We start from the raw sequence: 211,819 nt of genomic DNA, 5'->3' as shown, positions 1-211,819 counted from the left end.
CTTGACTTTTGGCTGTGATAGCACAAGAAAATAAGAAGGTATCTACCTCAGAGAAAATATCAAGCAAATCCTAAGCGATGCAACTAGAACACAGGTAGGTAGATTTTGTGTGTGAATGTGAAGGTGCTCCCTGTCCGAGGATTCACAGGTCTTGTTCCAACAAAACTGGAGGCAGCAATGGACCAAATCTGCACCATGGGTGCCTCTGGGCTCCTTGAAGTGGTTGCATCATGGATAATGGGGTTAGCTGGGGTAGTTGTGAGGATTGAATAAGAACGTATGTGGTAGAACACAGAGCAGATGTTTGATGTACCTGCTCAATGTGAACACTATGCTTGATGAAAATATTTCCCACACTCCTTTCTAACATGCTTTTAGAACCTCAGCACCTATTTTGACAAATCTAAGATAGATGATCAAATGGATTTCTGAAAATACACAAATAAGACTGATTCTCTTTGGGTAGCTCTGTGTGAAGCTCAAAGAAATTCTGGGAGGAATTTAAAAATTGTTTGGAGTAGCAGCGCCATCGCTGGAGAACATGGCAGCCGCCCCAAGTGCTCTGAAAAAGGTAATTCTCAGTCTGATGGGCAGGCTCGAATAGTTACAATAAAACCCCCCCTTGGCAGCCCTATTGCTCTGGTTCCTTATTATATCCAGAGAGCTAGCCACATTACATGTCCATCTTAAGACTTTCACTCTTTAGCTAAAAAAAATACCACTATTTAGCTTTCCTCTACAGAATTTGACTACTATCCATGTTGAAGTCCAAAAAGTACCATGTACACCTCTCACTCATATGCTTCCCGGGATGTTACAACAGTATGGAGCTTTACAACAGCAGTAGCAATCACTTACGTAGCTTCTGATGTGCCAGGCAAAGTTCTGAACGGCTAGCAACTCTAAAAGGTAGGCACCCAAAACTGAAGTCAATGAGATGATGTAACTTGACTCTAACTAAGAGAGCTGGAATTTGAACCCAGGCAGCCACAGAGGAGTCCATTACATACCTTAGTTCTTTCTGGGTTTGCTAACTAAATTTAAGAATCATTCAGTAACACTGTATTAAGGGTTTGTAGGTAACAATCAATTTGGGACACTTCAAGTATCTCTCAATTTAAAAAGAACACATCAAGACTCCACAGATGAGCTGCCTTCTCAAGGTCACACTTTAGTGGGCAGGGTGGACTATATTCCCAATCCAAAGGCTAGCAAACCATACCGTCTTTGTTCAACCTCACAGAATTGCCAATGATACTGGGTTATCACCAAGAACACTTCTAAACACAATCCCATGGAAGAATGACAAAGAAAACTGGCCCACATTTTCTCATTCTTTAAACACTTGTGATAAGGCTTCCACATGAAAACTGCAAGCTAGAAACTGGGGATAAAATGCAAATAAGATGCAGAACTCACGGTCCGCAGAGAGACAGACATACCACACAAGGTGACAGATCGTCACAGGTACTATAACAAAAATCTACGTAAGGGTTGATCTTCAAGTTTTCTAGAGGATACTGGATTTTCTTTTCTAATGCTCCACGGTGCCTCTTAAGGGAAATCCACACTTGAACAGAAAGAAGACAGAAGCCTAATCTACAATCCCGGTTTTGTGTAGTTGTATAACCCAAGAACGAGTACAGTTGACCCTTGAATGTGGGCTTCAGGGTGCTGATCCTGGCACAGTCAAAAATCCACATACAACTTTTGACTCCTCAAAAACGTAACTACTAATAGCCTACTGTTGACCAGAACCATTACCAATAATATAGTTGATTAACACACATTTTGTATATGTATTATATACGATATCGCTACAATAAAGCTAGAAAAGATTAAGAAAATCGTAAGAGGAAATACATTTACAGAACTGTATTTATTGAAAAAAATCCATGTATAAGTGGACCCATGCAGTTCAAACCCGTTGTTCAGAGGTCAACTGTACTTCACTCTCATCTTTTAACATGAAGATGAATCTTCAACCCTTTAAAACTTGAAAATCCGCCAAACTAGCATATCAATCTTAAAATGTTTTTGAAGACCATGATTTTGTTAATCAAGGGTATTTAAAGAGGTGTCATTATCAAGATTAAATAGGGTACTGTGGATAACTGAATTATATAAAAAATTTCAAATTATACGTATACACCAAACACACAAATCGATTTGTAACAGCTCAGAAGACTCTTTGGGGTTATTTTATAGTATTCTGGAGTTGAGTGGCATTTATATACTACTGTATAGTACAAGTAAAGGTACAGTATATTAAGTACTGAGTTTATTGGACCTTTTCAGTTGCTGAATTCTGGAAAACCAAGTATTTTTAAGCTGCCCAAATGCTTGGTTTCATAAAATTTCCATCTTAAACATGATGCAGGGGAAAGAATGTGGGAGTTTTAGAAATAGCTCTGAATCTAAATTCAATATGTAACACCTTGCATAAGCTACTTAAATTCAGGAGGTTTTGTTTTTTCCATCTATAAAGTGAGAATCACCTTCCTTCAGTTGCTGTGAAGGTTTATTAGAAGATGAATGGAAAGGCCCAAGAGAACACAATCTATGGCTGATGTTTAATAAATGAGTTCCTTTTCTACTGCCTTTAAAAAAGCTGCTAAATGGTACCCGAACCTCAAGAAATAATTCCCAAGTCTGAAAAAGGGAAAACTCCAGAACTTCAGATTACATATAGAATTAATTACTATGAAAGTCTAGGCTTTTGTGTAAACAAAGAATAAAATCATACAAATATTAACTGGTACAGTTCTCTAAGAGGCCTAAAGAAACTGTTGAGAAGTTTGCAGGTCAGTTCTGTTCTTGCCTCGTACTATCCGAATATTCCGCTTTATGCTAGTAGTGAGGGGCTGAGAGGTCAGGCTGCTCTTCACTAAGCTGGAAATATTAGTTCAAAGTAGGATTTTATTTAGTAAAACTATAACAAATGTATTATTTTACAGCTATAAATGATGCTGTCCAAAAGTGTGGCAAATTATTTCAAGTGTACCTGGAAATACAGATTTAAATTTTTAAATTTAAGCTAACATCTAATTTTGGAACTAAAATAAGGAAAAACCAAGGACCTATCAAAATCCTGGTGAGAGACAATGTGTACTGCCAAGTTCAAGGTAAAAAAAAAAAAAATTAAAAATGACATCATTATTTAAATGCACTAACCAAGTTTCTTTTTTCTTCCAACCAAGGGTATGGCTATTATTGTACCAAAAAAAGATGAATGCTGTATGAGAGACTGACATATTACATTTACCTACTACTGTACCTCCAAAATAATGTTAAGTCATTAAACAAAGATTTCAAGGTCACATTACCACTATTAACTACTCCGCAACAGAGGCAAAGACAATTATAGGCTAATGCACTGCAAATACACCTTTAAGGCAGTGGCTTTTTAATGTTGTTGTTTTTTTTTTCTTAAGACCTAAATTTGCCTTTTCCTCCTATCAAAGTCACTACCTTCTGAAACTTACTTAAATTTAAAAACTACTAAAATCAAGTCTATGTTCCTTTTCTTCTGACTTCTGTCTTCCTCAGGATCTTGTAGGTCCCATTCCCGCCCCACCACCCTGCTCAGACAACACTTCAGAGGGCAGGGGTAGTCTGAAAAGTCACTCACTACATAAGACCGTGAAATGAATGATGAAGCTATACAACCAAAGCAAGATCCATGCTTTATGAACACATTATTCTCACATGTCTGCGTGACAGGTTTGATATACAAGATTCTTGGTTCATTTTACAGATTCTGAAACCAATTAGCTCAAAAGGTGAATTCTGAAACCATGGTTGGTGTAGCAAATGAATATATCAAAACAAACTTTAAAAACTTCATCCAAATATTTACATTTAAAAAAGACATTTAAAAAATAGGCTACTTATTAAGTGTGCTTGAACAAACCATGTGTGGAATTGAATTCCATTCATTACGGAGTTAGTTTTCTGCTAAACACATACTGATTCTATAGAAGACCCTGGCAGTTGAGGATTTAAGTTTTCAACTGTTCCCAATGGATGCTAAAAAATAAAACGTGACAAAGGATTTCTGAGGCACTAATTTGAACCTCAGCAGTGGAAAGGCTAGCATGTAAGGCAAATTCCTTAGGAGTCAGAAGGTCCGGCACCTGTAACTCAGTGTGGCTTTGCCAGTGCCTAAGTCCCAACAAGTACTCCATGCAACTGTCTAGAAACCATTTAAATTGTGTAATTACACCTCACTGCCTTATGTTCTAATAGTTTCACAAACTTAGGAATTCACAAAACAATGTTTTGAAATATATTCCTTGAGAAGGAATATAGGAGGGTCTCCTATATTACATTAAACAAAAAACATGCAGTTTTTACAGCTCATAGAGCTTTTTCAAAATAAGCTACTGATCATACAGCCCAATTAAAAACTCAAACACTTTATATTACAGGTATAGAATGCTTATAGTTCAGCAATACCAATATAGATAATTTGACACCTTAGCCCCTACTTGCAAAGTGATTAACAACTATACAATAATAACTTCTATTGTCATAGGCTTTGGCTCAGATGTTTAAATACTTAAAGAACTTGGTAAGATTTTTTGTGTGTCTTGGTTTGCTGTGGTTTCATGTGGGCATGGGTGGGGATTATAAAGACATGGGGGGGAGGGGTCAGTTCATTGTATTAGGACAGATCAGGAATTAAATAGCCACTAGAATTTCATTTACCATTTCTTTACAAAATATATGTGGGAGAATATGGCTTAAAAACAGAGGGGAAAGGCCTCTTATCTGTTTGTACTATTTTACTTTACCCTTTATCCAGTCTGACAATAATGCCAAACTTAATTTACTACTAGGACAAGAGTGACTCTAACAGGATTTTATGAAGTCCAATTTAATTTTGGTTCTGAGATCTTAAGTACTTAAAATTTTGGAATTCTTCAGATTAACTAAAAAAAGTTTCTCTGAACAAAATACCCAAAAGATTAGATAAAAACCAATTGGTTAACTACTTAAAAAAATAGCCAACTTTTTTTTTTTTTTTTTTTTTTACAGATTAGTATTACTTGTAATATATCTCTGCCCCTATAAACTGACTTTTTGCTTAAGTCTATAGACAAAGGCAATTTTTCTCAAGCAAGATACTATTAAGGAAAAAATATGATCTCTTAAAAAAAACAAAAAGAACTAAGTGGGTCAGAAATAAAACAACAATGGATAGCACAACTCAGGTCCCACAAATGTACCAGTTTCTTTAAAAAAAAAAAAAAGGTAAAAAAAGAAAAAGAGGGTGAGGTGGTTTTATATATCAAAATCAGAATTCTCATGCTTCACAATTTTGCTTGCTAGAAATCCCCAAAGTCCTTGGACTCATTTGGGAAGTTTTCTGAAGGTGCGCATTATAGTAAACAGCAGCAAAATACCAAAACAGTTCTACTGCTAAAAAGCAGCTACTCCTGTTTGTGCCTTTAGAATACTAGTTGTAAAACAGCAACAATAACAAAATACTAATTTGCGCCACCAAATGGATTTGAGGAATTCTAAGAAAGAAACAAACTGTTTTCTTTAAAACAGTCTAAGGCAGGACATTGACCATCATATTGGACAAATACTGAGTTTTGCGGGAAATATGAGAAAATGTCAAAAAGAGACAACAGCATTATATTTAGTATTCTAAAGGCAGGCTTCAGGTAGTTCAACAATGATTCTGGTAACACCAACTGCTCACAGACATACACACGCACACACATATATTTTAATGGCTTAAAAAAACCCAAATCTGTTACTTTAGAAAAATGAATGCAGTGCATTTTCAGTAATATTATCGCCACAGACTCTGATGGCTCAGTCCACACATAAGCAGTAGTTGCCTTCTATGGTGATATGGCTTCTCTGCACTAACTCCCATCAGGCCGAAAAACATTAGGGCAGGTTAAGTAAAGACTGAATTGTTGCACAAAGGGACATTTACTCATCAGATCCCACTGATCTCTTCTGTGCCCGTTTCCTGGGCAACCTTCTTGGTGAAGCTTTATCTGGAAGAAAAGAGAAAGTTTTAACTTGCTTATTGTAAATATGATGGATTCAAAAGACCTTTAAAAAGGCATTTTTCTTCAACTTTACCACTAAGTTTAAAAAAAAAAAAACACCACACATGCAAAAAATACCCTAGTAATAAATGCCTCTTATCTAGTATAAGTTGTTAAACTAACCTTTAAAATAATCCTTCAAGAGTAACTCAATTCAAATGAAACTTTGTGTGATCAGGGTGGGAAAAGGTTTAATCTCGGTTACTTGAATCCTGAAGCCACCAGCAAAATCTTAAATTCTACAATTTAATATGTGTATATGTGCGTAAGTAAATGCTTTAGAAATAGTGTCAAAGGTATGAAATTTGCAGCTTAAAAACACCTATACTGGCTACAAATTAATATTTATAAATGCAGCCATGCAGTTTGCATAATTTTTGGCAATTTCATAAATTTAGCTGGAACGAACAGCAGGTTAAAGGAAATTTTTAGACAGAACCAAACCATCCTGCATACACAAGCCTACTTTGAATAATTTTTTCTTTTTATCTCCTTACATTAGATTCCTAGTGGATTTTATTAAACAAAAGCTAAATTGGTGGTGAGTTTCTACTCCTATCCAGTACGAGGAGTCACCTATGTTTCTTTCAGTAAGGATATCTTCTTCTCTGACCACTACTTTTTTTATTTCTAGGAGCACTTTACATATTAGGAAGTTAAGCCCTTTGTGGTACAAGCTACAAATTATAATTAGTTTTCCAGCTTTAAAAAAAAAAAAAAAAAGGGCTGGAAAAAATATTTAACACCAAAAGTATGGGGTTTATTTTGTAAGCATTTCATGAACAATGGGTATAAAAAAAAAAATTTTACCTAGAAGATCTTAATTTTTATTTTCTAAAATTGCCAGATCACCATAACTGTATTTTAAAAATATAGAGTAAATGTTTATCAAGAGTATTTAGCAGCTAAATTTTTTTAAAAATATGCTTTAGAGTTAGTGACTATGAAATATTAAGACTGAGTCTGTAAATCACATGAAAACTGACCTTATTAAGATAGATTAGTTAATGATGCGTTTGGGGGGGGCTCAACTCACCCAAAATTGAGCATAGAACCATTTTTCTGATGGAGAAAGCCTACAACTTTCATCAGATTTCAGAAAGGTTAGACTAAAACTACTGCCTTTATGCAACTGACCAATTACTAGATATTTTAAAATAAACAATACACTATGAATATGATCTTTGAGGATTCAAAAAGTACTTTAAGTAGGCTCCACGTGGGGCTCAAACTGAGATCAAGACCAGAGCTGAGATCAAGAGTCAGATGTTTAACCAACCCAGGCACTCCTCAAAATGTACATTATTTATTTTTTTAAGATTATTTGAGAGAGCAAGAGCACATGCAGGGGGAGCAGCAGAGGGAGAGGGAAAAGCAGATTCCCCGCTGAGCAGGAAGCCTGACATGGGGCTCAATCCCAGGACCCTGAGATCATGACCTGAGCCGAAGGCAGACACTTAACTGACTGGGCCACCCAGGTGCCCCAAAAATTACTTTAGAATTGAACAGCCATTTTTTTTTTTTTGCTGTCTATAGTCATCCTACTTCTGACTTTACTTGTGGTGTGACCATATTCATTATAATCTCAAAAGAGAAAAAAGACCTTGTAAAAAAAAAAAAAAAGCAAAAACAACAAAAAAACAATCTTATTCCGAGCATTCCAGTAACTTTTTTTGTGTATGTACTTAGCTGTACTATTAAGTAGTTGGTTTGTATGAGATGGTTAAAAAGGCCAAAGATAAAAGGTTTCTTTTTTTCCTTTTTTGTCTATGAAGTTGCTGTTTATTTTTTTTGGCCTGTTTGATGTATGTGTGAAACAATGTTGCCCAACAATAAACCGAATTTTATTTTGCTGAGTTGTTCTAACAACAACAAAAAAAGAATTGACTGACATCTGCGTGAATGTAGCAGTTACTATGCAGACTGAAGTCAGTATAATCAGCACTTCACAACAATTTCAACCACCTGTAGCAGAGTTTTAAGTAGGAGAATACATGAAAAAGAGCTGCAGAGGACCTGCAATGCCTGTTTCAACACATACCAATTGGACTCCAGGAAGGCAGCCAACTCTGCCTAACTTAACAGTGAGTCTAAAAACCTCCATCACCTGCTCAGCACAGCAGATAGAAGCAGATAAATGAGAAACAGAGTAAGATAGCATTCTAGAGTCATTTGGCTTTTGGGAAAATGGCTCCCAATTTCTCAAGGGCCTCAAGCAGCATTTTACTTCAGCAAAAAACAGTAACAGATGTGTGTAACGATGCTTTTGGGCCAAAGAAAAAACAACCCCCCTCTTACCACTTGCCCCACCAAAAACCCTAAAAAACTATTTTTAAAAAAACCTAACATATTATTTAAGGCCAAAATATTTTAGCTTTTAAGAACAAAGCTTAAACTATATGAAAAAAGAAATCACTTAACTGAAAGAACAAAAAACACTGGAACATGATGTTAATGAGATTCAACATGGGGCAGATCTGAAAATGCCCACCCTGCCCTTTTAAAAGAAAGATGTTACAGAAAGCCACCTAATTGTGGAAAAACTGCAACTTTTTTCATTTTTAGAAAAGACAAAGGCAAAATGTTAGCAGAAACTTAAACTAGTCCCTCACTCCACCCCTCAGACTGCACAATCTATCCCATTTCCTATCACACCTGGGAGAGTCATACTATATAAGTAGCCATCAGATGGATTTTTTTAATTGAGATAAAAATCGCAAGCTTTCTAATGGATCCCCGAGTTAAAAGAAAGTCAAATTACATGAAAGACTTCATCCTTATAAGTTTCTGATTAAGGTTGCCTTATGTATACATTTAAAACACTAGTATTAAACAAAAGATCTATAATTTTCTATTAAAATCACTTAACCTGTCATTTACAGTTAAAAAGACTTGAGGGAAACGGAAGCACCCTAATCTGAAATGCAAAACATATCAGGAAAAAATGTATTAGTAACAGGCTCAAATCATTTCAAACCACCTCTCCTTCCTTTACGTTCTGATGAGTGAGACGGAGACAAGAAAAATTTCTTGCCAAATTAAACAGTGGCCCCTGAAACCTATTTGTCCTCACACTACCCCTCTCCAAAATTCCTGGAAGCCCAAGAGACTTCCACTACCATGCATACCTCCTGCTCCATTATCTTCAAAATTTCTCTTGGTTTTCTCCATTCTGTCCTCAAATATGCAAAGCACATGTCTTATCTTTGAAAGAGCTGGCTATTTTTTCCTAAATTATCTTCAATTTGGCTCAACGCCTTTACTCTAAGAAAATCATGTTCAAAGGGTGGTTCTCAAAGTATGGTCTGGACCAGCAGCCTCAAAAATCACCTGAGAACATGGATTAGCAAATCCTGGGGCCTAACCCAAACCTACTAGGTTAGAAACTCTAGGGGGTGGGGCCTAGCAAGGGTAAGAAGCTGGCTAGGTGGTTCTGGTGAGTGCCACAGTTTGAGAACTACTGCAGTAAGGAATCAAGTGTTAAGAGAAACAAAATACAAGCATACGAAATTAAGTAAAAATATTATTAAAATTGAACTGAAAATATCAGTATGATTTCAGGATTTGAAAAAATATGTATTGTCTAGCTCAGTTCACAGAATGGACCTAGAAACAATGTCATCCAGTATCAATGACATTCCTAAAGTCTAGATTTTCATTTCTAACATCCAGGAGTCCTTGGAGAAACAGCTTGCTCCATGCTTAGAGCAAGCACAAAATGTCTAGATTATCTTGTTGAGCCAGCAAGGAAGGGATCATTCAAAGATCCAAAGGGTAAGATTGGAGGCAGTTCAAAAAAGGCAATCAGTAAACCCTTCTCAGCCTTTTGGTTGAGATCAAGCATAAAAAGGCAACCAGTAGTCAAAACTGTACAATATGAACATCAAAAAAGAATACAGCTGACTAAAATATACTGATTCTATGAAAAACTGAGTTTATACATGATAATCAAAAAACAGAGGAGAAAATTAGAAAAAACTCGTTTGTCACACTGGGGTGGCTTTTAAACTAACTCTTTGAAAACTGGAAAATAAAGGGAAAAATTAAGCACTTATCCTCCTTTTCCTATAGGAACTGTCTCCCATGAAGTAACCAAAAAGTCCCAGTTGATGAAGGAGAGCTCTACTTCATCAAAGAACGGCAGTTAGTAAAAATCAAAGAAATTTCAATTAAAAATCATCACTTACAACTTCTGAAACATTACTGATTCATGAAAGGATTATCAACTGGTGAATGGTTTACAGAACTGGGTATCTGTGTGATGCCAAAGTAGTATCAGAGATAACTTGTAGGTTGCAAGCAGAAACAACCACCCTTTCCTGGTTACACGGGAAGATCCTGTGGCTACTACCCTAATCTAGTGCTCAATTTAGCATCATGTATGATGGGACAATCAGATACTGTTTCCTGATGTGATGCAGGGAGAAGTACTTTTGATATATGCTATCAGCCAAAAATGATTCAATCTAATCAAACCTATAGATTTATCTTCCAAGTTGAAGAAATTTTAACTAAAAGGCACGAGGAGAAAACAATCAGAGAAATCTGGAACATGGGACTTTCCCCGAGTCCCATTCCTCAGGGTGATAAACGGGTCAGCAGCACTGGCATCATCTGGGAGCCTGCTAGAAACACCAACATTTAGGCCCTAGCCAAGAGCACCGGAATCTCAACCTGGACCATAACAAGATTTTCAAATGATCTGTACACATATTAAAGTTTGAGAAGCCACTTTCCACAGGTCAAGTGGCCAATCTCTTGAGCTGCTATACATTAAAAGGGAATTAAGACAGAACCACCAGACGCAATGCATCATCCTATATTGTGAAAACCAGTTGTAAAGGATATTTCTGAAACCACTGAAGAAATTTCAACGTGATTATTTATTAATAAATAAAATAAGTCATTAGTCTTTAAATGTGATGTTATTTCTGTCAGGAAAGAGTTATTTCCTTGTAAATTGAAATTTTTTTAGAAGTAGCTTGTCACTGTAAAAAAAATCTACACTCTAAAAGAGCAAATAATCAGAGTGCCTGGCTGGCTGAGTTAGAAGAGCATGGGACTCTTGATATCAGGATTGTGAGTTTGAGCCCCACGTTGGGTGTAGAGATTACTTTAAAAAAAAAAAAAAAGGGCAAATAATAAAATTTCTACTAATCACATGTATTTTTTCACACCCTTCTTCCTCAACTTCTATGCCCCCAATTTTAAAAAATTTATTTTATTCAAGTTAAAAAAAATTTTTTTTAATTTAAATTTTAGGTAGTTAACATACAGTGCAATCCTGGTTTCTGGAGTAGACTTCAGTGATTCATTACTTACATACAACACCCACTGCCCATCCCCCACCCACCTCCCTCCATCAACCCTCAGTTTGTCTTCTATCATTAAGAGTCTCTCGTTGTGCCCCCAATTTCTGAAATGGACTCAGGACTCCTTTGATTTCACAGGATGAGGCTCCAACTACGACCTCTTAGCTCCGAGGCTTTGCTAAAAGTAGTAATGGTGAGAAAGGACTGATTATGTATGAGTGTTATCTGCCTTCCAGCTATTTTCAAATTCCAGTAACAATTTATAAATAACATGCCTCTCAAAAAGCCTATAGAGGGCAATGCATCAAAACCCTGAATTTGATAAAAACTTTTATCACCTTAATTGGAAAATCAGATTATCTCAATGCTGTTTAGAAACTTTACTGTTGTTTATGAAGTTTCTTCAAAATGAGGGGTTTCATGTAAATGGAAAAAGGAATAATACAACTGTATTTGGTGGTAAGACATGGTCCTAAAACAAAATCAGATTTTGAGCAAGAACGGCAAGTACCATTAAAAAGCATTTAGTGACTTTAACTCTATCCATCTTTGAGTTTTAAGTTTTCCTGGGAAAGCAAATGGGCTTCAGAATGAGACAATCCAGCTGTGAATCTTAGCAAGTTATTTCCTCATTAGCAATTTCTCATCAGTAAATAAAGACAGCACCTCACACCTTGCAGAGGGAGAATGCCCGGTACAAGCAGGCGCTCAACAGAAGTTCAATTCTTCCCTTCAACAAGGCCTCCCTAGATTTTAATACGGTCCTCTTTCCTAATTCAGAAGTTGTCTGTATTATTCACTCTATCACATATCACATACCATCTCTGATTACTCAAATATTTCATAAATGTGCTTTATCTTCCTCAGGTAGAAATGTAAACTCCCGAAAAAACAGTAATATTCTTTTCATTATACCCACTCAGAACCTAGCACAGTGTTATGACAGACTAAATACTTGACACTTGGCGATGAAAATACAATCATAAATACAAACACTCTGTAAGTGTAGTAATTCTCAGCTTTAAAGTTCATGAACAACAATGTCAGGGAGAAAGATACTATAAAACCACCCCCCCGCCCACAATCTATTTGTCATGTAGGAATTCTTTGGGAGGTGTGGCTCCACAGCTTAGAGTGACTTTACTTTTTAACTGTGACTTTTAATGCTTTTCAAAGTTTCAACCAATTCTGTATAAGACATTTAAAATTTAATTATTTTTGAAGAACCTTTATTTTAAACATAGCAGGCTGCATAATTTTTTTTTAAGTTTTTTTTTTTTAATTTATTTATTAGAGAAAGAGAGAGAGAGCATGAGAGGGGGGAAGGTCAGAGGGAGAAGCAGATTCCGTGCCGAACAGGGAGCCCGATGTGGGACTCGATCCCGGGACTCCAGGATCATGACCTGAGCTGAAGGCAGTTGCTTAACCAACTGAGCCACCCAGGTGCCCCAGACTGCATAAATAATTTTGATGCATTATAAAGAGACCACAGTCTACCCTACAACCCAATTCCATATTTTGCTATGAGGAGTATCAGGATAATATGGAACACTTGTCCTTAAAGAGAAAAGATTATTTAAGGATTTATTTAAATTTTACGGTAAATGATTTCACGGGACCTCAGCTACACCTACGCTGTATGTCCCAATGTCTCCAAATCTGTTAATTTAATTCTATTTTTAAGTAATCTCTACACCCAAAGCAGGGCTCGAACTTACAACCCTGGGATCAAGAGTTGCACACTCCACAGGCTGAGCCAGCCAGGTGCCCCCATCAATGTCTCCAAATCCTGTTTCACCTCTGCTCTAAATACAACTTTCAAATGCTTACTGGACATCCTTATCTGGGCTCCTTATGATCAACAGATCTAGTTCCAATTCCTCTCCCCTCATGCATGTGTGCTACTCTTCCTATATTCCCTAACAGTAATGGGATCATCTTCCATCCAGATGCCTAAAACTCAAAATTATTTTTCCCTCCTTTCTCCTTCGAACATCCAAAAAGTTACCCAAAGCCCAATCTGCTCCAATTCTGAAATACCTTTCTAGTTTCTTTTCCTCCGCGTCACTACTGCTTTAGCTTAGGCCCTAAGGATTTCTCAGATGTTTTATTGAAATCATCTAACTGGTATCCCTACTTCTAGAAGCTCCTGCTTGCTAAACCATACAACACACAACTATGATAATTTCTTTTAAAAATAGAAATTTGTTATTTCTCTGCTTCAAAGTACTGATAGCTGCCTTTTACCAAGAAGGAAAGCCAAGTCCTTAGCACAGCACATAAAACTCTGAAGATTCCTTCTCACCTAACTTCTCAAGACTCTGGTCAAAAGTCAACTTTTTATCAATGACTCCCCTACTCTCTCCTACAGGAAGAGGGCCCCTCCTATGCTGTTATTGCTTTGTACCCACTTTTAATAAAGCAACTGCCACACCATAATTATGTTTCAATAGAGAAAGCTCCCTGAAAATGATAATGAAAACAATTCACTTTGTAACCCTGGAAAGGACATGAACAGCCCATTCACAAGAAAGATACTAAGTGGCCAATATATATGTGTAAAGAAGCCAAACCTTATTCTTTTTTTTTTTTTTTTAAAGATTTTATTTTATTTATTTGACAGAGAGAGAGAGACAGACAGCTAGAGAGGGAACACAAGCAAGGGGAGTGGGAGAGGGAGAAGCAGGCTCCCGGCCAAGCAGAGAGCCCTATGCGGGGCTTGATCCCAGGACCCTGGGATCATGACCTGAGCCGAAGGCAGACGCTTAACGACTGAGCCACCCAGGCGCCCCGCCAAACCTTATTCTTAATTGTAAATGAAAGACAACATTTTGTACCATACTGCCAAATTAAAACATTTGGTAATACTTAATACTTGAGAAAGACTGGTGAGAGTGGAAAAGAATTAGGCAATATTGTACATTGCTGAGAACATAAGCTATCTTTTGGAAGGGAAATAGGACTTTTCACAAAAATAAAAATAAAAATGTACATAACCTTAGACCTATTTTACTTTTTTAAAAAAAAGATTTTATTTATTTATTTGACAGAGAGAGACACAGCGAGAGAGGAAACACAAGCAGGGGGAGTGGGAGAGGGAGGAGCAGGCTTCCCGCGGAGCAGGGAGCCTGATGCGGGGCTCGATCCCAGGACCCTGGGATCATGACCTGAGCCGAAGGCAGCTTAACAACTGAGCCACCCAGGTGCCCCAGACCTATTTTACTTTTAAGGAATTATGTATCCCAGGTAGGGGGGTGGGTGAAAGGGGAGGAGGAGGTCAAAAGGTACAAACTTCCAGCTATAAAATAACTAAGTCATGGGGGTGAATGGATATCATGATGTCTATAGTTTTTAATACTGTACTGTATATTTGAAAGTTTGCAAAGAGAGTAGATCTTAAAAGTTGTTACAAGAAAAAAAAAGATTTGGGGTGTCCAGGCGGCCCAGTCGGTTAAGTATCTGCCTTTGGCTCAGGTCATGATCCCAGAATCCTGTGATCAAGCCCTGTGTTGGGCACCCTGCTCAGCGGGGAGTCTGCTTCTCCCTCTCCCTCTGCCGCTCCCCCTGCTTGTGTGCACGCATTCAAGTAAATAAATCTTAAAAAAAAAAATAAAAGATTTTTAACTGTGTGGTAACAGATGGTTAATTAGACTTACTGTAGTGATGATTTCACTATATATACAAATACTGAATCATTACACTGTACATCTGAATCTCATATTATATATCAATTATCTCAATTAAAAAATAAGAAATTATCCCATAAATATTTATATAAAAACATTCATTATAGTTTTAAGAATGAAAAACTGGAAATAATAAGCATCCTTCAATACAGAATAGGTTTAACTTATCACGACACATTTATATAAAGAAATACTATCCAGTTATTTAAAAAATGAGGTAAGTCACTATCATAAAAAAAAATCCAAGACATGAAAACTCGGGAGGCAGAACAGCATATGCAGCACGATGCCATGTGTACAAAATATTCACAAACAACAGACATATGTGCTGGTAAATGTACAGAAAATACTTAGAATAACAAACACCTATTATTTAAAGAAAATGAAATTAGTGGAGCCAGGTGGTGATCTTTTCCACTTCTGTACTATTTATTAATGTTTGTAATATGAGGTCATACTACTCTTACAATAAATGTTTCTAAAAAGTCCATTTACGGGGCCCCTGGATGGCACAGTCAGTTGAGTAACCGACTCTTGGTTTCAGCTCAGGTCAAGATCTCCGGATCCTGAGATCAAGCCCCACATCAGGCTCCACACTCAGCACGGAGTCTGCTTGAGATTCTGTTTCCCTCTGCCCTTCCCCGCACTAGCTTGCTTGCTGGCTCTCTAAAGTAAATAAATCTTAAAACAAAACAAAATAGTCCATTTACAATTAGAAGAAAAAAGAAAAACTGGAGATGTCCTTATACCTAATACATAAATCTATAGCAAAAATGCTATTAGGAGAATGAGGTAAAGTAAGTTATGGAAATTAACACTTGAGCACTAAGTACATTCTTTCGTAAAGATTAATATTTTAGCTAATCTCATACATAATGAAACTAAAATATATGTTAGGTAAACCACGAGGCAATGTCTTAGGTTTATTCTTTGAAACTACAGTGGGTAGTTAGTAGTTTTTCTAATAAATACAGTGCTAGGAAACTGTTCCATTACTCATTAAACTTACTGTAAAGTATTCATATGCTATACAAAATCCAGTACTATATATAGCAAACACCATTAAAAAAATTAATTGCCTCACCTCTTCTACTCTGCACTGAAGCAACAGAAAAAAAGAGACAAGAAAAGATTAGGAATATAGAGAATTCACACATTTGTATATAAAACTGCAGATCTGGAAGCATTCTAAATTAAAGCATAAAAATACTACTCAGAATAAAATTTTAAAGTGTTCATTAATATTACACTAGATTCTACAGAAGTAATGGAAAAGATGAGTGTTAAGTAGCACTGACCAAGCATTTTTATATCTAAAATACTTAATTTGATTTCCATTTAAGGGAAAAATTTTCCAGCCAAGTTTATAAGAGTACTTACTGATCTGATTCAAAGTTTCCTGAGGAATCCAACTCATGTCAACATCATTCTGACTTGATGTACCCATCTCTACCTTCTGTATGGGTCTCTTGCGCTAAGAGAGCATAAAAACATTATTTTAAAGGAGTTCTATTATAATGTTCACTATAAAACTAAAAAAGCATATTAAGCTACCTAATTTAAATATCTTAAACAAATACGTCCTCTTCAAAACATATTCCTACTTAAGTATTTTATTAATTAGAGAGAGAAAATCATGCCTAACACCAATTATAAAGAATAAATGATAAGGAATAAATCTTCACAATGATTCATTTTCAGGTTTTAAAGGCCTTTTCCTTTGCTATAAAAAATTCATAGGTCGGTGGTTCTAAGTGGACCAACTAAGAACTTCTATTTATATAGTGATTTTCTTTCCCTTTGGGAATCAAATCAAAGAATAAATTTATTTTAACATCCAACAAAATTCAAGATAATTACTGAAACACTGCATGCAGGCAGGTAGATTTCTGCACTGTTGGCATAGATAAAACAAAAATTTTAAATCTCATTTAAGCTAACAATCTCAAACTCTGTCCCTGGAGTATATGCAGCAAAACCGCTAGGAAGAAAATGATTCAATTCCTTCCTTAATCTTGCTCTTAAACAACAAACCTAATCATTTACGTAAGAGTATTAGGTATACAGTCCAAAAACAACTCTGAATACACGAAAAGTAACTAAAAATGGCTTCATTCAAATAAAAAAACAAAAACTGAAGATGTCATTATACCTAATACATAAATCTATAGCAAAAATGCTATTATGAGAATGAGGTAAAGTAAGTTATGGAAATTAACACTTGAGCACTAAGTATTTCTCTTTTAAAGAGCAAGTACTTAAAAATTTGACACAAATCTTGTTATACTTTCCATTGAGAGGAATATGGGTTGTTCCGTTTTTTGTTTTTTTTTGTTTTTTTTTGTTTTTGCAGGGAGGACACAGAGATAAAGATACAGTGAAAGAGAAACCATGATTATAACAGGTGCTTCAGTGTTTCCATTTTACTACCCTTACAAAAAAGCAGAAGTTTGATAGAATACAGCCAAATTTATTTTTTTTCAAATGAAAAGACTCATTTAACTGCTAAATGGAAATTATCCCTAGAGTTAAGAGTATTAAAGCAAATATAAAAGCTGTGTTGCTTCTAGGTTGAATAACATATCCATGAAAAAGTATAGTAAGTAGAACAATGAAATCTTATGTCTGAGTTTAAGGAATAAAAATTCTAGCATGATTTAGAATTACAATATAAAAGTAAAGATCATTCTGGAGGGTGTAGCCAAAAGACCCTAAATGCATTTGTGTATGGAAGTCTGAACAGATCCAAGTCACATATCCAAGGTCTCATCTTCAGGTTTTATTTTAAAAAGGTATAACAAATGTATAAATACACAAGCCCACAGTTGAGAGCAAGAAGCCACAAATAACTAGATTATACTTAGCATGGTAACAACTTTTGAAGTATGGCTAAGAGTCATTCATCTAGAATTACCTTTCTAGATTCCAGGAGTTGGTGAAGGCCAACAACAACCAAGAGCCCAAGACCAGCAAGGAACATATACATAAAGATTCTGATATAAAAGGAGAAAAAACTGGCTTTAATTCATAAGAAACACCACAACTAATTAAAACTGTAATTCTGCTCTAACTCAAACAATACCATAGCTATAATCACAACTATAATTTTTTTTAAGATTTTATTTATTCATTTGAGACAGAGAGAGAGAGAGAGAGAAAGCATGAGCAGGGAGAGAGGCAGAGGGAGAGAGAGAAGCAGGCTCCCCGCCGAGCCAGGAGCCCGATGTGGGGCTCGATCCCAGGACTCTGGGATCATGACCTGAGCCGAAGGCAGACGCTTAACCATCTGAGCCACCCAGGTGCCCCTACAACTATAATTCTAACATGATATACGCTTTCCAAATAACCTGGGGGACAAAGGAAGATAATATTTTATATTCAACTTAAATCTAGATAGTAAGTTTCACAGATTTACTTTATCTTTAAGAACAATTAGTCAAAAAAAGCAATTATATGATCTAAAATGAATAAAATTTCCTTATAATTTATTATACTCAAGCTCAGTTAAAATAATTGCACTGTTTTATCTCCCACAAATATTATATTTTGCATAATTTGACTTAAAAATTGCTTTTGGTCAATTACATATAGGTATACAGTGACAAATGACTCATCCTCATTCACCAAGAACACAGTTTTTAAGATAACATCTAGTTTATATTTTTAATAGCAACTGAAGAGGTATATAACTTAGATGATGCTGGTGATCAGCTCATGAGCATGAGGTAGAAAAGAATTTAGAAAAGAGGGGACATTCAGAAAGCTAACTATCTTTTTATTTTTTTTTAAAGATTTTATTTATTTATTTGACAGAGAGAGACACAGCGAGAGAGGGAACACAAGCAGGGGGAGTGGGAAAGGGAGAAGCAGGCTTCCCGCTGAGCAGGGAGCCCGATGTGGGGCTTGATCCTAGGACCCGGGGATCATGACCTGAGCCGAAGGCAGACGCTTAACGACTGAGCCACCCAGGCGTGCCCAACTATCTTTTTAAACAATTTTTGTCATTTCCCATTATTAATAGTTATAAAAACCACCTAAAATATGGATTTATATAGAAAGGATTTCACAAAAATCTACAGTCTGGTCCATTTTCACTATTAAAACAAATGTTGACAGGAGTAAGCCTTCCAGGCCTGCCCTGTGAGATCAAGATCTACATATTGCAGATTTCACTTACGTTTCTCCATCTAACCCATCCTCTCTTTCAATAATTGTAACTGTTTGATTGAAGACAGCATCTTGGAATACATTGCCCTATTAATAAAATAAATCACAAAAATGTCAACAGCATTGAAAAAAATAAAAGATTTTAAGATTTCTTAAAACCATTACCCTAACAGATAAAAAACAGCTTTCTAATCACTTAGGTAAGACTCAAAAAAGTCACATGTAATTACACTCACTCAAAGTCAGAGACTCAACATTATAATATTACTTTCTTCCACAAAATAAAAAATGCCTCCAACTTTGCTAAAGTTGTCCTCTGCTTTCGTGAGGGCAGGGAAGGGGAAATGTGTGAGAAACCAGGGAAGTAAAATAAAAAGGGGATAAATGCACAGAAAGAAGCAAAGCCCACAGAACACCCATAAACTAGAAGCCATAACTTCTGTTGTGTATAATCCTCCAAAAAAAGGGGAAGAGCATGAAAATATATATAGTAGCAGCTGCAGTAGCAGATTTAAGAACTACACTTGAACAGAAGTCAAATCCATGTTCTAAATTCACAATGGATTGGGAAATCAATTTACAATAAACGCAATTTTCAGTACCAAAATATTTTTCTGTTGCGGTCTTGGAATAATTTTGTCAGTTCAACACAGCTTCAGTTTTCAAATATAAGAATCACTGGGACAATACACAGATAGCTGTTTCCAGTGTTTGATGCTTCACACTAAGGCAGCACTTCTCAAAACTGTCACTTATTGCTAAACTCTAATTATGTAAGGTTTACTTCAAAATCTTTGCACCTGCATTCCTCCAATGACAATTCCAGGAATCAGAATACATTGATGATACAAATTAACATTCAAAATGGTACTAAAACTGCACATGTGTCTGTTGGATTAAGTTTAATTCTGCTTGAAAACAAGACAAAATATGTAACCATTCAAACTGCTTAATTATAAAGTTGAGGAAGATTAATATATTTTGAAGGATGAAAAACTCTACCCACTAATTTAAAAAAAAAAACTTAATTGCAGCATGAGAAATTTATCTTAACATAAGTAAACATGTTGACACTACATGAAGAAAAGGTTGAGTAAGCGTCCAAAAGAGGATGAAATTTCCTTCTCTGAAAACTTTTTGAAAAGGAAATGGTTTAGATGTGTTCTCATCTGAAGGATGTAATAGTTGGCACCTACAGGTCAACTCCCAGCAGTAAAATTCTAGTGGGCTTCTCTCATTCATATATATATATATATGAATGAATAATATATATTCATATATATTCAATATATTAATATTATTCAATATATATTCAATAATACATATTCATATATATTTATATATATATATATATAAAAACCACAAGACAACAAAGCTTATATTAGACTATTTGGTTCTCATAAACCATAAACCTCACTGCTCTATCCTAAAAATATCTGATTATGTTTTTATCTACAAGCATATAAAATTATGGAAAAATAGTACAGAAAGCCCTTAAAACTTACAAATAAAAGCAGTAAAATGGGCAAAATGCAAGCAATGAATGGAGGTACAAAACAAACTACTCTATATATTTTAACATCTTAATAAGCAATAGACTCCACTGTGTGGCTTACTGTTCTTTTAGGCTCAAGCTCAAGTCACATCCACTTTCCTACTACAGCCCCTAACATTCATCTCTAGTATGTATCACTTATGCTGGAATATCACCTGTTTGTATCTATCTGCCCCACTGGATTCTAGACCTGAAGACAAATACATGCAACTTATTTTTGCCTCCCTGTTGCCCATCACAGTTCCAACCATAAACAGGCACTTGAATGAATAAATACAAAACTATTCATCAAACAATGTCAATTATCCTCATCTAACTTAAGAAGAAAAAAGAAGGTTTAGAGGGCCTTACATTCAAATCTTTGTAGTTCAGATTGATGACTAGACCAAAGGGTCGTCCACCCATGGGCTCTGCAGGAATGAAGGAATATTCAAAAGTTGCCTGTCTCTGGGGTGGTACTACAGTGTTCAGAGGAAGAGCTGTGAAATTCTGGATATAAAACTGGTAGTCCTGAGGATAACGGAATGAGGCATCTAAGGATTCAACAATAAAATCTTCTGTACCCTTGTTTGTAAAGCCTACTAGGAACTTCACAATGTTATTCGCTGGAAAATCTAAGAAACAAACAAAAAAAAGAAACCAGAAGATTACAAAATGTTCAAAGCACACAAAATAGACATTACTAAGGATTTGGGTACCCTTTTCTACAAGCGGACTTGGTTTCAGAATCTTTTTCAGTAGTGCACTCCAGTTACCAACTAGTAACTGATTACAGTTGGTGTATAAACTGAAACCCGTCTGTACTCTAGCATTCTAACTTCAGAACTGAACGGAGCATCTCAATGTTAGACTATATACTTCCACGCTGCGTGGTCTAAGAAAGAGTTGTGTACTTTTAGCAGTAAGATTATCTTGCAGTGGGACTACCTTTCTTGAAGTCACTTCCAACTTATATCTGTTATCTGTGCAGATAAGAATGACAGAAAGGTAAGTCTAAGAGATCCACCTAAAAATCATAGTATCTGTTAAAGTATTGAAAAAAAAAAAAATTAGGGGCACCCAGATGGCTCAGTCGTTAAGCGTCTGCCTTCGGCTCAGGTAGCCCTGCTCAGTGAGAAGCCTGCTTCTTCCTCTCCCACCCCCCCTGCTGTGTTCCCTCTCTTGCGGTCTCTGTCAAATAAATAAATAAAATATTTAAAAAAAAGAAAAAAATTAACGAGGTAACCCATACCACTTCAAGCAATCAGTCAAAACACAAATTTGAAGGTACAACCCAATGAGGAAGCTATAAAAAAAAGGAGGGAAAATCTCTTAATCAAATCATACTTTTTGTAGGCATAAAATTCGAATATATGTGGGAATAAAACAAAACTTGAGAAGACAAAGATAATTAATAACTTCAAAAAGAAAAGTCTTCAATAATTGTATGTGGCCTACAGAGCTGAGTTACACCCAGTTTAGCAGAGGCTTTGGGACAGACACATCTGGGTCCGTCTTCAAAATCTATTTACCAAATGAGTAACCCTGGACATGTTCTTCACCTCTCTAAACCTCAGTTTAACAGTAACTATCCTCAGACGGTTTCTGTTAAGATTAAATGAATGCACACAAAATATTGAGAACAGTGTTTGTTTATAGCTCTCCATAAATATAAGGCATCATATTTTCTTTTAATGAAACTAAGCTCTAATCCAGGCCTAATCATACAGATTTAATATTTCACTAATATTTACACTCAAATTATGAGTCAGTTTACTGTGGCAATTTGAAAAAAGTTTAAAAACAGTTTCTTCCAAAAGAACATTTAACTTCTAATTAAAATAGATAGTATTTAATTTCCCCCTTAGTTTAAATGCCAGGAATACTACCTTATGGATATGGGTAATCACACATATAAGAGGATTTTTTTGAAATACGTATTTATACCATACTTGTAATGTAAGAAAGAGGAAGATGAATAAAGATCTTAAGCATTACTAATGCTTCCCCAAAAAAGTGAGCTTGTCATCTGAAAAATTCCTATGCCTGAGTTAAAACTAACATTTCTCTATTACCTTCTCCTTTCACAAACAGGATAGTTGTATCTGCACTTGGTGAAGCTTCAGGTTCACCAGATACATCTTCTTCCTCTTTATCTTCAGCCTAACAAAAACATTAGAAAGATAATTATGGAGGAAAATACATCATTTAAAAATAATGACTTCACTAGATTTGGGACAAAATACTTCTTCTCCAAGACTTCGCTGGGATTAGTAGTGGTATGAATTTCAGGGTATCTCATCAGTTAACATAGAACTTTCAGAGTGGTGCGTCTCAAAGAATAATATACGTACTAATCCCCTGGGGATTTTATGCAGCTCTGCAGTTCTAGGGGAAGCCTGAAATTCTGTATTTCTAAAAGCACCCAGGAAATACCAAGGCTACAGGTACTCAAGCCACATTTTGGAACTGTAAGGTTCTAGAGCATGGTGGGTAAACTTTATCTGCCAAGTCTGAAAAAAGTTTAAAAACAGTGTCTTTCAAAGGAACATTTAATTCGCAGTTAAAACAAATAGTATTTATTTTCCCCCTTAGTTTAAATGCCAGGAATAGTACCTCACAGGAAAAAGTCTCAAACTTAGTCTTCCTGCCCGCCATCCTCCCACAAGTGTGAAGGAAACAATACTCCGAAAGCAGCACCAACCCAAGGACCCAGATATCAAATATTTTTGGCTTTGGGAACCCTGGGGTCCCTCTGGCAACTACTCAACTCTGAGGTGTCAGTATGAAAGCAGCCACAGACAATATGTAGAATTATAAGGACAACTAGACTTAGCCTGTAGCCATTTTGCCGACTTCTGTTCTAGTGCACCTTGTCATCACCCCAAAAGATTTCTATCCCAATTAACAGAACAATTTTCCTGTGAGAAGATGTCACACAACTTGGAAGAAGTGGTTTAAAAAAAAAAGTGAGCAGGATCATATTGGGATGATGGAAAGGTCCTAAAATTCAGAGTTGCTCAACTTGGTACCTTTACTATGGATTGTTGAATTACATGTTTAAAACAGGTTAACAGTATGATATGTAAATTATATCTCAATGAAGTTGTTACAAAATGTGAACAAATTTTAATTTAAAATTTTAATCCTCGGGGTGCCTGGGTGGCTCAGTTGGTTAAGCGTCTGCCTTCGGCTCAGGTCATGATCCCAGGGTCCTGGGATCAAGACCCACATCTGGCTCCCTGCTCAGTGGGGAGCCTGCTTCTCCCTCTCCCTCTGCCCCTTTCCCCCACTCATTCTCTCTGTCAAATAAATAAATAAAATCTTTAAAAAAAAATTACCTTTAAAAAAATTTTAATCCTCAGTGCAGCACTTCTATAGGCATCAGTAAGGATTATCACTTAGGAATGAGAGATATTCATACACTTGAAGTGTTCAGGTCTTTAATAAATTGAGATGCTTAAGGGCACCACTGTTTATTGGCATTTCACTTTTCTCACTTATATAAAACACTCTCTCTCCCAATAGACAGACTTCTCACGGGCAAAGGCTGTCTTATACTTTAAAAATTCTTCACACCCAGCTCATACACTCAAGAGAAGACACTTAGACATTTGTTCGATGACTGTGCAATTGTTTGATGTTATATATTAAGTATCCTTAATGATACCCTTCATTTAGTAAGAGTTAGTGAATTTCTACTTTTGAGAAGAGACCCACAAATAGGAAGAGGCCAGAGACAAGAAGGCAGGAACCATAAGCTGTAATAAGGAGGAAAGAGTATACTTGAGAAATGGTTAAGAAAAATCACCCTGAAGATTCGATTAATGGGTTGTGGGATAAAAAGAAATGGAAGTCGTAAGGCAAGAGCTTGAATCACTACAGCCATATCAAAACAGAAAATATTTTATGGAGGTGGGATGGACGGTAAAAGCTGAATTCCATTTTGAAGATATAAAATTTCAGGTATGAATGGAGTATCCAGATGGTGCTATCCGGCAGAGAGCTGGAAATAAAGGCATGGAGCTCAGTAAGGTAAACAGCTAGACAAGATCTGAAGGTCATCGGTAAAAGGTGGTGCTGGTTGAAACCACGGGTTTCATCAACATTAAAGAGCCAAGCAGAGGGAGAGAAGGTAGTAGAGACCAAGCAGCAGCAGCTGGGCAGAGGAAACTAAAGGGGTGGGGGACAGAAGCCAACATGAAGAGACTCAAGGAAGGGGTACTCCGCAAATGCTAACAAGAGTTCGAACAGGTTAACAATGAAAAACAGGCCAGGAATTTCGCAATTAGGTCAGTGGTGACTTAGCAAGAACAGTTTTACTAACTACCTCGGACCAGACCACAGTATAAATGTGAAGTAAGTAGAGTGGGAGAGCTTACTCTTTTTAAGATATGTGCTGGTAAAGAAAAGAAAATATGCAGCAACTTAAAGTGGAGGAATAAGGAAGTGGCATATTATAAGCACATGCATAACTTAACAGAATCAAGTCACTGAGAAGGAACAATGAAGTTACAGAAGGAAAGAATAATATAAAATCCCACAGGACGAGATCAGGACAAGAACACAGGTGGTAGGGCTAGCCCTGGAGTAAAGACAGCTATTTTTAAAGGAGAAAATGTAGAAAGGATGAGTGAATAATATATTCAGAAGTAGAAATTTGATAGAGTTCACACTTGATGGCCTTCGTTTTCTGACACTGAAGGCAATGTGTTGCTAAGTCTGTGAAGAGGATTGATTCTGGAGTTTAAAAATTTGTGCAGGATAAATTATAGTCCAAGAGAGGAAATAAAACTAGCTAGAAGCATGCTGAAATGATCTTGATTCTAGCCCAACATTCTTACTGTTTTACTGTAATTTCATAGTAAAAATTTCAGAACTGGACTTTTAAGAGATCTTCTCTAAGCCCCTTCCTCTTCACAGGACACATTTTATATACTGTTTACTGCCTGCTCCTCACTTTCTGCCACCAAAACACATATATATTGCCCCAAGAACAGAAACTCCATGAGACCAAATACCTCGTTTGTTTACTCCAGCACTGGGAAAAGTGCCTAGCACATAGTAGGGACCCAGTAAATATTTGCTTACTGAATGAAGGAAAAAAAGATCCAGAGAGAGAAGCTACTCAAAGTCAAAAAGCTAAGTAGCATGCATCCCAAATCTATCAACACTGATCCAGTGCCATTCCCACTTTGTACCCTCTTAGACTCATGTCCATATGATCTTTAATTGTTCTGTTTCATGTCTCCCTCCATGTGCAAGAAAATACCACGATCCATCCTCAATCACTGCCCCCTTTCTCCCAATTTCAATTCACTGATCACAGTAACAAACCTGGAAAATCAAATTTGTCTATAAAAAGATGAATTCTAGGGGTGCCTGGGTGGCTCAGTTGGTTAAGAGTCTGTCTTTAGCGAAGGTCATGATCCCAGGGTCCTGGGATCGAGGCCCGCATCAGGCTCCCTGCTTAGCGGGGAGTCTGCTTCTCCCTCTCCCTCTGCCCCCCACTCCCCCTGCTTGTGCTCTCCCTCTCTGTCAAATAAATAAAATCTTAAAAAAAAAAAAAAAGGATAAATTCTAGAAATGATATGAACATGAATTACATTTTATAGAACACTAACCAAATCTGTAGGTTCATCTTCTTCCACCTCTGCTTCATCATCTTCATCTTCAATTATTGAATCTTCCACCGTTTCTTCATCTTCTGTAAGATCCTGAGCTGTAGCTAATGAGCCTAACAATAAAATACAAAACAAGCAGTTAACCTTTACCCCTGGCATACCAGTGCTTTTTTAGTCCCAGGTATAGGCAATACATTTTTCCCCTTGGAGTAATTCAATTTCCCAGTTCCCTTGAAAGATACCAAATTACAATGCATCTAGAATATTCATGATTTTATCTTATCGACAGTCTTACCAACAGTATGTTAACTTTAATGGGAAATGCTGTTTAATTTTCAAAAGCACTTAATTGTTGGGAAAATGAACTGCTGAAACTAAAGATGCCTTGAAGCTCAAATAAAAAACTTTAAGTTTGTTTTAAAACTAAGACACTCCAGGGGTGCGTGGGTGGCTCAGTCGGTTGGGAGTCTGCTTTCAGCTCAGTCATGGTCCTAGGGTCCTGGGGTCAAGCCCCACATCACCCCCCCTCCACCGCCCCATTGGGCTCCTTGCTCCAAGGGGAGCCTACTTCTCCCACTCCCTCTGCCCCTCCACCCGCTTGTGTGCACATGTGCGTGCTGTCAATAAATAAAATCTTATTAAAAAATAAAAGCAGCTCCAAAATTTAATCCTATTATTAACCATACAAAAAAAAAAAAATCCCTTCTCAGGTCTAAAATTGAGAAAATAGCAACCCCAATAACTAGGCAAGAAACATTTATTAAAGTTGACGACAGCTCCAACTCTTAGAACTTGATAGCATGTAAGTCCAAGGAACAAATATTTATATGGCATCCACGGTAAAAACTAGCTTGCATAAAGCACATCTGGTAAAATAAAAACTATACTGCCAAATTCAGGGTTGATAGCATTGAAAGCATGCATCTATTTTTGCATATGGCTTCAAACATGTTTTAAGTACTTTATTTCCCCTACACTTAAAAACTAAGCATAACTGAGGCGCCTGGTGTCTCAGTCGTTGAGCATCTGCCTTCGGCTCAGGTCGTGATCCCGGGGTCCTGGGATCGTGCCCTGCATCAGGCTCCCTGCTCCACGGGAAGTCTGCTTCTCCCTCTCCCACTCCCTCTCTCGTGTTCCCTCTCTCGCTGTCTCTCTGTCAAATAAATAAATAAAATCTTTAAAAAAAAAATTAAGCGTAACTGTAAGGCCAAGAAATTATAATTTTATAGGCAAAAGTTCTCTAAATAAGTCATATTAAATCTCAGGCAAGACACTCAAAAGAAATTTCAAAGTTCTAGTGACTCTTCCAACATTTCTCAGAAAGAATGATGATGTGGCAATTCAGGAGGGGAAAAAATGTGGGAAAGGAAGCATGTGTACATGCTGCAATACCCAGGAAAAACAGTATATGTTAAGGACTCTGCATTTTAAGCCTTTTCCACTTCCTTGAGTTTTTACCAGCTAAGATTTATGTAAAACATTAAAGAACACTAAGCCACACATTATGAACTAAAAAACAGCTTCTACTGTTTGCTGAACAAAGACAGTGCATTCATAATTTACAAGTCATTTTCTAAAACCAATTAAAAAAATACCTACCCTGACATAATTTTAAGTTGGACTTAAATTTCAAGACTAAATATGTACAACGGCTTTTCACCCTACATTTCAGTAGGTATTAATATTAACCAGTAACAATTTTGTGCCTAAAAAGTCTAGCAATTCTCAATTGGAATATTAAGAAAAAATATCCTTTGAAAGAAAGACCATTCCTCACAAAAAAATGTTTAAAGATATCCAGTTAGGTTTAGATACAATTCAGGTTTCTTTTTTCTTTTTCCCTTAAAAAAGAAAATGTTTTCAAACCTGAAAAACATATTCTGGATTCTAAATAAGTACAACTATCAAATTTCCCTTAAAAAGCCAAATAAAAACAAACCAGCAAGCAACTCATAAAGGAAAAGAATCCCTCTTTAAACCTGCAAATGAATTCATTAACAGGTCTGGTTAATTCTCTCACTTGGTTTTCTAACCACTAAAAAGAAACCAGTCTCACTTCACTTTTCTTTGCAAAAGCACTCGTGGATACCTGTCACTATCATTCGTTTTGCCACAGAGCTTGCTTAAGCTTACAGAATGAAAGGAATTCTAGTGATCGTTTAGTCAGACTTTGACAGATTAGAAAACTGAAGTTCATAATAGAACCAGGGCAAAAAGACAAGTTTCCACACCTTTAATGTTCTGGTATTTTCACACCAGATTAACTGTTGGAAAAGAATAAACCGAAATACGCGTATAATGTCGAATTCGATCCCCCCTCCCCCCCCCCCCCCCCCCCGCCCAGGGCAATGCGATGCTTCTACAAAACAAAAAAACAGTTATAGAAAAAAGGAAGAAGAAAAATGAGGGCTCAAGTAACAGGCAGGATTCCTCAGTCGGCCTGGGAATAGGGGGGGACAATGCAGGCGAAGATGCGGAGTTTTTCTGAAATGAAGACTCCCGGTAACACACAGGGGTCGGGTGCTGATAAACAGGGAGATGACCAGAAAGGGGGTGGGGGGGCGGAGGTGCTCTAAGAGTTTAAGTGTGTAGAAACCACGGGTTTCAGCAAATGAATGAAGAAAGACTCCCAACGTGGAAGCTAAAGACACGTCAGCCCAGAGCGGATGGGGGTGGAGCGGAGGCGGCCAGAAGAAATACAACGGGCTGCAGCGCGCTCAGGGTGCAGCTGTGCCCACTGCCCCCTCGCCCTCTTCCCCAAGCCGAGGACCCACCAACTCCGGCCACAGCTGCAGGCGCGGGTCCCGGGACAGGGGAGAAACCCAAGGCTAGGGGCGGTCACCAAGCAAGGTCGCCCGGCACTGCCCCGCGCTCCGCGTGGAACGGGCAGAGGCCGCAGCGGGGTTCGGCCCGCGCGCGCTGGGACCCCCCCTACTACAAGTCGTGGGTCGGGGAAGGGGTGGGCAGAGGCTGGCGGGACGGACGCTGGACCCAGGAGCCGCTGCCGCCTCCAGCTTCAAACTTGGCTGTCGCTGGCGTCTCCTTCCCGGCCAAGACCCGCCGCCCACCCCCTTCGCCTCACCTCCAGGGCCGCTGCGGAGCAAGAGGGTAGCGGGGAACGCGAGCAAGAGAAGCAGAAGCAGGCGGGAGAGGACTCTCATGGCGCCGCCGGTCCGGTGTCCAGTCACCGCCCGCCAGTGCTCTCCGCGGCTCCGGCGGTAATGGCGTTACTCTTCATCCGGGCTCCCGGAGGGGGCGGGGCACGCACCACGCAGGGCCCTTGCCACGCCCCCTCCTCTAGCCGAGGAACGCCGCCAACGTGGCCTCTTGGCTCGGAGTGGTGGGGAGCGCGGGCAGCCCCGGGAGTCACGTGACCGGCTGCCCGGGGCTTCCGACCTGCCAGCGAAAGTCCGCCTCCGCCAGTAGTCGCGGGCTGGCCACCTGCAGTTTGTTGCTCGCCCCGCCCTGCTCGTCCTTAGGTCCCAATTAATTAGCGTCGTAAGTAGTTTGCTTTATTTGAATGACGATCCGCCTGGTGCCCCGGCGCGGTAGTCTTTGTATAATTTTAACTAATAGTGATAGAAGGGACATGAACTACCCGTGTGTGGCACTGAAAAGCAACAATGTTTTGTCATATATATTTGTTCAAAAAACGCAAAAAGCCTAAAAAATGGACAGTGGAAAACTTTGGCTCCTATCTGCCCACACCCTCCCCCATAGTTAAATAGTGAATGCTTAAATTCTTGACATTCCAGAATTATAAATCGTCTGGAACGGTGCCTGGCATATTGTAAACATTTGGCAAATATATAATAGAGGCAACAATGGCTGTTCAGTGTCCTTCACTTTCCTTCTCTTCTAGTTGGACTTTAGGTTGCTACCAATACTCTGGTATTTCATGCCATTAAACGGTGTGAATACCAAGTACTGTTGGGCTGGACCGGTGTGAGATATCATACGGATGATGAAACAAACTAACCTTGATTGCATGCTTACTTTTGTCAATCACTATCTCTTAGAGCTGTGCTTTCATGTATAATTTATATAATCTCTAAAAATCCCTATGAGCTGGATATTATTTACTGAGAAGAAAACAGAAAGGTTAAAGGCTTAAAGGCTAGTCAAAGGCAGATCCTGGCAGTCTGGTTCCAGTACCTGCTCCATGGCCTGAGCCATCTGCTGTTCTGTTCCTGCACTGGCTCTGCTCGAGGCCTCACTGGCCTGGGGACCCTGTATAAGAAGCGTGTGGCTGCTGTTGCCACTAATTCTGTCTGCTAAAATCACAGCCTGACAGTGCTGGGCTGAACCAACTCGGGTCCACGCCACACCACCGGGCCACCAGTGTCACTGCCACTGTCGCTGTTAAGAAGAAAACTCACAGGTCCAAAATGGCATCACTTAGGCCAGATCACCAAATCTGTACTTGATACACAACGTAACTGCAGTTTCAGCTTCCCCCAGAAACGGAGTCTTAACCAGTCAGTCGGGAATTTTCTGATCAGCATCAATAAGGAATCTTGTCACATGGGCCCTTCTCCAACCTCCAAAAGAAGGCAAGGTAATCAACCTAACAAGACAGCCTGTTCTTCCCCCTCAGGGGCAGGTGACTGTGCCTGAAACAATCCTTTCTTTTCTTTTGCTAATAACTTCTTGCCCCACCCTCCTTCCTATAAATCTTTCCATTTTGAACAACTCCTCCTTGGACCTGCCCTCTACGTGCTAGATGGGATGCTGTCCAATTCATGAATCACAATAAAGCCAAGTAGATCTTTGAATTTACTCGGTTCAGTTTTGGTCTTTTAACATGGCTGGGGCAGCCACTCTGCTGCTGCCTCCATTTCTGTGGGCCACGCCGTGCTAAAGCCACCAAGGCCACGGCCACGACTTTGTGGCTGAACCTTGGCGAGTGCTCTATTGGCAAGGGAAGACTGTCCCTCCCCAACTTTCTATTTCGTGAGTTTCAAATCAGGCCTTTTCTGAGTTCCTGACGTCTGACAGGCTTTTTGACAAACGCATCCTTCTATTTAACTTGCGGCAGTCTCCTCACACCAGGAAGTGTGAACCGTGTAACAGAAAATAGATGTTATACAGTGCTCAATATCACCTCTTCTCTCCTTTCTGGACCAAGGATATCTCACTGACTCCTTCCCCTTCAGAGGATTGACTTCCAGTGGGGAGGATTCTCATTATAATCAAAATGAGATTCCTAGTAGGTCTGTCTCCCCAGTTCTCAGAACATCTTTAGACATAGCCTGAACCAGTAAGGATAATCCAGTTTAGGCTTAAACTGGGACTGCCACACCAGGTATCAAATGATTACTAATGGATTTTATTTGGGACTTGAATTTTAGATAACCAGCTGCTAAATGCTCATCAGGGACAAATAAAATGTGCCTACTCTGGATGTGACTGAGGTGCAGAATTTAGGGAAAATAAAAACATGCAACCAGAAAACAAACATATGTGACTGTGCAGTTGGTATAAAAATAAAAAGTAGTTGCCTGTGGATCAGGGAAGTAAAATACTCACCCTGATCTGGGTGCTCACAAACCTTGTATTATGATGATCTACATTCTCCCTATAATAAGCTCTCCCCCTTAGTTGGTTCCAATCCTTGATTCATGGAATTAAGAATCTATCTATCCACTAAGCACCTGGCTGGCTTAGTCAGTAGAGCATGTGACTCTTGATCTCGGGGTTGTGAGTTTGAGCCCCATGTTGGGGGTAGAGATTACTTAAAAAATAAAATCTGTAAAAAAAAAATCTAATTTATTTAGGTCTTTCCAAATATTTCCCCATGCTCTCCCTCTCTCTCACCTCTGCACCTATCTCTCTAAAGATACTCGTTTTCCAGGAATATACCACATCCGGTTATTCTCCTTTATATGGCTTAGGCAGATCTACAGTTGATTTTCCACTTTTGTCATTTTATTCCCTTGGAATCTGTAGAAGCAGAGCCATCTCTTCCTCTGATTACTTAAGAGTTCCCCTCAGCCTCGTTGGCAAATGGGATCATTAAGCACCAGTTTTTGTTCTGTTATATTCCTCCAGATTACCACATAGCTGAGGAACTTCCTCCTGCCCCTTAAACTTTTGCTCAACTGTTATCTTGTTAGTGGGACTTACCTTCACTGCCTAATTTAAAATCACAACTCTCCAACCTTCCCTCCCCCACACTCTCTATTCCCTTCCTTCTATTCTCCTTCATTCATGGCACTTGTTACTTTCTCACACAATATATATAGTTGATTATGTGTCCTGTCTGGAAACATCTGGAGGCCGGGGATCTTTGTGCCTTTGAATCAGTGTTACAGAAGAGTACTCTCCGTGGTAACTCGGAAAATATTTGTTGATGTCGTTGTATTGCTACAAGTGACATGTTTTCTCCACAAATTTGCGACCTCAGTTTAATTGTAGGCTTAATAAGAAATGAAAAAAATGTCAAGAAAAAAAAAAGAGTGTGTTTATTGCATGCAAGCAAAGACTTAAGTGTTCTTTCACCTAGCAAGGGCTGAAGAAAAGAATTGGTTTCTTTGTGCTATCCTTTACCTCTGAAAGAAAATCCTCATGGAAAGGGGGCACTACAGGAAAAAGAGACAGAAAATAAGGAAGACTTTCAAAGGAGTCCTGGCTCCTCGCTTAGAAGGAGGGCTTATATTCTCTCCCCAGCCTCCCAGGCATTCTTCCCATCTGGTTCTCTTTCTGCGCAATTCACAGACCTCCCCAGCTCAGATTTCCTTGAAAAGAACCAATGGACAAAAGCAGTCACCTGATCACTGTCCACAAAACCTGCTACTTACCTCCATTTGTACACTTGGGCTCTGCCTTCCTTTCTGTTACAATAAAAAATGTTCATAGGCCCACAAAGGGCATCCACCATTTGTGCTCTGTGTCCTATTTCCTGCTCAGAAACGTGTGATTCTGAGAATAGCTCTCTCTTCTCTACCTCATAATAAATTTCTACTTTTCCAATTCATTGTTCCTATCAACATACAAACATACTGTAATATTGCCCATCTTAAAAAAACAAAACTCCCTGTGGCCCCTGTTCCTCTTCAGCAACAGCCTCATTGCTCTCTGACACAGTAAAACTTCACTATCTCACCCTTCAATTTTCTTCTCCACCTATTCCAACTAGGCTTTTATTTTCACCGCTAAAACATCTCCATCTTGCTAAATCACAAAGTCTTCATCTGAGCCCTGCCCCCACCCTTCTTTCACACTTGTTTTTCTAGGCTCAGTGACAACCTTATTCTCCTAGTTTTCTTCCCACTTCACCGGCCCCTCCTTCTCCTCTACCTGGCCCCTAAAAGTAGGCTTGTTGGAATGGATATACTATGTAAGGCGGCCTGGAAAACACTCCATCTACCAAATCAGAAGGAATGCACAGGTGAGAAGGGTTCCAGCCTCTCCCGAGACCAGTGGTGGCTGTCCTCTGGAGCCCAGGCTGAGGGTTAGAGATGCTGTTACAGAACGGGGCTGATTGCAATGAGGACGAGAGGATGAGAATGAACGGAGGCCATGTGGCACCCCTTAACCATCAGACACAAGGTAGGCTTAGTTATCACCATGAGCTGCAAAGTCTGAACAGGGGAGAGGAGTGGAGAACAGGCAGGAGGAGTAACCTGGAGAGAGGCAATAATTACCAATATTAATAATACTACCAACTTAGTGTTAATTTATACCATTAAAGAAATCAAGAAAGATCAAGAGGAGGCTGAGGGCAGTTGCCCAGTAAAGCCACAATCCCCTCCTCAGCTGGGCATGAGCCAATTCTCAATTCCAGAATTCAGTAACTGAAGAGAAGCCAGGGTGCTATGATGAGGAGCCCTGAAACACAATTCAGTAGTGAATCCGTCATCTTTCTTCAAGGGGACCTATGGACATTTGCTCACAGTAATCATGCATTGAGGAAAGGGGAACACGCAGACCTTTGGAGGATTGTTGGACACAAGTTCTAAACTGATGTTATATCCAGGACCTAAGTTGTCAACACAGCCCCCTTTTAGGGTAAAAGTATAAGGGAGCCAGGCAATAAATGGAGTCCCAGCCTGGGTCCAGCCAACAGTGGGTCCTTTAGGTTGTCAGACCCACCCATATTTGGTCCCTAAAAGTACAAATGGAATGGATATACTTGGTGGTTGAAAGAACCCTTACATTGGTTCCTAAGGGAGCCATCAGGAGTATTATGACAGGCCCCTGGGTGGCTCAGTCAATTAAGCATCCGACTCTTGGTTTCAGATCAAGTCGACCCCAGAGTCAGGCTCCACGCTCAGTGTAAAGTCTGCTTGAGATTCCCTCTTCCTCAGCCCCTCCCCCATTCATGCACACTCTCTCTCTCTCTTTCTCAAATAAATAAATAAAATCTTAGAAAAAAAGAGTATTATGATGGCTAGATGGAAGCTTCTCAAACTGCCACTACCACTCCCCTTCCCAACAGAGATAGTAAATTAAAGCACACCCAATCCCAGGGGAAGGGGAAGGTGTGTGCCACTCTGTCAAATTCCAATTTAATTTGCCAGCTGGCCCCTCCAACAGCTAGATGGATCATGGCAGATAACAGTGAAGTACTCCAAAAAGTAACCAAGTAGCAGCCTCAATGCCTCATGCTCAAGCCCAGCAGCTGATCACAGTTTGTCCTACTACCCCTTCTCTTGTATGTCCCCCAAGAACAAGATTGACCAGAATCCTGAGGAAATGGGGGGAGAAAGCAGTGATTGACTGCAAATAGGCTGGAGAAGATTTGGGGTATGTGTGATGGAAATATTCTAAAACTAGATTGTGGTAATTACCGCATGACTTTAAATTTACTTCGTAAATCACTGAGTTCTACACTTAACAACAGAGGACTTTTACAGTATGTAAATCATCCTTCAGTAAAAGGAAGAGTATGTTTAAAGATTTTATTTATTTATTTGTCGGGGGGGTGGTCACAAGCAGGGGGAGCGGCAGGCAGAGGGAGAAGCAGGCTCCCACCGAGCAAGGAGCCTGATGTGGGACTTGATCCCAGGACTCTGGGATCATGACCTGAGCCGAAGGCAGAAGCTTAACCAACTGAACCACCCAGGCGCCCCAGGAAAGAGTATATTTAAGAAGATATATTAGTTGTAGCAGTTCCTTGTATATTTATGCTCTATAGTTTTTATAACTATTTGTGAGATAATAGAAAATATATATACTGGTCTCTGCCCTGGCTCCTGGCATAGAGCACCTGAAACTTGTATATTCCTGCGTTGGGCTCTGTGTTCAGAACAGACTCTGCTTGGGATTCTCTCTTTCCCTCTCCCCCTCACCCCCAATAAATAGATAAAATCTTAAAAAAAAAAAACCTTAAAATATATATATTCTAATTGTTCTTCGTGCAAGCTTGGCCTTGCTAAATGCAAGAGGATCTGTGTTCAGTTTCACAACTCATCCCTGAGATACCATCATGAGTTCATACTGACTCCTAGAGTCCTTTGTAAACATTTCAGAGTGGAGCTGCTAGGTTTGAATTACATATGTCACTTGCTCATACACAGAGTTGTGTTTCTGTGGGCAAATATCACTACCTTTTAAAGATAGACATAATATACAAAATATTTACATTTTTACAATAATATTAACACAGTCCTATAATTGTTCTTAACATAACGTGTCTATGAACTCAGTTCTCACAACAGCTATTACAGAGGAGCCGGGTCTTGAACCTAAATCTTATGATTCCGTGGTGAGGGCTCTTTTTCCTGTAGCATACTGTCTTCCATGTGCTATAGTTTAGAGAAGAGTGTGCTAAATACCATTAGAAACTCTCAGGTGAAATAGAGGAGGGGCGCCAGGCTGGCTCAGTCAGTGGAGCCTGTGACTCTTGATCTTGGGTTTGTGAGTTTGAGTCCCACGTTGGGTGTAGAGATTACTTAAAAATAAAACCTTTAACAAACAAACACAAATAAATACACTTTCAGATAAGGATGAGGGTGACATTTAAATTAGGCCTTGAAGGATACAAATGTGTTAAATATGAGGAACTGGTTGGTGGGGGTGGAGAAGGGAGGAAGTTTAGTTGAGTTAGGGCAGGGAAGGTCATCCCCAGAAAAGGTAACAAGATGGGCAAAGTAGTGTGGGGCCAGAGCATGTAAAGCAATAGATGTGGGACTACAAAGTAAGAATCTGAAACTATGTCCTTAAAATGTAATTCAGTAAATTATGATACACACACACACACACACACACAAACTCCATGAAATATTATACAGCCTTTAAAAATGAGACTGGCATATTGAGACTGGCAATATGGAAAAACATTCATCAGAAACACTATGAGTTGAGATGCCTGGTTGGTTAAGATCAAGTGCTTTGTAAACTGTCAATCATTTCTCAGAAGGTATAACAGGGCCTGAAAGGAGCAACCACGATAGCTTTAAAGGGGAAGAGGACTGCAGGCAGAATTTTTTTCGGGCAAGAGCAAGAATTCAGTGACGAGTTACAAACTAAAGGTGGGAGAGAATCAAAACAATTGATGGGGCAAGTCCTGAAGAAGATGCGATGGGTCAGAATCACAGGAGCGAGGAACTAGAGGGAAGGAGAACAAAGTGAAGATAAAAACAGAAATTGTGAGGCAGAGAGGAAATTGTACCTCCTTGTCATATCCTGTGGTGAGAGCCAAAGCTTTGCTCCAAGGCAGAGGCTGTGCCTATTTCAAACCTTTGCCTCTCCCCTCCAGCCTCCAACTGCAAGAAGAGAGGGAAGCTTTCAGCCATGAGCTCCCACTTACCACGGCACAGTCCCTGGCTGCCTTGAGTATGCCTGTCCTGATCTCCTTTCCTCCAGGCTCAGCGGAAGAGGTGTCCCTCTTCCTATGAGGTGCTGGTGAATCGAGTCTCTGTTTCCTCCCCTAAGACCTTGACTCATCAATTAACCCTGCTTATCCCTTTATCTTTTTTTTTTTAATTTTTAAAAGATTTTATTTATTTATTTGATAGAGAGAGACATAGGAAGAGAGGGAACACAAGCAGGGGGAATGGCAGAGGGAGAACAGGCCTCCCGCCGAGCAGGGAGCCCGATGCGGGACTCGATCCCAGGACCCTGGGACCATGACCTGAGCCGAAGGCAGACACCTAACAACTGAGCCACCCAGGTGTCCCATCATCCCTTTATCTTTAGTCCCTTCCCTGGCCACTGGATCTTTCTCTGCATGTATTTAATGGCTTCTTAAATATCTGCTGGATGTTTCACAGCAACCTCACACTTGTGCTATCTTTCCCTGCAAACCAGCTGTCCCTCTTGTGTTCTCTACTTCAGTTAGGACAACACACCCAGTACCCTGCTGGGCTTCCCAGGTTCCTCAGTCCTCACCCCTGCTTTGAACAAATCCTTTTCACTTTACCTCTGACATTGCCGGACATCCTTATCTTCCTCTTTATTTTCACTGCCACGATTTTAGTTTCTGGTATCACTTTTCCTTGCCTGGAGCACTGTAGCCGTATCTCAACAGGTGCTCCTGGTTCTGGCATCACCCATCATCAACCTACCCTTTACACCACTTTTAGGGTGATCTTTCAAAATGCATATCTGACCACATCAATCCTCTACTTAAAATCTTTCAGAGCTTCTCATGAGGATAAAGTTCACATTATTTGGCAAGGCAATCAATGCTATTCATGATTGTCTTCGTCTCCTGCTATATGAAGAACGTGGGTTTTATTTATTATTTTTTTTTAAAGATTTTATTTATTTGTCAAAGAGAGAGAGAGAGAGAGAGAGAGAATATGCAGGGGGAGTGGCAGGCAGAGGGAGAGGGAGAAGCAGGCTCCAGACTGGGCAGGGAGCCCAATGTGGGACTCAATCCCAGGACCCCGGGACCATGACCTGAGCCAAAGGCAGATGCCTTAACTGACTGAGCCACCCAGGCACCCCAAACGTGGGTTTTAGACACGACTTGTGGTTCAGGGGATATAACACAGCGCCTATCGGGCCTCCATGCTTTGAATGTGCTCTTGCTTTCCCCTTCCATCTGTCTGGGGAATATCCAGTCAGCGATAGATCTGGCTCAGGTATCACCCTCTGTGGTTGAAATCTTCCCTGAGTTTCCCCGCACATAGTCCTGGGCCATTTCATCTATGCTTCTAGACCACCCTGGGCAGGTACACCAGCACCCCACTCTAGAACAGAGTCTATCTCCCTCGGTAGATGATATAGTCCCTCATGATTTTTGCCTGATTTTACATTGTGTCCTTGGCATCTAACACCGAGGCTGTCACATAGTTTATTGAAAGTCACTAAATGTGTATTGAACAAAGCACAGGCTTAGACTCTGTATCCTTGAGTCACGTACCAAAGGAGGCACATTCATTTTGAGACTACCTGCGGGAAAAAGATCATAAATGTCTAATAATATACATGGCAAAGATAGCACTTATGCACACGCTCCTGTTTGCAGACAACCTCTCCTAATCCTTCCTTTCCAACTGCTTCATCACATTCATGTGCGGATTCCAGAACTGCATTAGCCGTCGTTACGTTCATATTTGCCTTTCTCCTACCATATTTTAATTTTCCTTAGAGGATCCCCTAAAACTATTAATAATAGTGTATCTTTTTAAACTTGAATCACTTCCAGAACTTTCAGTGCTTAGTTTTCTGAAACACAGCACTGTGATAACTGCAACAGGCTGTGCATTTCTCATCATTTGTCTTCAACAGTATTGCAATTTGCTGAATTTGCGAAGTTAAATTTTCTGTTTCAAAATTCACGTAAGATTTGTCTTACAGAATTCCTCAGCAAAAATGACAATGATAATAATAGCTTTTATTTATTCAGCACTTCCTTCAAGGCCAGATATATATATTCTCCTTGTATTTTCCTCTTGTATTTACCTGAGTAATTTAAGTGCAAAACTAGTATCAGTGAGCTAAAATCATTTCTTCCCTTCCAATAGTTGATTAAACAGCTACCTCTCCATCCTGCCTCTGGGATTTATCAAAGGATAATATGTATGTATGTACATTTGTTTTTCTGATACATCTCACAAAGTCAGTTGTCACTGGTTCCTTTGTTTAAATTCAGAAATAATTGCTCAAAACTGTGTTAAAATAGATTTATGAGGGTTACATCTCAGACCAGTCCTCTCCTTTCATCTGGGTTTTAATTCCAAAGGATTTCAGAATTAGTGTCTTAAAATTTGGTTGGTAGTAGGAAGAGCTTGCCTGCTTAGAGAGAAAAAGGATGTCCTGCAGGGGGAACAAAAAGTTGAAATGAGATAAATTACTATTTTTATGTGTCATTAAAGGTTTGATATATGGAAGTGCTATTCTGTGTGAATGAAAATACACATTTGGAAAAGAAGCCACTGTATTCCCTGTTTATGCTAAAGTAGACTATGTTTCATTGTTCACGGGAGTAAATTAGAAGAAAAGTAATCACATTTTTTGGAATGTAAAATTTCATCATTTATATAGATTTTAATGTATCATTTGTATGATTGACCTGGGTTCTATACTTAGTAATAATGACTCTGCTCCTGGATTGGTTGACAAAAATGATTAATGTTTAATCTTCAGTCCTGTTTAATTTAAATAATTTCTATTTCCTTCTAAAACATCTGGCATCTAAAAATGAAAGGAAAAAAATGTATCTTTAATTTTTAGGAAACACAGGCATTCAGTGACAGAACAGCTGATTCTTGATTCCATATGGAATTCTTGCTTACATATGCAGTTCTTATTCCATAAACAGCTAATTCTTAAATACACATGGAAAAGGGGTACAACCTATAGATAGATGAACTTCTCAGATAATACCAATACTATATTTTAATAAATATTTTTGTTTGTTTTAACCTTTTTCCCATTAAGGAACGTGACAAGGAACAAGGATGGTTGAGTTTCATCTTCCTTGGTTTGGTTGCCAGCTGGCAGAATGAAGAAAAAGGAACAGAAGCAAGAATCTAAGTGATTCATGAAGTGACTTATCAGCACAGTATAACTAAGAATTGGTAGTATTAAGGTATTCTCATAACTCGACTATTAGAACAGCTGGGGCTCAGTGGGGCATATAGAGACATGCCCTTTGATTGTACCCCTCTTCCACAAGGCTATGCCACATATAAGCCATGGGTTTTCATGAATACATACCCTTGGCCCAGGGTGGGACAAGGGCAACAGTGGCTGTATCTTCTATTAAGAATTAATCCAGCATGGGTAGCATTGGTCCTGGGTCCTGAGTCTGTCTAACACTGCCTCCTATTTCGTACCTATTATGGGATAGGTGCTTGGGCACACCATAATGAATATGAGACAAGCCCTGCACTAAAAGGGTTCTAGTCAAGCTGGAGCTTGAGCTGGCAGGTAAGTTTGTGAGGTGGGAACTAAAATAAGGGGACACAAGGAATTGAGAGAGAGCATTCCTGGCAGGGGAAGCTGTATGGGCAATAACAGGAAGGCACAAAAATAGCATGTTTGGAAAGTGGCAAGTGGTTAGATATGGTTGGGTGTATGATGGCGAGAAGGAAGCAGTGAATGAGAAGACTGGGGAGGAAGGTGAGGGCCAGCTCATAGAGGACCTTATATGCTGTGTTAGGGAGCTCCATTTGATCCAGAACGCAGTGGGGAACCACTGAAGGGTTTTATGTAGAGAAGGGGCATCATCCTATTTGCTTCTGAAAGATCATGGTCTACTTGGTGGAGAATGGAAGGAAGGGGCACTAAACTAGAGGCAGAAACACCAAGTAGATGACTGTCATAGGCCACATAAGAAATAATGAGGACCTGAAATGAAGCAGTAGCTGCAGAGATGAAGTGAAGACACTGATAGAAGGGAAATGTCAGAGGGAGGGCTTCCCAGTTACAGGACGTACGATGATCAGAGGCCGAAGAGGCCTCATCTGAGGACAGAAAGGAAAGCTAAGCTGAACATTCCTGAAATTTAATCTTGTGCTACTGTGGAATTACATGGAGATATAACATTCTTTATAGTGATCATCAATATGACCTACCATGGTCAAGGACTTTGGATGATTTTCTAATCTTCTGGGCCTGTAGGAGAGAGAAAGAGAATGAGGTGAAAAACCAGGGTGGTGGCGGTGGTGGCTAGGAGGGCTAAAACAGTGAACCTAGTAAACAAGGACACCATTATTTAATAAATTCTTGCCCTCAGTTGCAAGGAGAAATTGCCACTTAGGATAGAACTATGAGACCCTAAAAGATCAAGCTTTTCAGTGTGTGTAATATATGGATCAGTCTCATTGCAATTGAATAAACATATTGAGCCACAGTCTTGCTGTGTTTTAACATTCTCATGAATTTCTTTGGGATAAGATTCTGGCTCCTTGAAAGTGATAAAGAACTAGAGACAAAAAAAATCTGAAACTATTAACGTGCTGTGCTCGCTTCTATCTCCTTTTTCCCCAGTCTTCCACTCCTGAAGACAACTGGCACCAGGAGCATCATAATTCTGAGATGGTGCAGGGGTAGTCTAAGGCACATTCCCATTGTTGAATTTACTGAGGCCCATGGGAAGCTTCGAGGATGGTGGCTGAAGGCTCCTGTAAGTCTCCGGTTTTCTAAGAAACAGCCTTGATCAGCTGGAAAGGGCCTTGTGAGATCTTCAGCTCCAGCTCACCCCCAGACTTCAAAGCCAGTCTAAATCTATACAAAAGGGCCTCAAATCCATTGTATAATTGGCTAGGTATCAATAAACAACTATCCGGACTAGTGAAATGTGTGAATTTATATGCTGATTTTCTTATTTTAAAATGATTCTGGGAAAAAATATTCCACAGTTTCTGTCAGCAACTCAGAGAAGATTCATAATTAGTTTAAATCAGCAATTACTGAGCATCTGTAATATGCCAGCCATCAGATCATATTCTTTCATATTAGGAATAAAACCCCTCATAGTTAATCTATCACTTTGCAAATACTAGTATAAATCTGCTAAGGGGGGTTAATTTTCAAAACATAGTTGTATTGCAAATGGTATGCTGAACATTCATGACTCACGACATAGTCAATATGCAACTTTAATGTCTGCCTCCTGTTTCTACTTTAGACTTTCTTCACTCAGGGGAGCTTTTCCTTTGCCATTGGCTGAATATGAAACAGGCCCAGTGAGGTTTTATGCTTACTCTAAGATAAGGTCAGTCCTCACTGTGCAACATGCATACAGTCTCAATTCAATAAGCAGAATGTCCAGTCTTAAATATTAATCCTTTAATCGTCATTCAAAAGTAGGATTTCTCATCCCCTTCTCTAAGCTAAGCCTTGTAGTTGGTGGACACCACCTGCCACTGGAAGTCAATTTCCGCTCTCTCTTGGTTCTCCACCTTCTCCATTTGCAGGAGGAGGGAGAAGAAGTAAGGGGATAGGACATTTTTACTTGGCTTAGTGGCTTCTGAGTCTCTGGGCTTGGAAAGTAGCTTGGAAAGTAGCTAAGCTGATTCTCTCTCTGCGGAGCTTGCCATGGCGAGGGACCTGTGTCCTATAGTTGCCCTTGACCGAGGCTGATGCATCTCTCTTCTGGTGGTCACTTGATAGTCCTTCATCAGCCCCTAAGAATCTGGCATTCCCTTCCAGGCTCTTGCTGCTGGTGTCCCTCCAGGCGGCTTTGGGCAGAGCCCAAGATAACTCAACTCCCTCCTGCTTGGTTCTTAACAAACTGTCACACACATCTTTTGTCCTGGTGACAAACTCAGAGAAAACAGGCCCCTCTGTGGGGCTACCACAGTTTGCTTTAGTTTTCTCAGGCATGGGGCATCACTGATCCCCTGTTTCCCAACTTTTAGGAAATGCAGATCAAAGTTCTCCAGGCGATCTTCTAGAAACCCTCTCGCCAGGCTTTAGATAAAAGAGGTAGAATCATTTGGGGGCAATGGGAGTCCACAACATGACAGATTCAAAGAAATTTCTTCTCCAGTCTTCCCTACTCTCTTTTTATATATTGGATCTGGCCAAGAGATATGAGTCATGAAACAGGTTCTTTGAAATTTCCTTCAGAAACTCTGCACACAGGGGAAACTCACTCTCACTTTAAGAACTGGCAACTGTTTGGGCGCCTGGGTGGCTCAGATGGTTGGGCGTCTGCCTTCGGCTCAGGTCATGATCCCAGGGTCCTGGGATCGAGTCCCGCATCGGGCTCTCTGCTCCTTGGGAGCCTGCTTCTCCCTCTGCCTCTCTCTCTCTCTGTCTCTCATGAATAAATAAATAAAAATCTTTAAAAAAAAAGAAAAAGAACTGGCAACTGTTTTATTAACACCTCAAGGACTAGGCCACGAAGAACCCCATTTTAACATCCTGCTATGGTCTTAATCAACCCCATAGGGTCTGTGCACATACCATGTAGTATCAAATCTACAGAAATAATGGATGGTAAGTTTAACATTAGTATAAGAAAATCTGGTCATAAAATACATATATAAGCTGTTTTGCTGTAGACAAAAATCTTAGCTCATAATCTTTATGATATCTTCCTTAGCGGTGATTGTAAGTTCCACGAGGGCAGGTATTCTGGCTTTCCAATTCAAGTTCTACAAAAAACTTTTATGAAGCAACTATTTTATGCTAGGCAAAATACCAAGCACTTGCATATAGTTTATCTTAAATTAAAAGAAGGAGAAAAGATGTATTATTTATATACTTATGTTTTAAAGTTAAAGACATTATTATTTAGAAAAAAAGAGAAAAACTTACTGTGGTTTTTTTTCTTGCTCTCTCTCCGGGCCTAATTAAGTCTTCCAAATGTTTATTTCTCTCTTCTAAACTGGAGGGAGAAACAATAGAATTTTATGACTAAAATTGACTTTTCTAAACTGATATTTTGTTGGACTCACTGGAGGATTTGAGAAGATGAATATAAATGGCAAATCTGGCTTTTTGTCAAAGTCTCTCATCCATCTACCTCACCATACGACAATTTGGGATTCTTTTTTTTTTTTTTAATATTTTATTTATTTATTTGACAGAGAGAGAGCACAAGCAGGGGGAGCAGGGAAAGGGAGAGAAAAGAGCAGACTTCCCGTGCAGCAAGGAGCCCAATGTGGGACTCGATCCCAGGACCCTGGGATCATGACCTGAGCCGAAGCCAGCCGCTTAACCGACAGAGCCACCCAGGCACCCTGACAATTTGGGATTCTTTCCTAGCAACTCCAATAATTTAATCAGTTTCTCCCTTTAGGGGTTCCAGTAGTGAGGAGGGAAAGTAGACAGTAGTAAACCTATAAAGTGACAGTTCAATGTTCTATTCATTTACACAGACAGTGGGTAGAGAACTGATCCCTGGTTCCCTGATTCCCCATGAAGAAACTCAACATCATCCTGGGGGTGTGTGTAACATGTTAAAAACACAGCCCCTGAACTGTGAGCTGCTTTAACATGGGGAAATGTGTAATAGTGTCATAGGAAGGATCATAGCACTCAGATGCCTGTTAGAGATTTACTTGTGTTTTACTTTTATGGCTTTCAACAAGAGAGATACCAGCAGGTTCCCTTTTTGCCTCTAGGAGGTCAAATTCAATTAAAATAGTCTCTTCCCAAACTTGCTTTCCCATCCAGGGACAGTTTGTTACTTTCCTGTGACTGCTGTAACAAATTACTACAACCTTGGCTTGGAACAACACATATTTATTTGAGAGGTCAGAGGTCTGAAATCAGAGGCACTGGGCTAAAATCAAGGTGTCAGCAAGGATGTGCTCCCTCTAGAGGCTCAGGAGGAGTATTCTTTGCCTTGCCTTTTCCATCATGTCTGGCTGCAGCCCTAATTCCTTGGTGCCTGGCTGTCAGCACATCGCCTTTTCTGCCTGATTGCTTGCTTGATCACATTGCCTTCTTGTCATCAAATTTCTCTCTGCCTCCCTCCTACAACAACAATTATGACTGCATTTCGGGCTCCCCCGAATAATCCAGGATAATCTTGCCATCTCGAGATCCTTAATTTAATCACATCTGCCAAGTCCCTTTTGCCAGATAAGGGCACATTCTCAAGTTCCAGGGAATTGAACTTGTATCTCTTTGGGAAGCCATTACTCAGCCCACCACAGAGATAGGAAATTCTCTTGCAGGAGTCATCACCTCAAATGCAAATGTCTATGGAAGACTCAGTATACAGAAATACAATTGATTTTTGTATATTGATCTTGTGCCCCCCAACTTTGTTAATCTCTTAATAGTCCTAGTAGCTTTTTGTAGATTTCATCAGATTTTCTACACAGATGATCATGTCATTTAAAAAACAAATTCATTTTTGCTTGTTCATTTTCAACTTGAATGTCTTTTAGTTCTTTCTGATTGCATTGGGCAGAACTTCCAGTACAATGTAAATAGAAGTCTTATTTCTGATCCTGAAAAAGTATTCAGTCTCTCATTATTAAGTATGATTTTTAACAGTACTTTTTCTATGGATGCTGCTCATAATTGAATGAGTTCCCTTCTATTCCTAGTTTGTTTGGAGTTTGTATCAGGAATGGCTTTTGTGAAATGTTTTTTCTGTCTGATCACATGCTTTTTCCTTTTTAATTTTTAATATGTTGTCTTACGTTAATAGGATTACTTCACATAGAGCTGACTTCCCCCTTTCTTTTGCCCATATAAGGTAGCGTTCACAGGCTTCAGGGATTAGGACTCGGATATTTTGTAGGGAGCCATGTTTTCTATATGCCATAATTATTGTTCTGCCCTTTACTTTTACCTCTCCTTTTTCTCATGCCAACCCTTTTTCATTAAAAAAGAAAAAAAGTCAAAGAAATACAATGGAATTATGACTATAAATAGAGCAGTGAACCATTGTTCACTATATTCTCTGTGATCAAGGTATTTAAACCATGGATTCTAAGATTTTATTTATTTATTTATTTGGCGGGGGGAGGAGCCGTGGGAGAGGGAGAGAGAGAATCTCAAGCAGACTCTGTGCTGAGTGCAGAGCCTGACACGGGGCTTGATATCATGATCCTGAGATCATGGCCTGAGCCGAAACCAAGAGTTGGACGCTTAACCGACTGAGCCACCCAGGCTCCCCCAAGCCATGGACTTTTAATAGCATGTTCAAGCCAAGCAAATATTGTTGATCACCCTGTACTCAGACTATAATGGAATTAGGAAGAAAGGTTATGAATTTACACTCTGGGATTTTCTGTGACTTCTGATTTGGTTTTGCATGGAAAAACATTTGTGGGGACTTCACGTGGGTAGAAACCACAGTTGCTATGAAAGGGCAGGAACTGTTATCTGTGAATCCAGTGTTCTCTGTAAGAGACATGGCCTTGGAGATATTCTTTGAGGACTCAGGGGGTACTCTATGGGTGGTAAATAGTGAATACATTAATGTAAAGGACACTGATAAGTGCCCTTAAAGCCTATATAGTACAGTCCATGATGGATAGACAATGAAGTGGAAGATCACCTAGAATAACAAGGTAGCATGGCTGGAGAAGATGGGAGGCCAGGACAGGAAATGAACTGAGACTTTTTTTTTATTACAACTTTCAACCCATTACTCCATGGATATTTTATTGTGCTCCACTTACTTATTCTTTAATCTTCCAATAAGGACGAACATATCTTCTCAAAGTTCATGCACATTTTTTGTAGGGAACTTTTGTTTGCTATTATAAATAGAGTTTTAAAGCTTGCATTTATTTACAGTGTGTTGGTCATGTACAGAAATTCGGTTGACTTTGGAACTTTTTCTTTTAATTGTCATTTTTACTAAAAATATCAGTAATATATCTGTAGATTGTTTTGGGCTTTCTGTGTAGGTAATTATATCATTGGAAAATAATAACAATTTTGTTACCTTCAGACCAATCTTTATAACTTTTCTTTCTTTTTTTAAAAAGATTTATTTATTTGCGAGAGGGAGAGCATGAACAGGAGGGGCAGAGGGAGAGAGAATCTCAATCAAACTCAGTGCTGAGCACGGAGCCCAAAGTGGGGTTCAGTCCCACAACCCTGAGATCATCACTAGAGCTGAAACCAAGAGTCAGATGCTTAACTGACTGAGCCACCCAGGCGACCCTACAATTTTTCTTTCTTTCTTCTTATGGCACTGGTGAGGACTGCTAGGATATTGCTAAATAGAATTGGCAACAACCATGGGTTTATTCATCTTGTTCCTAATTTTTAGATGACATACTTGGAGTGTTTCAGTTGATTATTATATTGGCTTTGATTTTTTTTGGGGGGAAGGTGATGGGAACATAACTCTTAATCAAAAAGTAGAAGATTCCCTTACTTGTATTTTTGTCATGAGCTCTCCAAAAAAAAAAAAAAAAAAAAAAAGAAACCAAACCAAAAAACAAACAAAACAAAACAAAAAAACTTTTAATGTATACTGGTGTAGAATTCCTGAACCCACTGAAATAATTTCTCCCTTAATCATTTAATGTGGTGGATTTTTAATAGACTTTCTAACGTTGAACCTTTCATTGCTGTGATAAATTTAATTTGCTCAGGATGCACTATTGTTTCTTTCATTGCTGGGTTCAGTTTGTTTATAAGTTTTGTTTAGAATTTTTGCATATTTATGATGAAATTAGCTTATCATTTACTTCTCAGGCTGTCCTTGTCTGGTTTTAATGTTAAGATTATATTATTTGTCTATCTTTTGAAATAATTTGCTTAAGATTGGGTTTATCTGTTTATTAAATGCTTGGGAAAAGTGTGAGTATTTTATAGTTTTCTGAGTATAGATTCTTTGTCTCTTTGGTTAGATTTATTCCTAGGGATCTTATGGTTTTGGGTACAATTGTAAATTGGATCGACTCCTTAATTTCTCTTTCTTCTGTCTTGTTGTTGGTGTATACAATGCAACTGATTTTTGTGCATTGATTTTATATCCTGCCACTTTACTGAATCCCTGTATAAGTTCTAGCAGTTTCGGGGTGGAGCCTTTTGGGTTTTCCACATAAAGTGTCATATCATCTGCAAAGAGTGAGAGTTTGACTTCTTTGCCGATTTGGAGGCCTTTTATTTCTTTTTGTTGTCTGATTGCTGTGGCTAGGACTTCTAATAACAATGTTGAATAGCAGTGGTGATAGTGGACATCCGTGCCATGTTCCTGACCTTAGGGGGAAAGGCTCTCAGTTTTTCCCCATTGAGAATGATATTCGCTGTGGGTTTTTCATAGATGGCTTTTATGATATTAAGGTATGTGCCCTCTATCCCCTTTTGATCAAGAAAGGATGCTGTACTTTGTCAAATGCTTTTTCTACATCTATTGAGAGTATCATATGGTTCTTGTTCTTTCTTTTATTAATCAAAAAACTGCTTTAATATGCTTAATGGTAATTCCGATTTTCTTTCTTCCCTGAGTCAATCTGAAAATATTTTTTTTGTAGGGGCACCTAGGTGGCTCAGTCAGTTCAGGTCAAGGCCCTCACCCCTGCTCGCTAGCTCTTTAAATAAATAAATAAATAAATAAATAAATAAATAAATAAATAAATAAATAAAATCTTTAAAAAAACCTTTTATAAAAAATTTTTTTCTATAAAAATATTTCTACAAAAATTGCATTTCACCTAATTTTTCAAAATCATTAGTATAAAGTTTTTATTATATCTCTTTAATCTCTGCTGCACCTGTTGTCATTTCTCCATTTTCATTTCATTTTGAAGTTTCCAATAGTAAAGTCTTATTGTCAGTAAATGATCTATGTTTTTGTCTGAAATTCCTGTATCTCATCTGCATTTCTTCAAGAGTTCAAGTAGCTAAAACATTCTCAGTTGGCACTGATTCTTATCAGCACTTTGCAGATGGTATTCCATTCTCTTCTGGCTTTTATTGTTGCTATCAACAGGAGAGCTGTCAGTCAAACTGGCTTTCATTTGCAGGTACCTCATTTCTCTAAGCCTGGGTTTGTTTTTGTTTTTTTTTATAAAGATTTTATTTATTTATTTGACAGAGAGATAGACAGAAGAGCACAAGCAGAGGGAGTGGCAGAGGGAGAGGGAGAAGCAGGCTCTGCACTGAGCAGGGAACCCAATGCAGGACTTGATCCCAGGACCCTGAGATCATGACCTGAGCCGAAGGCAGACGCTTAACATCTGAGCCACCCAGGCGCCCTCTAAGCCTGGTTTTAAGATAGCCTTTTATCTAGTTTTCTTTAGTTTCACAACAACACTGCGAGGTCTTGGTTTCTTTACATTTATCCCCTTCAGATTAAAACCTTATTCTGAAAAATCCTCCATAGTTTATTCTCCACTATTCTATTCTTTTTCTAAAATTTCAGATATTTTGGATTTTTCTACTCTGAGCACTGTTTCACTTGACCTTTATTTCATGTGTGTCTGTGTGATACAGTGTATGGATTTTTTTTCCTCTAACTCACTAATTCCTTCTTGTTCTGCGACCAATCTGCTGTCTATCCTGTTCATTGAGTATGTATTATGTACGTATGTATGTATTTCTGTGACAGCAAGGAACTGGAAGAAGGGTCATGTTAGATAGTGTGGTCGTAGAAGGCCTTCTCTGAGGAGGTGACATTTGAACAGAGACTAAAGCTCGAGAAGGATAGAATGTCAGCTCAGGGGAAAACATTCCAGGCAGAAGAAAGAGCAAGAGTGGATGCCCTGAAACAGGGCAGTCTTGACAAGTTCTAGGAACTAAAAGGAATAATGAGGTTAGAGAGAAACAGTACAAGGTAAGATTATGTAGGGTTGGGCGCCTGGGTGGCTCATTTGGTTAAGCAACTGCCTTTGGCTCAGGTCATGATCTTGGAGACCCAGGATCGAGTCCCACATTGGGCTCCCTGCTCAGCAGGGAGTCTGCTTCTCCCTCTGACTCCCCCCCCCTCATGCTCTCTCTCTCAAATAAATAAGTAAAATCTTAAAAAAAAAGATTATGTAGGGTTTTAGAAGCTGTAGTGGAGTCTGCATTTATATTGAGTGTGGAGGGGAGGCTATTCAAAGATTTAAAGCACTTTAAAATAGTGCAATCTGACTTGTGGTTTTTAAAATAATTTTTAGAGAGGTATAATTGACTAACATTTTATATTAGTTTCAGATGTACAACATGTTTTAGTATTTGTATATATTGTGAAATGATCACCACAGTAAGTCTAGTTACCATCTGTTACCATATAGTTACAAAAAATTCCTTTCTTGTGATGAGAAATTTTAATATTTACTCTCTTAGCAACTTTCAAATACGCAACACAATATTATTAACTATAGTCACTATGCTGTACATTACATCCCAAGGACTTATTTTATAACTGGAAGTTTGTACCTTTGACCCCCTTTACCCATTTCACTGACCCTCCCCAACCCCACACCAACCACTAATCTATTCTCTGTATCTATGAACTTGTTTTGTTTTGTGTTTTAGATCCCACATATAAAGGAGATCAGATGGTATTTGTCTTTCTCTCTCTGACTCATTTCATTTAAATGATGCCCTCGGGCGCCTGGGTGGCTCCGTTGGTTAGGCGACTGCCTTCGGCTCAGGTCATGATCCTGGAGTCCCTGGATCGAGTCCCGCATCGGGCTTCCTGCTCGGCAGGGAGTCTGCTTCTCCCTCTGACCCTCCCCCTTCTCATGTGCTCTCTCTCATTCTCTCTCTCTCTCAAATAAATAAAATCTTTAAAAAATAAATAAATAAATAAATAAATAAATAAATAAATAAATAAATGAATGAATGATGCCCTCAAGGTCCATCCATGGTGTCACAAATGGCTGCATTCCTTTGTTTTTATGGCTGAATCATATTCCATTGCATACATATACCATGTTTTCTTTATCCATTTATTCACTGATGGATACGTAGGTTTTTTTCCATATCTTGACTATTGTAAATAATGCTGTAATGAACATGGCGGTACATATACCTTTTCAAGATAGTTTTCATTTTCTTCGAATAAATACCCAGAAGTAGAACTGCTGAATCATATGGTAGTTGTATCTTTAATTTTTTGAGGCACTTCCATACTGTTTTCCACAGTGGCTGCACCAATTTACATTCCCACCAACAGTGCACATCTCCACATCTTAGCCAACACTTGTTACTTCTAGTCTTGTTAATAATAGCCCTTCTAACAGCTGTGGGGTGATTTCTCATTGTGGTTTTGACTTGCATCTCCATGATGATTAGTGATGTGAGCACCTTTTCATATACCTGTTGGCCATCTGTATATGTTGAACTGGGATATTTTTGTGAGAGGATCCACCTCTCACCATGATGTTGTCATAGATGTCATGGGGAGTAGGGTAGAGAGAACAAGTCTAAAATTTCATAGAAAAGTATTCCTGAACCAGGAATGTATGGAGCAGGGATTTCTGTATCTGAAACTGATCTGGCTACAGGTGTTAACAGAGAAAGCAATGTTTGGGGGAGAGATGCATGATGACTTCAATCTCTGCAGCATTGTGGAAAAGCTGCTTTACTCAGACTGGGAAGAAAGTGAATGTATCTCTGAGGAAAGGGCATTTGAGTGGGGATTTGAGGGACAGTAGGAGATAACTGGGGTGCGGGTAGCCTGAGCATTCCAGGTAGAACAGCCTATACTACCACCATGAGGCAAAAGGGAATGTGATGCATTTGAGAAGCTATAATATCTCCAGTGTGGCTGAAAGCAAGGCAGGGGGGATTCGAATGGTGAGATGGGGTTGGAAAGGCAGGAAGAAACTGTATCTTGAAAAAACTTGTAGGCCATGTTAAGAATTTTTGCCTTTATCTAAAAGCGATGGTTTGTTTCCCCCACCCTTCTTTATCCCCCTCCCATATGTTCACCTGTTTCGTTTCTTCAATTCCACATATGAGTGAAATCATAAGGAAACAAACTGTAAGAGACTCTTAACAATAGAGAACAAACTGAGGATCGCTGGAGGGGAGTTGGGTGGGGGGGGATGGACTAAATGGGTCATGGGCATTAAGGAGGGCACTTGTTGTGATGAGCACTGGGTGTTATATGTAAGTGATGAACCACCAAGTTCTACTCCTGAAACTGCTATTGCACTGTATGTTAACTAACTAGAATTTAAATAAAAAACTGAAAGAAAAAAAATAAGAGCGATGGAAGAAATCACTAAAAGTGTTTTAAGGGGCATGATCAGATTAATATTTCACAAAGATTACTCTGACTGCATGTACAAAATGGACCTCACCAGGTTCCTTCTTTTATTTAGTCTTTTAGAAAAGTCATATGCCATTCAGGGCTTTTATAAGGAAGCAGCTGTTTCTAAGATCCAAGGCATGTAAATTGAAAACTTACAGAATATCCAGTGAAAATATTTGAAGAAAGATCCTTCAAATGCCCCTAAATTTTAACAGAATACACTAGACCAATTGAAAGAAACATTTCTCTAATGATGTATTCGATAATTTTTGAGGCAGCTTACACCTTTTAATAAGATCAAAGCTAATTCACTGTAATTAAAAACTATCCTCGTGAATATAATAGACTATATTTGATTAAAAAGATGACAATCCTGATCACTTAAATCAATTCACACGATTTGCGGCAGGGGTTCTTTAACTGTCCAGACATTCTAATCTCCTGGACAATACACTGTTGCCCAGAACCCATGTGATATTTTAGCTTATTGGATTGGGGAGTAGAGTCTGGGCATTGGATGTTTTTTAAAAAACATTCAGGGGAATTCTAATAAGCAGCCAAAGTTGATAACCATTTTAGTACAATTTATAGAACTCAGATGTCAAGTCTCTTCTTGAACACAAACTGGGTAAGCCAGTTTTCTGAAATACAAGTTTAATAAAACAATTTGAATTTTTAAAATAACTGGGGCAAAGCAATAGGGCCTGAGTGATTGATATTGTTTTAGAAATATTAGGTTATTCATTATTTTTATATTTTATGAGCCCATGATGATTGAACATTGGCTGAGTTTTCTTGGTAATAAGTTAAGGAGGAGCCTTATTTTACTTCTCTTGAGTGTATAATAACATCTCCTTCCTCCAAATTTAAAACTTGTCAATGTCAGTCTGAAAAACCAGAAAATTGTTTTAACATTCATTTTGCTTAGAAATAATAGTGAAAAACAAAAACAAACTTCCCAAGGTACAAATATCCACACTGTCTTTCAATTATCTTGTGGTGAGTTACCCTATAGAAAGTTCATATTTGGGGTATCTTTCTATGTAAGATTAGACCTTTTGCTTAAGCTCTAGTGCTAGTCAGCACAGTATAAATGAAACTGCAGGAAGGATGAGGAAAGAGCATATGGGAAATGAGGATAATGAGTGAAAAAATTTGCAGAATTTAAAAATTTTGGAGTATTTTCAAGCTGAATCTCATTCTAATGAGAGCTTAGTTGGTTCTTGATAAACGTACATGTATGATTCATTTGGTGTGAATTCAAAAACATTTTGTGGATAAAGTCTAAGCATTGCAAGGTTATTTTACTTGAATACCATGGAATATCTTCTGAAATTTTTGGATATCTCTCACTAATTCCATCACCTCCCTCCTCGCTGAAATCAAAGGGAGCTCTGAGAAAGGAAGATGAAAATCCACTTATTCAAGTAGTCAGACATTAAACAGACTCTTTTACTGAAAAAAAAAGTCTTAATTTATAAAAACTGCACTATTTTCCTCTTCCTAGGAGTCTAAGAACAGAAACTTGGCAAGCCAGAGAGCAAAATAAAATATGAGTAAATGTTTACAAAATTAAAAACTAAGCTTTTTCAACTTACTATGCAATCTGGGAGTGGGATATCTCGAGTCTTTGGTCAGCACATTTGATTATTTCTTCATATGAGGTAACCTTGAAAAAAGAAGCTAAAAATTATTCTCTGATAAATTGTAGAATTTTTATTTTTTGCTTAAAAAAAAAATCTCTACACACTGACATTTAATTATGTGACTCCCACCAGTAGTTTTACAGTAGGCAAAACATCTTCCTTACAGTTTGAAATCAGGAATATGAATAGAAATAAAATTATAAAGTGCCTACTCATCATGAAGGAGTGAAATGTCAGAAAGTGGACAATCTCAGTGGGTCAACTATAATCCAGTTGTCTTCCACACAAGTGGTGGATGTATCCACTGAGGGTTAGAGCCTGTTTGGTTAAAGTTAATGCAGCTTTGAGGAGGTAAACTACAATGTTAGGTTGGCAACATTTATAATTAGTCTCAAAAGGAAGTTGCAATACTAAGACCTGAAATTGCTGATGGCAGAGGTAAAGATACACACAATGTTCTTTGCTAGGTGTCAGCTAAAAAAGCTAATGGGAGCATTTATAATGTCATTAAAGAAGTAAAAGGAATCAATATAAATATGTTCCATCATTCCTCAGATCCTTTGTAGCACCAAAATTCTATTATTTTAGTATTTGGCATAGTTTTAATTTTTTTTTTATTATTTTTAAAAGATTTTATTCATTCATTCATTCATTCATTCATTCATTCATGAGAGAGAGAGGCAGAGGCAGAGGGTGAAGCAGGCTCCCTGCAGAATCCCGATGTGGGACTCGACCCCGGGATCATGACCTGAGCTGAAGGCAGACGCTTAACAGACTGAGTCACCCAGGCACCCTGGCATCGTTTTTAAAGACAAAGATTTCTATAAGAAAATTTGTACCTTATTTATTAAGTTGCCTAAATGTCTTTGATACTTGTCATTTTCTTCAATGAGTCTGTTGCAGTGGTCTTCTTTTGACTCTAGAATATTTCCCAATTTTGCAATCTATGGAGAAACATCAGTAAAAATACTAACTTGGAAACTGTCATGAAAACCATATACTGAGAACAAATGAGAACAGTGACCTAAACTTTATTCCAAGATTCTCTTAAACCAAGTTGTACCATAAGTGAATCAATAGATGCTAATCCTAGTTAGACTGCATTTAGAACAGATAAGCAGAAATTATAATTTTATAATTAGTTATAATTCTCTCCAATTTAATATTATGAAACAGCTTTGCAAATAATTTAACACTTGTTAGTGAATACAAATATCAGCCCAAATCTTCACTACCTTCTTTTTTTTTATGCTCTATCCATTTATAACCAATGCATAAATATATTTGATTGTCTCTGAAGTAAAGCACTGATGTACTTGATGATGCATTTTCAGGTTTGATAAATATTCTCAACTTGCATTAATGATGTCAAGTTATAAAAAAAAGGTTCAGCTCTTATGTCACATTCTGACTAAGATTCAATGTTTATTTGCAAAAAAAAATAAGAATTAAAAATTTTATGTCTAAAAGTGACATCTTGGATTAATTATCAGGAAAGGGTATTCACAAATTCCCTTAGCAGTTACCTTAATTTTCAAATCAATTATAGAAGAAAAATGACAGAAATGTCCCCATTAAATACCAATGTTAAGGGGCGCCTGGGTGGCTCAGTTGGTTAAGTGTCGGCCTTTGGCTCAGGTCGTGATCCCGGGGTCCTGGGATCGAGCCCCACATTGGGCTCCCTGCTCAGCGTGGAGCCTGCTTCTCCATCTGCCTCTCCCCACCCCCACTCATTCTCTCGCTCTCTCTCTCATAAATAAATAAAATCCTTAAAAAGATAAAAAAAAATACCAATGTTAAAGAATGGCCATCAATCTTCTGTTTTAGATATACTTATGTGTCTGTAGTGAAATCCCCTAGGAGAAGCAATGGCAAAACAAATTTGCAGCAGAAATAGCAACTTTCTTATTCTTATTTACTTAAAGATTTTATTTATTTATTTTAAAGAGAGAGAGAGAGCTAGAGAGAGAGAAGGAGCAGGGGAAAAGGGAGAAGCAGGCTTCCCGCCAAGCAGGGAGCCTGATGTGGGGCTCCATCTCAGGACTCCGGGATCATGACTCGAGCCGAAGGCAGATGCTTAACTGATTGAGCCACCCAGGCGCCCCTCTTACTTTTTTTAAAAAAAGATTTTATTTATTTATTTATTTGACACAGAGAGAGAGCATGTGAGCATGGGGAGGAGCAGAGGGAGAGGGACGAGCAGAACCTGATGGGACGCTTGATCTCACGAGTCTAAGATCATGATCTGAGCCGAAAGTAAGAGACCCTCAACGGACTGAGCCACCCAGGTGCCCCTTATTCCTACTCTCTTATTAAATTAATGGGGACAATACCAAGTTAGTGGTCCTACTCTTCTGACTACACACATTATTTAAGGTAGGGAGTATAGCTATTATTAACATGATTTAACACATGAAATCAAGGTGAAGAGAATCTAAAAATTTTTGAAAGGATATGTCTAGAAGTGAAAAAACTAAAATCCATATTTATCATCCATTAGCGTAGGGCTTTTCCCACTCTAGTCCTTTGCTTCTCCTCACCTGTACTCCTCACCGGGAGCTTCCTATATCTCATGACCTCTTACTGAGGCATTATGGAATTGCTTCTCACTTCTGTTTTTCATTATAGACTTCATGGCAGGTTTTGGATTTCTTTAATGGCTTTCAAGATCAAAGTAAGAACCCTTTTAAGTCCTTGGATTGAATTTTTTAAAAAAGATTTAATTTATTTATTTGAGAAAGAGAATGAGAGAGAGAGAGAGAGCATGAGAGGGGGGAGGGCCAGAGGGAGTAGCAGACTCCCTGCTGAGCAGGGTGCCTGATGCAGGACTCGATCCTGGGATTCCAGGATCATGACCTGGCCCGAAGGCAGCCGCTTAACCAACTGAGCCACCCAGGTGCCCTGGATTGAATGTTTTAATTTGCTGACCTCAAATTAAAGGAAGAAGAGGAAAATATTTCTTAAGGAATATTTGTTTTAGAGATAAAGGAATAGCTCTTGTAAAGCAGTTTTTTGAATTACAGTGAAAAAGAATCAAAATTTTAAGTTTCTGCTGAAGCATGTAAAGTTTAACTGCTTTAAGAGTATGACTGACACACGATAAATTGCACATATTTCAAGAGCATGTTTTGGTAAATTTTCACGTATGTATTCAACTATGAAACCATCACCACAATCATGATAATAAACATATCCATCACTACCCCTCCTCTTGCCTCTTGGTAATTCCTCCCTCCTGACTGCCTGTCTTCCCTGACTCCCACACTCTATGCCAGCCCCCAGGCAAATACCAATCTGCTTTCTGTCACTGGTGATCAGTCTGTATTTTCTAGAATTTTAGAGAATAGAAGCAAACAATATTTCCTCTTGTCTGGCTCTTCTTGTTCCACACAATTTTGAGATTCATCTACATTGCATGTGTAGCAGTAGTTCATCCCTTTTTCATTGCTGAGTAGTAGTCCATCATATGGACGTGCCACAGTTTGTTTATCCAGTTCATCTGTTGATCAGCATTGGAGTTGCTTTCAGTTTTTGGCTATTATAAATAAAGCTGCTAGGGACCTTCATGTATAAGTCTTTGTATGAACATACGCTTTCTTTTTAAAAAATATTTTATTTATTTATTTGAGAGAAAGAGAGAGAGAGTGCACGAACGGTAGGGGAGGGGCAGAGGGAGAGGGAGAAGCAGGCTTCCCGCCAAGCAGGGAGCCCAATGTGGGGCTCAATCCCAGGACTCTGGGATCATAACCTGAGCCAAAGGCAGACGCTTAACGACTGAGCCACCCAGGCACCCCTGAACATATGCTTTCATTTCTCTTAGGTAAATACCTAATAGTAGACTGATGGTATATATTTATCTTTTTAGGAAACTGCCAAAATGTTCTTCAAAGTGGCTGTACCATTTTACATTCCCATCAGCGATGTATGAGAGCTGTTGCTCCACGTCCTCATCAATCCTTGGTATGGTCAGTCTTTTTAAGACACTGTAATAGGTATGTAGTGGTATTCGTTGTTTTAACCTGCATCCCAATGATGCTGAGTATCTCTTCATGTGCTTGTTTGCTATCCATGTATCATTTTAGTGAAGCATCTGTTAAAATCTTTTTGCCCACTTTTTAAAAAAGATTGTATTTATTTTGAGAGACTACGTGCACATGACTGGGGGAGGGGCAGAGGCAGCAGGAGAGAGAGAATCTGAAGCCAACTCCAAGGTGAGCACGGATCTCACGACCCTGAGATCATTACCAGAACCAAAATCAAGAGTCAGACGCTTGAGCTGCTGAGCCATCCAGGTGCACCTTTTGCCCACTTTTTAAATTGGGTATTTTCTTATTACAAAGTTTTGAGGGTGCTTTACATATTCTAGATTCAATTTCTCTATCAATTCTGTGATTTTTCAAATGTTTTCTCCCAGTTTGTGGCTTGTCTTTTCATTAAGAGCTCAAATTTTAAAGTTTAAAAAAATATCCCAAAATAGAAAAGTTTTAGAAGACAGTGTTTTAGAGTCAAATCACTGAAAAAGTCTAAAACATTTTCATGAAAGCATACCAAAAAAGTACTTTTTAGTATGTAAAGTAATATTTAAGTAATAATTTAAAGGATGGGGTGGTGGCAACATTTCCCTTTGGTAAAGGAAGATATTACAAAATAACCTTGAATGTGGCTACTTGACTAATATTAATGAAAGCTTTCCTTTAATGTCGTGTCTTTCCCTTGATGTCTCAGAGATGCTGTAATGCTTCAGAGCCAAATGCTAGGAAATCTGAACCCACTCCAAGTCTCCACCAAAAGAAAGCAGATTTGAATGAAGGGAGAGAAACTGAACATTAGTAAAGTGACTTTCTATGCCCTTGGCTTAAAATGGCAGGAAGTAGGGGCACCTGGGTGGCTCACTCTGTTAAGCGTCTGCCTTCGGCTCAGGTCATGATCCCAGGGTCCTGGGATCGAGCCCCGAGTTGCGTCCGGCTCTCTGCTCAGAGGGGAGTCTGCTTGTCTTCCTCTCCCTCTGTTGCTCTCCCTGCTTGTGCATACCCTCTGTCAAATAAAGTTTAAAAAAAATATGGCAAGAGATATAAGTCAAACAGATGACAGAACTCCCATTCACCAGACAGTTCACAGAGAAAAGCCTTCCCTGGGCTCTATTGCACCTGGCCCTAGATTTCTGGATCCATAGATACTATGCCTTGGGCCACTGCCCCCCGACCTCCTATTTGGTCAGTAATTCTTGTGGTTTCCCTTTTAGGCCTTTCACATGACATTCCGGCATGGTTTTGGCCCTGTTTAGTTTTAGTCCTTTGATTTTGGCATCCTCTGTTGACCCCAGTGAGGATCTCAGGTCTCATTGGGAAACTCCTCCCCTGCTCCCACCCCTCTAGCCTCCTCAGTCAGTCGCCATAACTAAGTGAAGGTAGAAGAGAAATCAGATTTGGGGACAAGCTAAATTGAAGAAAAAGAATCTTTACATGAGTATCAGGCCCAGGAATATGTACTGTACAAATTTAAAACACTTTGGCTTGGAAAGCAGTTTGGAATCTGCACGTAGTGGATATTATTTATTCTATCACAATTCCTATTCCTTGAAAATATAATGCATGTGTTAAAACCTGTGTTAAATGACAATTGTTAAACTGTGCATATAATAAAATCTACAGGTGAGACTGTCCCACAGATACGATGGTAAAAGCAATATACTGAAAAATGTTCCATCTTACTGCAAGTATAAATTGAAAGGCCAATTGTTTAGAAAAATTTCAAGTGATAATATTTATTACTGGAAGATTTTGGTGAAATAGTACCACAAACACACCGATATCTGCAAGGTAAAGTTTAAGTCTTTTGAAAATTCATTTGATAGTGTACATAAAGATCCACATGCTTATTTATAGTTTTATTTATTTATTTTTATTTTTATTTTTATTTTTTAAAGATTTTATTTATTTATTCATGAGAGACAGAGAGAGAGAGGCAGAGGGAGAAGCAGGCTCCCAAGGAGCAGGGAGCCCGATGCGGGACTCGATCCCAGGACGCTGGGATCATGACCTGAGCCGAAGGCAGACGCTTAACCATCTGAGCCACCCAGGCGCCCCTATAGTTTTATTTTTTTAAATGCATTTTTTTTAAAGGTTTTTATTTATTTGTCAGAGAGAGAGAGCACAGCAGGGGGAGCAGCAGTGGGAGAGGGAGAAGCAGGCTCCTCACTGAGCAAGGAGCCCGATGTGGGACTCGACCCCAGGAGCCTGGGATCATGAGCTGAGCCGAAGGCAGACGCTTAACGACTGAGCCACCTAGGCATCCCTTATTTATAGCTTTAAAAGCAGTAATCCCACTTTGATAATTTATTCTAAGGAAGTAACTCACAAAGGAAAAACCTCTCCAGATAAAAGTAAAAAGAACCCAAATATCCAACAAGGGGAATGGCTAAAAAATTATTTTATTTTCACTCTATGGAATATTATGCAGTCATTGAAAATTATATACAATCTATATTCAATCTCTAAGGACAGCATAGTAACATGTAAAAATGTGTGATATGTTAACTGAAACAAAATTCAACAGTTTACATACAGTATGATTTCAACTCTGTAAAAGTGTGTGGACAAAGACTGGATGTATCTGAAATGTTCTAGTGTGAGCTATGATTTATTCACATGTTAAAATACTACACAGGAGTGAAAAAGAGTAAGTTATAGTTACACCTATCACAAAAAAGAATCTTGCAGTTATAAGATTGAGGGCGGGAAACTTAGAAAAGGATATATAAGATGCAAGAGAGAAGATAGGTAAAACAATATGCACGTTGTTTAAAGATAAATATATAAGCAGGAAATATAGACATTCATGGTAAAGGTAAACACTAAATTCAGGATCATGGTTACCACTGGGTGGAGGGGAGGAAAATGCAACTGGAGAGGGACACAGAGAGCTTCAACTACATTCACATTTCATTTCTTTACCTGGGCTGTAGGTACATGGCTATTTATTATATTAGTTTTTACACGGTTTGGTGTGAAATATTTAAAATAAGTACTTTTTAAGATAGCGTCAAAGCCCTTACATAAGGTCCAACAAGACTTCCTCACCCCAGGGTGCTTGAGGGCTGACTGAAGGTGCAGTGGCATGCTCCCCCATCTCCCCAGCACCCCCTTTCCTGTGGTGTCTGCCCACATGCAGCACAGAGGCAGATCCACAGCCGGGGTGATGGGCCTTGACAATCATCTTGAAGAAGCAGGCTTCAAGGGTAGGTCTGAGTAAGGCAGAGGAACAGTTCCCATGTCTGGCCCTGTCCACTTGACCAGAGTAGAGGAAGAAGTCCTCTTGGAGAGCTGCTTCCTACGCTGTGTGGACGAAGCACTGAGAAGTGGAGTGAGAGGTGGAGAAGTCAGCTGGCTGCCGGGGCTGGATGAGGGGCCCTCAGTCCAGGTGTCAGTGTTCAGTCATGAGGTCCTCCAGCAGAAGATTTCCTAAGTTGGGTCCCCGCTATGGCCCCCAATGTTCTAGATTTATGGACGTAGTTCCAAGTTAATAATGTATTAACTGCCCTAATATATTATGAGGCACTGAAATCCAGATCGCTGAAAAAAAATAAGGTCAACACATTTTGTATTAGTTTTTTATTGCTGCTGTAAGAAATAACCACAAACTTAGTGGCTTACAACAACATAAATTTATTATCTTACAGTTCTGTAGGTTAGAAGTCTGACAGGGGTCTCCTCATTTGGCTAAAGTTAAGTGTCAGCAGGGCTGTGTTCCTTTCTGAAGGCTTTAGGGGAGATTTTCCAGCTTCTGACGGCTGCCCACCTTCCTTGGCTTGTGGTCCCCTTCCCTCATCCTCAAAGCCAGCAATGTTGTGTCTCTTACATTCTTCAGTCGTATCTCTCTCTGACATGGCTGGATGCAGGAGATTAGATTGGGCCCATCCTGATAATTCAGGATAATCTATCTCCATATCTCAAGGTACTTGATATAATCATATCTGCAAAGTCCCTTTTGCCATAAGTGCCTAGATTTCTTATTTTATCAAGGGATGCAAAGTCCCCGTTGTCATGTCCCAGGACTAGGATATGAAGATCTTTGGGAGGCTATTACTGTACCTACCACACACCTCTCTAGTAGGATCACTGAGGCCTTCTATAATGAGGGGTACAAGTGTCCTGGGAATACAGTCAAGCTATTTGGCTCTATCTAGTTCATAATTCCAGGTTTCCTAAGAAAAAAAATTTTTTTTTTTGCTTCCATTAATACTTTTTCCTCATATGGGGTTGTCTTACACTCTGCTACTGTCAACTTAGAGAGAAAGTGTGTCAAGGTAGAAATAACATTTCACCAGGACAGTAGAGGTATCCATCATTGTTATGAACGGCCTAGGAGACTGGGACATCTGAAGGCTGGCTGATTGACTGATTGATTGATTGACCTCCCAATTCTTTACACAAAGGTGATTAAATACATAGAGTAAAATATAAATTAAGTACAATTCAACCACAATGTACTGAACAAGTGAAGGACAATCTGCATCTATGAAGACGGTGAAGGCCTGACTGTAGTGCCATGTGTTTGGTACTGAGCTTCCCGGTAGCTAAAACAAAACTGCAATCTGGCCAGTTACATGATTTTCATTATTCATGTGATAAAAACACACCTGTTTCTAAAGACAAGTTTTTCCTAGTAGGTCTGAGGCCTCAAAGGAAGTTCTCATCCCCGTGGCACTAAGTGAGACAACAATCTCTCTGTAACAAACGGAGAAAGAGGTTTCCTAGGATTGCTGAGGGCATAACACCAACCTCAGCTTCATAAAAGCAATTCTGTGAAGGCCAAGCCAGCATGTTCCACACAGCAGCTTTCTGAGAATAATCATGACTCAGGTCGTGACTCCTTATTAAGCAGTGAAATGAATTTATGACCAACACAAAAACAAGGAATAGAACAGAAGAATAAAAAACCAGCGGTTCTTCTGTGTGGGGGGACATGTGTATCTGACCAAGAAGTGAGCTGTGTTTTCTACTGTGCATCACTCCAAGAACCAGGAGACGGCTGCACAGATAATCCATCAGGGACGAAGAGCCCTTAAACAAGCTCCGAGTTGGTCAGCGAATAGGCTGATGTTAGATCCCACAGCAAGGGTCTGTAGTGCAAACATTGCTTCTTATACCAGCGTCAGAATAGGATTTAGGAAAATCGAAGCCAGGAAGGTGAGGAATAGGGTGTGGTAGGCACAGTAATGGCCGCCCCAAAATCTCCACACCCTAGTCCTGGGACATGACAATGGGGACTTTGCATCCCTCCATAACGTAAGTGCCCAGGGTGCTTGAGAGAGCAAGGAAACATGGTAAGGTTGACATCTCCTTGGGGAAACTGAGGAGCAAGCATTGTACCTGACTGGACAGCCATCCCATCTGTGTGACTAGAGTTCTAGTCGGCCCACAATCTTCCTCAGGAGGAGGCTGTTCAGTGGCAGAGAGACCCCCTAACTAGAAAGTTTTCTCAAGGGAATACTGTGTCCAAATCCAGGAACTGGTGGGTATGTTTATAGTTCAGAGGAACCATAATACACTGGGTTGTGATCGTTTTCTTTTGGCTCACTTAGAACATTCTTCCTAGAGTCGTAACTTTCTGTCTTGCATCATATTTGTTTCCTTATTCTATGATTATAGGAGATGAATATGAATATGAAAATAATCTGCTACCTTCTGAGTATTTCCTTGACTAGAAATAAACATCTAACTTTAAAGACTACCAAAATAATAAATTAAATAAATGTTTTACATAATAGAGTACTATAGTAAAGTATATGTGTGTGTATATATATACATATATACATAGTAAAGTATGTATATATATATATATATATATATATAGTAAAGTATAGTGAAGTATATGGTATGTTTTAGGATAGTATTTCAGTTTTTTTATAACTATTATATAATAACAGTTAAAGGATATCTTCTATATTACTGATTTAAAAATATTTTATTTTTATTTTTTAAGGATTTTATTTATTTATTTGATAGAGCAAGAGTATAAGCAGGGGGAGCTATAGAGGGAAAGGGAGAAGCAGGCTCCCTGCTGAGTGGGGGGAGCCCGACTTGGGGCTCAATCCCAGGACCCTGGGATCATGACCTGAGCTGAAGGCAGACGCTTAACTGACTGAGCCACCCAGATGCCCCTAAATATATTTTATTTTTATAAAAAGATTCCTATTTTACTGAAGATGGGCTCTAGGAGGACCTTGAGGAATCATTACTATTAGCCTAACCTGAACCCTAAACCCCAGCACTGTTAACTAGACTCTTGTCTGTTCCCTCTGATCAAATCCCTGACTTGGGTGTACCTTATCAAAGGCTTCTAGGATCATGACACATTTTGCACTTGACAGTTAAATACCCACAGTGCTAGAGCCTGGCAGTAGGCAAAGCTGGGGTCAAGGACCCTGTCTCAAGCTGGAGGAGGTCAGGAAGTGAAAGGAGCAACAGGAAGTTCAGAAGTGTGATGAACCAAAAGCAAGGGGTCAGAAGGGCCACAAGAGAAGCACATGACAAAGCAGTAGAGGACATATGAGCCATCAAACTTAGCCACAGCAGACCATGTCTTGCTGGCCTAGAGTTCCTTAGAGAATGAGAAGTGAGCCTTCTGGAACATGCTTCTGCATTTCAGAAACAAAGAGCACAACCAAAACTCTTTATTTCAGAAAATTTCAAACACATACAAAAGTAGAGCGAGGAGTATAATGAACCTCTGTGTGCCCATCACTTAACTTCAACAATCATCAATATTTTTCCATCAGTTTTTCATCCATCTCCAACCTCCCGCCTCCCCAACTCTGCCATCTTTTCATTTCCCTGGAGTATTTAAAAGCAAACCTACCCACTCTATGGGAGAAGATATTTGCAAATGTCTTATCAGATAAAGGGCTGGTATCCAAAATCTATAAAGAACTTACCAAACTTAACACCCAAAGAACAAATAGCCCATTCAAGAAATGGGCAGAAGATATGAACAGACATTTCTCCAAAGAAGACATACAAATGGCCAACAGACAAATGAAAAACATGCTCCGCATCACTGGGCATCAGGGAAATACAAATCAAAACCACAATGAGATACCACCTCACACTCATCAGAATGGCTAAAATTAACAAGTCAGGAAACAACAGATGTTGGTGAGGATGCAGAGAAAGGGGAACCCTCCTACACTGTTGGTGTGAATGCAAGCTGGTGCAGCCACTCTGGAAAACAGTATGGAGGTTCCTCAAAAAGTTGAAAATAGAGCTACCCTATGACTCAGCAATTGCACTACTGGGTATTTACCCCAAAGATATGAATGTAGTGATCTGAAGGGGCATGTGCACCCCAATGTTTATAGCAGCAATGTCCACAATAGCCAAACTATGGAAAGAGCCCAGATGTCCATTGACAGATGAATGGATAAAGAAGAGGTGGTATATATATATAATGGAATATTATGCAGCCATAAAAAATGAAATCTTGCCATTTGCAACAATGTGGATGGAACTAGGGAGTATTGTGCTAAGCAAAATAAGTCAGTCAGAGAAAGACAATTATCATATGGTTTCACTGATACATGGAATTTAATAAACAAGGCAGAGGATCGTAGGGGAAGAGAGGGAAAAATAAAACAAGGTGAAATCAGAGAGGGAGACAAACCATAAGAGACTCTTTTTTTTTTTTTTTAAAGATTTTATTTATTTATTCATGAGAGACAGAGAGAGAGAGAGAGGCAGAGGGCGAAGCAGGCTCCCAAGGAGCAGGGAGCCCGATGCGGGACTCGATCCCAGGACCCTGAGATCATGACCTCAGCCGAAGGCAGACGCTTAACCATCTGAGCCACCCAGGCGCCCCATAAGAGACTCTTAATCATAGGTGATGTATATTAAGGAGGGCACGTGATGTAATGAGCACTGGGTATTATAATACCCAGTGATATATAAGAATGATGAATCACTGAACTCTACCTCTGAAACTAATAATACATTATATGTTAATTAACTGAATTTAAATTAAGAGAAAAAAATAAAGCAAACCTACCCATTCTATTAATTCACTCATAAATACTTTTCAATATGTAATAGATAAGGGCTTTTAAAAGCACAATGATATCCAGGTGCCTGACTGGCTCAGTCAGAAGAGCATGTGACTCTTGATCTCAGGGGTTTTAGGTTTGAGCCTCGCATTGGGTGTAGAGATTACTTAAATAAAACTTAAAAAAATAAAAATAAATAAAAACAATGATATCGATGGTATTAAAATTAACAATAACTTAATATTATCTAATACCCAGACTATGTTCCTTTTTCTGCTACTATCTCACAAATACCTTTTTAGAGTAGGTTTGTTCAAATCAGGACCACACAGGTGTCACAAACTGCATTTCGTTGATTTGTTCCTTGTCTCCACTGTCCTTTAGGCTATACTAGTTATCCCTTTCCTCTCCCTCCCTTTTCTTGCGCCATGTGTTTACTGATGAGAATCTTCCACACTCTGGATTTGTTATCATGGTGTCATCTAATATGTCTCTTTATCTACAGTCACGGTAGTTTGGTCTTGAAGCCTGCTTTCGGATCCGGTTGTTTTGGTGAGAAGACTTCATAGATCTTCTGTGTGTGTCCTCCTGCATCACATCAGGGGGCACAGGTGTGCATGTCTCATCTTTAGCGGCTTGAGATTGATTAGCAGGCTCAGGTGCTTGTCAGTTTGACCCATTCATTAAAAGCTCCCCCTCAGGAGCGCCCGGGTGGCTCAGTCGGTTAAGCGTCCGACTCTTGATTTCGGCTCAGTTCATGATCTCAGGGTGGTGAGACTGAGCCCCACATCGAGCTCCGCATCAGGCTCTGTGCTGGGTGTGGAGCCTGCTTGGAATTCTCTCTCTCCCTTTCCTTCTGTTTCCACCACCCCTCCAAACACACACCAATTCTTTCTCTCTCTCTCAAAAAAAAGCTCCCCCTCAGTCTTAAATGTGAGGTTTTAGCAGCCATTATAACTGCTCCCAAAAGATGGCTCTTCTCTTCTGCTTTTAGTAGCTTACCTTTTCAGTGACGAGCTCTGCCTCCCTCATCAGTTATTTGGTTTCTCTGAGAGACAGTTTGTACAAGTAGACTGCAGCCCATTTTAGAAATGACATAGTGTGTCTGACATGCTTCTAGTTGTGTCCTCTTTCTCACTGAAGCTTCCCACCGCTGGGAAGACGAAGGTCCACTCACGTTATCTTTTACGCCCGAAGCACAGAAACTACTAATGAACGACAGAATGGACTGAGGGCTCTCCTCTCATCTCCCTATGCTCAGATTTTACTCGTTTTCAAAGTCCAGCTGCCAATCCCTTCACGAGGTGTCCCATGACTCCCCCACTTGGACAGTATCTGCTTGTCTTCTGAGCTTATCATTCAACAAACATCGCCTCTGTTAGACACTGGTCACTGTATCACTTTCTAAGGAACTTCCCCTTTAACCCTTGTGAACAGTTATTTATGTATTTTATCTTCCTTTCTAGGTTTCTTAGAAGCAGAGATAATGTTTGATTTGGCTTTCTGCCTCCATAATGACTAGCATTTTTAGCCTTTTGTGAGATGTCAATGGTTACTTATTAAAATTTAAAAAATAATGAATTACAAGAAACTTGTGAGCCCTCACCATGTTGGACTTTTTCTTCTCTCTCAAAGCTGAATGGTTATGCTATGAATTTATTGCAGAATGCCAATTTTTTTAAAAGATTTTATTTATTTATTTGACAGAGAGACACAGCGAGAGAGGGAACACAAGCAGGGGGAGTGGGAGAGGGAGAAGCAGGCTTTCCGCGGAGCAGGGAGCCCGATGTGGGGCTCGATCCCAGGACCCTGAGATCAGGCAGACGCTTAACGACTGAGGCAGACGCTTAACGACTGAGCCACTCAGACGCCGCAGGATGCCAATTTTTAATAATTTAGAAATATGATAGACTTCTCTAATTAACTACTATTAAAAACTAAATTACATTAATTAATCACCTTTTCTTATAGTGGGATCCAGTTGGATTGTAACTCTGTAACTACCTAGATACCAAGATCACATTTTCACTTTCTTATAACATATTTTTCCTGTTTTATCTGCCTTTATTTTTTCCCAGCTTTATTAAGATATAACTGACATATAACACTGTGTAAGTTTAAGCTGTCCAGCATGCTGATTTGATACACTTCTGAACTGCAAAATGATCACCACCACAGCATTAGCTAACATCTCCATTAAGTCACATAATGACCATCTCTTTTCTGTGGTGATGCTTTCATCTGTAGATGGCATCTAAAGTGAACTATTTCCCAAAGTACTCCTTAATCATAGTTGTTGTAAACAGCTATTGATACATTGATATTAAGAATGGTGGTAGCAGAGTGCCTGGCTGGCTCAGTCGGAAGAGCATGCAATTCTTGATCCCAGGACTGTGAGATCGAGCCCCATGAAGGGTGTAGAGATTACTAAAAAAAAAAATTAATTAAACTTAAAATAAAAAGAATGGTGGTAGCATATGCAAAAATATAAACGTGTTTCAATCACTGTGAAAAATAGCACCCATTTTTTGATTTCTGCATTTTGAAAGAAATAAATCTGATTAGTCTAAATAGGTAGGACAATATGTAAAATTTCAAAACCTGAAAATGCAAACTTAAATTCCATACTTTTATGGTTGAATAATACTGCCACAGTGCCAGTGTGTGACCATTTTAATGAACAAATTTTTTGAAGGTTGATAGTTTCTAAAACTTGTTAATAAAATGGCACTATGTATAAAAATGCTAGCAAAGCAACAAAGGTCTTTCATACCAAGAAATCAAGCTCTTCGTTCAGATTGTGGTCCTTATTCAGTTTGACTCCCAATAAGACAGGCACATCTCTAATATTCTTGGCTTCATCTGAATCCAAACTTGTAACCTGAGATTAAATATATTTGTGCTCACTTCCAATACTTTCACATTCCTTGGGAGATCTGACAATAAATACTTTATAAGTTTAACAGTCAAAGAGCTCTTCAGTGGCTAGAATAATAGAAGTGTAGAACTTGGAGCTAGAAGGATTTCAACAAATAAGCCAAAAGAAATTGTATTTTTGCATGTTAAAGACAGTACACGGTAAATGTTAAACTCACCTTGATAACCTGATCTTGAAATGCTTTTTCTTTTGCAATTAACTCTCTAAAAGCTGTGATTCTGTCTTTATGTTCCAGGAACTGAGGAAAAAAAGAGTTTTATATTTCAGAAAAGGAGAAGAGATAAAAGTACATTCAATAACATTTATAGTAAGATCATCGAATCATGCACTGTCTAGTCTCTGGTCTCCAAAGATCTACTGTTTTTACAGCTCTTGTACAGAAGGGAGTTTAGATGGCAGATCTGAGAGTCCTCAGGAAGGCCTGCTCATCATGCTGCCCCCTGACTAGCATCTGGGAATGTGGATGCAGGAGGAGTTCCATCATTTTGTACTCTGAATGGCTCGTTGTGCCTAACCTTTTGTACAGAGAGTGTCGTTCATACTGAACGCCTCTTTCCTTCCGGAGGGTCCAGAGTTTTAGTACGTGCTAGGGTGACATCCCTATGTGAGCAGCCCGCAATAAAAACCCTGGTGCTGGGTCCCTAATGAGACCCTGGAAAAATTTCACACATATTGTCACAGCTCATTGCTGGGAAAATGAAGTGCATCTTGTGTGACTCCACTATGAAGGGGCTCTTGGCAGCTTGAATCTGATTTCCTCTGGACTATGCCCCAAGCCCCTTTTCCCTATGCTGACTTTGCCCCGTGGCTTCTCACGATGACACCGAGTTGCGACTCTGGCCGTACGTGCAGCCCCACGGGTGCTAGCAGATCATGGAACCTGAGTGCAGGCTTGGGATCTCCGGGAGCTTACCCCAATATTCAGTTGTTTTTACAGTTAGGCTCTCAGAATTCTTATTTAAAGAAGAAAAAAAAACCTACCAACTTTTCCTAGATGTAATTTATAATCACTTCTTATTTGTTCATTTGTTCCTTCATGAAAATAACAATAAATTTTAATATTCAATATTCAAATTTCTCCAAAAAGCAGTGAGGTAAAGTGTGATGCACAGAATTATTTTTATTATGAACTATTTCCAATATTTATTTATTTATTTATTTATTTTTAAGATTTTATTTATTTGAGAAAGAGAGAGAGAGAGATTGAGAGAACAAGTGGAGGAGGGGCAGAGGGAGAAGCAGACTCCCTGAAGAGCGGGGAGCCCGATGCGGGACTCGATCCCAGGACCCTGAGATCATGACCTGAGCCAAAGGCAGATGCTTAACCAACTGAGCCACCCAGGCACCCGGCCAATATTTATTTTTTAAAAGATTTATTTATTTATTTGAGAGAGAGAGAGAGAGAGGGAGAAGCAAACTCCCCACTGAGTGTGGAGCCCTACGCAGGGCTTGGGGCTCGATCTCACGACGCTCAGATCACGACCTGAACTGAAATCAAGAGTTGGACGTTAAACTGACTGAGCCATCCAGGCATGCCAACAATTTCTAATATTTAAAAAAATAGAGACAAAAACTGAACGAACCTCCATGTAATTATCACCCAGCTTCGACTATTGATGGCTACTGGCCAGTTTTGTATCATTTATACCCCCAACCATGTCCTCCTCCCTCCAATCCCCCTTCACAGAGTCAAATTAGACACCACATCATATCACCTGCCAGTATTTCAAACAACAACACAAATATCTGAAATTTTATTTCTATAACATCATGCTCCAACCCTCAATGGGGCTTATTTTTGAAGGCTGGTTTAAGAAATGGAGGACAGTAGTTTCTCTGTGTATCTGTTATTCCTTGATCAGGTTAACTAGGAGACAAAGAGATTCCCTGGACTACCTGCAACAAATATTCTATCCACCTCAGTTCAGAGAAGTAATTTCCTCATAACATAGGACTGAATTTGTTTCTACGATCCAAGATCCCATATCTGAATACATTTTTATTCCATTAGCTGATAAACTTGCCACTTCTGTATTCCTCTCACATTAAAACTGGCACAAATTAACAACCTGGTATCACCTTTTATTTTAGAGAAAGAGAGAGAGAATGAGCAGGAGGGGCAGAGAGAGAGGAAGAGAGAATCTCAAGCAAACTCCGAGCTGAACAAGAAGCCTGATGCGGGTCTCAATTTCATGACCCTGAGATCATGACCTGAGTGGAAACCAAGAGTCAGGTGCTTAACCAACTGCACCACCCAAGTGCCCCGCCAAAAACAATTCTTCAAAAAAATCCAAATTTGGAGAATTTCTTTATACTTTTATGTCACCTTTTTCTTTGATTATTTTTTTCACCAAAAATGATACAATTTTTAGAATAAAGAAAAAATACAGTACCTCTTTATCTAAATCTTTCTTTTTAAGATGGAAATGCTTCAATTTTTGTAGCATTGTATCACTAACTTTTTCACTCTTTTTGAAATGTTCAATAACGGGAGTAGTGATGTCCTAAGAGTAACAGTTTGAGAAGCTATAGTAAAAAGTTTTCAGTAAAGCTAAAGGGAGGACAGAAAACAAAAAGTTTTCAGTAAAGCTAAAGAGAGGACAGAAAACAAAAAACCAAAAAAGATAAAATATTGAACTCAATTCTTCAATTACTCATAAGACATCCAATAAATAGTGTGGAAAGAATTCTTATAGATTCACACTTGTATATAAGTTGTTATTGGGACAGATTAGTATGATCTCTGGTAAGTTAATATTCATCTATAATAACAATACATACTTACACATTCACACCTACACCCTCTCTTAGCCTAGCCTGGTCAGTTTACAAATCCAAACTTCAGCCAAATTTCTATATCTGACACCAGAGTAATCAGACATCCTCAACAACACTGAAACTCTAGATAACTCAAGGGTGCCCAGAATGAAGGTATTTGTATGCATAACTTCAGGGTCAAAAATGTGTGCATGAGATATGATACTTTATGTGGAAAACCCCAAAGACTCCACCCCAAAACTGCTAGAACTCATACAGGAATTCAGTAAAGTGGCAGGATATAAAATCAATGCACAGAAGTCAGTGGCATTCCTATACACCAACAACAAGACAGAAGAAAGAGAAATTAAGGAGTCGATCCCATTTACAATTGCACCCAAAACCATAAGATACCTAGGAATAAATCTAACCAAAGAGGCAAAGGATCTGTAGTCAGAAAACTATAAAATACTCATGAAAGAAATTGAGGAAGACACAAAGAAATGGAAAAAACGTTCTATGCTCATGGATTGGAAGAACAAATATTGCGAAGATGTCAATGCTACCTAGAGCAATCTACACATTCAATGCAATCCCCATCAAAAGACCATCCACTTTTTTCAAAGAAATGGAACAAATCATCCTAAAATTTGTATGGAACCAGAAAAGACCCCGAATAGCCAGAGGAATGTTGAAAAAGAAAAGCAAAGCGGGCGGCAACACAATTCCGGACTTCAAGCTCTATTACAAAGCTGTCATCATCAAGACAGTACGGTATTGGCACAAAAACAGACACATAGATCAATGGAACAGAATAGAGAGCCCAGAAATGGACCCTCAACTCTATGGTCAACTCATCTTTGACAAAGCAGGAAAGAATGTCCAATGGAAAAAAGAGTCTCTTCAACAAATGGTGTTGGGAAAATTGGATAGCCACATGCAGAAGAATGAAACTGGACCATTTCCTTACACCACACACAAAAATAGACTCCAAATGGTTGAAAGGCCTCAATATGAGACAGGAGTCCATCAAAATCCTAAAGGAGAACACAGGCAGCAACCTCTTCGACCTCAGCTGCAGCAACTTCTTCCTAGAAACATCACCAAAGGCGAGGGAAGCAAGGGCAAAAATGAACTATTGGGACTTCATCAAGATAAAAAGCTTTTGCGCAGCAAAGGAAACAGTCAACAAAACCAGAAGACAACCGACAGAATGGGAGAAGATATTTGCAAATGGCAAATCAGATAAAGGGCTAGTATCCAAAATCTACACCAACACCCAAAGAACAAATGATCCAATCAAGAAATGGGCAGAAGATATGAACAGACATTTTTCCAAAGAAGACATCTAAATGGCCAACAGACACATGAAAAAGTGCTCAATATCACTCAGCATCAGGGAAATCCAAATCAACCTCAATGAGATAGCACCTCACACCAGTCAGAATGGCTAAAATTAACAAGTCAGGAAATGACAGATATTGGCGGGGATGCGGAGAAAGGGGAACCCTCCTACACTGTTGGTGGGAATGCAAGCTGGTGCAGCCACTGTGGAAAACAGTATGGAGGTTCCTCAAAAAGTTGAAAATAGAGCTACCATATGATCCAGCAATTGCACTACTGGGTATTTACCCCAAAGATACAAATGTAGGGATCCGAAGGGGTACGTGCACCCCGATGTTTATAGCAGCAATGTTCACAATAGCCAAACTGTGGAAAGAGCCAAGATGTCCATTGACAGATGAATGGATAAAGAAGAGGTGGTATATATATACAATGGAATATTATGCAGCCATCAAAAGGAATGAGATCTTGCCATTTGCAACGACATGGATGGAACTGGAGGGTATTATGCTGAGCAAACTAAGTCAAACAGAGAAAGACATGTATCATATGATCTCACTGATATGAGGAATTCTTAATCTCAGGAAACAAACTGAGGGTTCCTGGAGTGGGGGGTGGGGTGGGAGGGATGGGGTGACTGGGTGATAGACACTGGGGAGGGTATGTGCTCTGGTAAGCGCTGTGAATTGTGCAAGACTGTTGAATCTCAGATCTGTACCTCTGAAACAAATAATGCAATATATGTTAAGAAAAAAAAAAGAAGAAGATAGCAGGAGGGGAAGAATGAAGGGAGGGAATCGGAGGGGGAGACGAACCATGAGAGATGATGGACTCTGAAAAACAAACTGAGGGTTCTAGAGGGGAGGGGGGTGGGAGGATGGGTTAGCCTGGTGATGGGTATTGAGGAGGGCACGTTCTGCATGGAGCACTGGGTGTTATGCACAAACAATGAATCATGGAACACTACATCTAAAACTAATGATGTAATGTATGGGGATTAACATAACAATAAAAAAATTAAAAAAAAAATGTGTGCATGAGTTGTACTGCCTAAGGTTGTATCCGAGTTCTGCCGTTTCACCCTACATGAGACTTTGGACAAGAAACCTGACTGTTCTAAGCCTCTGTTTTTCCATGATTTTATTTTATTATTATTTTATTATTTTATTTATTTTTTATTTTATTTTATTTTATTATTTTAATTTAATTTAATTTAATTTAATTTAATTATTTTATTTTATTTTTTATTTTATTATTTTAGTTTCAGTTTTTCCATTAAAAAAAAAAAAAGCCTGATAATATAAAGAATGGTATAAGGACTGGATGAGATAACCCATGAGAAGCAGGGAGAGTAGACTTAAAAGACTTCAAGGAAAGGTTGGGAAGTCAACAAACATTTGCTGAGTGCCGATTAAGGGATTAACCCGTATTAGGTACAGGGCATACAACGTTCCAAGTCTCTGATGTTGAAGACTTCCATTCTAGCGGGGGTGGGAGGCACAGAGCAAGCGAACATATTTGTTTGGTGTGGGATGACATCCACCGACCAGAGGGCTGAGGACACATTTCCTCCTTGGGAGCGGTGGTAGAGAAGCAGCAGGCTGCAATTAAGGCAGAAAGAAGAGCAGCCTCCGGTGACATAGGTGGGAGTGAGGAGCCAAGGCTTATGGTGAGTAAGCAAATGTTTGAAGGAACAAAGTGGGATGGGAAAGTTTGTAGCTAAGAAGAGTCTGTGCCACATTCAGATTCACATGTGTAAAAACAAAACTTCAGGTGGATATAGTCTGTGGGCCACCACTTTGTGATCTTCTGCATAAAATGATCAGCTCAGTTTCTAGCACTAAATAAATGCTAGTATTCAACAAACTTTAGCTAACCACAATAGAAATAAGCATTGTGTTGGATCAGGAACATCACAGGCCATGCCCCCCAATTTTGGCTCAGATGATTGCACTTAAGATCAAAGAAATGGGGCACTTGGGTGGCTCAGTCAGTTAAGCGTCTGCCTTTGGCTCAGGTCATGATCCCTGGGTCCTGGGATTGAGTCCCGTATCGGGCTCCCTGCTCACCAGGGAGTCTGCTTCTCCCTCTCCCTGTGCCCCTCCCCCTTGCTCATACTCTCTCTTGCTCACTCTCTCTCTGAAATAAATTAAAAAAAAAGATCAGAGAAATGGACATTAATAGAAGAGTAAGAAAGACAACTAGCTCATTTGAAAAGCTAGCAAATGCCATGCCCTGTAACATGGTCTCTCGTTAAATACAGTGCTTGTTACCTCCCAGGGAAGTGGCAAGTATCATTTCCCCTACTTAGGAAGAGGAAGCTAAGGCTAATAAAGGTAAAGTCACTTGGCCAAGTCACACAGCCAGGGAGGTGATGAAGTCAGGATTTGAACTCACCTGACAACAACTTCGTTCTTCATTCCACCAATGTACACAACTCCCTACTGCCCTCCCTCTGACCAAAGCTAAATTTTAGATTGGGTAAACAGTTCGCTTATGGGAATACTTACCAATCACTAGGCGCAGACTGAGCCAGAAAACAAGACTACTGCTCTGATAGAGCTTCCAGGACATGTAAAAAGTACTAAATGAAGGGTTTTCCATTTTTTTCTCCCATAACTAAACTCTGTGGCTTTAGATTGCTCTTTGGTTTAGTCCAACCTCGATGTTTCTTCCTCCCCCAATAAAAAATACAGATTTTTTTTTTTTTTTAATTACCTGGGGTTTGAGAAGCCCTACCATCAGAGTCAGAAGACTGTGAATTCTGGAGACGGGCTGAGAAGTTCTTTTCACATCTGGGGGACTCAGGCTCTCTTCTTCACCAGGTGAACAATTCATGAACAAATTGGAATGCATGGTCTTTGCATCCTATGTGTACACAATTCAGACATGTCAGGATAAAGACAAAGAGTCTGGATTGTTCTTTTTTTTTTTTTTAAGATTTTATTTATTTGACAGAGAGAGACACAGAGAGAGAAGGAACACAAGCAGGGGGAGTGGGAGAGGGAGAGGCTTCTGGCAGAGCAGGGAGCCTGATGGGCTCGATCCCAGGACCCTGGGATCATGACCTGAGCCAAAGGCAGACGCTTAACGAGTAAGCCACCCAGGCGCCCCTGGGTTGTTCTTTAAGTAAAATGCGAATTAAATACCACTCTTAAAAACTCTGAGCAAGGGTGCTAAATGAGAAAAATATGTAGCCAAGAATACTTGATCCAGAAAAAATTCAAAATAGAAGGAGTGATAAAAAGCTTCCAGGACAAACGGAAACTAAAAGAATTTGTGATCACCAAACCAGCCCTACGAAAAATATTAAAAGGGGTCCTCTAACCGAAGAGAGAGCCCAAAAGTAACATAGGCCAGAAAGGAACAGAGACTATATACAGTAACAGTCACTTTACAGGCAATGCAATGGCACTAAATTCATATCTTTCAATAGTTACTCTGAATGTAAATGGGCTAAATGCCCCAATCAAAAGACACAGGGTACCAGATTGGATAAAAAAGCAAGACCCATTGATATGCTGTCTGCAAGAGACTCATTTTAGACCCAAAGACACCTCCAGATTGAAAGTGAGGGGGTGGGGCGCCTGGGTGGCTCAGTTGGTTAAGCGACTGCCTTCGGCTCAGGTCATGATCCTGGAGTCCCAGGATCGAGTCCCGCATCAGGCTCCCTGCTCGGCAGGGAGTCTGCTTCTCCCTCTGGCCCTCCTCCCTCTCATGCTCTCTGTCTCTCATTCTCTCTCTCGCAAATAAATAAAATCTTAAAAAAAAAAAAAAAAAAAAAAACTTCATCCCATTTAAAAAAAAAAAAGTGAGGGGGTGGACAACCATTTATCGTGTTAATGGACATCAAAAGAAAGCTGGGGTGGCAATCCTTATATCAGACAAATTAGATTTTAAGCCAAAGACTGTAATAAGAGATGAGGAAGGACACCGTATCATAAAGCATCTTTCCAACAAGAAGATCTAACAATTGTAAATATTTATGCCCCTAACATGGAGCAGCCAATTATATAAACCAATTAATAATAAAATCAAAGAAACATATTGATAATAATACAATAATAGTAGGGGACTTTAACACCCCTCTCACTGCAATGGACAGATCATCTAAGCAGAAGGTCAACAAGGAAATAAGGGCTTTGAATGATACACTGGACCAGATGGACTTCACAGATATATTCAGAACATTCCATCCCAAAGCAACAGAATACACATTCTTCTCAAGTGCACATGGAACATTCTCCAGAATATATCACATCCTGGGTCACAAATCAGGTCTCAACTGGTACCAAAAGATTGGGATCATTCCCTGTATATTTTCAGACCACAGTGCTTTGAAACTGGAACTCAGTCACAAGAGGAAATTTGGAAAGAATACAAAGACATGGAGGCTAAAGAGCTACTAAAGAATGAATGGGTAAACCAGGAAATTAAAGAAGAATTTTAAAAATCCACAGAAACAAATGAAAATGAAAACACAACTGTTCAAAATCTCTGGGATGCAGCAAAGGCAGTCCTGAGAAGGAAGTATATAGCATAACAATTCTTTCTCAAGAAACAAGAAAGTTCTCAAATATACAACCTTACCTAACATCTAAAGGAGCTGGAGAAAGAATAGCAAATAAAGCCTAAACCCAGCAGGAGAAGAGAAATAATAAAGATCAGAGCAGAAATCAATGAAACAGAAACCAAAAGAACAGTAGAACAGATCAATGAAATTAGGAGTTGGTTCTTTGAAAGAATTAATTGATAAACCCCTGGCCAGACTTATCAAAAAGAAAAGAGAAAAGACCCAAATAAAATCATGAATAAAAGAGAAGAGATCACAACCAACACTGAAGAAATACAAACAATTATAAGAACGTATTATGAGCAACTATATGCCAACAATTAGGCAATATGGAAGAAATGGATGCATTCCGAGAGAAGTACAAACTACCAAAACTGAACCAGGAAGAAATAGAAAACCTGAACAGACCTATAACCAGCAAGGAAATTGAAGCAGTAATTAAAAATCTCCCAAAAAAACAAGAGCCCAGGGCCAGATGGCTTCCCAGGGGAATTCTACCAAACATTTAAAGAAGAATTAATACCAATTCTTCTGAAGCTGTTTCAAAAAATTGAAATGGAAGGAAAGCTTCAAAACTTGTTCTATGAGGCCAGCATTACCTTGATCCCAAAACCAAATAAAGACCCCACCAAAAAGGAGAATTACACACCAATATCCCTGATGAACATGAATGCAAAAATTCTCACCAAAATACTAGCCAATAGGATCCAACAGTACATTGAAAGGATTATTCACCACGACCAAGTAGGATTTATGCCTGGGCTACAAGGTTGGTTCAACATCCGCAAATCAATCAATGTGATACAATACATTAAGAAAAGAAAGAACAAGAACCATATGATCCTCTCAATAGATGCAGAAAAAGCATTTGACAAAGTACAGCATCCTTTCTTGATGAAAACTCTTCATAGTGTAGGGATAGAGGGAATGTACCTCAATATCACAAAAGCCATCTATGAAAAACCCACAGTGAATATCATTCTCAATGGGGAAAAACTAAGAGCTTTTCCCTTGAGGTCAGGAACATGGCAGGGATGTCCACTATCAACACTGCTATTCAACATAGTACTAGAAGTACTAGCCTTAGCAATCAGACAACAAAAAGAAATAAAAGGCATCCAAATCGGCAAAGAAGAAGTCAAACTCTCACTCTTTGCAGATGATATGACACTTTATGCGGAAAACCCAAAAGACTCCACCCCGAATATACAGGGATTCAGTAAAGTGGCAGGATATAAAATCAATGCACAGAAATCAGTTGCATTTCTATACACCAACAACAAGACAGAAGAAAGAGAAATTAAGGAGTCGATCCCATTTACAATTGTACCCAAAACCATAAGATCCCTAGGAATAACTCTAACCAAAGAGATAAGAAACCTGTACTCAGAAAACTATAGAATACTCATGAAAGAAACTGAGGAAGACACAAAGAAATGGAAAAATGTTCCATGCTCATGGATTGGAAGAACAAATATTGTTAAAATATCTATGCTACCTAGAGCAATCTACACATTCAATGCAATCCCTATCAAAATACCATCAATGTTTTTCAAAGAACTGGAACAAATAATCCAAAATTTGTATGGAACCAGAAAAGACCCTGAATAGCCAAAGGAATGTTGAAAAAGGAAACCAAAGCTGGTGGCATCACAATTCTGGACTTCTAGCTCTGTTATAAAGATGTCATCATCAAGATAGTATGGTACTGTCACAAAAACAGACACAGAGATCAGTGGAACAGAACAGAGAACTCAGAAATGGACCCTCAACTCTATGGCCAACTAATCTTTGACAAAGCAGGAAAGAATATCCAATGGAGAAAAGACAGTCTCTTCAACAAATGGTGTTAAGAAAATTGGACAGCCATATGCAGAAGAATGAAACTGGACCATTTCCTTACACCACACACAAAAATAGACTCAAAATGGATGAAAGACCTAAATGTGACAGGAATCCATCAAAATCCTTGAGGAGAACACAGGCAGCAACCTCTTCAACCTCAGCCATAGCAACTTCTTCCTAAACACATCACCAAAGGCAAGGGAAGCAAGGGCAAAAATGAACTATTGGGACTTCACCAAAATAAACAACTTTTGCACAGCAAAGAAAATAGTCAACAAAACCAAAAGACAACTGACAGAATGGGAGAAGACGTTTGCAAATGACCTATCAGATAAAGGGGTCGTATCCAAAATCTATAAAGAACTTCTCAAACTTAACACCCAAAGAACAAATAATCCAATCAAGAAATGGGCCAAAGAGATGAATAGACATTTCTGCAAAGAAGACATACAAATGGGCAATAGACACATGAAAAAGTCCTCAACATTACCTGGCATCAGGGAAATCCAAATCAAAACCTCAATGAGATACCACCTCACACCCATCAGAATGGCTAACATTAACAAGTTAGGAAATGACAGATGTTGGCAAGGATGCGGAGTAAGGGGAACCTGCCTACACTGTCGGTGGGAATGCAAGCTGGTGTAGCCACTCTGGAAAACAGTATGGAGGTTCCTCAAAAAGTTGAAAATAGAGCTACCCTGCGACTCAGCAATTGCACTACTGGATATTTACCCGAAATATAAATATGTAGTGAACCGAAGGGGTACCTGCACCCCAATGTTTATGGCAGCCATATGCACAATAGCCAAACTATGGAAAGAGCCCAGATGTCCATTGACAGATGAATGGATAAAGAAGATGTAGTATATATATACAATGGAATATTACTCTGCCATCAAAAAATGAAATCTTGCCATTTGCAACAATGTGGATGGAACTAGGGGGTATTGTGCTAAGCAAAATAAGTCAATCAGAGAAAGACAATTATCATATGGTTTCATTGATATATGGAATTTAAGAAACAAGACACAGGATCATAGGGGAAGAGAGGAAAAAATGAAACAAGACAAAATCAGAGAGGGAGACTCTTAATCTTGGGAAACAAACAGAGGGTTGCTGGAGGGGAGGGGGGTGAATGGACGGGGTAACTGGGTGATGGACATTGGGAGGGTATGTGTTGTAATGAGCACTGGGTATTATGTAAGACTAATGAAGCACAGACCTGTACCCCTGAAACAAATAATACATTATATGTTAATTAATTGAATTTAAATTTTAAAAACACAAGAAAAAAGGGGAAAAAAACCCAAAAACCTCTGTGAAGCCCTAAAAACATGGCACTCAAATTTGAAGAGCTAAATGTTAATATTTATTAAAAAAACAACAACAACTCTGAACTGTGGTTCTCAAACTTTGGATTCTCAGGACCCCTTTATAGACTCAAAAATTATTGAGAATCCTAAAAGGCTTTTTTTTATGTGGGTTCTATCTACAACTACTTATTGTATTAGAAATTACGACTGAGAACATTTAAAAATTATTTGCTTACTAATCCGTTCAAATAACAATAAATCCCTTGTGTCAATATAAATAACAATTTTAATATGAAATTACCACATTTTCCAAAGGAAAAAATTAGTGAAAAGAGTGGCACTGTTTACATTTTTGTAAATATCTGCAATGCTGACTTCATAGAAGACAGCAGAATTCTCACATCTGCTTCATACATTGGTCAGACATAAAAGCAATGAATGACACACAGTTTCTAGAATACTCCACAGGAAGCACTTGTGAAAAAAATGAGAGTGGCAAGGTCATAACATCTTCCTATTCCCATGAAAATACCTTGACTTCATAGACCCACCAGACCACACTTTTGAGAAAATATACGTAGAATTCATGAAAAGCAAAACTAAAAGCAGAGTAAGGATGATTTGGGGGATATTAAAGAAATTGATTCGTCAAGATAAAACAAAGAACTTTACTTTACTCTTTATTTTTTTAAAGAAAGCTCAAGAAAAAAATAATGTACTGTGATAAACTTCTATACAGTTGTACTAATTCATTCAGAGTTTACCAATACAAAATTTGTCATGATTTGGCTAGCAGCTATTTTGGAAGACAAAATACAGACCCTTAAGTTGACTTAATGTCATCTCTGCTTAGGTTAGCGGTTCTCAAAAGTGTGACCCTCAGCCCAGGGCATTGGGGAGACTCAGAATCTTGTTAGAAGTGCGCACTCTTGAGGAGCACTAGTTTAGATAATCCTGATTTCTTTCTGGAGGAAAGATTGCAGAGATAATTTTTTAAACATAAGAGAACAATATTTTCCTGAGAATCATTAAAAAATAATATAACTATTTACTTGCAAACAATACTTGTACTAATTACGGATTCCTGAAAAAAAGTCCTCTAAGGACATCCTCAAGGGAACACAATCAGCTCAAGTTATAAGAGTTTTAAAATAAAAATACATTTTCCTAGCTCAGATTAGCCTTCTTTCTAAGTAGTCAGAATTAAAAAGGTTATACTATAAATATTTTAAGACAGGCCTACAAAACTGAAATAGATATGCTCTGGCTTGTGAAAAGGATCACTTCCAGGTTGTCTGCCAAGAAAGCCATTTGCACTGCAGAGAATACATATTACAGCCTCTCCAAACCTATTGATATGAGGCTCTCATGTTGTTTTTAACAGATGTTAACTGGACTTATTGTGGTGATCATTTTGCAACATATACAAATATCAAATCATGCTACACACCTGAAACTATGTTATATGTCAATTACAGCTCAATCACAAAGTTTATAATGTCACAAAATGAATATGTGATATAACATAGGTTTGACCGTGTAAACCAAATATGAAATTGCATTATTTAGTTTCATTGTTAGGCAGATGTGGCATGAAAACATTGAGATCCCCACCTAAAAGATCCTTTCGCAAGTGGTGCTTCAGATGATTGATCAGAGGTACCCAGAAAATTCCCACGTTAATTTTCACCTCTACCAAAATAGTCACAAGAAGCCAGAAATGGCCCTTCTTTAACCTGAGTACCCGAGAACCGGAGAAACTTCTCCAAACCTGTGGTACATTTTCCATTCTCTTTCTTTTCGTTAATAATTCTTTCTGCCAACAAATATGAGTGCGGTGTCTAAATGTGCATCAGCAGACTGTTAGCAATGCATGAAATTCTGCGTTCAAGATTCCGAATTTGTGCCGATACCTTTTTGATATCCGCCGTTACCACTTCCCTGGCGTGCTCCATTAACCAAGGCGTCTCAAACTGAGGGGGGGCATCATTTTGCTCCTGGCTCCTCGCCACCTGCTGCCGAAGCCTTTCGTTTTCCTGTTTGACTTCCGTGACCTGCTGCTGGAGTTGGGTGTTCTCTGCCTTTTCGGTATCAGATATGAGCTGCAAATGAGTAACTTGAATGATCAGCTTCTTGAGTGTCAATTTCAGTTTCTGTCTTTCTTCCAGGTTTTTCTTCTTGTGCTTCTGAAATTCCTCATGTAAAGACAGGAACTCTTGTTTTCGGGCCTTTTTCTCCCTTTTCAGCAGATCCAGAGCGGAGGTGGTGGCCTTTTCCAGCTCCCCCTTGAGTTGCTGCAGCTTCTCCACCTCTTTTTCTTTCTCGCTTAGGGTTCTGTCCATCTCTAGGCACTGACTGACAGTTTTAGCTTTCTGTTGCATTTCAGTCATGTACCTTTCCTGTAGGTGAACGTAATTGCCCTTGATCTTCTTGAGCTCCAGCTGTAAGGTTTCCTTTTCATTCCTAGCTTCCTGAAGATGCTTTTGGGTGTGAGTTAAGACCTCGTGCAAATTCTGCAGCGTCCTGTCAGTGTCACTCTTCTCTAGCATCACTCTGTATTTGTCTTCAATTAATTCTTCCATCTTGGCCTTCAGCTTATTTATGATGTCCATGAACACCTGCTGTTTGGTAGTCTGCTTCTGTAGTTCTTCAGTCTTCTTCTCTAAATACTTGTTGCTACTCTGCAGGTCTTGGATCCGAGTCTGCTGCTGTTTGTTAGTGTGCTGTAATTTCTGTAAGACTTCATTTAAAGCCATGTCCTCTTCCAGAGGCTGTGAGCTTTCCAAGCTCTGCTTTGGGTTGGGCATCTTGCTGTCCTCTGGAGATGCTCCACCACTCCAAGAAATGCCTGCAGGAGACCAAGGTGAGGCCGTCCCTGGCCTGTCCACGTCCCGCACGGTGACCTCCTTATGGTGACAGACTGGCATCTCAGGAACATCCCGAAAGCTCTGTATCCCTTTTGAAGACACTGCGATCTGTAAATTAGAGTACATAAGTGTGAAAAAGAGTATAAAGATGGTGAGTTTTGAAATCATATATAGCTGGCCTTAAATCCTAGATCTCTAGTTTGCTTTCCTCAGCTATAAAAGAGCAATGATAATGTCTGCTTCCAATAATAATACTTACTTGACAAACATACTTAAGTAGTAACTGCTAAATGTATATATGGCACCCAATAGCACAGCAGAGCAATAGATACATGATAGAGGTATGGATCACATTTACTTTTTCAGAAGAAAAACTCAGCTTTGATACTCTCACCAACTTTCTATGATACGAAATTTTCTGAACACCTGTGAGGTACTTTGACTTCAAATGAATTAAAACAAATTTATCAGTTACCCTAGAGTCTGTGAGGCCTCTTTCGAATGAAGACTTTTATTGCTCATTAAATCATTATCTCATGGCTATGACTCCTGTGAATGTAAGAATGTCAGATGAACATGCCTTGTGATTGATTTTCTCCCACAATACAGGTTTTGGGGGCTTTTTAAAAGAATAATAAGTTGTAGTAAGAAAATGCTCAAATGAATATGATATTTAAAACTCTGTAAAAGGGGGTGCCTGGGTGGCTCAGTCGGTTAAGCATCTGCCTTCGGCTCGGGTCATGATCCCAGGGTCCTGGGATCGAGTCCTGCATCAGGCTCCCTGCTCAGCGGGGAGCCTGCTTCTCCCTCTCCCTCTGCTGCTCCCCCTGCTTGTGCTCTCTCTCTCTCTCCCTCTCTCTGTCAAATAAATAAATAAATAAATAAATAAATAAATAAATAAATAAATAAATAAAATCTTAAAAAATAGAAAACCCCATAAAAGACAACTGCAGGGGTGGGCTGTATAACTTTCTAGAATTTAGAGATACTAGACCCCTATATTTTAACAGTTTACCATTGTTCTGGGATAAAGACAACTATCCCTACCAAGGCCTACAAGATTCCAATGTCTGGTCTTGATGCCTGACCCACGCTACCTGTCCATCCTCATCTACTACCTGCCACCTTTGATCCAAAAACATTGGGCTCCCGCCAGGTCCTAGTGGGTGCCATGCTCCCTGAAGCCACAGGGTCCTTGCACATGTTACTTCTGCATGGAATGCTAATCCCACCCACAGTTAACTTAATTAACTCCTAACTCATCCTTCAGAGCTCAGCTCAATTACCACTACTTCAGGAACAGTAAGATTCCTGTCATTTTATTCACAACAATTATCATACTTGCAGTTTATAGTTTATATGTAATATTACACAACATACACTTTACATGCACTTTATATAACTCTTCATAGCACTTACCATAGTTGCAAGTTTACATTTACTTGTGTGATTATTTAATGTGAATTTCCTCTACTAATGTGTTATTTTATGAGGACAAAACCTGCATTTTTTTAAACCATTATATAACCAACACATAGTACAAGGCCTAGCACATAATAGATTGCTGAAAATATTCATCGGCTGAATAAATGACTAAATGCAATGGAAATAGGAAGGAGCAATCTTGAGAAACACTAATTAAACAAGTTTTTTAAATGTCATTTTGCAGAATCAACATAGGAAAATAAAGTTCTCTTTTACATACTGCTTCCAAATAAATGAACAAAAAAACTGCTCATTTTGTAAATGAAACATAATAGTCATAGATTTTTTTCATCAGACTTACAATAAAAAAGTACTATTTGTGCTATTCCTGGATTATTATCTATTTGCCCATACCAATTCTTAAAATTGTTAGTTTATAAAAATTTTCAGAGAGTACATAGGATTTATACTATTGGCATCTTCAGTGTTCTTAGGATACTACATGTGTGCCCAGAAAGAATAAGTCAAAAGACAAATTAATATTTTCACTTTGGTAGAAAAATTAATATTTTGTGCTTGTCAATAGTAATCCCTCGCCAGAAAAATTTTAAGATTTTCTTGTCAAATGACCTAATGTCTCTCTCCTTCTTCTTCTTAACCTTTTCCTTACTGTAAACTGAGTTCCAGCCAATTTGATTCACCAAACGTAATTCATTATATTCAAGGCACTAGGTAGATGCTAAGATACATAAAAGGATGAGCAAGACAGAGCCCTGATCCTCAAAGAAATTATCATTCGGGAGAGCTAATCTTCACATATGGACTTGATTTTATTAGAAAGAATTTGTTTCTAAATTGATTAAGCTCTCAGAAGGCATTTTCCCCAGAGAAGCAATTTCCTTCGTGCTGATTAGATTATCTAGCAGTACTTGGAAATGTCTCAGATTTTATATATATAAAACATATATATATATAAATATATATAAATATATATATTTTTGGAAAGCACATATAACACTCTACAAATTATACTGACCATCAAAAATCTTACCTCCTCTGTTTTATCATTGGCTCTCAGATCAAAGAGGTTAAAGCTATTCTCTTTGTAAAATGGTTTTTCAACATCTCTGTGTACCTTTTCCTTATACAAGAAGCTTTGAGTTTGACTAGGTTTGAGCGCAGACTCCACGGAAGCACTTTTAGGCAGTGACATTTCCATGAATTTCAGTGTCTCTCCACTGCTGTGCACTAGAGGTGGGCTTCTAGAACATTGTGTGACACACTCATGAGCAAGTTGGTCTTCATTTGCGGACATGCCAGTTCCCACTGGATCTTCTTCCTTAAATGAATCTTCCTTCATATTGGTGTCTTTTGCATAATTATACACATGACTTTGCATTTCTGGTTTCTCCGTGTAAGGTGAGCTTTCTGTCAGATTTTGAAATGTTATCATTTCATTATTAAATGCTTCTCTCAGATGAAATTTGCAAATGGGTTCAAATTGCCTCAAGGGGGAAATGCTGGTGTCAACTGGCTGAGTTAGTAAGTCCTGTGAATCATTTCCAATGCTGACATCTCATTAGAAAAAGAAAGATGGAAATAAGAATTAGCTGACCATAAACTTGTATGTTAACAGTTATATTTACATTTATGAAACTGCTGGAGTCTATTTAAATTATATTAATTACAGCATTTTTTATTGAGTGGATTTCAGCATGACTGTGCTAGCAAACAAAACAGAACCACTTTTAGGGGCGCCTGGGTGGCTCAGTCGTTAAGCGTCTGCCTTCGGCTCAGGTCATGATCCCAGGTCCTGGGATCGAGCCCCGCATTGGGCTCCCTGCTCAGCGGGAAGCCTGCTTCTCCCTCTCCCACTCCCCCTGCTTGTGTTCCCTCTCTCTCTGTCTATCTCTGTCATATAAATAAATAAAATCTTTAAAACAAAACAAAACAAAACCCAAAACAGAACCACTTTTACACAGGGGCCGGAAGTTCTCACATGACTGCTACAAAAAAGCTTGTTATAGTAATTCTGGTCAAATACCATTGCAACCAATCCTAAGATATCTTCAAAACTCCTTTGTCATACTGTAATTTTAAAATGTTTTCAATATGTTTCCAAAGACTACAAAAGCACAACAGAATAATACTAAACACATAGAAACTTGTTTCATCTCACAATCTCATGAGCTAGGCATTGTTATCATCCCTGTTGTACAGATAAGGAAATGGAGACATAAGAGATATTAAGTCGTTTACTTGCCTAAGGTCACAGAGTGGGTACGCAGTGCAGCTGCAGTTCTGGAATACTGTTTCTTTTCTTTTTATTTTCTTAAATTTAAATTCAAGTTAGTTAACATATAGTGTAGTATTAGTTTCAGGGATAGATGTAGTGATTCATCACTTACACACAACACCCAATGCTCATCCCAACAAGTACCTTTCTTAATACCCATCACCCATTTAGCCCATCCCCCCCACCTCCCCTCCAGCAACCCTCAGTTTGTTCCCCTAACTATAGAGTCTCTTACGGTTTGCCTCCCTCTCTGTTTTTATCTTATTTTTCTTTCCCTTCTCCTATGTTCATCTGTTTTGTTTCTTCAATTCTACATATGAGTGAAATCATATATTTGTCTTTCTCTGACTAACTTAATTCACTTAGCATAATACCCTCTAGCTCCATCCACATTATTGCAAATGGCAAGATTTCATTCTTTTTGATGGCAGAGTAACATTCCAGTGTATATATACACATCTTCTTTATCCATTCATCTGTCAATGGACATCTAGGCTCTTTCCATAATTTTGCTATTGTGGACATTGCTGCTATAAACACTGGGGTGCATGTGCCCCTTCGAATCAGTACTTTTGTATCCTTTGGATAAATACCTAGAAGTGCAATTGCTGGGTCATAGGGTAGTTCTATTTTTAACTTTTTGAGGACCCTCCATACAGTTTTCCAGAGTGGCTGCACCAGCTTGCATTCCCATCAACAGTGCAAGAGGGTTTCCCTTTCTCTGCATCCTCGCCAACACCTGTTGTTTCCTGTCTTGTTGATTTTAGCCATCTAGAATACTATTTCTAAATGCTATGCTATACTGTTTCTCAACATGACAAATGATCCAGACCTAAAACGTTTTTAAAAATCAGAAGCAAATAAAGTAAAGTGGAAAGAAAGAAAGTGTTACAAAATTAATGATGCCTCCCTTCTATCTCAATTCCCTCCTTTCCCCCTTCCCAGAGATAACTACTGATGAACTGAAGCTGGTATGTATTCATTCTTCCCATCCATATTTTCCTACTTTTACTACTCATTTATGTACCTTAAATAATAGATATCAACTTCCCAGAATTTCTCATTTTGTGACATCTTACTGTCTCAGTAATTACACACAGCACCAAAAGACCAAGAGAAATACCTAACAGTTCCATTTATTAAATAGGTTCAAATAAAGTATTTGCCCTAACTTAGTAGATGTTCAAAAATATACATAAACTGAAAGAAAAACATAATGTTTTATATCATTCTTATGCAACCAAACTTACTATTTGGATGCACTATTGGGTACCACATGTTTCAAATCTTGGAATCAGATAGGATGACATCAACCCTCACTTTCTACTCCACATTGCTTTTCATACAATACTTGCTTTTTATCATAGCAACCTCCAAAAACCCAGCTTTGCAAATATTTTATAGAAAGGGTTATAGTATGGTTTTACATTGAAATAGTGAACTATCTCAAGTTACTGGTTTGTGGGGTCCAGAAGACGTCAAGTATCACTGTTTCCTAAATATTTCAAAAGATCCTGCAGCACCCTGGGTGAACTGTGGAGATATAGTATTATTTTCTGTGTTTTTAAGTTTTATGTAATTAGAATCAAATTATATTTGTAACCTATATATCACATATAAAAATATAAATGTATATCCACATGAAAGTCTTTATTTCACTTAAAATTTTGCTTTTCAGATTTAGCCATGTAAATACATGTAGATCTAGTTAATTTTACTGAAGGATTACACTTTCTTTCCTTTTTGTTAGATATTTGTTTCTAATTTTGCTATTAAAAACAACTCTTCAGTGAACATCCTTATACATGTTTCAATGTACACTAAGAATTTTTGTTTAGGTTCTGGGTATATACCTCAAAGTGGAATTGCTGGATTATAGAAAATATGTATTTTCAACTTCACTAGACATTGCAAAATTACTCTCCAAAGTGGTTGCACCAGTTTATACTTCCACCAATAGCAAAAAAGTTTCTTTGCTCTGCTACATCCTTCCAGGCAAGTTAAACTGATACATATGAAATGGAATTTTGTGGTCTTTTTAATAATCTTGCAGGTTTCTGTGATCTGCCTATTAGATACTGTTATGGCCTGCATTGTATCTCCTCAAAATTCCTGTGTTGAAGGCTTACCCCCCAGTACCTTAGGATGTAACTATATTGGGAGATGGGGCCTTTAAAGAGGTAATTAAAGTTAAATGAAGTCATAAAACTGGGGCCCTAATCCAATATAACTGGTGTTCTTATAGGAAGAAAAGACACCAGGGAGGCACAGGGAAAAGGCCATGTAAAAACACAAGAAAACGGCTGTCTGGGAGGTCTCAGGATAAACCAACTCTTCTGACACCTTGATCTTGGACTTCCAGCTTCTAGAACTGTGAGAAAATACATTTCCATTGTTGAAGTCACCTGGTCTGCAGTGTTTTGTTATGGGAGCTCTAGCAAGCTAATACATATTCTTTGCCTGTTTTTCTATCGAGTTATATATGTCTCTTTCTTATTGGAGTTTTAACCTTGGATACTAATGTTGTCAATGTACATATTGCATGTATCTTAGTCTGAGTCTTGTTCTTTTTTTTTCTGGTTTATAATTTGGTCATATAGAAATTTTTAAAAATTTTAGTGGAGTCAAATGTGTTGCTTATGGTTTGTACTTCTCAAGCTATTCTCTGAGCCTCATGTTTCTCATCTGTAAAATAGAGACAAAACAACCCTTATTTAAAAAGAAAAAAAAAAGCCCTATTTCATAGGATTGTTTGTAGATTAAATGTGATCATGCATATAAAGTGTATATTAGCACCTGGCTATTACTATTATTGCTGTTATCATAGGACACACACACAAAAATCTCTCTGCGTATTGCCAACAAAGAGATACTCACCACCTAAACAATCATCTAGTGTGCAATAAATTTTTTCGCAATGTGTGAATTTAGACTCATCTTCCCTTTCAGCATTCTTTATTTCATTCTGTATTAATAATAAACAAGGCATTAATATTAATACTTCAAATAAATATCATAAGCCTCTTCTGAACATGTATATGCATTGCTATGTAACTTTTTGTTGCATGGGTAGAATGTACTCTGGTACCCTTTCCTACTGTATATCTGAACTCCTTTTTAGTAAAACCATGCTAATGGAATTACGATATTAAATGACATTAAGCAAGTATCTTGCTATTTTAATATTTTGGTTTTTTGGTAAGTCAAATCATGTTACTATAAATGTAGGGATGTATGATAATGTATATATCTCTGATCACCCTTTGAAGTTTGCTAAATCTGGTCTAAACAACTACGAGGATACTTGTTATTCAGGTCTTGACAGTGAAGATCCAGGGTTCCAGTAATGAGGTGAAATATGATTCCAATAGATAGAAATCTAAAAAAATTCATGTAGGGCTTATTCTCAAAGTTACCTTAATGTTATCTAGGATAAAAGGTTTTGTGAACTAAATTAATAGTATAAGTAAGATATTAAAGAAAGTATTTTGAAAGTTTGAGGAAAGCATTGGTTTAATCATGGATAGTGTATCAAGTATGTGAGACCTAGAGGATGCTCTAAAAAAATTTGTATCTCTTACTAAAGTCATCTGGTTACAAACCTCTATTCAATCATGCTTCTTCTTACATTGTTGTACTTATTGAATGTACCTCAAGTATGAGAAAAACTGAGTTATATTTTACAACAATTTGTTTTTTTAGACTCCTTGGTAATTTAGACCATTCCTGCTAATGAGATTTTAAAAGTATCAAGAATAATATACTTGAAAAATAAAATAGCATTATTCACATGTATTGATGTTATATTTACACAAACTTCTTGGAACTCCACTATTTGTCAAATACAGAGCTCACTTCTAACTCTAGCCTTCTATGATAATAGTGTTTTTAACTAAAATATGCCTTTTGTTCCTTTAGTCTATAAATTCTTTATAAAGAACAAAATACTCAGTGAATTCCAAGAAAGAGAACCTCTTTACATAATTTAAGAATTCGTTCTTTATAATTTGATACATAAGATGTTAGACCCTGATTAACACTATAACAAAATTTTCTTTTAAAATGAAAATATGGGGGCGCCTGGGTGGCTCAGTTGGTTAAGCGACTGCCTCCGGCTCAGGTCATGATCCTGGAGTCCCTGGATCGAGTCCCGCATCAGGCTCCCTGCTTGGCAGGGAGTCTGCTTCTCCCTCTGACCCTCCTCCCTCTCATGCTCTCTGTCTCTCATTCTCTCTGTCTCAAATAAATAAATAAAATCTTTAAAAAAAAAGTTTAAAAAAAAAAATGAAAATATGGGGGCGCCTGGGTGGCTCAGTCGTTAAGCGTCTGCCTTCGGCTCAGGTCGTGATCCCAGGGTCCTGGGATCGAGCCCCACATCGGGCTCCCTGCACCGCGGGGAAGCCTGCTTCTCCCTCTCCTACTCCCCCTGCTTGTGTTCCCTCTCTCACTGTGTCTCTCTCTGTCAAATAATAAATAAAATAATTAAAAAAAAAATGAAAATGATAAAAATTATCATTTTATAAAAGAATCTTTAACATTATTTTTTAAAAAAGAAAGTAAAAACACTCAAAAGCCCATTACCTAGGGAGAAGCTATATGATCATCTTTCTACATCAACAAATATATAGTTCATCCTTGAACAACATGAGTTTGAACTGCCCAAGTCCACTTACACATAGATTTTTCTGATAAATACAGTATAATAGTGTAAATATATTTTATCCTAATGATTTTCTTTTTTAAAAAATTTAATTTGTTTAGGGGCACCTGGGTGGCTCAGATGGTTAAGCATCTCAGGGTCTTGGGATGGAGCCCTGCATTGGCCTCCCTGCTCAGCCGGGAGTCTGCTTCTCTCTCCCCAACCCTGCTCTCCCTCTCACTCTCTCTCTCAAATAAACAAAATCTTTAAAAAAATTGTTTATTTGACAGAAAGGGGGGGTAGAGAGAGAGAGATAGCGCAGGGGATAGGGGCAGAGTGAGAGGGAGAGAAAGTCTTAAGCTGACTCCATGCTCAGGGCTGAGCCTGGGGCGGGCTCACAACCCTGAGATCAGGACCTGAGCTGAAACTGGGTCAGATGCTTAACTAACTGTGCCACCCAGGCACCCCTACTAATGATTTTCTTAATCACATTTCTTTTCTCTAGCTTACTTCATTATAAGAATACAGTATATAATAAATATAACACACAAATCATGTGTTAATTGACTGTTCATTCATGTTATTGTTAAGGCTTCCGCTCTACAGTAGGCTATCAGTACTTAGGTTTGGGGGGCCTCAAAAGTTATATGAAGCCTTTCAACTGTGAGGGGAGTCGGTACCTCTAAGCCCCGCATTGTTCAGGGGTCAACTCTGTATCTGTATTACCATATTTAAGGTTTACATATCCACTGTAAATCTGTGAAATAATTTAACTAGGTCCCTACCGATAAAAATTTAGGTTGCTTCTAATGTTTACTTATTTATTTTAAATGATACCTTTCTTAAAGTTTATTTATTTATTTTTAGTAATCTCTAAACCCAACCTGGGGCTGGAACTTAACAACCCCGAGATCAAGAGTCACATGCTCTTCTGACTGAGCTCATCAGCACCGCTAATGTTTATTTATTAAAGGTAATTCTGAACATATCTCATTTTCATACTTCCTTGAGGTAGAATTAAAAATAAAATGTGTTTTCTTATCACTAAATAGCCCTTTAGATAGGTTATGCCATTTTATGGGCTAATCCACATGAAACTGCCAATATTTGTCCATTTTTGAACAAAGTCAAATTACATATGGCACAACCTAATTCATTCCTATTATTTACATACTTGCTAATAATTGTGAACCATTTAGAACAACATTCATCATGATTTGGGACAATATAATCTTTTATTTTGTGAGAAAGGGCACTTGGAATTTTCCTTAAGATAGAAAATCATTTACATGCAGGGTCTGTCAATGCCATTAGGAATGACATTTGAATCATTTGCATGCTGACATGTTAGAATATGCTCTAGATCAAATGTCCAGTCCCTTGGACTCTTTTCCTGCCCGTCACTGAGTTGTCATGGCCATGTCCCTTGGTTGCACACTTAAGACTTCACATGGAGGCTACAAAGGATCAGTTTTAACACTATTTGTAAAATTCTCTCTTTCTTTGTACACTAAGGGAACTGGGAAAACCAAACCCAGTATTCCCCTCCTCTGAGCCTCCACTGGAAATTCTTTTATTGTTCCTCATATTTTTGAGGAGATTTTTGTATGGAAGACAATGTGAAAGCTGAATATATCTGTACCTCCTAGAACTTATAAGCAATGCACACCTGAGGCAAGTTTGAAGTGGTACTGCTGGTTTCCATATAGAAGGGAGAATTTGAGTGGGTGAAGTCTTGAGAAAGACTGCTGAGATTCACGGCCTCCACTTCCGACATGCTTCCTAATTTTTCATGAGAAACATCCATTTCAAAATGCACAGGATCTGAAGATGATGACCAAACTTTTTGACAGTCCTTGTTCCTAACTGTTGAATGATGGAAGGCTTCTTTTAAAAAACAACATAATTTTAATGTTTATTAGTATATGCAAACAAAGGGTTCCCCTCCCCCATCTCTCCTTGCATTAAGAAAGCAACATTCATTGCCCTAAATTTTTAAATGTCCATTGTCAGGTTATTAGAAAAATAAAAATTTTTAGTTTGAGTATACTATGGTCACTTTGTGTTGTAGTAAATACCAATTTGGACAAAAACAAGTCAATATATATGTGGCTACTATCCAATAATTTCCTAAAAGACTTGGGACCCAGAAGATGAAGGGACCTCTCAGTTACTTAAAAGATATTTACAAAATATTATCAGAGGACTATCAGGTTCCACAAAATACTGTGTTGCTATTTACTTGATACTCTCTATTATGTCATTATCAAATCAAATCCAACGTTGTAAATCAGTTTTCTCCCACTTTCCTATCCCACACTATTCTCTCAGGCACTTGGATTTGAAAACTTGGAGACACCTTTGGTATCCTTCTACCTCATCATCTGGGCTATCCAGTTACCAAGTCCTGTCCATTCCTCCTTTAAAAATGTTTTTCACAACCCATGTTTTCTTTCCACCTCTTACATCATCACACTGGCCCATACTCTCGTGACTTCCTCAGGTCTGTCAGGGGATGGGAGTGGAAAGGATGTCCAATTACACGGAGTCCAAGTTCTTCTGCTTGACTTTCTAGGTCTCCCATAGCCTGGACCCACATTACCTATCCAGTATTCCGCTGTTCTAGTCAGATCCGGCTCAATTCCCTGTAAATAGATCATGCTCCTTACTACTTCAGTCTGACATGGCAAATGTTCTCTCCCGAAATCTTCCTATCTACCCATTCATCTATGTTTAAAATTCCTGCAATGTTGTTGTGTCTAAATCTCTATCACAATTCAGCAGCTATTCATTTTACTGTTTTAATATTTGCCACCTTTTTTTTTTTAAAGATTTTATTTATTTATTTGAGAGAGAGAGAATGAGATAGAGAGAGCATGAGAGGGAGGAGGGTCAGAGGGAGAAGCAGACTCCCCGCCAAGCAGGGAGCCCGATGCGGGACTCGATCCCGGGACTCCAGGATCATGACCTGAGCCGAAGGCAGTCGCTTAACCAACTGAGCCACCCCGGCACCCAGTATTTGCCACCTTTTCAAGGGTGTTAGTATTTACAGATTTTTTTTAAGTTTTATTTATTTAAATAATCTCTACACCCAACATACGGCTTGAACTCACGATCAAGAGTCACATGCTCTTCCCACAGAGCCAGCCAGTGCCCCAGTATTTAGATTATAAACGCCTCCAGGGGAGTCCATGCATGATTTTTCAGTAGTCCTTACGGCAAATAGTAATGTCGCTCACAGAGTCAATACTGATTGAATGAATCCTGCAGTCCAATGACTTATTTCTATTAAAACTTCTCAATCTACAGTCACTACCCATTTGCCTGGATTATTTTATTGAATTATCGAATTAATGAATAATTTTTCGAGGCTTGATTTTTTTTTTTTTTTTCCAAAATCACGTCATCACTGGAAGTATAAAAAAAGCCAGTGAGTCAAGCAGGCTAGCTGGGATTAGTGAAAGGCCCAACTTTATGCTCACCTTTTCCATCTTCCAAACACATAAATGCTGCCTGGGCTGGGATGAAGGGAATCTGAAAAATCTTTGTTTTCCAAATGCAGAAAAAGGCAAGAGCCTTATTTCTTAAATTTTTTTGATGGGTCTAGAACTTCCAGTTACACTTTTAGAACTTTGTTCATATCGCACAGTCTGTCAGCTTACTTTTTAAGTTAAGCTTTCCATTTTCATTCTGTCCTTACCAGATTTATGCCACACTTTAAAAATATTTATACAGATATTTAGATAGATATTCCAGGGCAGTCTAACGCTGTTTTAAGATGGGTGTTAAAAAAGTCATTGGGAGTTACCGCCCCAAATTCTAGTTGTTTTAAAATTTTTTCAGTCGTATGACAAACTTTCTAAAATCACTTATCTTATTTCCCCCTCAAAGCAAAGCACCAAACTTAAGTCTAAAAAGTGTGCTCACTTCCAGGGTCCATAGTTTCTTGGATGCGCGGTAAGGATTTCGTCCTTCCTCCCTCAGCACTGGATTTTTCGGGAGGAAGAACGCTTTTAGGCCTCTCCCACCCAAGGCCTTTAAAAACTAGCGGAAGGCAAGCAGGCGGCTGGAACGACCTGTGTGACGTCAGCCCGCCGCGCCAGCCAATCTCGGCCGGGTATTCCGCCCGCCGGGCTCCCGTGCCCTCGTCCCCGCCCCTCGCCCCCTTGGGCGAAGCTGTGGGGGGGACTTCCGGCAGGGCTGAGACTTCCGGTCGGGCGGGCGTTTCCGGTCGGGGAGAGCTTGCTTCCTCGGGTTGAAAGTGCATCCCCTCTTTAGCACGTGGCGTTCCCTTTTAGCTTAGGGGCTTCTGAGTAGTTTTCTAGGCGGGCCTCTGCCGAAAGGCGGTTTGGTGGTCCGCGGGTAGGGCTGTCTCTGTGCGGTTCCTGTTCCAGCGCTGGGCGGACGGCCTCCCGGGCGTCGGGGCTTTGCGCGCTTCCGTCATGGACTACCGGCGGCTGCTGATGAGCCGGGTGGTCCCGGGGCAGTTCGACGACGCGGATTCCTCCGACAGGTGGGCGCCGGTTGGACACTGTGACTCCATTGGGATTCTGCTGTCTCCTCCTCCGCCGCCCCCTTAGGCTTTTGAGGGAGACCGGTAGTTGTTCCGCTTCTTTCTCCATCCCAGCCGGGTCTCTTATCCCACTTTGCGGCAGAGTTAAGGAAAGCCACTTGTCAACCCCGATTAGTTAGCATCGCTGACAGGCACAGTTGGGGATAGCGGCTGGGAACATAGATTTTTGCTCTTTAACTGCATTCAGCGTTCAAAAAATATTTGAGCACCTGTATGCCAGGTTCTGACCTCGGCGCTGGAGATGGTGATGAACAAGACTAAGTCCCTGCTGTCATTGAATTTTACCTTCTACTTGGGACGGACTGACAATTGAGTACCTAGAGTTACTTAAAAAAAAAAAAAAACCAAAAAGCAGATATTAGACACTATGCAAATAATTAAAATCAGTTGGTAGACTAATGACAGTGTCAGGAGAGAGTTAAGTCCAGGTCTGAACGACAAAAAGGAACTTATCTCAAGAAGAGGAGAAGGGACAGCCGCTCAGCAAGAGGAGACAACAGTGCGAGGCCCAACGTTGGTATCCCTCTTGGCTGTGAAGGGAAGATTTACGGGCCATTGTACCTAGAGCACAACAGGAGTAGATGAGAAGATGGCTAGGTACTGATGTAGAAGTGAGAAGGGGCCAGATCATGTAGAGCTTTGTAAGTGTTGAGGAGCTGGGATATTTAGGTCTTAATAGAAAGCCATAGGAGAGATTTTAGCAGGGGAATGACATAATGTGATTTATGATTTAAAGGAGTTACTCTATTAAGGAGAGGATGGTTTTGGAGGGTATGAGTGGAAGCAGTTCAAAATTGATAAAGTCGGGGTGCCTGAGTGGCTCAGTCCGTTAAGCGTCTGACTCTTGAGATTTCAGCTCAGGTAACGATCTCAGGGTTCCCACATCTGCGTAAGATTCTCCCTCTGCACACCACCCCCACCCCAACTCATTTGCACTGTCTCTCTAAAAAAATAGTTTATTCAGTTCAGACATGATGGGAGCTAGATTTTGGACGTAAGAAGTGGCAAGATTTGGTGGTGGATTGGATGTGGGCTATGAGGCAAAAGGAATTAAGGATAACTCCTACATGAAGCATGAGAGTCCTTTCAAATTCCAAATAAATGGTTTTTACTTTATGTTCACAGTAAGGATTCATTACATGAAGATTTTATTAATCAGTTGGGGATTTTTTCAGTAAATACACGTTGATCATTTTCTGTGTGTCAGATCTAATGTTAGTGGGTAGGGATACATTGGTAAACATCACATTGATTGACACAGGGCTTAAATGCAGATTTAAGAGATGCCATTGTCTTAAATAAGTTAAAAAAGTTTAACTTCCTTAATAATTAAAGAAATGCAGATTAAATGTGTAGAGATGCCATTGTCTTAAATAATTAGACAATAGATATTTGTATTAGAATTGGGTAAGTAGTATAGAGGAAAAATGGGTGAGGAATAGGGAAGACTTCCCTGAGCAAATGATCATAGGCTAGTACTGGAAGGTTACATTAGATTTAGCCAGAGAAATAAGCTTTTATTTCAAATGCATTCCAGATTTTTGTTTCCAGATAGACATATATAAGGCTTTAGGGAAGAAGTAGGAAGACGAAACAGCCCAGTGTGGCTGGTGAGTAGTTAACAGTAATGAGTGTTCACTGGTTTTCCATCCATCATTGGATATTGTGAAGATAAACCAGTGGATTTTGTGACCCCACCACACTCCATGGTTTCTTGGCAATCTTTAGAGACATTTGTTTGTCACAACAGGGAGGTCGGGGGATTGCATAGTGGCATCTGGTTGGTAGAGGCCAGAGATGCTGCTAAACAACCTACAAGGCACAAAACGACCTTCCACAATAAAAAATTGTCCAGCCGAGGTTGAGAAGTTCTGGTAGAAATGAAGTATAACTTAAACATGCCACTCTAAATCACTGGCAATTGAAGGATCAAATTAAGGATTGTATTTACAAAAATCATAGTAAATATAAATAGCAGATGTGTAATGATTATTTTCTTCCCACCCATATCTATGGAGAGTTGGAGCCCTGTGAGCTGTTGCTAATTAATAATCAGGACTGATCATCTGAATTTACTAAAGTCTGGTCTTTAAGATGGTAGTTCACATTATCAGCTGTTATATGTGGTTCCTGTCTTTGTTCTCTACATGAGAGGTCAAAACTGGTAGTACCTCTATTGAATCTGACCTGCGGACATATTTTGTTTGGTATGCACAGTGTTTTGTTAAAATTAAATGTACCAGTTAAGTGGGAGATATAAAAATCCACACTTCTGGCTTCTCTTGAATAACTAAGAAGATATGGTAGCACTTGATGTGAATTTTCACATGGCAGGAAAACACCCTATTGGTTGTGCTCCCTTTACTCTGGGCCTGTTCTCTGGGTTTGAGAATTCATTACTTCTTGTACTGAATTACACACAGACTCCCTCTCATTTGTGTTCACCGTTCCTTCCCTTCACAAACAAGGGTGATCTGAAGTTCTTTGTGTAACACAAATCTTGATACAGCTCCTTTTGTTGGAGTGGCATTGAGTTCAAGGTAAGGCTGCTTTAGACTTATTCTCAAATTTTGTCAAAAAGGCCCCCCCCCCCCCCCCTTAAGGCATATCTGCGAATGGTTTTCCTAGAGCCAGGTCTGGTGTACTGGTCAGAGTCCATTCATTCAGCAGAGAAAATGACAGTGTAAATCCTAACTTCATTAAGGCAGACGTGGGTTTCATACAGGATGCACTTCTTCTTTAGTAGGACCTGGAGAAGAAGCAAACAATGGGAATGGCACTGTGAAAAACAATCTGGTGTTGAGTTTATGGGGAGGTACTTTGGAAGGAAAACTTTTAGATTTATTGGTATAGATTTAGTCTGTTGTATCACAAATAAATACATGTGTAAATCCAAGTAGAGGTATGTGTAAACATGCTGAAACATTGTTATTTCTAGTGAAAGCATTGACTTGAAGACCATCAGAGAACAAGATGGTGTTCTGTTTGAGGACCTGCAGAAGAATATGTCTGAGAAGATGGAGGGAGGTGAGATGGAGGAGGAGGAGGAAGAGGAGGAGTACGATGATGATGACGACTGGGACTGGGATGATGGAGTTGGGAAACTCACCAAGGGTTATATCTTGAATGCAAGGAGTAACCCTCAGGTATTTTATAAATGATTTTATACATCTTTATGTTATTGTTCATGTCGTCTTTTTTCAGAGGACTTTTTGTCATTCAGGAATTGACTGAGAGATTTCCCTCAGGTTATGTTGGCCTGTAGCCCCAGTCTTTAAGCATTTTCGTTCTTCATCCTTTTCCTATTTCTGATAATTTCCTGGATGTAGATTCCTTTCATAATCAGTACACTTAAAAAGAGTCATTTAAATTATGATAAGATGATGAGCTTTAAAATCTGCATGGGAAAGGACGTGAATAGGCAGTTTACTACAAGTGGTTAGGAAACATGGAGAAAAAAGTTTAACTTCCTTAATAATTAAAGAAATGCAGATTAAATGTGTAGAGATGCCATTTTTTCACCTATGAAACTGACCAAGACCAAAAATACATAATTGTTGATGGAATAAATAAGCACAGTTATTTGGAGGATGAACTGGTATGTGGTAAAAAGCATTTAAAATATAAAATAAATGCTTTGACTTAGCAGTTCTTCTAGGATTATGCCAAGACTAATGTTAAAAGAATGATCCTCCAGTATTGCTTATAGAGAAACATTGGAAGGAACATCTTGTTTAAATTTGCTGAGGGACTGATTTCACATGATGGGATATTGTGCAGCTTTAAAATATGTTGCAGTGGAAGTCTATATTAATGACGTGAACATGTGTTTATGATCTACCATGATCTGTGTACAAAACGCAAGTTACCAAACTACATAAAGTCTTCTTCTCAACTAGAGGTACTTAATGTTTTAGGAGTTTGCAGAGTCCTGGGATTAGCATGGTACATCTTCCTGGAGCATAGTTTCTGAAAGAGATGGAGGGAGGGAAAAACCAACAACATTTCTTTGAATATTAAGACTATTTCATAGACTAGAATGCCTGCAATTAAAGATAACCAGATGAATTTCACACTTGGGGTCTTGTTTTGGTAACTCCTCCATTGATTAATTGGTGAGATGTTGAGCTATTTCTACATAGAGTATTCCCTTTTAATAAAGCTGGAGATACAAGTAAGTATATGTGCTTAAATGTTAACTGTTATCTTGGGTGTTGGGGATTATAGGTGATTAAAATTTTACCTGTGTTTTCTACTATGAACCTGTATTTAGAAGTGTTTCAAAAGTTATGTTTAGTAGAAAACTTTAAAGAGGTCTATGCAAACAGGAAACAAGTCAGCCTCACACTTCCAAGTTGAGATAACAGGATTAAGTTAGCAATTATTATGGGCGCCTTTTTATCTGTACTGTATTCTCTTATTTATGGGTTCTTTCTTCTCTTTTTGCTATTACTTAAGTTTATGCATAGTGCCAGTCTAAGTTGTTAAGCCTCATACTTAATCTTTCCCTTTCTTGAGACGGTAGGCCCAAAATGAGATTCTTAGAACCAGTTTAATGTTGGTCTAAGCTCTTTGTTATACATTTTCAGTGTAAATGGACATTTTCAAATTTTAAATCTATAAAGCAGTCATACAAAAAAATGCATTTAATTTTAATTTGTTATTATGAGGAATACATTGTAGAGAGGTTAAAAAATGGCAGATGGTACAGATTTCTTTAACCACTAACTTTGTCCTATTTCAAATGTCTTTTAAAAAAATTTTTTGCGCAAGTATGATTGATTCTTAACCTTTTCTTAGGGTTCTCATTCAAGTATTGATGCTTTAATAGTTAACTGTGAGCTAAGGAAAAAGGCACGTGATAAAGAACCCTAGGTCTTTATTTAAAACTAGTGTCTTCAACTCTGAAACTCGTTTCTTCTAGGCAAATCGACAGACTTCCAATTGCAATTCAGCCAAAATGTCTACTCCAGCAGACAAGGTCTTACGGAAATTTGAGAATAAAATTAATCTAGGTGAGTTCGTAAAATATATTTGGGCTCTGAGGAAGTTCTTCAGAGACCATAAAGTGTTATAAAATGTTATTAGATCAAGAAATGAGCATATTCACTGTTACTGGCTGACTGATAACATTTAGAGAAGATAAAAACTCAGCAATTTAAAAACCTGACTTCAGGAAGAGACGTTAGCTTTTGCTTTTTTATTTCTGTTTTCTCCTCTGCTATAGAATTATAAAGTTACAGGTACCTGTTCAAGTTTTCGTCTGTTTTGTATTAGATTTTATGGTAAGATTATCTCATAGTAGGATGTTGAAAATACACTTAACCTTTGAACGTGGGAGTTGGGGTGCTGACTCCACACAGTCGAAAATCCATGTATAACTTTTGACTTCCCCCAAAACTTAATAGCCCACTGTTGACAGGAAGCCTTGCCGATAACATAAACAGTTGATAGACGCATAGTTTATATGTTATAGGTGTTATATATTTAATTCTTACAACAAAGGAAACTAGAGAAAAGAAAATGTTAAATCATAAGGAAGAGGGAATACATGTGCAGTACTTGGCTGTGAAAAATCTGCATGTGAGTGGGCCTGCGCAATTCAAACCCATGTTGTTCACGGGTCAACTGTACTAGAAATATAGAATCTAAGTACATTTTGTTTTACTAGACACTTTTTATGTAGGCATCAATCATTTAGTGAGCTGTCGAATGTTGATTTGAACCACCACCTCTTTAAAAATGCAGGGTCATCTTTGTCTTGTGGATGTTAACTCATTATAAACCTAGCACATCTCATAGCCTATCATTGACCTATAATTTAAAATGAAACTTGCAGTTTTTAGAATCAGACTTGGAATTCAGGCAGTTATATTATCCATATTAGTTGTATAAAGTATTAACAAGTGTCTGAAATTTAGCATATGCAGGTGAAGTATTTTGGAGGGGATTCCTGGGTCTAGGTTTCTGTGGCTCAGAAATTACAGCCGTGGTGATGAGAGTGACAATACTTGTCTCTAAGGAGACAGAACTTCGTGCTCAGCTATAAAAACATTAACATTTTTTCATTATTAAAAGATACTCTCTATACAACAGAATATTTAGAAAATAAGGAAGAGGGAAGTATTCTGTTCATACTGTTGTCTTTTTGTCTTAAATGTTGTTTACATTGTGGGTTTTTAAATTTTCAGATAAGCTAAATGTTACTGATTCTGTCATAAATAAAGTCACCGAAAAGTCTAGACAAAAGGAAGCAGATATGTAAGTAATATTTTAACTATAATACATGGCTGATAAGGACTAATTCCAAACAAATTAAGTAGCATCTTGGTCATAATTCTTTTGGAAAGGATATTTCTTTGCATACTTAAACCAGTTTTTTCTTTCTTTTTTTTTTTAGCTTAGGTGAGGGTATCCTTTCCTTTATAAGTTGAAAATATTGAGTCTTAAGAAATGTATGGTCAAACTATAATTTTGTGAAATTCACAGATGCATTACCCTCTCAGGAGGGTAATGGTTTTAAACTAAAATGTTAGAGTGTAAAAATGTTCCCTTTTAAGAATTTATTAAAATTTTTTCTCTTCCATGAAACATTTTTTAAAATTCAAGGGAAGATTTAAAACTAAATAGTGATATAACTAAGAGCAGTTTTTATTTATTCTTCTCAAAATCAGTTGTTTAAGATCTGGCTAACTTCTATATCTTAATAACTCTAAGGTGTTTACAGTTATTGTAGAAAGTGATACTAAGATTATACAACTAGTGGTGTTGGAACCGAACTTAAGGGGCACTTGGGTGGCTCAGTAGGTTAAGTGTCCAACTCTTGATTTTGGCTCAGGTTGTGATCTTAGGGTCGTGAGATGGAGCCCCTCATTGGGCTCAGCTGGAGTCTGCTTGCGGAGTCTCTCTCTCCCTCTGCCCCTCCCCCTGCTTGGGTACGCATGTATGTATGCACTCTCTCCCTCTAAAATAAATAAATCTTTAAAAGAACTGAACTTAAAAACCAGCTTTCTTCTGGTTTATTGCTATACCCAAGAGATACCAGCTTTTCTTTTCTTTTTGTAAAAATTTATTTATTTTCGGAGAGTGCTTGTGCACCCACTGGAGCCGAGGAAGGCGGAGAGGGAGAGAGAGAATCTCAAGCAGACTCCATGCTGAGCGCAGAGTGTGGGGGAGGGGTGGAGCTCAGTCTTGCAACCCTGAGATCATGACCTGAGCTGAAACCAGGAGTCCAACGCTCAACTGACTGAGCCACCCAAGTGCCCCAAGATAGAAGCTTTTTGAGAACTGCCATAGTCATTTGTTATTTCACGGAAGTGTTTGTTTGAATCTTTGTGTTTGGATCTTTATGAGTTTAGTGCTAATAGCGTCACTTAGTGTGAGCCGAAGCCAATCAGAATTCGCATTTTAATGTAGAGCCCAGTAAATACCTGAAGATGATAAAAACTTGTATCTTTGTAGAAAGGAACTCTAAAGAGAAGGCAGTATAAATGACTCTAATTCTACATTAATAGAATCATTAAAGATTTAAGGACAGTATTCTCGGTGTTTTCTCTTTTGCAGCGTAGTTCACTTTACTCCAGCTGCTCTTTTTATCCAATCCTTCTGAAATATGGAGAGAATTATTTTTTCTTATTGCAGATATGCTCCTTTTGCTCTAGGGAACTGAACTGATGATTAAGGGGACATGAAGGAATCATCACCGAGCAATGAAACTACAATGAGATTATGAAATCTATTATTAAAGAAACTACCTATTTAGGAATTTCATGGAATGATATACATTTGGAAACTTTATTTTGGCTTCTAGATTTTGAATGTCACATATACTTTTTTGGCTTTGGTTAGGTATCGCATCAAAGATAAGGCGGACAGAGCAACTGTGGAACAGGTACAATTTTAATGTGCTGCAAGCTCTCTATTTTATTTTATTTTAAGATTTTATTTATTTATTAGAGAGAGAGAGAGCATGAGCTGGGCAGAGGCAGAGGGAAAAGCAGATTCCCCTGCTGAGCAGGGAGCCCATGCGGGACTCGATCCCAGGACCCTGAGATCACAACCTGAGCAGAAGGCAGACGCTTAACTGACTGAGCCACCCAAGCACCCTGCAAGTCTCATTTTAAATGAGCATTTCTTTTCTTTTAGGATTATAGTTTGCATTCATCCTTCTTGCTTAATGCTAATGTTGTCTAAAACTACTTGTAGTTTTGAGTTTAGAAATCTACATTTTGCTTTATTTATACTAAGACTGTTAATAGATAGAGTCATGCCCCTCTCTGGCCACCATGCAGTGCTTTCCTCTTCTGTGGGGAAGCAGAATTTACTGTAAGACCAGGAATCTTTTGTCTTGTCTTAAACAAGGTCAGCAGGAATTTTGTGAGCTTTCTCAAAAGATAGGTATCTGCCACAAAGCAGGTGTGTGTGTGTGTGTATTTTCATTTAGAAATTCCTTACTTGGTTTAGAAATTATGCTTATTTTATTCTTTCTATTCAAGAGTGGGGACAGATTTTCCTAATTTCCCCGTATGTAGAGAGTTGTGATTGGATGTTAGCATTGGCCCAGATTTTTGATGTGAAGGTGATAGAAAGGGTCAGAACATTACTAGTGCCACCTCCCACCCTTCTGCCCAGCCCTGTCCAGAGGCACAAACTCACTTTGCAGTCATAGCCTCTTCCACCGCCCCTGCTGCTGTCCACCTCTGCCCCCAAGGGAGTCACACCCAGTCAGAGCTCAGAACCACTTGTGCAGTTGGAGAAGTCTGCCCTAGTTGGGCGGAAGTAGGTCTGGGATCCACGTCTTCATTGCCCTCTCATGTATTTGTTTTGTGTCGTGTGTGTGTGTGTGTGTGTGTGTGATTGAAAACGAAGGGTAGTCCAGCTGAGAGAAGTGAGGCAGCTCTAATTGTCACAGACCCTAAAAGGACTAAGGCAGGAAGTCCTTTTTTCCCCTTTCGAAATTAATGTGGAATTGATCTTAAGTGGTATTTTAAGGTATGTATTTGTAAGTTCATTCACTTTGCGGATTTCTTTTTTCCTATTTTGTTTACAAGCCATTTTGGCACGTTGCCCCTCCTGTGGCCCTGACTTGGCTTCCCCCCAGTTCGCAGCAGTGCAGGCGCCTGTCTGCATCCTTCCGCCCCAGCAGCGTGCCCTCCCTCTGCTCACCTGTGCGCCCAGCCGCCCGGGCAGCTAGTGTCTGTTCGCTCACTTCCCTCTCATTTCGATCTAGTTGCCATTGATGCCGTTTGGCTTTTAGTCATGCAGTCTTCCAGGGTTTTGTTTTTATTAACCTTAGGTTTCTGGTGTGACCGCAGCTGTGTCACTGAAGGACAGACCCTAAAGTGTAGTTAGATTGGGCCGCTTTACACCGTCTCTCTCCATGGAGGTGGAGGGGCTGTTGTGAGTGTCCCTTGAAAGTGCGTGTAAATATGTGGCTGCTTCAGTTCGGGCACGGATGGGACCAGGCTTTAAGTTCATGGCTTTTTTGTTAAGGAGGACTTTGGAGTCCTTTTTAGTCAAGATTGATTGCTCTGGCTTCAAAGGAGACCCTTTCCCTGATTTACTCATCTATAGCAGAGGTGTGCAAACTCCTTCTTTAAAGGGTTAAATACTTTAAGCATTGTGGCTCAATTTTTTTTTTTTTTTTTACAAGTATTTTAAAATGTAAAGACCATTCCTAGCTTACAGGCTGTAGAAAAACAGGCTGTGGCCTGGATTTGACTCATGAGCTGTATGGTGCTGACCTCTGATTTAAAGTTTCATATCCAGTACAGTGGCCACTGAGCACTTGAAATGTAGCTAGTCTGAACTGAGATGTGCTATCGACATCAACAGGCTTGGTGTGAAGGCTTAGTGTAAAAAATGCAGTGTTAAATCTCTCGTTGGTAACTTACATCGATTGCATGTTGAAACTGATAATGATTTAGATATACTGGATTAAATAAATAAAACAAATTTTACCTGCTATTTTTTACTCCTTTTAATGTGACTAGAAAATGTAAACCTAGTTATGTGACTTGCATTATATTCTATTAGCTAATGTCAGTCTGCCGTCAATTTCTGCTTCCCTTTGACTTGGTAGACTTTAATTTCTGTGACTGAACTTGTTGGTGCGTCTCTTGTTCCTTTCACCTTCGTGTGGCATTTTATTTATTAAAAATTATAGTGAATAAAAACACCACAGTTGATACTTTTCATTGAGTCAGCCAGGATAGCTTAGTACTTAAGCTCTTCTTCAGGTTATTGATGGTCAGATGTTTCAATGAGAAATATTTGGTACTGTCTCTCTGAACTTTTTATTTTTTGCATTTTTTTAGGTGTTGGATCCTAGAACGCGAATGATATTATTCAAGATGTTGACTAGAGGAATCATATCTGAGATAAATGGCTGCATAAGCACAGGAAAAGAAGTGAGCTTTTCTTTGGCTGCCTGAGTGTTTTCATGTTAGTTTTCTTACTTCAGATAACAAATGAAACTAAGGCACTTAGTAAATAAATGGTGCCTTTAAAAAGAAAAGAAAAAAAATACACAAGTCAGAATAGCTTAGTATTTCTAAAAACGGCTTTATTAATATTTATGGGTAGGTAGGAAGTTGTACACACAACCTTGCCTTTTCACCTCCATTACTGTACTGGATCACTGGGTCCAGGTGGTGCCCAGGGTCAGATTACTGCAGGCCTGAATCTTTATCACATGGTTACTAATGGGGCAGGGGCTTAGTCTAGTCTTTCTGAGTCAATGAATCTCTTCCCCGTTTTTTCTTTGTATGTGTATATGGAGAAAGACAGACATGGCATTTTTAAATGAGCCACTCATTCTATGGGAAGCACTTCTCAGTAAAACTCCGTTTACAATCATGAGATGTAAGAATGTCTTAAAATATTTTTCACATACTTGAGATACAAAAATGTTGAAAGCCACTTCTTGTATATGAATTGGATCTTCCTATATACGTAAATTAGAGCTCTACTTACTGTACCTTTTTGTAATGATGTTTAGAATTTTAATTGACATAATCAGAAGACGATGGTGTTTCTCGTACATGTTACTTCAGTTCGCTTGACTTTTTTTAACTTTTGAGGATAGAATCAAATAGAGTGAAAGATTGAAATACTGTGTGTAGTTATTTAACACAAGCTTAATTTGTTTTTGATGCAAAATAGGCTAACGTGTACCATGCTAGCACAGCAAATGGAGAGAGCAGAGCCATCAAAATTTACAAAACTTCTATTTTGGTGTTCAAAGATCGTGATAAGTATGTAAGTGGGGAATTCAGGTGAGTTCAGATTCTTTTTCCAGTTGGCCTAATTTCTATATCCTAAAATAAAAACTGGAATAATGGAATGATGGGAATAACAAATATTTTTCTCGTTCAAGATTTCGTCATGGCTATTGTAAAGGAAACCCCAGAAAAATGGTGAAAACTTGGGCAGAAAAAGAAATGAGGAACTTAATCAGGTGACTGTCTGGGGCGTGGGGCTGTGCTGTGTCCGACATACTGGCCCCCGCTCCTTCCTGCTGGCATATCCCAGGGTGGTTCTGTCCGAAGGTGGGCACTCGTAGTGCTGCTCATTTCCGTTAGATCTGCTGAGGCGCGCAGAAGTGGCACATTCCTGGACAAATAAGAACTACCTTGTTTTCTCTGTTTTGAGAACCCATTACGGAAAAATTCACGTTTATTCAGCAAGGCTGGGTCATTCCAAGCACCTTGGAAGCCATGTGAAAGCATTTAAAATTTATACCGAGGATGATAGGGGGCTAATGCAAGATTTTAAGCAGGGAAATACACAATCAGGTTTTGAGACTGATGTGTCATTTTTTATAGGCATTGGCGTTTTAGACGATTTTGTTAGGACCTAAACTCTATCATAGTTTCCTTTTCGGATTTCAGTCCAGTCGTGGACATACTTATACGTTCTTTGTGCTGACACTTTTATTATCAGGTGAGGGCAACTTTCTTAGCTGAGATCAAGTGTTCTCAAAAATTTGAAGTTTTTTTTTTCTCTTTCGAGTACCTTTTAACATTTTATCTGCTGTGCATTGGTGACATACGTTGGATATTTTAGTATTAAATACTTGTTTTGAAAGTCCTTTTGAAATCTTCTTGTGTTCAGTTAGCTATTAGGTATGAGTCCAACTGGTTTTTTGTTTTTTGGTTTTTTTGTAAGTAAACTACACCCTGTGTGGGCGGGGCTCTAACTCACGACCCCAGGGTCAAGAGTCATGTGCTTTACCCACTGAGCCAGCCAGGCACCCTGAGTCCAGCTGTTTTATTAATCATTGTTGAGGCTAATCAACTCAGAAGACATAACTGCTGTAGTCCATCAGTTCTGAGATGCACATTGCACAGTTTAACATCTCTGGAGTGGGACTGAGTGTTAGAGGCTATGAGATATAGATGAATTGCCAGTGTTTTGCGGTTCTTGGTTGTGCATCTTGGTGCCACTTAAAATCTCTGCGGTCTTCGAGTTTATGAAATACAGTAATACAATTGAGATGTGTTGATGCTGTTTCCTAACAGCCGTATTAATCTTGTGTTCTGTAGCCGTTGTGATTTGTTTTACATGTTGTGTCACCTTTTCATTTGTCCTTTTGTCTTTTTGAAAACCACAGACTAAACACAGCACAGATCCCATGCCCAGAACCTGTCCTGCTGAGAAGTCATGTTCTTGTCATGGGCTTCATTGGTAAAGATGACATGTGAGTATGTAGAAGGCCTAATAATTACATGCTCAGAAGTATGTATTTTTTTCTTTTGGTTTAAAAAAAAAATATCCCTCAAACTAGTGTTTATTTTGGAGCATTTCTGTTGTTTCTAACGTAAAATAAGACACTTAACATTCCACGTTGAAGCTTATCTTTTAAATTACAAAGTGTATGCTCTGCCCGTAGAATCACATGACTTTAGTCTTCAGTTCCTTTGGATTCTCAGAGCAACAATAAGACAAGTCTCAGAATCATCATGAGGCTTAAGCCTGCAACCAGCCCAGCTGGCACGATTTTCTTTGATCTCTTATACCTCACACCCATTATGGTGGCCAGGAAGAAAGCTGTAAACAGTGACAGTCAGAAGTATATTTTTAAGTGCTTCACATTATCTGACCTACAACTATTTGCCATTTAAATAGCTCCTTTCATCTTGGAATGTTTTTTGTGAATCTTTCCCACTGTACTCGTGCAGAGTTACTCATTTATTTTACCTTTTTAAGTCTCAAAGTGCTTCAGAATAACAAAGTTCACCCTGTTCTGAGGAATGTTTTATACAGTAAGCTGGGAGAACACCTGTTTCTTGACAACTTTTTGATTGGTACATCTATAGTGACCCAGTTGCTCAGTGATAAGTTGTTGAAAAGAAGTCCATGTAGCAATGTGTAGTATAAAGCAAGAAAACTTGTTCTGGGGCATTTTATCTTAGTTCATTTTATTTGCATTAAAGGCCAGCGCCACTGTTGAAAAACGTCCAGTTATCAGAATCTAAGGCTCGGGAGTTATATCTGCAGGTCATCCAGTACATGAGAAGAATGTATCAAGATGCCAGACTTGTCCATGCAGATCTCAGTGAATTTAACATGCTGTGAGTGTGTTTTGTCCCTTGGGAACCTCCTGTACAGCGTTTCATGTCCTTTAAAAAAATAAAATCCCAATCCAAGAAGTCATTTTTATTTTTATTTTATTTTTTGCTTTTTTATTTTTTAATTTATTTGAGAGAGAGAAACAGAGATAGCGAGAGCACGAGCGGGGAGGAGAGGGAGAAGCAGACTCCCCACTGAGCGGGGAGCCCGACGCGGGGCTCGAGCCCAGGACCCTGGGATCATGACCTGAGCCAAGGGCAGACGCTTAACCAACTGAGCCACCCAGGCAACCCCGAGAAGTCATTTTTAAATTCTAAAGATTTAAAGTTGGCCTCCACATGGTCATAGTATAGGATGTGTTCTGTGCTTGTGGTGGCCTTAGTCACAGAACTGACCATCTGATCATTAACAGAGTTCTCAGACTTTGGAAATCTTCTCAGTTTTCATCTCTTGCTAGTCAAAGTGGCCTCTTATCCTTACCCACCTTGTTCGTTCTGTTGGTTATTTCGCTTGCTCTTAAGATAGAATTTTTTTAAACAACAAAACGCAGGAAAGTAGAATCCAGGTCCCTGCGTGTCTGGCCCACAGGTACCATAGTGGAGGTGTGTACATCATTGACGTTTCTCAGTCCGTAGAGCATGACCACCCACATGCCTTGGAGTTCTTGAGAAAGGACTGTGCCAATGTCAACGGTGAGTGGAAATTGGAATTCCCTACCGGCTTGTTTGTGTCTGCTGGTTTTGCACTCCGGTGAGCTGCTGGTGTCAGATCTTGGCACTAAATCTTTTGATGTAGCGATACTTCCACCATTTGCTGGGAGATGGTGTGTTTTCATTCATCTCTTTGTTTCCCCGTAACACCGTTGGAGTAACAGCTCCTTCCCTCCTAAGGCTGTGCTGCGTTTTCCTTCCAACAGGTTTCTTTTTGAAGCACAGCGTTGCCGTGACGACCGTGCGGGAGCTCTTTGAGTTTGTCACGGATCCGTCCATTACACAGGAGAACATGGACGCTTACCTCTCAAGGGTGAGATGGGCGAGGAAAAGAAAACAGACAGCAGTAGTGATCTGCACTTACGTGCTGCTTCTCAGGGACTCCAGTTGTTCAGTGTATGCTCGTTTCAACAGCTTCCTGAGACCTCCTGATTTCACACATAGGGAATCAATACAGTAAAAAGCCAATGGGAATGAGAGACGATGGAGTCTGAGAAACAAGCTGAGGGTTCTAGAGGGGAGGGGGGTGGGAGGATGGGTTGGCCTGGTGGTGGGTATTGGGGAGGGCACGTTCTGCATGGAGCACTGGGTGTTATGCACAAACAATGAATCATGGAACACTTCGTCTAAAACTAATGATGTAATGTATGGGGATTAACATAAGAATAAAAAAATTAAAAAAAAAAAAAGCCAATGGGAAATCCAGGTTTCTTGACTTGAAGCATTGGGCAAGATTACATAGACTGCCATAGACCTGTTTGGCTTCTGGTCTTTCCCTTGTTTCTCAGAGGCCTTTTTGAGTCACAGAACTTTTGCACGTGTGGTAAAATGCACATAGCGTAAAACTCACCACTGTAACCACGTGTAAGTGTACGTTCGCTGGCGTTACGTATATTCACACTGTTGTGCAGCCGTCACCACCATCCATCTCCAGAACTTTCTCATCCTGTAAAATACAAACTCCGTACCCATTAAACATTAACTCCCCATTTCTCCCCACCCCCAGCCTGTTCTGCTTTCTCTCTGTGATGTTGCCTACTGTAGGTGCCTCACATAAGTGGAATCCTGCTGTTTTTTTCTTTTTCTGGCCACTTGTTTCCCTTAGCGTAATGTCCTCAAGATTCTTTCATGGAGCACAAACACATCCTGGGCATCCATTCATCTGTGAATGGACACTTGGGGTGCTTCCACCTCTTGGATGTTGGTGAATCCTGCTGCTTTGAACGTGGGTGCACAAATCTCTCTTCAAGCCCTGCTTTCAGTTCCTTTGGGTGTATACCCAAAAGTGGAATTGTGCATTATATAGTAATTCTGCTTTTAATTTTTTGAGGTACTACCATACTGTTCTTCTTAGTGGTGAAACCGTTTTACATTCCCACCCAACACTGCAGAGGGTGCCAGTTTCTCCACATACATCCTCACCATTTTCTGTTTTTTTGTGTTGGTTTTTTCTTTTTTTGGAGTAGCTATCCTAACAGGTGTGAGGTGGTGTCTCATGGTTTTGATTTGCATTTCCTTGATGATGAGTGATGTTGAGCATCTTTTCGTGTGCTTGTTGGCTACGTTAGAGCTCCATTCAGAAAACTTTCTCAAGGAGAAATCGCGCAGAAATCATTGTTTCTGCAGGTGTATTTTCCAGATCATGTGAGCCTGTAGTGGAAGTGGTCTTACTACCTCACTTGTCATTAAGTTCTTTTTTTTTTTTTTTTTTAAGTAGTCTCCATACTGAGCAGGGCTTGAACTCACAACCCTGAGATCAAGACCCGAGCTGAGATCAAGAGTCAGATGTTTAACCGACTGAGCCACCCAGGCGCTCCTGTTGTTCTTTTTAATGTTGTCACCCTCTCCTGGACCATGAGCCCACACGGGACAGGAGGTTTAGTCTTCTATTGCCGTTACCTAATCGGTACCTGGCACATACTAAGCAATTACATATATTAATTGAATAAATACATACCGTTTTTATTCTTAAATTTTTTAGCACTAATTTTAGTGTCTGATTGTAAAACAAAGAACCCTAGTACCACAACTCTTTCCTTTTTTCTATGTATCCTAGTAGAGAACAAATCTCCAGTTTTCCAAGCCAAAAGACTCTTGTAGAATCTTTGTCACCTTAGTTGCAGTCACGGTTTGCTCAAAGAGATTTCTTTGGTGGTTTATTTTTCTGCAGCATTAGAGACACATGCTCAAAATTAGAGGACAGTCCCCCTTTCCTCTTTGATTCCCTTCATTGCTGAAGAATTAAAGGGTGGTTCTTCCATTCTTTGGGTCTCAGTTTTCCTTTAGTAAATATTTTTGCTAATCATTTAAAAATTAAGGAAAGTAGGGTCTTGAGTTCAAGTCCCACTTAAAAACAATTAGGAGCACCTGGGTGGCTCAGTCGGTTGAGCCTTCGGCTCAGGTCATGATCCCAGGGTCCTGGGATCGAGGCCCACATCGGGCTCCTTGCTCAGTGGGGCGTCTGCTTCTCCCTCTCCCTCTGCCCCTCCCCCTGCTCGTGCTCTCTCTCTCTGTCTCTCTCAAATAAGTAAAATCTTAAAAAAAAAAAAAATTAAGGAAAGTAGTTTTACTCTTGAGTAAAGGGGTAGGGATTCCCCAAGCCTAAATGGTTTGATTTATACTGTTACTTTTGAGCTGATAGCAGCCTTTTTGGTGAGATCTGACAGAGCTAACCTGTGTCACTGGAGGCCTCAGAGTCCTTTTTTCAGAAGTGTAGACGTGATACCGATAAAGGTGAGAGCAGGTTTATACTAAAGTTGAGAAATGGATGCACCTTCTGTAGGTTGAATATAAAGGAAAGTAACTTTTGATTTCTTTCCAAGGCCATGGAAATAGCATCTCAAAGGACCAAGGAAGAAAGGTCCAGCCAAGATCATGTGGACGAAGAGGTAAGATATATTATCTTTCCACAGCCGTAGGAAACACTTTGTTTTGAGTTTTTGTTTTTTTAAGGGCATACTAGGTCACCAACTTGATTTTAAGAGAGAAGCAGTTTTCAGATGATGAGAATATTTCCTTTTACATCATTTAACTGAGCCAAATGGGATAAATTACATTTCATTACATCATTCCACTCAGCAACCTATTAGCCCATTGTCCTAGATGTAGAGCTTTACTTACTTATTTGCAGAATAGTTCATGTGCAGTATTGTTATTACTTTCAGATGTGCAGCACGGTGATTCAGCATTTATGTACATTACTGAATAGTCACCACACTAAGTCTAGTTACCATCTGTCACCATACATAGTTACTATAATGTTATTGACTATATTTCCTATGCTGTATTTTATATACGTGTGACTTATTTATTTTAAAACTATAAGTTCATACCTCTAATCCCCTTCTCATTCCCCCATCCTCTCCCCATCTGGCAACCACCAGTTTGTTCTCTGTATTTATGAGTCTGTTTCTGTTTTGTTTGTTCATTTGTTTTGTTTTTATAGAGTCCACATATAAGTGAAATCATATAGTATTTATCTTTCTCGGTCTTATTTCACTAAGGATAATACCTTTGAGGTCCATCCATGTTGTCACAAATGGCAAGATTTCACTCTTTTAAGGCTGAGTAATATTTTATTGTGGGTTTGTGTGTGTGTGTGTGTGTGTGTGTGTATATATATATATATACATTTTCTTTATTAATGGGCACTTATGCTTCTTCCTTATTTTGGCTCTTGTAAATAATACTACAGTGAACATAGTGGTGCATGTATCTCTTCGAATTAGTATTTTTGTTTTCTTTGGATAAATACCCAGAAGTAGAATTGCTGAATTTTGTGGTAGTTCTATTTTTAATTTTTTGAGGAACCTCCATACATTTTTCCATAGTGGCTGCACCATTTTGCATTCCCACCAGCAGTGTATGGGGGTTCTCTTTTCTCTACATCTTTGCCAACACTTACTTCTTTTTGATACTAGCCATTCTGACTGGTGTGAGGTGATCTCTCATTGTGGTTTAGATTTGTATCTCTACGGTGATGCTGAGCATGTTTTCATGGGAGTGTTGGCCATCTGTATGTCTTTGGAAAAATCCCTATTCGGGTCCTCTCATTTTTTAATCAGATTGTTTTTTGTTGGTGGTGAGTTTTACGAGTTCCTTATATTTTGTGGATATTAACCGCCTATCAGATACATCATTTGCAAATATCTTCTCCCACTCAGTAGGCTGTCTTTTTGTTGATGGTTTTGTTTCTTGTGAAAAGGTTTTTAGTTTGATATAGTCCCCATTTGCTTATTTTTGCTTTTGTTGCCCTTGCCTGAGGAGAAAGATCCAAAAAAATACTGCTAAGACTGTATTTAAGTTTACTGCCTTTTTCTTTTAGGAATTTTAAAGTTTTAGGTCTTACATTTAGGTTTTTGCTCTATCGTGAGTTTATTTTTATGTATGGTAAGATAGTGGTTCAGTTTCATTCTTTTGCATGTGGCTGTCCAGTTTTCCCAATACCATTTATTGAAGAGACTGTCCTTTCCCTGTTATATATTCGTATCTCCTTTGTTGTAAATTAATTGACCTTATATGCGTGGGTTTATTTCTGGGCTCTTTATTCTGTTCCATTGATCTATGTGTCTGTTTTTGTGCTAGTGCTGTACTGTTTTGATTATTATAGCTTTGTAGTGTAGTTTGAAATTAGGGCATATAATGCTTTAGATAGAGAACATTTTTAAAGAACCTATTGAAACATTATTCAAGAAGGGAAAACCCGTCTCAGTTCACAAATGTGAATTTTTAAATGATTTAAATGTTAATTTTGGTACCACTGTAGACTTTAAATATGTGTGGTGAAAAAGAAAATTATTTTAATCTTGGGGATTAGTGTATTTTTTAAAGATTTATTTATTTGTTTGAGAGAGGGAAAGAACAAGTAGGAGGGGCAAAGGGAGAGGGAGAGAGAATCTCAAGCAGACTCGACACTAAGCACAGACCCCGACTTGGGGTTCAGTCTCGGGACCCTGAGATCACGCCCTGAGTCGAAACCAAGAGTTGGTCTCTCAACTGATTGTGCCCCACAGGCCCCCCCATAGTAGACTTTTAATCAAAAATTCTCAGAGCTGTTAGTGTGATGGATGAATATAAGGCACCCTATATTTATCAGCAGTTCTGAATCCTTTTCACCATAGCACAGGGTAGATAATATTTCCATGTAAGAACATGTTCCTTTGTAAGGCCTAGCCGGGGGCAGTACTTGCTAACTGCAACTCCATTCCTTTCTTTCCCACTCAGAAAAGCTTTCTGGAATGCAAACAAGGGGAAAGTGGGGACTTCAAATCATTTCACATTTTATCGTTAGTAACAGAGTCCTTTTGGGATCCGCACAGCAACACCAGTGTGTGCAGAGCCTGGCTGAGGATCCATGCTGTAGATGACAGCAGAGTCTTCGGACGTGGTGGGTGTGAGATGCTCAGGGAATGAGAGAAGCATGTGAATAACACTTTTGATTTTCTTTTCCTCTGTGTCTGTTAGGTGTTTAAGAGGGCATATATTCCTAGAACCCTGAATGAAGTAAAAAACTATGAAAGGGATATGGATATAATGATGAAATTGAAGGAAGAAAATATGGCCATGAATGCCCAACAAGACAATGTGAGTAGCTTGGTTTGTATATAACAAGCAAGTTTATAGAGGAAGCTACTGTCCCAAACCTGCCATCTTGAATGTTGGCTTCTAATCTTCTGAGATGGCTGATTCCCTTTGCATTAATAGGTCCTCTGCGCACATTGGATGTAAAGGGAATTCACTGGTATTTGTGAAAAATGGCACATTTGAGTCCAATAGACTATAGTTGCAGAAAATGGAAGATTTGTGTAAAGTCTGGGCTGTAAATGGTTATTACACTAGGTCCATTAACATACATATTTCAAGGTCTGGAACATTTCTTTCTGTGAAAAGGCCAGATAGTAAATATTTTAGACTTTGCAGGCAAAGAAGCAAAATTGAGGCTATTATGTAGGTCATTACAAAATAAGAAAAAGAAAAATTCCCCAAGTTTTTATTGAAGAAATTAAAAGCCCTTTAATAATAATTGATACAGCTTTTCATGATTCCTAATAGAGAAGAATGGAGTTATTTTGGGGAGAATACATTCCATTTAATTGAGAATCACAGTTAAGAGTTTTCTCTTATAAAATTGGTGGCACAGGTTCATTTATAAAAACCATCAGGCTGTGGGTGGGTTGTGGGCCAGAGTTTGCTAATGCCTGTGTGCTCGGGGGGCAAGAATAATACCTATGCTATAAACTTTCTGTGTTAACCAGGGGGTAAGTTTTAGGCACCTCTTAATAATCACAGAAGATTATTAGCCCATAGTGTTCTTTCATAATATTACAATGTGTGTTTGTCACTGCTTTATGTTGATTCTTCTTTTTGTCTTTTTGGTAATAAGATTCTGTACCAGACCGTTACAGGATTGAAGAAAGATCTGTCTGGAGTTCAGAAGGTATGAGAACTTGTGTTGATGTTCATTTACGTGAATACTCTTTTGAAGCCTATAAAACCTACTTTATACTAGAATTAAACTAACAATATTATTACTAGTATAGATATTTCCGAAGTTTTTGGGCATTTTCAGAAATGCCCGATTTGTGTTCACTTTTTTAGCCGTAAGACTGAAATACAGGAATTTGTGGTTTATTTCTGTCAGTTGTTCTGTTGTTCTTGCTGAGGCATTGATGCTTTTTATATCCTGGTCTTTATGAAATTATTAATGATAACCAGGTGTTTCTTGGTGTTTTTACAGTTAAAAAAAACAACAAGGGAATCTGGTCTCATATTGGTATAAAACCTGTTGCAGGGCGCCTGGGTGGCTCAGATGGTTAAGTGTCTGCCTTCGGATCAGGTCATGATCCCAGGGTCCTGGGATCGAGTCCCGCATCGGACTCCCTGCTCAGCGGGGAGCCTGCTTCTCCCTCTGCCTCTCTCTGTCTGTCTCTTATGAATAAATAAAATCTTTAAAAAAAAAAAAAAAACCTGTTGCAGAGCAGTCTCACAGGTTTAGCAGTTTTATAGTTCTGGCTTCCTGTAGTGTTTTTTCTTGTTTTGTTTTACATTTTTAGAATGGTGTGGATTAATTCTAACGTAAGCAAAAATAAAGGCAGTTCTTATTTATTTTAATGTTTTATTTTGTTTTTAAAGTAGGTTCCATGCGGGGTGTCTAAGTGGTTCAGTCACTGTCTCTCTCTCTCTCTCCTCCAAATAAATACATAAAATTAAAAAAAAATAATAATAAAGTCGGCTGCACACCCTGTGTGGAGCCCAACTTGGGACTTGAACTGACCTGAGATCAAAAGTCGGACATTTAACTGACTCAGCCACCTAGGCATCCCTATTTGGATGTTCTTAATTAAAGGCTTAAATGTGAAGGATCGTAGTTTGCTTTTTGAAATTTTACTGTGTCTTTGTTTTTCGAAGAATTGAATTAGGAAAACTCACATGTTCAGTATGTGTTACATATAGTACGTGTTATAGGGCAGTTGTGCCTTGAGTTCCAGCACATGAAGATTTTGTGAAAACTGGCTAGAAAACCTTTTTTACAATTGCCTTTTAAAGATATTTTTTCTTATAAAAAGAAAACCTCTTGTTTTTTATTTTTTAAAAGATTTTTTATTTATTAGTGAGTGAGAGAGAGAGAGCACGAGAGGGAGGAGGGTCAGAGGGAGAAGCAGATTCCTCACTGAGCGGGGAGCCTGATGCGGGACTAGATCCTGGGACTCCAGGATCGTGACCTGAGCCGAAGGCAGCCACTCAATCGACTGAGCCACCCAGGCACCCAAAACCTCTTGGTTTTTATTTTTTTGTTTTTATTTTATTTTTTTAAAGATTTCATTTATTTTTTTGAGAGAGAGAGAATGAGAGACAGAGAGCATGAGAAGGAGGAGGGTCAGAAGGAGAAGCAGACTCCCCGCTGAGCAGGGAGCCTGATGTGGGACTCGATCCCAGGACACCAGGATCATGCCCTGTGCCAAAGGCGGTCGCCTAACCAACTGAGCCACCCAGGTGCCCCCAAAACCTCTTGTTTTTAAACAATGCTTCATGCTGCTTTAAAAACTGCTAAACTTCAGCGGGGGGGGAAGCACCAATTTCTCTTGTTTAAATATTGTTTTCCCTCTTGATTGGACTAATAGTAAGTATTGCTTGACATTCAATTCATAGGAAAATAGCTGTGAAGTTATCCAAATCAATCTTTATTTTTTACTTCTATCTGTATTTCTCCTTCCAAATCCAGCTTGGTTCTGTTCGTGATCTGGGTCACCCAGTGAAGCCACAGTTCCTTCATTTGAGTGTGTTCTGGAGCCTCACTTGATGCCCTGCTTCCATGCTTCCTCCCTGATGTTGATTCTGTTGTTCTCAATGTTTCAGTACAGGATGTAGTTGTTCACCGTATACCTGCAAGGCTGAAAAATCTGAATTCTACCATTATCGCATTTAACAATAGGTGACTAAGTGGTTATAGAATAGCTTTTGTAATATTTTCAAGGTCCCTGCACTTCTAGAAAATCAGGCTAAGGAAAAGGCTTGTTCTGATTCAGAAGATGCTGGAAGCTCTGAGTGTTCTGACATAGACTCAGAAGAGCAGGGAGAACAGGCCTGCTCCAGGAAACCCACTGCTGACGTTGAAGTTGATAAAAAGGTGAGCCGAGAACTCAAATTCCCTTGTTCTTCAACATGGTAGCAAAGCCAGTTTCGTTTCTCATTTACTAGATTATGATGGCTGAAAAGATTATTGATCAGTAAGTACTTCTAGTTGTAGTGCTAGTTTCTAAGTGTGAACTTTGCCTTTGGAGGTCACATTGTGTAGAGATTGGGCTTCTGTTAGGAGCTCCCTGGGCACTGCCTAGAGAGAGGACACACTGAATTCATCGATTAGAAATGATTGTCATTCACTTGAAACACAATTGATGTTGGAGTTGTCCCATGGTGAAATACTGAAAGGCCATTTCATAGGGGATTTGCAACTCAGTCAGTGTTTCCAGAATCTAAAAGACTTATTCCACTCCTAGCCATCAGCATAAGAGACGAATGATACATGATTGCTGTGTAAATGTTACTGTTCATTCTTAGCTTAAGCCTTTAATCCTTACAATGTTCAGGGCCCTAAGACTTCTGAGAGACATACCCAAGCTAATGCACACATTTTCTGTCTTTGTCTACTGCAAATATTTTGTCTTTCCAACCTGTATTTCTGTTAGAATATGAAACTTGTGAAGAAAAGTAGTTGCAAACATTTAATAGTCCTCCCAGTTATTTCTGTTTGGCACTCTTCAAATTTCTATTAAGAAACCGTAAAGACAAATTTGGAACCAAATTGCACCACCACATCCTAATCATTTTCATCTTTTCCTGTTATACTCACTTTTGTCCTTTCACATATGTTTTCTTACTTAGTTGTAATAGTAAAATGAATACTTGGAATGAAATCTGCAGGTTCCTTTATTTTTGTTTTTGTTTTACAGGAAAGAAAAAAGATGGTCAAGGAAGCCCAGAGAGAGAAAAGAAAAAACAAAATTCCGAAGCATGTGAAAAAAAGGAAGGAGAAGACAACCAAGATGAAAAAGGGCAAATAGAACCAGAACTCGAGACATAGAGTAATCTTCCATCAGTCGCTTTTCCCGCCTGCGCGGTGAGCTGCGCCTGGAAGGGGTTCTCACGGCAGTGTTGTGAACATGGGCTCACGTGTGCTCACGTGTTCTTGTGTAATTATGTAACAAGCTCTAAACTCTCCCCGTCTAGATGCACTCATTGCCTCTGGGTGGTATTGACAGAGGATTTATTTAAACTACTATTTTAATGAAGAACTTTATACAGTTTTATTTTTATATATATTTTTTTCTCCTGCAATATGTTTTTCGAAGCATCATAAATGTTTAAATGTGACCAACATCCATAGTCTTTATGTAAGTGTAAAGGCACTTTGGACAGACTTGGGTAGATTGTTTTTGCTTTGCTCGTACATGCCAGAGACCCATCTGAAATCATTTGATCCTAGGGCTGCGGTTTCTGTGGAAGGGAGTTTCGTTTCTAAGAGAATTCATTTGGTGGTTGATTCAGTAATCATCTACTGCGACTGTTCTGTGTGCATTGCTGCTCATTTGGGATGCACTTACTCTTCATCTTTGTTACTCTTGAGTGAAGACATCGCAGTTTATAAGCTATTTCACATTCAGCTATTTGGCCTATTCTGTTCATTCATGGAATATTTGAGTGTGTTAGGTGCAAGGGATACAGCAGTAAACAAAACTAAAAAATTACCACGTTCAGGTACTTTACATTTTGAAAGCAAGACATTAAACTAATAAATAAAAATGTATCAGTAGGTGGTAAATTCTGTGGTGAGAAATAATGCAGAACAAAGAGAATGCCTGGGGAGGTGGGAGTTTGCCGTTGAAAAACAGGCCACACCGAGCAGCTACATTTGAGCAAATACTTGAAGAATGGGAGTCAGGTATGTATCAGGAGAGAAGAGTATTCCAGTCAAAGCAAACAGCAAGTGTGAAGGCCCTGAGGCAGAAGTGTGCCTGGAATGTTCCAGAAACAAGAGGCTCCCATGACCGAGAAAGAGATCACATGGTGCTAGGCTATTAGAGGATTTTGAGCAGAGGAATGATATGATCTGACTTGTGTTTTGGAGGGATCTCGCTCTCTGGCCTCCATAGAGACCTGAGTAGGAAGCGAGGGTGGGAGACCAGAGGGGCAGTTACTGTAGTAACCCACGTGGGAGCTGGTGATGGGTCTGTCTAGCATGGTGGCAGCAGACATGGAGAGAGTGGTGGGATTCTAGTTTAACACAGTGGCGTGAACTGGATGTGCTAAGGGAATATGTGAGGTGTATGACAAAGTGAGGGATGGCTTCAGGGTTTATGACCCAAGCAACTGGGACTGTTGCACTTGCCACTTCCCATGTTGGGAAGGAATGTGACTGGAGCAGGATTGGGGGTAAGCTTCCATTGCAACAAAGCACAAAAGTCAAAAGAAATGATAAATTTTTAATTTTTCTTAACCATATATTTTATATTGGAAATACCTGTTTTAGCCCTTGCATCAGAAAAAATTGCTGTAAATAAACTTAGTTTCCCTGAAACTGAGGCTTGAACCTGGTGGTTTGAGGGTTGGTGGGCTATTGCGGGGCTGGGGGGTGGCGGTCAGCTGAGCTTTTAAAATACTAGGTTGCATGTATTATGTTCATACTCTCCTCTCCTCCTGACTTTAAAAAGTTCCAAATGCAAAATGTGATTTCAATGAAATACAACAGTAGCCCCTCTAAAATATTCTACAGTTAGCCAGAGAGAAACAGAAACAGATTTAGCAATCCTGTACACGTTTGGGGATTTTATCTTCAGGATCTTCCCTTTCTCATACGTGTTTGGTCTTACTCTCGCACAAGGTATGTTTAGGGGGTCAAGCTCCTCAGTGCTGTCTTTTGCTGAATCTAATGCAATTACAAAGTCTGGAATCAATTTCTCTTGGGCAGAAGTCATGTCAGTAAGATGATAACAGGGACAATACATTCTCATTGGCATTGCTGCCGGGAGGAAGTGGCTTGTAAGATGCCAAAATTTGGGACTGTCGGGGGATTTTAATTTGAGGAGCATTCTTCTGGTAACTGTCTTGCTGATAGGCCGTCTCCTTGTTCGGATTCTGGGCTGCACGCCGTACCGACTCGTAACTTGCTTATATTGCTCGCAAACTTGTCTGAAACCATATTTCCCCACTCCTGTCTTTCTCACCGGAAGGCTTGGAAGAAGGAGCCCTGTTCTTAGGCAAACTTAGATGACTATTTGCTGACTTTGGTTGCCGTTGAATTTTGAGTGTTGACAGGTTTGAAGTGCCCATGGATTCACTATTGGTTGTACAGTTACTTTCCATTTGGAGAGGTGGGGTTTGGGTTTTGACTTGAAGGCTGAGATATAACTGTCCCTAGATGTATCTGATTTCCTGTCCTATTTTGTTGATATTTAATCCTTCCGAATAATGTAAGGATTTCTGTTTACTGTGAGAAGTTGGGATCCTTTCTTTGAAGCACAAAATTAGAGCTGTCTTCTGTGCTGCTGTAGTTGTCCTTCTTCCTTTGATAAAGCAGTTTGGGAACAGAACTTCCACCGGCCCAGGTGCCCCAGCGTTTGAGCCTGGCCTTGCAGCGAAGAGACACGGACCAAATGGGAACCGGCGTTCTAGGCTGGCGTCAGGTTTTCTTCAGCTTTATCTCTGCTTGATGAAGATGGACTCAAGAGGTTGGAAAACTCTATGGCTTGGTACTAAGTTGTTTGAGACCATCTCTTCTTTTCGTGAATGTTCTACTGAATTCGGTGCAAGTGGCTTGCTGTTTCTTGGTAAGAGGCCCATCCTATTTTGTGGCTGTGATTTCATTAATCTTTTGGCTCAGAAAATGAAGAGTTGGAAAAAAAAATTCTTCTAGAAGCTGGTAAAAGTTCAGTTTAGGGATAACTCAAATGTCATGGGCTCTAAGTGAGGACATTAAAATCCTTTCATTTTCAAAAAGCTTGACAGGTTTTCTATTTTTAGTTGTACACATAGTAAGTAGAGACCATGCCCATTCAGAGCTCTACCTTGATTTCTGGGGGTTACTTTTTGATGACGAAAGAGTTGCACGGATCAGCAGCTCCTCAAAGTTTAGTTTCCTGGAAAGGTGTTTTGTGACCACATCAGATGGACACGGTTTACAACCATGGGTAATCATAAAGCAAGAGCTCTTTATGTTTTGTCTCTCGAATTGGATTAAGTTATCACACTCCCTCCATTTTGGTAGCAGTTTTTAACTTGCATAGCCTTTGAGTTTGTGTTGCCTGCCTTCGGCTTAGGTCGTGATCCCAGGGTCCCCCTGCTCAGCGGGGAGCCTGCTGCTCCCTCTGCTTGTGTGCTCTCTCTCTCTGACAAATAAATAAATAAAATCTTTAAAAAAAAAAAACTGTCCCGGGGAAATGGTAGTACAGGGTATCAAATCATTTAAGCTAGTTTCCAAGGGAGAAGATGCCTTTCTTGCATCTGTGTCCTCCAGAGATCTCAGTCCCAGTTGACAGTGTTGTGGAAACCTTTGGACTTGAATTTTGGAGAACCAAAACTTGAATTGGTGGAATTCTTGGCTGGTTTTGGCTTTCCTTCATTTTCTGTATCACTCCACATCCTGCTTTGAGTGTTGGCAGGCCATGATTATGATGTCATATCATATCTGTCCTACAGCTAGACTAATCACACAGCCATAAAATCCTTGTCCTCAGGTTTTTTTTTTTTCCCCAGAATAGTAAGAGGGTCATTTAATGTGTGAGCAGAGCTATCTCTAGCTCTCTAGAGAGGTTTCCATGTCTCAGTGCTACTTGATAGTTTTGTTTAAAGGCTGATCAACTTCATCGTCTTTGGGTGAAATTTTAGCCTTTACAAATCCTGTAGGTGAACGTCATGGGGTTCTAGATTAGTCAGTGAAAAAGTGGTAGGTCCTTGGTGGGGCCAAAAAATTGTTGGAGTCAGGATGCTGGAGTGCAGAAGCTGGAAAGACAGAGGAGGTCAGAGAATGGGATATTTAAGGTCATGTTCTTGGAGGGTTGCCCTTGGTGTAATATCTGAGGTGCAGCCATGGGTGTGAGGGGCCACGGGAAGGGAGCAGACAAAAGCACTGAAGGCTGGAAGGTCAAGTAGCTGAGACCAGGGCTTGGCAGGGCCATCTGTGTTAGGACAGGCCTCGTTTTAGGGTGTCAGTAAGGGCCCTGCTTGAATCTTCAGGGAGAGAAGGAAAGTGGGCCAGGGAGGGGCTGGCATCGAAGCCTGCCACCTGGATGGGAAGTGAGCGGTGTCCGAGGACATGGGGTTAATGGGGGCAGGGCAAGCAGTGCCCTCAGGAGAGCCGGGGTTTAAATGGGCTAAGGAAAAGGGGACCCTCAGAGGAGATGCCGAGGACACAAGGCTTTTTGCTGGTGTCTGACCAGGGGTTCCGAAAGGCCCTGCGGGAATGTTTCAGGACTTAGAAAGGTGGGAAGGGGTCTGTTTGAGCTCAGGTGCAGGCCCCTTGGTGGCGTTGGTGGCTTCAGTTCTCAGAACCTGGTGCCATTAAGTAGGCAAATGCCATGACTGCGGTGGGGATGGTAGCAGTACCTACCTCACAGAGTTCATGTGAAGGATGCTGAGGAGAGCGGCAGGCAGCTTGGTGAGGCGGGTGCCCACTGCTCAGCCCCTGAAAGGGGACAGGCAGGCACGTGGGTGCTTCTGGTGTGGTGCAGGGGGAAGCACACACAACCACCTGTGAACCACCTTGCCTCCTGCACAAGCCACCGAACCCAAATGTAGGTAGCCTCCAGATGTGATCAGCAGTGACAGGAATACACCGCTCACAGGGACGGGATAGTTGAGGCGGGGAGGAATCGGTCAGCCGAATCCGAGTCAGAAGTTCGGTTAGGGAAAAAGGAAGAGCTGTCGCAAACCGTGAAAGCAGTCTAAGAGACACGTGTCCCAATGCTGGGGACTTCGTTTGGATCCCAATTAGTCCAAACCAGTTGTAAAAAGATGGACTTTTTGGGATGCCTGGGTGGCTCAGTTGGTTAAGCATCTGCCTTTGGCTCAGGTCATGATCCCAGAGTCCTGGGATCGAGTCCCGTGTCAGGCTCCTTGCTCATCGGGGAATCTGCCTCTCCCTCTGCCTCTCTCTTCTATCTCTGGTGAATGAATGGATGAATGAATGAATGAATGGATAAATAAATAAATAAAATTTTTTAAAAAATGGATTTTTTTTAGACAAACAAAAAAATTTAAAATGGAGTAGATATTAGATGATAGGAGGGAATTGTAATTTTATTGGATATGATAGTGGTATTGTTCCATTTTAAAAATTGTGGTCCATATGGACTAAAGTCTTTATGCATCTAACAAATAGATGTCTGGGATTGCTTGAAAATACTCCATCTTTATCCCCATCCTTACAGTAGATGAAACAAGATCAGCAGAACATTAATAATTACCAAAGCTGAGTAATGGGTGTATATGGATTCATTGTATTATATTTAGATGTATAAAAGTTCCCATAAGAAAAAGCATTTTTTTTTTAATGAGTTAAAATATGTCACAAACAGTGTTTGTCACATAGTAGTAGTGTCTATATTTGTCTTACTATTTTTAAGTAACCTTTTTTTTTTTGCCTAGGCATCAAGGTTCAGTCATGTGGGCCAAAAAGGTGGGTAGGTCTAGGCAGAACTGTAATGCCTACTGGTGCTGGCCTCGCTTGGTGTCACTTGAAATGACCTTTTGGCTCCGAAATTCAGATGCTATTAGTAGGATGCAGTTAGAGAACCTGTATATTGAACAAAGGCTGGTGGAAGTTTTAGTTCTGCCAAACCCGATTCTTGTTGTAAAATATGATGCCATCTTCTGAGTGCCCTGTCCTAACCCGTCTGTTTGGAATTGCGATCTGCCCCCTTCCCTCTGGCCCCTACATACCTGTACTACCTTGACTCTATATTGTTTTTCTAGAGCTCCTCTAACTAACTTACGTATTGAATTTACTTATGTATGTATCGTGTCTTCGCTCCCAAACTCTGACTAGAATGTAAGCTTCATGAGGACAAGGATTTTTACCTTTGTTCAGTTTTTTTATTCCAGCACCTAACATGCTGTCTGAAAGAGAGTAAATAATAAATATATGTGATTAATAGGTTGTGTTTCTTAAAAAAAAAAAATGAGGGTATTACATCAATTCGCACCCCTCATGTTCATAACAGTGAAAAGTAGGAGTTGATGTGGACTCATCTGTACTCTCTCTAGCCCTCCCCTGACCAATGGCGTCCATTTTAAGGTGGCTGACCTGAGCTTTGTGTGTAGGCCACATCACTGCCCCCGCAGCACTCAAGCCAATGGAACTGATGGGTTTTAAACTAGATTGTTATTTTGATTTTGACCATGTGAGACCATTTGACCATTTTCCAAAGTGCTCAATTCCAAATCACCACAATGTATGACAGTGGGAGTCTTTGAAACTAAGGCTTAGGATTCACACAGTTTGCCATCTTTTCCCAAATATAGACTTAGATTTTTTAAGATAAATTTATCTTATTTATATTTGTGAGAGAGAGCGAGAGAGAACATGCAGGAGTGGTGGGGAGGGGCAGAGGGAGCAGCAGACTCCCCACTGAACAGGGGACTTGATGCGGGACTCAATGCAGGACTCGATCCCAGGACCCCAGGATCATGACCTGAGCTGAAGGCAGATGCTTAACTGACTGAGCCACCCAAGTGCTCGATAAATTTATCTTAAAAGGTGGTTCTGAGTGTAAACAAGACCCCTGCTTACTTGAGAGGCTGACAAACTTCCACGGTGAAGCACCATCCTGATCCTTTTCTTCAAAACGGCATAAAACAGTATGGTAGCCACAGGACATTGGCATGCTTGTTAACTACGTATTTGGTCTTGCCCAGCCTGGTTTATCATTAAATGATACCAGTGTTGGCAGTAGTATTGGGAGCTTGTCTCCTGTTGCCCCACCATGTAAACATCGTCAAGGCTTGCTCGAGGGGAACCCTCTCTTGGCTGGGGAAAGGGTGAGTCACTTTCCTTTGGGGGGAAATTTTTCATCTGTAGATTCAAAGAGTCAGACCAGGTAGTCATAAGATTTCTTCTTCACAATTCCATTATTTTAAAAAGTGTAGCAGATCAGTGATTGAGAAAAGACCTTTCAAAGCCAAGGGACCAGACTAGAATGACATCTCTTAAAAGAGTTTGTTTATTAAAGATACAATCAATGGTTAAGGTGCTAGTTACCACAAGGCAAGTTTGCTCTTTATATGAATCATAAGGCATCTCTTTCTTACTGTGTGCCATTTTAATTTCATGATCGGAATTCTGTTCATTGTCCCTGCAATAACGTTCGCTCCTCTAGAGGGAGGTGTGCTCTTGAATTCTGATTATTAACTCATCCTGTAAGTTGCATGAATGGCCGTTAGGCTGATGATTGCCAGAACTTTCAGACTGTACAGGATGCACAGGATTAGTCAACTTTATGTTCCCCTTCAAGAAGGATTAGATGAACCGATCTTGTTGATAGCCGGTGCATGTTTGGTGGCTGAGTTTTGAATCAGTCCTCTTCAAGAACTGAGGAAATAGCTCCTCGGTAACATTTTTCCAGAAGTTGTAGCTCCTTTAATCAGGAGTTGCTTTACTTTTAAAACAGCACACATGCTTCAAGAAAAGAGTAACAGTCACACAAAAACAGACTCCTGAAGAGCCTTAGACTGGGAGTCTGGCATGCTATGAACTTGCTAGAGACTCACTTTCTCCTTCTGGGCCTCAGCTTTCCTATCTATAAAATGAAGATATTGGAGTGATGAGGACTCTGAGCTCTAGAGCTGCCGTCTGCGGTCACCACTGGCCACGTATGACTGTTGGGCCCTTGCAGTGTGGCTGGGCGGGATTGTAAGTGCAAAATACACACTGAATCTTGAAGACTAGGTATAAAAAAAAAAGAATGTAAAGTAACCTGGTAACTTATTAATATTGATTACACGTTGAAATGCTAATATTTTGCATGCAGTAGCCCCCTGGCCCCACACCCGTGGTTCCGGTCACCCGCGGTCAACCGTGGTCCAGAAGCAGATGATCCTCCTTTTCCGACACATCCTCAGAAAGTCAGTAGTAGCTTAGCACTGGGTCACAGTGCCTGAGTCATTCACCTTCCTTCCTCCCCTCATGTGACATTTTATCATCAAACGTTATCCCAATAAGAAGGGGAATACAGTACGGTAAGATATTTTGAGAGAGAGAGAGAAACCACATTCACATAACTTCTTTTACAGCATGTTATCATTGTTCTATATTATTATTGTTAATCTCTTAATGTATCTAATTTATAAAATTAAACTATCATATGCATGTGTGTATAGGAAAAAAGGAATACCTACAGAGTTCGGTACTATCCATGGTTTCAGGCATCCACTGGGGGTCTTGGAATGTCTTCCCCGTGGATGCAGCGTGGGGGGACTATAGTATATTGGGTTGAAGAAAATATATTAAAATTAATTTCACCTATATTTTGTGGGGTAGAAAATTTTAAATTGTGGATGTGAATATGTGGTGTGTAGGACAGAACAACCTACAAGGGAAGGAATGATCAAGGGACTCCCCCAAATCTGTCAAAATCAATCTTCTAGAAGATATTTTTAAAATTCCATATTCAGGAATATTTATTATTTCTGAAGAAAAAATTGCCATTCCATTTGGTTTAAATATAGATAATATATATAATGCGTGAGGGGAAAATGGGACTTCCTAATAAATGAATAATACAAGGAGGAGTTAAATACTTGTTTTTTTCCTCACAGTATTTTGTTAGCTTGTTAGTTTGCGCCTCAAACTTTCCTACTGCAGGTACTCATTGGGACAGAAGAACATGGCCCCAAGCTGCTTTCCACGCCACTGCCTGGCATGACATTTTCAAATCTCTTGTTTTAGCTTAAAAAAAAAAAATCCGTGTGAATTTTGTATTCTACTTCATACTAAATTCCTGCTAAAAACTTTTTTGAAAGTTTTAAATGATAATCAAGTAATATTAATGCTCCAAGAGGTCATTCCCCGTATTTAACTTGAGGTTCCCTTGTGGACCATCATAACTGTATTTTGAAGTCTGTTGCTAGTGAGGACAGTGTGGCAGGATCTTTGCTTGAAAACTGTAGGATAATAGTATCCATTATATTGCAGTAAGGGTTAAATGAGATAAAATGCAGATAAGTTCTTTAGCACACCATAAACGTTTATTAAGAAAAAATAAGTATTGGTTACTTTTCTCATTTGATTCCTAAAAGGTGCACATTCCACGTAAAATGAAGGATTAGAGGCTAAAGGATTTTTCTTGGAAAATGGAAGCCATATTAGGAGAGCATACATGAAGTTGTAGCACTGTATCAAGACTCCTCATGTGTAGGATACCTGCTTCATTCTTAGTTTTGTTCATCTTTTGCAGGTGTTGGTAGATGGCCACGTGCTATAACTGAGAAAGTCCCAGATTTGAATTAAGAAACTGAGTTCTAGTCTAGGACCTAATATTCCTCCTTATTTTATTTAGAATTTATACCCCATCTATGAAGAATTTCGAAATGGTTTCAGTCAGTAAGGAGCATATGCAGTACTATCAATAAAAAGAGCAAAGCCATTTGGAGGAAGGGAGAAGTTACTACAGCAAAAACCTATGGGCAGATAGATACCTGTTGCCTAGCTGAATCTCCCCAGCTGTTGGGCAAAGGATCAGCGAGCTTGGGGAAGTCATTTGACATAAGCTCTTGTCTTCTTCAGCTCCAGAATGAGGAGCACCAGGTGGACCAGGTAAACCAGGTGATTGCTACGGCTCTTGCATTCCTAAGCATAGCACTTGCAAAGTCAGACAAATTCTGACGGGTTCAAACACCACCCCCGGTGTTTATCAGTGGGATGAACAAACTGAACTTTTCTGAACTCGTTCTTTCATCTGAAATGAAGATAGTAAGAAAATCAAAAGTGGTGTCAGGGAAATTCCAACGCCTGACTCTTAGGAAGTGATTGCTGCTGGTTTCCCGGAAGAATTCTAGGAAGTTCGAATGCAAGTTGACTTGCGGTGCCACAGTTTTGCTCTGGTACCCTCTTCCAAAATGAATATTTTACTTTACGAACAGGATAATTTGAAACTTCAAAACCAAGAACTCCAGAGCCAGTGGTCATGGAGTCCATGGCACAGCCCTCAAAGGAAGGGGGATCGCCGAGGAAATGACCTTCACCAGCACTGCTTCTGGGAATGTGTTTTTAAGAGCAGATGCAGGATTTTAGTTCAGTTGAGGTGGAGGGCAGTGGAATGCCCGAAGGGGTGTGGTGGGAAGTGAGAAATGTGCAGAGCAGGGAGGGTGGAGAAGTGCAAAAGCCAAACTTACTGACTTCACAGTTTTACTTGGGGTCGGCCCTGACCTCCTTTAAAACAGGGGGAGGAGTCGGTTAATTAACTTTCGGGACCTGCTCATCCTGTTAGGAAACCACTCCCTCTGTGGGGCATGGGATCCCAGCATGTGCCGCTGCTGGGCTAAGGCGGAGCTGCTTCGGGAAGCTTGTGCCCACACCTAGCACCTGGCTAGGAGAAGCTGGCCTTCCCAGTGGGGTGAAGGAGCCCCTGCTCATCCCAGAGGGTGGGCTGTAGGGCTGAGGCTGTGAAATCAGCCGAGCAGTGGACGTCACTCCACCTTGGGAACCCAGAGCCCCTCTGGGCATGCGGGCCAGGTTGTAATGAGGATTCTCCAGTAGAGCTGTGGGTTGGGTTCTTTTGGTTGGTTTTCGTTTTTGCTTTTTGGCTGTTCAGTTTGGGTCATGGCCGCTTTATGGCACATCTAGTTACTCAGCTTAGTGGATGGTGGAAAGCCACCTTCCATCCTGCTTCTCCAGTTTAGGAGCGAGTAGACGTTATGGGTGCTGCCTTACATTTAGACTGTGCCTGCCGGGGAAGAAAGCGTCCTCACCAAAAAAGCGGTGAGCAGTCCTGAGCATTGGCTGGATTCTCCTAGCAGCTCTGAGAGATACTTTAGACCTTGGGGAGTGGGTCTGAGTCCCTGGGATGGGCCAGAGTGGGCTTAAATGTTCCTCCTGCCTCTGAAGTCCGAGGATGGGCCACAAAGAGCAGATTCTCTGGGGACAGCGCTCCAGAGTGAAGCAGTTTCTAAAGGCGTCAGAGATGGGAATCGAGCTCTCTGACCAGATAGGCTTGCTGCAGACAAGGCGGTCTGGAGGAAGAGGGGGAAAAAAAATCCAACAATCTTAACAATGGGAAAACATTTTTTTTTTTAAATTTTATTTATTTATTTGAGAATGAGAGAGAGCACATGAGAGGGGGGAGGGTCAGAGGGAGAAGCAGACCCCCTGCCGAGCAGAGAGCCCAATGCGGGACTCGATCCAGAGACTCCAGGATCATGACCTGAGCCGAAGGCAGTTGCTTAACCGACTGAGCCACCCAGGCGCCCTGGGAAAACATTTTTGTAACAGAAAGAGCAAGTCCCTACAAGAAGGCGAATGCAGAAAAAATCTCTGAATGGTTGTATTTCGGGTTTGAGATTTCAGCTCCTTCTATCTTCAAGCCCAAGGGAGGCCCCGCCCAGCCTCAGCAGACCGGGTGGTCCAGCCGCCTCCCCAGCAGCCCTGGGCACCTCACGGTGGGCGATGTGCCAGCCAGTATCAGTGGCCCAGCAAGCGCAGGACTCTGTTTTCCAGAACCATGTGTTCCGGGGTGGGGTGGGGTGGGGTGGGGGAGATCAGAGTAGATGTATCCGGGGCCCTTCGGAGGCTGCAGCTGGAGGCTGGGCGTGGGTGGGGCCGGCGGCGCTGCCCGGCTGCGTGCTGCCATCACGTTGAGGCGGTGCGTGCACGCTGTGCACGACAGAGACCCACGTGTCCCCAGACGACAAAAGACGGTGCATGTGAACGGGTGGTGCGGGATCCCTCTGGCCTCCGCGCCCAGCCAGTGCTCGTGGACGTGCATGGGAGGGGAGAGAGCAGCCAGAGGCCAGCGGTCTTGGCTTTGGTGGTCTGGCCTCTCCAGCCCCACTTGGTGTTCGGGCTCCCCTCCATCAGGTCACCTCCTTGAAGCAGGCCAGGAAGGTCCAGAGGTCCAGGCCCTTGAGGGAGCCTTGAAGCACCAGCTGGCCATGGCGCTTGTCCCCAGCTCAGGGGAGGCCTGTCACAGAGTCTGTGCCCTGGCTGTGGAAACGGGGTCCACTTTCCACTGGCCTGTTGGAATCTTCTTGAAGGGGCTTGAGATGCTCTCTGTCACTCATAATTCCAGGAAGGCCAGGGGAAAGTGGGAAGTTGTAGATGTGATTGCCAGCACTCTGCTCTAGTTCTGAGGGCAACCTGCCCCGCGGCTGGTTCCCTCACTCCCTGACAAGCCTCTTAGCCACCCCGAGTCTGTTCTGGGTTTTGTGGTGGTGGGTTTTTTTGAAGTAGAAAATGTGGACAGCAGAATGAAATGCCATCCAGAGCCTTCCTCGGGCCCTGGTTTATGTATCTCTCATGTTGCATTCTTTTTTTTTAAAGATTTTTTTTTTTATTTATTTGACAGCGAGAGAGGGAACACAAGCAGCGGGAGTGGGAGAGGGAGAAGCAGGCTTCCCGTGGAAGAGGGAACCCGATGTGGGACTCGATCCCAGGACCCTGGGATCACGACCTGAGCTGAAGGCAGACGCTTAACGACTGAGCCACCCAGGTGCCCCTCTCATGTTGCATTCTTAGGCTTTGGCTGCATGAAGTGTGCTCTGAGGTCTCAAGGGAGGTTTGAGAGCTTGGAGTCCATTTTTACCACCAACATACACTTGCATACTTTAGATTTATTTTTCCAACACCCATTGCCCCACCAAAAAATAAAATAAAAACAAATCCCCTTGCAAACAAATAGAAAGTTAGTGAAAATCAACAGTAGCGGTATTATTCATTTGCTCATTTTGTGTGTGTGTGTGTTTCTGAATTGAATATCTTTTTTTTTTTTTTGGTCAGGAAGAGAGACAAGACAGAGAGAGCACAAGCAGGGGGAGCGGCAGGCAGAGGGAGAAGCAGGGAAGGAGCCCGATGGGGGACTCGATCCCAGGACCCCGGGATCATGACCTGAGCCAAAGGCAGACGCTTAACTGACTGAGCCACCCAGGCGCCCCTGAATTGAATATCATTCTAAGCCTACAGATGATATGCTATTGGGGGATAGACCAGGGTTATACTTCTCCTGCCCTTGATGTTACTGTTTCCTTATGGACTAAAACACACACATGCGCGCGCATGTCTGCTTTTACGCAGAATAATTAGGAAATAATGCAAGACGTTTTAAGTGCCAAATTGTGCGGCACAGGCAATGTATGGTATAGCTGTACAAAGTGGGGAGCAAACTGGCTGGGTGGGGCTGGAGCTAGATCAAGGGATGGGTTTGTTTGGTTGGGAGTAGGAGGGTGAAAAGCTAAGCTACGTGGTAAAGAGCCATCCTTCAAAGGTACTCCGGTAGGAAAGGGTCAATTAGTGTGCTTTCGGTTGCAAGTAACAGTGAACCCTGACCCATGTAGCTTAAACAGTAAAGACAAAATTAAAATTTTTTTTAATGTCACACCTGTTTCAGCATGCTTTTTAATGCTATAACCAACCAGAATGGCCCCTGGCGATGGTAATGGTGGAGGGTCCTGGAGGCCTCTGCTTTGGCCAGTGTTTTCCCATTGTGGAGAGATAAGGGAAAGCCTAGCAAATTCCAGGGGAGGAATGAGGGGCTGGGGTGCTAGCGAGACACTCAGGAGGCTCAGGACAGCAGCTGTTAAGAAAGCAGCACAGACCTGTTTCAGTATGCTGACAACCAGTATGACCAGTGTGTCCATGCTGAGAAGGAGCCCTGATCAGGGCTAGTGCATTATCTCCCACATGTGTTTAGAGGCAGGCCCATTCTGGATGCTTCACTCAGGCATCCAAGGTCTTCATCCAGGACGTCGTTCTTTATGGTATTCTCATCCTGCCATCAGCAGTGTATCACGTGCTCACGACAAAACCCAGAGGTAGAAAATAGGACTTTTTCCCCGTCATTCTTTTTATCAGTTAATAATATATCCACCAGAGGTCTCCTTGCAGATTTCCATGCGAAGTGCATTGCACTGCAAGTCACTGGCCCAGGAGATGGTTAGGACTAATTGTGGTTCTCCCCTTGGGATTAGGGATGGGCCACTTCCCCGAATCACATGGCCACCCCAACCCCCCGGAGGAGGATGTGTTACTGGATGCACTTGGGGTTCTTTCAAGGGGAAAGAGGAAATGGCGCTATGTGCCCAGTGAGGTTACATGAAGTAAGATGGACCCAGGTTATAGAAGGCCTTCTCTGAGTGGAGAAACGTTGACTTAATCAGCAAGGCCACTAGAGTTATGTTGGCGTCCAGTTAGTGAGCACTTACTAGGTGCTGCTCAAAGACGTCACGAGCATTACCACGCTGAATTAACCAGAGCGCTACATACCCCGCACCGGTCACACAGGCCGACCGTGTGGGTGCTGGAGCAGGCGGGGTAATGGAAGTGATATTTGGGTTCAGCGTTGCACAGAATGTTGGGAGGCAGAGAGGTTGATGGCACGGATACCGGTTAGGAAGCTCTGGAAAGAACGTGCAGATATGCTGAGGGTGTGCACCACTGTGAAATGAAATTCTGAGCACCTGTTAAATGTGAAGCACTTTGCCAGGGAGGTTATCTCGTTTAATTACTTCATTCTCACAAGGATCCTATGGGATAATTTTTTATTGTGGTAAAATAACACCTGACACGAAATTTATCATCTTAACTATCTTGGAGTGTGCCGTTCAGTAGTGTTAAGTGTATTTACATTGTTGTGCAACAGATCTCTAGAATGTTTACATCTTGCAAAACTGAAACTCTGTACTCACTAAACACTAATGCCCCTTTTCCCTTTCCCCAGCCCTAGGCAACCACCTTTCAACTTTTTGTTTCTATGATCTTGAGTACTTTAGATACTTCATATGAGTAGAATCATATGGCATTCGTCCTTTCATGTATGGCTTATTTTGTTTAGCATAATGTCCTCAAGTTCTAATATGTGCCAGGATTTCCTTTAAAATGTCTGCATAAGGGGCACCTGGTGGCTCAGTCGGTGAAGCATCTGACTCTTGATTTCGGCTCACATCATGATCTCAGGGTCGTGAGATGGAGCCCTGCATCAGGCTCCGTGCTCAGCGGGGAGTCAGCTTGAGATTCTCTCCCTCTGCATTGCCCCCCCAACTTGCGTGCATATGAGTGCACACTCTCTCAAATAAAAATAAATAAATCTCTAAATAAATAAAATGTCTGCATAAGTTTCATTGTGAATACATACCACATATTCTTTTTTTTTTTTTTTAAAGATTTTATTTATTTATTTGACAGAGAGAGACACAGTGAGAGGGGAACACAAGCAGGGGTAGTGGGAGAGGGAGAAGCAGGCTTCCTGCAGAGCAGGGAGCCCGATGCGGGGCTCGATCCCAGGACCCTGGGACCATGACCTGAGCCAAAGGCAGATGCTTAACAACTGAGCCACCCAGGTGCCCCCATACCACATATTCTTTTCCATTCTTCTGTGGATGGATGCAGGAGTTGCTTCTGCCTTTTGGTTATCACAAATTAGTACTGTTATCAACATGGGGGTGCAAATATCTCTTTGAAATCTTGCTTTCAGTTTTTTTTTTTTTTAAAGATTTTATTTATTTATTTGAGAGAGAGAGAACACATGAGAGGGGGGAGGGTCAGAGGACGAAGCAGACTCCCTGCCGAGCAGGGAGCCCGATGCGGGACTCGAGCTCGGGACTCCAGGATCATGACCTGAGCCGAAGGCAGTCGCTTAACCAACTGAGCCACCCAGGCGCCCCATCTTGCTTTCAGTTCTTAAAGATATATATCCAGAAGTGGGACTGCTGGATCATAGAGCAATCACAGTTTTAATATTTTGAGGATCCTCCATACTGTCTTCCATAATGGCTGTACTATTTTACATTCCCACCAACCGTACACCAGGATGCCGATTTCTCTACATCCTCGCCAACATTTGTTACAGTGTATTCTTTTGATAGTAGCCATCCTAATGTGTCCGAGGTATGATCTCTTTGTGGTTTCAGTTTTCACTTCTCTCATGATTAGTCACATTGAATATCTCTTCATATGTGTGCTAGCCATTCGTGTGTCTTCTTTGGAAAACAGTCTATTCAAATCTTTTGCCCATTTTAAAATCACACTGTTTATATTTTTGTTGTTGAGTTGTAGAATTTCCTTATATATTGTGGATATTAACCCCTTACTCAGAGATATTGTTTGCAAATGTTTTCTACCATTCTGTGGGTTTTCTTTTCACTTGCTGATTGTTTCTTAGTGTAAGATTTTTTATTCTCATTACTGCAATTGAATAGATTGATAATTGAATAAATACTTCATACGACTCTCTCCTCAAATACACAGCGTGATACTTAAGAGACTTTGAGTTGCCTTTGCATCCCTAGCGTCTACTAAATGCCTGCCCATGGTTGAGAGAATAGACTGAGCCTCAGAGGTTATATGGCTTTCTCAAGGTTGCACCACTACCCAGAAGTCAGGCTTTTGGATCCAACATGAGTTTCCTTTCTGCTATACCCATGATTGTCAGTTCACTTTCAGATGTCTTCCTAACCCAAAAACCTGAATCCGGTCTTTGATTTCATGGGCAAATGATGTACAATTCCCAAGATTTTCATTGTTCAATATGGTGAAGGCTACTCATTAGTAACCTGCTAAGGGAGTTAGCAAATGTCACTAAAACATGATATTCATAAACCAACATTAGCGTATCCCTTGAGATTCCTGCAGACTCAACATCCATATTTCTCTGAAGAAGTCTGGCTGCCACTTGGGCCTTGGAGAAGTTACCACGTTTCTTCTGCACATAGACATATAGATAGCCAGACCGGGAGCTTTGGAAACAGATTGGTATTATCTAGGAGAGTCAAAGTTGCCATACTGATGACTCACCAAGTCCACTGTTATGTACAGCCTTGGACTCGTGCTGTCTCATGTGGTAGCCTCTAGGCTGCAGGAGACTATTTAAATTTAAATGAAGTAAAATTAAATAAAAAATGAAGCTTTTCGGTTGCATTGGCCATATTTCAAATGCTCAATAGCCACATGCGGCTGGTGGCCACCGAGTTGGCCGACCTAGATATAGATTTCCATCACAGCAGAAAGTTGGACCAGACAGCACTGCCCTAGAGAAACTTGTGAACGGGCACCCCTGGAGATACATACAAGGATGTTCCCGGCCCTGTTGCTTGTAATAACCCCAGATTAGAGGCAGCTTAATATCTACCAGCAGTAGAATGAGGAAAGCAGCTCATTCGTATGATGAAATATGATGCAAATGAAAATGAATAAAGAGGGGTGCATACAACAAACAAAAAGATTGAGCAAAAGGAATAAGGCATGGAAGATACACACAGATGGATCATCAGGCAGACGGTACAGTTGTATGAAGTTTAAAATGATGCAAAACTCTATTATTTAGTACACTCTGGTAAAATAATAAAGAAAAGCAAGAAGATCAGTATCCCAAATATTGGTACAATGTTAGGATAGTGGTCCCTTCCTATTTGGTCTTCATAGAGAGCTATGCTGGTGGTTTGGTGAAAGACATGTCTCTATTCTCTTAGACTACTGAGAGGAAGAGAGTAAGGCAGTGAGTATCTCAGTTAATTAATCAGTCGCTGTAAGAATCTTCTAAGAAAGTGCTATAGAGGGGCGCCTGCGTGGCTCAGTCCGTTAAGCCTCTCTTAATTTCAGCTCAGGTCATGATCTCAGGATCCTGAGATCGAGCTCTGAGTCAGGCTCCATGCTCAGCACGGAGTCTGATTGTCCCTCTCACTCTGCTCCTTCCTCCACTCTCTCTCTCTCTCTCTCAAATAAATAAATAAAAACTTAAAAAAAAGAAAGTGCTGTAGACTGAATGTTTGTGTCATATGTTGAAGTCATATGTTGAAACCTAACCCCCAGTGTGATCGCATTCCAAGGTGGGGGCTTTAGGAGGTGATTAGGTCACAGAGCCCTCATGAATGGGGTTAGTGCCCTTACAAAAGAGAGCTTCCTGGTCCCTTCCACCATGTGAGGACACAGTGAGAACACGGTGGTCTGTGACCAGGAAGCAAGTCCTCAGCAGGTGCTGAATCTGTCGGCACCTTGATCTTGGACTTCCCAGCCTCCAGAACTGTGAGAAATACATTTCTGTTGCCTTTAAGCCATACCCTGTCTATGGAATTCTGTTATAGCAGCCCAAATGGACTAAGACAGGTAGCTATTAGGGTTGGGAATTATTTGACTTATTATTTTAAAGTGAGGGTCATATAATTTACCATTTCCTCCTGAATGGGATGACTTAAAAAGTTTACAGGGATTATAACCGTTTTATATTCCATTAAAAATAAAACCTGATTTGTTCCTCCACTGAAAGTTTTGCCTCACTTCCAACTGCTAGTCATTTGGGGCAGGAAGAGGAGGAAGGGTAGGACGGGAGTGTGAGGTTTCCAAAGAGTTTCTGATGGACGAACAATGCTAAAGAGGACCGTCACTGCTTCTCCCGTCCGACACTGTGTTGTCCACTCTGCACATATTTGTGCGGGGATGAATGTGCGGCTCCGCACTCTGAAGGGGTTCCTGTCCTGGGCCGGCAGCCACCTGGAGACATGGCTCTGGACTCCAGTGCCTACATCAGGCTTGAGGAGGTGAGCAAGCCTTGGTGGTGGGATACTTCAAAATTTGCAGATGAACCAGTTCAGCCCAGCAGGATTCTAAGATGGAGGATTTTGTTGTTCCGTTAGAATTCAGTTTCTAGATAAAATCGTTCCTGCGCGGGCGCCTGGGTGGCTCAGTTGTTAAGCGTCTGCCTTTGGCTCAGGTCATGATCCCAGGGTCCTGGGATCGAGCCCCGTATTGGGCTCCCTGCTCCGCGGGAAGCCTGCTTTTCCCTCTCTCACTACCCCTGCTTGTGTTCCCTCTCTCGCTGTCTCTCTCTCTGTCAAATAAATAAATAAAAGGAAGTGTAAGTGTGTGGTATACCATGCTTGCTCTGAGGTTCTTCAAAGAAAGCTTGGTCAAAGACGTAATATCCCAAATCCTGGCTGGGAGACTCATAGTTCAAAGAGTCTGGCCCTTCTAACTCTTTGAGTCTGAAAGTCAATTTTTACCTCGATTGGGACAAGAGATCTGGGGAGAAGTTTTCTTTCAAGGTTGAAAACTTCTAAGGGCTATCCTACTTTATGTATATACTGAAATATAGAAAATTGGCCTTTATGAAGATGTCTTTTAGTTCTGTAAAAAGCATTGGTAGAAAGTATGCTTCCTTTATGCATGGCTTGCTTTTTCTACAGATAGTTCATATAATTATTACCATTCTTTGAAAAATGTATCGTGAATTTCTTACAGAATTGAATAATTCCAGGTGTACCTGGGTGGCTCAGTCAGTTAAATGTCTGACTTTTGACTTTGGCTCAGGTCATGATCGCGGGGTCATGAGATCGAGCCCCATGGTTAGTCTGTTGGTTGGTTGGTCCAGCTCTGTGCTCAGCAGAGTCTGCTCTTCTCTGTCTCCCTGTGCCCCTCCCCCTGCTCACGTGTGCGCTCTCTCTGAAATAAATAAATAAATAAATAAATAAAATAAATAAATAAATCAATCAATCTTTAAAAAAAAAAGAATTGAATAATTCCACCTGTTTAAAATGAGGAATTTGACTCACTTTAGTGTTAGCCAGAGGATTCTCTCTTTACTTAAAAAAAGTCTAAACTATATTAATCAGTTGCTTTAGTTTAAACATTTTTTCCTCTTGTAAATAAACCTCATATTTCTTTGTTTTACCTTTTGTCAATTGTATGTAGTACTTATTTTGGAAAGTCAACTAAATCATCAAGTTACACAGAAATAGTCATAGACCACTTTCCCCATGCTTCTCCCCCTCCCCAATTATTCCTCCCTTGGTGTCTGCTGTGTTTTTTTAGTTGGTTCTTAGGTATTTGCCCCTATTTCTCCAGTTAACAAGCTTGTATTTCTATTGCTTTATTTTCAGATTAAGGCATTAGTTGTTTTCCTTCTTCTAAAGGAAAGGTGAGAATTAAGTCTGGCTTCTCCCTCAGCCCCGACTTCTCCCCAGCCCACACACTTACACTTCCTTTCTTCTCCCCATCTCTAGTAGAGTTATATTTCACATGAATTCCAGTATTTGTGCTAGTGGGGCTATCTGCTGTTCAGTGCAGAGCCTGAACCATTTTTATTTCCCTTCTAGCTATTAGTTCTTCCCCAAATTAATGTGGGGGAGCAAAATTTGCCACCCCCAAATATGTCTCTTTGGCATGTGGATTATTTTAGGCTCATTATTTTTAAGAAACAGAAGGCTCAGGAAGAACCTTTGGCCTTTCTCCTAACTTCGTGGAAGAATTTAGATAGAGGACCTGCTCCAGCAAGGGAAGTGTCACCATAGATAACTACAGTATAATATAAACTAGGTGTAGTAGACAGGAAGGAACTTAGCAAAATCTGTTTGTTAAAATTCCTTCCTATGTCCCAATGTTTCTGAGTGGTCCAGCAAACATTTGTTTACCAAACATTTATTCTTTTTCAGCTGCCTGTGAATTGTCTTCCCGCTCTTTGAAGTCCCAGACCCCTTCCCCCTTCTCTTTAGTTCAGGATGGTCTGTACCTCATTTTGCCTGACTGTCTTTAGAATCTCTTGTTTTTATATGGATTCTCTTTACATGTGTAATTGCATTTAGTCTCATGCCAATTTAACTCTTAGGCCAGCCAAAAGAATCTTAAAGAGTGTAGGAAATTTTTTCCTCCCCAATATTATCAGCCAACCTTTAAAAAATTTTTTTGCTTACTTTTCTGTGTGGCTATGACTAATTCAATCCCAAACTCCCTACTAATTGTCTAGATCCCTTCCCAAAATGTTCCTTTTCATCAAACATCCTATCAATTTCATCTTCACGAAAGCTCTCTGGGCTGGTTGGCCCTGTGCGGGTGCACACCTGTCATCCTGGGGTCTCTTTGTTGTCTCATGATGTTCCCCTCACCTCTCTCTTACCTTGGATCTCCAGTTCCCTGTCTTATTTTTCATCTCTTTGTCTTTTTTTGTTCTGGGAGATTTCAAATCTTAAATTGAATTTTCATTTTTGAAAAGTCTTGATTTCCAACATCTTTTTAAAAATTCTCTCAATGCAGCTTTTTAATATGAACAGGTTTAATATGAACAAGAACAGGTTCTTCTTTCATGAATATATTTTCTTCCATATCTCTGCAATATAGTTTGCAAAAAGATGCTGTCTTGACAAATGCTGTCTTGAACCCCCACAGGACAGTCCAGCATCCTGCTTGGAAGTGAGAGCCTGGCTCCCAGCATCTGAAAGCCTAGCACAGGAACCTTTAATTGCTTCATTCATCAGTGTGTAAACATTCACACCATCTTCCCCCCCTTCAGTAGAGTCTCCTCATCCCTCACTGTGCCCGGTGTCCCCTAGTCGAGAGGACCTCTCTTTGCCTTCCCCTGAGAACAGAATTCCCACATTTTGCTGCGGGAGGATGGGGGGGTGGCAGTGGGGAAGTGGGGGAGGGGATCCATGGATTTAACTGCTTCTTAAACAGCTTTCACCTAGTCGTCCCTAGGATGGAAGTCACACCTCTTTCACCCCTGGTTTCTGAGATACCTGGTGCTGCCATTTCCGGAATGTTTTAAGATTCTTGGGGTAAAAATCAGGTTGTTCTCAGCATTTCCCATTTGTTCAGTGTTTAGCTTTTCAGGTCAGCTAAGTCACTTGCCAATGGTCCATTTCCAGCTTCCAAAGTTTTATTTTGTCTCCCTTCTCAGTCTCCTTGTCCTTGTGCAGGTTTTGTTTGCTTTGTTTTTAATGTTTCAGGAGGAAACAAAATAAGACGTGTGTGTGTGTGTGTGTGTGCGTGCGTGCACGCTTATCACATATCTTTACCTAGAACTACATAGAAAATTCTAACAGAATTGTTTAGTTAAGGATATACAAACACTGCAGAAATGGCCTAGAAATCTTTTATTTCATTGGTGTGAGCTCCTAAGAAAAGGAAATAAGAAATATTTAGATGAATGCCAGATTCTTTTATCTTCATGATCTCTTAAGAATCTTTTCAATCAGGCCAAGGAAGGCAAAGGAGAGGTAGCACTGAATCATCAATCAACAGCTTTTTCTGGTTCCTCTCTTTTTAATTGAGAAAGCTTTCAAGATCATACATATCTTCACTTATGATGGTGAAAAAGAGAAGAATCACAAGAAGACAGGGTTACTTGGTGGGTAGGAGGACCAGAAGAATAGAGAGAAGGTGGAGGAGACAGGAAAACTGGCAAGAAGAAGCAGTCAGAGAGATGGAAGGAAAAACGAAGGGCATACATAGTATCCTCCAAACTCATATTGCATAGAAATGCTGGTAACTACAAAAATTATCTGTAGCTCTTCATATTATTCCATCTCTATAAAATTCCATATGTGGAAAGAAAGTGTCTCCTCCTATTCCTCTCCATGTAGTCATGCCTTTAATACACATTTATTGAGAACCAGTGATGTGCTAGCCTTGTGCTGGTAGCTGAGGGCTGCAAAGCTAGTTAAGGCTTTCCTCAGGGAGTTAGTCTGTAGTCTACCTGGAGAGAAAGTCGTCTTTTTAAAAATGCAATATAGGGGGGCGCCTGGATGGCTCAGTCGGTTGAGCATCTGCCTTCAGCTCAGGTCATGATCTCAGGGTCCTGGGATCGAGCCCCACGTCAGGCTCCCTGCTCAGCAAGGAGTCTGCTTCTTCCTCTCCCTCTGCCTGCCCCTCCTCCCCCGCTCATGCTCTCTCTCTCTCTCTCTCAAATAAATAAAATCTTAAATAAAATTTTAAAAATGGACAACATAGGTACAACATGACAAGTGACACAGTAGGAGTTTTCTTGACTACGAGGTCCAGAGGAGGCCCAAAGGCAGATGGAATTGATTCTGTCCGGGGCATAAGGAAACCTCCAGATGGGGAGAGCGTCTGGAGAGCGGAATAGCAGGGCAGAGAATGGGTGCACCTGCGGGGAAATGAAATCGTTAAAGATGGCTGAAGAGTGGATGACTGTTGGAGCCAAGTCTTTTGAAGGAATTTGAAATTGGTTCTTCAGGCAAGTGATTGTCAGTATCAGCTGCCTGGCAGGGCTCACTGCCTATGAGTCCCTGGAGATCCTGACTCAGCCCTCCTTGGGTCCTCTCAATCTCTGTCTTTCAAAAGCTCTCAGGTTTAGAAACGACTGCTTTAGGCAGTACAATTTCCATGGAAGGAATTTAGGTAGGGTGAGAACATAATCGGATTGGTATTTTAGAAATATCCCTTTGGCCAAAATGTGGAAGTTGGACTGCGGGAGCGATTGGCGACAGAGAAACCAGTCTGGAGGCCAGTGAGACAGAGTGGCACCTGCCCTAAGGCCGTGGCAGTCGGGATGGGCGGGATTAGACCTAGCAGCCGCGTGCCTTAGAGAAAGGAGAGGAGTGTCCGGGCTTCTGTCTCCCACGGGAGCAGGGTAGACAGTGGCCCGATCTGTCAAGATGGAAATCAGGAGAGGATCAGGTTTGGGGGAAGAGAACGAGATACTTTGGGGGCCCAATAAGCTGGTACTTTCAGGGGACAAGTGTGCAAATGGATGTTGCCACGTGGGTTGGGGCGTGGTATTTGACTCCAGAAATAAGTGAGTTGCCCAGGGTGAGAGTGAAACCATAAGAGTTAACAGGGCAGATGAGCGAAACTGCAACCCTTTCCCCATTTCTGCCTCTTCTCAGAATGCTCTCTGCCTATAAGAATCATATGCTTGCTTGATGCTTGCGATAACCAAGGGTTCATTTAGAGGTTTTGCGGGAACTCAAGGTTTCATCAGGAAACCGGCTAGAACCAGTTGGGACCACTCCCCTCCTCTTAGAGACGGACAAAAGGAGATGAACCCTCCTTTACTGATATTGAGTCAGTAGCTCCTGTCCCCCTCATGTCGACCCTGTTCCTCCTGCCTTGAAAAAAATCCCCAACTCTTCCCTTCCAGAGGCAGATCTGAGGCTCTTGCCCCCATCCCTCCTTTGGTGGCCTTTCTGCATACTGAATATGCCAGCCCATGGGCTATGCTGTGCAACCAGGGGACAGACTAGGGTTCTGTTACATGAGGAGGAGTCAAGGGAAGAGAATTTTGCTTTCAACCTTGATGGCAGGTAGGACAGTGAGCACGGGGTGGGAGAAGGCGAGGGCGACTGGCAAACGGGCCAGAAGGACCTGAGAGATGGAAGAAATGGAAGGCACAGAGTCCTCTGCACAAGGAGGACAGCCTTAAAGCAGGGTGTGGCCAGCCGAGCGGGTGTCTCCCCAGAAGGCCCCCTCCCACTCTGCAGAGGCACCCTGGGAGGGGGAGCCACCCGCCCCGAGGGGAAGGCGAGGAGCACAAAGCGAGAGACTTCCCTCAATTATTTTTAATCTCTTCGCAGATTCCGTCAGTGCTCAACAGCATTTTCTCCCAGAGACAAAAGTTGGAGGGTGCTTGGGGCCTGGGTGTAGCTCCAGCAGCTGTAATTGTTGAGTGAGAAGCTGCTCCTGAGCTTTGGTTACCCAGCCTTGGGGGAGGTGGGCCACCCACTCTTCAGGAAGAGGCCAGCTCTGAGCTGTGCATTGCTGGACGTTTCTCCTGATTTGGTCAGCACACGCCCAGTGCTCAGAAATCCTTCTAGAGGCTGCAAAAAAGAGAGAGGACAGCAAAGAAGAAGAGGATAATGTCCCCTCTATTCTCTGCTCTCCACTCTCTTTCTTCTAATGTGAGTTGAAATGAGATGTACTTGGATGGGATATGTTATGCTTCATAAAGGAGGGTAACAGAGGCCCCGGTGATGAAGTGACATCGATCTTATTTTATAAGCTTTTTTTTCCCCCATCCAGCAAGATTTAGTGTTTTTTCATTGGAAGATCTCAAGTCTCATCAAGGACACCAATGACTTCATCAATGCGGTTCTCCCTGTGAAGTCGGAAAGAGAAGCTTTCTGTTCCATAGAGCAATTTTGGGGATAGATGATTTGGGTAGATAACCAGGTGCTATGAGTACCTTCATTCACTTACTCATTCAGGAGGTATTTAGTGGCTGCCTACTCTGTGCAGAATAGTGTGTATGAAACTATGCCCTGCCCACAGGGGCACAGCCAGCTGGGGAGACAAGATGCAACACACACGCGGAGCTTAAAAAAACACTGCAAAGAACAAGGGCCCATGCTATCACTTGCTACATGAAGCGCAGAAGGAAAGAGCTCCTGTTTGCCGGGAGTGGCCCCCTAGCTCGGTTGGATCTGGGGGCGCTGGTGGTGGAGGAGGGCCTCCCAGCACGCAGACCCCTGCCCCTTGCAAGCTCTCAGCCTCCTCTCCAGAATGGGGGTAACCAGGGCTATCCGACATTATTGGAAGCACTCAGTAAGTATGGCCGATGTTATTCATCCCCTTCCATCCCACACGGCCCCCACTGGCTTGCACTCCCCACTCCAGAACCCAGCTCCCCACCCCCATTCCACTTCTCACACTGTCAGGACTGTCTGACTCCTTGTCTGCCACCCTCCCTAGCCACGTCATGTGAAGTCTCCCCTCTTGGCAAATAGGGGGGACTTTGTAAACAGGTGTGGAATCAGGGAACGAAGAGCCTTATAAGGACAGACAATAGAAGTGCGGTCTGAGCTAAGGCTGGAATGTGCTTGGCTGATTCAGAAGACAGTGAATCGACCTGTTCCATTGGAGTCGAGGGTGGGAGTGGGGGAGAAACAGTGAAAGACAGACAGGGACCCAATTGGGGCACGTCTCGTATGTCCATGCAGCAGGCTGAGGCTCAGGGCTGGGTTCTGCTGGGACAGGGAGATGCAGAGCGGTTTAGAACAGGGGGCTGACTGGTGGGGAAGCGTGGGAGGAACTTGAACCTGTGTCACCGTGGGATAATGGGACGGGCAAGCGTTTACGCAGGATATGGTGCTGGCCATTCTCGGAGTGGGAATACAAAGGCAAAGACACAGTAAAAAAAATTATATGTGTGTGTGTGTGTGTGTGTCTATATTCCACTAAAGAGCAGTTTAGCCACTGATAGGACAATGACATTTATAATTTAAAAACCCAGACAAGTTTCTTTCAGGCTATGACAGAATGACCTCAGCCTCTGAGCAAGGATCAATCTGAAACTCGGACCTTTCACTCCTAAGGGTGCCAGTCTTGTGAGTGAGGCCAGTTCTCCGCACTTGGATGGGATTCTCTCTAGAGACTGGATGGACAGGGATGGCAGTGAAGACTCTGAGCTTCTTCCTATCTTTTGTGCTTACTCTCTCAGGAGACTCCTGGCAAAGAGGTTTTTCTGGAGGGAATGTGAGTGTGAGTGTGGCGTGTATGTGTGTGTGTGTGTGTGTGTGTGTGTGTGTGTGTCCGAGCGCATGCGCACACATCCCTACCCTCCCCCCCACCCCACCCCGCTACCGCCCCGCACTTCCCTCCTGCTTCTCCAGATCTTACCTAGAGCTAAACACTGTCCAGTTGCTGCTGATCCTAAACTCTGTTGAGAGAGTCTTGGGGTCTCAGCAAACCTGGGCTTGAAAAATACCACAGATCCACAGTTGCGGGAGAAGGGGCTCAGGGCGGGTTTCAACAAACCTCTTGGCCCGCAGGCAAAGAGCTAATGGCAAAAATGACTATTCGAAGAAAGCTCGGGTGTGCCAGCTTTTAAACGTTTTCCAGGATGAATTAATTTGGCAGTGATGATTGCTCATGTTGGCAAACAGAGGGGGAATAGAAAATGCACGGTAAAGGAGGAGGTAGAGGGAGAAAGGTATGTGGGAAGGGGGCACGACTGGGAATGCTGGGAGGGAAAGGACAGCTGAGTGGAGCAGGGGACAGAGGAGAGAGGACGCAAAGAAGGTGGCTGAGAAGTGCACAGCGTGGGAGAGGAAGGATTTACTCTTTGTCGGGCTAGTCTGCTCTCTCCAGTCTCCAACTCCCTTTGGAGTCTTGTCTAGAATTGCAGGTGGTCCGCTAAGGGGCACAAAGGAGTCTGGTCTTTGACTGCTTCCTTCTGAAAGCAGGAATTACCCTTGTGCTAATTTGAAACAAACAATAATGCTGCTCTCATGTATTGAGGGGTTTCTACCTGGAAGGGCATTGCACATTTCATGGTCATTACGGGTCTCTGAGGGATGCGCCATTCTTCCCACCTCCACTTAGCTCTGAAGCCCGACACTTCCCACAGTGAATAAGTGACAGAGCTCAGAATTTGAACCCCGACAGGCTGGCTCCAGAGCTCCCCAGCTTAGCCAGCATCTAATCTGTCCCCTGTCCCCATCTCCCTGTCCCCATTCGTGGTCTATTAACAAGTCCGTTGAGGGTGGTGTACGATAGGCTTTTCTTAGATTTCAAAGGAGAAACACTTTTGGCTACAGCAAAATCCCTAGTACATGCCAGGAGCTAGACTGGATGCTTATTTCCTCGAATACTTCCCATCCTCGGACGTAGCCATTACTGTGTCACTTACAGATTGAGGAGTTTGAGAGAGAGAAGTAATCTCCCACAGGCTGCGGAGCTAACAGGTCTGAGAGCCTGGGATTCAAACCCAGGTCTCTCTGACCTCAGAGCTCGTCCCACTCTTCCCTTCCCACAACTTGTTCCCATGCCCTCAGATGCTTTCTCAAACTCAGAGGCATTGTGGGATGGAGGTCGCACAGGTGACTTCTGGGGCCGAGCAGGTAGGTTTCCTGTCGTCTCCCTTCCCTTCCCCTCCTGCCTTCTCAACATCTCAGTGGTGCAATCCAGCGTCTTGCTACTGAAATAGGGTTCCCAGAGTAGCAGCATGAGATCACCAGGGAGGGAGCTTGCCAGAAAGCAGAGCTTCAAGCCCCATCCACCTACCCAAGCAGAATCTGCCTTTTCACATGACCCCCAGGAGACTCTAGTTCTATCAACGTTGGAGAACCACTGGTCTGGTCACAACTCCAAACCCTCTTACCCAGGAACTGCCAGTGTTGCTCCTACAAATACAGTTATTGTGTAGTTTCTATCTTTTTTTGGGGGGGGGGAGGTGTCTCAATCTACATTATGAACCCAATTTCCAGGGGATCCGGCTTCAGTAGAGGGAGTGGGGTGGGGCAGGAGTTATTGAATCATTAACCCTATGGAGTCTACCATGGACTTCTCCCTTCCAGATTCAGAAATAAAGCAGATTTAACTTATTTAATGAATGAGTACTAGCCTTATATTATAAATTAATGGATTTCCCATTAGCTTCTCTAGCTCAACCAGTTTAAATCTGAACTGCTCAGCTCCCCCCAGAGATATTTCTCTTCTTGGATTTCATCTTCCTGTTGGAACTATCACTGCCCTGCCCTCAACCCAGGCACTCCTTTTGGCTCTACCTTCCTTCGGGATCTTTCACATCAGCTCCTTGTGAAGGCTGAGCCATGGCCTTTCTCACTATGCTCCCTTCCACCACCAGCTCGCTGGACAATGGTGCTAGCTCTCAAGCTTTCTCCTGTTACCCTTCAAAGTGAAACAGTTTTTCACCAGCAAAAATAGGTTTACACGGAAATAGAAGACAATTACAAATGGGGACGCTCCAGCCACTGCAAAAGTGTAGGCGTGGAGAGGACCCCTCTTTTATAGAAGAAAGGTGGGGTGGAGTTGGGAGTTGCTATAAACTAAAAGCCCATTGGACTAAACTGGGAGCTCCAAGTGTAGTGGCTTCTCATTGGCTGAATGATGACTGCCTCCCATTGGCTGGGTTGTTGCTGGGGCAGAAGGAAACCCTTCTTCCTCCTGCTGCGGGAGTAAAGCAGTATTCTTGCCAGGCACTCACTTCTTACGGGGGGGGGGGGGGGGTCTGCAGTAGGGTATGGTTGGGCATGAGAGCTCCCCGCTGCTGGCCTCCTGACCCAATTTTAGTGACGTTTCGCCCTCCCCAGCCTCTGTGCTCACCCTCCCCAGCCTCTGTGTGCCCTGTAGCGCAGAGCGCTTGGTTGCTGGCCTTCTCTGCCTTTTGTATGACTTTAGATCACTCCCTTGCCCACTTTAAAACCATTAGTGGCTCCCCTTGGCCTACAGAGCAAAATCAAGATCTTTTCTGATTTGAGTCTCTGCTCCTCTTCAAAATTTCTTTCTGGTAGCTCTTTCAAACTGAACCTTTCCAGTTCCAACCAGGTAGAAGCACCTGCTGTTGCCTGAACATCCCTTTGCTTTCTCACCTCGGAGCTTTGGCTCAGGCGTTCATTGGCCTGGAATGTTCTTCTCCTTCTGCCTTCACGTGTCCCTGGGGCTGCGTCCCTGATTTCTGTCCCGCTCCCCACCCTGCCACTAGAAGTGATCTTCCCCCCCTCCAGACACCTCTGTCCCTTTTCTGTACCTCAAATATGACACTTCATGATCTTCCTCAGACCTCGTATTTCTTCTACTAAAAGGCAAGCTCTTTGAATAAAAGCCCCCTCTGTTCTTTTTTTTTTTTTTTTTAATATAACCTTTTTCCCACTGTGATTTTTAATTGAACTCTCCCTGTGGTAAAATACATGTAACATAAAATGTACCATTTTAACCATGTGTAAATGTCCAGTCGTCAAGCTAAACCCAGCTGGGCGTTTTTTATTCACAGATTTTATTCAGTAACGACTGTGGTTGGAGAAACAGCTGAGCTTCCCTCCGATTTTCCAGGGATGACCCAGCATTTTAAAGGGAGAGTCAGGAGTACACTTGTCTTGATGAGCACCAAGGAATATGTGAAATTGTTGAACCACTGTACTGTCTACCTGGAACTAGTATAACACTGTATGTTAGCTATACTGGAATTAAAATAAAATAATAATAATAATAATAATAATAATAATAATAATAATAATAATAATAATAAAGGGAGAATGAGGGAGTGGGGAAGGGAAGCCAGCAGGGTCTCACGCAGAGGCTGGGAGGTGAAACGTTACAAAAAGCTGGTAAGAGCATTTTTCAATGCACTTGGAGTTAGGCCAGCTGTGTCCTCTAACTGCATTTATCTAAAGAGTGGGAACCAGGGGCCCTATCCTTCTTGACAATGACATTGAAAAAGAATGGCTTTGGGGCGCCTGGGTGGCTCAGTCAGTTAAGCGTCTGAGTTTGGCTCAGGTCATGATCTCAGGGTCCTGGGATCGAGTCCCGTCTGGTGTCTCCCTGCTCAGCAGGGAGTCTGCTTCTCGCTCTCCCTCTGCCCCTACTCATGCTCATGCTCTTTCTGTCTCTCTCTCAAATAAATAAATAAAATCTTTTTTAAAAAATAAAAAATAAATAAAAGGAATGGCTATTAGGTACCAGAGAGAGAGACTGCTGGGTTGTAGCAGAAACATACATCTCACCGGAGGAAAGAGTTACAAAAGTTTTTTGTTTTTTTTTTTTTGGTACATACTCTAAGAAAAGGAGGTATTAATTAGGTGTTAGCTGAAACTAAGGGTGAATTCTTTTGGCAACCTTGAGTTTTTCCAGACAGGATCTCAAGGTGGGGGCTGGGTTGGCCCAGAGACGAGGGCCTTGGCTGCTAGAAGCCCTGCCAGGGTTTGGTCAAGTCTCTTGGTGCAGGTGTTTGAATGGAGTTTTTCCTGTGGAGAGTTTATGGAGTTCTTACAGGTCAGTTGCATGAAGTATATCTATCACCACCATCCGTCTCCAGAACTTTTTTCATTCTGCAAATCTGAAATTCTGTACCCATTAAACACTAACCCCCCATTCCTTCCTCCCCTCAGCTGCTGGCAACCACCCATCCACTTTCTGTCTCTGAATTTGATGACTCCAGGGGTACAAGTGGAATCATACAGTATTTGTCTTTTTGTGACTGGCTCAGTTCACAGAGCATAATGTTCTCCAGGGTTCATCCACACTATAGCGTGTGTCAGAATTTCCTTCCTTGTTAAGGCTGAGTAATAGTTCATTCCCTTGTATGTATAAACCACATTTTGTTTATCCCTTCATCCCCTGGTGGACACTTTATTTCCACCATTTTGCTTTTGTGAATAGTGCTGCTACGAATGTATAAGTATACAAATACTGCTGCAAGACCCTGATCTCAGTTATTTTGCTTATTTACTTTTGCACCTTCAGGGCTGGCCCCCTTTTAGCTCCTCAATAAATGCTCGTTAAAAAATCTTGTTGAGTGCATCTCCTGGCAGTGGGAATGGCCATAGTAGGTCGGCTGAGGCCCACAGTGGAGAGATTCCCAGAGGTCCGAGGGGACCACACAGTGAGTGCCCTGGGGGTAACAGAGCTGGTCCCCGAGCTGAGGGGCCCAGCTGGAGAGGTAGGGCCCTTTCACTGCGGCTCAGTCCCGGGCAGCAGCGTGTTGATCCCTCGCTGGCCTCTGAAGCCTGTGGCCACAGTGGGCCTCTGTCTGCAAGCTCCTTCTCCAGCTCTTTTCTCTCCTTTATGTCTGAGGTGCCTTATTTCCTCCTCCATGAGGCCTTCCCCAACTACCCCACCAGCAGCCTCCTGGCCACCTCACTCTCCAGCCTAACACCCTGTTCCTAGCCTTTAGAGCTGTATCCTAGGTTAGAATTGTTTCATTTGTTCACATGTTTGTTTATGGTCTGCTCTCCATTTATGGTCTGCTCTCTGTAAGCACCGTGAGGATATAGGTCTTGTCTGTCTTTATCCAAGCAGTGCTTAGCACATAGTAGGTGGTATAAAAAGAGTAGAGTGAGTAGTGATCAGTTTGTTTACACGCGGAATGTCGGCCCTTCTGGTTGTAGTCTAAACAGTGTTGGGGGGGGGCACTGACCCCAACCTGGTCATCTGAGACCTCACTGACCTGAGGAGGGCCTTGCAAAAGATCCCTAGAGCAAGCAGCTGGAGAAAGTCATGGCAGGCAACTAGGACTCAGGCAATCAGATGATCTGAGTGGGGAGCTGGTGGCCCAGGCAGAGGACACAACAAGGACCTGGACTGTGAAACTGAGTTCAGGCACAAGACTTCATTCTTTAGAAGAACCGATGAGAGTACACAGGACTCAGCCAAGATGAATCAGAAAAGAGGCTGATGCCCTCAGACTGGGGTTGGGCCCAAGAAGTGCTGACAGGGGGGCCCAGGGCATAAGGTTTGAGTAGGACCAGCCAGCAAGCTCTCTGTCTGTCCTGATTTGGGCAGGGTGACCTAGAGCCTGAGTTGGAAATAAACAGCTTCAGCATTATGATTACAGAGCATTGGGATTATAGAAAGCTATATATATACACACACGCACCATATTTATATATACATATTTATATTTATAAATATATAAAATGGTGTATATATATTTATAAATGTATCAAATGGTGTATATATATGTATATATATACACATATATATTTTAAAAGTTTTATATATTTAAGTAATCTCTACACCCAACATGGGGCTCAAACCCACGACCCCAAGATCAAGAGTTACAGGCTCTTCCAACTGAGCCAGCCAGGCGCCCCAAGCATGGTCTATTTTTTAAATGGTGTTTCATGGAATATAAAAACCACAGACCCTAAAGGAAACGGTGAAAAGAAAAGAAATGCGTTAAAACTTAAAAACAAATTTTTTTTCATCAAAAGACAGCATAAACAAGCAGAACATCAAACAGATACTTGGACACCCATGTTCATAGCAACATTATTCCCACTAGCCGAAAGGTGGAAGCGTCTCAAGTGCCCATTCACAGATGAATGGATCAAGAAATATGTTATGTACATACAGTGGTTATAATCTTATTTTGCCATAAAAAAGGAATGAGCTGGAGGGGAGAGGGGATGGGGATTAAGTACCATTAAACAAGGGGGACAGAGTTTCAGATTTGCAACATGAAAAGGGCTCTGGGAGCAGATGGTGGTGATGGTTGCACAACAATGTGAATCTACTTAGTTCCACTCAACCGTGCATTTAAAAATGGGTAAGGGGCTAAATTTTATGCTCTTTGCACTTTACAATTAAAAGACAAGGAAGGAAATCCAGACGCAGGCTACAACATGGATGGACCTTGAAGACGTTATGCTCAGTGAACTAAGCCAGTCACCAAAAGACAAATGCTCTATGATTCCACTGGCCTGAGTTTCCTAGAATAGTCAGATTCAGAGGGACAGAAAGTAAAGGGTGGTTGCCAGGGACCGGAGGGAGAGGGGATGGGTGGGTAGTGTTTCATGTGTATAGAGTTTCAGTTCGGGAAGATGAAAAATTTCGGGAAATGGGTAGTGTTGATAGTCACGTAACACTGTGAATAAACTCATGTCATTGAATTGTACACTAAACATGGCTAAAATGATAAATTTAATCTATGTATATTTTGCCACAAGGAAGAAAAGAAGATAGCCTACGCAAAGGGAAAAGACCAGGAGGAGGTTTTTATATCTGCAGACATTTATTTATACTGACTGGAATCATGAAGTTTCTGGATCAGAGAACAGAGTGATTATTTGTTCACCTGTTGGTCTTGGTGCCAATTCCCAACAGGCAACACGGTGAGGGCCAGATGTACCCTGCATGTACAGGGGCTTAGAAACACAGAGAAGAACTCTAAAATGATGGATCTCAGAGCATGAATAGAAGCGGCCAGCACATCTGTTCCTCTCACCCTGGAGGTGGAGAGAGAGAGCTTTGTTCACCAACGTCAACAAATCCACTCTGGGGAGAAGTGAGGGAGGTCTCTGGGTTTTTACAACCATTTGGAATGTAAACAACTGGCTCTGGGTTTATCACCTTTGGAAAATGAAGAGAAAATGGGTCTGGGGAGGAAGAGGGCATTCTCTGTCTTTGTAGCATGCCAATATCTGTTTCTCAGAGAGGTCTGGACAGTGCAGGAACACTGAGAAACCCAGGGAGAATTGCCTCCCAGCAATATCCATAACTTATGTAACCAAAAAAGGATTCATATACAGAATATTTAACTAACTCCTACCAATGAGCAAGGAGAAGACAAGCAATCCTATTTAGAAGTAGATGAAAGAATGTAAGCTGGCAATTTCCAGAAGAATTCCAATTGACCAATAAGCATATGAAAACCTCATGAGACTTACTAATAATTAGGGAAATTCAAATTAAAATGGGCGCCAACCACATATTGAAATATTTCAAAATTAAAAGACTTGAAGCAAAGTACTATGTTGTCAGGTTGTAGGAATCCGTGAAAAGAATCAAAGTGTGATTCGACTTATATGAAATGTCCAGAATAGACAGGCAAATCTAGAGGGACAGAACGTAGATGAGTGGTTGTTCAGGGTGAGGGGGATGGGGAGGGGTTAGGAATGGGGGTGATGGCTGAGAGGAGCCGAAATTCCTTCTGGGGTAGTGAAAATATTTCACAAGTGATTGTGCTGATGGATAGGCAACTCTGAATATACTTCTAAAAGTCATCAAATTATACACTTTATTATTATTTTTTTAAGATTCTATTTATTTATTTGAGACAGAGAATGCAAGCAGGGGGAGGGGCAGAGGGAGAGCAGACTCCCAGCTCAGGGCTTGATCCCAGGGCCCTGAAATCATGACCCAAGCGGAAGGTAGATACTTAACCGACTGAGCCACCCAGGTGCCCGCAACTATACACTATTAATGGGTGAATTGCCTGGTACACGAATTGTATCTCAATAAGACTGTTTTTAAATGGGGACGGGGATAGCATTTCCTTCCTATCAGAAAGTGAAGTCTGACTATTCTGTGTGTTGACAAAGATGTGGATGGAGAGATAGGAGCTAGCCCCACGGCTGCAAGACACATCAGCTGGGACACTTTGGAACAGCACGTTCATTGACTGCTTTTAGCAAAGTTAAAGGTACACCTGTTCTGCGTCTCAACAATTGCACTCCTAGGTAAAGAATCTGGGACGTGCGCCCAAGGAGCCTTTCCAAGGATGATCGTGGCAGCCTTATCTGTAAGACTGAAAGTTTTAAGTGACTTCAATGCCCACGAACAGAAGAACGGATACATACGTTTAAATCCATGTCAGGGAATACTATACACAAACTTAATATGTTTTTTGTTTGTTTGTTTGTTTAGTATTATTATGTTATGTTAATCACCATACATTATTACATCATTAGTTTTTGATGTAGTGTCACAAACTTAATATGAATCAACCACACGGATACCTCTCCCAAACATAAGGCTGGGTGAAAAAAACACATTTTCAAGAAGATGCCTTCAGTGGGATGCCAGGGATATAAAGCCATGCAAAAACAATGACATACTTTTATTATCCGCCGCATACGGAGGGAGCGTAGGAAGTACGCCCGAAATGACAAAGAGCGAAGTCACGGTGACGGTCGGCTCTGGAAAGAGGAAGACAAGGAGGGCCAGGGAGGAGCACGCGGCGAACATTAACTGTACCTGTCCATGGGTTTCTTTCAAAATATTTAACGGCGATATTTGAGAACGCTGGCGTATACGTCTTTGCAATATTACCTGCGCTTTTCAGGGCATTTGAAAGATTTGCCAGGATGCGAGAGAGATGTTGTCAGGCTGTGGGAATTTGTGATGAGAAGGAAAATCCGTAGGGCGGGAGCTGGAGCTGGAGGGGCAGCTCCCTCCCCGCCTCCCCGCCTCCCCTCTCCCCCTCTCCCCCCCCCAACCCCCACCCCCGCCTCCGGGGGAGGACGCGCGGTGCACTGAGCGCTCTCTCCACCATCCTCCCCACCACGCGGGGGCAGCGGGGGCAGCGGGGGGAGGTGCTGACGGGCAGTGGACGTTGCCAGATGCACACTCTGTCCCTGTCCTTGACGTCTGGTCGGCGGGAGCACGGGCAAGGCTCCCCCTCCCGCGCGGCGCTGGCCCTGGATTGAAGCGTGCGGTCTGCGAAGAACCGGGACTTTGCAATTCACCTTGGCATTTAGAAAACTGTGCCCCGGAGCCTCAGCTGCCTCTTCGTCTACAGGAGGACAGGCTGGAAGACCCAGAAACTGAGACTGCTCGGAGGACTCGGGCGTTGCAGAGGTGTTGAGAAGCCTCAGCCGGTTATCAGCGTTACCATGACAACGGTGGGGGCCTGGGAATAACCCGGCAGAGGTGAAAGGTCAAGTCAAACCCTGATAAGTAGCCGCTGCACAACCTCTCTCGTGTGCCTGGACTATGTACCTGAGACGCCCGGGATGGTTGGTTTGAAAGCAATTTTTCTTTTCACCCCCAAGTGACCTCCTGTTAATGTTACTCCTGCTTTCAGTCTGTTGCGTTGGAATATGCAGCTTAGCACACAGTTATATTCGGTACCACTCTTTTAAAGGATCGTGTCTATCAACTATGGTAAGTATGATCAGAGAGGATACCGTCTCTCTAGTTTGTTTAAGCTTTAAACCACCACAACTCTCAATGCCCCAAAGGATGGAAATAACCAACGGTGAATAACCGAGGTGCTCCCCTTAGCATGGTTTGCAAATTAGGCTCTAAAGAGTCGGAATAATTAAACTCACAATAATTAAAGTCTCAGAATAATTAAGTTCTCAGAACGCTGGTGCTGGGGGGTCGGGGGACGAATGGATAGGCTCCAAGTGTTAGTTTTCAAGAAGGGCATTGTCTGCAAAGGGCTTGCCCTTTCTAGCTCCTTGCTACTCAAAGTGTGGTCCTTGGACCAAGAATCTGAGGCCCCACCCAGACTATTGGATCGGATTCTGCATTTTAATAGATCCCCCATGTGATTCCTCTGTACACCAAGTTCGGGAAGTACTCAGTCTCACAGCCTGAGGTGACTGCCTTCCAAAAGATCGCTGGCATCATAAGAAATAAGGTTTTCCGAAAGGAGAGACACTCTCAGGAAAGTTCAGGAAGAAAATCTTCTCTAAAAGCAACGCAAACATAGATTCTCTGAGATGTCCTAAATTACTGGGTTATTTGTGGGTTATGTTTTATACAAAGTTCTTATTCCTTTTCCTCCCACCCATTGAAAGTGTGAGTCTGATTCCAAAAAAACAGGCAGGAGGGAGGGTGGTGGTTAAAAATAACATGGAAGGGGCGCCTGAGTGGCTCAGTCGTTAAGCGTCTGCATTCTGCTCAGGTCATGATCCCAGGGTCCTGGGATCGAGCCCCGCATCGAGCTCCCTGCTCCGCGGGAAGCCTGCTTCTCCCTCTGCCACTCCCCCTGCTTGTGTTCCTGCTCTCGCTATCTCTCTCTCTCTGTCAAATAAATAAAAATTTAAAAAAATCTTTACAAAAAAATAACATGGAAGTCCTGAGTTCTCGTTGGACCACCATCATCTTGCGCGATACTCAGTGTGACCGTGACCCCCATTGTGCCTTAGTTTCTCTGACATTGAAATAGCCCGGATCATTTCCCAGGGACTGCACCAGGATTCATAAGCTAATGCTTTTAAGGACTTTGAGGTCCTCGGATGAAAGGCATGGCCTAGGCGTTCTTGGGGCCATGCTGCAAGGGCTGGGCCGGCTCCTGGTTCAGCAGCCTCCTTGCACTTGGGGTGCAGTGTGCTCACTTTTATCTCAGTCCCTGACTTCTCTGGAGGAAAGGATGGGAGGGCAGGTAGGTGGGGCAAGGGCGATAAAGCAGCTTCTTGTACTGGATGAGTCAGAGGAAGCCTCATTTGTGGCTGGCGGATCCATTACTCACCCAACCCAGCACTCCCCCCCCCACAGCTGAGAGGAGCAGGAGTTTCTCACTTCACTTTTGTGATGGGGTGGGGGGGGGCGTGTATCCATGTCCCCTTGTCTCCCTGTGGTGGGGGCAATGACATAATGACGTTACTAAGAGACAGGTTGCTCGTCACATAACACATAGCGATGAAAGTGAGTGAATGGCTGTGACTCTCAAAGTAATTTTTTAGGGACAAGTATTAAATCAAATGTTTGTATATGAATGGCTCTCACAGAATCTCCTTGGAGAAGTGACTGTAGATGGGCAGCTCACAGAGCAAAACATACTCTCAGGTGTGACTGGCTTTAGGTTTATATACATAAACCTGAATTTCCAAAACAGATTAGTTAGGGGGAAGAGGTGTGATTCCTCACCTTATACAGGACACTTTGGTTTTACAAAGGGACTCATTCAGGGGCGCCTGGGTGGCTCAGTCAGTTAAGCCTCCTACTCTTGATTTCAGCTCAGGTCACGATCTCAGGGTCGTGGGATGGAACCCCGAGTCGGGCTTTGTGCTCAATGGGGAGCCTGCTCGAGATTCTCTCCCTCTTCCTCTGCCTCCTCCCTCTCTCTCAAATAATAAATAAATAAATCTTTTTAAAAAACCCCAAAAAACCAAAGGAACTCATTCATAGGCTCCTTTTTTTTTTTTTTAATTGTGGGAAATACAGGTAGCCTAAAACATGCCACCTTCCCCACTTTTCAGTGTGCAGGTCTGTGGCATTAAGCACCTTGACATTGTTGTAAAACCATCGCCACCATCCGTCTCCAGAACTTGGCCTTACAGAACGGAAACCCTGCACCTGTTAAAAATAACCACCCTCCAACAGCCACCATTTCACTTTCTGTCTCTATGAATTAGACTACTCCAGGGACCTCATAGAGTATTTGTCCTTTTGTGACTGGCTTATTTCACTAAGTATCATGTCCTCAAGGTTCATCCATGTTGTAGTGTGTGTCAGTTTCCTTCTTCTTCTTTTTCTTTTAGAATTTCCTTTCTTTTTAAGGCTAAATAATATTATATTCCAATGTATGAATGCAGCACATTTTGTTTATACATTCATCTGTGGTTATTCACCGTTGGTTATTTCCATCCTTTGGGGCATTGAGAATAATGCTGCTCTGAACATGGGTGCACAAATATCTCTGAGTCCCTGCTTTCAGTTCTTTTTGGGTAAATGCCCAACAGTGGAACTGCAGTATCCTGAGATAATTCTATATTTCATTTTTGAGAAACCGCTGTACTATTTTGGTTCCAGTTTCTCCACATCCTCACCAACATGTTCTTTTCTTTTCTTTTTTTTTATGGATCCCTTTAATGGGTGTGAGATATCGAGGTTCTTTTAAGCAGCAATACTTAAAAATGTGATTCTGTTTATAAAAAAAAGATTTGTGCCCCAAATTCAAATGACTGGATAAATAAAAGAATAGAGTAAAATCTCTAGTATCTCTTGGTGAGACTTTAAAGGTGGGATGAAGCTCAGGTGCAGAAGTCGAAGTTAATTATTTGCCTCGGTTTGTGGTCAGTCTCATTTTGAGTCTTGCAAGGCCCCTCTTGTATTTTTCCCCTTCCCCATCCCTGTCCCCCTTGCAGGTCTGTCCCTTCCCACCACAGACAAGGTGATGTGGTTGCTGAGTTATTTTTGTTGTTGTTGTTGTTTTAGTATTTTTAAATTTTTTTTTAAAAGTAGGCTCCATGCCCAATGTAGGGCTTGAACTCATGACCTCGAGATCGAGAGTCACATGTTCTACCAACAGAGCCAACCAGATGCCCCATGACTGCTGAGTTATTAATACAGGATTGTCATCAGGAGTCACAATTGTCCTCGAAATTTTTGAAAATAGCTTCCTGTTAATGACCTCACTGTTCACTTGTTACTTTTCTCACTGTGCGAGGATCAAAAGGCTTTGCTCTTAGCTCTCCTGAATCGTATGGAATAGCATGGCGGACACCTATGGGCTGATGAAGGCTGTCACTGAAGTCTGATTGAAGGCAATCGGAACCACATTAGGGTACCTCATTTTTTTTTTATAAACTTTTTATTGTTATGTTAATCACCATACATTACATCATTAGTTTTAGATGTAGTGTTCCATGATTCATTGTTTGTGCATAACACCCAGTGCTCCATGCAGAATGTGCCCTCCTCAATACCCATCACCAGGCTAACCCATCCTCCCAGCCCCCTCTCCTCTAGAACCCTCAGTTTGTTTTTCAGAGTCCATCGTCTCTCATGGTTCCTCTACCCCTCTGATTTCCCCCCCTTCATTCTTCCCCTCCTGCTACCTTCTTCTTCTTCTTCTTCTTTTTTTTTTCTTAACATATATTGCATTATTTGTTTCAGAGGTACAGATCTGAGATTCAACAGTCTTGCACAATTCACAGTGCTTACCAGAGCACATACTCTCCCCAGTGTCTATCACCCAATCACTCCATCCCTCCCACCCCACCCCACCCCCAGCAACCCTCAGTTTGTTTCCTGAGATTAAGAATTCCTCATATCAGTGAGATCATATGATACATGTATTTCTCTGTTTGACTTATTTCACTCAACATAATACCCTCCAGTTCCATCCACGTCGTTGCAAATGGCAAGATTTCATTCTTTTTGATGGCTGCGTAATATTCCATTGTATATATATACCACATCTTCTTTATCCATTCATCTGTCGATGGACATCTTGGCTCTTTCCATAGTTTGGCTATTGTGGACATTGCTGCTATAAACATCGGGGTGCATGTACCCCTTTGGATTAGGGTACCTCATTTTACTTGCCAGGGAACTGAGGGCTCAGAGGCAGCTTCCTAAGAAGTGATTCCTAAGCTGGGTCCTGAGGCTGAAAGGGGATGGGTGGGGCAAAAGGGAAAAGGAAGAGGAGCATGTGCAAAGGCCCGGAGCCAAGAGAGCCTGGCCTGTGGGAAGAGCCAAGAGCGGTTCAGAGCGGCTGGACTTCAGTGTTTCAAAAGGAGAGGGACTGTAGTGAGGAGGGAAGTAGGACCTAAATCCTAAAGGGCCTTAAAACCAGGCTAAAGTCTACACTTTATCTTGTGAGAAATGCAGAGCCATTGATTTTAAAACAGGGCATGACATGATTAGGTTTTTTTTTAGAATGATCATTTGTACCTAAATGTGGAACATAAATCAGACAGGAGTGTGAGGAGGTCTGTTAGGAATCTCTGCTTCATCCTGGCGAGAGATGAAAAGAGCATTGACAAAAGAGAGAAGAACATTCATTTACTCATTCCTTCCTTCATTCACTAATTTGACATTCACTGTGTTTCTACTGAGCATCTACTATGTGCTGGCATCGTACCGTGATGTGTGCAGGGAAGAGAAACTTGGTGTCTGCCTCTCAGCACACTGAACATTCACTCGGCCGCCTAGGCAGGTATAAAGGCAATCACGGTTAGTGTGTAAGTGCTAAGATGACAGGGAGCATTTTTGGACCATGTGTATCAAGAGCATATTCTAAGAGATTTGGAGCTTCAGAAGGACTTCCTGAAACAACGTTGTCTACGCTAAGACTTGAAGGAAGAGCAAGGGATGGCCAGGTGAAATAAGGGGTAGAGAGGACTCCAGATTGATGGAAAGTAGATGCAACCACTGCAGATGAGAGATATTGGGACTTTCTGAATGAATTAAAAGGTTGGGCCTGGCTAGACCACAGGAACTATTAAGGGATGAGGCTAGCGAGGTAAGCATGGACCCAATTCCAAAGGGCCTGCCAACCACATGAAAGAGGCTGGGCCCTGTTAGTATAAGAGGAATGGATGTTACTGAGAGGAAGGTCAGATGGACATCTTGGAAAGATCCCAGGCTGGAGGATAATTGGACAAACAGTCAAATGGTAGAATGGACAGGACTTGGTGAACCATTAGATCAGGGACTGAGGAAGAGCATGGGAACTCCCAAGTTTCAGACCTGAGTGTCATGAAACAGTAAGAGAAGGGCAGATTTTGGCTGGAAGATGTAAGTTCCATTGGGATATGTTGATTTGGAGGGACGTTCGAGTGGAAGTGTACAGCAGGCGCTCCTGTGATATTCCACTCCACGGGGCATGCGGGATCCATGGCTGGTGCAGAAATCCTGGAAATGGGGGAGATCAGAGAGGTAAGTCTGCGGGGTGAGAGCAGAGAACAGCGGAGGGACATGGGGGGAATTCCAACATTTACAGCTCCGGCACAGGAGGACTCTGCAGAAGAGGCTGGGAGGGGGCAGCCAAGGGTACAAGGAGAACTTAGAGGAAGGAAGTGTGCACTCCAAAGATAGAGTTTCAGGGAAGTTGAGGGCAAGGGTGTCAACTGCCTTGGAGAGGTCAGGTAAGACAAGGATGAAAGGTGGTCATACAGCTTGGCAAGAATGGGGGTGACTGCACTAGGTGGGGTGGTGGGACTTGAGAAGAGGGGCTATGAGTCAGTGAGGGGGAGGCCAACGCTGTCCTTGGTGGGGGAGTCAAGTCTCAGTCCATCTGGGGAGGTGGGAGGTGCGGGGGGGAGCAGCAAGCATGAAGGTGGTAGGAGGAGGAGGCCAGTGGCCAGGAAGGGGAGACCCTGCCTGGAGGAACAGAGAGGTTTAAGTGATTAAAGACCACTGATTCTGGCTGATAAAGGATGCAGAGCCACCAACCACATTCATGACTGTCGCTATTATTAACCTTCGGCTTTGATTATATTCCCCCAGACAGGAAGCAAGAGTTCAATAAACGTCATTTAAGCATTCAGTGGACATTTATTGAGCACTTGCTATGGGCCATGTGCTGCAGTTACAAATATAAATGGGCATGGTGCCTGCTGTCCAGCATCTCATGTCTTTGGAAATGCCTGCCTTTAAAAAAGGCAAAGTAAAACTCTAGGTTAGTTTCCAAAGCATCAAAAATAATAAAGAATGTAGATTTTCATGAAGTCTTACTTAATTTTTATTACATTGGGTACAGAGCTGCATGAAGTTTTTGCCTTTACAATTCATGTTCCCAAAGGTCCAAGGGGTCAAACAGTATTGAAGGCAAATAGTCAAAACCTGAACCTGGAGTCCAGTGTAAGTGGGGCCCCAGCTGAGGAACTCGGGATAAGGGTGGATAGAAAAACAGACCACAAGGCAGGGACTGGAAGATTAGGGCTGGAGGTACGGTGGGACAAGCTCAAGACCAAACATAAGTGATCTTCTCCCAAATGGATATGGATTAAGAATGGGAAAATTGCCTCTGATTTATTGGCTATGTGATTTTGGGAGAAAAATTCATACATAAAAATACAAAAGGGAAATACACCAAAAATGTTAACAGTGATTATCTCTTGGTGGAGGCATTATGGGTAACTTTTCTTCTTCATAACTTTTCATATTTTCAAATTTTGTAATGAACAGTATTAATTTTATAATCTGAAAAAAATGCTATTTTTAAAACATGAAAGGAAATACGAGAAAAAGGCAGGATGACGAGAACAATGTTTCATTTTTTTAAAAAATGGTAGGAAATAGAATATTGGTAGGAGAAATATCCAGAAATAACACTGGAGAAGCAGGGATCACATGCCAGGCTTAACTTTGTCACAAACTGGGAATGGTCCTGTCATTTTCTACAATTTATTTATCATAAAATTGAGGAATAGATATGAAAGAGACAGTGTGGTTGTGTGTCACATTGGAAAATGACTTGTCCTAATGTGATAGGTCCTTCGGTCTTGAAATTCTCAGGTAGAAAGTATAGCATGAGGGCAAACAAATATTAAGAGTTATAATTCTTAATTGTGACCCTTTTAAAAAAAAGATTGATTGATTTGAGAGAGAGAGAGCACATGAGCAGTGGGGAGAGAGAATCTCAAGCAAACTCCACGCAGGGTGACATTTTCTTCTAAAATGAAGAAAGGTCACTACTCACTGGAATAGAGTTTTTAAGGTTAATTTGCTAAGAGGGGAGTTTAATCCTTTAAAAGACATGCATGGCTAATCTTAAAATTCAGTTTTAATGAGTATTTGTGGGTAGGTCGGGAGATAGATGGAAATCATGTTTGGGGCATAGATCCTTGTTTTAAATACAAATTACCTTTTAATAGCCTCATGGGAAGGGGGCCTGCTTTGCTTTGTACCACATCTCCAAACAAGAGCGGCAAGGTGTTGGTCCTACAAGTCGCTGCTTGTCTTGGCAGGTGAACGCACATCCCGTCACTGGTGGAGAAGAGGACATTGCTGCTTCCCACACCCATTCCAGACTTGCAAGGAAGAAAACCTTCCCAGAAGCTGGAAGGGATCCAGAAGACATGGGCAAACCCGCCGCTCTCCCTTGAGAGAGAGAGGTGTGTTCTTTCATTTCTCAGGTCTACTGAAGCCTTGAGATTAATTGAGGGATTGCTTGCCTGGGAGGCATTTCACTGAGGCCGGCTCAGTCCTGGATCAGCAATGTTCCAGGCTCTCGGGAGAGATGCACACTTGGGCACCTTGTGCGTAAAATCCCCCAAACCGCAGCTGCTGACTTAGGGCTTTGTGGACCCTCTCAACACTTCTGGGCTTAAGAAACCCAGTAGCCAAAGCCCTGGGTAGGCCTTCCTTTCTTTGTGATGTCCTCAAAATAAATTGGGGTGAATGATTACAGCTACGTTTGAGAACTTATTGGTGTAACTCTGAATTAAATTCTCTTAACGGAAAACAAATTCTCCTTCTATAACACAAAATCTGAGTTTAGAACCCATCTAGGATTTTTCAGTATCTTGGGGTCTGCTTAACAATCCCATTGCCTTTCTTTTCAGTGCAACTGTCCATCAGGATGCTGGGATGGGGTTTTCCTGCCAAGGGGCTCAGCTTGACAGATCTGGCCACAGAAAGGAAAACATTGGTGAAGGTGTTTAAAATAATGGACAATGCCATGTAAGATATTTGGCCCATCTTTAGCCCCCATCATTTGCCTGAGTGAAATAAAGCAAAGAGCGATTTAGTCAGGACTTTTTTTTTTAGTAGATTTTGGCATCTGTATAGATAATTATTTAGTTCCTAAAATTTAGGTCTATTAATGAATTTTTGTGTGTACTGTGAAGTAAGGGTACACACACACACACACACACTTTTTTTTTTTATTGCCTCACATCTTTGTTGAAAATCAATGGATCATAAAGGTAAGGGTTTATTTCTGGGTATTATATTCTGTCCCACTGACCCATCTGTCTATACTTAAGCCAATATAAGATTGTCTTAGTTACTGTGGTTTCATAGTAAGTTTTGAAATCAGGTAGTATAAGTCTTCCAACTTTGTTCTTCTTTTTCAAAATGGTTTGGCTCTTCTAGGTTCTTTGCATTTCTTCTTCTTTTTTTTTTTTTAAGATTTATTTATGTATTTTAGAGATAGAGAGAAGGTAGTATGAGTGGGGGCAGGGGCAGAGGGAGAGGGAGAGAATGCTCAAGCAGATTCCCTGCCGAGCACAGGGCCCACTATGGGGCTCAATCCCAGGACCCTGAGATCATGACCTGAGCGGAAATTAAGAGGCGGAGGCTTAATTGATTTAACCACCCAGGTGCCCCCATTCTTTGCATTTCATATAACTTTTAGGATCATGTCATTCAACTCTACCAAAAAACTGCTGAGATTTTGATAGGGATTTCATGTAATCTCTAGATCAGTTTAGGAAGGATCACCCTCTTAACAATATTGAGCCTTCTAATCTATGTACATGGTACATCCATTTATTCAGATTGTCAGATAAATATCTTGGCAATGTTTTGTGGTTTTAGTGCATAGTTCTTGCACTTGTTTTGTTAAATTTATTCCCAAGTATTTTATTTTTTTCGATGCTATTGTGTATGGAATTGTTTTTAAATTTTATTTTTGGATTGTTTATTGTTAGCATGTAGAAATACAATTAATTTTGTGTATTGGTTTTTTTGTCCTGTGGCCTTGCTGATCTGGTTTACTAATTCTAGTAAATTTTTGGAAACTCCATAGAATTTTCTACATACAGGATCATGTTGTCTGTGAATAAAGACAGTTATACTTCTTCCCTTTCCAATCTGTATACCCTTTGTTTGTTTTTTTTTCTTGCGTTACTTCACTGGCTAGAGACTCTGGGACAAAGTTGAATAAAAGTGGTGAGAGAACATATTCCTCCTTGTTCCCAGTCTCAGCGGGAAAACATTAATTTTTTTCACTGTTTTATTTACTTATCTTTATTTTTTACCTTGTGAAATATAAAAGTCATAACATAAAATGTATCATTTTAACTGTTTTTAAGTGGACAGTTCAGCGGCGTTAAGTACATTCACATTGTCATATAACTGTCTCTGCCGTCCATCTCCAGAATTCTTACTCCCCCCAAACTGAAACTCTGTCCTCATTAAACACTAATTCCCCATCCCCGTGTCTTTCTAGCCCTGGGCAACCACCATTCTACCTTCTGTCTCGACAAATTATACTGTTCTAGGTACTTCATACCTGTGGAACCATCAGTATTTGTGGTTTTTGCGACTGGCTTATTTCACCGAGCGTAGTGTCCTCAAGGTTCCTCCATGTTGTAGCCTGTGTCAGAAATTCCTTCACTTTAAGTTTGAATCGTATTCCATCATATGTTCATCTTCACTATTAAGTATAGTGTTAACTGTCAGGTTTTCATAGATGCCCTTTTTCAAATTGAGGAAGCCTCCTTTTAGTCCTAGTTTATTAAGAGGCTATATCTGAATATAATTGGATTTTGAACAATGATTTTTCTACAGCTATTGAAGACCATGTGGGGTTTTTTGTCCTTTATTCTACTAATATAGTGAGTTACATTATTGGATTTTTGGATGTTAAAACAAAATTGCATTCCAGGGATAAATCCTATTTGGTCGTGGTGTATAATCCTGTGCTTCTTTCTAAGAGTTACACAGATCTAGCTCTTACCTGTAGGTCTGCGATCCATTTTGAATTACTTTTTCTATATGATGGAAGGAAGGGGGTTCAGAATCATTACTTTGCATGTGGATATCCAGTTGTCCCAGTGCCATTTGTTGAAAAGACAGTTCTTTCCCCATTGAAAGATCTTGGCAGCCTTGTTGAAAATCCATTGACTATAAAAGCAGGGCTTATTTCTGGACTCTCAACTCTGATCCATAGCTCTATATTTCAATCCTTATGCCATACACTATCTTGATTCTGTAACTTTGCAGTTAAGTTTTGAAATCAGGAAATATGAGTTCTCCAACTTTGTTCTTTTTCACTATTGTTTTGGATAATCTGGGTCTGGCATTTCTTAAAGTCCTTTTAACTGTACTTCACCTGGGAGTAACTGCCTTCACTGAATTGTGATTTAGGGTTATGCACTATGCCAGTGGTTCTTAAGCTTGGCAATACATAAGAATCACCTAGGGAGTTGCCAATGAAGGACCCCATCCAAGACCAGTTAAACCAGAATCTCTGTAGTGTGAGGCTTGAGCACTATTAGAAGAACTGCCCAGCTAAGCTCAGCCCAATTTGCTGACTCTCAGAAGAATGAGCACATAAAATGGTGGTGGTTTTGACCTTTGGGGTGATTTGTTACACAGCAATAGATAACTGATATGAAATGTGTGTCCCAGCTTGAGAACCTTTCTGGAGGGTCTAACCTTGACTAGAGAGTGTTACTTTAATGCTTTGCTTTTGCTATAGGAATGTATGATAGGAATAGCGTGTACTCTATCATGAGGTAGGGAGGGTAGAAGTGAATATGAAATTGTGCATGACGTATATATTTTAAAACTAAATTTTTAGAAAAGCTAAGCTTCCCTTGGGAAAGTTTCTTTTCTTCTCTAACAATTAGAACTATGTAACTGGACCAGGTTTTCCTTTTTGGTTTGACTGGTAGTAAACAAAAAGTAAAAATTAAAGCTTAATTATAGCAACTATGTAATTCTTTATAGCCTGCAATTTATGATTTTTCTTTTCCTCTTCTGTTATTAGCTACTTATATTTATGTTATCTATGATCCTATTATTTTATTCTTATTTATAATTAGTCATGTTATTGTAACTATCTTTGTAGCTAAATAAATCACTATTTATTTAATTTAATTTAATTTAATTTGAAGTAGGCTCCACACACAATGTGGGGCTCAAACTCACAACCCTGAAATTTAGAGTTGCATGCTCTACTGACTGAGCCAGCCAGGTGCTCCTCTTTGTGGTAAATCACTTTAAACCCCTTGTGGGAAAAAGTGGGCATTAATAAATGCATGTAAGACTTTGACTTTTCCTTTAGAGAGTCAAATATATTGTGAAGAACTTTCTGTTCTCCATTAATATATGTTTTGAGTGCTGAGATAAAACATGATAACTGGCTTGGGGTGAGAGGACAGGGCAGGAAAACAGAGGTAAACTTTGATCAACTTGATCATGGACAAGGATCAAGGGCGCCTACCATTTATTAGTCATCTACTGTGCTAGAGACTTGCTTAGACCACTGTATTAAAAAACTGGGCTGGGTAAGGATGGCTCCTGGAGTTTGTGGACTTTGTGATTGTTTTCACATCTGTAAAATGGGTTGAATAAGCCTCCTTCACAGGAATGCTGAGAGGATTAAATGAGATAATATGTTGAGAGCACCCACCTGAGTGGAACACAGGCAGGTTTGTAAATATTATCTCCTTTCCTCATCCCTTTCTTCAGTTAGATGCTGTGATAACTTACTAAAATTATATTTGTTATACAAAAAGAATGGAATGTGTTCAATATGCAAATGAACTTTGCCATGTCTCGGTCAGAGGGAATTTCTAATCATTTTTGGTAGGGAGTAGGGGGTGGGGGATAGGGAATGAGAAGCAGAGCACCTCTTGTGGCTCATGATAAACACCAGACAGCTTTGTGTGGAATTGTCATCCTGAGACTTTGAATAGCAGAAACATTTTTTATTTTGAGAGGGGGAGACAGGCTGAGGGAAAAAAGAGAGTATCTTAAGCAGACTCCTTGCTGAGTCCTGAGCCCAACGAGGGGTTTGATCTCATGACCCTGAGATCATGACCTGAGCCAAAATCAAGAGTTGGCCCCTCAACCAACTGGGCCACCTAGGCGCCCGGAATAGCAGAAACATGTTGATGCTGGAAGACATTAGAAGAGAAAATGGATCCACAGCAGGAGAAGCGATGGGGTGTGGAGTGAGAATTGCCAGCAACAGCCTTCCTTACAGAAGAGCGAATAGGCAACAGAGAAGAGAACTCTACTGCCTAAAAACTATCTGTTCTCCAGCCTGCATTTCCTTGTGCCTCAGATCCTAACTGCCATACCCCTTACTCTTCTTCCACACCTTCTCGATCTTGACCCAGGACCTATAGCAGGGTCCTTCAGCCCATTAGGAATTGTCCCAGTAGCCTCCACTTCTGATTGTCCTTGTTTTGCCCGGCTTGCTTGTGATAAACTGACAATTTCTTTTTAAAAATTTTATTTATTTATTTGAGAGAGAGTGTGTGTGTGACTTGTGAGCATGCTTGCACATGAGAGAGAAAGAGAGAGAGAGAGAGAGCTAGCACGAGCAGGGGGAGGGACTGAGGGAGAGGCAGGCTCCTCGCTAAGCAGGGAGCCCGATGCAGGACTCCATCCCAGGACCCCGAGATCATGACCTGAGCCGAAGGCAGACGCTTAACCAACTGAGCCACCCAGGTGCTCCTAAATAGACAAATTTTTAAAAATGGAGATGGGGCCTGGCAAGAGACATTCTTCTTTTGATGTTACTGGTTCTCTGAAGAGTATAGCTGAGCTTGAAGATTTTTGGTTCAATTGTTCCTAGGACTGCTCATTCTACCTCCATCACTTTTTACAATCCAATAGCCCAATTTATGTCTGTAATTTAAAATAAAGATGAATTGCCTGTATGGTGGCTTCCTTTATTACATAATGAGGAGAAAGCTCAGGCTTTACCTCACATTTTCCATTTTTGTTCTCACCTCCCACTCACAGCAATGTGGATCTACAGAGAGTTCTACAAGTGGGCAGGATAGACATTTCTGCAATTTTATGGTAGAAGAGAAAAAAACTCATGAGGGGAATTTCTGAACTTAATGTGCTTCTATAGGTTAACCCTCAAGAGTGGAGTTATTCCCATCTTAGTTATTGGTTAAAATGAAAATGACACCCTTTTGGGGATACTCCCAAAAAGCTAGTAAATTTTCTCAAAGTTTTTTGTTTATCTATAGGATGGCATGATGTCATAAAATAAATAATTATACATGTGAAGTATGTAATATGCTGGGGCATTAAAGATGGGATGCTAATTGAATCCACCTCTCTGCAAGAGTGCCTCTTAGCAATCAGTATGTAGGGCCAGCCGTGGGGCGTAGCTGAACAGTACAATTTAAATCAGAAGAAAACAATGAACACGAAAGAAAAGTAAGCAAACTAGCCATCATATCAAATTTACCCAAATGTCATTTATACAGAAGTATGTATCTTTTTTTAAGGCTCTCTCTTAATTTTTCACCACGATGACTGTATTCATTGCTCTTTTTTTTTTATATGTGCTTCTCAGGTGGACTATTTTATTTATTTTTTTCAAGTTTGTTTGTTTGTTTGTTAGTAATCTCCACACCCAGTTTAGGGCTCGAACTCACAACCCAGAGATCGAGTCGCGTGCTTTTCCCACGGAGCCGGTCAGGCAGCTCACAGGAGGCCTATTTGATTTAGTAGGTTTATTTATTTTTTATTTTTTAAATTTTTAAAAAAATTTTATTTTATTATGTTAATCACCATACATTATTAGTAGGTTTAGACATTTAAGGTCATGTGTTTGCAGGCAGCTCACTCCTCAATTCAATGGTGGATATCCCTGAAAATCGGTTCTGGATCCAACTGAAGGTTTAAAATCATTCAGATGAAAGGGCAGATATATTCAAAGAGGCTTGAAGCAAATAAAAGGCCACGTGTGCTCTCTTTTAAACACGTGTCCCTGTCTTAAAATTGAACTTCGACTTCATTAGTATTCCATGGAGGTGACTTTCTTTTCTCCTCACAATCACCTCCTCGTGCTTCTTTTCCCAGCTCAGAGGGGACTGGGATTCTCTGTATTGCACAAACATATTTTGAGTCTCTACTCTGTGCCAAGCACTGCAGAGTACTTTATCTCAATGCTCATGCCATTCTGGAGATGGGTTGCTGCACCTCGAGCTCGATGCCAGTCGCAGGAGGTGGAGGAGGGGAGGAGGGCGCTGGGCAGTGTTACTCTGGCACAGCTGGTGAACCCCTGAACACCCCTGGGGGAGGATTTAAAGCCACATCCCATCGTGGAGGGAGCATGCTTCTGTGTCGCTTTCTCTCCGGATAGCAGAGTTTGTAATGCTGCAGAATAGGAAGCAGACGTATTTTGTCTTAAAAAGTAAATGAAAAGGGTATGCAAGCCACACTGCCTCTTTTTTTGGTACAGAAGAGGGGCTGGAAGAGTAAACATTTTTTTTAAAGATTTTATTTATTTATTTGACAGCACAAGCTGGGGGAGCGGCAGGCAGAGGGAGAGGGAGGAGCAGGCTCCCCGCTGAGCAGGCTTGATCCTCGGATGCTGGGATCATGACCTGAGCCTGAGGCAGCCACTGAACCAATTGAGCCACCCAGGAGCCTTGGGGAGGCTGGAAGAATAAACATTTTTGAGCTAAGCAAGCTCTCGGGCATCCGTCAGCTGAGGCATTTTTTTAAATAACATTCCCGTATTTGATATGGGACTTGAGCTTCGATATGGCAGAGGAAATAAGGGCCATCAGAATGATAAAACTTGGGCATAGAAAGTGACCTTAAACTCATTACTTTGGCATCTTGGGTCAGTCTCATAACTTGAAGGGTCAATGTTCTTCTCCCATATTTGCTGGAGCAAGTCTTCTCTGCCTATGGTTTGTTTTTTTTTTTTTTTTTTTTTATGTAGGCCTATTTTGGTGCCCAGCACAAAATCTCTCTGGAATAAAAGGCCGGCCATCAGCACACACTGTCCTAGTAACTACCCATTCTTTTTTTTTTTTTTTTTTTTAAGATTTTATTTATTTATTTGAGAGAGAGAGCACATGAGAGGGGGGAGGGTCAGAGGGAGAAGCAGACTCCCTGCCAAGCAGGGAGCCCGATGTGGGACTTGATCCAGGGACTCCAGGATCATGACCTGAGCCGAAGGCAGTCGCCTAACCAACTGAGCCACCCAGGCGCCCCGTAACTACCCATTCTGAAGAGTGCCGTATCCACATTGCATTTCTCTTTCTTCCTTGCGTCTGCCAATTCTTGTTTCATTTCATTTTGTAAGATTTTTTTTGTGGTAAAATAGAGATAGATAACAGAATTTGCCATTTGCCATCTTAACCCCTTTCCAGTGTACAATTCAATGACATTAAGTACATCCACAATGTTGTAGAGGCAACACCACTATTGATTTCCAAAACTTTTCCGCCACCCAAAGAGAAACTCTATAAGCATTAAGTCATAACTCCCCATTCTCCCCGCTCCCAGCCCCTGGTAACCTCGATTATATTTTCTGTGTCTCTCAATTTGCCGGTTCTAGATGTTTCATATAGGTGGAACCATACAATACTTGACCTTTTGTGTTTGGTTTATTTCATTTTACATAATGTTTTCAAGGTTCCTCCATGTTGTATCAGAACTTCATTCCTTTTTTTAGGACCAAATAATATATCATTGTATATATATATATACAATGTTTTGTTTATCCATTCATCTACTGATGGATGCTTGGGTTGTTTCTACCTTTTGGCTATTGTGAATAATGCTGCAGTAAACACTGGTGGACAAGTACCTGTTTGAACACTTGTTTTCAGTTCTTTTGGGTATATACCTATGAGTGCAATTGCTGGGTCATATGGTAATTCTGTGTTTAGTTTTTTGAGAGAAACACCAGTTTTTCACAGTGGTAGCACCATTTTATATTCTCATTCCAATTTCTCCACATCTTCACCAACACTTGTTGTTTTCTGTTTTTTTATTTCTTCATTTTTTATAATGGCCATCCTGATGGATGGGAGGTGGCAACTCACTGTGGTTTTGATTTACATTTCCCTAATGACTAATGATGTTGAACATCTTTTTATGTGTTTGATGGCCATTTGTATATCTTCTTTGGAGAAATGTCTCTTTAAGTCCTTTGCCCTTTTCTTAAATTTGGTTGTCTTGTTGAGTGTTAGGAGTTCTTTATATAATCTAGATAGCAAACCTTTATCAGATATTTGCTCTGAAAATATTGTCTTCCAGTCTATAGGTTGTCTTTTTGTTTTCTTGATAATGTCTTTGGTGCACAAAATTTTTTTAATTTTTAATTTTTTAATGGATAGACCTGATTTATCTATTTTTCCTTTTGTTGCTTGTGCTTTAGGTGTCATACCTAAGAATCCATTGCCAAATCCAAGGCCATAAAGATTTAGTCCTGTGTTTTTTCTAAGAGTTTTATGGTTTTAGATCTTATATTTAGGTCATTGATCCAGCTGAGTTAATTTTTGTGTACGGTATATGATAGGGGCCCGACTTTCATTCTTCTGCATGTAGAAGGAAATCCAGTTTTCCCAGCAAAATTTGTTGATAAGACTGTTCTTTCTCCCATTGAATGGACTTGGCACCCTTGCTGAAAATCATTTGAGCGTAGACATGTGAACTTATCTCTAGACTCTCAATTTTATTCCATTGGTCAATATGTCTACCCTTATGCCAGCACCACTCATCTGATTACTGTACTTTTGTGATAAGTTTTGAAGTGTGAGTCCTCCCAATTTGTTCTTCTTTCTCGGGATTCTTTTCATTATTCAAGGCTCTTTGCAACTCCATATACACTTGAGGGTCAGCTTTTACATTTTCCAAAAAAAGTGCCAATTCTCCTTTGTTCTCTTCCCTTGAGGAGAATTCAAACAACTGCCTTCCTCCCCAAAGGCCACCCTGGTGCCAGGTCCCCTTAGGCCCTCTGCATGATCCTTATCACAGGTGCTGGTCCCACTTGCTTCCCAGGACAGGTTAATCATCTCCTTGGATGTTGACTGCCAAGAGTCTGGTCCACTCACCCCTTTTATCAACATTATACATATGAGGATAAGCCAACTTTGAGTTCCTGCCCATGAAGCTCCTTTTGGAGGTTTAAGAATCTCTTCTGACTTGGGGCTAATGCTTTTTTGAACAGTATTAAGGAAGTACAGGGCAAACTGGTGGGGGTTAGGACTTAGAGGCCGTGCTTATGGATTGAAATGAATATGCTTATATTCTATCTCTGCCCCTTTAGGCCACTAACTCCATTTATACAGACCTTTGGGGTGTTGGCTATTATCTCAGCATGAATTTGTTGAGAACCTAATATGCACTAGGTTTTGTAGTGTAACAAATACATAAGAAGTTCCAAATTCATAACCTCAAGGAGTTTAGAGTCTCATGGGGGAGTTTGCATGGCATATGAATATTCCAAACATCTCAAACATGGGCATGATACCTTATTTAATGTCATATGCATCTTGTAGTATAAATACGTGTGATTAGGGCTCAGCCAAGAGTGCCACATGAGTGGTAGTGCCACCGAGAGCTGTGTGGACCAAGTAGTATATAAACTGGGCCTTGAAAGCCAGGTAGAATTTCCAGAAGTATGGAAGAAGGGAGAGGACCTCGTAGGTACAAGAGGTCTGATTAGGGGAGATAACCACAAAATCCAAGACAAGGTGGAAGTGAATTTAATGCTTCTGCCAACTGATAAGAATCTGTCTTAGTGCAACCCACTCATATTCAAGTGCAAAGTAGACCCCGCTGCAGGGTGGGGACAAATTGAGAGGGCCCTGAATCAAAAGGAATTGTTTGGAGTCATTGGTGTCCCAGGACCTATGAGATCATCTTATGCAGCTTTGGTATCCAGTTTCCAGAGGACTCATTGTTCTCAAGGCAGCATGAGAACATGGCCCTCACCCACGCATCAGCTGGGTGCAGGTGCTTGAAACAACCCCCTAGGCACACCCATCTGTGGCCACCACCCTGGTCAAGACTCTTGTCACCCCACACCTGGAATGACTGAAATGGTCTTTCACCTGATCTCTCTGCCCCCAGGCTCACCTCTGCTCCAGACCATAGGGCAGAACGTTGCCATCTAATGTGCTTACAACAACATCAACATCATGGTGTTCCTTAGAGCTTGGATCTGGTCTTCTCTTTCCATGCTCTTTCTCACTTTATGTGTCCCACAAACTTGCTGCTGTGCCATAAACAAAGCAATCTCATGTGCTTCATTGATTCAGCTTTTCACCCATTTCCTGGCCATTTACTACACCTTAGGCATAAGCAGTGCGACGGGCTGAATTGTGTTCCCTCAACATCGAAGTCCTATCTCCCAGCACCTTAGAATGTGACTGTATTTGGAGACAGGGTCTTTAAAGAGGTGATTAAGTTAAAATGAGGTCAGTAGGGTAGACTCTAATCTAATTTGACTGGTGTCTTTATGAGAGGAGGAGGTTAGGGCACAGAAAGACACAGAGGGAAGACCATGTGAGGACCCGAGGAGAAGAAGGCGTCTGCAAGCCAAGGAGAGAGGCTCCAGGAGAAACCAGCCCTGTTGACACCTGGATCGTGGACTCACAGCCTTCAGAACTGAGAAAATAAATGTGTGTTGTTTAAGCTCCCAATCTGTGGTACTCTGTCGTGGAAGCCCTAGAAGCTGGACACGGGCACTTTACCAGCCGTGCCTCAGTAGTGGCCCCTCTCCCCTCACACGCCACAGTCGTGCCCTCCACTTCCCTCACATGTCTGCCCCTCTGGCCTGCTCTTATCTAGTCCGATTCCCTCCTCAAGCCCAACTCAGCCCCTTCATGCCTCTTCTCTGACCACCCCAACCAGTGGGGCTCTCTCTCCTCCAATTATAGCATCTATTCCAATTCATTCTCTCATCCTCTTTTGTGCTTTGTCTTCTCCCTCGAGATCATAATACTTCCCAAGGGCATTGTCCTTGTGATTTTCCCCTTATCTCCTATGAAGAGAGAGAGCTAAGGTGTGAAGGAAAGAAAGGAGCCACGAGTGACTGATTTCTGGGGGTTTGCCTGGAGCCGCTGGGTGGATTGTGGTGCATAGTAAGATAGTAAAGACTGAGTGAGGAAAAGATTTGTGTACTTATATGGGTACACACTATTTTCTTATAAAAATGGTATCATACTATACGGTAGTCTGTCCTTATCCATGAGGGATATGTTCCCAGAACCCCAGCGGACGCCTGAAGCCGCAGATAGTACCCAACCCTATATATACTATGTTTTTTCCTATACATGTATACCTATGATGAAATATAATTTATAAATTAGACACAGTAAGAGACTAACAATAACTAATAATAAAACAATTATGAGACTATACTATAATAGAAGTTAGGTGAATGTGGTCTGTCTCTCAAAATATCTTACTATACTCACCCTGCTTTCTCTCGTAATGGTGGGAGATGATAAAATATGTATGTGAGGAGATGAAGTGAGGTGAGTGACGTTGGCCCTGTGACGTAATGTTAGCTCCTACTGACCTTCTGCCGACGTGTCAGGAGGAGGATCATCTGCTTCCAGATTGAGATTGACCATGGGTAGCTGACACCTCAGATAAGGGGGGACTACAGTCCATATTGTTTTGTAACTCAATTTTCTAACCTAGCAATACTCATATGACATCTTCCAAGTAAGTATTTATAAATTTACCACATTCTTTTTTTTTTTTTTTTTACAGGCTTTAATTCACTTTACTTTGCTTGTGTAAAACTATGTGGGGGCAATAGCCAAAATGTGGAAAAAACCCAGATGTCCACTGATGGATGAATGGATACAGAAGATTTGATACACAAACACACTGAAATATTACTCAGCCATCAAAAAGAATGAAACCTTGTCATTTCAATGACGTGGATGGAACTAGAAGGTATTATGCTAAGTGAAATAAGTCAGTCAGAGAAAAACAATTGTCATTGATCTCACTCATATGTGGAATTTAAGGGACAAAACAGATGAACATAGGGGAAGGGAAGGAAAATAAAATAAGACAGAAACAGAGAGGGAGACAGACCATAAGAGACTCTTCTTTTATTTATTTTTTTATTTATTTTTATTTATTTTTTTAAATTTTATTCTTATGTTAATCCCCATACATTACATCATTAGTTTTAGATGAAGTGTTCCATGATTCACTGTTTGTGCATAACACCCAGTGCTCCATGCCGAATGTGCCCTCCTCAATACCCACCACCAGGCTAACCCATCCCCCCGCCCCCCTCCCCTCTAGAACCCTCAGTTTGTTTTTCAGAGTCTATCGTCTCTCATGGTTCGTCTACCCCTCCGATTTCCCCCGCTTCATTCTTCCCCTCCCGCTACCTTCTTCTTCTTCTTCTTTTTTTTTTTCTTAACATATATTGCATTATTTGTTTCAGAGGTACAGATCTGAGATTCAACAGTCTTGCACAATTCACAGCGCTTACCAGAGCACACACCCTCCCCAGTGTCCATCACCCAGTCACCCCATCCCTCCCACCCCAAGACTCTTTTTTTAAATTAACATATAATATATTATTTGTTTCAGGGGTACAGGTTGTGATTCATCAGTCTTACACAATTCACAGTGCTCACCATAGCATATACCCTCCCCAATGTCCATCACCCAGCTGCCCCATCCCTCTCACCCCCCACCACTCCAACAACCCTCACTTTGTCTCAATCTCAGGAAACAAAGTGAGGGTTGCTGGAGGGGGAGGTGGATGGAGGGATAGAGTAACTGGGTGATGGGCATGAAGGAGGGCACTTGAAGTAATGAGCACTGGGTGTTGCATGCAACTGATAAATCACTAAATTCTAGGGGCGCCTGGGTGGCTCAGTTGTTTGGGTGGCTGCCTTCAGATCGGGTCATGATCCCAGGGTCCTGGGTGGGATCGAGCCCCATATCAGGCTCCCTGCTCAGCGGGGGTCCTCTTCTCCTTCTCCCTCTGCCCCTCCCCTCCACTCGTGCACCCTCTCTCTCTCTCTCTCTCAAATAAATAAACAAAATCTTTTAAAAAATCACTGAATTCTATCTCTGAAACTAAGACAGTATGTGTTAATTAATTGAATTTAAATTAAAAAACTTAATTTAAAAAAACAATCAAAAAAAAAAAAAAACTATGGGTGGCCACAGCTGGAGCCTGCAGCCTCTGCACAGAGACTCTGGTGTGGGTCTTCACTAGAAGGTCAGTGAATCCCTGATAGGGAGGCTTGGTGAATACGGTGTCTTTCTGGATGTCAGGGGTGAGCTAGCTGTCGGTCTTGGAAAGGCATCAGAAGTGGCCTCAGCGAAGCTGCCCCGAGTAGCAGTGCAGCCCCTGGCCGAGGGGGAGCACACGTCTATACTGGCCATCATCAGTAGCTTCTTGGGCACAGGGGAGGAGACCTTGCCTGTGCCTCTGGGGGCAGGGGTGAGGTGCCCCAGCACAGAGCCACAGCGGCCAGTCACCTTGCCTGGGGCAGTGTGGTGCTTGCCCCTCTTGTCCCCCTGGTAGCCTCACCACATGGGGATGATGGAGATCTTGGCCGGGTTGATGGAGCCATGGACGGCAGTGGCTACCTCTTTGGAGCACTTAACACCCAGACCCAATGTGTCCATTGCACAATCGGATGGCAACAGATGCCATGAGCCTGGTCTGCTGGCCAGCACGGGTCTGCTTTACACATGCATACTCTTCAAAACCAGGAAAAAGCCAATGATCACAGAGTTCTTGATGGGCCAGAAGAAGAGACAGATCTCCTCCACGGACTTGATCTTCATGTCCTTGACCAGGTGGCCCAGCTTGGTGATGGGGGCCCACTCCTTGTCCTCGACATTGCCTTCGAGACTTCCCATTCCAGGGTCCTCCCATAGCACTGGCATCATCCACCGTCTGGTGTTTTCTTGGAGAAGAAGCTACCACATTCTTTTCAATATGCACAGTATTCCATGTATTTCTCTTGGTCTTTTTAGCAGAAAAACATCAATGGCATTAATTTTATTAAAACTCTTAAATTAAATCTATAATGTGGGTGAATGTATACTGTATTCCAAGACTGGTCTAGGTTGCCTTTAGAAAGTGAGGATGGGTTAGAACTCAAACTTTCTATGGGAAGGACCACAGAAGCCACCCCCCAGAGTTCCCATATTTTAGAGATACAGAAACAAAGACCTGGGGGTGGGGGTGTTAATGCTTTTCTAAGGTAACTGCTCACACCGGTGAAAGATTCCAAACCTCCTGGGTCATTCCCACTATACCCCAGCACTGCTGAGACAGAGACCAGGGATCTCTTCCTTGGGATTGCTGTGCTGCTGAGTTCTATTCCTTTAGCCTAACAGTCATTTTTGTTAACAAGAAATCAAAAAACATAGAGCTAAATGTGACCCTGCGGGTCAGCTGGTCTAACCTCATCTTATAGATGAGCCAACTGAACGTTTCCTGGGAAGGGTTCTGAGCGTGATAAGTATGTCATACAATGAAATCGTATAGCATGTGGCCTTTACTGTCAGGCTTTCTTTAAAATTATAAATCTGGGGGTGCCCGGGTGGCTCAGTTGGTTGAGCATCCAACTCTTGATTTCAGCTCAGGTCTTGATTTCCCGGTCATGGGTTCAAGCCCTATATTGGGCTTTGTAACTGGGCATGGAGCCTACTTAAAAAAAATAAAATAAAATCATAAATCTGAAGGTGTTCATCTACTTCAGTCCCTCTAGTAGTTTCCTATTGCATGAAGACCCCAGTCCTTCCCATGGCCTCCAAACTCCATTCCTGGGGCACCTGGGTGGCTCAGTCGTTAAGCGTCTGCCTTAATGACTGGGATCCTGGGATCGAGTCCTGCATCGGGCTCCCTGCTCCGCGGGGAGCCTGCTTCTCCCTCTCCCACTCCCCCTGCTTGTGTTCCCTCTCTTGCCGTGTCTCTCTCTGTCAAATAAATAAATAAAATTAAAAAAAAAACCCTCCATTCCCATGTGGCCCCCGTGGCTCACCTCATTGTGGCCCCTGTTGCTCACCTCATTGTGCCCTTTGCTCACTGTGCTTGTGCCATGCTATCCTCCTTGCTGTTCTTTAAACAGCCAAGTATTGATGGAGGCTCTATTTAGTGTAGGACCCACTGGCAGATGTTAGAAGAAATACAACTGATAAATCACTAAATTCTAGGGCGCCTGGGTGGCTCAGTTGTTTGGGTGGCTGCCTTCAGATCGGGTCATGATCCCAGGGTCCTGGGTGGGATCGAGTGGGTCTTTGACAAGCTTACAATATACGAGGGTGGGGGTCAGGGGTAGGATTCATTCTTTCATTCAATCACTCAATACAAAATCATCATCTGTGTATACATTCTAGGTCCAGAGTGGGGCACTGAGGATATCCAGTCCAACAAGACAAGGACCTCAAATTCAGCTGGGAGAAGAGCCAGATAAGTCAGCTGGAAAATAGCATGACTGGGGCGCCTGGGTGGCTCAGTCGGTTGGGCATCCGACTCTTGGTTTTGGCTCAGGTCATGATCTCAGGGTCGTGGGATCGAGCCTGCCCCCTCCCAACCCCCGCATGGGGCTCACACTCAGACTAAGTGTTGGGATGATTGGAATACAGAGGAGAGCTCCCTACATTTCCTTGGGGGCCAGGGAGGCTTCTCAGAGAAGGTGGCAGCTGGGTTGTGTCTTGAAGAACGCCGAGGAGGTGGTCAAAGTCGAAAGCATCAGGGAGTGAAGTGGCGGTGGGTCAGGATGATTAGAGACCTCGAGAACAGCATGTGCAAGGCTTGGGTCTATGCAAGGGCTTGCCACAGTCGGCAGGCTGCTCGCTTTTCTGTCTCGGGGTTTCCCCAGAGCACTAAGAGGTACAACCGGGCCACGGCATGCACGGCCTTACAGGCTAAGCGAAAAAAAAGAAAGCAACCAATAACAAAATTTTATTCTGACAGTTGTTGGCATTGAAAGTGTTAGGTGGGATCACACGGGGTTTTTATCAAGCTCGCTGGTGACGTCGAGAGCATTGGGCTTTATTGTTGTGTCCCAGCAGCCAGGGCCAGGTGAGAAATTGCTTTACTAATTCAAGCCAAAAAAATCATAAACATTTAATTTTATGAGTGTCTACCCATATATGCTAGTTTGTGTGTGTGTGTGTGTGTGTGTGTGTGAAATTTTGGAGAGGTTTTTTTTTTCTTTTACCCTTTTGCAGGTGAGCAAACATGCTCAGAGAAGCTGAGCAACCGCCCTGGAGTCACACAGGTAGCAAGCAGGGTGGAAATGGCAGGCTGCCTGCTTCGGTGCAGCTCCCTGCATGGGGATGTCCAGAGCTAATGCAGGGCAAGGGAGGACGGCCAGAGAGGACAGACATGAGTGCTATCTCAGAGGCAGATTTCTGAGGACCCAAGTGCGAGGTAAAAAAGAGGAAGGCATCTGGAATCGTCCAAAGTTTCTGGCCTGGACAGTGAGAGGTGGTGGCATTTGCTGTGGTGGGGAAAGGAAGAAGGAGCCTAGGCTGTGTGATGATACGGGGCAGAAAAGGGTTGATGCCAGGGGGAGCCCACAGCGCCCAGCAGGTGCACAAAAGTGAGGCAGGGCATCTGGTGAAGGGTACTGGGAGAAGGTCCAAGCAGGCCAAGTCATTTTAGATGAGGATAAAGGCACTTTGGGCAGGTGACATTGCAAGGGAGAACATTCTAGAGAGAAGAAACAGACAGGGAAGCACGAGGTTATATTGAGGAAAAGGCAGTGGTAGATTTTGAAGGCGCACCCACCATCTGTGACCTTGAACGGCAGGCAGAGTGAGGCACTTTAGGCCGAGGAGTAGAAATCCTTGGCTGGGCTTGGGGAAGGGAAATCTGTCACGGTTGATCTCGGTTGATTTGGAATGGGTAGAGAATGGAAGTGGGGAGTCCAGCTAGGAGGGCTTGCAATGGTGCAGCAGGGAAGGAGCGGGAGCCTGGATCGGGTGGGGACACAGATGTGGGACAGAAGAGGGAGATGCGAGGAGATCGGCGCACATGGGGGTCGATATGCTTTCATAACCAGATGTGAGACTAAAGGATGAGGACGTCGTCCCAGATCATCTTGAAAGTTTTTTGAGTTTGGGTGGAAAGAACCAAATTCTGTTTTGGCAATGCTGACTTATGACAGCAATCACCTGTCCAAGCAGTGTGGCCCAGAGGAAGGTTGAAAGTTAGTCCAGAGAAAGGTCAAGACCAGAGGTAAAGCCTTGGGGTCGTCTTCCTGGAGGTCAACAACTGAAGTCTTGCCAAGAGCTCGCATTGTTGTGGGCAGAGTGGACAGACACAGAGCAAAGGGCCGAAAACAGCCTCGTGGTGCAGCCATGGATGGAGGAGGCAGTGGAGGGGAGAATTAGGGCAGTGGGGAGGTTCAGAAGTCTGGAAGAGGAATTGCAAAGAGGAGGTGGCAGAAAGAAAAAGTCACTTCAAAACCCAGACCATGGACAATTTTGTATGTTGTCACTGCTTTAGGATGTCCACCGAAGACTACATGCAACCCTTCCCCCTTTCTCCCTCACTATAGCTGTGATGCACTGGAACATCTTTAAAAAGACTTTGCCTTCTCTCTCCTTTTCTCTGCCCCTGTGGTGTGTCCAGTTGACTGTTCCTCCCCATGTCTTCTCACAAGACTTTCAGGATCAAGTGATTCCAGGCCAAGAAACAAAAGCGGAACCGTCCCATTCCCCAGTGGATTCAGATGAAAACAGGTAATAAAATCAGGTAAACTTCAAGAGGAGACATGGGAGAAGACCCCAGCTGGGTCTATAAGGGACTGAGCATGAGATGACACACATATTTATGCTGCGTGAAGGTCACGGGCTCCTATCCTATCACTCTGTAAACGTCACAGCTACCTGAACAACAGACATGTCTTTTCGGGGAAATGATTCTTCTATCACTATGCTTCTGCACCAGTAGGTTCGTTCAGTAAAACGTATGTGAAAACTTTTGTTTGGGAAAAAAAAAAAGACTTTTCCAAGTACTCACAGAGAACAACAGAGAATACAGCAAATAGCAGATTTGCAAGGCACAACCAGGTTGTTCTGAGGGCCTCCTGGGTTTCCTCCCAAAGGGCAGTAGGGCTCTCCACACCATGGCCTCAAAGGTGGGATAGCTTCTTCCAGTCCATGTGTGGGTTCCCCTTTTCCAAGGATTTGCCTGCTATTTCCACTTGACTGGCTTCCTTCTGCCCGCCTCACACAGGAGTCCCTTCTTTGACACTTGGCACCTGGACTGGACAGGAAGGCTGCCCACCCCAGGCCTATGTCCTCTTCTCTTCCACCCATCACGAGTGATGTCTTGTCCTGGTCAGTAACACTAGGAATCATGTCAGTCTTCCGATGAGACCTTGACTCTACTCAGGGCCAAGAGAGCACAACCTTAGAAAGGATGAAATAATAGGGTGTGGGCTTGGGGTGTCTGAGAGCACAAAGCAGGGTTCTCTCAGAGTCAGAATTAGCAAACATTGTCACGGTTGAGGAGGCCGGGACGGAGAAAGAACCTCTGGAAAATGATGAGAAGGGCACCAGTAGGAAGGCAGGCTTGACCAGAGCAACTGCAAGGGATTTCAGAGGGAGTGTGGAGGCGATGGAAACCAGAGGCATCTGACCTGTCCTCTCCTACCTTGGAAGGATTGTGATGCCTTCTTTTTCCTCATCCCATACAACATGGCCGCTCCCTGTTCCTACTCTGGTCACTAGTCTGGTTGGGTCAGCCAGGCAGAAGCAGAGGCCTCCCTGTTCCTTCCAGATTCACTGCCCTGTGCGAAGTGGGGACCCGTCTGTCTTTCTGAGCACCAGCCTGCTCTTGAGGCCCGTTTGGAATGTGCACCCCGGTCAGGTTTTCCATCTTTTCCATCTCTCCTTCCCTCTGGCTTGTAGCAGGCCCTGCTTTCTCTACCTTTGCTGTCCTGTGAAAGGCCTAAACCAGGACTTTGAGTTGAGCTGTGCAAGGACAGGAAAACCACACTGGGGGAAAAATGGTGCAAGCATAAAAGTTCGTTTGCTTCTGTTTTGGAACGCCTTTCATCACAAGAGATAGTAGAACAAATCCAATAACATATACCACATGAAGGATTTGCAGGCTATGGATCTTAATGTCTTCTTACTGATAGCCAGGCTGTTTCCCCCCAATCTACCAAACATGCCACTTTTTTCTTCCAGGGCTACCGAGCCTCTTCTTGTTGAGGAGGTTACAAAGAAGGGACCGTGTCCAGGTCTCCCTGTTGCATTCCACAGAAGTATGACAAGAACTGGGCTCATGACTCAGCCTTGACTACTGCAGGAAGTTTCAGGATGGCTCTCATAGCCAGCAGCCTCTTTCCCCTGAGAACCTATTTTCAAGATAACTATTTGTCTCTTACTGCCCGTGCTTTATTACGGTAGACATCCTCATCGCTCTGTTTTTTGGCAGGATGCTGGGTCTTGGGTGACAGGGCTACGTCTTAGGTAGCCACTCACGGAAATAGGATGCAAAAGATTTGGATTCTAGATTCTGACGCCAATGCAGAGTATGATCCTAGGAAAGTCATGTATCCTCTCTGGGCCTCAGTTCTCTCATCCATAAATAAAAGGCATGGATAAGATCAATGATGTGCTAGTAAATCTTTAACAACCAGCTCTTGGTGGAAGAAGCAGGGAGAAAGAAGCCCTGATTTGTAGTGTTTGTTAATTTCTGTGGTGTAAATATCCCACCAAAGTCAATGGGCTCATAAATTTCCTAAAAATTTAACAATGGGCTCTGGTGAGATAGTACCAGCCAGTTCCAACTTTGGATAAGATCAATAATACACATATTTTAATCCTGAAATTCTTTGATGTTTAGATCTAAAAGTCCCCTTCAGCCTTAAAATGCTGCAATCCTATGATTCCAACACTGGATGATTTTTTTTTAATTGCCAAGCTACACCCCAAACCTAATTCACAGCACTCATTCCTGTGTAAGTTCTTTGGCATCCTGATTGAAGCTGGCTTTGGTCCAGATTCGGAGCTATCCTCCCTCTTGAACAAGCAATTCTCGTCTGAGGCCTTTGAACTAGAAGTGCTCTGAGGCTATCATGGCCTGGGAGTTGGGAAGTTGGGTCTTGAAACTCCAGGAGTCATTCTAGAGTCGTTCCTGCCTCCACTTGAGTGGTCAGATGGGTTATGATTCATCACCATGTGATTTCAGCCACTGTTTCCCAGGATGCCTGGAAGCAAGGAAGGCCTGAGAGCGTGGAGCAGACAGAGGAAAAACAGGGAGGAGGAGAAAAGGACATGCCCAGGGTAGGGCCCCTGCTGAGTCGTAAGCAGGTGTGACTCACTCCTGTCTCCCTTAGCAGCCACACCTTTTGCCCAGATTCTGAATGCCAGGTGGAGAATTTGCCTACACCAAGCTCCCTTGATCAAGTCAGAACAGGTTTCCTGAGAGATCATTCCCATTAAATTAATGGAATCAAAATAAGCTGATCTCTCTTGAAATGTGATTTATGTATTTCTTTTTTTTGTTTCCTAAGTGTTGACAGAGGACCCTGAAAGTGTAGAAGAGAAAGAAGAGGAAGAAGCATATTTGACATCCAGGAGGCTGGAGGTTGGCAGGGGGTGGCGAGGGGTTATATTATCCATTCCTGCCCTCCCATCCTCCCAAACCAGCTTGCTAAAGAAACCAAGCTGAGTGCAGTGAGGAGGGTAATGGGCATGAATATTCACGAGTTACAGTGTTATGAGCAAGATCTTTCCATTTGTGTGTGTGTGTGTGTGTGTGTGTATGCCATATGCATGCATGCGTGCATGCAACTGCTACTGAATTAAGAAGAAAAGGTCTAGGGGCACCTGGATGGCTCAGTCAGTTAAGCCTCAGACTCTTGTTTTCACTCAGGTCATGATCTCATGGGTCGTGGGATTGAGCCCCTCATGGAGTCCTGCCTTGGACTCTGTGCTCAGTGGGGAGTCTGCTTGAAGATTCTCTCCCTCTGCCCTTCTCCCCCACATCTCTCTAAAATAAATAAAAAATCTTAAAAAAAAAAAGAAGAAGGGGCGCCTGGGTGGCTCAGTTGGTTAAGCGACTGACTTCGGCTCAGGTCATGATCCTGGAGCCCCGGGATCGAGTCCTGCATCGGGCTCCCTGCTCAGTGGGGAGTCTGCTTCTCCCTCTCGCTCTCCCGCTCCCCCCCTCTTGTGCTCTCTCTCTCTCTCTCATTCTCTCTCTCAAATAAATAAATAAAATCTTTAAAAAAAATTAAAACAGATAAAGTTATAAAAAAAAGAAGAAGAAGAAAAGGTCTAGAAGGGAAAGACTTGGCGTAGAACTAACTTTTAACCCTCAGGGTCACACCTCACATCCATCAGAGTGCTACCATCAAAACCAAAAACAAGTGTTTGTGAGGACGTGGAGAGAGTGGAACTAAGGAATGTGGAAATACGGTGCAACCACTGGGGAATTAGTACGATGAGTCCCAAAAATATTAAACATAGACTCACCGCGGGGAAGAATGAAGTGGGGGAAATCGGAGGGGTAGACGAACCACGGAGTGGTTTGTCATGGACTCTGAAAAACAAACTGAGGGTTCTAGAGGGGAGGGAGGTGGGAGGATGGGTTAGCCTGGTGGTGGGTATTGAGGAGGACACATTCTGCATGGAGCACTGGGTGTTATGCACAAACAATGAATCATGGAACACTTCATCTAAAACTAATGATGTAATGTATGGGGATTAACATAAGAATAAAAAAAAAAAAAACCAAAACATAGACTCACCGCATGACCCAGCAATTCCTCTGTGGGACATATGTCCAAAAGAATTGAAAGCGGGACCTCAAAGATATATTTGAATGCCCGCGTTCACAGCAGCATGATTCACAATAGCCAAAAAGTGGAAGCACCCAAGGATCCATCAATGGATGAATGGATAAACAAAATGTGGTCCATACAGATGATGGGATTTGTTTAGCCTTAAAGAGGAAGGAAACCCTGACACAAGCTATGAAATGGATGAGCTTTGGCGACATTACGCCACATGAAATAAGACAGTCACAAGAAGACAAACACTGTGTGGTTCCACCTACAAGGAGTACCGAGAGTAGTCAAATTTCCTAGAGACAGAGAGCAGAGTGGTGGTTGCCAGGGGCTGGTGGGGAGGGAGGACTGGGAAGTTAGTGCTTAAGAGGTAGACTGATTTAGTCTGGGAAGATGAAAGTGGTTCTGTGGCTGGTTGGTGGTGACGTTGGCACGAGAGTGTAAATGTGCGTAACGCCACCGAACTATAAGAGTTTAAGTGGTTAAAATGGCACATGTTCTATTATGTGCATTTTACCACAATTAAAGAGAATTCACACACACACACACATCTTGGGGACAAACCATGTGGGTTTGAATCCCTGTTTCATGGTTTGCTAGAAATACGAGCTTGGTCGAATTACTTGACCAGCGTGAGCCTTTGTCATCTGTCCCATGGAGGTGACAATGACACTCACTTCTCAGGGCTATCATAAGGTTCCAGTGGGACATGCCAGGTGAGGCACTCAGCCCATGGTGGGTGCATAGTCGGAGCTCAGCAGTACCTACTGCTACCACTGAGTGCTCAGGCATCACGCTTGAAGGTCGACTAGAAGCTGACCCCGGGCAGCCTTGTGTAACTTGTCCTTTTAAACTTGATCCAAAGAAGCGAAACAAGAATTTCCCACCACACGTATGCCTATTCATTAGCATATGCACCACGAAGGCCCGCATGGGTATGGAGTAAAGATGACTAACATCCCCACTCACCATACTCATTTCATATATTCCAAAGTAGTCTTTTCTGCTACGAGATCCAAGTCTGGCTTTGCCCTTAGGCAGATGACATTTAGGGCAGAGATGTTTTACGTTTATCAATAGCCCAGATTAGACATCCGTTTTCTACCAGGAGCTGCTGGGATAATGTCTGAGGTGTTATGATGTTGTCCGTGTAAGCTTCAGAGGAAGGCCCGCAGAGATCAGGCTGGGTCTGTGGTCAAGGCCGCAGTGATGGGCGAGCCGGCCTCTGTCCCCCATCCCGCTAGGATCACACTCATGGACCCTCCGCGGCCATCTCTCTGCTCCCGGCTGCAGCAGCGGGTCGCTGCCTTCTGCAAATTGCCTGGGAAGTTTATCTCATGGAGGCTCAGGAAGCCAAGGACAAGGAGAAAAGCAGATAAATACTAGGGAGACCTACTATGTAGACTTGAGAGCTTCGAGACGATATTTGGGGATGAAATATGCAAAATCTGAATTGTAGTACTGCAATTCCGGTGAATATTTTCAGAACAATGGTTCTCAACTGGGGGCAGGGGGAGGATCTGCCCCTCTACTCCCTACCCCCAGGGGGCACGGAGCAATGTGTGAAGGCACAATTCCCAGGCCGGGGAGGGTGCTGCAGTCATCTAGTGGGGAGAGGCCAGGGATGCTGCTAAACGTCTTAGGAGGCACGGAGTAGCCCCCACAACAAAGGATTATCTGGCCTAAAATGTCAATAATGCCAAGGTTGAGAAATGTAGTTTTGAGAACAACCAGAAAAGATGAAAAGAAATCATTTCCTAGCTGACGCTACATGTATTACATTGATCTATCTTCTTTTTTTTTTTCCAATAGAGACAGTAGCATTAAAAAGTGGATTTGGTTAGGAAGGGAAATTTTCATTATACACTATCAAGGCTTCTTGAGTTAGACCTTCACTATACTAGTCAGAACTTGTTTCTTATCTTGCTCAACTTTCGGAAGGAATTTGTCCAAACATGGAATCCTGTTAAACTTGACAATGCATTATACCTGGGAAACAGCTTCATGGGCCGCAGATTAAAGTGGGAAAAAGGTGTGGAAAAAGGCACTATATGATCTGTGGAGAACTACGACAGAATAAGAGGCTTCCCCATGTCCTGGAATCCGAAACCACATCATCGTATGTTCCCCAAAACACCAGCCCTGAGAGAAGAAGCAGCGCAGCTACGAGCAGGTTCTCTGTCTGCTTGCCAGCCTCGCAATCCTGTCTTCAGGAGACAAACTCTGTGACCTTGGGCAAGGTTCTGAACTTTCTGCGGCTCTTCACCCCCTCCAATCGGGATAACAGCACACGGTACCTCGTAGGGTTGTTGGGGGGATGAACTGAGTGCCGGGGGCCTTGTAAGCCTTCTAGAAGGGTTATCCCTTACAGGGAGGATGGCAAAGTAGAGAGCACTGGCATATTTAGAAAGGTTAAAGAACAGAATATATTTCCTTTTAAATATAAATCAGCTTTTGTTGGTGTTTCTGCGACTCAAAATAATCTCTGGGTTGCTTTAAAACTGGACGAAGGTAATTCGTTTTCTTTTCCTCTGCTCTGGAAATTATGAGCCATATTCATGGTAGCACCAGAGGATGCTCACAAAATTAGAGCCCAGGGTAGAGAGGAAAGAAGCCAAGAAAGAGAATTCAGATAATTCAGGGTGAAAGCAAGTTGAAGGACAAGGCTTTGTGCTTACACAAATTCTAGGTGCGGGATACACATTTATTGACAAATGAAACTGTGAGGTATGTTTTGGACGATGAAAAGCAATACAATCTGAAGGGAAGGCTGAGTTGTAAAGAGAGAAATCATTATGTAGGTGAGGCTCTGGGCTTACAAAATATTGCAGGAGTTTGGGGGAGCTCCAGCAAGGACACTCAGAATGGTTCTTATCTCTGGCTGCACACTGTGGCCACTTTTTTTTTTTTTTGAGAGAGAGAGAGAGCAGGGGAAAGGGTGAAGGGAGAGAATATCAAGCGGACTCCACACTTAGTGCAAAGCCTGACACCGGGCTCCATCTCACGACCCTGAGATCATGACCTGAGCCAAAATCAAGAGTCGGACTCGTAACCGACTGAGCCACCCAGGTGCCCCCATTGAGGCCACTTTCAAGAATCCTAATTCCCAGCTCCACCCCAAACTAATTGAATCAGGATCTTTGGGGCTGGTGCCCAGACATCCTGTATTTTTATTTTATTTTTAATTTTTTTTAAATGTTTTATTTATTTATTCATGAAAGTCAGAGAGAGAGAGAGGCAGAGGCAGAGGGAGAAGCAGGCTCCCCGCCTAGCAGGGAGCCCGATGCGGGACTCGATCCCAGAACCCTGGGATCATGACCTGAGCCGAAGGCAGACGCCCAACCATCTGAGCCACCCAGGTGCCCCCATCCTGTATTTTTAGAGTCCCCATATGATTCCAATGTGCAGCTGAAGTTGAGAGACCAATGTTTCTTAAACTTGGATGTAATAGGAATTGTCTGGGGATTTTATTAAAACTCAAATTCTGATTTGGTAGGGTGTGGGTAGGGAGAGGGAGGAGAGAGAGGAAATGGGAGACTAAGATACTACATTTTTGAGAAATTCCCAAAACGTGTCCTGGGGGATTGCCCCCATTTGGAGTTGCAAGTTTCATGAGCTTTCAAAATGGCTCCATACAAATAAACATGATATCATTATAAAGTGCTACTGTTGTTGTTTGAAATTCACTTGTTCAACAGATGTATAATAACCCTCGGTAGTTATGTACTTTTGGAGGGATACAGATGAATAAGTAGATTCCTTCCCTCAAGTTGTTTACAATTCAATTTATAATAGGTGGCATTCAGTTAGGCAGAAAATAAAACTTCCTGACTGTAAGATTTCTTGATGGCTGTGTAATGGGATGGGTATCAAGGGGAAATTTGGGATGGAAGATGTTAAGATAAAGAGTTTCATTTCAGGAAAGTACTGAATGAAGAATGTCTGTGTGAAGCAACAGAATAGGCTGGAAAATTCTGGAAAGAGGTGGAAGAAATGAACCAGAAAAGGAAACTGAGCATCAGGGTTTTTTTTAAAGTAGTCTATAGATGGCTGTTACCATTTAGAGGTTTCTGAGGAAGGAGAACCTTGTTTCTTGAAGGTAAAAGGATCTCACTCTGGATTTGGGGTTTTATTTGCCAGCCCGCACTGGCCCATTTTATTCACTGGGCTTAGCAGATAAACCAAGCACATAAACTCAGATTCGAATTTCTCTGAAAGGCTCACCACATGTCATTTCCATCTTGTGATTTTCATACCATACGCTATTTGCATTGTGATTTACAAATGTTGTGGCCCATTTGGTCAAGTGTATCCAGGGATACTGGCCCATGACTCTGTATAAGCATGGTCTCCTTATATCTCCATGTGCGTCACGTTATCAGTCAAGGGTGGTGATCCCATATACAGAGTGTCTAGTTCATTCCTATGTTGCAGAATCAGCACAAATGGACTGACTGCCTGCTTATGGGGAACTTCATCCTCATTACTCCCCTGTCTGATACCAACTTTGCTGAGCCTGGCAAGCACATCACCAGGATTGCAAAATCTCCAAGTGCTTATGAAAGCACAGCCAGACCTGCTGAATTTTCAAACTGCAGGACAAACCTGCTCCTCCTCACCAATGTACCAACAGGTTTCGAAAAGTCTTTGACAGTCATTCCCCAAGCTTGAACACAAGTAAATTCTTAAAACAGGTCTCAGCTCTTTGAAATTCTTAAAAAGATGGGACTCAGGCAGGTAAAGCTCCCCCAAGTGATTCCCATGTGTGGCCAGGATGGGGACCAATGTCATAAAGCAGTGACTGATTTCTTTGTTCTTATTAAAAAGTAATACACGCACTTGATAAAAATTTAGAAAACATAGAACAGTGTAAAGGAGAAAATGAAAGTCACTTAATCCCCCTATCCAAAGATAAGGTTACTATTTCGAGAAGTTTCTTCTAGCTCTGTTTATTACACATGTGGGATTATGCAGTGTAGACAACTTTGCTATCCCACATGTTCACTTAACATTCCTGCTAAATCATGTTCACAGTGAAAATCATTTGTTTTTCTTAGGGTACTCAAATCCATTCAGGAAAACAGCTCTTCTTATTGGTATGAATTCACATTGATGGGTCTTATCCCCCATTAAAACAGGTCTGGGTGCTCACCTAGGCACAATATTTGGTAACAGAATTAGGCTGCTCTCCAGAGGAGATCTTGCTTTTAGGCTCAGTAAAGAGTGATTCTGTCTGTGGTAGGAACTGGTTAAGGTAGGTAGAATTTGCTTATTCCCACTCTCAAAATATCCTTGGGGATAAGGATATCCCAAGCTTAGGATAGTAGCCTCTACTGTGAATTTTTTAAATAATCTGCATGTTGTCATGATATCGGCCTATCTGACCACATAGTCCACGCTCGGGACATTTTCATACTAAATGCTCATTATTTCTTGAGCTTGCCCTTTTCTTCTTCCCTGTCCGTTAACACTGATCCTCATTAGGCAATTCTATCAACAAGCATTTATGGAACATTGATAGCGCTGGAATTTTAAGGATGGCAAGGATCAGGGCGCTAAAATCCTCCCCGGGAGGAGCCCACGAGCAATGGTGCTCGTCCCTGGCTACGAGTTAGAATCACGGGGAAGCTTTTGTGCCGAAGCCACACCCCAGACCAGGTAGGTCAGCATCCCAGAAGTTGGCTTTTAGAGCGCCATCAAGTGATTCCAGGGTGTACCCAGGGATGAGAACAGGGGCCACGGAGCAGTGATTTTCATCGAACTGGTTACACATTAGAATCACCTGGGGAGATTTTCTAAAAATTGAAATGCCCACCCCAGAGCAAAAATGAGTCAGAATCTTTGGAAAAGGAATCTGGTAGCTGTATTTTTTCAAAGCTCTTTCAGATGGTCTGGGACCCAACGAGGGTTAAGAATCATTACTATAAGCAATCTAGTGAGTGGGAAAAAAAAATTTAGATTTGAACCCATTTCTGGCTGTTTGGCTTTGCAAGCCATGCATGGCCTTGGACCACGAGTTACCCCCAGGAGGCCATGTGGGGTTATGGAAACGGCATCTGACTGAGAGGTCATGAAGGAAACTGAAGGCATGGTTCAAGTCTTGTTTGCTATAAAATGTTTGCTATGTGATGTCAGACAAGTCAGACCTCTCTGAGTCGGGAGCCCCTCTCCACCTGCTTATGATGGCTACCACCCTAGTTTTTTCAGACTTTCTTCCTTAATTGATGTTTTACTGGTTTTTATTTGATGATCAGAACAGAAACATGACGATCAACTTGTATATCGTTCTTAGTGCAAATACTGAAACTAGAAAAAGCTAGCAGCGCCTGGCTGGCTCAGTCAGTAGAGCATGTGACTGTTGGTCTTGGGGCTGTGAGTTCAAGCCCCACGTTGGGTGTAGAGAGTACTTAAAAAATTAAATCTTTAAAAATATATATATATAAAGCTACATGATTTTAGTTTTATTTCCCCCTTCAAATCTGGGGACAAATTGTTCTTAAAAAGAAGCTCTAAAAGGACCTCAAGGGCATTATGCTAAGTGAAATGAGTCAGAAAAAGACAAATACTGTGTGATCTCACCCACATGTGGAATCTAAAAAGCTGAACTCGTGGAAACAGAGAGTAGAATGGCAGTTGCCCGGGGGCTGGAGGTGGGGGCAATGGGGAGCTGTAAGTTAAAGGATACAAACTTTGTGATAAGATGAATAAGTTCTGGGGCTCTAACATACAGCATGGTGGCCACAGAATGCAATACTGGGTTATATACATGAAAGTTGCTAAGAGAGCAGAGCATATCTTAAATAGTCTCACCACGCGCACACATAAAGGTAATTATATGAGGTGATGGAGGTGTTAACTATCCCTATTGTGATAATCATTTCACAATATATATGTGTATCAAATCACCACGTTGTGTGCCCTAAACTCACACAATGTTGTACGTCGATTATGGTTTAGTAAATGTGGAAAACAATAGAGGCCCTCAAATATCATTATCTTAAAGCATTGATAATCTGTTAGGTCTCAAATTCCACAAGTTCATGACTTCATATCACATACATTACATGCTCAAACATTTCCAATCTTTCACAGCACATTAACAAATTTATAAGGAAAAGCTGAACTACCCCAGAAGGAGATGTCATGGAGAGCACCCACTTCTGTAGAAGACAAGATCAGGGAGCAATTTTAGAAATAATCCTACTCAAAGACAAGAGAGGAGTCAAGTTAAGTAATAGCAGATGTTTACAACAAGTTAAATGCATGATTATGACTAAATCACCGTTTGGTTATGTTTCTTGTTAGAGGATTAAAAACGGCCGACGCACTTGTCCGCCCCAGCCTATGATCAAAGCCTCCCTTAATTCGATATTTTATTAATTTCTAGTTGTACTAAAAAAGAAACAGCCAGCCCATGAACTCACTTCTTTAAGAAGAAGAAAAAAAGTATTTACGCATATCCAAAAAAAGTGTTTTTTAAGGCCTGGAATGAATTTTCTATTTCTTAAATGTGTATTTCTAGTACTATTAAAATCTTTCATTTATGAAGGAGTTTCATTTATAAAGTACAATTCCTGTGGATTGATACTGACGGTTAATGATGTTCATCAGATTTGGCTTCTTTCTCTCCTGCTTCATCAGAAGCTGACCTGTCCTAACTTTAGCTTCTCTGTTTACTGCCTGTGAGTCTTCAATTTCTTGGCCAATTACTTTGGTTCGTTTCCCTTTTACTCCCCTTTTCCCTTTGTCTGTATTTTTTGTTTGTTTTTGCTTGATTTTTTTTTTTTTTTTTTTTACATCAATCAATGTTTGCATGAGAAGGTTTGGATGATGTCTGGCCTATCGGTTCTCGAACTCTCCCTTTTCTGGCTCTTGAGCTGCACTGCTTTTTCCTCTGGGCATCTGGACAGAGGCTAAGCTGGGGAGCACCCGGGTGTTTCTGGGGACAGCGCAGCCTTTGCGGGGCCGAGCCGGCTGGACATAGCCACTCTTGCCACCGCTGAGCTGCTGGAGCTTCTGTTTTCAAACTTGGTAAAAACTCCACACCTCCTTGCTATTCGTGAAATCTTGCGCAGGATCATCATGTAAGAAGCTCATGTTGAAGCAGGTGTGTGTTTTTATGGAATGCCGATAAACTTCCCTTGAAATTCCCACCATCATGTAATGCTGCAACGATTTTTACCTTTCCGTATGAAAATAATAAAAATCCATTTAGAGTTTCTTTTCTTCTATAAAGACGAATTACGTGTTTCTTTTGCCAATTCTTTTTTAATTTTTAAAAATTTACTTCTGTCAATTTTTGAGATTAGAGGAAACAGGGTAAAGGGGTGTGCCTAACAAGGAAGGCTTTAGGAGCTAAGAGCTGTCCCAAGGCTGCCACTCAGGTCAGTGGAGGAGGGCCCTGGACGGAAGAGCTCGGAAGAGGGCCACAGTCAAGTCTGAGAGTCCGAGCGCGGGGTCTCTGTGTCACTGTGCTGCCTTTGCCTTCGTCACCCACTAAGTGCGGGGTGGAGAATGAGAGGAGGGCTTCCCTCAGAGAGAGAACATGGCTGGGGTACAGCTGTAGTCAAACCCCGGTCATCCCTGATGATCAGTCAACTACTAAGTAAGACCAACAGAAACTACCCACTGAGCCAACCCCATTAGGGGGATCCATGTCCTTGATTAATGACCACTAATCTGTATTCATTGTTTACCAGCAGCTTGAAAAGGTCTTTAATAATACCGGAGAAGAGAACAATTAGAAAAGTACAGGCTAGCTGACCCTGTGACCTACAGAGGCCTAGACTTTTCTCTAACCATTCGGTTTGGGCCCTAGAGCAAGTGTAGCTCCATACTTCCTTTGATTACCAGGGACTAGTTTCTCGTCTCCTTGGGAAGCTCAAAATGCTTGATTCGTGAATAGGCACAATCTTTCTCTTAATTATTAGTATCTATCCCTCAGGCACCTTCTTTAAAGAAAACTATGCATAGCTTTGAAATTGCTCATTCTTTTATACAGATTCAATTACCAATGCAATGTCTTGAAATAGGCCTTTTAAGTAAATTTTTTTGTTGAAGTGTGGTATCCATACATAAATATATACACATCATAAGAGTTATGGTTGGATGAATTTTCACACCCACATACACACCGCGTCTCCAGGTTGGGAAACAGAACCCTACCATAACCCGAGAAAACCCCTTCTTTGGTGCCCCCTTGGTTCCTCCCCAAGGTAACCACTACCCTAATCCTAACACCATACACTAATAGTTCTGCCTTTGAACTTTTCCATTTTAATAGCTTAAATCTGCTCCCGTGGACAGAGACTTGCCTTGGTAATATTTTTACCTCAGCAATCTCAATTCTAAAGAATGCTAGTTATTTCGCCTTTTTTCTTTTTAAAGATTTATTTATTTATTTGAGAGAGCGAGAATGAGAGAGAGAGAGTACATGAGAGGGGGGAGGGTTAGAGGAGAAGCAGGCTCCCTGCTGAGCAGGGAGCCCGACGCGGGACTCGATCCCGGGACTCCAGGATCATGACCTGAGCCGAAGGCAGTCGCTTAACCAACTGAGCCACCCAGGCACCCCTCGCCTTTTCTTTTGTGTCTTATAAGTTGGACCAGCTTGATATAAAGCCAAAGAACTTCAAGGCTAAAAAATGTCTTTCTCACAGAGGGGGTCAGTCTTTTTTGTTTAATCATTTGGCCACTGAGGAAGCAAGATGTGCACATGTGTGCACCTTCCTATTTTTTTTCCTGCCTCCACTTCTCTTTTTTCTTTTTACGTCCTCAGTAAACAGCCTTCTCCACCCTGGGCTATCCTTCCATACAAACCTTCCTCAACACATCCTGCTCTCCAGAATTAATCACCACTGCACAGGCTGCCTTGAATTAATTCTATTATTTATCACACAACAGGCACACACAACCTCAGGGAATCCCTTTTTTACTTCTGCTTTTTTTTTTTTAAGATTTTATTTTTAAGTAATTTCTACACCCAATGTGGGATTTGAACCAACAATCCCGAGATCCGGAGTCACATGCTCCACCAAGTGAGCCAGCCAGGTGCCCCTTACTTCTGCTCTTGATGTAAAAGCAGGCAAGGGCAACACAAGCTAAAATAAACAAATGGGGTCATGTCAATTTTAAAAGCTTCTGTACAGCAAGGGAAACCAACAAAACAACAAGACAACTGACTACCTGAGAGAAGATATTGGCATATCTTACACCCAAAAGGAGTTAAAATCCAAAATATATAAAGAACGTATGCAACATAGGAACAAAACCCCAGACAATCCAGTTTTTTAAAAAATGGGCTGAGGACTTGAATACACATTTTTCCAAATAAGAGATACAGATGGACAAGAGGCACATGAAAAATGCTCGCCGTCACTCATCATGAGGGAAATGCTGATCAAAACCACACTGAAATATCACTTCACACCTGTCAGATTGGCTATTATCAAAAAAGACAAAAAATAAGTGTTGGTGACGATGTGGAAAAAGGGGCACCCTCGTGTGCTGTTGGTAGAAATGCAAACTGGTGCAGCCACTGTGGAAAACAGTATGGAGATTCCTCAAAAAATCCAGCAGTTCCACTTCTGGGTATTTATCCAAAGAAAACACCAATTTGAAGAGACATATACACCCCTATTTTCATTGCAGCATTATTTACAATAGCCAAGATATGGAAGCAACTCAAGTGTCCATCGATAGATGAGTGAATGAAGAAGATATATAAACAATGGAATATTACTCAGCCATAAAAAATGAATGAAATCTTGCCATTTGCAACAATGTAGATGGATCTTGAGGGTACTGTGTTAAGTGAAAGAAGTCAGACAGAAAGAAATACTGTATGATGTCAGTTATAGGTGGAATCTAAAAAACAAAAGAAATGAACAAAAAACCAAAACAGAAACAGACTCATAGATACAGAAAACAAATGTTGGCTACCAGAGTGGGGAGGGGGGTGGGAGATTGGGCAAAATAGGTGAATGGCATCAACAGGTACAAATTTCCAATTATAAAATAAGTAAGTCACGGGGATGAAAAGTACAGCATAGAGAATAGTCAATAATATTTTAGTATGGTAACAGGTGGTAACTAGACTTGTCATGGGGAATATTTCATAGTGTGTACAAATATCAAACACTATGATGTACCCCTGAACTTATAGGATGTTATATGCCAATTATACCTCAATAAAAAAATTATCATCCCTGTTTTATGAAAACCCATTATGTCACCATCAATTAAGTTTTCCAATTAAAATGACAACCTTTGATTAGTCTAAATCCCTATTATTAAAACTAGTCAGTGGGGGCGCCTGGGTGGCTCAGTCGGTTAAGCAACTGCCTTCGGCTCAGGTCATGATCCCAGGGTCCTGGGATCGAGCCCCGCATCGGGCTCCCTGCTCTGCGGGGAGCCTGCTTCTCCCTCTCCCACTCCCCCTGCTTGTGTTCCCTCTCTTGCTGTGTCTCTCTCTGTCAAATAAATAAATAAAATCTTTAAAAAAAAACAAACTAGTCAGTGGGTTCAATATTCCATGGTGTCATTTTAATATTAATTATAGTCATATTTTCATATAAGAGAAATAAACATATGTTAAAGGTCATTTATTTATTTAAAGATTTTATTTTTCAGTAATCTCTACACCCAAAGGTGGGGCTTGAACTCATAACCCCAAGATCAAGAGTCACGTGCTCCACCAACTGAGCCAGCCAGGCACCCCTAAAGATTTTTTTTAAAAAGACTATAAGAAATCTATACCTGGAAGGGGAAAATGAGTAGAAAACCAACTTTTAGAATGTATGTCTTTTTGGTTTATCAGCCTGAGTCTGAGACTCTGCTCTTAAATGAAGGCAGAATGTCTGTGTTTATACAACTGTTTGCTGAAACCGTAGGCATCCCATTCATTAACTCATTCATTAATTCATTTCCTGAGCCCTATTATGTGCCAGGCTTTGTGTTAAGGCTGGACTTCCCAAGGAGAAGTTCTGCTCTTCATATGGTACAGAGACTTGGAAGCCTGAATAGAATATTTATAGATTTGACCTTTAGAGTATAAGAAACACGTGGCTTCTTAAAATAGAGTATTGTTGCTTTTCATTATGGCATGCACATAATGAGAGGTCTAAATGCATTTTTGGGATGAAGATAATAGTTTTGTGCATATTTCTCTATAAAAAATAAAGATAAGCTCTGGTTTGGTTAGATTTAAATAAATCCAGATCATTATTACTTTTCAAATTAAATCTGATCTCTTTGCCAATTAAGTAACAACACTCTAGTGCAGCCTTGTATGGATGGTCCTGTTTCTTTGTGGGGGTAATGGCTTACTGGATTTTAGACTGCCTCTTCTCCTTTCAGCTCTACCAGGATGGTGAGAATGAGAGTCTACATTTGGGTGTTGCCTATGGTTTAAAGTCTCATGTCAGGAGGATCTTTAGGCATCTTTAAGGAAGCATTAGGTAGCTGTATGAGAAAAAGTATTGAATAGACTTTTCCTGTTATACAGTAAGTCATATATTTGATGCTTCCCATGATTTCTTGCAGGTCCATTCAGAAACACTCTCTAACCAGATAATATAGCCTTGCCTTTAGATAAAATCCGAAGATTTACAATAAAAGTTTCAACAGAAGGCATGAGGTGGGAAGGTGAGTCTCTTCTTCCCATAGCTAGCATTCTGTTATCCGTTGACGGTTGGCACATTTTCAGCTTTGACTGAACCCATATCCGTTAGCTCAGATTTTTCTGAGATCTGCACTATGGAGAGGTAAGCACCAGTTAAAATGAATTTGCTGAACTGTATATAAATTTGACCCACTTGAATCCACTACTGTAAACTCCATTAACACTTCTACCAAATGTATTGCATAATCAGTGAGCTGAAACCCAACTCACTTTCTGTATTCTTGTTGGATACAGAAGACAGATAAATGTCAGAGCTCTGCCCTAAGTTCAGATTCCTCCCCATAAAAAGAATTCTGGACTTAGAAGGGAAGAATGCTCCTTCACAAAGTGACATCATCCTGTCCACTCTTGGCTCAGGGTCAGCAAACTCATGGATCAGTGGTTTCTAGGTTATGGTATGTGATGCCTGAAGAGATAAGTGTTTGTCAAGGGTTTGCAAGCATTATCTATAACTGCATAAATAATGTTTTATACTTACATGTATTTTTCAAAAGTATGAAAATGTGAAATTGTGATGAGTAAAATATACATAAGTTTTAAAGTGTTGTTAAATTCATAGAAGTTTTTTTGTCATTACTTATTTCTTCCATCAGTTGCTGTCAGAAGCATAACTTTGCATATGAGCAGGTTTGCAATTTTTAACAATAAAATGGTCCTTATAATTTAAAAGTTTGGTGGTCATGGTTTGGAAGTGTGAGTGATTTATATTTAATTCATGGATAAGCTCCTCTCAGCTCCATAAAATATTGAGGTGTTCACATTATAAAACTATTACAAATGGAACAAATATATTAATCATACTCTATAAAAGTCACAATATTTTTTTACCACATCGTTTCCTAATTCCCTTTGTCTCTTGGCATTTGCAACTCTCATTGGGGAAAGATAGTATAAGTATGCAAAAAATTAAAAAATGAGCTAAGAAAATGCAAAGAAAAACGTGTAGTACATGATCAGTTGTCAAATGCTTTGAGCTCAGAGGAAAGAGTGGGAGGAAGGAATGGGGAAAGAAAGAGAAAGAGATGGGTAATGTGGTGAGAGAGAGTGTGTCACCTAGGAGTCTGGACGTTAGGACAGGCTTTTATAGACTCTTATCCCTGCCTCTGCCAATTACCATGTGAGTGACCACGGACAGATAACCTGACCCTGCTAAGCCTCCATTTTATCATCAATAAAATCAGGATTTAGTACCTCCCTCACAGTGTTATTGTGAAGATGATTATGACAAAGTGCTTTCAATGCTTTGCGCTACACCCGGTGCAAAATGAATGGTAGCTACTATTTGTTCTATTAGAATGTCAATCCTGCCAGCATCGGAAGGATGACTTATTTATTTTTGCTTCCCCAGAATCTAGCAGGAGCACAATGCCTGACTGATAATAAGTACTCAAAAACAAAACAAAACAAAACAACCAATGTTTGCTGAATGAAGGGATGGAAGGATAGAGAGAGAGATGGCGAGATGAATTTTAAAAATGAACTACAAGCTTTGGTGACCTGGGAGGGTCTCATGAAGAAGCAAGATTTTTTTTTTTTTAAGATTTATTTATTTGACAGAGAGAGACACAGCGAGAGAGGGAACACAAGCAGGGGGAGTGGGAGAGGGAGAAGCAGGCTTCCTGTGGAGCAGGGAGCCTGATGCAGGGCTCAATCCCAGGACCCTGGGATCATGACCTGAGCCGAAGGCAAACACTTAACCAACTGAGCCACACAGGCACCCCAAGAAGCAAGATTTGAGGTGAATCTAGAAGAATGTGTGGAAAAGGCAGGAGGGCATTGCAATGGGGGAATGGGTATGAACCAAGGTATGGAAGTGAGAAAATACAATATGTGTAGAGGGTAGGTTGGGATACAGTTGTGGAGGGCATGGAGTGCCAGGCTAGGGATTGTGTATCTTATCTGTTGACAGTGGGGAGTCAGTGAAGATTTTGAGAATGACATGGGGAGAACTTTCCAGGTTAGTCTGGTGCTGGTGTGTCATATGGAGTGGAGAAAGGAATGGGGCAATCCACTCTAAATGGGACATGGTCAAGTCCCTGACCATTGTGACCACTATGGAAACAAAAAGAGACAAAGGACAGATTAAGGAAAGGGCAGTAGTCCCTGTGTCTTCTATGTTCTTTATGAATTCTTAACGTGGCCATTTAAACCATTTACCAACATGCATACTGACACTTGAAATATACAAGATGACATTTTTGAAAATCATTGTAGGTGAATGTTTAGCTGGAGAGGAGACAAGCTTAAATTGGAGGGTTAGATCGATGAGAGGTATGGAGCGTGTAGCATCAACTGAGTCAAGAAGTAAAGGTGATTTAGGGACCAGGCTGGATTTTATTTTCTTAGAGGCTTTGGAAGATAAACAGTAGTTAGGGTTAGGAAATGGATTAGCCTATGGAATGTGTAACTGACCCGAGGAGGCTAAATTGCCAAAAGGAGAGACTCACTTGCATGGAGAAAGGTGAATTAAATTAGGTACAGTGGGAGCCAGGTGGGGATTGGAGGGGGGCTGGGGCTGACCTGCTAAGAGAAGGTGGACAGTGGGTGCTGGATGGCTTCCCTGGTGATACAGAGCACAGGTGAAGCCCAGTGATGTGAGAGCAAGGCTGGGCCACTCCTCTTTCTCCTGTGTTTAGGGTGCCCTTGTAGACCTTTCCTTGCCACTCCATTTTCATTTGACCAGGAGCCAGCAGGCGGAGCCTGGGAAGTAGGGTCAGAGCAAGCTGCTTGCTCTTGTTACATTTCCAGGGAAGAGGTCTGTCTCTGTTGAGGAAATTACTTTTCCCAGATAAAGGAACCTCTCTGGAAAGAGATATAGAGAAAGAAAGAAGAAAAGGAAGGAAGGAAGGAAGGAAGGAAGGGAGAAAGGGAGAAAAAGGGAGGGAGGGAGGAAAAAAGGAATATCCACTTTCCTCTTCTTCTAATAACTGCCATGTTTATTGACTGCTGACTTTGTTCCTGTAGTAACTCTTTGAGAACCATAATATACTCTTTTTCTCCTGCTCGGGGGACCAAACAAGAAGGGTGTTGAACTCCCTAAATGTTATTATCTAAAACTTATAGAACATCCTAATTACTGAAAGTTTCATAAAATGTACAAAGAATCAGAGTGGCTTTGGACCTCTCAAAAGAAACTCTGCAAACAGAAGAGAGCAATGCTTCCAACAGTCTGAGGGAAAATGATTTCCAATCTAGAGTTCCCTACCCAGCTAAATTATCAATCAAGTATGTGGTGGAATAAGGATACTTTCAGACACACAAGTTCTCCAAAAAGGTATTTCCCATGCACTTCTTCTCAGTAAAGTTGGTGGATGGTGACCGCTATCAAAATGAGGGAATAAACCAAGAGTGAAAGGCATGGGATCCAGAAAACAGAAGGTACAAACAACATGGCGGGCAAAGGAAGCCTTAGAATGACAGTGAAGGGAGCTCCCAGGTTAACTGTGGAGAAGCCAGTCTGAAGAGGATTAGAACAATTCAGAAGACTCCAGGAAGGATTTTTTTTTTTTTTTTTTAACACAAAGCTAGTAAACATCCATCACCACACATAGTTAAAAAAATTTTTTTTCTTGTGATGGGAACTTTTAAGAACTACTCTTTTAGAAACTTTCATAATTGTATCACGGTATTATTAACTATAGTCACCAGGCTGTACCTTGCATCCCCATGACTTATTTATTTTGTATTTGGAAGTTTGTATCTTTTGATCCCCTTTTCCAATTTCGCCCACCTCCCACCTCCCCAACCAGGAAGGATTTTTTTTTTTTAAGATTTTATTGCTTTATTTGAGAGAGACAGTGAGTGAGCTCGAGAGAGAGCACACGAGCAGGGGTAGAGGGAGAGGGAGAAGCAGACTCCCCTGCTGAGCAGGGAGCTCAATGCAGGGCTTGATCCCAACACCCTGGGATCATGATCTGAGCCGAAGGCAGATGCTTAACCGACTGAGCCACCCAGGTGCCCCAGGAAGGATTTTTTTAAGCAGATGAAATTAATAGAATACCTGTTGTGAATCTTTGTGTTGAGAAAATATTTACTCAACTAGGGGAGAGTTGGGGAATAAATTAACAATAACAGATAACTAAGCAAAAGCAAAAAATAAAAAAAGTACAGTTCTGAATTCTGGGAGGAGGGGGATAGTGTAAAGAAAGGAATAAGTTTATAGTAATTTTACTTAAAAAACAACATAGTAGCATTATTCGTAATAGCCAAAAGGTGGAAGCAACTTACACGTCCATCAACAGATGAATGGATAAACAAAATGTGTTCATTACCTACAGTGGAATATTATGCAGCCTTTAAAAAGCAGGGAATTCCGACACAGGCTACAACATGGATGAACCTTGAAGACATTATGCTAAGTGAAATAAACCAGACAAAAAATAACAAAAATTGTATGATTCACTTATATGAGGAACCTTAGAATAGTCAAGTTTATAGAGACCGAAAATAGAACAGGAGTTCCCAAGGGCTGGGTTAGGGGAGGGGAGGAGGGCATTAGTGTTCAACGGGGACATGGTTTCTGTTTGAGATGACAAAAAAGTTCTGGAGATGGATAGTGGTGATGGTTGCACACATTGTGAATGTACTTAATCCCACTGAATTGTACACTCAGATAGTTAAAAGGGTGATTTTTGTGCCATATATATATTTATTACAATTTTTTAAATAAAGAAAAACCCTGTAAGGTGCTGTACAAATAAATGGAATTAGAATTATTATTCTCATATTGATGAATACCAAATTTTTTTAATTTTTTAATTTTTATTTTTTAAAGATTTTATTTATTTATTTGAGAGAGGGAGAATGAGAGACAGAGAGCACGAGAGGGAAGAGGGTCAGAGGGAGAAGCAGACCCCCTGCTGAGCAGGGAGCCCGATGCGGGACTGGATCCCAGGACTCCAGGATCACGATCTGAGCTGAAGGCAGTCGCTTAACCAACTGAGCCACCCAGGCGCCCAATGAATACCAAATTTTTAAGACTCGGGTATTGGGGAATCCCACTTTCCTTTTCCAAACTAGATATGAAAGCTACCTTTTTCCTAAAAAATTGCATACTTTTATTTTATAGATCTATTGTTAGAAATATATACTCTAACAAATAAGTCTTCTACGTACTCATCTTCCATTAATAAGCTTTATGCCTTAGGATTACATTATATGTCTTTTCTAACACATACTTTATTTTTTAAGATTTTATTTATTTGAGAGAGGGGGGAGGGTCAGAGGGAGAAGGAGAAGGAAAGAATCTCAAGCAGACTTTGCAATAAGTGGGAGACCCATGTGAGTCTCCATCTCACCACCCTCAGATCATGACCTGAGCGGAAACCAAGAGTCAGATGCTCAACCAACTGAGCCACCGAGGCGCCCCTCGAACACATACTTTTTAATGTAAAGTCTGACCACACTATATATATGGCTTAAAAGTTGCCTTTTTAAAAAAATGAATCACTTTTAAAATTTTATTAATTAATTAATTTATTTATTTATTCTTTTTAAGTTGACTCTACACCCAACATGGGATTCAACCTCACAACCCTGAGATCAAGAGTTGCTCGCTGTACTGACTGAGCCAGCCAAGGGCCCCCATCCTTTTTTTCTTTTTTTTTTTTTTACTTTACAATACATTTGTCTTCTTTCTACATCCATGACTATATAAATGGACTACATCCATCCTCTTAACATTTATTTTTAATGATAACAATGGGAATGAGATGTTTTCCATGTTAATACAGTTCCCTCTTACAAAGACAAGTCCCTCGGCAGTTAAAAAAGAGGCTTAAAAAACCCTCCTTTGGTATATTACATATTTTCTCAGGGCTACAAACCCAAGATAAATATTGATTTTTGTTTTAAGAATGCAGTAATCCTAATTTTAAATCATGAGATTATTTTTTTCTTATTCGGTAAAGCAAAATAAAAGGTTGTTTAGAGATGACAGGTGACATTTCTCCTCATTACCTTGGTGGGAAAGGACTCCAGATGCTTTGCTTGATTCCAGCTGAAGTCAAATTGCTAAGCAGGTAAAACTTCAGGGAGCCGCCAGACAGGTTTAACGAGAATGATGTGTAGCTCTCCACACCCACCCTTGCAAGACAGAACTGCTTCACCGGGTTTGTTGAAACTGCCTTGGAACTGTGCTATAACTCTTCCCTAAATTTGAAACCTTTCTGTCTGATGTCAGCATGGTTTAAATGTTTCAGGTGAAGATTCTGCAAATCTCTAAATATGCACAAATCAAGTCCAGTTAGGTTTGTTGCAATGGGCACTAATTTATGGCAGAAGAAACAGTCCTGTAGGCTCTCCTGATTTGCATGATTTTTTCTTGAATCCAAATCTTGCTGAAGGGAAGGTTTCTCATTTGGAGATGAATGTTCAGTTCACGAAGTCCTGGGGAGCTGATTAAAGAAACCAGAAGTAGCCCAGTCTCTTAGAGCTTCCCAAGTACAAATGTCCACGGGTTCCTACAGGTTTTAGGAGAAAACCCTCTGGTTTCGGATGTCTGCAACCCTTATACTGAGGGCTACAGAGGGATTGCTGGAAGACCCTGCAAGGATTTGCTGGCCCCTGATGGGGCAGGGCTGTTTTCCTAAACATGTTTGGTGGCTGTTGTTAGTGCCTTCCATGTGAGGATGGCTCACTGCTTCAGTTCTGCCTCTCCCTGTCTCATTTCCCATCCGCAGGGGATGCTACTTGCTATTGATGTGAAAAATTCTAGAACAGGGTGAATCACTCCTATAGAAAGCCCCAGGATCTGGGCCATGCCACTTTGAAAGAGCCTTTTTAAAAACAAACAACAAAATGGTAAGCACCTTATAAGGCAATGCTGACAAGACATTTTAAATGAGGTTGGAAAATGCTCATGGCATAATGCTAAATTAAGAAGTTGGATACAAATTTATATATAGAATCTGACATCAGGTAAAAAAAAAATTCATTAAAAAAAAAAAAACTGGAAAGAAATCTACCAAAAATGCATAGTGTGATTGCCTCATCTGGATGGTGTAGTTATAGATGAAATTTTCTTAGCTTTTCTGCATCCCACCTTTTCTGAGTTTTTTTTTACAGCAAACAAACAGTTGTGGGGGAGGGGGGAATCCCCAACTTCAGATTCATCCTTCTAAGCAAACCTTTTACTTGATTTGCTAGCAAACTCTCACGTCTAATCGAGGTTTTGCCCCCGACAGGCGGGGCCAGGATAAAGAATGAAACTTCTCACTGCCTCTGAGTTGTTTCTGTTCTGAAGAAACTCTTGTTTCTTCCCCCAGATCTGCGATCTTAACAAGTCTCTGACAAAATGAAACTATTGCAACCCTAGGTTAGGAGAGTCTGTTGAAGCTGAGAGTTTCCCCCTCCAGCTCCTGCTGTATTTAGATGCTCCCTTTTGTGTTTTTGTTACTACTAGCAGTTGGTTTATGTTTCATATTTTGTCTCCTGTGTTACATGCTTCAGATGTCAAGATAATTAAAGACAGGAGCTTATTCTTTAAACTCCTCTATGTGGACATTTCTCTCTGCAGCAGGGGAACAATATAACTGCAATAAATCCTTCCTGATGATAAGATGATAATGGTTGCAGGAAAGTGCTATTCTGCCTATGAATATCTATAATTTTGAAAGATGGTCACTTCAGGGACCAGGTGACATGTCCTTTGCATTACATGCTCCCCAAAATTAGATGTCAGATCATTTATGGCTTCATTTCCATTCTGATTTTATGTTGTTTGTATATGAACCCGTGATTTGACTTTTTCTAAATGATGGAAGCTGTATTTTAAAAAAACCAACCAAACCAAAACAAAAACGTGCACTGTGATTTGATGACACCAAGAAAAACACTCACCTCACCTCACCTCACCTATAGGAATAGGACTAAATATAATGAGTAAGTTTTCTTGGTGTGACTTTTGCAGAGCAGGCTGATGATTTTGTAGTGACCGAATTTCCAGACATCCTATGTGTCTAATGTGGGAAAATAACAATTAATAAGATAGTTCCTTGGTTTTAAATTGATACCAAATTACTGCTCAGAAATGTATGCTTTCATGTCGGACTGTACAGGAATTTTGACATAGTGCATGAGGCCAGAAACAGACAGAATTCTGATATTTTAGATACTAAGTAACTCAGGAAAGGTTCTTAACCTCTCCAGGACTCACTATTTTCTTTTATTAAAATGTGGGTTTTGGGGGCATCTGGGTGGCTCAGTTGTTGGGCGTCTGACTCCAGCTCAGGTCATGATCTCAGGGTCCTGGGATCGAGCCCCACATTGGGCTCCACACTCAGCGGGGAGTCTGCTTCTCCCTCTCCCTCTGCCCCTCCCCCCAGCTCCTGCGCATGCGCTCGCTCGCTCTCTCTTTCAAATAAATGAATAGAAAATCTTAAAAAAAATAAAATGTGGGTTTTGGCTTATATGGCATTTTAGTTGGGGAAATCTTTCTCGGGCTATAGCACCAGAAGACACAGGGCAGGTGCTGTGGGAGGACAGTGGGCTCCCATCAAGCTATGGCCAGTCTAGCGCTCCCACGATCTGTTCTGGCTATTGGCTGTTCTCACAGAGCTTCCTTTGTAAAAAGAGTTCCAAGGCTCTAAAAGTTTTGAGAACAGCTGGTATAACAATTCTTTAAGGCAGCATTTGTTTCTGAAATTCTCTATGGAACATCAATTTTGAATTCCTTCAGTAAAGGCTAAGTAGCTATTCATAATTTTCCTCACGTGGCTATTAGCACATTATATATCCATGTGGCGTTTGAGGATAACTGGGTTTACCAGCAATCATCTGCATCTTGACTTTATATTTATAGAAGTTGGAGTAAGTGTTCCTGTCCCAATGTGACAGACTGACAGTTCCTCACAATCATGATGAGCTTAAAAAATTATTTTGAAGGGCGTATTTAAAAGGCTAACTTACTTGGCACCTGTATTATGGTTATTGACTGTGTGCCTTACCCACTAAAAATTAGTGTGAGTTATTGTTTAGTGTGGCAGGTTAGAAGTCATTTGGCCAAGGGTGTGGGTGGCCCCTAGGTGGTCCAAAGCTGTGCTCCCCATCATCCATGCCCTTAACGTCCAGCCCCTCAACCTTGCAACTTGGGCTCTTAATGCAAAAGAGGATCAGGCAGGAAAGCATGGATGGATCCCCAATATCTATGCTACCCAATTAAAGGCAGTAAAAAAACCCCAGACTCTTAAAACCTAAAGGATGGCACCATTTATTAGATATGACCTGTGCAAAAACCAAAACAATTGGCAACCACAACAAATCTTCTCACTACAAGTGACAGAAAACGTATTTGAGAAGTTTCTCTCAGCTTTTTAATGTTTTTAAAAGTTAACCCCCTTCCCCTGGTGAAAACGAAAAACCACTACAAACAGAAAAATTCTCTGGTTCCTGAAGGACATTTGAACAAAGGATAATAAAGCTATTTATTGTATATATATATGTACATGTGTTGCCAACATTTTCCTATTTTTGAAATGAAATTTATGTGGTTTATCAAATTGCTTTCTTCAATGAGTAGTTTCAACTTTAAGAGATCAATCTTATTTTGGGGATACTGAGAACCCAGATTTAATGATTCCTGGAGGATTGTAATTTACTCACAAGAAAGAAAAAGCAAAGATTAAACCCAAAATTAAATTATCTGCTATTTTAAGAGGCATTTTCTATACTAACCTCACGTTATAGTTCCAATCCTAGCTTAGTAGTTCTGATTTGTTAAAATACTGCTCCCCTGGCAGGCGGAACGGCTATTTTAATTCACGGGCTGTAAATCTTTTCTGTGTCCAAGGGATATCATTTCACCAACAAAGAGATATGAGAGGGTTCCCATGGGATTTTAAGCAAGTAAATGATCCCTCCTAATCTCATTGAAATCAAGGTGCTCTGTTTAGTTTTAAAAATATGCTCAGGATCTGACTGATGCCTCTTACCTAACCACAAGGTCATCTCCAAGGTCGGCCAGAGAGAAAGTTACATGTCAGTTATCTGTCTCTAACAGTACAAACGGACATATCTACAAGTGGCAGGGAAAAAAATAGCTGACCTTAGTTAGGTCAGCTAGTGAGGACTTTGCCAGGTTTTGGATGGGGCACTTTTTAAACCTGGTTATAAGAAATAAGCTAAACCCTTCTTCTGTGCTCCCAAGATTCTATAAACATGCCTTTTTAATAAGGTATCGAACGTATTGGAATGATTTGTTTTCCTATCACAGGCTTGATATCCTGCAGAAAGGGAGCCCTGCCTTATTCATCTTCGTGTGATCAGCGCTGAGCCTATGGTGAGGCTCATAGTGGATGTTTATTTTTTAATTTTTTAAAAGGATTTTATTTATTTATTTGTCAGAGAGAGAGAGAGAGAGAGAGAGAGAGAGAGAGAGAACACAAGCAGGGAGAGTAGAAGGCAGAGGGAGAAGCAGGCTCCCCGATGAGCAAGGAGCCCGATGCAGGACTCAATCCCAGGACCCTGGGATCATGACCTGAGCTGAAGGCAGACACTTAACTGACTGAGCCATCCAGGGGTCCCGCATAGTGGATGTTTAATAACTGCTTTTTAAGTGAATGAAGGTTAAATGTCTGCAAAAGGGAGTTTTATTGATTCATGGGGGATTAAAGACAAAGACACTAAAGCCTAAAATTTCCATCTAGCACAGAGCTTTTGGTTTCATGGGTGATACCTTAGCTTTATATAATGTTCCTGTTTTCAAGAATGTTCACATAGTTAGTATAAAATAGGCAGGGCAAGATTATTATTTCCATTCTGCATGTGAAGAAATTGATCTCTTGCCCAAGTAAATTGTAGCACTAAGATCAGAACTCTAGTCTTCTGATCCCTAACCTTCACCATGGGACCTTCTATGAGGTGAGCCAATTTAGACAACTAATGTGTATATGTCTGGATTCCATTTATCATGTCAATCTTTTATTTCATCCTTTTATCTTCCTTTATCATCCTTAGAGAAAGATATATGGAAGTCATTGTCTTCCCAAACCTGGCTGTTTGGTTGGCTGGAAGCCGTTCACCTACCTGGGAATACCTAAAGGAGCTCAGGAAGCTATAGGATAGGCTACCAAGTAATGGTAGCCAGAGGTGCGTAATTGGTGGGTTGTACTTTTCACCTCTTCTCCTGTTTCATAAATAGATCGAACAGCTCTCTGTGAGTCTGGGTGCTGTTTGGATCTATGTGTAGCCAGGCTCCTGACTACCCAATGTGAGTTAGGTAGAGCTTTGTCATCAGTGGAATGTGGTTCATAGATTTGTCTTGTTTTTAAGAATTCTCCTGTGCGATTGCATGACCTTCTCATTACACATTATTAGAATAAAGGAATCTCTGAATTTAATTGAAGGTTTACTATATTTTTCAGAGCAATGACTATGCCTCATTCATCTTCGTGTTCTCCAAAGTCCAACATTGGTCCTCCCATACAGTAGGTTGTAATTATTTACTGAACCAATGAGATGCATAGAGGCAACAAAACACCCTACATTAAATTATGTGCATTATTCACTAACACCCCAAATGGCTTTTCTCCCCTCCAACCAATGGGTATCATGGGTGATTGGTGCTGATACTGACTCGCGGCCACTGATTCAATTTTCAGAAGAAACACCGTTCTTGTCTGTACATCCGTGTTTGTGTGAGCGTTTGAATTTGAACTTTATCACGTCCCCATTTATTAAAAAGGATTGGAAACTGAGCTGGTGATGGGAATTACCGAGTGTGGTAACAGTGACAAGCTTTTATCTCAGTGTATTTAATCTGGTCAACTCTGTGGTCAGTCGGGAAGAAAAAGAACAGCATGTTTTGTTGAAGATTTGTGCCTACAAAGTGAGGTGTGATTAGCGGTGCTATAATATGGGAACTTTTAGAAAACTACCCCGCTCCCTTTAGGACATGCAAATATAGTTCCATTTTTGTTCTTTTCAGTTCACAGACATTTTGGAATATATCGTGTGAGAAGGTAAGTTAACGGGCATTGCTTGGGAAGATGACAAATACTTACTACAAAGATCTTTAAATGGTGTTTATTAAAGAGTAATTTAACGGTTTTCCAAATTATAAAAACAGCTTTTTCTGGGTCGTCTGACTGGGTCTGTACCTCAACCCTGGTCCCAGAGACTACAGTGTGGTTCACACCTAACTGGGAGGGGCCCTGGAGCAAGTTGCTGGAATGTTCTGGCTCAGAGTTACTCATCTGTCCCAAGTGGATGATCTCTGTCCAGGGTTCTTTGCTGCTCTCAGACTGCAGTCCCAGGAAGGCCACTGATTTGTGGGAAAAGCTGACTTTCGAAAGTGATGAGTCAAGGAAGAAGGTGCTCAGGGGCGTGAGACAAACTTTCCCAAGGTTCTTTAAAAATTTAAAGACTGGGTCTGGAGGTGGAAGTCTTTGCAATTTCTTGTTCAAAATGACGACCAGCTGGCAAAAT

The 211,819-nt window shown here is 41.0% G+C and overlaps 3 protein-coding genes, 1 long non-coding RNA gene and 1 pseudogene across 10 annotated transcripts; 2 read left to right on the top strand and 3 right to left on the bottom strand.

The window, feature by feature from the left end:
• Positions 1–3,673: 3,673 nt before the first annotated feature.
• Positions 3,674–29,648, bottom strand: SSR1 (signal sequence receptor subunit 1). 2 transcript variants are annotated; one of them, XM_045866405.3, is made up of 8 exons: positions 29,480–29,647; positions 26,398–26,510; positions 22,849–22,936; positions 21,146–21,408; positions 19,250–19,326; positions 17,987–18,065; positions 16,453–16,546; positions 3,674–6,020 (listed from the first exon to the last, which is right to left on the bottom strand). In XM_045866405.3, exons 1-8 carry the CDS (start codon positions 29,556–29,558, stop codon positions 5,953–5,955), a joined length of 861 nt encoding a protein of 286 aa, XP_045722361.1. In that variant the 5' UTR covers positions 29,559–29,647; the 3' UTR covers positions 3,674–5,952. The 2 variants fall into 2 exon arrangements, with proteins under 2 accessions (XP_045722361.1, XP_064453271.1); XM_064597201.1 differs by lacking the exon at positions 3,674–6,020 and adding an exon at positions 15,477–15,753 and having other exon boundaries at positions 29,480–29,648.
• A 95-nt stretch (positions 29,649–29,743) lies between these two features.
• Positions 29,744–42,159, top strand: LOC135365536 (uncharacterized). Of its 4 annotated transcripts, none has more exons than XR_010413511.1 (4): positions 29,757–29,895; positions 30,849–30,955; positions 40,231–40,381; positions 41,785–42,159. It is a non-coding gene; the product is annotated as an uncharacterized LOC135365536 (long non-coding RNA). The 4 variants fall into 4 exon arrangements; XR_010413510.1 differs by having other exon boundaries at positions 29,763–29,895; positions 30,843–30,955; XR_010413512.1 differs by having other exon boundaries at positions 29,767–29,895; positions 30,859–30,955.
• CAGE1 (cancer antigen 1) lies at positions 41,341–96,182 on the bottom strand. 2 transcript variants are annotated; one of them, XM_064597198.1, is made up of 10 exons: positions 96,025–96,182; positions 86,214–86,737; positions 82,784–83,845; positions 75,855–76,004; positions 69,193–69,273; positions 68,871–68,978; positions 54,900–55,004; positions 54,013–54,083; positions 44,062–44,131; positions 41,341–41,409 (listed from the first exon to the last, which is right to left on the bottom strand). In XM_064597198.1, exons 1-10 carry the CDS (start codon positions 96,035–96,037, stop codon positions 41,356–41,358), a joined length of 2,238 nt encoding a protein of 745 aa, XP_064453268.1. In that variant the 5' UTR covers positions 96,038–96,182; the 3' UTR covers positions 41,341–41,355. The 2 variants fall into 2 exon arrangements, with proteins under 2 accessions (XP_064453268.1, XP_064453269.1); XM_064597199.1 differs by lacking the exons at positions 41,341–41,409; positions 44,062–44,131; positions 54,013–54,083; positions 54,900–55,004; positions 68,871–68,978 and adding an exon at positions 59,980–61,631 and having other exon boundaries at positions 95,580–96,182.
• A 136-nt stretch (positions 96,183–96,318) lies between these two features.
• RIOK1 (RIO kinase 1) lies at positions 96,319–128,965 on the top strand. Of its 2 annotated transcripts, XM_045866402.3 has the most exons (17): positions 96,319–96,610; positions 99,609–99,816; positions 101,595–101,685; positions 102,862–102,931; positions 104,519–104,561; positions 106,987–107,079; positions 107,834–107,946; positions 108,048–108,128; positions 109,284–109,370; positions 110,107–110,244; positions 110,831–110,934; positions 111,159–111,265; positions 113,775–113,840; positions 116,416–116,535; positions 117,335–117,388; positions 119,426–119,578; positions 120,402–128,965. In XM_045866402.3, the coding sequence occupies exons 1-17, from the start codon at positions 96,540–96,542 to the stop codon at positions 120,510–120,512; spliced, it is 1,710 nt and encodes a 569-aa protein (XP_045722358.1). In that variant the 5' UTR covers positions 96,319–96,539; the 3' UTR covers positions 120,513–128,965. The 2 variants fall into 2 exon arrangements, with proteins under 2 accessions (XP_045722358.1, XP_064453270.1); XM_064597200.1 differs by lacking the exon at positions 120,402–128,965 and having other exon boundaries at positions 119,174–119,579.
• A 37,605-nt stretch (positions 128,966–166,570) lies between these two features.
• Positions 166,571–182,208, bottom strand: LOC123837229 (small ribosomal subunit protein uS5-like; annotated as a pseudogene).
• Between the last annotated feature and the right edge of the window lie 29,611 nt (positions 182,209–211,819).

Source organism: Mirounga angustirostris, unplaced genomic scaffold (assembly GCF_029215605.1).
Source record: "Mirounga angustirostris isolate CCGP_5_RB_7025 unplaced genomic scaffold, mMirAng1.0.hap1 SCAF_8, whole genome shotgun sequence".
In the NCBI taxonomy this organism is placed as follows: Eukaryota; Metazoa; Chordata; class Mammalia; order Carnivora; family Phocidae; genus Mirounga; species Mirounga angustirostris.
The sequence above is the reverse complement of the archived record's forward strand: the minus strand, read 5'-3'. Positions and strand labels throughout refer to the sequence as shown.

Bases quoted from the DNA above. Each gene is read 5' to 3' on its own strand.
- SSR1 (XM_045866405.3), bottom strand. From the start codon at position 29,558: ATGAGAGTCCTCTCCCGCCTGCTTCTGCTTCTCTTGCTCGCGTTCCCC. The intron at 21,409-22,848 runs GTAATAGAGAAA...TTTGTTTCTTAG, and splicing joins CCTGTTTGTGAAAGGAGAAG to ATTTTCCAGCGAATAACATT. The intron at 6,021-16,452 runs GTAAGTACTCTT...CTTTTCTTCCAG, and splicing joins GGAAACTTTGAATCAGATCA to ATAAAGCTTCACCAAGAAGG.
- CAGE1 (XM_064597198.1), bottom strand. The intron at 76,005-82,783 runs GTATCGGCACAA...GTGTACACATAG, and splicing joins TAACGGCGGATATCAAAAAG to GATGCAAAGACCATGCATTC. The intron at 69,274-75,854 runs GTAATTAAAAAA...TTTTTTCCTCAG, and splicing joins TAGGGCTTCTCAAACCCCAG to TTCCTGGAACATAAAGACAG.
- RIOK1 (XM_045866402.3), top strand. From the start codon at position 96,540: ATGGACTACCGGCGGCTGCTGATGAGCCGGGTGGTCCCGGGGCAGTTC. The intron at 110,245-110,830 runs GTGAGTGTGTTT...TCTGGCCCACAG, and splicing joins CTCAGTGAATTTAACATGCT to GTACCATAGTGGAGGTGTGT. The intron at 110,935-111,158 runs GTGAGTGGAAAT...TCCTTCCAACAG, and splicing joins GGACTGTGCCAATGTCAACG to GTTTCTTTTTGAAGCACAGC.